A 258,242-nucleotide genomic window follows, 5' to 3' on the forward strand; every position below is an offset into this window, starting at 1 on the left:
ATAAGAGTCTAGCTCAGTTCCCAAACCGCACCCCCAAATTCCTATTTTCTTCCATAAACAGATGTAGAGAAAGAGGAAAAGAGGGCCCTTGAAAGAAAAAGGATAATACATAGGATCTAGATTCAGTTTCTAGCTGGATTCCGTGCATAGACCCTCAAGAACACAGGTTTATGACTCTGCATTTTAAGAGTTGCTAATGAACCACACGGTCCTAGAGGGAAACCAGGTCCAGACTTGGCCAATTTAAATTTCCATCCCTATCTCTTTTTTCCAGAAGGGAACATACTGGGGGAATGTGCCCAGTGGTTTCCAGTCCAACTCTTCTCTTCTCTCCCCAGGACTTGGGCAACAACCCCCACCCTCCATCTTGTGGTCAGAATGTCCCTGCTGATTTTACTCAGAATGCGTCAGGATCAGGAGGGGTGATGAGTGATCAGAACTCTAAGATTTCTGATTCCTGAAATTAAAGACTCACACTGTGCTTTATGCTTGTACGTTTGGAGCTCAAGCTATGAATTCCTCTAGTTGTGGGTGTTTGTTGTTTATGAGCTGGAAAGGAATGATAAAGCCGCAATCAAGATGACACAACACAAGAAATTTTACAAAAGGAAAAATTATTTAAGTTTTAAAATCTTTGCTACATGTCATTATTTTTGCCACTGTAAGGCTTAGCACGGATGCCAGCAATACGGAAATGGCCAACAGAAAAAAACAAAACAATCAAAAATAAAACCCTGAAGGAAAAGCAGAAACAAAACCCCCAGAGCATCTTTTCCCTACCCTCCCCTTCCCCAAAGCCCTATAATAACTGTACAATATTATAGTCCTGATCACATTTAAAAAGTCGATTATTAAAAAACAAGGATTCCATTGGAAACTCAACTTTTTGGTTTCGTAAATTGTGATATAAATATATATGTATACTGTATGTGTGCACATAGAATAAAAAAATAAACTGTCTCCTTTTCGATTCCACTACCAGACACCAGAGTGGAGACAAAAGGGAAGGAAACCCAGTAAATGACATTCCCTCAGCTTCTCCAAAGCCATCAGTGCTCCTCAGTCCCTTGACTACATTTAATATGCCTTCTCCTTATTAACTCAGTTTTGCACTTAGATACTGGCCAGAGCCAATTTTTTTTTAAAAAGGCTGATATATGTGACTGTAACCTGAGGAAGATTGAGGGTGAGTAGTAAACTGTGTCCGCATTTATATGGCTATAGTTATTTACCAAGTGACCCTGTTGGGATGGGAGTCCAGGTGCCATCTAGGTACTTCAAAAAATTCATGGTAAAACAGAATTAAAAGATAATACAAATCTTCCCATGAACTTTTTGAAGATTCCTCATGTCACATGGAGTGTGATACTTATACTATAAAGTAAAACCCAATTAAGATTGGAGATGGACCAAACAGGAAAGAAATATAGGCCCAGGACAGACTTAAATTTGTTTCTTGATAAACTGGCTACTTTGGGGATGGGATGAAAGAGGCTCCTTTGCAAGAAGGCTTTTGTATTTGGTTTATACTCCAACAGTGAGGCTTTTCACCGGGACTGCGAATCCAAGAAGTTGAGTTTCCATGCAGAAATAACCTCTACAGAACACATATCATATGTGATTCTGACAGAAAAAAATGCAGCATTATCCTTATGGCTAAGTCTGGGGGTTCTGAAGGGTGTATATTTTGCCAGCCTATTTCAGTAATGTTTGCAGATCTTCCAGATAAGGTGAGAGCACCAAAAGCAGGAGTAACCCAGCTTTATCACTATGTTTGATGAGAGACCAACCACAACAACAGAAAACTTTATATATTTGCTTTACAGTTGCATATTGGCTGAGCATAGATGTAAGTGCAGCAAAGACATTTATTTAAATGCTCTTTGGCTGCAATACTAAGTGGAAAATACCTGGAGGAATTAACTCCTTAGGACTCTCTGAAAAGTACATAGAAAGACAAAGGTAAAATCTGGGACAAATTTTGCATAACTCCCCAACAGGGAGAGAGAAACACAGAAGCACGCGCGCGCGCACACACACACACACACACACACACACACACACACACACACACACACACACACACACACACACACACACACACACACACACACACACACACACACACAATATCTCACACACACTCAACAGGGAGAGAGAAACACAGAAGCACGCGCGCGCACACACACACACACACACACACACACACACACACACACACACACACACACACACACAATATCTCACACACACTCTCTCTCACTCTCTTCCTTTCTCTCACATACATGTTTCTTTCCACAGGAATTGCTCACAGGCAGCAGAAAGAGCCCATGCTCACTTCCTAAAGCCACATACATACCTACCATGGTTCATGGTCCTCGAATATGAGGATACTCCTCCTTTCCTTCCCTCTATTCAGAATTTCTTTCCAAAAACAAGCTATAGTATCCAAGGCAAATAGTGGATGTCAGATTCTTCTAATCTGCCTCTTGACCCTAACATAAATAATCACTGCACAACATCTGGTCAGGAGACATAAGGAAAGGCATTCTAACCTCACCCAATCTCACATTTTCAAAGGGTCCTAAAGGCCTTGGGGATTCATTCCATTTCTTCCATAAAAGTTAACTCAGAGAGCAAGGAGGGCAGGGGGAAGGCCAGAAGGGAAAAGGGGTACATGTCAGGGGTGAGGGAAGGGAAGGGAGAGGAACTTTTATTCTGTTTACAGAAATACTTGCTTTTTAAAAACAGTGATTTTTCTCCCCCACCCCTATCCTCACCCCAAAAGTTCTATTCTGAAAAGGAGGGAAACATAGCTAGATCAGGAAATTCTTCATTGTTGTAGCTGCTGCTCTGGTCTCCCAGCATGGACAGCATCTCCTAATGAGATAAAAGATCAAATTTGAGTCACATACATTGATCCCTTACATTTATTGAATTCCGTCCCAACACTCCCCTGCACCACCATCCATGTCCAATGAGTTTCTGCTGTGTTGAACAATCTTAGTCTCCCTCACTCTCTTATTATCCCTCACTGGCAACTCTCTTATTCCTTTAGATCACAGCCTTTTTTCCTAGTCCCTTCTCTGTTTCCTCCTACAGTTTCACATTTTTTCTCTCTCCAGTCCTCAATATTTTCAAAGGGAGAAAAATCTGCTTGCCACATTTTATAAACCACCCCCATATAATCCCCTAGAGACATACACATATATGGACTATCTTTTATCCCATTTGTTTTCCACCAAAACCTGTTTTGCCTTCTTTCAATCTGTGTTCTTCCTTTGCCCTGCCTAAGAGTACTCCATTCATTCTTCAGTCCCCTTGGGACTTGTATAAATAGACCTTTATAGCTATTATCAATATGTTCTATTTCATATACTTGTTAAAAAAATTGTCCTGACTATTTTAAACCCAAAGCTACAGTGAAGTTGGGATGTGGATGTCCTTGAATGAGCTAAAATAACTTTCATTGGTATCTTCACATGATGCTTCACATCACTAATTTTGTCTGTTCTGGTTAAAGGGTGTGCATCACACTAAGTTCAAAACTGTTTTAAAAAGATGACCGGTAAGGGGATCTCAACCCTTGGCTTGGTGTTGTCAGCACCACGCTCAGCCAGTGAGCAAACCGGCCATCCCTATATAGGATCCGAACCCGTGGCCTTGGTGTTATCAGCACCGCACTCTACCGAGTGAGCCACGGGCCGGCCTCAAAACTGTTTTAATCACTGACATTTATCCCTACACATCCCACTCCCTGCCTTCTCCCACATATCCCCAACCGAACACCTCAATCCAGGTATGCTTCTTTTTCTTCTCTTTCTCCCTGACCCCTTCTCTCCCAGTTTCTGATTTTCTGAGGTCTTTCACCCTCTCACACCTGGAAGACCTCTGGCTGCCCAGGTTGCTGTGCTGATGGCTGTTGAACATGTTGCTCGCTAGAACCTGAACGATGATGAGACTGCTGGCCCTGCCACTGTGGCCAAACACCCACACCCTCTGCTGTCCGTGTCTGGAATTGTCCTGCAGTCTGTCCACTCTCAGGAGCTAGAAATACAGCAAGGAAGAACAAACAACTTCAATCTACTAATTCCCCTAAAGAGGAGAAAATAGCACATAACTGCATGCATTAATTTTACCTTCTGTCACTCTCTCTGCCACTCAATGCTTCTTCTATTTCAAAATCCAGCCCCAAATTAGATTTTCTTCTCTACGTAGCCTTTCAAAGTGTCCTTTGCTCATTTAGATTAAATCTACATATATTAAATTTATAATGACTTATATGCTTCTTGTTATATATGCTAAAGTATTTTTCATGTGGATAGGTTTTAAATTCCAAATAGATTTTGGAACTTGCATTTCCCTACAATCACAATCAGATCAGTGCACCTAGGACACAGGCAAACTATTTTAACTACTAAATCCTTTCTCTTAGTGGTATAATTTTCCTATCACCTTCCCTCTGGTCTGAACTCACCAAAGTTGGATCCACGACTGGTGAGACTAGGGTAGGCAGCAGCACTAGGTGATGCAGTGGGAGTACCGGGGAGGGACATGGGACTGAAGGAGGATGGAGTCTGAAAGTTGCCCACACCAAATTGGGAAGAACGAGTCTTGGCTGTAGCCTGGGTAGCCACCTGCTAAAGAGAGAAGGGAACAGAGAACAACAAATGATATTATTGCACATATTATTCCTATGACAGTCAACACTGTGTCAACCACTGCATACTTTTTTTTTTTTTTTTTTTTGGCAGTTGGCATGTACAATGATCAAACCTTGGACTTTGGTGCTATCAGCACCACACTCTAACCAATTGAGCTAACTGGCCAGGCCCACTGTATTCTTTTGAACCAAACTCATCACATTTCCTACTGTATATTTCTTTTGATTAACTTTCAATCTCTCTTGACAGCTGAGGTAAATATGCAAAAAGAAAGAACTATGGGATTAATAAAAGTTATGAGAATTAAATGAAAGCATTTTAAAAACTGTAAAGTTACATAAAACTAGAGGCATTAATAACAGTAGAGAACTATATGTAGAGAAAAAACCCATTATTATTCAGTTTGTTCTGCATTCATTTGTTCCTAATGATCTTTTTTTTAAACCTAAACATTTGTCTCATCATAATAGTAATGCATATATATTGTAGAATATTTGGAAAGTGAAGGAAAATAAAAAGAAAATAAGAATCATTCATAATTCCATCACTAAAGACCCATGATTAACATTTCTGAATAATTTCTTCCAGTTTTTATTTTATTTTTTTACACAATTGAGATCACACTGCATATAACAATTCTGGTGCCTGCTTTTGGTTTTGACTTTTTTACTTAAAATATTACTTATAAAATATAAACATATAATAATATATTAAAGAATATTTGCTTTAGGCTTAACATATTTATTATGTATTACATATATACATGGATATTATATAAGAATTTTTCGTGGTTTTTTTTTTTTTTTGTAAATAGACATCATTGTATGTAAATCAGTAATTAATTTTCTCCTTGGTTCCTGTATTATGTAGCCCTAAAAACAAAGAGGAAACTTCTTAGAATTTACTCCAAAACAAATCTAGAAATCAAACCTGCTCAAAACGTTCTGTGTAAGCAATTCTGAATTAAGGTGAATATGTGAAAACCATGGACTCTAATGAGATTTTTGGATGTGGTTATTAATTATCTAGCTGCTCTCAACCAAGATGAAAATCGGGGGGCTGGCCAGTTAGCTCATTCGGTTAGAGCACACTGTTATAACATCAAGGTCAAGGGTTGGGATCCCTGTTATCGGCCAGCCACCAAAGAAAGAAAGAAAAGAAAATTGGAAGTGAGGGACGGGGGCTAGGGAGAAGGTATCTAAGAGAGAGAGCAATAATTTTAGATATGGGAAAAAGACCAGCCAACCAAACAAAAAAACAATATACAAGGGACAGACAGATGAGAAGCTTTACCTGGGCTGAGAAGCCTGGGCGGGTGCTATGGGTCCAAGTAGGGGCTGCTCCCTGGGTGGGGTTGGAGTGGCGAGAAATCTGGGCCAACGTCTGCCCTGCAGAAGCTGATGGCTGAACGATGGTTACAGGAGGAGCCAGACCACTATTCCTAGGAGTGAACAAATAGTGAGGTAAAAGATTAAAAGGATGGATTTACCATGGAAGCTAGGAATCAAAGGACAATCAAGTGCTATCCCAAGAACCCCCTGACTTTCTTGGGGTTAAGGAAAACTTGATAACAGAATTTGGAAAAGACAAGAAAAACTGAGTCACACACTGACCAGTACACACAGAGATGGAACCTAAACCATGGCACAATAGGACAGGTACAAGAAAACAGGAGGAAAAAAAGCAGCTTATTTGCCTTACTCTAGCCCCTATTAGCTCCACTGCTTTGTCAGAAATAACCAGAGAAAGCAGGGGAAGAATAAAACTTGGATTCAGCACCTGAATCCCTCAGGGCCCTGTAAAGCAGCACACATATATGGGGCTCACCTGAAATTCTCTGCCGGCCGGGGGGTAGGAGGGAATGTGTTGCCCTGGGAGAATAGCTGTTGGGTGGCAGGGACAGTGCTGGAGGAGATGCCTTTACTCTGATCTGTGGACCAAAAGGAGTTGGGGAGGGCCAGTCAAGGGGCTGTAGTATATTAGCTCAGCAAGTTCCTATTTATTCATGAGGTATTAGGATTAAATAGAAATATGTTGGAAGATTACTGATTGGGCAGTGGTAGGCCCATCAGTAACTGATCTTAGTAAGCATTTAAAAGGGAACGAGGAAGAAACATACCTGCATTGATGTTAGAATAGATTTCTGAAAATCTTGGATCTCTATCCTGAGCAAATAGACCATCTGACTTCTCAAGAGGCTTGCTGTGTTCTGGCCCTGTGGTTGTCACAGGCTGAACAGAAACCTGTGGAATGTAATGATAAAAATAACCACTAAAGGTTTAACATGACTATTCAATAACCCTAAAATTCATATAAAATACACATACACTCTAACTGGAGTTGGGGGACATTTCTTAAGGAAATGCTCATTGTCCCCTTCAAGGAAAAAGACACACATACACACACACACAGACACACACACACACACAGACACACACACACACACACACACCTGGGAATGATTGTAGCTGGACAGTCCATCTCTTCCTGGCACCATGTCCAATTCTGTTTGCTGTTGCTGCTGCCTATATGTTAAAGTCCAGTGAGAAGAGAAATAGAAAAAAAAAAAAAAGATTTTTAAAAAGGATCTGGGGAAAGGGCCTTAAAAAAAAAATAACCAAACAAAATGGGATTGCAGAAGGCTAACCCCTGGGGTACTGACTGCTCAACAGATGATTCCTCCATGTTTCTTACCTTGGTGCCAGCTGCCCCGAGCCCATCTCCAGGGGTAAATTAGTTGTGGGACCTAGCTGTGGCCTCTGGATTGTGTTGGATGGTGTGGGCCGTGGTTCCTGACTAGAGTTTCTAGGAAAATAGAACAGAGGTAGAAGAAAGAAAAAATCTGATTCTGTATATAAAGTTCTACAGTTTCATCTGTAGGTAGGGAAATCACTAATAAATCCCCCTTTAAAGTACAATCCTACAAATAACCTATGACTTCAGCAAATAATCACACTATGAACAACCTAGAACAAATAGAAACTATGTCCTAGGACACAAGGATTCATCCTGTTTGGATTCTAACTCCTAGATATTCAATACTTGGTTGTTGTGGATATGGGAATATCCATATATTGTTTTTAAAAAGCATAGGTTAAGGTGCAGCCTCTATGGAAAATGGTATGGAGGTTCCTCAAACAATTGCAGATAGATCTGCCATATGACCCAGCTATCCCACTGCTGGGAATATACCCAGAGGAATGGAAATCATCAAGTCGAAGGTATACCTGTTCCCCAATGTTCATCGCAGCACTCTTTACAATAGCCAAGAGTTGAAACCAGCCCAAATGTCCATCATCGGATGAGTGGATACAGAAAATGTGGTATATCTACACAATGGAATACTACTCAGCTATAAAAACGAATGAAATACTGCCATTTGCAACAACATGGATGGACCCTGAGAGAATTATATTAAGTGAAACAAGTCACGCACAGAAAGAGAAATACCACATGTTCTCACTTATTGGTGGGAGCTAAAAATAAATAAATAAATTCACACACACACACAAAAAAACCGGGGGGGGGGGGGAAAGAAGACATAACAACTACAATTCCTTGAAGTTGATACGACAAGCAAACAGAAAGGACATTGTCAGGAGGGAGGGGGGAGAGGGAGGAGGGAGGGAGGTATCAGTAATGGGCCACAATAATCAACCACACTGTATATCGATAAAATAAAATTAAGAAAAAATAAAAAAATAAAATAAAAAATAAAAAATAAAAATAAAAACTAAAATATAAATAAATAAATAAAAAGCATAGGTAAAAAACTGAAAATATGTAACTTGAAACATCAACAAAGAATATCTGAAACACGAGAATTTTTTCCTTCTCTCTATACTTTCTAAATTTTCTATAAAGAATATTAAAAAATAAAATATTAAAAACTAATTAAAACTAATAGCAGCAGGGAAAATTACATGTAAAAGTGGGCAAGGCCATTACTTCCAGAAACCTGAATCTTTAAAAAAGAATTAAAATTTTTTTCAATTTAAACAAAATGGAAATGTAAAACGATGATTGCCGTGTAATAAAAAGACGCAAAAAGAAAAGACAAAATGAAAAGCTACAATGACCATAACTATACACTCGAGTCCTATGTTAAAAGAAATTTCGAACTCAATCCACCATGTTATACTAAGTTAGTTAGCAAAGAATTAAACTTTACATTCACATTTGCTAATTATTCATAATGTGTTCTTTAAGAATTGGGTTCAAAGCCAATTCTACAAAAGTAAATTAATTAGTAAAGAAGTGGAACTAACAATTGAAACCTCTAGGATAGCTACAATAAAGAAGATAGGATATAGCAAAAGAGCCTTCTCTTCCAATCTCTTTGGTCTCAGGAGCAGAAGCGAGATGACAAAGGGAATGTCATCATTTGGAAAGCATTGAAATAAAATGCACATGTTGTGCCATCACTGTGGCTCTAAGGCCTCCCACCTTCAGAGGTCGACCTGTGGCAAATGTGGCTACCCTGCCAAGTGCAAGAGAAAGTATAACTGGACTGCCAAGCCTAAAAGATGAAATACCACTGGGACCCGTCGAATGAGGAACCTAAAAATTATTTACCACAGATTCAGGCATGGATTCTGTGAAAGAACAACACCTAAACCCAAGAGAGCAGCTGCTGCAGCATCCAGTTCATCTTGAGAATATCAATGATTAGTCATGCAATAAATATTTGGTTTAAAAAAAAAAAAAAAGACAATAGCAAGTGTTAACAAAGGATTTGGAGAAACTAGAACCCTCATATATTGCTGTGGGAATGTAAAATGACGGGACAGCTTTGGAAAACAGTTTGGCAGTTCCTCAGAAGGTTAAACGGTTATCATGTAACCCAGCAATTCCACTCCTGGGTGTATACATAAGAGAATAAAAACATATATACACAAAAAATAGTACATAAATGTTTATAAGCAGCATTCTTAATAGCCAAGAAGTGGAAACAACCCCACGTCCTTCAACTGATGAACAGATAAGAAAAAATGTGTTATATCCATACAACAAAATATTATTCAGTCAAAAAAGAAATGAAGTACTGATAAGTACTATAACATGGATGATCCCTGAAAACATTATACTAAGTGAAAGAGGCCTGTCACAAAGAAATCACATATTCTGTGATTTCATTTATATAAAATGTCCAGAATAGGCAAATTCATAGAGACATTGTTGTATAGGGCTTGGAAGGGAGGAAGGAGAATGGGAAATGAGTATTAATGGTTACAGTATTTCTTTTACGGGGGATAAAAATATTCTGAAATTAGATTGTGGTAATAGTTGTACAATAGTGTGATGTTCTAAAAAACATTGTATTTAAATGGGTGAACTGTATGGTATGTGTCTCAATAAAACTGTTTTTTGGGGGGGAGCAGGAGGGAGGTCTGGGATTAAGTGGGTGGGGGACACGGAATAATTGCAATTTGTGGTAATGAGCGTGCTGACAGTAGTGATCTGACCATCACATCATAGGCACAGGTGGTAATGGTCATCTTTGCACCCCATGAACACGCATAATCAATTTAAAAAAAAAAAAACTTTTAAAAAAAGAAGCTGAGAAAGAAAGCTCAAGCAGAAGAATCAAAGAAGAGGAGAACAGAAACTAAAGAAAAAGTGAGATATAGCTATGCTCTAAAGCTAACTATGATCCAATGACCAAATCTGGCACGTTACCTATTTTTGTAAATAAAGGCTTATTGGAACATAGCCATGTTCTTTCATTTTATTTGCCTAAGGCTGTTTTCATGCTACAACAGCAGAGTTGAGTAGTTACGATAAAGATGGTATAGCCTGCAAAGCCTAAAATATGTACTATCTGGCCCTTAACAGAAAGAGTTTGCTGACCCCTGCTCCCAAGAAAAGTCCTGCCAGCTAGAGCAACTAGTGTATAAAACAAAATCCTTTCTAGAAAAGGTTGATACATAAAATTGAAACATAAACCCTTCCATCTCAGGACCTAGTCTCTGATCTACTGTTTGTTAAAATTTTATTCTACCTTGATCAACTACCCCAAATCCTATGAGAAGTTGGAAAATGAGGAGCTTCTAACTACTGGTGCTTAATACTGGAAAAGTGGAAGAGGAGGGGATAGTTTGATAAAGCTAAGCAAGAGAAATCCCAACATTTGAAAAGGCCTGTATGATACATACTTCACATTGGTATTGGTACAGATGATGTATTCAATTTCATCTGAGTAAGGGTTCTGGAAAGTAAAGGAGCTGGTTCTCATCCAGAGCCATTCTCGGTTCTTAGACCGGAACCGGAACATGACAGACAGCACCTGGCCTTTTAATTTCACCACCTGAAAAAATTTTCATGCCATCAATGGAACTCATACAAAATTTTCTTTAGAAAACCAAAAATTTTCCCATTTCTACAACCCAAAGACTCTTGTGTCACTGCCCTTGAAGCACCAGTCTTTTTCAATATTAAAACAACCTGAGGGAGTAAAAACTAAGTGACTAAATAAGAAGGAGGTATATTCATCACATTTCTTCCCCAGAGTCCCAAGCTATCTGACCACTCTAGTCAAAGTCAAATTGAAATAACAATTATTTCCCTCAAAAAGTCCACTAAAGATATGCTGAGCTAGCTTTGTAAGTCTATACCAGAAATTTGTTAAGTTTAATGACACTGGATCTAGTTTACAAACTGCTCTTCAGTCTTAGCATTCCCCCCAAATCTGAGAATTTGTTTTCACAGGACCCACAGAGTTTTCTATAAATAAAATTAAGCTGGCTTTAGCCTTGTTTTGTTTTTTAAAAGTAAGTAATTTTAGATTATTTAATTTTTTAGTCTCATGGAATAGAAAATAATCTTTTGACTCTCCCCCCCAATGATAAAAAAACATATATTAGCAGCTAACATGTATTTTGTAATTGCTATGTGTCAAGCACTGGGCTATGTGCTTTATGTACATTATCTTATTTAATCTTCCCAACAACCCTTTGAATTTAAATACTACTAATATACTCATTGTGTCTGTAAGGACATTACTGATACTTAAAGTGGTTAACTCATTTGTCTAATATAAAGTAAGAACTGTTATCTAAAGCAAAGTCTACTTTCAGGAGCTAGGGACTGAAAATTAAAATAAACAGTCAGCTTACAATTAGGAGTTAACTCTTGGGCTGGCTGGTTAGCACACTTGGGAGAGTGTGGTGATGATAACACCAAGGTCAAGGGTTTGGATACCCATACCAGCCAGCCACCAAAAAAAAAAAAAAAAAGAAAGAAAGAAAGAGTTAACTCTCTCTTATCTATAAAAGAACTCTGTGAAATGTATTTTTCTACTACAATCCACAGCTCAGTGAAGCCTAAAATATTTTAAATACTTCAAAGACAGGTCCTTGGATAGAGCTAGTTGGATACGAGACATAGCCAAAGCCAAACAGAAATACCTTGATTAGCCATAGTTTCAAAGTATTAGTCCTATTCTATTTCTTAAAAACACAAGTACTAAAAAACATAAAACTGTAGTGCCTGCCACAGTGCTGAATTAATTAGTTGTCAATAAATATTTGTGTAGTGAACATGATAAATAAATAAAAATATTTATTTAGGACTGCCTGGTTAGCTCAGATGGCTAGAGCTTGGCCTTGTAACACCAAGATCAAGCATTCAGTTTCCCATACTGGCCAGCTGCCAGAAAAAAAAAATTATTCACACCCAAGCCAGAAAAAAGGTTACCTGTTGGAAGCTGTCTCTTAGAAGCTGCTGGTCTTCAGGATGACAGAATTCTACAATATTCTTTCCTAAGAGTTCCTAGAAGGGAGAAAGAAGAGTGAGATAAACACTTTTACGGTCATCTAATTTTCCTGGTCCATCGACCGGGGACTTGGATTTTATTCTACCTTTATCCTAAGATTGTAGATAAGTGTGGAGGGGAAAAAAAAAGAGAGAGAGAGAAGATGGAATCTGCTAAGCAGCTGGCTTCTAGAACATTTCTCTTTTTCAGAATATTATACACGCATTTTGCATTTATTACAGATTTTAGGTATAGTTTACATTTATAATTCACTCACTCTAAGTACGTAATTTGATGATTTCTAAGAAGTTCATATACTTGTGCAATCATTTCCACAATCCAGTTTTAGATCATGTTCACTGACCCCAAAATTTCCCTTTGCCCATCTATAGTCAATCTCTGCTCCCACTCCTACCCCAACCCCTGCCAACCACTGACTTGCCTTCTGCCTTTCAGTTTTGCCTTTTCTAGAAATTTCATATAAATGGAATCATACAACATATAGCATTTGTCTATGGCTTATTTCACTTAACATAATATTTTTGAAGTTCATATATGTTGTTGCATGTGTCAGTTTTTTCCTTTTTATTTCTTAGCAGTATTCTAAAATGGATATAACACAGTTTGCGTAATCATTCACAAAATGTTAATGGACATTTAGACTGTTTCCACTTTTTGGCTATTATAAATAATACAGCTATGAACATTTGTGTAAAAATCTTTGTGTGATCATGTTTTCATTTTTCTTGGGTGGATAACCAGGAGTAGAATTGTGAGGTCGCAAGATAAGCATATGTTTAATTTTTTAGGAAACTGCCAAAATGTCATTGCAAAGTAGCTATACCATTTTACATGTCTACTAACAATGAATGAAGTTCCAGCTTCTCCATATTCTCACCAACCCTTTTTGATTATAGCCATTCCAGTGGTTACACAGTGGTATCTCAATGTGGTTTTAATTTGCACTTTCCTAATGACTAATAATGATGTTGAGCCTCTCTTTCATGTGCCTTTCATAATTCTTTTTTGGTAAGATGTTGAATCTTGTGTCCTTTTTTTACTGGTTGTTTGACTTAATGAGTTGTATGAATTGTTTATATATTCTACATACAAATCCTTTTTCAGATATATAACTTGCAAATATTTTCTCCTAGTTTGTGTCTTTTCACTTTAGTGATATCTTTTTAAGAGGACAAATTTTAATATTGATAAAATCCAATTCATCGGTTTTTTTCTTTCGTGAATCAGGCTTTTATATAAGAGTTCTCTGCCTAATTCATGATCACAAAGATTTTTCTCCTCAAAGTTTACTTATAATTTTAGCTCTTATACATATAGGCCTTTGAGTTGACTTTTGTGTGTTTTGTGAGGTAAGGTCTAAGTACTTTTTTTTTCACATATGGATATCTAGTTGTTCCATCGCCATTTGCTAGAGAGACTTATTTTCCCCACTGAATTGTCTTGGTACCTTTCCTGAAAATCAGTTGACCATAAATGTGAGAATAGCTTCTATTCTGGCCTACTGATCTATATATCTATCCTTACACCAACACCACACTGTCTTGATAACAGCAGCTTTATAGTGCTGAATTAGGTTGTATAAACCCAACTTTATTCTTTGTTTTCTAGACCTCATTTTCACTAACCTCTTCACACAGCCATAGCCAAAAGTCCCCCCTGGTTTTGATAGTTTTGAAAGCTTATATAAAGAATCAATTCAGGGATAGTAAGCTGGTCTGCTGAATGAGTAAATTACAATAACTGGTGTTAAATCTGCATAATTTATGGGTTACTATTCATTTTGATAATTACATGAACTACCTAAAGGTGGCTACACCAACATATCTAATTAAAGTTAGCACTACTATCTGTGTTAATATCAGTAACGAAAAATACTTATTTGTATCTGCTGCTGCCACTTGGTTTCACAAGCCATATTTCTCTAGATGAAGTGATAGCCTTGACAGAAAGCCGAGAATTAATTTAGCTACCGATAGAATAAGATCATCTCTTTTCCGAACTAGTGCACGTATGTTTTGCCTGTCTCTAGAGTTACACAATTGCATAATCTCAACATAGGCAAGGGAAAACAGAGGCCTAAGTATCCATGATGTAACAGCTCCAGTTCCTCACCTGTGGCTGGTAGCCAACAGTAGCCACACAGCGGTGATCGACAAAAGTGAAGATCCCCTCAATGTTGTGTCGGGAGATGAACTCTGTTGGTTGACAAACATTACTCATGTCTGTACAGTTGGGAGAACTAGTTACCTAAGAGTGAAGAGATAAAATGAGGTAAAACGACACCATTTTTTACAGATGTATTTCCCATCTCCTCATGGTCATCTGCATACACACATGAGACTTCCAGTTTTAGGGATTTCTAAACTTTCACATCTCATCCAGAAAGGATAAAATGGCAATCAGAGAAGGCATGAAGTCAATCTCTATTCCCTTACATGTACTCCTTACCAAGTTAGTGAAGCAAGAAAAAAATTAATTCAATCTAAAACCCACCTACTTTCATCTGGCTAGGCTATGCTCATTATTCAGACTGGAAAATTATGGTCCAAGTAATCAAGAAATTTATACTTATGAAGAATAAAAATAATTTCACTTCTCTATTGTTAGTCATGTAATGGTAAAATGAAAAGAAACTCTCTTCTTTTATACAGGGCCAAAAGAAATTAGCTGAAAATAGAAAATTCAGCATTGTAAAGCTAAAAATAAGAATGATAAGGGGAAAAGATCTCCCTCCTCTCGCACTCTTCAATTTTTGCTAAATCCAAAAGTAGCAAAGGTCACTATAAAAGCCATAATTTTCCTTCAAATTTTTGGAGTTTTATGGAATTCTTCATTAATATGCAGAGATTAAAAAAAAAAAATTTAACATGAACAAGTCCTGAAGGAGATTTCTTCTCATTGAAAAGGGATGTAGATGTGGAAAATTCATACTTGCCTGCAATCTGCCAATGGCCACTAGGCAAAACTTGCTCCCCTGGCCGGCCTCTGGGTCATCATCTGGGAGGGAAACACCTTCAGGAAGGTGAAGTTAAAAGGTTTAACAAAGATTTCAAACTCAAATGCCTTCAAAAGTCAGGCAGGTAAAGATTCAAATTACATTTAGGTAGAAAGAGGCTAGGTATAAAGCAATAGAGAGTGACAAATGATAATAATAACAATAAAGGTAAACAATTACATAGAATTTACCATATATGCCAGTCATTGTTTTAAGTACACACACACACACACACACACACACACGAGGGTACTTCAAAAAGTTTGTAGAAAAATAGAATTAAAAGATAATACAAACCTTTCCATGAACTTTTTTTTCCCCCATGAGTACCCTTGTATATTAATTCATATATTTTACCCATATTAATTGTAATAAACTGGACAGTACAAGTTCTACCCAAAGTATTCTAAAAAATTATGCTGGCCAAACTAAACCCATATAAAGGCAGCCATTCTGTGACCTCATCAGGAAGAGAACAGATAGATGTCTTGCCTAACTTGTGACTTTTAAACTAAGCAAACAACCAAAAATGAAATTATACCAAACACCAATAGTTATTTATGTCTCTTGGAAAAGAGAGAAGCCACTGTTTTACATGGAAAGGAAAGATGACTGCATTTCCCCTTTATTTTTTTGCATAGTTATCTTCTTACAGAAGAAGTATTTCTTTGATAGCTGTACAAAAGTATGAAAGATCATACATACCTTAAATATATGACTTATACAATATATAGACTAAAAAGTCAAAATGTCATTCCTACTTAAAATTAATTTTTCTTAATTACATTACCATTTCTTGGGTGCCTACCATATGCCAGACACTGGGCCAGATGCTTTCCATATGTTAACTCAAATCCTCACAATAACCCTACATGGGATGTATCACCTCCAAATTAGATTAGAAAACTGAGGTTTATAAAGGTCAAGCAACTTATCCTAGGTTATACTGCTAATAAATAACAATGCCTGGAATCAAACCCAGGTTTTTCCAAATCCAAAGTTTACTCTCTTTCCAAAATACACCACCGTGCCTCTTTTCTCTTAGTTTCTATCTCTCCCAAACACCCACTTCCCAATAATACCCATCCAGCAGGGAAGTAATAAAGTTGCTAAGATTTGGAAACTCTGACAAGCCAATTTAAAAAGTTGATCCTTGTACCCCAACCACTTTTCTCACATGCCTTGTTTGACCTCAGTTCTAGTGAAGCTAATATGCTCACAGGTTGATTTAAAGACTTTACAGAGAATACCTCCTTTATAAGTTACTTGACATTTCCCCTTCATCCCTCAAAGTATTGCTCCTACTTTAGAAATCTTTGCCAAATTAAATGTATTCAATGCCAATGTTTCTTTGCAACAACTGCTTAGAAAATAGGCATTCAGTACACATTATTATGTATTTGCACATTTAAAAACTACATTCTGTGTCAGCCAATTTTAAGTCATGTTAAAGTCTGGGTATACCATCTCCTCAACTGGAAGATAAGCTCAATAATGAAAGGGAAGGAGGCCGCTTTTTCTTTTCTACTTTCTTTCAACTTATACCACATTTCACATATCAGGTACACAATAAATGTCAGCTAATTTTCTTGGACTCTGCGAAGAACCAACTGCACCAAGGGAGAAATCAATTTCCAACTTTCCTACCTGCTGGGGGCCAGGCCTTGATATAGCCCGTGCAGTGGACCACCACGAAGTGAGGCTCCCCATCCTTCACAGAGCCAAGTCCATTCCTAGAAGAGTTATAGGAGTCGGAGAAAAACCCTATGCAGTAAAACTAAAAAAGCAATGCTGGCTTAGTACCTTTAGCTTTAGGTTCTTGGGTGTTTAGAAAACAGGATAATCAGTACATGGAACTTTCCCACCCAAAAGTGATAACCATATTTTTGACCTTGCCAAAGTAAAGCAACCAAGAGGTATGGCAGCAGGAAGAAAGTAGGTAAAGCAGTAAGGCAACTTGCTGAAACAGGATGAGCAGGAGAAACTTTAGAAGTTCAGGAAAATATTACCAGGAAAAAAAAAGTAATTGGGAGGTGAGGGCTGAGGGTGAGGGCTGCTGAAGGAAGGACTACAGTAACATAGGTGAAAAAGCGATGATCTATACAGTTGGCTATCCCTTTGGTTTTCACTGCTTAGGACCTTACCTGCATCTGTTCCTCACAAAGCTCAGTCTGTTCATGGATACTGGGTCCACAGAGCTATTGCCACACCTGTTTCAAAGAACAGAGAGATTAAAAGCAGTCAGGCTGTAACATCAAAGAACTCTCCATAGTAACAGCAGGATAACAGGCTCTGGATAAAACTAGACAGAGAAAACTGGTAACAATATTCCTAACAAAAAAGGATAAAGGTAAGTCTGATTTGGTATTTCTAAAACTTGCAATTATCCTAGACTGTGAAGCCAAAATATTCCATGTGCTCTTCAAATGCAAAGATTCTCTACATCAGGAGTTGGTAAAGTTTTTCTGTTGAGGACCAGATAGTAATTATTTTCAGATTTGTGGGCCACGTAGTCTGTTGCAACCAATCAACTCTGGCATTAAAGCATAAAAGCAGCCATAGATAATAGGTAAACAAATGGGCATGGCTATGTTCCAACAAAATTTTATTTACAAATAAAAGTCTGTGGTTTGCTGACTCCTGCTTTATGTTAACCACAACCTAATCTATTTGCTACATTTCATTCTTACTCATCTTGCTCCTGCTTATGTCTTTGCAATAACCACGTCCACATGTTGAATACAGTATCAACAATCCTACTTTCCCTTTCTCATTTCTTCAAATAATAATAAATAATAAATAAAATCTGCATAAAGTTTAATATGTGCCATGCTCCGTTCTAAATACCTTTACATATATTAATTCATCTAATCCTCATAACAACTTTATGAGGTCAGTATTAATACTACCTCTAATATTAGATGATGAAATCAAAGCACAAAGTAATCACGTAATCTGTCCAAGGTTTCAGAACATAGTGTCAAGGCTAGAATTCAAATCCATTTAATACTATGGATTAAAACAAAATCCAACAGTCTGAATCCAGAGGATACTCTGAACCACTAAGCCACATAATATTCAATTCTGTACGTCTCCCAGGAAACCTTCCTGAATGATATCCTATCCATCATTTCTAACAGGCATCCTCTTAGTACAATGTAGTCAATTTCCATTATACACCCTGAACTGATTTTGTGACTTTAAGAGATGCCTTTCTACTTGTATAGAAAGGACCAAACATCCCTTCTACAGAATCCTATAATGTATAGAATATAATATGTAAACAGTAAACACTAACTGAAAGACATAATAAGGAAGTCTCAAATTTGTAACTTAAAAAAAAAAAAAAGAAATGATCTAAGTACATAATGGCAAAAAAACAGGTTTTAGAGTCAGACTATTAGGGATTAAAACAAAATCCTGTATCATACACTATCTATGTAATCTTGGGAAGTTAATTTCTTTGAATGAGTTTTTTCATCAGCTAAGTGGTAATCATAAATCTTACTCCATAGGGCAGTTGCAGGATTAAAAGAAGATGACAGACATAAAGCACCTATCACAGTATCTGGCATGGGAGTTCAGTAAATGTTAGCTCCCTTACCAAACACTTTATTCTGTATTACAACCCATCTGGGTCTTGAGAGTTAAATTTAATCCAACTAGAGCTTGGATTTAAAATATTAACTCCTCTGTCAGAAATAAAACCCTCAGCTCTTGATTCTCCCTATGCCAAATCCTCAGCCTGACACTCACCTCATTCGGCAAATAAATGATCTCCTTGAGCCCATACACATCCTCATGGAAGACTGCTGACCTTCCTTTTTCACTGTTCCTGTCTTTAGATCCAGGATACGCCCTGAAAAAGGATGTGAAGAGCAGTCTGGAGTGCATTTTTGTGTAAAGGGGAGAGATACTGGAGGCAAAGATAAGTAAGCACCTTATTTGTGCCCTCCAATCCCCTTGCTTATAACAGAACAGGCAAGGCAGAATGGATTTTTTTCTAAGCCTAAAATACTTCAATTCTCTTCAATGAATCTCACTCTTAAATTCAATAGCAGCACTAAAAATAACCTTGTGCAATGGAAGTTATAAGTGGAAAGTAGTGGTGGAAAGCAAGAGGCAAGGCTACAGTGTCACATTCTGTAAGGCCTGATTATTTTTATACACATACAGACATACACACACAGAGTACGTGTCATTGGTTTAAAACCAAGTAATTTTATATTCTACAGAAACACACATCTGTCTCAAGTCAAAATTGTTTCTCCCCTTTATTACATAGAAACCAAGGGAAACTTTTGGGGAAAAGGAAGAAATAGAAAAATGAAATGCATGACAATACAAAAGAGAGGAAAACTAAAGATTAACATTACTATGACCATATTGGAATTTCTTACATTTAATTTTAACTACCAATTTTTATCTGCTTCCACCTTAAAATTTTTTCTAGAGTTGCCCAGGAACAAATGTGACTTGTTTCTTCTAGCCATACTCTGGCAAAAGGATTGAACAGCATTAAAATGGGGCAGACAGAGGGAGTGGGGGGGAAATACTACAAATAGAAAAAACAAGCAAAAACCACTTTACAACTTTACACTGAATAGCCGCCCCCTATAAAATAAAAATCTGTTATCAAAGAAGCTAGCACATAAAGCCAAGCACAAGTGGGTAGTAAAAAATACCAATAATTATCCATACAAATGAGACAGAAGTATGGATAATTCCTATAGAATGGGGAAAAAAAATTGTTGTAGGTTTGGCTTTTGCTATTTTATCTGTACTAACATAACTATAAAAAGTAAACTTTTATATGAGCATTATTACTAATGAGACATTTTCTAAAGATGAGCCACAAAGTAGATAATCTGCATGCAAATAAAAAGAACTAATTATGTTCACTAAAGGAGAAAATTCTAGAAGTCTTGCTGGATTCAACAAACCAATTTAAGAGCTAAAATATCTTTTTTTTTTTTTTTTTTAATGGCTGGCCAGTACAGGGATCCAAACCCTTGACCTTGGTGTTATAACACTGTGTGCTAAAATATTTCTTGTGCCTCAGAAAAAAAATGAAGAAACAACTTCCCATTCATTTCCCAGCCACATAACTCTCACCGGTCAGGGCATTTTCCGAAGTGGAAAGCTGCTCACGAAGTTTATCCACATCATCTGGGTGAACCTGATCATAGAGTGTGCTGCCAAACCATTCAGACTGAGGCTGGTTCAAAACAGGAGTCACTGAGTCAGAGACATACACCACCCGGCCTGTCTCACATGAGACAATAAACAGAAAACCATCTGCTGCCTCCAATATCAAATGTTTCAGTTCCTGCCCAAGGAAAAGAAATAAAAGTTAATACTGAACTCTGAAAAACCAAGTATTTCTATTCATGGGAAGAAGTAAGACATTTAGGCCATATGTATCTCTCCATAAGCAACTGCTGGCTCATACCTGATCCACAGACAGAGGTTTCTACCCAAAACGTAATCACCTTCATTGACAAGATTGTTTTTTCTAATAGATATTTCCTCAATTTCTCTGTCACTATCTACTTCTTCCTCTTTATCTCAGGATTGAAAACGGAGAATAAAAAGACTCACCACTAACAATAACTGACTTCTTGTTTCCATTCTCTCTGGTCTCTTTTTAGGATCTTGCTTGACAAATATCCCACTTTCTAATTTTCTCCTCAGGACTATAAATGCAATCAAATTTTCTCAATTCTATACAAATCTTTCCTCAACTTGGCCCAACTCCTCTTTTTTAATGCCAAGCTTATACTAAGAATAATGTTATACTCACTGGCTCTATTTTCTATTATTTCTCAGTCCCACTGCAATCTTCACTCTAAACCACTGTAGTAATTTTTTTAAGGAGGTTACTAATATCCTCTTAAATGAAAATTCAAGTCCCTTTTCCTGGGTCCTCATCATTTTATTCAACCTCTCTACAGAATATGACACTGCTGTCCTTTAAATTTTATTTCCCCCTAGCTGCTTCTATGAGACTACACCCCAATTTTTGCTTCCTCCTCTGCTATGGGTTCTTTCCTTTGTTCAAATCTTAAATGTAGACATTTCCAAGGTTCTATCTTAAATCCTCTTCTCCACTGATACCATATTTCCTTCCTGGGAAATCATATCCACCCCTCCCCACTTTAAAATGATGTACAAGTTTATATCCCTAGACTTGCTTGATTTTTTTTTCTCAAGCTTTTAGCAGACCTGAATTTCAAGTATCTGTCAAACATTTCCAAATAGATATTCTACCAGCAACTCAATGTCAACATCTCAAAACTTCAATTCTTATTTCTCTCTCCAAAAAACAATCTTCGTGCTCTTCCAGTATTCCCTTTCTTGCTTAACAGCATCCTCCCAAACTAGGAGCCTCAAAATCTAACTACTCACCCTCATATTCCCTTGATAACTAACTCATTTTATCAATTCTACTTTCCAATACTACACCACTGTGTAAGTAATCTTATGCCAAGAATAACAAAGTGGTCTCCCTGCTTTCACTCTCTCCACTTCATCCTTAAAATGCCACTAGATCTACTAATACATTTTTTATGGCTCCCCACTGCCTAAAAGTTAAAATCCAAATTCTTAACACACCTTAACATTTCATCATCAGGTCCCAAGCCCACCTTCCTATTATCTCCCAAAACATGCTAAACCAACTTGATTTTCCTTGAACAACTCAATTACTCTCAAATGTCTTAATTTTTGCTCAAGTTATTGCTTAAATTTATATCACTACTCCCCAATTCATTTCCCATATCCACACTTTTATAGTACATATTACTGTACCTCTATTATAGAATTGGTTCTGTGTTTATGATTTATTTATTTACATGTCTATTTCTACCACTGACTATCTCTTCTTAACTTTCTTTACATTTCTCACTGCACAAAGCACCTGATTTGTCCACAAAAGGTATATAACTCAAGTTTGTTGAATCAATACCTACACATATAGTTACAGCAAATTAACTATGTCAATGTACACAGCTATAAAATCTGTGCTATATGTTCTTTCAAATAGACCATCCTATTTGGAAAATTCTTAATCCTTTCTCCCAAACCATAGTCCTTCTTTTTAATCCTTTAACTAAAATGGTGGCATTACAGGTAAGTATTTTTCTTCCTTATACTTCCTGTATTTTCCAAATTTTTCTGCAATGATCATGTATTACTTTTAACAATCAAAATAGAACATGGCTTCCTTACTCAGAAGTTTTCTCTAACCATCCTCACTCAAGTCTAACCCTTCTATTCACTTTAACCGTCCTTCCAGTATATATCTATCTAGTCCCACATAAATTAATAATAATAAAAAAAATCTTCTCTATATGCCTTTTCCTATTTTTTACTTGTGTGTGTATCCTGCCACTTACATATTTATATTCAGACTGAATTCCTGAAAGGCAGAAAATATTTCTGCCTTCTCTAATTTTTTCACAGTTCATCAAATTTAACAGCACATCCCTGTGCAATAATGACTGCCTGATAAAATTCTCTATCACTAAAACTGGAAGCTGCTTCAGGGATGAGAAATGGTTTTCTTCCATCCTCTAGAACCCCAAGGAAGAGGACTGGTTCCATGGACATAATCATCTCTCTCTGTGATTCCACTGTTCTTCTTCCATCTTGTAGGCTGTATTCATGAATCAGTTTTAAAATACCTATAAGCTTGCTAAATAGTTTTAACAACTCTCTCACTTCTCACTGTCCCAATGCTAGTTAGTGGCAAAGCCAAGGACTGAAACCCATTTTCCTATGGTCTAACTTTTTCCTGAACAGCTGAATTATTGTCCAAAAAAAATCAAAAATTTCAACAGATTCACCCAGATTCTAGACTCTTCTGAGCTGTAAGTCCCAGAGACCTGATCAGTGAGGAAAGATGGCTTATAGGAGCCATCAGTGGACGTGTTGCCAGTTCCCCTCAAGGACTTCATGTGAGAAACTGCCATGCGTAAGATGGTTAGCTTGTCTGGTTTTCGAGCCAGGGCACTACAGGTGGGCACCATGTCCGACAGTTCTGTGATGTAGGCTGTCATCTTGTTCCGTCGTCGCCGTTCAATTTCACTATGATTTTCCCTGCAAAGAGAGGAAAAGCCCCATCCAGGTGGTCAAATCTGTCCATTTGGTAGCAGGGAGAGTGATATGGATACCAAGTGAGCTGCTGAAGAATGTGGTATTTAAATTTAGTGATGCTTAAGTCTCAGAAGTTAAAGTTAGGTTTGCCAACCTTCTCATGCAGAGCAAGCATGGAACAGAAACTAACAAGGCAGACAGACAACAAGCAAATACTGCAATTCCCTCCATCTCCTGGAAACTTCACTTCCTATGTAAATTACCATGTCCTCAGAACAAAAAACATTTAAAGAAATTATAGTATTTAAAACTGTCGATTACACTCACTCAAGTTCCTAAGGGACAAATAATCTCAGCTTGGTTGACTTCACGTTTACTAGTTCACCTTTTAAAGGTTAGAAAATAAAACAACCAATTTTTGCCAACTCAAGTATGTTGCTCAGCAGCCGACATAAGAATTGATAATATAGATTCCCTTGGTCTATAAAATGTTGCTTTGTTGTAAGCTTCTCTCTTATTCATAACATTAGAAGGCAGACACCACACTCTAACTGAGCTAACCAGCCAGCCCTTTTTTTTTTTTTTTTTTTTTGGCAGTTGGCCAATATGAGGATCCAAACACTTGACCTTGTGTTGTCAGCACCACTCTCTCCCAAGTGAGCTAACTGGCCAGCCCAGATTTTGAAGTTTTATTCATCCCACTAATGCACAAAATCCTACCTTCTTTATCTGGGTGTGGTGCCAGTTCACTAAACTTCTTGAGACTATATAATAACATCTAATAGAGGTCCCATGTGGGTCTCCAGTCTGGGACAAGGTGAACTGGGGAGCAGGAATGGCGGGGAGGGTATGCTTAGAGGCCTGGAAAGAGACAATCTGGATTTCACCAGAGTAAGTAAACTACATCTCCAACACTGACTTCCTCAAAATTGAGAAAGAATAATACCATTATTAAAAGAAATAATCCAGTAGTTTTCAAACAGGAATTCTGGAAAGCCCAGTAGGTTCCTCAGTGTCCTCCATGGTGATGCCTCAAGGAGAGAATCAAACAACATGCTGCATTTCTGCTTCTACTTGAGCAGCTTTGCTTTACTTTTATTTACTTCTATTATCACTTATGGATTCTATTTGAACAAAAGTTCTTTGTCAAAAAAGAAAAAGAAAAAAAAACCCGTTCATCTGACATAAATCTCTTTTTTTATGAGAAGAGCTAATTGAGGTAAAGTAGTTAAGTGACTTTTCCAAGGACTGACCTCATTCCCAACGCAATGCTTTCCCCACATCATGCCAAATCAGTTTTCTGAAGAATTATAGGGTTAGTAGGAGGCATAGATTGAATGGCAGCAAAATGAGTTTGCAGCCCAGCTTAAAGAGGTAAATGACAGACAAAAGGGAGAAAACACTAAAAACAGGTGTTGTTATCAGTGATCTATTTCCTACTAAGTCATACCAAATCACAGAGACCAGAAAACAGAAGTTTGGGCACATTTCTTCTCCCGTATTTCTACATTATGGACATCAGTCTCCAAAGAGAATTCTAAAGTCTCTTTCCAAATGACAAAAAGATATCACTACATAGGTCTGTATTTAGTTACTTTGCCTGAAACACGTAAAATTCTACTCTCAAATTTAAAGTGCCCGTCTTCCTAGTATGTGACAGATTTCTGACACTGAAGTCTAGAAACCTGATCTTTTAAACAGCCACACATAAGCATCTAAAACTTTTCTGGGGACCACAATAAAGGATTCAATCATCAAAGCAACACCATTTCTGTTGTGACATAGTAATCTAGGCTGCTAGTCTACATAGTAAAACAAGACTGTGTTTTTTAGAAAGATGTGGAGTAAATGCAGAGGCCTAAATATTGGTAACTAATTGCAAATACAGATATATATAGGTTTTCTAATAAAAAGAGTATTTCCCCATTAAAGCACCACTAGCACAGCTGCATTATTTCTAAAAGCTTTTTGTTCTGTGAAACTTAATGTTGAGATAAAGAGGAAAGAGAAAACTTAAAACCAATAGCAATTTCTTAAATTCCTAAGTAAAGTTCCCTCAACTCACCCACTTTCTGATGGGGGAAGCCAAAGTTCCTGATACACCCAAACTTCTAAAAAATCTTGTCCTCTCTTGCCACAGATTAGGAAAAATATAAAAAGAAAGGGGAAGAAAAGATAGAGTAAGAAAAAAGATAGAAAAAGCAGCAGCATCTGCTTCATCATGCTAAAAGACACTGTTCTCCTACCTGGCAAGTCTCTCTTTATCCGCAGAACTCTGCTCATCATCCGACCTAAAAATAGAATTAATGAACTAAGCTAAAATTAAAATAAAAAGGAAGGAAGGAAGGAGAAAAGGAAAAGGAAGGAAGGAAAGGAGAAAAGATAATAAGAGAAAATAGAACAAAACAGATGCAGAGAAGAGAGGTGGGAAATGGAAATATGGGTAGGAACCTTGCCTGTAACTCTACAAAGCCATCTGTTAGAATAAAGAAAAAGTAACTTACAAGACAAAAGTCAACATAAAAACAAGGCCAATATATATTGTAAATTAACATGATCTGAACACAGAAAGCATTCTGCCAATCAATCTCTGTAGAGACCAAAGATATACAGAGTTTGAACAAGAACCAACCAAGAGAATACAGGAATACCATTCTCATACATTGCTCCCAATCTGGAAAGAAAAGTACATCCACATGTGCTATTCTATATTGAAAAGATTAAAGATAAAGTAAATTAAAGATGAGAGTACCAAGCAAGTGATCACAAATACAATCTCTCTCACTTACCTCTTCCCCTCTCACACACACATTCAGACAAAATAACCAACCAGATTTCACTGGAGAAATTATATAAATTACCTAAAGAAAACTAAGCTAGATTTCTGGCATATCCTCCATCATTGATTTGTTCCTAAAGTAATTTTTAATTTTGATTCATTCACTTTACCATATCTCTCCAGTAAAGCCACAACACAGCTGGATCCCCAGTAACAACTCCACCTCCTCTGGAGGAGGATACAAAGGATTATCACTAAATTTTTCCAGAAAACTGAGATACTGTAAGGGTGAGTGGCAACTGAAGAAACACCGAGTTGGCAAGCCAGTGTATTAGTACTCAATTCTATTTTAAATATATATACATTTTACATACAGTTGACCTTTGAACAACATAAATTTGAACTGTGTGGGTCCACTTATACACAAATTTTTTTCCACCAACCGCAGACTGAAAATATAGAGGGCCAACTTTTCATATACACAGGTTCTGCAAGGTCAACTGGGGGACTTAAGTCTCTGCAGATTTTAGTATATGCATGGGGTCCTGGAAACAATCCCCCTTATATACCGAGGGACAACTATACATAAAAATAAAGAAGCCTCAAATCAAATGTCTAAGTAAAGCAGGATGTATTAATAGGATAAAAGATTTAGTTACTAAAAATGACAAGTACATATGTTAAGTGAAATAAGCTAGGTACAGAGAGAAAAATACCACATGTTCTCATTCATATGTAGAAGCTAAGAAAGCTGATCTAGAAGTAGAGAGTAGCACAGTGGTTACTAGAGACTGGTAGGGGGAGGGGGAAAAGGAAGTGGGGGATAGAGAAAGGGTGATCAGTGAATACAAAATATTAGAGAGACAGGAAGAATGGGACCTAGTAATATAGGAAGACTACAGTTAACAACAAAGTACTGTGTATCTTCAAATAGTTGGTTAAGATGATGTTGAATGTTCCTAACACAGACAAATGTTTGAGGTGACAGATGTACTAAGCACTCTGATATGATCATTGCACATGGTATGAATGTACCCAAATATCACACTGTACTCCATAAGAATATACAATTATCATTGGTCAATTAAGAAAAATAAAAAGAGAAAAAAATGGCAAATACAATGACTTTATCAATATATGGGAAAGTTTCTATAAAACGGTTAGTAGGAAAAAGACATACAAATAGTAATAATGAGAAAATGTAAAAATTATGTACATATTCTGATGAGAAGAGAAACAGAACTGAATAATAATCAAGTAGTTTAGAGTTTGATTTTCATTGGGTTACTTCTTTTAGATAGTTCCTAACAAACAACAAAAAAAATTTTTTTAAGTTGAGAAAATTCATACATTTTCAGCTTTTGAAGAGTCTCCACTGAATTCCCAAGAAGGATATGTGAAGTGAACAACCATAACAAATCATCTTAAAGGAATGGGATCTGTTGTTTGAAAGAAAGTTAAATATCTAAAATTCCTATTACTACTATTCCTATCACTACAGATCCACAATCCCTTATCTATTCCAATATTTCTGAATGAAATGTATGAATGCATAAATATTCACATTAAGCAGGATAAATGAAGACTGAAATAGGTCATGTTTTCACGGCTTTTTGGAATTTCAGTCAAGAGACTATGAACCTGTATGACCAATACTTGTTGATGGGTTGACTTTTTTGAGGGACGGCTGGCCAGTATGGGCTTGACTTGAATACAGCTTGAAAAACTATTCTCCAAATATCTATGATTAACTTCTCATTTTAGAGATGGTTTTTATCCTAAGATTTTAGAAATATCTACTTAAATTTGCTTTGACAAATTATTCTTCAAAAACCTTTTAAATTCACTCCTTTCCTACTGCCACTGCCACCACTCTAGCCCAGGACCTCATCATTTTATATCTGTCCTATTATTTCAACAGCTTCCTACCTACTTCCCTGACTATAATCCTTCTCTTTAATTAATCCTATATACTACTACAAAAGAAATAGCCTTACAATGCATTTTATATAGGATCTGAACCTGTGGCCTTGGTGTTATCAGCACCGCACTCGCCCGAGTGAGCGACGGGCCGGCCCCCTTACAATGCATTTTATATAATATCCTCCAATTCAAAGCCTGTGAGGACATCTTATGGCTTCAGAGTAGTATAAAACTACTCTGCCTGATATTTCTTAGCTTCTACATCTGTGGTTCTTAAAGAAAGATTCCCAGACCTGGAGAATCAGCAATGAATAAATACTAAGTTCTCAGTTAAGTACTGGATTTGGAAATAGTGAATTATTCATTTTTCTGAGGTTGCTGCAAACTTAATATTAAAAAAGAAACAATTTACTGCTTAGTAATACATAACATGAACTTTCTAAAAAGAAAACCAATATCTGAGTTGAGAAGGCTTTACTGCTCAACAAAAAGCAAAGTATGTTTCATCATCTTGACAGGTAATTCAAATAAATTTGTTTATTTTAATCAGAACTCCAGTCTTCACAAAAACTGTTTCTCTATTGTTATTTTTAAAAGATAAAGCCATGGGGGGGAGGGAGGAGGGAGGGAGGTTTTGGTGATAGGCAACAATAATCAGCCACAATGTATATCGACATAATAAAATAAAAATAAAATAAAATCACTTGACATATCAAAAAAAAAGATAAAGCCATAATTAGATGGATTTTGTAAACCCATCTAATAATAAATGCAACCAAGAAATCTATACTTTGTGTACCTGTGGACACCCAGCAAGCACACTGCTATAACTATCACATACATAGAACACTGTATATATCACTAGTTTGAAGCCTTGTCACCTGAACTTAAATGATAGTTATAACTCTAAGTTTTACCAGCTTTCAGAATAAGAAAGAGATTGGACAGAGAAATTCACTCTCATCAGGTAAAATTAAAATTCAGTATGCTTGGCTGCCTGGTCCCACAACATGGACCAAGATGCTCTACTAAATTACCTGGCAAACCGCTCCTTATCATTAGACATCTGATCGTCATCACACCTGAAGGAGAAAAAAAAGGTTAGTTCAAAGCATTACACTTGTTATATCTACTTCACTCTGAAACAAAAACTAGAAAGGGATAAAGCATCACAAAGCATTAAAAATAACAGCATCCCACTGAATTTTTAAAATGATGACTATTACTTGGCAGGTTTTTAATGTCTCCATTAATCTTACTTATCAGACACACCAAAAAAAGATGATGATCTCATGAGGACACAGCTGACCGACCTGTCAACACCACTCAAAAGTTAGTGATAGTTTTGTTTGTTTTTATTGTGGTAAAAAACACATAACATAAAATTTACCATCTTAACCATTTTTAAGTGTATTGTTTAGTAGTGTTAGCCACATTCATACTGTTGTGCAACAGATATCTAGAACTTTTTCATCTTGCAAAACTGAAACTCTATACCCATTGAACACCATCTTCCCATTTCTCCCTCCCCCCAGTCCCTGGCAACCACCATCCTATTTCCTGTGTCGGAGTTTGACTACTTTAGATATTTCATGTAAGTGTAATCATACAGTATTTGTCTTTTTGTGACTGGCTTATTCTACTCAGTATAATATCCTCAAGGTTCATCCATGCTATAGCATGCAATAGGATTTCCTTCTTTTTAAAGCCAAATAATACCCCACTGTATGTATATACCAAATTTTCTTTACCCATTCACCTGCTGATGGACACTTGGGCTGCTTTCACATCTTGGCGATTGTGAAAAATAGGGCAATGAACATGGTGTGCAAAAACCTCTTCAAGATCTTGCTTTTAATTCTTTCAGATATATACTCAGAATTAGGACTGCTGGATCATATGGTACCTCTGTTTAATTTTTTGAGGAACTGTTTTCCATTATGGCTACACCGTTTTACAGTCCTACCAATAGTATACAAGGGTTCCAATTCCTCCACATCCTCACCAATACTTGTTATTTTCTAGTTGGTTTTGTTTTGTTTTGTTGATAGTTGACATCCTAACAGGTGTGAAATGATATACCTCAGAATAGTTTTGATTTGCATTTCTCTAATGATTAGTGGTGTTGACCATCTCTCCTATGCTTGTTGGTCATTTATAATCCTTTGGAGAAATGTCTATTCAAGTCCTTTGCCCATTTTTTAATCAGGTTTTTTTTGTTGTTATTGGGTTGTAGGAGTTCTATATATATTCCAGATATTAATTCCTTTATTCCAGATATTAATTCCTTACAAGATCTATGATTTGCAAGCATTTTCTCCCAATTCCACAGGTTGCCTTTTCACTCTATTGTTGCCTTTGATACGCAGAAGTTTTTAAGGGATAATTTTAAATTATGATTTAAACAATGCACTTTATCTCTGGTCAAGAAAACTTATTCTATCCATCCCAACAACTTCTACTTAATAGATCAAACCCATTTGCCACTACAGGAACTATAAAGGAGAATATATTGAACAAGGAAGACCTAACTCCAAAAACACTATGCTATTCTCTGGATGATCTAAAACTAGATAGAAAATGTAGAATGATGAGCAAACATGGAAAGTATGATGAAATTTCAGCTTAAGGACACACAGTCTGTTTTTTGTTTTTTTTTTTTTTTTATAAAGAGGACCGGTAAGGGCCGAGCCCGTGGCGCACTCGGGAGAGTGCGGCGCTGGGAGTGCGGCGACACTCCCGCCACGGGTTCGGGTCCTATATAGGAATGGCCGGTGCACTCACTGGCTGAGTGCCGGTCACGAAAACGACAAAAAAAAAATTTAAAAATTAAAAAATAAAGAGGACCAGTAAGGGGATCTTAACCCTTGGCTTGGTGTTGTCAGCACCACACTCTCCCAAGCGAGCCACGGGCCAGCCCTCAAACATGGCATAAATCTGATACTACAAACTCCTAATGAGAACAAGTGACCTAAGCTGAAACAAGAGACCTATAATTGACATATTAACCTTGAATCTCAAGAATAAGTCTTCTAGATCCTTGCTACTCAAAGTGTGGTCTATCAACCAGAAGCAGCAGCATCACCTAGGAAACTATTAGAATGCTGAATTAGAATCTTCATCTTGTTAAGAATCCCATGTGGATTTGTACATGTGTTCCAGTTTGAGAAGCACAATTCTAGATACTAATCACCCTGATATTGTACCTAGAGATTCAAAGCCTTGATATTCAGAAAATTCTGATTGTTTGAAAAAAAAAAAATGTATAAACGGTCAAATAAAGAAATTTGATGATCCTTATCTCAGGCATAATGACCCACTTGGTAGATAAACTGTTAGTCTTTTCTTATGGTTAGAGAAAGTACAAATGAACCTGTCTTTGGATCTGCATATAGTTTGTGACTACTGGATTTTATGAAAGAAATGACTAAGGGTTAGAGCTAATTGACAGGTATAAGACTACAGGTTACCTCCATACCATTCATTCACACAATATAGTTCCACTAATAGCATCTGTCATTATAATCAGGGTTTCTCAATTGGAGGAATTCCCAATAGAGCTGTTCTAAAAAGTCTGTCTTTTGCCAGCAATTGAAATCTCTTCCCCTCTTCAAATTTATTGAGACCGATTAAATCTTAAGAGACCTCCTGGAGAATTACTTTCATTTGCAATTATTTCTTTATGGTGGCCAAGTCACAGCTGTTGTTTTCAAGAGAATCTGGCAAGGTTCATCAATTAGTCAGTAGCCAGAAATATGAGCCTTAACTTTAAATGTTACTATTTAAAAAAAAGATAGATGTTACTGACCATACCAGGCATTATAAAATTAAACAATGGCAAGCAATTTACAATATGGACATCCTTTATGTACAAACAAAAACAGGAGATTAGGAGTGTGTGTATGCATTTATATATGATTGTACATGCACTGTATATTTCTGGAAGGATACTCAATAAACTGGAAATTGCAGTTGACTAAAGAGAAGAGTTCTGAAGGTCCAGAGTGGAAGGAAGATGGATTTTCATTGTATATGACTTTGTACTGTTTGAAATTTTTACAATAAAATATATTTATATTACTTTTCCAATAAAAAAACTTAGTTAATAAAACAAACAAATAAATTAAAGCTGGGCAACCACATATCAAATAATTTTATTAAAAACAGGGCTCCTTTATGTATCAAATATCTATTACCCAGCAATGTAGAGTAATATTTTCAACTTTGGAAAGTAACATGGCAGGTTACAGTCAAGGTTATCTTCCTTTCTTTGAGACTTACTGCGTTTCTTACTTGAAAACAAGCCAAGCAATTGGTCTTCAGCAAGAATAGCCCCTTTTCTGAAAGAACCCCTTCACTGATAAATTAAAAAGTTCATTTCCAATGCTCCAGAAGATTCATTACACAAGGATATAAATTCCAATTCCTGCTAACTGTAGAAGGAGTCAACAGATATCAGAGGGTATGACAGAGTAGTACCTTAATGACCCCTCAATGAATTACACCTCCCCAGTATATACTCACTTGCATATCCTCCCTCCCACATTGACTCAGTCTCGAATATACAACTTGCTTTGGCCAATGGGACACTGGCAAATGTCATACAAGCAGAGGCTTGATAAGCACTTGCACACTAAGACTTGCCTTTTAGACTATAGCCAACATCATGCGAAGAAACTCAGTCTGGCCTCCTTGAGCATAAAAGGCCATAATACAGAGAGATAACCAGCCAGCTGAGTCCAGTTTTCAGCTGACCAGCCAGATGAATACAGTCTTATAAGTGAGTCCAGGTGAGATCAGCAGAATAACCATGCAGCTAATCTTGTGAGAAATAAGAGATTACTGTTCTTTTTAAGACATGCAGCAATAGGTAACTGATACAGAGTGTCCTCTAAATCCTCTGCCCTCTCCTCACAGAGGCTTTCTCTGGAGTTATTAACAGAATGCTTGAAAATTTTCTGGGATATAACATAATATGAAAATTTATAGTTTTAGGATAAAGCACTCTCCTTAGGCCTATGGACAAAAACATTACAAGTCAGAAGTATAAAGATCATAAACTAATTTTTAATATCAGAAGTCTAGAGAGTTTTTCAAAATCTTACCTCAATAACTTGCTATTTCCTTCTCCATCATCATCAAAATCCAGCCTGGAGAAAGCCAACAATAAATATTGTAAGCCTATTGATAATACAGAACATTAAGAAATTAAAATTTCTTAACACAAGCTACCTGTACACCCACCCAAATAGAAAAGGAAAAAAGGAGTGGGAAGAAGTCAAAGAAAGCTATGTTACCTCTTTCTTATAGTGCTATATTGGGCAAAGAAGTTGGGCAACAGAAAAAAAGCACCTACTGCTACTTTAACACTTTCCTAGGGTAGCAGTCCACCTTTGCCAAAGTTTTACATCAGACTACACCATCTACAAAAAGAACAGAAATCCACTCACAAAAGACAGAAAAAATTAAGATAAATAATTCAGGTCCATTTTTCTTTTCTATGGTCTACTCTAAGCCATGGTACCACCTTTCCAAAACATCTTTCAAAACAGTGATGTTATATAAAGGAGTGATTTAAGACCTAAAAAAATTGTTAGATAATACTTCTGCTATGGTGTGAATGTTTGTCCCCTCCAAAGCTCATGTAGAAGCTTGATACCCAATGTGGCAATGTTGAAAGGTGGGGCCTTTAGGAGGCCTATGCCCTTATGAATTTGGGTTAATGTGTTAATGGATGAGTGGGTTATCATGGGAGGGGCACTGGTTACTTTATAAGGAGAGCAAGCAAGCACATTAAAGCATTCTTGCTCAGCCCTCATCATGTGATACCCTGAATCACCAGGGGACTCCACCAAGAAGGCCCTCACCAGCTATGCCCCCTGGACCTTGAACTTCCCAGCCTCCAAAACTGTAAGAAATAAATTTTCTTTCTTTATAAATTACCCAGTTTCAGGTATTCTGTTACAAGCAACAGAAAAGTGACTAATATAGTTTATTTCCTTCATTCATCTAATAAACGTAATATATACAAGGGGTCTTCAAAATGTTCGTGCAAAATGTGTATTATGAAAAAACTATGCACAGATTGCAAAATTTTTTGCATTGAATAAACTTGTACTAACTTGTTATAACATGTCTGAAAAGGATCTAGTTGAGGCACTAAGAAGGATAAGACATCAGTTTGAAAAGAGCCCTACTCTGAGCAATAAGAATTCTGCTAAATTGAAGCCAGAACAAACATTAAATTTACAGTGGAGCTTGGGTGGAAAAATGGTGAAATCACTGATGCTTTATGAAAAGTTTGTGGGGACAACACACCAACGAAATCAGCAGTTTACAGGTCTGGCTGGTTAGCTCGGTTGGTTAGAACACAGCCTTGTAACACCAAGGTAGTGGGTTTGAGTCCTTGCCCTGGCCAGAACCAAAAAAAGAAATCAGCAGCTTGCAAATGGATAACTCGTGTTAAGAAGGAACGAGACAATGTTGAAGATGAAGCCTGCAGTAGCAGACCATCCACATGAACGTGTGAGGAAAAAATTAATCTTCATCCCTAACGGGAGAGGACCACTGATTAACAGCAGAAACAAAAGCCAGCACAACAGACATCTCGATTGATTCAGATTACATGATTCTGACTGAAAAATTACAGTTCAGCAAACTTTCTATATTCAATGGGTGCCAAAACTATGGGTGCCAAAACTATTGCGCCCGGATCAGCTGCAGACAAGAGCAAAGCTTTCAAAAATTTCAAACAAGTGGGATGAAGATCCTGATGCATCTCTTCGAAATACTGTAAGTAGATGAAAAGTAGCTTTACCAGTATGATCCTGAAGACAAAGCACAATCAAAGCCATGGCTACCAAAAGGCAGAAGTGATCCAGTCAAAGCAAAAGCAAACTGGTCAAGAGCAAAGGTCGTAGCAACAGTTTTTTGGGATGTTCAGGCATTTTGTTTGCTGACTTTCTGGAGGGCCAAAGAACGATAACATCTGCTTATTTTGTGAGTGTTCTGAGAAAGTTATCCAAAGCTTTAGCAGAAAAACTCCCAGGAAAGCTTATTCACCAGAGAGTCCTTTTCCTCGACAACACTCCTGATCATTCTTCTCATCAAACAAGTGCAATTTTGCCAGAATTTCAATGGGAAATCATTAGGCATCTTTCTTACAGTTATGATTTGGCTCCTTCTGTCTTCTTTTTGCTTTCTAATCTTAAAAAATCTCTAAAGTGCACCAATTTTTCTTCAGTTAATCATGTAAAAAAGACTGCACTGACCTGGTTAAATTCCCAGGACCCTCAGGTTCTTTAGGGATGGACTAAATGGCTGGTATTGTTGTTTACAAAAGTGTCTTGAACTTGATAGAGCTTGTGTTGGGAAATAAAGTTTATTTTTTTATTTTTATCTTTTAATTCCATTTTTCCACAAACCTTTTGAAGTACCCTGATATTACATTCAAGACTTCGTGCTAGGTGAGGTAAAAACAAGAAACTTGCACTAAAGGGGCTCTTTACCCAGACAAATACAAATATAAAACAAGTGAGAATGGGAAAGTGCCATGTAAAGAGCACAATTAACATGCTACAGACATTCAATGAGAGGTGACTTTCATTTCAAGAGATTAGGACAGGTTATAGGCAATAGAGTAGGCCAATCTCCTATTAATCTCTGTACTCCTTTACAATAAAATGTCGCTCATGTTAACATGTTAACCCATTGATCACTCTTGTCATCTCACTAGTGGGATAACATATTAAGGACCTCTAGATGGGTAACACATGAAGTACATAGCATCAATCCTAAAAGTGTTCCTCTTCTTCCTTCTTCCTGAAGCCCCTGATCACCTGTCAAAATCCATCCATCTGCCCAATAACTCCATTTCTAAGAATCTATCCTAAAGAAATAACTTGAAATAAAGAAAAAGAAGTTTACTGCAGCATACATATGATAGCAAAATCTTCAAAACAATTTAAATGTCCCAAAATAGGAATTAAGTACATCCTTTTATGCAACCATTAAAAATTATGTTTATATAGAATATGCAACAATATGAAAAAAGGTTATTATATATGATTAGGTAAAAAAAAAACAGGCTATATAAAACTATATAATTGTGAGATTATAACTATTAAAAAAGATTTACGTATAGAATAATGACTGAAGGAAATACACTAAAAAATTGATGGTAGTTGACTTTGGCCATTTTATTGTTCCTTCTAACTTTCATATTTTCCAGCCTTTCTTTAAAAGAAATATTAAAAGACTTCCAATATATTTTTCTGATTAACAATAATACACATTCATTTCAGAAAATCTGTAAAATAATTAAAAACAAAAGAAAAATAAGTCAACCATAATCCCATCACCCAAAAATCTGATAAGTATTCTTTCAGTTTTTTTTGCTATGCACATATGTTACACATATTTTTTTTTGGCAGAATGAAATATTATATATACTGTAATGTCTCTTAACATATTGTGAACATTTTTCTGTACTGATACATATTTGTAACTTCTAATAGCTATACAGTATTCCACTTGTAAATAAACTATAACTTTCTCAAGTGATCTTCTGATTTTGATATTTATATAGCTTCTAACTATTTGCTACTATATATAACCACGGTACAGTGTTTAAGACAGTGGACTCTCAAAGCTAAACTCCCAATGTTCATATACCTAGATCTGCTACTTATTAGCTTTAGAACCTTAGAAAGCTACTTATTTATCTTATGCCTCAGTAAATGAGTTACAGTATATAAAGCTCCTGGACATATAGCAAGTCTTAATATGTTACTCCCATTACCATTTAACCCAGGGATCACTCATTATTATTGGTGGGACAAAACTTAAAGACTAGTTATAATATTAGCTATATAATTTTTTAAAAGAATAGGAAGAAAAAAAGAGGGCCAGCCAGTGGCTCACTTCAGAGAGTGTGATGCTGACAACACCAAGTCAAGGGTTAAGATCCCCTTACCGGTCATTTTAAAAAAAAGGGAAAAAAAAGAAAGAAAAAAAAGGAAATTTAATACCAAAAAACAGATAATATACTACCCATTCTTCCAGGCCCTTCTAAATTACCTCCTTTCTGAAGCTTTTCCCAATCTTTATCAACCAAATGTGATATTTCTACACACAGAAAAAAACACAGCAATATATAAAACTTTATTACAAAACTTGGCATATTCTTTTCTATCTTGTAATTATACTTAAGTGTGTAACAATTATCCCTTCTCAACATAAGCAACTTGGAGACAGGGACTGTGTTTTATTATCTTTGTATCCTACTAGCATTCAGCACAATGCCATACACGAATTAGGCATTTAATAAATACTTTTGTAACAGAATGGACTTTGCATTCCAAACCGAGCAACATATCAATAACTTAGAAGAGAAATATTCTAGAGTTCAACATTTTCTGGGCCGGCCCGTGGCTCACTCGGTAGAGTGCGGTGCTGATAGCGCCAAGGCCCCGGGTTCGGATCCCATATACGGATGGCCGGTTCGCTCACTGGCTGAGCGTGGTGCTGACAACACCAAGTCAAGGGTTAAGATCCCCTTACCGGTCATCTTTAGAAAAAAAAAAAAAAAAAAAAAACATTTTCTAAATTTAGAAAAGAAACCTATCCAATTGATTTTGAGAATGCAGACACAAAACTTAATGAAAACAGCAAACCGTTTTCTGAGTAACAGCAAAATCTCTAGGCTTAGCCACAGTCCTTTACCTTGCAAAGATTCTTTGTTTAAAAAAAAAAAACTCCTTATAAGAAACTTAAATAAAAACATCAATTCCATATAAGGCAAAAATTCAGGAACTAAGGAGAGTTATAGGACAGCAGTGTAGTCAGTAACTAGTTGAAGTGAGAAGGTCTGAAATAGACAAGTGGGTTCAGCAACTGACTAAATTAGGTTGTTTTATAGGAGAGACATTCCTGACACACTACACTCAAACTCACCCTGGTCGCCGCTTAATAGCCCTCTGGACAATAGCTCCTCCACCTTGAATCCCAGTCCCGGGGTTTCCAGAGGCAATGGTTGGACCCAGTGATGGTACATCTGATGTCATTTCTGCCAGGAAAAAAAAAGAAAATACACATTTTGAAAAAGAAGGTCCTTCCTTATCATCAGTATCATCAAGTTGGCTAAAAAAGAAAGGATCAAGCTATGGATAAAATCTCAGTACTCTGCTAGAAAACCCAAATGCTCATATCCAGATTGATCTTGAACTCTTACATTGGTAAAAGATTTTCCCATACTTCGGTTCCCCTGCCTTCAGAGTCTGGAAGAGAGAATACTATATTCTGCTGCTTTCACTTAAAAGCTGATAACGCTGACATAATATTAATTAAAAATAAACACACAAAGTAGTTTATACATTTTATTCATGCAACAAATATTTGTTAGCTGCTTTCATTTATTTTCATCGGAATACAGAAAAGCCCAAAAGTAAAAATCACCTAAATTCAATATTTAAAATTATGTAGAGTAAAACTGAAAGTCCTTTATTATGTCTCCCCCTTCTGCCCCCATCCCCCCTTTCAATTCAATCTCATCCACTAGCAGTAACCACTGCTAACAGCTGAGTATATTTTATCTCTTATTTTTTCCCTCAGTTTACATATGCATATCTCTAATCAAAAACAGGCACATTTTTTCTTAGTAAAAATGGAATCTTGATCTGCAACTTGCTTTTGTTATTTAAATATATATCATGGGTCTGGCCAGTTAGCTCACTTGGAGGAGGCGTGGTGCTAGTAAATATACATCATGAGTATCTATCTACACACACTCATAATTGTACACATATATATCGCATTCTTTTTCATGACTTCACATCATGTAAGTGTATCATATTTTGTTCAACTAGTCCCCAACTGACTGACATTTAGTTGTTCCCAATGTTTTACTATTATAAATAATTTTACTATTACAATAAATAAACATTTTGATAAATACTTTTGCCTCAAAAGTACTTATTAAATGCGTAATTCATGTATGGCATTATGAGGATTGCTAGTAGGAAACAAAGATAAATAAGACAGAGTCTTGTCTCCAAGTTGCTTATTTTCTGACAGAGTTAATCATCACATAAATATACAAGAAAGAATTATAAATAATGTATACATATTATATTATTGTACATAATGTATATGTAAATGTCCAATAACATTTATGTATACAACTTTAAATTCTCTTGCTATTTAGGATAGATTCCTAGAGGTGGAATTCGTTGTGTCAATCTATATAAGCATTTAAAATTTTGAAGGTTATGCTAAATTACATTCCAAAAAGGCTACTACAATTTCTGCTCCCACTAACAGGATATGAGAGTCCTTACTTCCCTCACCATCACTGGATATCATACTTTTTATTTTTACCAAATCTGACAGGTAAAAATGTTACATTACTTGTTTCATTTATATTATGCTTCTTTTTATATTTATAGGGCTTCTGAAATCAAACAGTTGACTCTTCATATCTTTAGTATTTTTATGTTCAATAATATCCTTTTCTAATGAATTTGTACAATCTATCAGTATAAAAGAACATTAAGCCCTTTGTCTATTATGTATTACAAATATTTTCTCACCACCTATAATTGCCTTTAACTATACAACATTTTTTATTTTTATGTTGTTAAATTTATCAATGTTTTCCTAAATAGTTCCTGGATTTGTCTTGCTTAGGAAAGTTCCCCAAACTCCTGGTTATTTCTATATTTCTTAACATACTTTTTTCCAGATTTGTTTCATTAATACATCTGGAATTTATTTTTGTATATGGCATAAGTAGGGCTCTAATTATTTTCTTCCAAACAGATAGCTAATTATTCTAACATTGTTTCTTCCTTTCCTAACTTATCTTAAGCATCTCCTTTATTTATTTATTTATTTATTATTTTTTTAAAAGATGACCAGTTAGGGGATCTTAACCCTTGACTTGGTGTTGTCAGCACCATGCTCACCCAGTGAGCAACCGGCCATCCCTATATGGGATCCGAACCCGTGGCCTTGGTGTTATCAGCACTGCACTCTCCCGAGTGAGCCAAGCCCAGCATCTCCTTTATTATACCTTAAATGTCTATAGGTTCTTGATCTCTTTCTGCATTTTTACTCTTCATTAATTTATTTTCCTATTCCTATGTGAGTACCAAACACTTTTGATTACAAAAGCTTTATAGTACATTTTAATTATCTAATAGGAAAAGCCCTCAGGTCCCCATTAATTTATTTCATAAAATTTTCATATTAAATGTTATACATTGACTTCTGCTTCCAGAACAATGGAGTAGATGTACTTTTCCCTATTTCTCCTGATAAATACAACCAAAAATCCTGAATATTATAAATAAAACAAATATGAGTACTCTGAAAGGTGGAGAAAAGAAAGCAGACCAGCTAGGAACCTCTGGACCTGAGGAATGACAAGGTGATTTTCCAAGGGTTTTCTTTTTGCCTCATATATCCCAGACATGGGGCTGAAGAAGTCAGCAACCTGGAAATGCCAATGGTCACAGACAAAAATAGTTTCTCAAAAAGCCTGCTCTCTCTAATCAAAGGACCAGGAGAAGGAGCAGCCTTTCAAGACAAAATTTTTAGACAATGACTGCCAAACATGACAGAAAACTGTGGCCCCACTATCATCTATACCAGCAAAAGCTAAGTGGGGGACCCAGACTTCCACCCTTGTGAGGCTGTAACAAGGCACCCCAACATCCTTGCCAGAGTGGTGTCAGACAAGGCCACGTAGGGACCAGAAGCTTTCATTTCCACTGGTCAGAAATAGGGAACATCCCCTGACAATGTCAGTAGAGACCTTGTGGGGAGCTGTGACTCTCATCTTGACTCAACAGTAACAAGGAGCCCTCACCTCAGGTGTCAACTGAAGCTGAGCAGGAAACATGGAATTTTATCTCCACCTAACAGTATTGGGGCAGCACTCCCCCTTCCCCTGCTGAAGTGATGTCAGAGAAAGCTAAAAGAGAAGGTTTAAATAAAATCCAGTGTCACACAACATAATACAAAAATATCCAGGTTTCAATCAAAAATCACCTGTCATACTAAGAATCAGGAAGATGTCAAACTGAAAAATGGCAATCAAAGATGCCAATGCTGAGATAACACAGATGTTAGAATTATCTAACAAAGATTTTTAAAGCAGCCATGATAAAAATGCTTCGACAAGCAATTACAAACACATTTGAAACAAATGAAGAAATAAAAAGCCTCAGCAAAGAAACAGGAGATATAAAGAACCAAATGGAAATTTTAGAACTGAAAAACAGATCATTTGAATGGCCCTATAACTATGAAGGAAATTAAATTCATAATTTTAAAACTCATAAAATAAAGGCTCAGATGATTTAACTGGGGAATTCTACCTAAGAAGAATTAACACCAATTCTACCCAATCTCTTCCAGAAAATAGTTCAGGAAGGGGACACCTCACAATTCATCTAATGAAGTGACTTTTACCCTGATATCAAAACCAGACAAAGAGTAGAAAACAATACAAAACTAGAGACCAGATCCACTTTAGATTTTTTAAACGTTTTATTTATTAATCCTAAAATCTACCACCAAATTACATTTATAATAAATTGCACTTAAAGGCCGGCCTGTGGCTTGCTCGGGAGAGTGCAGTGCTGATAACACCAAGACCATAGGTTTGGACCCTGTATAGGGATGGCTGGTTTGCTCACTGGCTGAGCATGGTACTGACAACACCAAGCCAAGGGTTAAGATCCCCTTACTGGTCATCTTTAAAAAATAATAATAATAAATTTAAAAAATAATAATAATACATTGCACTTAGCCTCAAACACAAAACACCTATTATACATCTTTTATTACAAGACCCAAGCATTAATAATTCCCTTTAATACACATCCATTTAACACTGGATAGAGAACTCAAATAGCTGCCATTAAAATAGTGATGCATCACAAAGCTACATTGCCTACTGGCAATAAAGACAGATGTATAGACCAATGGAACAGAACAGAGGAGCCCAGAAATAAACCCTCGCACACGTGGTCAAATGATTCTCAATATGGATGCTGAGACCATTCAAGGGTGAAAGAAAGAACAGTCTTCAACAAAAGGTGCTGGAAAAACTGGATATCCACATGCATAAGAAAGGGCTGGATTTTTACCTTGTACCATATGCAAAAATTAACTCATAATGGATCAATCACCCAAACTTAGGAACAAAAACTATAAAACTCTCAGAGGAAAGTATTCTTGACACTGGATTTAACAACAATTTCATGGGTATGACAACAACAAAAGTGCAAGCAACGAAAGAAAAATTAAAGTGAACTTTATCAAAATTAAGAATTTTTGTGCATCAAAGGATACTATCAATAATGTGAAAAGACAACCTACAAAATGGGAGAAAATACTTGTAAATCATGCATCTTATAAGGGATTAATATCCAGAATACCTAAAGATTTTTTAAAACTCAACAACAACCCAACCCAATTAAAAAATGGGAAAGGAACATGAATAGACATTTCCACAAAGAAGATATATGAATGGCCAACAAGCACATGAAAAGTGCTCAACATCACTAATCATCACAGAAATGCAAATCAAAACCACAAGAAACCATTTCATACCAATTAAGATAGCTATTATCAAAACAAAATAACAAGCACTGGCAAAGATGTACAGAAACTGGAACCCCTGCACACTGCTGGTGTGAATGTAAAATAGTGCAGCCACGATGGAAAACATACAGGGGTGCCTCAAAAAATTAAAAATAGAATTACCATATGACCCAGCAACTCCATTTCTGGGTATAGAACCCCCAGAATTGATATTTGTACACCCATGGTCATAAAAGCACTATTCACAATAGCCTCTCAAAGAGATATTTGTACACCTGTGGTCATAAAAGCACTATTCACAATAGCCTAGGGTGGGCCGAGCCCGTGGCGCACTCGGGAGAGTGCAGTGCTGGGAGCGCGGTGACACTCCCGCCGCCCGCCACGGGTTTGGATCCTATATGGGAATGGCCGGTGCACTCACTGGCTGAGTGCCGGTCACGAAAAAAAAAAAAAAAAAAAGACACAATAGCCTAGGGTGGAAGCAACCCAAGTGTCCATCAACAGATAAATGGATAAAGAAAATGGAGTATATAATTCAATGAAATATTATTCAGCCTTGAAGAAGAAAGGAAATTCTGACACATGTACAACATAGATGAACCTTAAAGATACCATACTAAGTGAAATAAGCCAGTCACAAAAGGACAAATACTATATGATTCTACTTATATGAGGTACCTACAAGTAGCTATATTCATAGAGATATAAAGTAGAATGGTGGTTGCAGGGGCTGGGGGAAGGGTGAACGGGGAGTTACTGTTTAATGGGTACAGAGTTTCAGTTTTGTAAGATGAAAAAAGTTCTGGAAATGGATGGTGGTGATGGCTGCACAATAATGTAAATGTACTTAATGCCACTGAACTGTGTACTTAAAAATTGTTAAAATGGTAAATTTTATGGGCCGAGCCCGTGGTGCACTCGGGAGAGTGCAGCGCTGGGAGTGTGGCAACGCTCCCGCCGCTGGTTCGGATCCTCTATAGGAATGGCCGGTGGAGTGCCGGTCACGGAGAAAGACAAAAAAAAAAGGTAAATTTTATGTTAAAGGAAGGGACTTCAAAAAGTTCATGGAAAAACAGAACTGAAAGATAACATGAATCCTTCCATGAACTTTTTAAAGTAATCTCATATGCATTTTTCCACAATGAAAAATTCTTTATTATATAAAAAATCTGAAGAGGTTTTGTATCATTGAAATGGGAAGTTTATCTACCATATATGATTAAGGAAAAAACAAATTACAAAAAAGAAAATATATTTACAGTAAATACAAATAACACACTTACAATAATAAAAATTAAAAAATTAAAAAGTATATATAATATAATCCTTAATATAATATGCATATAAAAAGTCTGAGGACTCATTTATTGCATGCCTACTGTATACCGGGCACTGTTAGAGGCCCTGAGGGTAAAGCAATAAATAGAACAGACAAATACCTTAACCCTTACAAATCTTACATGTTAGTGGGAGAGACAGATAAACAAGAGAAATAATTAAAATATAAATTAAATTGACAATATAAAACTGCCACTTTATAGTTTAAATGGACAAATATTGGTAATTTCATATGGTTCAATCTAATAGCATGTTAGATACTGATAAACATGGAGAAAAATAAACTAAGGGAAGTTAAATCAGATGTATATAAAAGTTCAAAGGTATAAGGGTTGCAATTTAAGGTACTGAAGGAAGGCATCACTAAAAAAGGCAACATACAAGGAAAGATCAGAAAGAAGTAAGGGAATAAACCATGCAGGTGTCTTGCGGAAATGAATTCTAGGCTAAGTGCAAAGACTCTGAGGTAACAGCTTGCCTGTTAAGTTCTAGAAATAGTGAGAATGATATCATGGCTAGGATGGAGCAAGCAAATGTTACACAATAAACTATTAACAGTGGTTATCTCTGGGATGGCATTTAGAGACTTCTACATTTTATTCTTCTATATATCTACATTGTTTTGTCTTTCACATTAATCATATATTATTTTTATGGCCAGAAGACACATGATCCCAATTTTTAAAAAAGAAAATGTATGTACGCATGCCTGTCTGCATGGCATGCACTGAAAATCTGAGAGAATATATCTCAAATTATAAAGTTAAATAAATTTGGATTCTAACCCTAGGGTCACCATTTACTAGTTGTTAGACCTTAGGCAAATTATTTAATCTCTTTGAGTTAACACAGCTAATAACAGTACCTACCTTTTGGGAGGATCAAATTAGATAATGCATATGATTAGCATATAATTAGGTAACACATATAATTAGCATGTAATTAGGTAATACATTAATTAGCATAGTGCCTGACACACTATCACTACTTCTTAAATAGTAGCTTTATAAAAAAAATTATCAAGCACCAAAATGTTAACTCATTTTGCCATTAATTTTTTCATTACAAAAGTAATATATTAAAACACAATGTGGGGGGCTGGCGAGTTAGCTCAGAAGGTTAGAGCGCAGCCTTGCAACACCAAGGTTAAGGGTTCAGTTCCCCTACTTGTCAGCCGCCAAAAAAAACCCCCAAAATAAAACAAAACAAAGAAAGCCACAATGTGAATATACAGAAAACCAAATGTAGAAATCTCTAAAAACATTCAAACAATACAGAGGCAGAAAGACAAAAGTAAAATCCTCCACACATATACCCCAATCCCACTTTCCTCCCTATGGGTAACTTCTGTCAACATTTTGATATGAATCCTCCAAGAGTTTTTTTCTATACACTTACACTTACATACCATATATAGGGTTTTGGTAATTTTTACCAAAAAAAAAAAAAAAATGGGAATCACACTATACAGATAGTTCCCAACTTAAGACAGTTCAACTCACTGTTTTTCCACTTTATGATGGTGTAACACACTGTTGCGATTTCAATGTAATGTACGGTATTAAATAAACTACATGAGATATTCAACACTTTACTGTGAAGTAGGCTTTGGGTTCGATGATTTTACCCACTGTAAGCTACTGTAAGTGTTCTGAGCACATTGTAAGTGTTCTGAGTAGGCTAGGCTAAGCTATGATGTTCCATAGGTTAGGTGTATTAAATGCATTTTAGACTTAGGATATTTTCAACTTACAGTGGGTTTATTGGGACATAACCCTACTGTAAGTTGAGAAGCATCTGTACTTATTCTAAACCTTTTTTTCTTCTTTGTAACGATATATCTTGGAGAGGGGCCCACAGCAATAAATACAGGTGTAGCTCTTTTTTATAGTTACATAGTACTTCATGGCACATGTATATATTTATGACATGCAAACTATCCCTGTGATAATGTTTCAATGAATATCCCTCTATACCTTTATGCACAGATGCTACTATTGCTATACTAACAAATTTCTGAAAATAATTTGCAGGGTCTAAAGGTAAGCACATTTAAAACTCTGCCCATTACCCTCCAAGGAAGTTATACCAATTAAGAGCCCCATCCACAGCATCAATTTATCCATACCTCCACCAGCATTGTGTTTTGGCAATGCTTCAAACTTTTGCTCATTTTCTAGGTATGCAATAATTACCATTGTTAGCATAGTGTGCATTTCTCCATTATTAATAAGGCTGAGTATATTTTTATATGTTGACTTTTTCTACTTCATCCTCTAAATTTTAAATAGTGAGCATATGTTACTGTCCAAATATAAAGCATTTTTTTCCAGAAAAATAAAGTTCATACTTTTAGTAATAGGTTTATACAAGATGTAAGAGTTCCAGGGGAATTTGGAGAAAGAAGAGATAATCTTGAGGTTGGTTTAAATCAAGGCTTGGCATAGTCCCTTGCAGAGAAGGTGCTCAATAGAAAAGAAAAACTAAAGGAAACAAGGAAGGTAGGCAGCCAGCCAGTCAGGAAATTTCAAAAAGGTAAGTCAAGCTGGGCCTTAGAAAAAGTAAAGGAGAGGAAAAGGCATTCCACATAGATAAAAGGACGTGAGCAAATCCTAAAGGGAGGTATGAAAACAGCTGTCAAGAGATGTAGGGAAACAGGCCTATATAGCAGACTCTGTATTTGGAAGAAAAGATAAGATGTCAAGTGCTACCCAACTGAGAGAAAGCACTGAATACCAGGAGGAAAAACTTGGATCTGATTCAACAAACAACTGAAAGAAAAAATATACCTTTAAGTCAGAGTGATAAGATAAAAATGTAAATTAAGATTAATCTTACAGATTTAAAGTTTGAAGTAACAGAAGAAGAAGAATTAACAAAAATTGAGGCATTAAAGGCCTAAATGAGGATGGCATAATGAGAAGTACCTCTACTATGAACTTCTGAGTAAGGACAGTGGATTAAATGTATGCATCTACTTCTACTCCCTCCTCTCCCCACACAGAATGTTATAAAAAAGAGAAAATTATTTTATACAATACATAAAACCACAAGGATGGAAAGAATGGGAGAAGAGCAATAAGTTTTTTCAAACTAGAAATCAGATGGACCATTGCCTTGATAGTCCCACAAGAACTGAACCTAAACCAACAAGGGAAAAAGCAGAAAACCAGCCCAATTTACACTACGGAATCTCCCAAAGTCACAGGAGCTAGTGGTTCCAGGTAGCCCTCTAGTTGGGCAGGGTAGGGTGAATGAAAGCTAAAATAAGGGGAATTAGTTCAACATCTGTTTAAGAAGGAGGTGGATTATCAGCTCCTCTCCTCCATTCTGATTAGCCAGGTCAACTGCCCCTCACCCACCCGCTCAAGACATATTTATTCCCTGGAGAGTGTAAACCAAAGGTCCTTTGGTCTGGGGAAACCAGGCAAAGGTGAAAGTAAGGGTACTATACTGAAAACAGGGAAACTAAAGCCAATATATTTATACCAGACATTTCACTTTTCTCCTATGCTGTATTGCCTCTTTCCTGTATTCCATGTCTCCACTTTGATTTACTCTCTCCTACTGGTAGAGAACATCCTCTAATAGGTTCGTAAAAAGGGTGTAAGAGAGACCTTGGATGTATTGAAAAATCTTTCTTCTACTTCGCTAATTGACAGTTTGCCTGAATATGGAATTCTAAACTGGAAATTATTTTCCCTCAAAATTTTGAAGGCATTGCTTCACTGTCTTCTACTTTGTGACTATTAAGAAGCAAGACCAATCTGATTCCTAATTCTTCTGAATGTGACCAATTCTTTTCTCTCTGAAGCTTGTAGGATATTATCTTTGTATCCCGTGCTGAAATTTCAGCATCATGTGTCTTGATGCGGGTGTTTTCATTCACTGGTCTGGCCCCTTCAATCCGGAAATTCATGTCTTTCACTGCTGGGATATTTTATTTAAACAAAAACAAAAAGTTCTGTAAAACTTGTTTTAACAAAATGGTTGCCACTAGGGATAAGGAAATGAGAGAAGGGGAGTAGAAGACTGCTGTTGTTTTGGTAACAAACCTTGTAAAACTAAGTCTTTAAATATATGCATGTATAATTTTGATTAAAATAACTTTAAACTAGTGTGTGTTTGTATTTTTTTTTTAATGCTAAAAAGCCAAGATGATGTGATAACCGTGCAGGTAGCACATTAAAAGTAAAAAAAAAATCCAAACATTTCTGTTTGCTTAGCCTGAGGAACTGGAAAAACTGTGATAGTCATGAAAGATACAGAAAAGTTAAAAGGGGCAGCAGATTTGAGGGAAATATTGGTGAGCATATACACAGTATGTTAATGATCATTCAAATAGAGATGTATTTGAAATAGATGAAAATATAGGAAAGAAGTTTAAGTGAGGAGCTTGGAATGAAGATTTTGGAGTCTTTAATATACAAAAGATAAATGAAGAGAATGAGATATACTACGTACCAAGTAAATACTAAACTGAGGTAGGAAAGCAAGCACTTAGGAAGGCAGGTAGGTGGACAAAGAGGTATAAATGAAGGATGTTTACTATTTACTTAAGAGTTCTAACCCCAGAAGTGAGAACAGAAAAGTAGAAGCATACCAAACAAGAAAAAGAAAATGAGCAGGCAAAAAGGACAAAGAAGGAACAGCCAGTGAGAAAGAATAAATAATGCACAGTGTCTCTGAAGCAAAGTTTCAAAGAGAGGCTCATCAAAACAGCAAAATTATAAAGTATGAAGAACTCTCAGAAGGATTCCAATGCAACTGTGTAAGTTATTTAAAGAGCTGAAACACTGAACTATGAGGAAAGAATACAGGATGTTATAGAAAAAGATTTTAGAAAACTGCAGCATTCTTCCAGCTCTATTTTCAGCACCTTGTACTCAATTCATCCTAGTAGTGGCATGTCCTCCAGGCTGCCTGATGTGATATTTCACCTCCTTTGTCTACAAAAAAGACAATATCCCACCCTACTCCTTCTCAAAAGATGTCCATTAGTTAAGTGACTGTAAGTCACAATGGAAAAAGTCTTATAACTTAGCAATTAAGAATGCTGACAGTGTAGATGGACTGCCAATAATCAAATTTTGTCTCTACCTCCTACTAGGTATGTGACTTCAGACAAGTTACTTGCTCTGTGCCTTAAATTTCCTCATCCATAAAACAAGGATAATATCTACCTCATAAGATTGTTGTAAAGATTAAATGAGATAATACATAAGGATTAAGTAAGATAATATATTTTAGAACAATAGCTGGCATATAATTACTAATAAATGTTAGCTATCATTATTACAGGTTGAGCATTCCTAATCCAAAAACCCTAAATGCTTAAAACCCAAAACTTTTTGAGCACCAACATGACACAAGTGGAAAATTCCACATCTGACCTTACATGATAGGTCATGTGCTTCACACACAAAATTATTAAAAATATTGTATAAAATTATATTCAGGCTATGTGTATACGGTGTATATGAAATGTAAATGAATATCGTGTTTAGACTTGTCCCATCCATAAGATACCTTATTATGTAAGAAATATCACGATTTGTAAGAATGAATATACTGTAAACATTTTTTTTAAAAAAGGTATCTATGTATACATAAAACATTCCAAAATCCAAAAAAGTCTGAAATCCAAAACACTTCCAGTCCCAAGCATTTTGAGAGCGCCGAATCCTAACCACTAGACCACCAGGGAAGCTCAGTCCCAAGCATTTTGGATAAGGGATACTCTACCTATCTAGTTATTATAAATTAGGGCTGGCTGGTTAGCTCGATTGGTTAGAGTGCAGTATTATAACACGGAGGTCAAGGGTTTGGATCTCCATACTGGCCAACAGCCACAAAAAAATAAATAAATAAATAAATAAAGTAATTAATTAATTCATGATGTCAATGGCTTACTTACTGTTATCCTTTCAAAGGTATTTTCATGTTAACAGTCATAAAGGACTGAACCTCTAATGTTGGGATTTACATTCACTCATTTACTCAACAAACATTTGGTGAACTCTAGTCCTATATACTAGGTACCACTGTAAACACCAAAGTGCTGCAGTGAACAAGGGAACTAAAAATCCTGCTCTCATGGAACTTATATTCTAATTACACTGTCAAAACCGTAAACTTACTTTATCCATTCAACTACAGCAAAAATACGGAGGGAAAATACAAAATGAAGAAATGTTGAAAAGAGATGTAAACTTAGAGAATTTATCTGAAAAGTGGGAGAAAGATTCTAACACAGAGACTAGCCAACAAAATAGGGAAGTATAGCCTAGCATATAGGAACTTAATAAATGCTTAATAAATCTGTCAATTTCTTTCTCTGGGTTTGCTCCTTAATGTATGAAATGAGAGAGGTTGCCATGTTTTCAACTTGAACGTTCACTGATGTCTACTTACTGAAGTTACCATGGCATATTAAGTAGCATTCTTAAAAACAGATGGCTTTACATAGTGCTGATAACACAAGGGTCTGGGGTTCGATCCCCTACACTAGCCAGCTCTTATAAGAACAAACAAACAAACAAAAAACAGCTTTATAAGCAGAGCCTATTACTGAGTGTGGGTGGTAGGCCCAGACTCCATTGAGCTCAGGCCCTGCATTTCACAAGAGTCTTAAATGTGTTTTTTATTGTTAGATCTAAATGAAACCAGTTATAGCACCAACAGGAATGTTAACCCTTGTACCCCTTTACAGCACTGTACCACCAGGGAATTAACATTCTAAATAGATCTTTTAGTTATTGCGGGGGGAGGGGAGGAAGATGACTCCAAAGACAGTTCCCACAATGAAGGATACAAATTTTACTAGTTTGGGGCTGGCCATTAGCTCAGTTGGTTAGTTTAGAGTGCCATGTTATAACACCAAGGTCAAGGGTTTGGATCCCCGTACAGGCCAGCCACCAAAAAAAAAAACAAAACAAATTTTACTAGTTTTGGAATTAACATACTCAAGATGTCATGGCCTAAATAAAATTAAGGAAAAAGGGTTTAGTTTCCTTGAGTGTTGCAATTTAGGTTTTGAAAATCAACCACCACTTGGCACTGTGGAAATCCCTATCGTTATTGCCTTAGAAGAAAGTCATCCATTATAAATAAACAAAAATGATTTTCACAAAATATCCATAAAACATATTATTCTCATCTCTAAGTTGACTGTCTGAGTAAGGGGGAAGACTGGAATGCAAAAAACTAAGCTGAGAGACCACTATTGCAAAATGACAAGAAAACGAGAGTTTCAAGAATGCAGAAGTATCTACTTCTTAATTTCAAAGAAAAAAGAAAGAGAAGATTCAGACTGGTGCTGCAAATCTATTGCATAAAAAATATGCAGATTGAGGTTCCTTTTCAAAAAAAAATTTTTTTTAAATCATAACATAGTTGATTGTACATATCTGTGGGGTATAGAGTTGAATAAATTGGGATAAATAGTATATTCAACAAAAAATGTTAATTGTATTTCAACCGCTGAATTAGTAAAATAAATTTAATTACTTTTTAAAAAGGTCTTTGAATAGATTAAAAAAGTATCTTGACATCTTAATTTTACATTGCATGAATTTCTATTTTCCCATATCTGAAAAAGGTAACTGTATAACAGGTGAGAACTTTGCTAATTGTTGCTTTTAAAACTATAATTTATATAGGTGAAAATTATGTAGAAAGAAAATTTTTTTCTAAATGTCAACCTTATAAACCCAAACAGTGTTCCTACCATTGCCTTCTACTACATACTCAATCTACGATAAACTGAGAATACCAGAATCAAGGGAGGAAAACCTACACTCACTACAAATTCATTCATGTCTCTAGTTTGAATATTGAATTGTAAATCAAATACCTAATCTCTTCCAAACTAGTCCTTTAGCCAATGCATTACAAATTGCACATCTAATTTAAAAAGTGTTCCTCAAAGCTGTTAGTAATCCACAGACAAAAAAGATAAAGTCTAAAGCTTCACGGTCCACCTAACCACCCACTTTTACTTGACACTAGTAAGTAAATTTAGTGAAAAAAGACAGAACATGAAGAATTATCAATTCATGGAGAAAAGAGTTATCATCACATTAGAACTGTTACTTCAACACATCTCTTAGAAAGTAGAGAGTATAAACCATATCTTTCTCTTCTTTTGATCCAGCACCATGTTAAGACAATGATAAATGCAGAACCAGGTCCTCTGAAAGACACTGAAGGACCACCAGTAGTCTTTAAATCATACTGTAAGTACCATTAACATGATCAAGCAGTTATTAACACTGACCAAGAATTAACTCAAATGAAGCTAAAGAGTGAAACGATTAATTTAAAAATCTTTTGCAGACATATGCGAAGACAGAGCTAACAAGAATTGTAGGGAAACCTACCAACCAGTACTCCAGCAAAAATACAAAGAAAAAAAGCCTCAGAGAAGTAGGTATGATGTCCCTGGTCCCAAAAACAACTCGAAGGAAAGAAGGTAACGCAGCAAAGAATTCTGACCTGAAAACCATTTACTTTCTTTTCACTGAGCACAGTACATTTCCATCCTATGTCCCTCCATTCATGGATCTCATTTCCCAAAATGCAACAGGCTAATGAAAAAATCCACAATGCTCCTATAATCTCTTCCTTCAGACATAAAGGGCAAAGGAAGAAATGAAAAAAGAAAATAAATTTTCTGATTTAACTGTCATGAATTGAGCATGGGATCAATAACTTTGAAGAGATGGAAGAATTTTTCAACACCAAAGAAATCTAAAATTTGCAGAGGCAAGGGCCGGCCTGTGGCTCACTCGGGAGAGTGTGGTGCTGATAACACCAAGGCCACGAGTTCGGATCCTAAATGGGGATGGCCGGTTGGCTCAGTGGCTGAGCATGGTGCTGATAACACCAACCCAAGGGTTGAGATCCCCTTACTGGTCATCTTTATATAGGGAAAAAAAATTTGCAGAGGCAAGCAGCCAAAGAATAAAAAAAATTGACTGAGGGGCCAGCCCATGACTCACTTGGGAGAGTGTGGTGCTGATAACACCAAGGCCACGGGTTCGGATCCCTATATAGGGATGGCCAGTTAGCTCACTTGGGAGAGCGTGGTTCTGACAACACCAAGTCAAGGGTTAAGATCCCCCTACTGGTCATCTAAAAAAAAAAAAAAAATCGACTGTTTCATTAACAAGGATTCTGCACACGCACCAAAAAAAAAGCTATTTTCTGTTTAGAGATTTAAGCTGATATTATCAGCTTATCAAAATATGGTCAAGAGACTACCATTCTGGTTGCTGTTTAAAAAACAAAACAAAAAAAAAAGCAACCCCACCCACACAGCTGGAAAAAAGCTTCTGACATATGCACTAAAACTTGTTTACCCATGCCACTTCTTAATAAGAGAAATACTTTGTAATTTGACTAGGATTATATAAGTATTTTGCAATGTGCGATCAGTTTAAAATCTTGCTTATTTACTCCCTAGTTCACAGGTAGGTTATTTTACTACAAGGTCAGGTTTGCCATAGCAGCATTCTTCCAGTTTTATAGTTTTATTCCATCATTCAGCACTTCCTCAATGGAATTTTAGTCATTAATTTTATGTATTTCTTTTTTTATTTTTTTTAGTAGTCATTAATTTTAAATACCTTTCCTTTAAAAAAATTTTTTTAAAGATTTAAAAAATGATATAGACATGTGACAAATTAACCATTTCTTAACATAGCTCTGTTCCCAGAAACATGGTGAGAAAGACAGTAAATTTCAGTGATTCAACTGTAATTATCAAAACCTGGGTGTTGCGAAATAATACTGCCTTTCAAAGACACGAAAAACAATGAAATTTAAATTTTGACATGGAGACACCAGGGAATCCCTCCCACTGTTGTATTTTCAAGAAATTCTCTCCCCCGCCAACACACACCCCTCCAGCCCCCATTTTTTAAGGGTATCTGGGAAAGGAATAATTTTATTCTACAAGAGAATGGCCGAGGTCAGCAAGGCAAACTAGGACCCCTAAAATGAAATACTTCCTAGAGAGAAATAACTGTAATACAGTGGAAAGAGGACTAGGAAGAGGAATTTGAAGATCTGATGGCTCTCGACCTCCCCTACATGCCACTCTCTCTTAGACATGACCGCCTCCGTCTTTTTTGGAATGTTCACTAAAAAATGGCATGGAACTAAACTTTTCTAAAAGAATGGAAATTGCCTTGATCTAGGCCTAACAAGGTTTAAAGCCGAGGTTCTGGACCAAAGACCTGTCCTGAACTACAACGATCACACAAACCTCTGCCCTCAGCCGCTAAAGATACTATAGGCCCTCTGAATACATACACTCAAGTTTCGAAGAGCTCTAGCTCTCCGGGGTAGAAGGGGCTGAGGTACAGCCTAGAGAAACTGAGTACAGTATGTACTCAAAGAATTTTAAATTTTAAAAAATTTAAACTAAAATCTAAACGTTTGAGTGTTTTGAAGCAACACCTCAGCTAAACAGCAACGTGGTCCAGTTTTTATGAATCCAAACTACTCAAAGTAAATCGAGGCACTCTGCCTGCATGAAGCAGCTACAACCGGCAGAGAGTTAAAAGAGGACCACATCACAGACCAAGACGGCCGCCAGAAGAGTGGAGGCGGGCCAGCCCCCCGCGGCCCGCCGCTCCAACAGACCTCCAAGCAGGGAACCCCCAACTCCCATCCGCCAGCTCTCTCCCTCCACCCCGGGTCTCCCCTGTTCCCAGGGCCGGGCCCCTCCTCCAGGTCACTCCCCTCCCCCACAGCCCTCTTGCCATCCCCACCCACTTCAGCGCCTTCAGCCCCACCTCCGACCCCTCAGACCTAGATTTCCTCAGTTGTCAGCCCCTTCAGCCCCTCCCGCTTTAGAGGAGCCCTAGTCCTCCCGTCTCCTCACCGGGGTTAGCAGTACTCGCCGCCATGGCCGTAGAAGCCACCGCCACCGTACCACCCCCCCCAGTGGGAGGAGCTGCCACCACCGGACCGGGGGGGGGGGGGAGGAGGAGGGAAGAGCCACTCTCCAGAAGCTGCGCCTTACGGCTGCCACCGCTACCACGGAATCCAAGATGGCGGCTGCAGCACCCCCCCCACCATCCCTAGCCCCGGTGGCATAGAGGCCCCGCCCATAGGGTGGGCGGGGTAAACCTACTGCCAGCCTCCTCGGGAAAACGAACCAATGGAAACGCCAAATCAGCCACGTTTGGTCACTGCGCCAGCAGGTCCAGTGGAGGGAAGGCGAGAAAGAAGTCCAGCTGTCTCCTTAATCCCTCCTTCTTTGCGTAAAAGGTCAGTGACCGAGTGACGTTAGTGAAAAAAAATTAAAATGGCATTTTACCAAAAAGCTTTGCTTGGTGGTGGATTCGTCGGGTGGTTGCCCTGCAGACGATTTATTTTATAAATCCTCTTTAGATGCTCTAATACTTAAACATTTGATTTGTAATCCTTTCTAGAGTTTTTTTTTTTTTTTTTCCTTTTGTCCATGGTGTAAAAAGTTCAGAACTAATTTTGAATGCATGCTATGGAGCTAGTAGTGTAAAAGGATCTGGGCGCTTACGGTCTGGTAAGGGAAATGCTGACAGCCAAAACTGGAGGCAGTGGATGAAGAGTATTTTGATTAAGAGTGGAGAAACTTCCTTTGATCAATGACAGGAACATAGTGAGGGATTTTTAGGAGGGAAGTGATAAGATGACTGTACAGATTTATTTTCTAATAATAGAAAGCATTGAGCACTTAGGGCCAGACACTGTCCAAAATGCTTTATATTTTCCGTATTTGTTCATTAAATCCTCACAATACTGTGAGGTAAATTCTACTTTTATCTCCATTTGGCAGATAAAGAAACAGAAGCAAAGAAGTTAAGCAAGGGACATCCAGCAAGTAAACGGTGGTTTGGGAGGCAAACTGAAAGAGTCTGACTCTGGAAATCCATTCCACTTATCCCCCTGTTTTAGCACTACAGTTTTAGCACTACAGCTTTAGCACTACAAGGTACTACTTTTTCACGTATCTTTCACAGATTGTTTAATATAAATTTCATTAGAATTTTAGAGTTGGCCACTTAGCGCAGTTGATTAAAACGTGATGCTGATAACACCAAGGTCCACTGTTGGATCCCTGTACTGGCCAGTCGCAAAAAAAAAAAAAGAAAAAAAAATTAACAAAAATCCGATTAGGCTATCGGGCGTCTGTGCATTCATAGAGGTTGTACGTGTACTACAAAGATTACATTGATTCATTTATCTCATTTAGTTAACAGCCAAGGCATTTTAACATAATTTGTGTTATTATTCTTTACATTTGTTAAAATTTCATTTTTCTTTGTTACCATTTTGTTAATATATAAAAATATATATGTATTTTTGCAGCTGGCCAGCATAGGGATGGAACCCTAGACTTTGGTGTTACCAGCACAGTGCTCTAACCAACTGAGCTAACTGGCCAGCCCAGTTATTTTATATTTCTAATTCACCAAAAAGAAAAAATAATCCACTCAAAATAAGTACATTGAGAGGGTAGATTTTTTTTTACCACAATTAAAGAAAAAAAAGAAAGCTCAAGAAAGTTTAAAAAATAAAAAGAGATACATTAAAGCATAAAACGTAGTGATGAAAATGTAACAAGTAGTTCAATTCAAAATTATGTAGTAAAGGTAGCTTAACTTTTTTTTTTTTTAAAGATGACCGGTAAGGGGATCTTAACCCTTGACTTGGTGTTGTGAGCACCACGCTCAGCCAGTGAGCGAACCGGCCATCCGTATATGGGATCCGAACCCGGGGCCTTGGTGTTAACAGCACCGCACTCTCCCGAGTGAGCCACGGGCCGGCCCCAAGGTAGCTTAATATTAAACAAGACCCCAGTGCAGGTATAGAATGTAAATTGTCTTTAAATGTGGTAAATTCATGCAAGTAGCCAAGAAATTAAAATGTAAATAGAAAGTACAATTATGAATATATAAAAATTGGATTTTATTGGGCCAGCAATACATTCATTCATCCCCTGCCCACTGCACTTCACTAGTAAGAAATTTTGTTGGGGGACTTCCAGTCAAGATGGAGGAATAGATGGTCCCCAGCGTCACTCTCTCCCACAAATCAACGAATTTACAACTATAAAAATGTAACATCAGTCAAGGTGGGGCCGCTGGAGCTCAGGTGAAGAGGAGGAGAGACCTATGGAACTCATGAAGGCGGGAGAAACCACAAAGAGAGAAAAAACTGCTCTCAGCGTTTCAGGTCACAGCCACTTTAATGCTGGAGCACCTGGAGCAGGAGCCGGCAGAAGCCACAGCTGTGCCCTGTAGATGGAATTACTTGAAGGCAAAAGGTGAGAAGAGGACTTTGCTGGCCCCCGGGACAGCAAGACCACTAACAGGGTTCTCGTGGACCCACGCAGGAGCAAGGAGCCAGAAGAGCTGAAAAAAGGGAGCCACTCAGAGGCCGGTGAGTCATCACAAGGGACCAGTGCAGGACCCGTCCCATGGGAAGTGTTTGGAGCACAGGCGGTGGGGGAGATGGGCCCACCAGGAGAACACTGGGACACAGCAAGGACAGCCAATCCACCCCCACAATTAGTGCAGGATCACTGAGAGGAGACTGGTCAGGAATGCAGAATTGCATGAGGTGCAGTTTGATGAAAAAACTCAGGCTCAGATCAGAGCTTCTATACAACCCAGGTGCACCGAGTATCTGGAGAGTTGGAAGTACCTATAAGGTCAACCATTAAACTCTGAGCTGCACAAAAAGTCTTCCCTAGGGAAACAGCAGCAAAGCAGCAATTTACCTCAACCACACAGCTCAAGTCCTGGTTCCCACAGGAAGTTCCCCCGGGTTAGAAGCAAGCAAAGGACAAAAACTTAGTTCCGGCCCAGGCACACCATGAATGCCGTGAGGTCCACCAGGGGACATGAGGCTTGGAGCCAGGGGCAGGACTCCCACTCATAACCACTCACACCACCAGCACCTCAGGGCCCACCCAGGAACCCAAGGATTGGAGCCAGGAACCAGACTCCACTCCCACATACAGGCACACCACCAATGCCTAGGGGCCCGCCCAGGGACCAGGGCTAGCAGCCAGGGACCAGACCCCTTTCCCATAACCAGGTACACCATTACAGTGCCTCAGGGCCCCACCTGGCAGCCCAAGGCAAGGAGAAAGGGACCGGAACCCCCTCCCACAACTAGGTACCCCACACCAGTGCCTCGCTGCCTGCCCCAGGACCCGTGGTATGGAGAAGGGGACCAGACCCCCTCTCCCACAACCGGGCACACCACGCCAGCGCCTCGGGGCCCACCCAAGGGCCCAAGGCATGGAGAAGAGGACCAAACCTCCCTTCCACAACTAGGCACACCTCACCAGCACCTCAGGTCCTACCTGGAGACCTGGGGAATGGAGAAGGGGAACGGACCCCCCCTCCCACAACCAGGCACACCACACCAGCGATTTGGGGTCCGCCCTGGGACCTGGGGCATGGAGAAGGGGACCGGATCCCCCTCCCACAACCAGGCACACTATGCCAGCTCCTTGGGGCCCGCCTAGGGACCCAGGGTAAGGAGCTGAGGACTGAACCCTCCCCTCCCACAACCAGGCACTCTGGGACAGTGCATCAGAGCCCTGCCTAGGGACCCAGGGCACAGAGAAGGGGACCGGATCCCCCTCCTACCACCAGGCACACCACACCAGTGCCTTGGGTCTGCCCGTGGACCCGAGGCATGGAGAAGGGGATGGGAGCCCCCCTCCCACAACCAGGCACCCCGCGCCAGTGCCTTGGGGCCTGCCCGGGGATCTGGGGTACGGAGAAGGGGACGGGACCCCTTCCCACAACCAGGCACACAGTGCCAGTGCCCTGGGACCCACCCAGCCACCTGGGGCATGGAATCAGGGATTGGACATTCTCCACAACCAGGCACACTGCCAGCACCACAGAGCAGGCCAAAAACATCTCCTCCATGTGGGTGGCCCACCATAACCACCACAATAACCATTTAGCTGCCACAAAGGCGGCTAAATGCCACAACCACCACGCAGATGGCTCACCAGCCACTGGAGTGAGTTGACACAAGGAGAGTCACCAGCAGAGATAAAGAAATGAGGAGGATGTGTGTCTCCACAGAGCCCATTTTATAGTGACGGAAGAGACATCTGCTCTATAATAGTATTGGGGGACGTGATCATGCCTCTCAGCATTGGACAGATCATTTGGGCAGCAAATCAATAGAGTAACCATTGTTCTTTCAGAGGGAGAGATGAAATCTAGGGTGATTAGAGGGGGGAGGGGGAGAGAAAGGGGGATGAGGAGGGATTGGACAAGGAGCATAAAGAGTAATTATAGTTTGTAACAATATATGTGCTAATAATATTGATTTGATCAACATATCTCAATGTTGAACCCCCAAAATATGTATAATCAATTTTGATTCAATAAAAAATTTTTTAAAAAGAAGAAAAAAAAAAAGAAATTTTGTCAGTGACTTGGAAAGCTATTGAAGTTTTCAAGAAATTCTTTAACAAAATGCAATAACTCCTCTATCAAGTAAAGTGTATTTTTTCACAATAAATGCAAAATAATGTTTTCCAGTATGACATGGATGAATTTTGTGGATAAAAGATACCAAATTACATCCCTCATAGAAAAAAATTGGTAGAAGTAATGTTGTTACAGAGATGCTTATACAACTAGCTACAAAATTAATAAATAGTTTCCTTGAAGAAAGTGTAACAAGCTATTGGCAAAATTCTTTATCAAATATACAGAATCATGGTATACAACATGAAATGGCGATATCAGCCCTGTACCTAACAGATGTTTGCCTTAAGAGAAGACACCACTGACGTACACAATATGAATCAGCTTACAGCATATATATAGCACATAAAGATAAATGCCCACTGTGAAATTATAGGAAAATGGTCAGGGCCCCTCAGATGTTCAGAATCTTGCTGAGCATTTTATGTAAATATCCACGTGCTCCCAGGTGTTCCTTGGTTACTATCTAATAATTGCGTATGGGCACCTAGGTGTCCTGGGTTTTGGACCTAAGTATAAAGGACTAACAGCTCTGATACACGGTGCCTGCCCCCTGCCTGCTCCTCGGGACACTCCGGGAGGCCACTAGGACAGCTGCTCCTAGCTCTGAGTAAAGCCTACTAATTTTTTACCCAAGGGTCCCAGGATCTTTTCCTACTACCTAGCTCATGGACCTGCATGTGAAGGGTTTGTGACCCATTCTGTATAACAGGCTTGAGGGGTCTGTGAGCCCTAGCCCTAGCCTGATGCCCAGAAACTTCTTGTTTGGTTTATCATTAAAAATTCAAGTTACAGAAGACATTTTTCATGCAGATAAAAATTATTTTGTGAGGTATGAGACAGTCTGAAAAAGATATCTTGGGACCAGAACTGATGGAGTTGTAGCTTTGGCTGCAGAGAGGACATTGTGCTTATGATAAGCAGGATGTCAGTCCACTTTCTGTTTTCCTTAGAGAATAGTCGGTGATCAAAAAATATTTCTCCTGACTTTGATTCAACATAAAAACAAATTAGTACAATCCATAAATACAATAAAATAACAGCCAGTAAGCATATTCTTTAAGAAATAGTAAATAGATGCTTTTTCCACAATGAAGTATTGAGGCCAGTAATAGGGAAGATGCTGTCACAAATTTTTTAACTAGGGCTCAAGTAAAAATCCCCTCTTTATGATATAGGTAATACTATCAGAAACTGTTTTTATTATTCTAAGTTGACTTGCTGAAATGGCTTGTCCAGGCAATATTCTCATTCACCTGAACTTATTATTTCAAGTTTTAAATGCCATGATTTTGTTGTTGTTGTTAGCTCATGTCTTTTATTAACCCATACACAATTACTTGTCTTCTGTTTGTTGAAGCAATAGGTCAGATGATATTTGCTACAGTAATGTCTGTCAAAGTGGCTGGCCTTAAAATTCCAGCACCACATTCATCTGAAGGGCATTCTTAATGAGGGTGACTAATTTTGCCATTCTCATCCACCTTTTGGTATTTCAGGATAGCCAGTTTAACCTTCTTTCTCTTATGCTTGTTCTTCTTGGGAATGGTGTAAGACTTCTTCCTTTTGTTAGTACCACGACAAAGTCTCGACACAAGATGAAGAGTGGACTCCTTTTGAATGTTGTCCTCGTAGTCAAAGTACATCCATCTCTCAGTTGCTTGCCTCAAAGATCAGTCTTTTGCTGATCAGGAGGAATTCCTTTCTTGTCCTGTGGAAGGCCTTTACATTTTCTGTGATATTGGAGGGTTAAACCTCAAGAGTGATGGTCTTCCTCATAAGGGTTTTATGAAAATGCGCATCTTGGTGGCAGTTCCACCCCAGATGGTGGATTGCAAAGCCATGATTTTTAATGTTAAGAAGAAGTATCAGAATTTTGTAAGAAAACCAGACCGCAATGCAAATGCCTTGACTGCCAAGAGTTTATTATTTCCCAACACATGCTAATTTTTTCTTCATCAGAGAAAAAAATGAATGACACATTATTGAAACATATCCAAATATTGCAACAGAACGGGAAAAATATTTCCCAGAGCTGAATGCAACTAATACAACTGAATACAATTCCTGCTCTTTTCCAAGTAGAAACATTTCAACTTTTAGGTTTAGAATTCTTTTCCACTTAGAATTTGACAAACTACTGAAAGCTGTCTTCAATTAGAAAAACTCCATGATGATAGATGTTAGCTCCAACTATGCAGAATTATCTGATAGCCAACAAGTGTTCCTTGTCATATTTGACACATGCATTGTAAATTCAGATTTTCTAATTTAGTAGAAATAAAAATTAAGAAATCAATTGATTATGAAGGCTGACCTACATGTTTTCATGCACATGTTTTCAGCTTACCAATATTAAGCAGTTACTATTACTATTAATTTTTAAACTATTACAAGTTTTCCTGTTATCTTAACCATTATAGTAAACCATTCTTTTAATTACTTATACTGGTAGTCTGCAGATGTGCCAAAATTGTGTCTTGAGATAGGGTTGCCAGATTGAGCCAATAAAAATACAGGTAGGCCAGTTCAATTTGAATTTTGAATAAACAACAAATAATTTTTTAGTATAAGTATGTTTCAAATGTGTGTTCAACATATTTAAAGAATTATTCATATTTTATCTGGCAACCCTAGTTCTGGGGGTAAAAATTAAGGAACACCGATCTAGGCTATTTTGGGGAAGGGAAAGACTAAAACCAGGAAATCCACTTAGATAAGTAGCTATTGCAGAAATCCACGACCCCCCACCCCTGGGATGCTCGGGGGGGGGGGCTTGAAGAGGCTCCTACTACTGCTGGAGGCTGTTGCTGCTGCTGCTAGTGCCCCCAGGACCCTTCACAAGGCCATCGACAGACCCGTAAGCTGCTCCTGCTGAGGACTGAGTTCGTGTAGTCTGCCAACAGCTCCCAGGATCTTTCCCAACTACCTGGCATAGACCTGCACGTGGAGGGTCTGGTGACCTAGCCTGGCATGTGAGGGGTCTGGGGACCCAGTCTGTACAATGGGTTTCAAGGGTCTGAGCCCTAGCTCTGGCAATATAAATGGAAACAGTTATAACTAAGATAATGGAACATTTGCCCTTTAGTTATGATTTGCCTTAACAACTGGCGTGTTTGTGTAGCTTGACAATTGGCTATGTCGGCAGGATTTTGACATTAGCCCTAACTTTTCACCAGGGCATCTTCCCGAAAAAGAGGTGGGACTTAAACTTGTGCAGCAATTGTAAGAGACTAATGGTTGCAGAGAATGACAGCACAAAAGTTAAAGACAAAAAGGACACAGAAAATAACTCAAGAAATGCCTGGTTCTGATTATAGAGGAAGGTAAAAGACAACCTGGAAAGAGCAGGGCAATGGAAGTCAAAGGAGTTTGAAAGATAAGAGTTTGATCAAGTGTTATGTTCAGAGCTCTTATGGAAGATGAGGATGGATGAATAAATCTAAGGAATGGAAACCAGATTGCAAATGGATGAGAAATGAGTAGGTAGAGGCAGCTAGTTAGCATAGACCACTTTTTCAAGAAACGTGGCAGTGAAGAGAAAATCAAATGGTAGCTGGGGTAGGGGATAACGTAGGGGTGGAAATAGTAAAATGTCCTATAGACTGAGTTTGAAGAAAGGGGAAGGTTAAAAATGCAAGAAAATTATTGTACCTGAGAAAACAAGGAAGATAGGTCCTAGGAGAGATGAGGAGATAAGAGTTAGGGCTGTTATGGAAATGTTACTCATAGAAAACTCAGGCACCCTTTACTAAAAATGTGTGGACATTTTGAAGTGGTGAAAAGGGAAGTTAACTCACAGGTGATGACTTTGATTTTCAAAGAAAATATGTTAAACCTCTGAGAATTAAATGTAGTTGTACAGCTGTAGGTAATTGGTTGAGAAGTCAACTAGGTATGAGTATGAAGATTGTTAAATGCTCTGAAGACTTAGGCATAGTTAGAAAGCAAACGTTTTTCGTGAAATTACTAAGCATTGTTATTACTTTCTCTGATAATACTCAGAAGCCTGAGGAAAGAAAGTGAACATAGTTTACCCAGAATTGGAGAACTGATGGGCAAATTAATTATCTTGAGGAAGGAAGATTCTAGAGCTGCAGAAGCAGCACAGGTAAAGTCTCTGGAAGGGGATGAGACTGGTGTGGGAAACAAGTGAAGCCAGAGTTATTGGGCTAAGAGGTTGAATTCTGGAAGCTGATGTTGATAGACAACAGATTCAAAAGGGAGGGATTGGGAGTAGGAGGGATACTGGCAACAGCATGTATCACAAAAGTTATAAATAAAAATGTTTTTAAAAACATCTGTATAGAGCTGGCTCTTTAGCTCAGTTGGTACTGATAACACCAAGGTCCAGGGTTCAATTACTGTAGTGGCCAGATGCCAAAAAAAGCAAAACAACTGTGTATATATTTTTGTTTGTAAATATACACACCTTCAAATAATTAAAAGATAAATAGCCCAAAGGGAAAAGGATAGGTAAGGCAATCTGCAAAAGATCAAACAATACTCAAATACTATAGTCATTAGAGAAATGCAATTTTAAAAAACTGAGACATTGTTTTTAGGCTATGTAAAGCTACACAACTACACTAGTTGTCTGGCTAGGGCCATAGCTATGCTAATTGTATGACTAGGTATTTCATAACTAAAGCCAAAATGTTTCATTATTTTAGTTATACTAAATTTCTATTTGTATTGTCAGGGCTAGGGCTCGTACCCTTCAAACCCATTATACAGACTGGGTCACCAGACCCCCCACACGCAGATCCATGTTAGGTAATTGGGAAAAGATCCCGGAAGCCATTAGCAGATGACACAAGCTCAGTCCTCAGCAGCAGCAGCAGCTTACAGGTCCAGCAGCTCACAGATTTGGCGGTGGTGGCAGCCTCGCAGAGGGTTCCAGGGGCCCTGGCAGCCAACAGCCTCCAGTAGCAGTATCAGAGGCAGTGGGGGGGGGGGGGGGGGCACTGTGGATCAGAGCCACTCGTCCTTTATACTTAAGTCATAACCCAGGACACCTGGGTGCACATGCGCAATTACATTAGACAACCAAGGAACACCTGGGCACACGTGCATATTTATATCAAATGCTCGGCAAGATTGTGAACATCTGAGTGGCCCTGACTATTTTCCTGTATTTTCCCAACAGCCTATTAACTGAATTTCAGAGTTTGAGAGTACTCTATATCGGTGAAGCTAAGAAAACAGGCACTTTTTTTTTTTTTGTCGTTTTTTTCGTGACCGGCACTCAGCCAGTGAGTGCACCAGTCATTCTTATATAGGATCCGAACCGCGGCGGGAGCGTTGCCGTGCTCCCAGCGCAGCACTCTACCAAGTGCGCCACGGGCTCGGCCGGAAAACAGGCACTTTCATGCCTATTTGATGGGAGTGTAAATTGCTATAACCTTTTTGGTGTGGGATTTGGCAATGCCTCTTAAAATTCTAAATTCTATATCCTCCAACCTAACATTTGTATTTTTAACATTTTGAGGAATTTATTTCACAAAAACATTTCCTCAAGTTCCCAGAGAAATATGCACAAGTATATTTATTGCAATGTTGGTATGATGACAAGAAATTTGAAACAACCCAAATACTCACTAACGGAGAAAATGGTGTACCTGAGTACTCAGCAGCCATTAAAAAGAATGAAGTGGATTTAGATGTATTAAAATGGAAGGATTTCCAAGATATACTGTAAATGAAAAGAACATAAAATAAGATTTTTTAAATAATTATAACAAATATAGAAATTAAAGCTGGAGAACTCTGCCAAACTATTAACAGTATTTTTGGAGGGTGGGATTAGTAGGATATTTCTGTCTTTTGGTATGTGCTTTTATAATGTTTGATATGACTTTATGTTACATTTATAATTATAAAAAGCAAACAGATATAATAATTTTATTTTAAGGTTCATCACTAAATAAACGGTAGCTATTATAATGAGCCCCAAAGCCTGGTTTTGTTTCAAACTTTAGTTTTTCCTACCCTGGAAAGAAATGTTACCTTTGCTTTTTCTCAGCTCTCCCACACAATTTGTTATGGTATGGTCAACGGCTAGAAAAACTTGGAAACTGAAAATATTTTAAAATTGTTATATTTACTATAATTTAGGAAAATAAAAATTTGAGCACCAGGACTATACCTCATTCTCCATTCTATCCCCAGCACCTAGCACAATGATTGACATATGATTTCAGCAAATATTCATTGACTATACTACATCTTTCATGAGAATTAGTTTTTTAAGTTGTGATAATATTGAAAAAATATCTACTTGAAAAAAAGAAATTTTGAGTAGATAATATGCACATGGGTAAAATATAAGTCATCCAATCCTTCATGTTGAAGTCTTGGAATATTTCCTTCCAGAAGTATTCTGTATATTTATAAGCATATCCTCACACATATAGATGTCCTGTAGTAGTGTTTTTAATAAACCAAATATGAACCAAATGCAACCTTTGAGGAAATAATAGTAAATTCTGTGTTGTATTAATGAACATGTATAATAACTAATACTAAGTGAAATCATTTTGACTTTTCTAATCCCAATGTCCCAAGTAAATTCTTCTGAGGGAAGAGGGGGAAAGATTTTAAAGCTTCACTGATCAGCTGACAAGTAGTTCTCAAATTTGAGCATATATCACAATCACCTAGAGGAGCTGGTTAAAACACAGATGCCAATACCCACAAATGAATTCTTATTAAGGAATAGGGGTCCAAGAATTTCAATTTCTAACAAATTCCTAGGTGATGCTGTTAATCCAGAAACCCATTGCATAGACCCAAAAGCTGACTACTGAGCCATCCTCTACCACCCGTATGACCCTGCTTAGAATGTATTACCTGAGCTGTTAACCTTGGCTGCCCCACCCCTAGCAAAGTTGTGGAAATATTCCTCCACTGATCTAGGTTCCAATTTAATCTAGTGGGGTCATTTTCTCACTCACTATGGGAGTATCTGAAACTTGATCCATGAATAGTTGAACTATTCATGAAGCTTCTGAGTTCAGTGTGAGAGTGGGGAGGGGAGAGAGTACCAACCAGCCTCCTTTTGTAAGAGGGGGTTGATAAAAGGAATAGAGGCTCCCAAGAGATGTGCTTGAGTAGAAGGAGACTACCCTGGCAACAGCCAAATCCAGCCTTGGATATCACTCTTTCAAAAGGTAAAATAACTACCCATATTGCCTTCTTGATGTAGTTTTCACTAGGTAAAATTCCAACAATTCTTCTGAGTTTAATAGCACCTTCCTATGAGTTTGGGGTATATTGGGGAAATGACTGAGGGAAGTATAGAACTTTTTTCCATTAGAGCTTTTTTGGAAAAGTGAAACTTCCATCTAAGAGAGTATGTCTTGGGCATAGTCTCTTTTTGAGGCAAGTTGGGGGGACTTCTGATTGGTCCTATTAGCCAGAGAATGTCGTTGATTTTAGGGATTATAGTAAGAAAGTGTTGTATTTCTTCCTGTCACCTCTCACTTCAGACTAAACCCATGGCCAGAAGAGAAAAGCTGGATCTTTTTAGTTTTAGAGTTTTTTCAAGAATGATAGGGTACTATAGGTGGAAAGAATGAAGGGAATTGGGAAAAGAACACATGGAAAGGAAGAGGTAATTGATCTTTGAGGAGGTGAGAAAGGAACTGGCTTTACTGAAGATTTGTAAATGCTCTTATTCTGTTTCTTACTTTAGCAGGACCAAACTTAACATAAACCAATAGATTTATGCTTCACTTTCTTTTCCCTATTACTGAGCAGTGCTGCTACTCATCTCAAACAAAACAGGAACCTTAAAAGCCACTAAAAGAAAAATTCTAGGACAGGTCTTCTCTTTGGAAAACAGATTTTGGATCTGCCGTTTTTGATAGTGTATCTGTCAAGAAAAGCTATTTTACCTGAGAGGTCTTGAAGAACGGAAACTGAAAATCCAAGGCTCCAATAATTTATGACATTTTTCCCATTTTAAGAACTTTTTACTTGACTTTGTATTCAGAATCTTGTATTATTTTTCTTAAAGAGAGACCCTCAGATTGTATAAACTTCAGGCTCTACAAAACATGGATCCCTGCACATGAAAATAAGAGCCAAGAATACATACATGGCATATTTAGAACCAAAATAACTTCAGCATTTTTCTTTTCCTTGTATTTTATTTCCCAATAAAAATGTATTTTACTTTTTGAGGGGGGAGGGAGGAAATATATCAGCCTAACAGGAGCAAAATTAGCTTATTGTAATTTGGCAGCTATAAGTGAAAAAGTCTGAATAAGTAAGCTAGAAGACCTTTGATTCAAGGTTCAGGAATTCAGATTTAATTAGATAAGGAGAAAGAAAATCAAAGATGACTTGATGCTTTCCAATTTCCAGTTATTGATTTTCAATCACTCTGTAGCATGAGGCTATTGGCAAACCCCCTCCTTGAAATTCTCTGATCTCTTCAATTTCATGATACTATACTTTCCAGGTTTTCCCACTTGTGACTATTCCATCTATGGCTTCTTGACCTCTTTCCTTCACCATAAATGTAGACATTCCCTTGTCTCTAATTCTCCTTTGGTTATTTCATCTACTATTATCCTATCCTTGGTTGACTCTCAACTCCTAAATTAAAAGTGGAGCAGTAACAAGAAGACAGATTTAGCTACATGTAAGGAATTACTTTTTTACAGAATCTTCAGAACTGCAATGGACTGTCTTGAAAGATAGTCAGTGCCCGGCCCCTGTCACCCAAGTAGTTCAAGCAGGTGTTTTCAGGAATAATTAGAAGACTGGTACAACAAGATGACCTTTAAAGTTTCCTTCCAATGTGACATTCTATGATTTTGTATCTCTTACTTTCATGGTTTTTTTTGTTTGTTTTGTTTTGTTTTGGAATCGTATTAGTTGTCTGTAGCTGCATAACAAATTACCCCCAAAATTTAGTGGCTTAGAACAATGAACATTTATCACCTCACAGTTTCTGTATGTCAGGAATCGAAGTGTGACTTGGCTCAGTGGTTCTGCTGAGGGTCTCTCACAGGCTGCAATCAAAGTGTCAAGGCTAGAGTCCTCTCAAGGTCAAGCTGGGGGAGGAGCCACATCCAAGCTCAGTCTCAGGACCGGTGGTAGAATCGAGTTCCTCTCAGACTATTGGACTGAGGGCCTCAGTGTCTCAGTGGTTGTTGGCCAGAGGCCTCTCTCAGTTCCTTTCACATGGGCCTCTCCACAGGGTAACTCACAATGTGGCAGCTGGCTTCCAGCAGAGCAAGCAGGTGAGACAGCAAGAAGGCAAGCAAGGCAGATGTCAAAGTCTTTTGTGACCTCATCTCGGAATTGACACTCCATCACTTTTGCCATGTTTTATTATTTAGAAGTAAGTTACAAAGTCCAGCCCACATTCAAGGGGAGGGCATCACATAAGAGCATTAACACCAAGAAAGGAGATCACTGAGAGCCATCCTGGATGCTTTCTGCCACATCTCAATGTAATTTTCTAGGTAAAAAAATATACTAATTTGTTTCTTACTTTCATGTGTTGTAAGCTCCACCATACTAAATTAAGCACCATTTTCCAAAAAGGTTACTTGATTCTTTGTCTCCATCACTTCATTTGGAGTGCTGATTCTTTGTTCTAGATAGACCTCAGTCATCAACTCTAGAAAGACTTGTATGACTAATACCACCTCAGCTGAGTTTATTAATTAGATGAGGGTTATACTGTCCATTCTCTATCCCCAAGAGAAGCAGAGCATTCCTTCTGGTACTGAAGTCTCCAAATCAACAAACATTTCCTACTAGGTACAACTATTCAATAGCTAAGCTATGCTTTGAGAAGTTAATTAAAAAAATCAGTACATTTGGATTTTCGCTCTCAGAGGCTTGTATTTATGGAATAATATCAGGTTAATTTTTGACTCATGTACCCTCCTTTCACACTTTTACCAGCAAATTGCTTTGGAATGATTTGTTTTCAGGAAGCATATTTTTTTGTTTATTTTTCTCTTTAACTTTATAGAATTGAGACAGTTTACATAGTATAAAATTATAGCTAGAAATTTGTGATAAGGAGAATAAATGAAAGGAAATTAAAGAAAAATGCAAGTCTCTTGAAATACCCTAATTGAGAGAAGTTGGGAAATTAATGAAATATTCAGGCTGTAAGAGGTCTAATGAGATGCAATTTTTTAAATGAATGTCCTATTTTCTGGTATCACTTATTGATTAGTCCATCCCTTTCCTGTGATCAACAATGCCCACCCCATTATAATTCAAATTTCTTTAAATGTGTGATTGCTTCTGGGCTCTCTAGTCTGCTCAAATGGTCTATTATCTAAGCCTCCACATATACCCCATTGTCATAAACACTATAGCTTTCCAATAAATCTTGATAACTGATAGGGCAATTCTTCCTACCCTATTCTTTTTCTTTTTTTTTTTGTCTTTTTTTTTTTTTTCCGTGACCGGTACTCAGGCAGTGAGTGCACCGGCCATTCCTATATAGGATCCGAACCCGCAGCGGGAGCGTCGCCGCGCTCCCAGCGCTGCACTCTCCCCAGTGCGCCACGGGCTCAGCCCTACCCTATTCTTTTTCTTCAGAATGTCTTCTCTATTCCTGAGCCTTTGAGCTGTCATATACATTTAAGAAAATTGGTTCATCAGTTTTCTCAAAAACCCCTTATGGGATTTTGGTGGAATTGCATTATACCCATAGATCCATTTGGGGAAAACTAACTTTACTATGTTGAATCCATGAACATGCTATATCCCTTCATTTACTTAAGTGTTCCTTAATGACTTTCAGTAAAGTTTGGTAAATTGTCTCCAAACAGGTCCTGCTCACTTTTGTTAGATTATTTAGAAATACTTTATTTTTTTATGCCATTGTAAATTATGCTTTTTAAAAACTACATTTTTTATTCGTAGTATCTGGTATTTAGAAATGTAATTTGACTTATGTATCTTATCCAGCCTCCTTGCTAATTATTTCTCATATTTTGCTGTACACTCTTCTGCAGGCAATGAATAGTGAACATCTTTGTTTCTCCTTTTCCTATTTTTTTTCACCTTATTTTACTGCACTGGCCAGAACCTCCAGAATGATGTTAAATAAGAGTGAACATAGTGAACATTTTTGTCTTGTTCCTGACTTTAAAAGGAAAATCTTTCAACCTTTGACCATTAAGTAGGATGTTTGCTATACATTTTTTATTGATACACTTTACCAGGTTAAAGGGTCTCTCTTCTAGCCCTATTTTGCTAAGAATATTAATGGGTATTTTATATTAGTATTGAATTTTATCAAATGCTTTTCCTATAACCATTGAAGTAGTCATTTGGTTTTTTTCATTTAATCTGTATATAATGAATGTCATTTACAGATTTTCTAATGTAAACAACCCTTGCATTCCTGGGATGATATTGACTCCGTATTTGTATCAATCCACGTTTATTTGCAGGGAATAGAAACCATTCTAGCTATTTTAAACAGAAAGGGATTAAATACATGGAACTAAGATGCTTAGTTACACATGACAAAAAACCCACAAAACAACCCAACTCAAATGGGATTAAACAATACGTGGAAAAGTATGGGTTTGCTAAGTGTAGGGTGAAAGGTTGTATAGCTGTTCAGTGAATCAAGCTTGTTAATTGTGTTATTCAAATATTCTATGTCTTCACTGATTTTTGCCTGGTTGACCTATTAATACTTGAGAAGAGTGTGTTGACTATCCACCACAATGGTGGGTTTTGTCAAATTCTCTCTATAGTTCTATTGTTTTCTTATTTATCTGTGTTTATATTTATATTTTATTAGGCACATACAATTTAGAACTGTGTATCTTCCTGCTGAATTGAACCCTTTGTCATTATTTATTAATCCCTCTATCTCTAATAATGCTTTTTGTCTTAAAGCCTATTTTATCTGATACTAATATAGCTCCTCAGTTTTCTTTTGGTTAGTATTTACCTAGTATAACTTTTTCTATCTCTTTTATGTTTAAACTTTCCAATGTCTTTTAATTTTAGGTGAGTCATTTTTAACAGCAAGTAGCAGGATTGGGGCCAAGTCCAAAAAATGTATGTTTGTCATTTTTTGTCTGCCCAACATCCAAAAATTCTTCCTATTTGTGGAAATCTTCCTTTATATGAATCTGTGGGAGACAGGGCCTCATTCCCACTACAGAAGCCTAGAGAAACCTAATATTCCCTCTTCCACCCCCTGGCAGCTAAGGTGCTGGTGTGTAACTTAGCCTTGACCAGTCAGGTGCTCTAGCCCAGGGACTGGAATATTGACTGACACAAAGATGACGCAATTTATAATTCGGGCATGGTAAAGGCAGAAGTATCCAGTGAGGGTGGCAGCAGTGCTCAGCAACAGCAGTGTCCAGTGATGGCAATGTCAAGTGCCAGAATTGCCCCAGCTGACTTTTCCTGTATTGACCTTGGCTATGGTTGTCGATAGCTGGCTTTTCTTGGATTCTGCCTGCTTGTAAGACTAGTTCTTCTGAGAGCTACCTGGTCTCTTTAAAATTGATATCTTTTCTGGGCCGAGCCCGTGGCGCACTTGGTAGAGTGCTGCGCTGGGAGCGTGGCAACGCTCCCGCCGCGGGTTCGGATCCTATATAGGACTGACCAGTGCACTCACTGGCTGAGTGCCGGTCACAAAAAAAAAAAAAAAAAATTGATATCTTTTCTGTTTAAGTAAGAGAGGCTCCATTTCTGTTGCTTGCAAACAAGAATCCTGAGTGATATAAAAGTGCTATTTTTTTCTCTGTGATGGAGGAGGGAAAGATGACATGGGGAATATGTGAGGTCTGGATTTGCTGGAGCCATTGTTGATATCACTACGGATGTCAACCTGGGGATAAAATCAATGTAAAAAAGAGGCAGAGTTGAGAAAAGCCATAGACATATAAAGGCAGAATCCTGGTAATACCTTCAATCTTAGGATTCAGCCACACCTAAAGTTAGCCTCACTCTGAACATTTTAGCCTTGTGGGTCAATAAATTTCATGTATTTTTAAATCTCACTTCAGTGTGCATTTCTGTCACTTGCAACTAAAAACATCCTACCTGATACCTTTCTATTCTGTCTTTGAAAAGGAATCCCTCACTTGATTCTGTAATAGGCTTTCAGCTGCCTTTCTTTCCTAGTTGAACTTCTCATAAATAATTTAAAATATTAGTGTCTTCATTTTCTCACTGTTCTTTCCTACTTTATCTAATAAAGTCTGGATTCTTCTTTTCTACTTTGTTGATGCTGTTTACTTTTAGATCACCAGTAGTCTACTCCTGTCTTAATTCGATGCCAGTGCCACATCTCAAAATCATTCATTCATTCAACAAACATTTTTACATGCACACTTTATTTTTTTTATTTTATTTATTTTTTTTTTTTTTGTCGTTTTTTCGTGACCGGCACTCAGCCAGTGAGTGCACTGGTCAGTCCTATATAGGATCCGAACCCGCGGTGGGAGCGTCGCCGCGCTCCCAGCGCAGCACTCTACCAAGTGCGCCACGGGCTCGGCCCACATGCACACTTTAGCAAGGTATAGTGCTGCATTCACTCATTGAACAGATATTTATTGAACATCAAATATATCATATGTCCTAGAGTTTTGGAATAAAAAACAAATTAGATATGGTCCCTACTCTCATGTAGGGTTACTATTTTATCAAAGAATGCAGACACTAAAGTAATTATAATAGACTATAGTGAATATTACTAGAAGATCTCCCTGGAAAATTAATATTTAAGTTAAAGCCTAAAAGTTGAATATAGAGGAATAACACAAAGAAAATGTAAATGTAAAAGGCTTGGAGGCAAAGGGGGAGTTGTGCAAAACTCGTGGAACTGTAAGAAGTTTAGCATTGCTGTGTCAAAAGTACAAGGGAGAGAGCTGCAAGAATAAGGTTAGACCAAGTCGTGGAGAGCCTTGGAGCCCCATTAAGAAGTTTGATGACAGTAGGAAGCTGCTGAAGGATTTTAATCAAAAGACTGATCAATTTACATTGATTAAAGATCATTTTGTGGTGGTTAGAGTGCAGTGTTGTAACACCAAGTTCAAAGGTTCAGATCCCCATACTGGTCAGCAGCAAAAAAAACAAAAAAAAGATAACTTTGTGATTTGGAGGAGAATAACAGTGCATTCAGGAAATCAGCGGGTATTTACAGGAGTCAGGCATTTGATGGCCTGGAGTGGTGGCAGTAGGGATAAAAAGAAGGGAATTGATTTGAGAAATATTTTGGAAGTAGGCCCAAAAGGATATTAATTGATATAGAGAGTGAGAAACCATTGCAATTTGGAACACAAAAATGCATACCTTGCTCTGAAAGTGCACTGCAGAAAGAATAAGACACATGCATAATGTCATATATGTGTAAATAATATATATACCTTTATGGGTGATACAAATAGCTACCAATCTTCTCACATCCTAAGTCTTAGGGCCATTTCCTTGTAATCCTCTGCCAAGGTACAACTCTGTTTATAATCACTACAACTCTTAACATTGTTTCACAGAGCAATTTAGCTCCTCACCATCCCAATTAATCTTTTACCAAACAAGATTTTAGCTTTACCTGTGTGTAACCAAAAAGCTCATTCAACCATTTTTCAAAACAAATCTATCGGCAGTTTTTTCTCTCTAGGCTTGGATGATATTCAGGGCTCTTTCTCTCATGTGCTTTTTATGGGTTCCTCAGAAATTCCCCATGAGCGTTATCTAACTGCAGATCCCTCTGAGTCAATGTCCTTCTTCTGGCTGGTCTTTACAACTCTGAATCCATCAAGTTCACCTACAGCCACTTTTGTTAAGGTAACTTTATTCTAACAGGAAGCCCTCTTGGGTAGGATCTTCTTATATATGACCCCCCAGGTTGGTCCCTATCTGTGGGGTTCATATCTGGCCCTCAAGATTAAAAAAACTCCCTTGCTCAGTTTAGTCCCAACTCTGTCCTGTTCTGTGTCACTACAGGTTGCTTCAGCTAACCTCTTTTCTATACTGCTTTTTGGGTGTGAATTGTTACCAGCGGGTGGTAACCATTTCTCATTACTCACAACATTCACTAAAAATAAACTTGAAATGGGTCAAGAATCTAACTGAAAAATGGAACTATACAAATAGAAAAAAACATGGGTAAAGTCTAGAAACTGAATGTGTGAAAAATTTTCTGATAATGACTCAAAATTCATAGATGATAAAAGAAAGAAATTGATAAATCTCATTATGTTAAAAAAAAATAAACTTTTACGTGACAAAAAACCACCACAAGCAAAACCAAAAGACAACTGACAAACTATGAGAAAAGATTTGCAATATACATCACAAATGAAGGGTTAATGTCTCTCATATATAAACAACATTTTAAAATGAGAGGAAGAAAAGACCAAACACTCAATAAAAAAAGGGACAAAAGATATGAATAGACAACTTACATAAAAAATAAAACTATTAAGAAAACAATTCCTTTTAAAATAACATAGAAAAGAATAAAATAATTAGGAATAAATTTTACAGAAGAAGTGGAAAATTTATTCCCTGAAATCTATAAAACATTGTTGAAAGAAATTGAAAAGATCTAAACAAATGGAAAGACATCCCATGTTCATGAATCAGAAGACTTAATATTGCTAAGATGGCAATACTCTTCAAATTGATCTACAGAATCAATGCAATCTATATCAGAATCCTAGCTGGCTTGTTTGTAAAAATAGACAAGCTAATTCTAAAATTCATATGAAAGCTTAAGGGACTGTGAATAACCAATCTTGAAAATGAAAAGTTGGAGAGCTCACACTTCCCAATTTCAAAACTTACTACAAAGCTACAGTAATCAAAACAGTATGATATTGGCATAAGGATAGACATGTAGATCAATGGAATAGAATTGAGAGTCCAGAAATAAACCCATGTATTTATGAACAAGTGATTTTTCAATCAGGGTGATGAGAACATTCAATGGGGAAAGAATAGTCTTTTCAACAAACGATACTGTGAAAACTGGATATTCACATGCAAAAGAATGAAGTTGGGCACTTACCTTATACCATATACAAAAATTAACTCAAAATGGATTTTTTAGAAGAAAACATAGGGGTAAATCACTGTGACCTTGCATTTAGCAATGGATTCTTAGATATGACACCAAAAGCACAAGCAACCAAAGAAAAAATAGGTAAATACTTTTGTGCTTCAAAGAACACTATCAAGAAGGTGAGAAGACAACCCACAGTATGGGAAGAAATTTTTGCAAATCATTGGGTAATTTTATCTTTTTATTATTGTTGTAAGATATACATATATATAGATATAGATACACACACATACATACATACATACAGAGAGAGAGAGAGAGAGATGCAAATGATAATCCTATGTTTAATCATTTGAGGAACTCCAGACTGTTTTCCAAAGTGGCTGTACCATTTTACATTCCACCAGCAGTGTATGAGGGTTCTGATTTCTTTACATCCTCGCCAACACTTATTATCTGACTTCTCCTTCTAGCCACCCTAAGGAGTATGAAGTAGTGTCTGGTAGTTAAACAAATGATTAAACATAGAGTTACTATATGACCCAGTAATTCCACTCCTAGGTGTATACCCAGGATAAATGAAAACTTATGTCCACACAAAAACTTCATATTCATAGCAGTATTATTTGCAATAGCCAAAAGGTAGAAACAATCCAAATGCCTATAAACTGATAAATCAATAAACAAAATATGGGGCCAGCCTGTGGCTCACTCGGGAGAGTGTGGTGCTGATAACACCAAGGCCACAGGTTCAGATCCCTTATAGGGATGGCTGGTTAGCTCACTGGCTGAGCGTGGTGCTGACAACACCAAGTCAAGGGTTAAGATCCCCTTACCGGTCATCTTTAAAAATAAATAAGTAAATAAATAAAAAGAAACAAAATATGGTATATCCATATGATGGAATATTCTTCAGCCATAGAAATGAAATAAATACTGATACATGCTAAAACATGGATAAACCATAAAAACATGGCTGAGTGAAAGAAGCCAGTCACAAAATATATATACACATATATATATTACATTATCCCATTTATAAGAATAAGGAAATTATGTAGAGATAGAAGGTAAATTAGTGGTTGCTTAGGGCTGGAGGTAATGTGGGGTGATAGTTAAGGGGAAAATTGATAGCGGTGATGGTTGTGAATTTCTGTGAATATACTAAAAACCATTGGATCGTGCACTTTAAAGGGGTGAATTGTATGGTATGTTAATTATATCTCAATAAAGCTGTCACAAAAAAAGATATAATAGTGGCTCTTAAATGTATGAAAAGATCCTCAATTTCATTCATAAAAAAGAAATGCTAATTAAAACTATACCAGTATATAATGTCTTACCTATCAGATTGGCAAAGATTATAAATTATGACATACAACACATTCTGTTGGCAAGGCTGGGGGGAAACAGGCATGCTCTTTAGTTGTTGATGGGAATGCAAAATTATACAACCATTATGGAGAAGAATTTAGCAGTATCTACTAAAACTACAATTCATTTTATCTTCTGACCCAACAAATCCACTTCTAGGAATTTACCCTGGTAAAGTATGCCTGGGAAGTAAATGTGGTCAATCTCCCAACCCATACCAGTCCTGCAACTCCCCTTAAAGGACTTCACGTGTCTCAGAATTAGCAGGAGCAGTGGGCGGTGCCAGAGACCACTGTACCAAGCAATAGGACATCCAGCCTGAGTTTAGGTTGGGAGAATAGGGAATAGGCAGCACCATTTGAAGGGGTTTTCAATGACAGAAAAATCCAGAGTGAAGATAAACACTATCAAAAAAGCCACAAATAAACTTCACTCAGAAACCACCAGACCTAACCAGAATAAGACAAGGTTACCTACGCACAGTTGGCCACAACTAAGTCCATTAAGTAGACTTCACATTTCCCCACTCCTTTCTCCCTGTTCCTACACACAGGGGAAGCTGGAGCCTGGAAGAGGGAGAACAGCTACAGAACTCTGAATCCTTTTTAAGATTAGAAATTTAAAACTGAGCTGGACTAAATTATTTTTTTTTTAAAGAGCTTTATTGAGATATAAATCACATACAATCCAGCCATTTCAAATATACACATGAATGGTTTTCAGTATATTCACAGAAATGTGCAACCATCACCACAATTTTAGAACATTTTCATCACCTCGAAAAGAAAGACTGTACCATTTAAATATCACCCCCCACCCCAACCCCTACCTCCAGCCCTAAGACTAAATTTTTGTCTCTATAGATTTCCCTCTTCTAGACTTTTATGTGAATGAAATCATATAATATGTGCTGGGTTTTTTTATGACTGGCTTCTTTCACTTCAGATAATGCTTTAGAGTTTCACCCAAGCTGTAGCTTGTATCAACACTTCGTCTCTTTTTAAGGCCAGTAATAGTTCACTGTATGGACATACCACATTTTGTTCATCCATTCATCTTTGGGTTGTTTCCAGCTTTTGGCTATTATGAATAATGCTGCTATAAACATTCTTGTATAAGTTTTTGTGTGGACATATGTTTCATTTCTCTTGAGTACAACCATAGGAGTGAAATTGCTGGGTCATACTGTAATTAACTCTATATTTAACCATTTGAGGGACTTCCAGACTGTTTCCAAAGTGACTGTGCCATTTTACATTCCCACCAATAGCCAATGAGGGTTTCAATTTCTTTGCATCCTTGCCAAAATTTATCTGACTTTTTGATTCTAGCCATCTTAGTGGGTGTGAAGTGGTATCTCATAATTCTGATTACTAATCGCATTTCCCTGATTACTAATGATGTTGAGCATTTTTTCATGTGCTTATTGTCATATGTATATCTTCCTTGAAAAATTTCTATTCAGATCCTTTGCCCAATTTTTAATTGGTTTGTTTGCCTTTTCTCTATTTAGTTGTAAGACTTCTTTATCTATTCTTGATACAAGTCCCTTATCAGATATATGATTTGCAAATTCTCCCATTTTGTGAGTTGTCTTTTTACTTTCTTGATAATATTCTCTAAAGTATAAAAGATAAAAGTTTATAATTTTGATGAAGTCTAATTTATCTCTTTTTTATTGCTCATGCTTTTGGTGTTATATTTAAGAATCTTTACATTTAGTTCTTTGATCCATTTAGAGTTAATTTTTCTGTGTGATGTGAAGTAAGGATTTAACTTAATTCTTTTGCATGTGAGTATTCAGTTGTCCCAGCAGCATTTGTTTTCTTTCCCCATTGAATGTTCTTGGCACCTTGGTTGAAAATTACTTGGTCATAGATCCATGAGTTTACTTCTAAACTCTCAATTCTATTCCATTGATCTATATGTCTATCTTTATGCCAGTACCACACCGTTTTGATTACAGTAGCTTTGTATTGAATTTTGAATTTGGGAAGTGTAAGTCCTTCTACTTTGTTTTTCTTTTTAGAATTGTTTTGGTGGACTAAATTTTAATAACTGAAATTGTCACTTCTGGGATATACCTGATTTTTTATTTAAGAGATGAGAATGATAGCACAGTTAAATGTAGTGGTTAGAAAAAATAAAACAATTTAATTTTCATACCCAGAGAGTTAAGACTACACAAAAATTAGGCACAATAAGTACTCTTGGAATTTGAAGAAATCTTAGGGAGGGATTTGGACTTAACACGGAATTGGGATGTTCAAGACAGTTTTATCTGAGTCTTACAGGGCAAGGAGGCCCCAGTTGATTTCTGGGTTGTATATATTTGCTTGTGTTTTGCCTTGGAGTAATTCTCCAGATATTTTATGTTTTTACTCAGGTGTAGATCTTGTCAGTCACCTATATTAACTTTATCAATTTCATAAGTGCTTCTTAAATAAATCTTTCTGAGTTTTTTTCACCCCTTGGTCCCTCTTTATTTTCCACACAGTGTTATTAAGAAAACACATACACACACACACACACAAACCAATACTTTTTTTTTTTTTTTGTCCAGGATTATGGCAAATCTGAAGATATTCCTGAGGAGGTAGCTGCAGCTAAACAATGATAAAGAGGTGCGTGTCCCCATGGAAGATTCAAGCCTGTCCAGCAGTGTTGATGTGGACAAAGGCTTTGCCATTGCCTTTGTTGTTCTTCTGTTTCTATTCCTTACAGTCACAATTCTTCGATGTGCCAAGTTGGTGAAGAATCCCTATGAGGCCAGTTCCACAACCACAGAGCCATCTCTGAGCTGAAGTATAATAAAACCAGTAGACTCCCCCTATAAGAGATTTGAAATCTTTTATACAGACTTTTATGATCCAGTCTTTATATTATTTCACCTTCCTATTTCTCAGCCTTCTCACTCATGCATTTCACAATGGGCACAGGAGGGAGAGTCAAGAATAATAAAAGGAGATGAAATACAAACCACTTTGTGTCGTTCTTATTTAGGGAAATGGTTCCTAAAGTGGGACAGAGACAGGGTAAGTTTATTGGCTAGAATAAAGCCACAGTTTCAATCCTCCAGTGTCTAATGTCCTTAGGATGGGACAGTGGGCCATAATTTTATGACATAATGTGACATAATATCATTATGCCTGGTAAGGCCTATCTGAAATTAGAGGCTCACCTAGAGGTGGCAGACTTGAGTGGTCCCTTTGGTTATACAAATGTAAGATCACCAGGAACCAATTGTCCTGTTATAAGAGTCTAACAAGACCTTTTTAGTGTGTGAAGTTTTGCAAAATCTGCCCTGCTCAAGTGGATAGAACTCTGTGGTAGAGGGAGACTAATTTGCCTTTGGCAAATCCCTTAATTTCTCTGAGCCCAAATTTCCTCTTCTATAAAGTAACATGTAGTGGGTTGAATGCGGGCCCCAAAAAGATATGTCCATGTCCTAACCCCCAGGACCTGTGAATGTGACCTTATTTGGAAAAAGGGTCTTCACCTTTGTAATGTAATTAAGTTAAGAATCTCAAGATAGACTCATCCTGGATTATCTAGGTGAGCCCTAAATCCAATCATAAATGCTATGAGTTGAATTGTGTCCCCCAAAGTTTCATGTATTAGAAACTTAATCCCCACTGTAACAATGCTGAGGGTGGGAAATCCTATTATGGTAATTGAAAGGTGGGGCCCTGAAGAGGTGATAAGATTGTGAGGGCTATACTCTTGTGAATGGATTGATCCATTCATGGAGTAATGGGCATGGTTCTGATGGCTTTAAAAGGAGAGCAAATGAGGTTACTCTCTCTCCCTTGCTCAGCCATTCCCACCATGTGACACCCTGCATTGCTGTGGAGAGTCACCATCAAAGAAGGCTCTCTCTAGATGTGTTCCCTGGACTTTGTACTTCCCAGCCTCTGGAACTATAAAGAATAAATTTTATTTCTTTATAAATTACCCAGTTTCAGGTACTTTTTTATAAGCAATAGAAACAGACTAATACAACAAGTGTCCTTATAAAAAAGGCCATGTGATGACAGAAGCAAAAATTGAAATCATGCAGCCACAAGCCAAAGAATCCTTGCCCAGCAACACCAGAAGCTTGAACAGGCAAGGAAGGATTCTCCCCTAGAGCCTTTGGTGGGTGGCAGTGTGTCCTCACTGATATCTTGATTTTGGACTTCTGGCCTCCAGAACTATGAAAGAATAAATTTCTGTTGCTTTAAGCCACTAGTGTGGTAATTTGTTATGACAGTCTCAGTAAACTAGCACATAATACAATCATCATCATCATCATACCAGAAACTTTTTAAGAGAAAAGGGAAGGAAATCATAGTCTCTACTTTCCAAAGTTTGAAGGTAGGAAACTTGGTAGAGAGGGCTATGGGCGAAATGGCTGGCAAGTCCACAAGGGAATTCACTAGGAAAAAAGGGGATATCTAGGCTGCTGACCAAAGCTCAACACAAGTTTGGCTAAAGTGGATTAGTTTTAGCACAGGAAGTGTTGGAGAATTAAAGCTCTCATGTCTTGCCACACTGGCCAAATATCCTAGGCAGCAGTAACTACTAGCATGTGAGTGTGAACTGAGAGTCATAACCTTGGAATCTAAATGTGGGGCGTCACTCAGGCTTATTGGGCTTATGCAGGGACTTGGACCAGCAAGCAGTCACTTCAGAGGAAACATGTATCCATGGAACCATGTTGGACCAGGATTTAACAGCCATACCATATGGTATGGAGACACATCTAGCCATGCACTGTTAGAGAGACTTTATAACTGTCTCTGTTCCTGACTCCTGGAAGTAGGACTGCCCCAGTCCTTTGAGTAAGGGGTTTGAGTAAGCCCCTAGGATTCTTTGAAAATGGGATCAGGGCAATCAAAGCCTTCCAAAGGAAATACTAGACTTAAGCTGCACTAGAACAGAAGGTAAGAGAGTGCTGTATTTGTTAAACTGGAGGTAGGGAGAGAGAAAGAGAGGATTTACATCTTAATTTGATGAAAAGAAACTCAGGGCAAGATTCAGTGCAGGTGAAAGCAGATTAGTATTGATGTCAGTACTTGAGGGCTACAGTATGTTTCCTCCAGGAACTCAGAAATTAACCTTTCCCCCACCTCTTAAAATAAGCTGCAAACTCATGATTAATAATAGCATCAATATGCAGTCACCACAGAGTCACAGGCTTGACAATTATCTGACTTTCTCCAGTAACCTATCTAAAAAAGAAAAATGCATCGCTCGGGAGAAGTAAATCATCTGTGGAAGCAGAGTAAGAGGAACAACCTAAAGCAAACACACAGATTGAAGAGAGGGCAATTTAGCCATTGAACAGTAGAGTATTTCCAGTTCCAGTGGTCAGAATGTCCTCAGTGTGGAGATGCAGGGAGTTGCAGCCCACAGACCTTGGATCTGTCTGGTTTTACTGCTCACATTATCTCTGTTAATCTGATATCCTTAAACATTCCTTTCACCCACCTCAAACTGGCAGGTTACAGGTCCAATTTGTCCGCAGAGAAGTTTTATTGGGCCAGAGCCCCTACACTGTTGATCTACAGTGTGTGGAGGTGTGTGTTGGGGTTCAATATTTGTTTTTTGAATCAACATTTTAAAATTATTTTTATAAAAGTAATACATGTACCTGGTAAAAAACATTTTTTTCCAAAACCTCACCTAAGGATAAAAATGTGAAAAGTTCCTAGATCACTGCCTTATTTCCCATACCTTCTTTCCAATGGTAACTACAGTTAAGCTAGTTTGTTCTTGTATGTATGTATAGCTTTCCAAACATTTTCTCTTTCTTTTTATTTTTAATGTAACATTTTTGAATAGGCTATCCATTTTCTCATTTTAAATTTCAAAAGGTACAAAATGGTGTACTGTGAAAATTGTTACTGTTTTAGTCCGTTTTGTGTTGCTATAACAGAAATACCTGAGACTGGGTAATTTATAAGGAAAAGAGGTTTATTTGGCTTATGATTCTGGGACAGCTGCATCTGGCACAGGCCTCAGGCTGCTTCTACTCATGGCAGAAAAGAGGCAGGCAGCCGGTGGGTACAAGCAGATCACATGGCAAGAGGAAGCAAGAGAGAGAGAGAAGGTGCCAGGGTCTTTTTAAGCAAAGAGCTCTCGCGGGAACTAATAGAGTGAGAACTCACTCACTACCCCTCCTCCCCCAGGGAGAGCATTAATCCATTCATGAGGGATCTGCCATGACTCAGTCAGTTTCCAACACTGTCACATTGGAGATCAAATTTCCACGAGTCTTGGAGTGGACAACACATCCAAACTCCATCAGTTACCCTGCCCCCTTCAGCCTTCCATTTTCCCTCTTCAGAGACAACCATTGTTGGCAATTTCTTGTGTATCTTTCCAGTGATATTTTAGGTCTATGTAAGGAAAAAATGTATACTGTTGCCATTATTTACACAAATAATACCATGCTATATACCATGTTATGCACCTGAAGATCATTCCATATCAATACACAAAGAGCTTCCTTGGCTTTTTTTTTTAAAACATAGGTGAAGAGTATTTCATTATTTGGATATGCCATAATTTAACCATCCCTGCTAATAGAAATTTGCATTGTTTCCTAATCTTTTGCTTTTTCTAACAGCATTGTAGAAGATAATTCAGCACTTATATCATTTCAAAGGTATGCAAATTCACAGGTATGCAATTTAAAAGGTATGTAGCTTAATTCCTAGAAGTTGAATTATTGCTAATTTAAAGAGCAGTGCAAAATTTATAAAAATTTTGAATTTTGTTGCAAACATTTAAAATTCAGAAGCTTTCATACAAAATATGGATTTTAAGTTCAAATGAAAAATGGGAAGTTCTTTTTTTTTTTAAAAAAACATGACCAGTAAGGGGATCTCAACCCTTGACTTGGTGTTGTCAGCACCATGCTCTCTGAAGTGAGCTAACTGGCCATCCCTATATAGGGATCCGAACACGTGGCCTTGGTGTTATCAGCACTGCACTCTCCCAAGTGAGCCATGGGCCAGCGCTGAAAAATGGGAAGTTCTATCAATCTATTGCAAAGGACAAAAATTAGCTGGAGCTAAGTAGCAACTGTTCCTTGTAGGTGAGATGCACTTCCCAGGTAGCCACAGTCCTCACCCGCCCCACTTTGCTCCTTTACATTAATCCCCTTGTGCCTGCAAACCTTTGAGTTTTCAATCCCTGAAAACTTTTTTTGATTCTGAGATCATTCAAGAACCTTTGGATTATGATCTAATCTTTCTTGAGTCTGTCTGTAGGAAAAGGATCATTTGACATTCCAAGGTTTTGACCCCTGGGCTATGATTTCTCGCAGTCAAGTATTAGGTAGTGTGTGGTTTTGGTTTTCCAACGTATAAATGGATTACAGGAGTGAATGTGCTTAGCACACCAACATGAGTATTCCAGTTGGTGAACCAGTTATTTATTACTTTATATTGATAATGGCAAAAAACTGTCCACTACGATAATGTGTAAATTTTGATAATGTGAGTCATTTATGTCAGGGTCTGATCACCTCTGACAAGAGTTAGTCTTCAGACCTTAGAAACAGAAAGCTAGGCTGGCTGTTTACTTCAGTTGGTTAGATAACAGCCTTGTAAAACCAAGGTCAAGGGTTTGGATCCCTGTATTGGCCAGCCACCGAAAACAAAAAGAAACAAACAGAAGGCTAGAATTTGGCTTCTTAATTATTAAAGCCCTACCCTATGAAAACTACACAGTTCAAACCTGCCTTTCCTACTTCTCAAATTTTAGTGAATAAGTTACCTAGAGGTCTTATTAAAATTCAGGTTCTGATTCAGTATATCTTGAGCAGTACCAGAGATTTAAAATTTCTTTTTTTTTTTTTTAAGGATGACTGGTAAGAGGATCTTAACCCTTGACTTGGTGATGTCAGCACCATGCTTACCCAGTGAGCTAACCAGCCATCACTATATGGGATCCGAACCCATGGCCTTGGTGTCATCAGCACCACACTCTCCCAAGTGAGCCACGGGCCAGCCTGAGATTTAGAATTTCTAACTTTCAAGCTATGGCTAGGGCTCACAGACCCTTCAAGCCCATTGTACAGACTGGGTCACAAACCCCTCACATGCAGGTCCACAAGCTAGATGATAGGAACAGATCCTGAGAGCCATGGGTAGAAAATTAATAGGCTTTATTCAGAGCAAGGAGCAGCTGCCCTAGTGGCCTCCCGGAGCCTTCTGAGGAGCAGGCAACAGGCACCATGTAGCAGAGCTGTTAGTCTTTTATACTTAAGTCCATAACCCAGGACACCTGGGTGCCCATACACAATTACATTAGATTGGGCGCATGTAGATATTTACATCAAATCCTCGGCAAGATTCTGAACTTCTGAGGGGCCTTGAACATTTTCCTGTAGTTTCCCTACACTAACAAGCTCCCTGATTGAATAGCAAGGCCTTAGAAGGTATTTCTTGAGTCTCTCTGCTGATTTCTACAGGAGTGACCACTTCAGCCTTCTCAGGGCAATGAAGAAATCAGACTGGAATATAGCACTCCAAAATAGCATCTAGTTTCTCTTCAACATTCCTCATTCCTCTACCCACCCAACCCCACTAGAAATCTGAAAGAACCTAACTAATAGAAATATAACTCAACCACAGCAGAGCAAATATTTCCCCTCATTTATCATACATTATGGAGCATCACATGCAGGGAGCAGTGTATCAGTTGCTAGGAGAAACAAATATGATTAAAACAGGATCTCAGCCTTGAGCTGTTCACAAACCAGCAGAGGAAACAGAGACGTACGCTAACTCACAAGTGGAATGAACTAACGTAATGAAAACATAAAGGCAGAAGTTAATTCTTCAGGGCATAAGTGATGGTCTAGGACAGTGATTCTTAAACTCTGGTCCCGGGACCAGTAGCACAGGCATCTTCTGGGAAGATGTTAGGCATGCAAATTCCCAGACTCCACCCAAACCCATATCAGCAGTGGCGGTGGGGCAGCAATCTGTGTTTTTTGTTTTGTTTTGTTTTGTGGCTGGCTGGTATGGGGATCCTTGGTGGTATAACACCATGCACTAACCAACTGAAGCAATCTGTGTTTTAACAAGCCCTCCAGGTGATTCTGATAGAAGCTAAAGTTTGTCAACAGCTAGTCTAGAAAAACTTCACAGAGAAGACATTTGACTTGGACCTTAGAGAATTAATATTTTACTAGACAGAGAAAAAGAAGGGACATTCTAAGAGATAGACGATGGTGAATAAATGTGTGGCGATGCAAAAGTGAAATGTATAAACATGTTGTGGAAACGGCACATAATCGAGTGTGAAGAGAAGGATGAGAAATATGGCCAGAGAGGTAAATTGGGGACAAATTATGAAGAGCCTCAAATTGTATGCTATGAATTGTATGTTTATTTTATAGACATATAAAGACACAACAGTTTTAAGGCAAGGTTGTGTGACATGATCAGAACTGAACTTTAGAACCACATGTAGGACTGATCTACAATAAGCCCTACCAATTTGGGGCCTATTTTGTCCTGGTAAGTAATAAAAGCTCAACAAAGGTAGTACAATAGGGAAAAAAAAAAAAGAGAGAGGAAAGATATAATAAGCATTTCCAAATTAGGATAAACAAGCTATACTGAATAATGGTTCAAGACCACCAGCTGTACAGCTAAACTGCCTGGCTCTACCACTTTTTAGCTGTGTGGCTTTGGGGAATTTATGTAATTCTGCACCTCGGTTTCCTCATCTATAAAAAAGAGACTAATAATAATTCTTACCTTATAGGATTATTGTGAGGATTAAACGAATTAATAACTGTAAAGTGCTTAGAACAGTGCCTTTTAGTGGTAAGCACCCAATAAATATTGTGTGTGTGTGTGTTTATAGGAGGTAATAGGTTTTAAATTTCTAGCTCAGGTTAGATGATACCATGATGAGATGAGTTTGGAACATGCTAAACTTCAGATATCTAGAGGAACCCTTCACTTCTCTATACCTCAATTCCTGATGTCTTAACAATTGGAAATAGGTACTTAGCGTGGTCCCAGGAAACTGATGGGCAGGTGAAATGAGCACAGGTGAAAATGTGGTCAGCAGGAGAGGATTTCAAGAACTTGATGGTCCTGGCTGCTTGGGCCCTGTTTCCAGCCTTACATACAGGTTCAGGTTCTGTTTAATACTTTGTTATTAAACTAGGTGCTTAGATTGAACAGGTAGCACATTTAGTGTAAAAACAGCTGAACAAATCAAAGCAATGCTGAGATACTGATAGTCAATAGTGCTGGTTCATCAAATACATCAGGTTCTGGAAGGAAGGTCTTCCAGAGATAAAACATGACTGCTCTTCCAGGCCCCCTTGTGATTGGGTGGCCTTGTGATTCACTCAGGCCACTGAGTTGTAAATGAAAGTGACCTGAGTCACTTTGTGTGAGCCCCTCTAGCATTCTCTATCTCTGGCTTGACTACTCATCAGTCTGGGCTCTGGAGTAGCTATCACGAACAGAGTTCCACTGTCAACCTTCTAGAGATGACTATGCAATGTGAGCAAGAAATATAAGTTCTTGTCCCGCGCTACCGTCTCGCCAGCAAGAACGACGCGGCACACAAAGGATCCTTCTGCAGATCAGCTTTAATGCATCTTGAGAGGGAGAGCATAAGCTTGCCAAAAATGGAGACCCCGAGCGAGGGAACCCGCGCCCTTTATATAGAGACTGCTCCTCGCCTAGGACGTGCTCCTACCTTATTGGTGGCTGCCTAATCGGCCCAGCCGTGTTACCGAGCAGCCCTGCCCTCCACCGGAAATCAGCGCCATCTTGTAATGGCGATTTCGGGCAGCTCCTCACATCTCCCCCTTTCTTATTATTTAAAGTGGCTGGTACAAGCTCAGCGGTCGCGGGTAGTTTAGCCAGCGTTCCTGTCTTGGGTCGTCCCTCTACAGACTTTGACCTTACCCGTCATAGGTTGACCCTATCGCCACCGGGCACCATGTCTTAGGTTGGCTCAAGTCTGGGGAAGTTGCCCGTCTCTGGACACACTGGAGCCTGTTGTTACACATAGACCTGTTTGAGCAAGGGCGAACTCCTCTGAACAAGCTTCAGGGAGGCCAGCCAACAGGAAGGGGGAAGGGGAGTCAGAGCAGGCTAATCTTTAAGCATGGACAGCCAAACTTTAGGATTGTCTCCTTGTTCCAGGGCTAGAAGTGCCTGAGCAATGACTGCTTTGTCTCTCTGGGTCTGGGCTCTTAGTCTACACACCAACCATAATAGGAGCACGGTTCCTCCACACAAGAACATGCCGACCCCAATAACTCCCGCCCACTCCTTGAAGTGGGACATGGCGGCCCCAATCCATGAAGACAGTCCGACTGCGAAGGAGACATCCACTCTTGTTGAATTCACGGTCACAATGGCCATGCGCAGCGAGATCATCAGTTCGTCAAATTGTCCTGTCCAATTTCCTACAAGATACTGAGATAATTCTTTAGACAAATTTGCAGCTCTGGTAAAATTCTCATATTGGATACTAGTGACACACAACCCTGGATATTTCCACTGACACCCCAACTGTGCTAGTTGCCACAAAACGTCTATTTGTTCCTGCACAAGATCCACCCGCTGGTTAACCACCATTAATCCTCCCTTCAGCTGAGCGTTTAGCGCAGTCTGTGTTTCTAGGGCCTGTGTTACCGCGGAGGACAAATTATTCAACGTGGTGGCAGTCTGTACCGTGGTAGTCAAGGAGACGGCAGCAGCTGTGGCTGCACCCGCCGCCAGGGATACGGCGGCGACTATTGCCGCAGTGAGACCAAAATCCCTCCTCTGCCTGAACAAGACCATAGTATTGGGAGCTTCTACTGGGACAGGAATCCATCTAGGCATTCGAGCAACTATGGCCAAATTGAACAGCGTAGCATTCCAGCACTGTGCATAAAAGCAAGTATAGTTATCACAAGCAATCTGACTCCTCTCATCACTAATATTAGTTAAAATAAACATGAAAGGAGGATAAAGGCAAACTGGTGTTGGCGGGACAGAGTAATTTGTTCCAAGCTGTTTTATGGACACAGTGGATTCAAAGGACTCAGTCACATTCCACTCAAAAGAGGCATTTCCCCAACCACCGCCTTTTGAAAAGGCAAACGGTGAAAGGTCCGTGCAGCTGCCATTTACCCCACACAACAGCCAAACATCAAATGGGTTGGAACGGATCGCCATCGTGGGGTTTTGATATGTCCAATTTAGGCCTGAAGAGGTAGCATTATACTGGGTACCCATATAAGGCGAAAAGGTAAAGTAATTTTTTAGTGCCCACCCCGCCTTTTTAGACTGGCAGCCCGTCCAGGGCAGGGTATCTCCCTCCCTTCTGGGGCTCAGGCAATACGAGGCCCATTTTGCCTGAGAGGGAATACTGGTGTTGTTCTTTGGATCAAAAGCAGGCCACACTCCAGACAGCCAAGAAGCATTGGCCGAACCTGGATGTTCTGGCCTATCAAACCACGCCGCGGTTTGATTATAAAGCTTTATGCATGGAATCTCAGACCAGGACCGATTAGAAACCATCCAAAAACATAGACTGCCTGTTAAAGAAAAATTTCGACTTTTTCCAATACCCGCTATCTCCGTGTCTTCAGGTAGATAAGGTAGATCCAAAGTCTTATTAGAACTGAAAAACCGAGGAAACAACCTAGTATCATGATGAACTGGCATCGGGAGGGGGAAGGTCGACAGTATCCCCCCAGCGCGGCTCGCCCAAGGCCGTTGGGGTCTTGATCATCACCATCAGAATAGGGAGGAACAGCCAGATCTTCCAGCTCAGATGGGGTCTTGGCGCCATCCTTCCGTTCTGGGACCGTCCTGGTAAGCCTCTCAGGGACCCAGAAAGGGTTATCTTCATTCTGTGGGAAAACACACACAGCTCCCCTGGATCTTATAAGAATAGGATCCGGTCCTTTCCATTCGTTAGACAACACATCTTTCCATTTTACCATTTCTTTTGGCCTGTCTGGCTCTGAGCAATGACGCTCGGCCGCTGTTTGTCCATGCTCATCTAAATTCAGGTAATTTAAAGTAAATAATGCCAGGGAAATCACTGTCCTTGGTACTGGAGGAAGTTCCTTCATAATTCCCCCTTTTTGTTTTTGTAAGTATGATTTTAATGTGCGATGGGCACGTTCTACGATACCTTGTCCTTGGGGGTTATAGGGTAGGCCAGTCAAATGGGTTACTTCCATATAATGGCAGAACTGTCTGAATTTTTGGGAAGTGTAGGCAGGTCCATTATCTGTTTTAAGGACCCTGGGCTTACCCCAGGCACTCCAGGCCTCGAGACAATGTTGGATTACATGGGAAGCCTTCTCTCCCGATAGGGGAGAAGCATGTAAAATACCAGAACAAGTGTCAATGGACACATGTAAATACTGGAGTTTTCCAAAAGAGGCAACATGGGTAACATCCATTTGCCAAACCTGCAGCGGTCTTATGCCTCTTGGGTTGACCCCCACATGAGATATAGGCAAAAATTGGCAACAGTTTTGACATTGGGTCACTATTTCTCTAGCTTCTTTTCTAGTTAAGGAAAACTGACGGCGCAAGGTTTCGGCCGTTACATGAAACCGTTCATGGAAGCTTTTAGCAGCTTCCAGATTGGAAGACATGGCAACAGCAATCAGCTTTGTAGCTTTGTCGGCCAGGTCATTTCCTAGTGCCATAGGGCCAGGGAGACCTGAATGTGCCCGTATATGAGTTATATAAAATGGGTGTCGCCGAGCTAACAAGCAATTTTGAATTTGTTGAAAGACGCAAGCCACCCTACTGGATGGCTTGATGATACCAGCAAGCTCAAGATGATTAACTGCATTTACTACATAATTAGAATCAGAGACAACATTTACAGGGCCAGAAAAGGTCTGTAAAACCTCTAGGACTACCAAACATTCAACAACCTGGGGGGAGGTTTCAATATACCTTTTGGAGACAACCTGACCGTCAATCACATAGGCTCCAATCCCCGTCTTGGAGCCATCAGTATAGACTACCAAGCCATTTATTAAGGGCACAGAGGATGTTACCCGGGGAAAAACCACCGCTTGGGACAAGGCAAAATGCAAAAGAGGGTGTTGGGGATAATGATTGTCTATCTGCCCTGGAAAAGAGGCGACCAATATGGCCCATTCATTGGAGGCAGCCGTCAGGGCTTGAACCTGAGGCAAAGTATAGGGAACTATCATCATTTCTGGATATTTGCCAAAGTGAGTGAGAGAGGCCTTAAGTCCACATAAGGCAAGCCGTGCCAGAGCATCGGGATACCAATCAATGATTTTTGCTGGTGAAGCATTGGGATGGATCCACAAAAGGGGGCCGTTTTGCCAAAGCACAGCAGTAGGCAGTCCCTTCGTTTTACAAAGGCACAAGGAAAAGGGCAATGTATTAACAAGACGTGTCAATTGAGCTCCCTGTATGGCCTGTTCTACCAACCGCAAGGCCTGTTCTGCTGGTGGAGTGAGGGACCTGGGAGAAGTCAGATGGCTATCACCCTCAAGAATGTCAAACAGCGGCTTCAGGGCTGCAGAGGGGATTTTTAGAAAGGGTCTGAGCCAGTTGATGTCTCCCAACAATTTTTGAAAATCATTTAGAGTTTGTAAGTGGTCCCTTCTTATCTCTACCTTTTGTGGGACAATCTTATCAGGGAAGATAATTGACCCCAAGAAATACCCAGTATCAGCAATCTGAACTTTATCAGCAGCAATTTGTAGACCCCAGTATGACAAGAGGGACTGTAATAAAGAATATGCCTTTTGTAAAATTGTCAAATCTTTGTGGCATAACAGAACATCATCCATATAATGAATCAGGATTAGGGAAGGAAACTGGCGCCTCAAAGGCCTGAAAGCTTCTTGAACATATAGTTGACACATGGTAGGGCTATTTGTCATGCCTTGAGGCAAAACCTTCCATTGGAACCTTTTATCAGGTTCCATATGATTAAGTGAAGGGAGAGTAAATGCAAAACGGGGCTTATCTAGGGGACATAAGGGGATGGAAAAAAAGCAATCCTTAATATCTATAATAACTAAAGGCCAACCTTTAGGTAAGGCGGAGAGAAGCGGAAGACCCCTTTGTACGGGGCCAAAAGAGTTCATCTGTTTATTAATGGCTCTCAGGTCGTGGAGCAATCTCCATTTTCCCGACCTTTTTTTGATTACAAATATCGGGGTATTCCAGGGAGAGGTGGACGGTTCAAGATGTCCAAGCCTTAGCTGCTCCTGTACTATCTGTGTTGCTGCCCTCAATTTCTCGGAGGACAATGGCCATTGAGGAACCCACACCGGATCCTCCGTTTTCCACGGAATGGGTCGTGCTGCCTCAATGGCGCCTAGGAAAAACCCAGACCCTGTCTACCTGGGTTGCCTTCAGGGAGAATGGGTTCAACCCGGCCCTGTTCCCTGGCTCCTAAACCCCTTCCCTGTTTATGACCCATCTTAGCCATTATCTCCTTAGCTTGAGAGGAGTATTCATTAGACAACTTAACTCCCATCTTTTGTAAAATATCACGCCCCCAGAGGTTAACGGGGAGCGGAAGCACGTAGGGAGTAAAATGTCCCTCTTGTCCCTCTGTCGTTTTCCAGGACAAGGTAGCGGAACTAATAGTAGGACTGGCCTGATAACCGAGGCCTTGTAGAGAATGTGAAGACTTAATGACAGGCCAAGACTTTGGCCACCAATGGGTGGAAATAATACTCTTATCTGCACCAGTATCCATAATGCCTTCAAACAATTTTCCCTCAACCCACAACTTTAGCTTAGGTCTCTCATTTAGGGAGACCATCAGGTAGGCGGAATCCATTCCCGAGGAGCCCATTTTTTCTCGTCCAGGCTCTGAAGGTTTGGCAACCTCTGGAAGGAGCAATAACCGAGCTATCCTGTCTCCTTTGGTGATAGAAAAGACTCCTCCTGGGCATGAGCACAGGACTTGGATCTCGGGGCTATGTTGACAGTCAACTACCCCAGGGTAGACAATAAGACCGTTTAAAGTTAACGATCCTCTGCCAATTATAAGGCCCACGGTTCCAGGCAGTAGGGGTCGAATAGGCTGCACAGGAACCGGCTGGACGCCCATTTGTGGCATTAATAAGAAGTCGGAGGAGGCGTGCAGGTCCAATCCTGTGTGTCTTCCGACAGGCTCTCCTCCCTTTCTCCTCGACTCTGGTTGGCCTTGTCCCCATACTTGTGGGGGCCCTGGGAACGGGGGCCCATCTTCACGTTTTTTTGAACCACTTGGTGTTGTTCTGTGAGCGGTGGAAGGAGTCGCCCTTTGATATCTCTAACGGAACGGCAGAGAGCAGCCTTATGATATCCCTTGGAACAGCGGGAACAGAGGGAGTCTGTACTCTGGGGGCCCTTATCCCTGTCCGGGGCTTGGCAGTCCTTTTTTAAATGTCCCGGTTGACCGCATTTAAAACAAACTCTCTGGTTCCGCCCCTGTCTTGGCTGTCCCTGTCTAGGCAGTCTCTGCGACTGGAGGATGGCAGCTGCCAGCCCTGCATTGGTCAGGGGTCCCCCGAGTTCTCGACAAACTCTGAGCCAATAGAATGGTTCCTGAGGTCCCTGAATGATCTTAGTAAGTTGCCCAGAAGCTTCCCCTTTTTTGGGGAGTGCCTTCCAAGCCTTAATGGCAGTGCTAGAAACTTGAACATAAGCACCCCATGGGAAAGCCGTCTGATCAGCGGCAAATGGGCCCTGGCCTGTTAACATATCAAAGGTCCAATCTCGCTGCTCGGGGGTCAGTGCAGCAGCGTTTGCCCTGGCTTGAGCTTGTGCAGCCTCATGCCATAGCGCCTTCCATTCCATGTATTGACCCATGGTAGGGAGCGCTGCCTTAGCCAACATTTGCCAGTCAGCGGGTGTCATAGCCACACCAGCAAACCTTTCTAGCATTACTAGAGTAAAATTGGCATTTACACCATATTTTCTAACCGCCTCTGCTAGATCCTTAATTTGGGTGTACTCGACCGGGGCATGAACTCTCCCTCCGCCCTCAACCTCAAAAACTGGGAAGGCAGCTTGAACCTTTTTCCTCACTTTATCAGAGAGGAATGAGAAGGGATTAGAAGACTGCACGTAAGGAGGAGGCGCCGAAGGCGCAGGCCGTGCGGGGGCCACTGGGGGCGGCCAGCATTTCCACTCCCCGAGTGGTCTCCGCCGCCTGTCGGGATGATATCTCTCCTCCTCGTACCTGGCTGCTTCTTCCTCTAAATCGGACTCCTCGCTAGGGCTGAGGGAGTCAGAGTCGGGTTCATCTAGATTTAAGTTCTCCAACTCTTGTTCTATGGCCCTCAACTCTCCCATAGGGTATAAGCCTCTTTTTTCTTTCTCTGCTTTTTGTCTGGGGTTTAAAACCCCTTCCTCCCCGGCGGATTTGCCGGGAGCGTCATTTTGATGTTTTAGAATCTCTCCCTCGTCTGTAGACTTACCGGGAGGGCACTTTCTTTTATAGGAGACGTCTCTCCTCTTGCGGGTACCCATCCTCTCACTCCGTTCAGTTTCTGACATGCTGTCTTGGACTTCCTCTAATGTATTTTGCCCTACTATCACTACCGGTTTACAGCCCTCATCTTCTAAGCAATTTTTAATAAACTTCCAAATGGTCTTGGTGCCCTGACGGAGGTCTCCCTCCGCGTACTTGCGGTCAAGGTCTCTGCCTAGTTTGTTCCAAGAGCTCAAAGTCAAGGAGCCGGAACAAGCAAACCACGGCGCTACACGATCTACCTCTTTTACAAAATTTTTGAGCACACGGCCCCCTACCTTTATATCACGTTGTCTCAGCACGGCCTCTAACGCGGTAACCACAGACTGTGTGGAACCCATAACGCCCCTGCTTTAGAAGGCGCTGTGAGACACGCCGCTCTCTTATGTATGAGAGGCTCACACGGGTCTCAGGTGCAGCTGCTTATCTACGTCAGTCTGACCACACCAACGGGCGATTTCAAAACCTTTTAAACCAACCGGATTAACCCCAGACCAAGAACAGGCATACCTCTCCGAACTTACCCTCCTGCAGTTCTGAATCCTCCCTGTCTCCAGGGGGTCTCCGAAGGTGCTGACGATGACACAAGTTCCCGGGTTTCGGCACCAAATGTCCCGCGCTACCGTCTCGCCAGCAAGAACGACGCGGCACACAAAGGATCCTTCTGCAGATCAGCTTTAATGCATCTTGAGAGGGAGAGCATAAGCTTGCCAAAAATGGAGACCCCGAGCGAGGGAACCCGCGCCCTTTATATAGAGACTGCTCCTCGCCTAGGACGTGCTCCTACCTTATTGGTGGCTGCCTAATCGGCCCAGGCGTGTTACCGAGCAGCCCTGCCCTCCACCGGAAATCAGCGCCATCTTGTAATGGCGATTTCGGGCAGCTCCTCACAAGTTCTGTTTTAAGCTACGCAGATTTTGGAGTTTCCACAACATAATCGAGTCTATCTTGATATAGATACTACTTTCACACATATCAAATTCTTAAAAATGAAATAATTAACATCCAATCCTAATGAGGGTGTGGAGAAAATTTCAGAGATTTGCTAGTAGGAGTAATAATTGTTACATCATTTAGGAAAAGTAATTTGACAGCAGATTCTATTTAAATGAAAAAAAAAAGTGCGTTTCTTTTTACTCAGATTCCACTTGGAGAATCTGTTTTACAGAAACAAAGCAGTACTTCAAAAGGATGTTAATTTTTATTGTTGCATTATTTTTAGTGGCTAAAAACTAAGAACAATCAATTTCTAAATATGGTTTAGCCATACTCTGAAGTATTGTGCAGCTGTCAAAAAGACAAGTTTTGTCTTTTTTGACTTCAGGGGATGTCCACATGTTAAAACAAAACAAAAAATCTATATACATAACATAAACTTGTAGGTACAAGCCTAGAAAGCTAAACTGTTTTACCTCAAAGGAGTGGGGTGGTAAGTGATGGGGAAGAAGAGGATATTGTCACGTTTTTCTTATTACATCTTAATAGCCTTCGTCTTGTTATCCTTTGATATCCTTTACAATTTTTACATAAAAACAAAATCAAGTAAAATCTAAACCTAAGAGTGTTTGCCGACTAAGTCTTCACACAATAAACGTAGCATTGCGGCGATAGCGGGGGACGGTGGGAAAGGCGGAGCTTCTGTGATATACTCCTGACCACGCCTACTTTGCCTCGTCAGTCGCTTTTCATGTGTGCCCTGGAAGGCCCTGCCTTAACGCATGCGTAGTAACCTTAGTTTTGGTCGCCTCTGAGAGGCGTCAAGCAACTGGATTTGACCCCATCAGGCTACCGTCGCGGTGACCGGAACGACACTAGAGGTTTGCTTCCGGGTGTCTCGTTTGCTTTCTCTCCCCTTCCTCCCTTTTCCCTTCGGTTTCGCTCTTTCCAATCGAGGCCGACCCTTGAGTTGTGAGTCTGGGGTCTGGTTGATGAAACAGAGCCGTTGTAGCTGGAAGCAGGGAGGTGTGGGGAGTACTATCAGTTAAGGTATTGGAGACCAAGGGCTTATCTGGGATGTTTTGCTTGTGGGATGAGGTCGGACGAGGGTGGGAAGGAAGTCTTACCTGAGAGAGGAGCGTGGGCGGGGCTGAGCTGGGTTTGCGTATGAGTTGGACGCACCCTTATAATGGGTAGCACGGGAGTGGGCCGGTGTCTGGCAAAGAAAAATGGAGGCGCTGAGAACTGGCGTCGGGTCGCACGGCATTCTGGCATCAGCTTCTCTTTAACCGTTTAATCAAAAAAGCATTTAACATGAATGTGTGGGTTATTTGGATTGTGGATGTTAGGTGGCCACTTTTTATTCCCAGATTGCTTTACTTCCCTTTACTTTGGGGAAACTTTTTGCTACAGTTTTTGTGTGTTTAAATATTGTAAACGTTTTAAAAATAAATTTCCACATGGAATAAAGGATTGTAAGGGGAACAAACAATGAAAGAAAAAACACCGAATTATTGAATATAGGTCAACTCCCTCCCCAGGTGTGGTTGCGGGGGGGGGGGGGGGCGGGGGGTATTCAAATTAGGCATAACATAGGCAGAGTTTTATCTCTTTAGTCAAATAAGGAATTCATTAGGTTACAGAAATTTCTTTGTCTCTTAGAAAAAGATTGTAGATTTTTTTCTCTTCAGTTTCCTAAAACATTATTTTCAGTAGCTTTCTATTGCATAATGAATGTTCTCCATGCCTTCTTAAACTTTTAAATCCTATTCAGGCCTGTTAGTCTACAGCAGAAGATGAGAACTCTACAAAATCTCAGCATCAGATTCTGGGGAATGAGGAGAGAGAACACAGTCTATTTGACTAAGGGAGCAGAGTAGGAATTAATTTTTATTAGGGGACTTAAATTCTTTGTCAATTATGGTTATAATAACTCTAAAGTAATTTTAGTTTTCTGTTCCACACAGAGAACAAAAGCATGTCCTCCCTCCCTGGGTGCATTGGTTTGGATGCAGCAACAGCTACAGTGGAGTCTGAAGATATAGCAGAGCTGCAACAGACTGTGTTTGAGGAGCTGGGTATCTCTATGGAGGAACTTCGGCAGTACATCGATGAAGAACTGGAAAAGATGGAATGTGTACAGCAACGCAAGAAGCAGCTAGCAGAGTTGGAGACATGGGTAATACAGAAAGAGTCTGAGGTGGCTCATGTTGACCAGCTCTTTGATGATGCATCCAGGTGAGGACTGCATGGGAAATAGAAGGAAATCTCTTCACTGGCAGACATTTTTAGAATATAATTGTTCTTGGGCTGGGCCCATGGCTCACTTGGGATAGTGTGGTGCTGATAACACCAATGCCACGGGTTCGCATCCCTATATAGGGATGGCCGGTTAGCTCACTTGGGAGAGCGTAGTGCTAACAACACCAAGTCAGTGGTTAAGATCCCCTAACCAGTCATCTTTAAAAAAAAAAGAAAGAAAGAAAGAAAAAGAATGTAATTGTTATTGACATTGTACCAAGTGCTTTATACTGTACAAAGTACAGATGTGCAGAACCTTCCTCTTCAAAGTTTATGGTCCAAAATATGACCTCACAATCACCCATATGGAGAATTTTCATCTATCAGAGGCTAATATATGATCAGCAGTAGGGGAGTCTAAGTCCTGTACTCTAGTAGTTTAGAACAATTGCTTTATTTCCCTACTAAGATCATCCAGAGAGTGAGGATTGTAGAGTTGCTGTCTTATGTAACAATGGAGCATTAATAAGTTTCTAAACTGTCAGATTTGTTTCTGGTGCCATAGTTGTCACTTAGAATACATTTTCAAGTAACAAGGTAAATAATGAGGTAAGGTTGAAAGTGCTGTACTTTGGGCTTATTTTGGATTTTTGAAGAAATAGCCTTGAAATCAACCCACTATTTAAAACATTTTTCTGTAGGAAAAGCATTCTAACTTCTAAACAGAGACACTTTGGAATATGGCCCATGTAAGTTAAGTACAGTCTATACTTAAATATATATAAATGTTGGGGCCAGCCCATGGCTCACTTGGGAGAGTGTGGTGCTGATAACACCAAGGCCATGGGTTCGGATTCCTATATAGGGATGGCCAGTTAGCTCACTTGGGAGAGCATGGTGCTGACAACACCAAATCAAGGGTTAAGATCCCCTTACCAGTCATCTTAAAAAAAAAAAAAATATATATATATATATATATAAATGCTAATGGTTCCTACATCTCTACCTCTGCTGGCTTTGACCTTTTCTACATGTGTTCCAATGTTAGGGCAGTGACTAATTGTGAGTCTTTGGTGAAGGACTTCTATTCCAAGCTGGGACTACAATACCGGGACAGTAGCTCTGAGGATGAAGCATCCCAGCCTACAGAAATAATTGAGATTCCTGATGAAGATGATGATGTCCTCAGTATTGATTCAGGTAAGGGATGAGGCTTTGGATAGGAAAGTCTCAGGATTGAAGTTGAAACACTGGAAGATGAACAGATAGAAGATTATAGAAAAGAGGAAAAATTGTCACCAACTCTATATTCCAAACTGCCTGACTTTGCTATTACAGAAAAAAATGCAGCATTGTTAGTATCATAGATGCCCCTTATATGCTACACCTTAATTGCTTTACCCTCCTTTCACCATTCTGTGTAACCTCTATTCTGAATTCCCTTGCTTTCCTTTATAGGTATCATTAGCACCAGTGTATGTATACCAAAACAGTAGTTTGGGCTTTTGTTTTTTTTCTAATTGTTTAATAGTTTTACTAAGGTATTATTTACATAACATACATGTATCCATTGTAAGTGTGTGATTTGAGTAATCCAACTTTAGAACACTTTGCATCACCCCAAAAAGTTATCTCATGCCTATTTGCCATCCATCTCCATTTTCACCCCCAACAACTGCTGATCTGCTTTCTTTCTCTATAGTTTTGCTTTTTCTAGAAATTTCATATAAATAGAGTCATACAATATGTAATCTTTTGTGTCTGGCTTCTGTCAATATTTTTGAAGCTCATCCATGTGTTACATGTATCTGTAGTTAGTTTGGTCCTTTTTTTGGAGAATAATATTCAATTATATGGCTATACTATGTGTTTTGATCTACTCCCAAATTGATAAACATTTGGATTATTTCTAGTTTTGCCTATTACGAGTAATGCTGCTGTGAACATTTATATATAAGTCTTTGTATGGGCATTATGTTTCATTTTTCTTGGGTATTTCACCAAGGAGTGGAATTGCTAGGTCTTATGGTAAGTATATGTTTGACTTTTTGAGAGACTGCCAGACTGTTTTGCAAAGTGGTTATACCGTTTTACATTCTCACTAGAAAATTAAGCGTTCCAATTTCTCTGCATCTTTGTCAGTAGTTGGTATTGTTAGTTTTTTATATTTACGGTTATAGTTGGTGTGTGGTGGTATTATTTTGTTGTTGTAGTTTGCATTTCCCTAATGACTAATGACATTGAGCATCTTTTCATGTACTTATTTGCTGTTTATGCATGTTCTTTGGGGAAATACCTATTCAAGTCATTTGCCTTTCTAAAAAATTTGGTTTTTTTTTTTTTTTTTTTTTTTAAAAGATTACCGGTAAGGGGATCTTAACCCTTGACTTGGTGTTGTCAGCAACACGCTCACCCCGTGAGCTAACCGGCCATCCCTATATGGGATCCGAACCTGTGGCCTTGGCATTATCAGAACCACACTCACCCGAGTGAGCCACGGGCCGGCCCATTTCTAAAAAATTTGAATTGTCTTTTTCATACTGACTTAGATGACATATACTATTGGTGCAATTCATTTATCATATTTATTGTATAAATATTTTCTCTCAGATGTGGCTGGTCTTTTCATTTCCTTAATGGTTTCTTTTGAAGAGTAAAAGTTCTTAAGGTAAGAGTTGAGGGTTGTCTTGCTATGGCTATCCAGTTGTTCCACCACCATCTGTTGAAAAGACTATCCTTTTGGTCTTTTCATCAAAAATCAACCAACCAGTCAGTAAGAGAGTCTATTTCTGTGTTCTGTTCTGTCACATTGATCTAAATATCTGTCTTTATACCAGCACCATACTGTTGTAATTACTGTAGCTTTATGATAAGTATTGAAATCAGTTAGTGCAATAAATTTGGAGAAATCTATTTGTATTACATATTCCATATAAATTTTAGGATCAGCTTGTCAGTTTCTACCAAAAAATAAATTGCTAGGATTTTTAATAGGGACTGTTGAATCTAGAGATCAATCTGGGGAGTATGGCCTTTTTAACAACATTGGTTCTTCTAATCCATGAACATGGTATATCTCTCCATTAATTTAGGTCTTTAATTTCTCTCAGCAATATTTTCTAGTCTTGCACTTTATTATTAAATTTATTCCTTAGTATTTTTAGTGCTAATGTGAGTGGGATTATTTGGGGATTATTTTCTTAATTTCGTTTTAGCATTGTTTGTTGCTAGTATATAAAAATACAGTTCATTTTTATGTATTAGTCTTGTAGCCTGTGACCTTATTAAGTTCACTTATTAGTTCTAGAAACTTTTAGTTGATTCCTTAGAATTTTCTAAAACTAAATTATACAAATAAGGTCAATTTTATTTCTTTCTTTCTAATCTGGATATCTTTTCTTTTTCTTGTCTTGTACTCACTAGAACCTCCAGTATAACGTTCAATAAAATTTTGAGAACAGATATGCTTTCTTTGGTCTTTAACGATTAATTATGATGTTAGCTGCAGGTTTTTATGGATGCACATTATCAGGTTGAGGGAAGTCCCTTCTATTTCTGGTTTACTAAGAGTTCTTATCATAGCTGAATTTGATTTTGGATTTTGTCAGCTGCTTTTTCTGTATCCTCATATGATTATATGGCTTTTGTCCTTTATTCTGTTAATAGGGTGTATTAGTCCATTTCTGTTGCTTATAACAAAATACTTGGAACTGGGTGATTTATAAAGAAAATTAAATTTATTGCTTGTGGTTTCTGAGGCTGGGGAATCCACAGTTCAGGGAACACATCTGTTGAGGGTCTTAGTAGTGATGACAGTGACATGGCAAAAAATGGCAGAGCAGACAGAGACTAACCTTATATGCTCTTCTTTTAAAGCCCTCAGAACCACACCCCTGACCACTGTTTTTAATCCATTCACTATGGCATGATCCTGTAATCTGATCACCTCTTCAACACCCCACCTTTCAATTACCATAGTAGGATTTCCCACCCTCAACAGTTCAGTGGGAATCAAGTATAGGGTTATCACAATAATTGTTTTTTGGATTTAAACCGTTATATTCCTGGAATAAACCACCCTTGGTCTTGATATATAATTATTTTCATATGTTGCTCAATTGGATTTGGAATATTTTGTTAAGAATATTTGCATCTGGGCCAAGCCCGTGGCGCACTCGGGAGAGTGCGGCGCTGGGAGCTCGGGACGCTCCCGCCGCGGGTTCGGATCCTATATAGGACCGGCCTGGCTGAGTGCCGGTCACGAAAAAGGCAAAAAAATAAATAAATAAATAAAAAAAAATAAAATAAAAAATGAAAAAAAATAAAAAATAAAAATAAAAATAAATTAAAAAAAAAATATTTGCATCTGTGTTCATGAAGGGCTATTGTGATGTCTTTTTTTGTTTTGTATCAGGGCAATATGGGCATTATAAGATGAATTGGGAAGTGTTCCCTCCTCTGAGTTTGTGTGAAATGATATTATTTCTTCCTTAAATGTTTGATGAATTCAGCAGTGAGGCTATTATGGCCTGGACTTTTCTTTGTGGAAAGATTTTTTTTTCTTTATTTTTTCTTCATAAGTGAATAGATTTCTTTAAGTAAACTTTTTATTTTGGAATAATTTTAGATTTACAGAAAAACTGAAAAGCTAATACAGAGGGTTCCTGCATACCTTTCATTCAGTTTCTCCTCATGTTAATATGTCATATTATCATGGTACGTTTGTCAAAACCAAGAAGCAAACATTGGTACGTTACTCTTCTTTTTTTGGCAGCTGGCCAGTGTGGGGAATACATTACTTTTATCTAAACTCCAGACTTATTCAGTCTTTGAACTTTTACTATTCTACTTTTACTATTCTTACTAATCCAGGATACCACATTGGATTTATTGTGGGAAAGTTTTTAATCACTAATTAATTTTCTTTACCTGATATATATCTATTAGATTTTCTGTTTCCTCTCCAGTTAGTTTTGGTAATTTGTGTCTTTCTAGGAACTTGTCCATTTCATCTAAGTTGTCTAATTTATTGGCATAAAGTTGTTCATAGTATTCCCCGTTGCACGTTTCTCCTGGCCCTGGGTGTCTCAAGAGGCAGGACTACACGTAGCCTCTGCCAGGAGTCCCTCAGGAAGCAGGGCTACACGTAGCCCTGCCAAGAGAGTGCAGCAAGTTGAGTTGCTCAGGACGCACCTGAGATTGGGACTGCCACCTAGAGAGGTGGGCAACCAGAAACCGGACACAAAGATCTGGGACTTAGCACATGCACTAAGCAACTTTATTCTCTGCAAGCATGCATTATATATGTTTTAGCCAGCTGTAAACCCTTCCCATCCCTCCCCGTCTCCTAAGCAACCCCGTAGGGAGTCTGTGGTTTGTGGTAAAGCCTTGCAAATTCTTGCTGACACAGTTTTTTGCATTCTTACTGACACCATCTCAATCCTGTATAACAGCAGTGACTCCATCTTTAATATGTGTTCTCCTTCATTTTCCTCCACCCCGTGATCCTTTTAATTTTTCTAGGTTCTGTAGTGATGTTCCTTCTTTCATTCATAATATTGGTTATTTGGATCTTTGTTTTTTGGGGTTTTTTTCCCCATTGGTTAGACTAGCTGAGGTTTATCAGTTTTGTTGATGTTTTTCAAAGAACTAGTTTTTTGATTCATTGATTTATTTTCTCTACTGTTTTGTGGATTTATTTTCTCTACTAGTTTTTGGATTCATTGATTTATTTTCTCTACTGTTTTTTCATTGATTTCTAATCTCATCTTTATTATTTTTTTCCTTCTGATTACATGGGTTTGATTTGTTCTTTTTCTGGCTTCTTAAAGCAGAAGCTTACCTTGCTGATTTTAGACCTTTTGTCCTTTCTAATATAAGCATTTAAAGCTATAAATTTCCTTTAAGCATCATTTTGCTGTATCTCTTAAATATTTATATGTTGTCTTTTCATTTTCATTCAACTTGGCATCATTTTGAATTTCCCTTGTTATTTTTCTTTGACCAATGGATTATTTAGAAATATGTTGTTCTATTTCTAAATATTTGGGGATTTCCCAGATTTCTTTCTGTTGTTAATTTTTAATTTAATTTCATTGTGGTCAGAGAGCATTCTTTGTATGATTTCAGTCCTTTCAAATTTATTTAAATTTTTATTATGGCCATTAGGCCGTATATTTCCTCAATATTTTCTATACTTGAGAATGTTCCATGTGTGCTTGAAAAGAATTTCTATTCTGCTGCTGTTGGATTTAGTATTCTATAAATGTTGATTAGGTTAAGTTGGCTGATAATGTTCAAGTCTTCTATGTCCTCATTGATTTTCTGTCTACTTGTTCTAACAGTTGGAAAGGAGTTTTGAAATCTTCAACTAAAATTGTTAAATTGTCTGTTTCTTTTAGTTCTGACAGTCTTTCCTTCGTGTGTTTTCAGGCTCCATTGTTATAATTGTTTATAATTCTTTTATCTTCCTGATATATGAACCTTTTTATCATTATAAAATACCTTTCTTGTCTGTAATAACATTCCTGTTTTAAAGTCTGCTTTTTCTGATACTAACATAACTTTTACATTTCTGTTATGGTTACTATGCATGGTGAATCTTTTTCTGTTCTTTTATTTTCAACCTGTTTTTCTCTTTGAATTTGGTGTATCTCTTGTAGACAGTATACAAGGGGTCTTCACAAAGTTCATGGAAAGATTCGTATTATCTTTTAGTTCCATTTTTCCATGAACTTTTTGAAGTACCCTCATATAGTTGCATCTTATCTTTTTTTTTTATTAACTCCATTTGCACAATCTGCCTTTCAATTACGGTGTTAAGTCCTTTAATAGTTAATGTGAATTCATAGGGGTAGACTTACATCTGCTATTTTGCTCTTTTTTCCCACTGTGTCTCATGTCTTTCATATTCATCTGTTCCTTCTTTATTGCCTTCTTTGTATCAAACAAATGTTTCAGTAAACCATTTTAATTCCTCTTTTTTTTTTTTTTTTAGCTTTTTACTAAGTGGTTGCACCTTTAATTAATCATAATCTATTACAAGTTAATATTGACTTAATTCTGGTAAAATATAGCAGCTTTAAACTGGTATAGTTCTACGTTTACTCTCTTCCTGTGTGGTACTGTTGTCAAATATCACATCCACATATGTTTAAAGCCAGCAATTTTGTGTTATAATTTCTTCTTTAAGCAATATTATGTTTAAAGACGGTAAGAGAAGAAAAGAGGAAATATATATATTTACCCAAGTGTTTACCATTTCTGTTTCTCTTCCTTCCTGTGGATGAGTTACCATCTAGTGACATCCTTTGGATTTCCTTTAATATTTCTTGTGGCCCTGTACCAGCCAGCCAACAAAAAATATATATATATGTATATTTCTTGTGGTGCACTCATGCTAACAGTGAATTCTCTTAGTCTTTGTCAATCTGGGATATAGAATTCTTGATTGACAGTTTTCTTTCAGCACTTCAAATACGCCATTGGAGTGCCTTCTAGCCTTCACTATTTTTGATGGAAAGTCAGATGAAATTATATTTTTGTACCCTGTAATTTTTGTCTTACTGATTTTAAGATTTTCTTTTTGTCTTGCAAGTAGTTTGACTAGGATGTGTCTAGGTATACTTTTCTCTGTATTTATTCTACTTGAGGTTCATTGAATTCTTGGATCTGTAGATTCAAGTTTTTCATCAAATTTGAAAGTGTTTTAGCTGTAATTCTTTGTATGTATATTTTTCTGTCCCTTTTTCTCTCCACTTGCTTTCTGGGATTCCCATTACACATATGGTGGGACACTTGACATTATCCCACAAGTCTCTGAAGCTTATTTTTCTTCAATCTTCTCTCTGTGCTTTGGATTGGATAACGTCTCTAAATAGGTATCTGTAGTGTAGCTTGCTGATTCTTTCTTCTGCTGTTTTAAATCTGCTGCTTAGCCCTTTTCATGAATGTTTCATTTCATTTTTTATATTTTCAACTCTGGAATTTCCAGAATAAATAACTCTGGTTATTTATTTTGTAGTTTCAATTTCTCTCTTGAGATTTTCTGTTGTTGACTAAGTATTAGCATATTTTTTTTAGAATCTTTGTACATATTTCTGTATTGGACCTTTTCAAAAATTTTTAAAAATAATCTTCAAACTTGATTTCCTGAGTTCTTTGAGCATATTTGTAAATCGAATATCTTGGCCCACTCAGAGTCAGTTTCTATTTACAGAGTTTTATGTCCTGAATATAGGTCCACTTTGTTTCTTTACATGTCTCATAATTTTTGCTGAAAATTAAATATTTAGATAATGTAGCAATTCTGAATTTTCTTTTATTGAGAATTCCTGTTTTTCTTCTCTTTTCTTTTCTTTCTTTTTTTAAAGTAATTTTCCTGGACATAACTGCTGAGTCTATCTTCCCTGCAGTGTGCAGCTACTGATGTCTATTTTCAGTTTTTTTATTTTAACTTTTTATTTTTTAGCTTGTCTCTTATGTGTTGACCCTTTTTTTTGCATAGTTTAGCCAATGAGTTTTATAAGTTTTATAGCAGTATTGGAAATGCATTCACCGTTGCATTTAGTCCTCAATCCTCCCTTGGCTTTGGCTCTTTTACCAGGCTTTCTTGGGTATTCTCTGCATGTGCATGTAGTTTTTCTTTAAAATGCCTGTTTATGACTTTTGCTCATTTTGTAATGCTTTTTTGTCTTTTTTTTTTTATTATTCATAGGAATGCTTTATATGTTCTAATTACTAATCCTTTGCAGTTATGAGTTGTAAATATCACTCCCAGTTCATGATTTATCTTTACTTATTATGGTATTTTTTGAGAAACGATTCTAATTTTAGCAGTTTCTTTATGGCCAGTGCTTTTCATATCCTTTGTTGTCCTGAGGCTATGAAAATCTTATTTTGTATTGTCTTTTGAAAGTTTTATAGTTTTGTCTTTCACATTTAGGTCTTTAATCCAACTGGGATTTATTTTCTGTGTAGTATTTGAGGTAAAGATATGGTTATTAACCAATTTTCTAGCACCATTTATTGAAGGTCCCTTCTCACTGATCTACATTTCTTGCTGTGTCATAAATTATATCCATATATATGTGTGGGTTTCTGAACTTTCTATTTTGTTTCATTGGTCTGTCATTTCTCCCTATGTCAATTCTATACTATCTTTTTTTTTTTTTTTTTTTTTTGATGGCTGACTAGTATGGGAATCCGAACTCTTCATCTATACTATCTTTATAACTGTTGCTTTATAAATTTTTATATCTCTTAGCTCCAATAACCTGACTTTGTTGTTCTTCTTTACAAATGTCTTGGTTCTTTTTAGCCTGTTATGCTTATGTATGTGTTTGAGAATCAGCTTGTCATGTTCCCCACTCCTTTGCACCCTATCCCCCCAAAAAGTAAAACTATTGATATTATTAAACTCACTCTGTTTAATTCTTCTACACAAAAGATCATTTATTTAGTTCCTTAACATTTTTTCAATAAAGTCAATTAATTTTCTCCACAGAAGGCTTGCACATATTTTGTTGGATTAATTCTAACTACCATTTTCAGTAGCCGCAAAAATTATCTTTTAAAAAAAATTACATTTCTAACTATTTGCTGCTAGTGTATAGACATGCAGTTGACTTTTGCATATCAATTTTTGTATCTGACAACCTCATTATATCTGTGCATTCAGTTAGATTTTCTATGTAGACTGTCATCTGTAAACAATGGCAGTTTTTCTTTATAAAAGATAAGTCTTTTGTTTTTCTTATATTATACTAGATGGGGCCTTTAATGTTAAATGGGAGTCGTCGGCTTTCTTGTCTTGTAGCTTATTTTAAAGGGAATGTTTTCAACCTCATACCATTAAGCTTGATTCCTTGTTATGCATTTTTGTAGATCTATTTTATCAGATAATAGAACTTATTTTCTATTCTTAATTTGCTGAAGGTTTTTATCAAGAGTAGATATTGATTTTATTCAACATACTTTTTAAATCTAATAAGATAATTGTGAATATTTTCCTTTAAATCTAATAATGCAGTGAATTACAGTAATCTGTTTTCAGATATTACACTAACCTTATAATCCTTGGATGAATCCAACTTGAATATGATAGTATCCTTTTTAAACATTGCTGGATTTAGTATGCTGATATCTTGCTTAGGATTTTTGCATCTTTACTTCTGTGACAGAGATAGGTATATAATTTACTTTTTTTGTACCATCCTTGTATGGTTTTAGTATTGCAATTTTGGTGGCTTTGTAGAATGAGATAAGTGAAATAAGCCAGTCACAAAAAGACTAGTGTTGTATGATTCCACTTATATGAGATACCTAGAATAGTCAAATTCATAAAGACAGAAAGTAGAATGGTGGTTGCCAGCGACTGGGGGGAGGGGAGAGTGGGAAGTTATTGTTTAATGGGTATAGAATTTCAGTTTTGTAAGATGAAGAGAGTTCTGAGATGGATGGTGGCTGTGGCTGCACAACAATGAATCTACTTAATACTACTGAACTGTGTACTTAAAAATGGTTAGGATAGTAAATTTTATGTTATATGTATTTTTCCGATGAAAAGATTAAGAAAAAATAAAAACAGATCTATAGGTACAAATAGGGAATACTTTCTGAGATATTTTAAGTTTGGAGATAAAAAGCAGCATTAAAAACTGCATGTGGAGTATAAGTAAAAGGTTGGAGGCAGGGAGAGAATACAAATGTGCATTTACTTAAATTTATAGACTATCTTTGGCCACAAAAGAAAGTGATAATATTGGTTGTTTCTGAGGAGAGTAACTAGAAGCAGTTGGTGGGAGGGAGATGTATTTCACTGTGTGTCCTTTGATAGTGTTTGGATTTTTTGACCACATGAATGTATTTGAATGTATTTTAAAAGTAAAAGTAGTCTGGACAGTTAGTTCAGTTTGGTTAGAGCATAACACCAAGCTCAAGGGTTTTGGATCCCTATACTGGCCAGCTGCCAAATAAATAGAAGTAAAAATAGAAGCCCTGCAAAATTATTAATTCTTCTTCCTTAAATATAAGACATGTGTTTTGAAGCCTTTTCCATTTATGGAGTTCTAAGCTATTTAATCATAGGTCGCATTCAGAGCTCTTTGAGGAATGGATGCACATGATAGTGTGTGTTTGTGTATTCTCTGCAAGATTGGGTTCACATCAAATAAATAATTTTGTATTCTAACTTTTAAAACTTAATATATCATTAGCATTGGCTCATGTTATTAAAGATTCTTTATGAATCATTTGGATCTGTTATAGTTTATTTAACTTGTTATTTTAGGACATTTACATTGCTTTCCATTTTCAAATATACATTCTTTTTTTTTTTTTTTTTTTTTTTTTTTTGTCTTTTTCGTGACCGGCACTCAGCCAGTGAGTGCACTGGCCATTCCTATATAGGATCTGAACCCGCGGCGGGAGCGTCGCTGCGCTCCCAGCGCCGCACTCTCCCGAATGCACCACGGGCTCGGCCCTCAAATGTACATTCTAAATCTCTAAAACTTCCACTGTCTGATACGGTAGCCACTAGCTACATGCAGCTATTGAAATTTAAATTATCTGAAACTTAAAGGTCTAGTATTATCCGGAATATAGAAAGAACTCTGCAGGACAACAATAAAAAGGCAAATAATCTAATTTTTAAATGGGCAAAGAATTTGAATAGACATTTCTTCAAAGGTATGTAGATGGTGAATAAGTACACAAAAAGATGCTTAACATTATTAGTCATTGGGAAAATGCAAATCAAAACCACTTTATACCCATTAAGGTTGCTATAATAAAAAAAACAACAAGTGTAGACGAGGATGTGGAGAAATTAGAACCCTCATAAGTTGCTCATGGAAATGTAAAATGGTATAGTCACTTTGAAAAACAGTCTTTCAGTTTCTCAAAAGTTTAAACATAGAGTTAACCCTATGACCCAGCAATTCTACTCCTAGCCATATACCCGAGAGAGATGAGAATATATTGTTCATAGAAGACTTGTGTACAGATTTTTATATCAGCATTATTCATAATAGGCAAAAAGTAGAAACAACCCAAATATCCATTAGCTGATGAATGGATAAACCATATGTGATATATCCATACAGTGGAATATTATTCAGCCATGAAAAGGTATGAAGTATTGGTACAGGTTACAACATAGATGGACCTTGTATGAGCAACCACATATTGTATAGTTTGATTTATATGAAATGTCCAGAATAGCCAAATCCATAGAGAAAGAAAGTAGTTTAGTGGTTGCCAGGGTTGCGGGGAGAGAGGAATGTGGAGACTGACTGCTTAATAGATGTGGGATTTCTTTTTGGAGTAATGAAAATATTCTGGAATTAGATAGCAATGACAGTTTCACAACCTTCGTGTATACACTAAAAATCACTGAATTATACGTTTTAAAGGGTGTATTTAATGTCATGTGAATTATTCCTCAATTTAAAAGTTTGCTTTAAATTAAGTGAAATTCAGAATTTATCTCTTCAATTGTGCTAGACACATTTCATGTGCTACTAAGTGTAGCTAAATGTTAACAGATCAGACAATCAGATATAGAACATTCCTGTCATCATGGGTAGATCTGTTGGACAGCATTATTCAAGAATAAACATTTTGCTTATTCATTGGCCACATCTCATTTTAAATTGCACAAATAATTCATGAATAAATTATTGTTATAAAAATTCCAGTATACAGTGAAAATCCCAAATCCCATAGACCACATCCTGTTCCAATACCTTATCCGGAGGGAAGCACTGCCATCCATTTACTGTGTATCTTTCAAAACCCCTTTGAGTACTTTTACATAAGCACATATGTGTATATCTAGATTGTTTTCAGTTGTTATTGATAATGATTTTAAGTAACTTAGTTCTTGATTTCTAAGAATTTCCTGGGTCTTTTACATTCATTAGAGTTCTCATCCGTAGGTGATGCTGGAAGCCGAACTCCAAAAGATCAGAAGGTGAGTTTGGGTGGGTAAGGGAAAGAAACTTTTGGCCTGATCATCCAGTCAGTTTAGCCATCAGTATACAATCATTCACCCTGTAATCAGCCCTATGGTTTGGATTCCTCTAACAGATGTTACAAGAATGCAAAAAAAAAAAAAGTTACCAAGAGATGCGTGCACTGAGTGCTATATGAAAGTAAAATTTAGCAGTGTTTAGCTAGGTGAGATTAATCAAGAAAAGCTTCCTAAAGTTGATTTCTGAACCAGGATTGTAAGACAGGGCAGTTATGACTGATAAAGTAACCATAAGCTTCCAAACAAAACTCATTCCATTTTGTTTTTTGAGAGACAAGTTATTTCTTATTCTCAAGTTATTTCTAACCCATGCTACTATTTTAAAACTTCTTTCCCTCATCCCCTTCCCAACAGCTTCGTGAAGCTATGGCTGCCTTAAGAAAATCAGCTCAAGATGTCCAGAAGTTCATGGATGCTGTCAACAAGAAGAGCAGTTCCCAGGATCTGCATAAAGGTTAGGGTCAAAAAGTACCTGGTACAGGTGGGAGGTGAATTCCTGCAGAGATTTCATGGATAACTGGCTTTGCTTTAGCATCTCAGAATCCTTTTTCACCTCAGTTAGTTCCTTTGAACACCACTGGCTGTATGTATATCCATGGTCAATATAAGATTATTTGTAATTTTGTTTTCCTTATTGTCTGTTTAATTCTTTTGTTTGCTGATTGTTTTGATATGCCAGACTTATTGTCCTTAGTAGTTAACAAATCCCAATTACATTGATGCTGATTTTCTCATCTGTGATGGTTTTATCTAAATATCTTTTTAGCTCCCTACATTGAGCTGTTTCCTAGCTCAATCCTACTTCTTCCATGTGGAGATTAGGGAGAAGAAAGTGACACAGATTCTTTTTTTTTTTTTTTTTTTTTAAGATGACCGGTAAGGGGATCTTAACCCTTGACTTGGTGTGTCAGCACCACGCTCAGCCAGTGAGCGAACCGGCCATCCATATATGGGATCCGAACCCGGGGCCTTGGTGTTATCAGCACCGCACTCTCCCGAGTGAGCCACGGGCCGGCCCGTGACACAGATTCTTATAAAGAGGTCTGAGAGAAGCTTTTTTTGTAGAATGGCGCAATTAATGGATACCCTAAAGGAAAATGTTTTATAAATGCTATTTAGCATTTAATGAGCACTAGTTACTATTGTTGTTAATAAGAAGTTGGAAACATTTGATTAAAGTGAGATGTTCTTGAATTACAGGTGAACTCCAGTTATTCAAGTTTCTCCTGTTAGCATAAACAGTTATCTGTGTCTTGTGTTTCTGCCTTTGGCCAAGAGAGCAGCAAAAGTGGCCAAGAATCAAAGATTATCCCATTTTACCTGATTATACTACTGCCCTCTTTACCTTTTCATTCTCTACCCAAATTATGGCATAATTCTTTAGAATAACTTTCTTTCTTCCATAGGAACCTTGAGTCAAATGTCTGGAGAACTGAGCAAGGATGGTGACCTGATCGTCAGCATGCGGATTCTGGGCAAGAAGAGAACTAAGACATGGCATAAAGGCACCCTTATTGCCATCCAGACAGTTGGTATGTTCAAACTAGAGGAAGCACTAATGAAAGGCAATCTGCAGGTCTCCATTGCAAATTGTCTCTTTTTCCCCACAGTCTTCCCATTTGTTTCTCAAATGGCAGCCAGGATTTACACAGAAACTGACAGTTTTTTAAAAATGTTTTTATCTTGGGCCAGCCTGTGGCTCACTCAGGAGAGTGCGGTGCTCATAACACCAAGGTCACGGGTTCAGATCCCACATAGGGATGGCCGGTTTGTTCACTGGGTGAGTGTGGTGCTGACAACAACAAGTCAAGGGTTAAAATCCCCTTACCGGTCATCTTTAAAAAAAAAAAAAAAAAAAAAAGAAAGTTAAAAAAAAAATGTTTTTATCTTTCCCTTTTACTTAGGGCCAGGGAAGAAGTACAAAGTGAAATTTGACAACAAAGGAAAGAGTCTACTGTCGGGGAACCATATTGCCTATGATTACCACCCTCCTGCTGACAAGCTGTATGTGGGCAGTCGAGTGGTGGCCAAATACAAAGATGGAAATCAGGTCTGGCTCTATGCTGGCATTGTAGCTGAGACACCAAACGTCAAAAACAAGCTCAGGTACCTGGACAGAGGATTATAAAGGGAGTAGAGGCCGGGAGCACAGCACCTGCCCTGTTCACATCATAGTCCAGATCTCACAGTTAGTTTTTGTGATCTTAGTCCCCAGTGGCCAGAAATCCTTTCTCTTTCTTTGCCACAGGAGTCATGTGAGTGATTCATTCTCCCTCCTTCTCCTCCTGTTTTTTTTTTTTTTTTGGTTTTCCTTTTCTTCTCAAGGAGAAAACATGGAGGAAAATTAGGAGGAGAATAATCAAGATCGTTTAATGATTAGGGGATAGGGAATTCACATAGAAGGAAGAAATGGAGACTAAATGGTTATCAGCAGCATAGAAATCTGGTAGAAGAACAAGAATAAATGGTTTTTGAAAAAGTGGGGATATGTTGGTTAGATTAAAGGAGAATTTCTAACTCTTGGCATGGGAAGGAAAAAAAAACAGGAAGAAAGTTAGTAGACTGGAATGTCTCTTCTGGAGTGTGTCCTGTTGTGATCCAAAGGAGTGAAAGCTATGATAAAATAATTTCTATAGATCATGTTAAATATCGTATATAACCCCTGGAACTTTCTACTCTTCCTTTACAGGTTTCTCATTTTCTTTGATGATGGCTATGCTTCCTATGTCACACAGTCTGAATTGTATCCCATTTGCCGGCCACGTGAGTGTCCCTCCATTCTTCCTTAGCTCTATAAGTTTCCCTTTCTACCTGTACTTCTTCTTAATATGCCAGGTTGAAAAGCCCTAGTGTGTTTGGTGTTCCCATCTTGAAAAGCATAAGTTTGGTTGATGTCCTTTGAGAAATACAGTTTTATTATTCATCTCTAGGGCTGGGTCTTTCTTGCCAAAGAGTGAGACACTAGAAGATCATGACTGACCTTGGGTAGACTACTCATATTATTGTTAAGCATTTTGATTTCATAAGTGATTTAGGTTTAAAAGATGTTACTTCTTTGCCAGTCTCATGCTTCACCTAACATTTGTATAAATCTGTAATCTGCATAGTGCTTTCTACAGAAGCTGCGTTAGATGGAGCTTCATTGTGTCCTCTATTCTTGTTATTCTAGATTGGGGACAGTCTCCTACAGAAGCATCTGTTTTTAATTCCAGGAGAATCACCTAACACTGCTGTGCTTCCACTTAATGTGGCAGTAAACACATTCAGAGTCCCTTAAAAACCTTACGGAGAATGAGAAAGAAGGACAAATTTTTTATTAATTTCTCTATACCGCCTAATATTTTTTGATTTATCACTAGATTTATATCAACAAATTAGCAAGAACTTTCACTTGAATTTTCCTAAGGGGAAACATCCTTTTGTACAAAATGAGCGAATCACCTATATTTGTATATTGCTTATTGAGTATTTACTTGATTTGTTTGTGCATTTACACATTAGATTCAATACATAGGTGGTCTTGGCTTTGCTTTTCCCTTGAGGTTGTTATGATTTCTTCATTTATTTTTTCTGTCCCTTCCAACTTGAAAAATACCAAATGTCTCCTTGACAACCATTTTTCCCCAACAAGACATGACCTACCTGCCATCTCTCAGCTCTACTTCTTCCTTGGGACAGTGAAAAAGACTTGGGAGGACATAGAAGATGTCTCCTGCCGAGACTTTATAGAGGAGTATATAACTGCCTACCCCAACCGCCCCATGGTGCTGCTGAAGAGTGGCCAGCTTATCAAGACCGAGTGGGAAGGCACATGGTGGAAATCCCGAGTTGAGGAGGTGGATGGCAGCCTTGTCAGGATTCTCTTCTTGGTACTGTTCTTCCCTAGAATTTTGGAGTCGGGATAGGATGGCTTAGGGGAGATGGGGGTGGTAAAAGGTAGTAAAGAGGATGATTTTATAGCTATTCTGTAGCTTTCCTCTTTCTTATCCTCCTATCTATCTTCACTGTTGTGGTCAAATTTTACTTTGTCACTCTTTCTGTTTCTCTGTGGGTGGTTGTTGAAAATAAATTTCCTGAATTTAATTATGACAATAATTAACATGGTTTTTATTTATTTATTTATTTATTTATTTTCTGTAGGAGTATCACATTGTGTGTAGTTACGGAGAAGGCAGCCAATTCCATTTTTCCAGGGTTGGGGTTTTGGTAGGATAGTGGTACAAAGGAGGGATCAGGGAATTGGAGGTCTTGATGATCTTTCAAGGCTCAATTTAGCTCAAGTCGTCTGTACCTATCTTTTTCTCCCTTCTCCTCCCTTAGAATCATATTTCTTCTCGGTGTTATCTCAGCCTGTTGTCCCTAAGGCCTTATGATTCTTATCACACTTTTCACACTCAGAATAGACATTTCTCTGTTCTGTAAATTTTTTTTTTTTTTTGTAACGTAGTCTGTTTTATTAATCTTACCTTTTACAGCTTTGGCTTTTTTTTTTTCTTTTTTTTTTTGGTGGCCGGCCAGTATAGGGATCCATACCCCTGACCTTGGTATTGTAACACCGTGCTCTAACCAACTGAGCTAACTGGCCAGCCCTCTTCTGTAATTTCGTAAATAAGGAGTATACGTTTTTCTTCTTTATATTCCTGATATCTATCATGGAGTCTGGCACATAAGTTTATCGAATAGATAGGGAGTTCAAAGCTTATCGGAGATTTCCCAGAGAAGGCCCAAGGTATATATTCCCCACAAATGACAGGATAGAATCTAGCCTTTAAAATATTTCACCCCATTGTCCTTTCCTCCCAATCCCCCAGGATGACAAAAGATGTGAGTGGATCTATCGAGGCTCAACACGGCTGGAGCCCATGTTCAGCATGAAGACATCTTCAGCCTCTGCACTGGAGAAAAAGCAAGGGGGACAGCTCAGGACACGTCCAAATATGGGTATGTCCTGAAAGATACTTGGGGAAAGGAAAATACAGGGCAAACCAGCAAAGGCAAGGTACAGTGACTATCCTTTGTTTATCAGGGTGAAACTGCTGACTCATTGGAAACAGGATGTGTGCCCTAGTAGAGGTGATGGATTTGTGGTGCTGCTTCCACATGCTGTGGCTCCAATTCATTTTGAACAACTACATAAAAATATGAAACAACTGTCTTAGGATGGTATTAGTTACTTCTGTTATCCATATGAAAATTGTCTGTGTGTTATCTATGATCAGCTTTTTTTAAACTCACACTGGTTTTTATATTTGTTTTGGAGGGGGGGTGTTGTTTTTTTAAAGGTGACCAGTAAGGGGATCTTAACCCTTGACTTGGTGTTGTCAGCACCATTCCCTCCCAAGTGAGCTAACCGGCCATCCCTATATAGGGATCCAAATCCATGGCCTTAGTGTTATCAGCACCACACTCCCCCAAGTGAGCCACGGGCCGGCCCTTTTATATTTGTTTTTTATATTCTTGTCATACTTTCTGGTTGATTTCCTCTGCCAACATTAGTTGATTAAAGAGTGCAGTTTTAGGGCTGGCCAGTTAGCTCATTTGGTTAGAGCGTGGTGCTAATAATACCAAGGTCCAGGGTTCAGTCCCTGTACCAGCCATCCCCTTTCCCCCCGCAAAAATGTATTTTTGAAAATATTCACCAAGGTATAATTAGTTAGATAAACCATCTGAAGCAGAAAGATAAAGTCCTGTTAAGTCAAAACCAGCATATGCTAGCATTCCCACTCATTGGTGTAAATAATGGGAACTAACAGTGTTAGCACTTCCTCAAAATGTTTCCATTGCTGCTTTTTTATATTGTATAAATTGAGGATCAGGTGTATGAATGAATACAAATGACACCGCTATCATCTGCTCAGTGGTCAGTTTCCTTTTTCTTATAGGTGCTGTGAGGAGCAAAGGTCCTGTCGTCCAATACACACAGGATCTGACCTGTACTGGAACCCAGTTTAAGCCAATGGAGCCCCCACAGCCTACAGCTCCACCTGCCCCACCTGCTGCACCTGCTCCACCTCTATCCCCCCAAGCAAGTGACAATGAGTAAGTGCTGTTCCTTTTATTTCTTCACTTTCTTTCATATTATATTTTCTGCATAACTTACTATATGATTTCTTCTCTAATCTCCTAAAAGCTTAGAAAGCCAGCTTGCCCAGTCACGGAAGCAGGTAGCCAAAAAGAGCACATCCTTCCGACCAGGATCTGTGGGCTCTGGTCATTCCTCCCCTACGTCCCCTGCACTCAGTGAAAATATCCCTGGTGGGAAACCTGGGATCAACCAGCCATATAGGTGAGAAAAACTCAGGCTATCTGTGGGCAGCTTGGCAATGTAGACTAATGTTGGCAATGTGGTCACTATCTAAGCTAAGTTCCTTGGCTCCAAGGGGCTTAATTTAAGGTTATGATGATGAGTTTAGACGTGAAAAGGAAGCTTTAACCTTAGGAATTTCTGAGAAACAGAAAGTAAGAATAATTGAATTATTCAAAACTGGGTGCCTAGAAATATGGTATAACCAGAAAGTCATTTGTGAAAACTTCCCATTGATTGGAATGCGGCTTTGTAACACCAAGGTCAAGGGTTTGAATCCCCATACTGGCCAGCTGCCAAAAAAAGAAACATGAAAGAAAACTTCTCATTGAACACGATGCCATCATTGCTACCATAGAAAGGAAATACCACAGCCTCTTTCCTTGAATCCTGGGAGGTTAGTAAGGACATTTATAGGACACAAAGTAGACAAAAAGCATTGGTAGAAGGCTGGACTCTACTTCCATAATTCACAAGCAAATGCATTTTAGGAAAACGTACATGTTGAAATAGAGATATTATCAGTCAATGAAGAGTAACCAGGGAATTTCATTGTCCAGGTCAGATAAGGCAAAGGAAGATCTGACTTTCTTGTGTCATCTTTAGCTTCAAGAGCACAGCTATTTGAAAGGTGAAAGAAATGGCTTAGCTAGCTGCAGGGATAGCTATACAACAGAGAGGTCCTGTTGCCTTCTGATCTGATCTCTTGCATCTCATTTACAGATCACCTTTAGGCTCAGCAACCTCTGCCCCAGCACCTCCGGCACCCCCAGCCCCTCCAGCCCCACCAGCCTTCCATGGCATGCTGGAGCGGGCCCCAGCAGAGCCCTCCTATCGAGCACCGTTGGAGAAGCTTTTCTACTTACCTCATGTCTGTAGCTATACTTGTCTGTCTCGGGTCAGACCTATAAGGAATGAGCAGTACCGGGGCAAGAACCCTCTGCTAGTCCCACTACTATATGACTTCCGGCGGATGACAGCCCGGCGCCGAGTTAACCGCAAGATGGGCTTTCATGTTATCTATAAGACACCCTGTGGCCTCTGCCTTCGGACAATGCAGGAGATTGAACGCTACCTTTTTGAGACTGGCTGTGACTTCCTCTTCTTGGAGATGTTCTGTTTGGATCCATATGTTCTTGTGGACCGAAAGTTTCAACCCTATAAGCCTTTTTACTATATTTTGGATATCACCTATGGGAAGGAAGATGTTCCCCTATCTTGTGTCAATGAGATTGACACAACCCCCCCACCCCAGGTGGCCTACAGCAAGGAACGTATCCCGGGCAAGGGTGTTTTCATTAACACAGGCCCTGAATTTCTAGTTGGCTGTGACTGCAAGGATGGGTGTCGGGACAAGTGAGTTGGTTGGGGATTTGCTGCCCCTGCCTCCAACTTTATTATGGTTGCCTTTATTTTTACTTCTTCCTCTGCTTTATCTATACTGCTTTCCCCATCTCCCTTTACCTCCTCCCTCAGCTGGAACTCCTGCCATAAGGCCTCCAGGGAGGCTGGAGTCTAAAGTGGCATGTACTGGGTACATGTGTCTTGCATTGTTTCTTTCTCTGATCCTCCCCCCTTTTCCTTTGCTTCCCTCCTTCATGCTTTCTTTTCCACTTTGTTTCATTCTCTCTCTTTCTCTTCTCACTCTCTCTTTCTTTGTCATTTCCTTTCTCATTTACATATATGAAAGAAGAAAAAGGAAATTTCACTACATTATCTCCATCCTTTTATTAGTGCTTCTAATAAAAAATAAAATTTCACTACCTTATCCTCATCCTTTTATTAGTGCTTCTTCTTGCCTCTAAAGAAAGTCTCACAACTCTAGCTGTCATTTTCTTCTGTCTTATACAGGTCCAAGTGTGCCTGCCATCAACTAACTATCCAGGCTACAGCCTGCACCCCAGGGGGCCAAATCAACCCTAACTCTGGTTACCAGTACAAGAGACTAGAAGAGTGTCTGCCCACAGGGTAAGTAGTCAGAGAATGGTGGGGGCACCTCAAAGGCTGACGAACATGTTCTTGTTTTTCTTGTTTTTTAGGAACCATCAGAAATCTAAAAATTGGAACCAAAAATAAAATATTGAAATGAGCATTTTATTAATTAAATCTTATTTCCTGCATATGTTTCTTTCTTGGGCATTCCTTGAAATAAAGATATAGAATAATTTTCTGTTGTGGAAAAAGATGATCTTAATTCCATAGCTGTATAAATGTCCTAACATTGTGATTTACTCTGGCAAGTGAAGTGTGCTCAGAGAGGCGAAGTAGGCAGGGACCTGATTACGTAGGGCTTTGTAGACCAGAATGAAAAGTTAGAATCAAATCATAGTGGTTAGGGGATTTTAAGCAGACAAGTGATGTGATCTGCCTTTTTAAGATTACTCTGGTGTCTTTGTGGAACATAGGTCTTAAGGCAACAAAAGCAGAATTTGGAAGACCAGATAGTCCTGTAGCAGAACTACAGGAGTGTAGGCAAGAGAGGTGGTGGTGGCTGGGGCTTGCACTAACTAGAGTAGAGGTGGTGGTAGAGACAAAAGGATAGATTTGGGATCCATTAGGAAGTAGAGCCACAGAACGTGACAGATTGTGGAGGGGGAGGGAAGGAGTAGAATCAGGGATAATTCGTAGATTTTTGGCTTGAACAACTAAGTAGATGTTGGTGCTTTTTACTGAGGCTTGAGTGAAAATTCCACTTTTGTTTTGTCCATGTTAAGTTTGAGGTGCCTATTAGGCAATCCAAGTGGAGATGTGAAGAAGGCAGTGGGTTTTCTAGAGAGAAGTGTAAGGGCTAGACATGAAGATATAGGAATTATTAGCACAGGAGTAATATTTAAAGCCCGAATGAGTTCACCTAGACAGAATGTTGATAGTAGAGAAGGGGTTCCAGGAGAAAGCCCTAGATGCCCCAACATTTAGAGGTTAAGCAGAGGAGGTGGAGCCAACATATGAGATTGAGAAGGACAAGTCAGGGAAAGGAAGACAATGAAAGAGTGAGGTATAGCATGATAAATTGGTATATATAAACATGTGAATTAATAAACCTAGTGCTTGAGATACATAATACAGAACAGAAAAGGAGAGGAAAAATTAATGAAATAATTCAGAAAATCTCCCCTAATTAAAGGGTCTGTGTTTTTAAGTCAAAAGGGCCAATCAGGTCCTAGCATAATTAATGAAAATAAATTTCCACTTAGAGATGTGATCATAAAATGTCAGAACACTGAGGACAAAGAGAAAATTGTGAAAGCTTCTGGAGAAGAGAAATAGACCACATAAAAAAATAAGACTTGAAATGAGTTCACCCTTCCCAAAATAACACTAGAAGCTACATTGCAATTGAGGAATCTATTCAGAATTCTAAGGGAAAACTCATTCCAACCTAGAATTCTAAACTCAGGCAAACTGAATTAAAGTAGGCTAAAGACATTTTTAGACACATAGTACCTCAAAGTTTTCCTTTATTCCCCTTCTCAAAAACATACTGGAAATGTTTACCAAAACGAAGAGAAAAGCCAAGAAAGAGGAAGGCATCCAATCCAGGAGACAGAGGATCCAACCCAAAAGAGGAGTAAAGGGAATCCCTCAGATGATAGTGAAGTGAAGGATGGCTTCCACGCTGACAGCTGTGCACTAGGTGTAGAGAACAGCCAGTGCTAGAGCAGGTCAGATGGCTGCAGGAGCAACTTCTTCAGGCAAATGGGTTTGATAGGAAACCTGACATGTCTCAGTATCTTCAGAGGAGGTTGAGACTACTGGGGAGATGGGGGAGGCGTGAATTTGTACTGAATACATAGAAAACTAAGCAAAGGAAAACATAGTTGTTAACTTTAGTTGCATAACTGTATTATTTTTGTTTTCGTTATAAACAAAATTCTGAATCTTTTAACAATGTTTAGATTTGATAATGTTGGGTGATAGCAACATGAGTGTTCATTATATCTTTTTAACATGTTTGAAGTGTTTCATAAAAATATTTTTGAGAAACCAGAAATATTATGTCACTCCCATGCTTAAAACTCTTTAATAGCTTCCCACTGCACTTCAGTTCTTATTCTAACTCTTAACCTTGGGTTACAAGACACTGTACTAACTGGCCCCTTCCTATTTCTCTCCCTCCAAAGTTATTTCATCCACACTGATATTCTTCAGTTCCCAGATCCAGTTCACCCAGTATTTTCCAGCCTATCTCTGGAGCCTTTGTTCATACTGTGCCTCTTCCTGGCATCCTTCCACTGTTTTTTGTGTGACTACCTTCTTTAACCTTGAGCTCTCAGCTTTAATCTCCCTTCTTCAGAGAGAGCTTCTCTGGTCACTCTAAAACAGGTCATTTTCACTCTTAATTCTTTCATTAAGCACCATGTTTGTGTTCTTTATAGCATTTATGACAACATTATTTGTTGACTTGTTTCTGTTATCTTTTCCATTAGAATATAAGCCCCATGAAGGTGGGGCCATTGTATCACCAGCAGCTAACTTACTCAATGCCTGGCACATAGTCATCACTCAAATAAATTTTATGGAATGAAGGAGTGATACTCAGTATAGCTACTCTAAAGGCTTCATGTGGTGGTGGTTAGATCTGAGTTATGAAACAGAGGATTATTAACATGAACCCTACCCGCGTGCTCTCCTCCCTGCCTCATCCCCAGTGGGGTTTTAAGGGACCTAACAGTGTTGTTTCTTGATCTGGTGCTGGTTATATGGTATGTTCGATTTGTGAAAATTCATTGAGCTGTAGCTTTTTATTTGTACTTTTCTCTGTGTTTATAGTGCTTCAATAATCTTTTTTAAAGTTAACAACAAAAAAACACCACCACGCTTATAGGGCTGCCTTGAGGGTAGAACAAGAAAATGTATGTAAAGCATTTACAAAATGCCAAACACAATGTGTATGTTCAATAAATATGTAAAGGGCTGCTCTTGTCGTCTTTATCTAGAAGGCTATAACTAATGTCATCAGCCAACTAATTATACTGTTGTCATCTTTCCAAAAGTAAATGTCTCCCTTAAATGTATATACCAGGAAAATAAATAAAATCCTAACACTGAACAAAGCAAATAGAGCAAAAACTTTGGTACCTGCAATGAGTAACTTCCTCCGTATATCTATATTGTTTTCCTTTAATGTTGGTATTTGCTAGATCTCTCTGATTAACTTTAATAATTTAAAGATAGTTAAGTTGTCAGATTCTTAAATTAGATAGAATATGAGCTCCTTGAGGGCATAGTATGACCTTTTTCATTTTTGTGTTCTCAGTGTCGAGCACAGCTCTTGGTATTTAATAAATGTTACTGAATGAAAGGATGCAAATCAGCTTTACCAAAAAAATAATAAACACATGATCATTAGTACCAGTTCCTCCTGTCCTTTTACTCTCTTCTAGTATCTATTATATTGGCTTTGGCTTTTCTCACATGTGTTTACTTTATGCATCTTTTTCTGCAAATTGACATAGTATACAAACTTATTTCAACGGTTCTGTAATCTGTAGTCACATCCTAGTTTGCTTAGCTTTTCTCCAGGTGTTAGGCATTCTGGCATCCACTCTTGTTAGCTGTATTGCTATAAACATCTTTATTAGTCACTTTCCGCCTTCTGAATTACATCCTTGGGCTATATTCCCAAATGAATCAAAGAGCGTAGATAGTTCAATAAATCCACTCACTTAGATGATTACCTAAATTTTAATCTTTATCCATGACACATTATAAATGATGATAGCTTAAGAATTAAATAGTTTTGTGATTTCTAGTGATCAAGTCATGATTGACTTTATTCTAACCTCATCCCAGGGTATATGAATGTAACAAACGCTGCAAATGTGACCCAAACATGTGCACAAATCGGTTGGTGCAGCATGGACTACAGGTTCGGCTACAGCTATTCAAGACACAGAACAAGGGCTGGGGTATCCGCTGCTTGGATGACATTGCCAAAGGCTCTTTTGTTTGTATTTATGCAGGTTGGTGATGAAATATAAGGGTTGCTTCCTGGGGTTGGGACATGGTGGGGAATTCAACCACAGACAAGTTAAACATATTAAGTGCTTGGCCTGTGAACTGGGATTAAGAGGAGGTGAGGGGGGTTTCTTCTATAAAGAACACGATGAGTGATGTACCTATCTAGGTGGACCAGAGAGGGACAAAAGTGCTTCATAAAGACAAGAATAAAAAGGGATGAAATTTTGGATATGGTGATGTTTCAGAGAACAGACATGATTGTGGAGTCCAGTTTATTGTTTTCTCCCACATCACCCAGATATCGTTTAGCATAGCTGAGAACTCTTTCAATAAACAAAGAGAAAGAAATGGGAAGACAGAAAAAGTAAGATTAAAAACTACAGTAAGCTTCCTCATATTCTCATAGTTAAGACACAAAGGAAGTATCACCAGAGAGAGAAATGAGAGACCTTAATAACTAAGGCATTTTGACTGTGTATGCTGGTGGACTGGGTATTGGTGGAATGATTCTTTCTAAAAGATCCCCATAACCCTAGAAGGCCTTTAATTCTTTTCATTCTCAGGCAAAATCCTGACAGATGATTTTGCAGACAAGGAGGGCTTGGAAATGGGTGATGAATACTTTGCAAATCTGGATCATATCGAGAGTGTGGAGAATTTCAAGGAAGGATATGAGAGTGATGCCCCCTGTTCCTCTGACAGCAGTGGTGTAGATTTGAAGGACCAGGAGGATGGTAACAGTGGTACAGAGGACCCTGAAGAGTCCAATGATGATAGCTCGGATGATAACTTCTGTAAGGATGAGGACTTCAGCACCAGCTCAGTGTGGCGCAGCTATGCTACCCGGAGGCAAACCCGGGGCCAGAAGGAGAATGGAGTGTCTGAGACAGCTTCCAAGGATTCCCGCCCCCCAGACCTCGGGCCCCCACATATTCCTATCCTTTCCTCAATCCCTGTAGGTGGCTGTAATCCACCTTCCTCCGAAGAGACACTCAAGAACAAGGTGGCCTCATGGTTGAGCTGCAATAGTGTCAGTGAAGGTGGTTTTGCTGACTCTGATAGCCGTTCTTCTTTCAAGACGAGTGAAGGTGGGGAGGGCCGGGCTGGGGGAGGCCGAGGGGAAGCTGAGAAGGCCTCCACCTCAGGTCTGGGCCTCAAGGATGAGGGAGACATCAAGCAGGCCAAGAAAGAGGTGAGCAGTGGCTTTTAACTTTGGTACAGTAAACTTAATGCAGTCTCACCATGAATCTTTATTTAAAGAGCCAAATTATAAAATCCACTTTCTTCGGGGGAGGGGAGTCTCTGATCATTCCAAACTGAAGGATTTATAAGTGATTTTTTAAAATTAAATGCTGTTTTATACATTATTGCTTCCTTCTACTAAAGGAGAGAAACAAGAATTGATTTTAAATATATCTTTGATGATGTTCAAACTTTCCACATTACAGGTGGTGAAACTCCCTGGTCTGTGTAAGACTCTGCTCACGGTGTTTTCCATGAGCCTTATGCCCCATCATTGGGAATGGTTAAAGGCTCCTGCCAGCGGGGTTTAGTGATGAGAATATGATTGCTGCTGTCAAGGTGTAGAGTGGTTTCCCCACACCCACCCCACTTTAGATGGTGTACCTCTCACTAGCTAATGTTATCTATGGAGGTCCTTTAAAATAGTCTAATTATTGGGTTTGTTACCTTTGACTATGAAAGCATTTAACCCATTACGTGTTCTTTTCCAGGATCCTGATGACCGAAACAAGGTGTCAGTGTAAGTACATTTTCAACCTGTTTCCAAATCTGCCTTCTCTCAAGCCTATGAAAGAAACCTGAGAAACAGCCAATAATAGGACTCCTCTCATTCCCTCCCTTCCATCAGAGTTACTGAAAGCTCTCGAAATTATGGCTACAATCCTTCCCCTGTGAAACCTGAAGGACTTCGCCGCCCACCTAGTAAGACTAGTATGCACCAGAGCCGACGACTCTTGGCCTCTGCTCAGTCTAACCCTGATGTAAGTGACCTTCTCAAGCTCTACCTTTCCCAGGCTTCTGGTTTTTGTTTTTGTTTGTAAAAGGGGATCTTAACCCTTGGCTTGATGTTGTCAGCACCACGCTCAGCCAGTGAGCAAACCGGCCATCCCTATATAGGATCCAACCCCATGTCCTTGGTGTTATCAGCACCACCCTCTTCCCGAGTGAGCCATGGGTCAGCCCTCCAGGCTTGTTTTATTCAGAGTCTATGTAAAGGAACATGGCGCATTCCCACCTCAAGTCCATCACTATAGTTACCATTAGGTCTTTTCTTGCTTCTTTGGCCTCGACTTCCTGCCTCATTTTTTTTTATCCAGAATCTGATCTTCCTCTTGCTACAGCCTCAGAGAAAGAGCTTTATTCAATTCTTTCCTGCCTGCCAAACCATAACTAAGAGCAAGGACTTGAAGAGGCCTTTTCCATTTACTCTCTCTTCTCACCCTTTTCCTTCCCCAGGATGTCCTGACACTGTCCAGCAGCACAGAAAGTGAGGGAGAAAGTGGGACCAGTCGAAAGCCCACTGCTGGTCAGACTTCAGCCACAGCAGTTGACAGTGATGATATCCAGACCATCTCCTCTGGCTCTGAAGGGGATGACTTTGAGGACAAGAAGAACATGTCTGGTAGTCTGGAAAATTTTCGGGAGTGGTAGGAAGAAACAGTAGGAAAGTTGAATAGAGCATTTTTAAGGAAGCTACAGAAGTAGCGGGAAAAATTCAGATCCTAAGAGTTGAAACATCTCCGGAAAGGCTCCCTGACTCAAAGCTAAACTATTGTTTGGCATGTCCTTTCTTCTTGTCTTTACAGTTCCTTACTCTTTTCTCTTAGCTCCTTCGTCCGGATCTAATCCTGCTTGAAAAAAACTGCCACCTTAGGATTCTTGCCTAAGTCCCAGCTTATTAGTATTTCTGAACTGCAGTGTGGGGGATAAAAATGGGGGTAGAATGTCCAGTCATGAATTGGGATGGGTACTGACCCTATTCTCCTTTCTGTCCAGGTCCAATGAAACGCCAAGTGGCAGTAAAGTCCACCCGTGGCTTTGCTCTTAAATCAACCCATGGGATTGCCATTAAATCAACCAATATGGCCTCCGTGGACAAAGGGGAGAGTGCACCTGTTCGTAAGAACACACGCCAATTCTATGATGGTGAGGAGTCTTGCTACATCATCGACGCCAAGCTTGAAGGCAACCTGGGCCGCTACCTCAATGTGAGACCCTTTCCCCTACCCCTCTAGATGCTGGTTTATCCCATGGTCCTCAGATTTCTAATTGGTTTTTTTTTTTTTTTTAATAAGGATGACCAGTAAGGGGATCTCAACCCGTGGCTTGGTGTTGTCAACACCACGCTCAGCCGGTGAGCCAACCAGCTATCCCTATATAGGATCCGAACCCATGGCCTTGGTGTTATCAGCACTGCATTCTTCCGAGTGAGCCACGGGCTGGCCCCAGATTTCTAATTCTTTTAACATACTATATAAACCCACCTTTCATTATAAATTCTTGATCTCAAAGGATCTTAAAGAGGTAACTTTCTTTCAAAATATCTGCTATAGGGCTGGCCTGTGGCTCACACAGGAGAGTGTGGTGCTGATAACACACCAAGGCCACGGGTTTGGATCCTATATACGGATGGCTGGTTGGCTCACTGGCTGAGCGTGGTGCTGACAACACCAAGCCAAGGTTTAAGATCCCCTTACTGGTCATCTTTAAAAAAAAAAAAAATTATCTCCGCTATAATTAGAAGGGTCAGATGGCAGCATTTTTCTTCCAACTGTCACTTACCTCACAAAAACAAATTCTATTTGCCTAGTTCTTATTTGATCCTGTCTTTAAACCTACAGCATAGTTGCAGCCCCAACCTGTTTGTCCAGAATGTCTTCGTGGATACCCATGATCTTCGCTTCCCTTGGGTGGCCTTCTTTGCCAGCAAGTAAGTAAGAGGGACTCAGGAGAGGGGATGATTGGGGAGGGACAAGGACCATTGAAATTCTAAGGGCCCTTCATCCTTCTGTGATCCAGCTTCACCAACACTATAACTCCAAGTGCCTGGGTTATCTGTTGTCTTCACCACTCCCCGTCCTTGTCTTCTTTTTCAGGAGAATCCGGGCTGGGACAGAACTTACTTGGGACTACAACTATGAGGTGGGCAGTGTGGAAGGCAAGGAGCTGCTCTGCTGCTGTGGGGCCATCGAATGCAGAGGGCGTCTTCTTTAGAGGACAGTCTTCTTCCCAACCTGCAGAACTGTCCTTTCCTTAAGAACTGTGTCTTCCCGATTGTTGAAATCTAACCCCAAATCTCTGGTCCAGCTACTTCCCCCAGCTCCTAGAAGACAGACATGGGGGTTCTGGATCGGGAGATCTCTTCCAATGTGGTGCTAGCAGGCAGGATCCTTTTTCCACCTCCTAAGTGCTAGGGGGTGGGGAGAGATTACCACTCTAACCTAGGCCTGACATAACCTTCCAGCCCATGTTTGTTCAAGTGTTTATGCTTCTAACAGATTTTATTCCTGGAATGGGGGCTGTGTATCTATTGTCCCTGTTTTGTATTGTTTCTTGAAAGTCTTAACAAGATGGTAAAACCAAGATTGTGATTTGATTTCTCTCCCTCAGTCCCACACTCCCAGTTCTGGATCTTTCATTGAGAGATCTATTCCCCCATCCTCCCCAATAGGCATCTGTTGTTAATCTTGTACTTCTCTACCTTTGCTTTTTATTTGCCATGTGAAATTTTAAAAAGATGTTACATAACTGTAAGGCATAAGAAAGACTGTCTTAGTGTATTTAGTTGATTCCCCTTCTCAATTCCTAATAGTCTGACACTTTTGCCATGTTTTATTTAATCTTTAATGTATTTTAATTAAAAAAAACCATTAACAGTACATTTTGGTCTGAAATGGTCCCTCTGCTGAAATGCCAGGTGCTAGCTATAATTCTGGCTTTAAAACCAAAACCCCAAAAGTTTAATAAATAAAAATTAGAACTAGTTGCCATTCTACTCCAAACCAGCTATCCTAACTGAAGAGAATGGGAAGAGGCCAGAGAAGGAGGCAGTAGGGTCTTGGACGTGTGGCTACGGGGACGGCCAGCAGAGAAGTAACACAAAGACCATCTGAGCAGCCCCCACTTTTTGGCAGAGGTAGGGTAAGGGTCATGTGCACCCTCCTACACTCAATTCATTTGTGTCTTAGGAGGGAAAAAGTTAAAAGTCAGCTCGGCTTTGGTTTCTGGCCTGAGTTAGGGAGCTTAGAAAGGTGAGCCTTGGTCCAGCTTTGGCAGAATGAGGCCCACAGATGGGACAGTAAGGCACAACCCTGGTCAGGGAGTCAAAGGCAAACAGCTAGGACCAAATTCTGAAGAATAAGGAATGTGAATTGTAACCCCCACCCCCAGAGCTGAGGAAGGGTCTCAAAAGCAATAGAAAGGATACCTTGGAGGATAGAGAGGAAAATAAGACCATCCCCCCTCTAGCAAAGGATATAACCAACCTCCCCTCTACCTGGGGATAGGCTGGTTAGAATTTGGTTTAAAGGCAACTGGGTGACAAAGAAGCAAGGAGGGGAGAGCACAGAGACCAACTCTCCTCTCAGTTTCTCCTTTCTCCCCAGAGCTTAAAGTGAGCCTACAGGGAGAGGGTGGGATAGTTCCTTGGCTTTATGCATTTATCTCGGAAGCAGCCGAGACAATGGTTCAGTCATTCTTACGATGGTTGTTATTGAGGATGGGGTGGCCATTGGCTAGGGGCCGGCTCTTTGCTCCTCCCCCAGCAGTAGCTTCCTCCCCCTCCGAGCTCTCTGTTTCTTCCCGGTCACTGCGTTCATCTTCTACCAGCTGTGGAAAAGGGATAAGAAGGGTCATGGGATATCCTGTAACCCCTAAGGACTGCCTCTCCATGGTGGCTTGTTCCTGCTATACCCAGGGCTGGCCCCACAGTAGTTTTTTAGAGGGTTGTTGGCATGACAGGGAGTTTGGGGAGTTCTAGAATTTAGAGCAGTTAAGGCCTACAAAATGAGGATAGAGCCTTCACCTTTCCAGTTATGAACTTGTGGGCCATGCGCAAAATGAGGTAAGCCCAGAAGATATGCAGCAGCTGTAGCACTCCCATCATGGAATTGAAGAAGTAATAGCCAAAGAAGGCAGGATAGAGCTCCAGTGGGTACACCAGGGTGCAATGCAGTATCCTGAAGTTTCAAGGGGAGAGACAGAATTGTAAACACAGACAAGGGGGCGTTAATAAGATGGAGGGTAGATAACTGAGAGGAAGAAAGGCAAGACTCTTGATTTTTTGTGAACCAGAGTATAGCATGGCTGCCTACTCACCAGAAGGGCAGGATGACCAGTCGGGTGATGATGAAAACAATGGCGAAGATGATGAAGATGTTGTTGCAGGTGTTTTTCCATCCCGCATAGTTAAACATCTTGGCTGACTGCATAGATAGCCCCCATCCATCATGGGCTCCTGACTCTCCCGCATACATTCATATGTACACCCCAGTCAGTAGCACCAGCTCTGTGCCCCCTCCTTGGTCCCAGGAATATCACCCCCCACTCCCACCCCCCACCCAAAGACAAAGGGACCAAAGAACCTGCACTGGGGTCTCTAGGTTTAAGAAAGCCCAACCTCCAGCAGGTAGTCAGAAGAGTCATGTAGAGCCATGATGAGAGTCCCAGCTCGGATGTAATTGACAAACCAGGAGAAACTGATGAGGATGATGGTGGCCACGTGGTGGATGATCTGTTCCTTGAAATCCTGCAGAAAAGATGCAGGCCCTGGGGGACTTTCCTGTTCTCCCAGCCCCCACTATTCTTCCTCCCCGTCACCTTTAGTTCCCCATATCCCAACAGCTCCATGCAAAGTACCAAGAAGTCAAAGGAGAGGCTGTTCATCCCAGGGCCTCATTTTGGCTCTTAGGCTTAATTGTATGCCCCTTCACTCACCTTTCGCTTGACATCAGAGGCAATGCTGAAGAGCAGGGACCAGTAAAAGGAAAGTTCGATCATGTAGTACCAGTACTGGGAAGGGATGATGCTCTGGGAGAGTAGAGGGAGGTAAGGGACCCCAGAGCAACTAGCTCCAAGGATCTCACCTCTTCAAACCCAGCCGTTCTAGCCCCTAAGGTCATTCTTAGTTCTATGACTCTAGTCCCTCTGCCATGTTCCAGAAACCATCTTTTCACAAAGGTGTTTATGTTTTAGTCTACCCTTATATGAGGAAGCAGGCCCCTTCTCATACCTGTATGGGATATCCCTCCCAAACTTTCTTCATGTCATAGAACCAGGGTTTCTGCAGAGAGATGGTGGGAGGTTAAAAGAGGAGGAACCTAAATTCTCTGGCCTCACCCGACCTTTGCCAGAGAAACTTCTCCCACCTCTCAGTAATCCCCACTCACATCTACAATGACAGCCATGCCAGCAATGAAGGCAATCAGGTAAAATGTGAATCTCCAGCTATAAGAAAAAGCAGAAAAGGCTAGGTGGGAGGATGGCATAGCCCTCCAACAGTCCCCGAATACCCCCAGATACCCTTTCATGATACTATTAATAACTGAATTTACCTCCTCACCTCTCCCTGCACACAGCCACGGCCCACCCCTTCACCGCAAGACATATCAGACCTTCCTCTGCCACCCATCTTCTTTCACCCCAACCTCCCCTACCTGGCTTCTCGGAACTTCTTGAGGAGACTGGGCCGGTCCTGGTTGCGGCGGCGGCGGAACCAGCGTTCTACCTGGCGGCCAGAAAGCCCGCTCTGCTGGGACAAAAGTTCTATCTCCGCCTGGTGTAGTGAAGAAGCCCATTAAGTTCAGCTTCACAATTCAGCCAGCACTCTCCCAATCTCCCAGTAATACCCTAAGTCAACACCACCACTTTCCCATCTCTTCACCCACCAGAGCTAGCATTCAAACGCAATCCTTCCTTTCAGCTCCCCACCAGAACTCAGTAACTCCCAGAGCCACAGTGGAGTCCACAGCTCATACCTGCTTGGGCTGCTTGCCACTGGTCAGGTAGAAATGCTCCAAGGTGGTGTTGGGAGGTGCCCGCAGCCGAGTTTTTTCCCTTACATTCAGGAGGGCAGCCAGTGGTGTAGCCACATAACTGGAGAAGGGATATGAGTGAGAGGTGCTCCCTCTTGGAGCGCTCCCAGCCCCTCAGCTGGTAGGGGAAAGAACTGCAAGCTCAGGCAGTTTAATTCTGGACCTCAGTTTCCCCAGGGTTCCTGGCAACCCCCTTTCCTCTAGTCTCCTGGGCTGCCCACAGCTGACAAAGCTGCCTGTGTTTACTAGTGACCAGGCAGGGGGGTGGGAGGGTGAGAACAAATAACCATTGAAGGAAAGGGCCTGGGGTGCTGAGCCCTCAGGACGACAATGGTGCCTTCAGGGGAAGGGACACATAGTGGGCAGGGACCTAGACAGCCAGAATACAAGTGTCCAGGACTAATTAAATAGCAAGAGACAAATGAAGTCCAAGAAACTGTGACTGGCAGCTGGGGGAGGCAAGAGGGTAGGTTGGTATGCTCACAGCTCAAAGAAGTATCGAATGATGAGGAAGAGCAAGGCCAGGGGTAGTGTGATATAGAGGTCTGAGGCTTTGGCGTAGACACGTCCATCTCGGTCTTCTAGATCAGCCCAGGTTAAGTTCACAGGAAGCCACAACCGTTCCCACCAGAAGTAATCATATAAGGTCTGGAGCATCCTGGGTGAGGAGGGAGGAAGAAGGTAGAGGACATCAAGAGGGGGCAGCTATGAGGGAAGAGATGAACGATAGGGCCGGCCCGTGGCTCACTAGCTGAGCGTGGTGCTGACAACATCAAGTCAAGGGTTAAGATCCCCTTACCAGTCATCTTTTAAAAAAATAAAAGAAAGAAAGAAAAGGAGCAGAGAAGCCGGCTGGTTAGCTCAGTTGCTCTAAGCTAACACCAAGGTCAAGGGTTCCCATCCCCTTACTGGCCAGGCACAAAAAATTTTTAAAAATAAAAATAAAGGAGCAGGGGACAGAGACTCAAGCCCTGGATCCTGATCCTCGCTCTGTGGCCTTGAGCAAATCAGTTTCCTCATCTGTAATACATATGGTGGCTTTCCAGTTTTAACATCTACTATTTACAACAACCTAAGGTGATATACCAGAGAAGTCCTGATCCCCTGGAATTAAGAACCTCATAGTCTTGCTATCATTTTGTTATTCTAACCTGGAGGACAGGTAGCACCTAGTCCTAGAAGCTGCAGCCAATAATGTGGGTAAAGTCAGAGGCACCCTCCCTTCTCCCCTAGTCTCCAGCCACCCTCTCTATCTCCCAAGCCAACCCACAGCTGGAAGTTTCCAGGGGCGGGGGGGAGCCCAAAAACAAATTGCAGGGCTGGGGCAAACCCTTCCTCCGCTTCCTTACAACCCATTTAGGGAAGAATTAAGAGACTAGGGTAAAGCAAAATTATGTCTCCAAATGATGCTGAGCTCCAGAACCATCAGTGGACATCAAATTACTACACATAAGTTTGACACACTAGGCCAAGCCATCCAATCCCTACACATAAGGTAGAAGAACCCTATCTGTAAGCCTCTTTTCAGAAAGAACATGCAGACAGGACTGCAGAGAGTCGGGGACTGGCGGACGGAATCAAGGCAGCAGACCAAAACCTGTGGTAGAATTAAAAGCCGTTTCTTATAAAGGCTCATCCAGAAAATAAAATACCAGTGTGCAGTGGAACACCCATCACAAATACCCCCTCAGCTCCAGAAAGAACTGCCGCTTTACACCTCCTTCCCCTCCTCCCCCTCTTCCCCAGAAAGAGAGGAATGACAGGGTGGTCGTGACCACTTGGATATTCAAAGGGAGGGAGGGAATGCTCTGTGGCTCATGGGGGGGCAGCAACTGCTTGGAGCTGAGTGAAGCAGCAAGACAGTCCTCAAGAGTTAGCCATGCTGGATCCGGCACAGCCCTGGCAGCCCTGGGACTCAGCAATGAATGCCAGCAGGATGACCAGGGTAGTCTTTTCCAGGTTCCTCAACCCTCGTTCTCCTCTCAGGAGATAGGGGAGATGGTGCTATTCAGGCTGGCCTTGAGACTAAAAGCTGAGACAGAAGGAAGGTGCTCCCCTCCCAGCCAGGGAGGAAACAGAGTGGGGAGATTGTTCTCCACTGTGAACTGGAGACCAACTGGTGCCGCTGAATGAAGGTTGAAGCCTCAGACCACACCTCCCGCCTGCTCTGACAGCTCTGCCCCCACCCACCACAGAAGCACTTGCGAAATCCCTCTCAGCCTGTCACGGGTCAGTATTCCAGCTCAAGGACTTTACCCTCTGGTCCCTGCTCCTGGTCATTGCTCTCTCTCTGATGAAATCAGAGGTCAGCACTGACAATAAAGGAGCTGAAGCTCCACCTTTTTTCCTCCTTTCCTCAGCACAGGCGCTCACGCAGACACCAGACAGACAGACAGACACACACGCACATTCCAGGCCTCAGCACCCGAGGGCACTGCCCCTTGCCCTCCACCTTAGCCAGAATAAATATTTCATTAGTTAGAGATGGAACTAATTTGAAGGGAACAAAATTAAATCTAATTACCCACAGTGGAAGTTTCCCCACATACACACACACTTTCCTAGAGAAAAGTTGTAGAAAATCGAATAGAGAAGAGACAAGAGTAGAAAATTGAGTAGAGACAGGATAATGCAGAACACCTAGATGCATTTGCACACTGCTTCCTCTTCCTTCACACCTGTTTTTGCTTAGCCTGATTGGAGGTGGGGAAATATACCTGACTGTTATGTCTCTTGGAACTCAACTTTTCCTCCAATGAGATCTAAAGCCAAGGGTACAGGCAGGCCTAGACTTTGGGCCCCATCCCCATCCTGCTCAGTGGAAACTAGCAGGGATGTTTCTCTTGTCAGTAGCATTTTTTTCTTCTGTCAGGAGCATTTTGAGAGTTAAGGTGAAAGCTCTGGCTGGGGTTCTGGAGGGTGGGTAGAGCCCCTCTCCTGGACTCCAGGGGCCCCAGAATGTCTGATGCCTGTCTTATCCCTACAAAGGTGGGGAAGTGGGCAGAGTAGGTGTCACAGAATGGTCAAGGGCAAGCACCTGGACAGTGCAACTATCTCAACCCCAGGACAAGATTATTACCTATCTTCTGCTCCAAGCAGGGAGAGTGGAAGACAGGAGGGGGAGAGAGAGAGAGCAAGAGAGAGAATGATGTCTCAGAAGTTTGGAAATGCATTTTAATGGAGGTTTCTCACACCTAGGTTTCAGGCTTTCTGTGACCACAGCCCTCCCTTGCTGTCCAGTACTTCCATTAGCAGAGAAGCACCACTCCCATCTCCCCTCCTCCTTCCCCCAGGGCCTAACCCAACAGGGAGAGGCACCAGATTCAGCAGGGTTAGGACTTCTGACTCAACATGAGGGGATGACAACTGAGGCTCCCAACTGGCCTTGCTTACACATCCCCACAGAACCAAGGAGTCTGCTCCCTGTGGCAGCCCTGGCAACTCCTTGGCACCAGCACAAGTCAAGCAAGGGATCCCATAAACAAGTGGCTGGGGCAAGAAAAGGTAATGTACACACAGGGTAGAGAGATTAAGTGGCTTTTCCCTTTGGCCCTCAGGGAAGTTACTTGATTTTCTTGGGGAAAAAAACCACACCTATGGTCACTTTTCCACTCACAGAATTCACTCCCTCACACATGGTGTGTGTGTGTGTCTGTCTCTCCTGTTTCACACACACACACCTGCCTCAGAGACACGGACGCCACTATTCTGAGGCAGAACGCCACTATTCTGAGGCAGAGGCTGGAGAGGGGCCAGTAGAGCAGGGATTTTGTGGGCATTGGATTACCAGGAACTTGAGCAGGGCTCCACCCAGCCCCAACTCTGACTGACGTCCTCCCCCAAGACCTTCCCAGGTAGATGAAAAGGGGCAGAGTCCCCATGGGAGCTTGTAGACCCAGAGGACTGGGAGGGCAGAAACTTGAGCCTATGAGGAAGGAATTCTCACAAATTCAACGTGATAAGAGTCCTACTGGCTCTCAGAGTTAGGAGGAATAATTAAAGAAAATAAAAAGGGGTCATCAAAAGAGAGAGTGTCCCACAGCTTCCACTGAAGCCTAAGGGACTACAAAAAAACAGATGGAAGAAGTCCTGAGTAGTCTTCCTTGTTGAAGACTTTCTTTTCAGGCAATAGCAGCAGGTCATGAACTAGAAGGCTGCAAGCAATGGCTGAAGCCAAGAAGAGGTGTGTTATTGCAAGGCTGCAAGCATAGGCCCAAAAATTTAGGTCAGATTGTAAGAAGAACAGTGGTCCTCAGGCCTCCTCTGCCTACAGCTTCTCTGGGATGTGTCAGACCAAAGGCCCCAATATATCCAAACAATGCATGAGACTACAGCCCCCAGGGACAGGGAGGGGGCAGCAGGTTGAAGAGGCAGCTGGGAGGCAGTGCTGAGGGGCACAGTAAAGGATCAGCCAGCCTGTGGCCAGTGACGGGAAAGAGGAGGCCCTTCCTCCAGGGGGAAATCTGGCCAGAGGCTCCAGTTAGGAGAGTGATGTGTGGGGTGCCAAGGGAGACCAGGATTGATCTCTCTTTGGAACAGTCTGTGCAGGTCACTGTATGGTCGATGCTAAGTCCTAAGGGACAGGGCAGCAAACAAGTCCTCACCTTTAGGAGCTCTATCACAAGTGCAGTCAGCTGCTCACATTCAGACCCAGTCACCCAAATTCTGGTATGGGGTGGTGACTTCTACCCCCTGCGCCAACACAGATGTGGGGGTGACTGCCTGCTGGAGGCCTACTATGATTCAATTGTCTGGGAAGCACTCACTCCATACCTCAGGATCCTCAGAACACCCAGACCCCTGGGCCTGGCAACTTGGGTGTCCAGGTTTTGATGCCAAGAGCCTGGCTTAGGGGGAGAGAGAAACTCCGAAGCTCGGGCCAGAGATTAGTGCCACACACCTGCAGTTAACCCACTTGCCAGAGGGCCTCAGAGCTAGTAATTAGCAAGCTACGGCCCAGAAAGCCGGTTTCACCAGTAGCTCCCCACACCAGCCACACACACCCCATAACAGTGTAGAAGCCTTAGCCCTGGGGGGCCTAATCAGACACTCAGAGCCACTCCTTCCTGTTTCCCCTTAAGCACATGGACTCTTTGACCTCTCTCCTGGGGTGAGCACAGTGGGCCAGTAAGAAGAAAAAGAAGCAGGACCCTCGTCTCCCCTCCCACTCTAGCCACGGGACCCGTCCAGGCCAGGGCAACACCGCGGGCCCGCTGCCAGGCTGGGGCTCTCGTGCAAATGGTCACCAAGCTTGTCTACTCCCCAACAAAAGGCGCCTGTGGCTCCGGCCCCTCCGCTATCAGCCCCCGCCTCGCCCCCCCCAACCCTACCTGTTGCCCAGTAAGGTTTCTCCGGGCTCGGGGCGACGCGACCGAGAATGCCGAGTGGCCAGGCCAGCCTGCCCCCGTGCGGCGCTAGGGGCCCGGGCGCTCCCGCGAGGCGCTCCGGCCCGCCCTCCCACAGGCCCGCCGCCATGAGCGCGCCGGGCAGAGGCCCCGAGCCCGCGGCTGCCGCCCCCGCCCGGCTCCCCTAGGGTCTGCGCCCGGGTCCCTTTCCCCTCCTCGCCCCCGGCTCCCCTCCCCAGCCAGCCCCCTCTCAGCGGAGCCGCGTCGGAGCGGCCCCCAGCTCTCCCAACTTTTCCGCTGTCCCTTCCCGCTCCCACCCCAGAGCGCGACAACCAGGGCGCCGGGGCGGGGGTCCCGACTCACTCGGCGGCGGCGGCGTCGCGGAGCTGGCCGGGCCGGGAGCCACTGCTCCGTCTCTCCTCTCCAGCGCTCCGGGCCCCGCTCCGGACAGGCTCCGCTCACTCCTCTCCTCCCCCTTCCGCCCGCCCGCCCGCTCCGTCCTCACTCCTCCTCCCGCTGCCCTCCGAGCCCAGTCGAGCTGAGTCCGAGCCCAGCCCGGGAAAGAAAGGCCTCGAGCAACACAGGAGCCGGGAGGCTGGGCGTGGGCCTGCAGCCCAGCGAGGGGAGGGCACAGGCGGAGGGCGGCGAGGCCGGGGCCTCTGCGCTAGGGCGGCCGCGGCCCGGTCCCTTGCTCCCGACTGCCGCCCCCTTCCCGGCCCTAGCGGGTCGCCGGAGCCCTCGGAGCTCCTGACCCCCGCGGCTGCTTCCACTGTAATCACGACGTCCAGGGGAGAAGCCCCCTGGCGAGGAATGCTGGTGTTCGGGCTCTTGCAGCCACTTTGCTCTCTCCATTCGAGGTGGGATGTAGGCCAGTGGGACCCCGAGACAGACCCTCGAAGTGCCCGAGGATCTGGAGCCTGGAGCGGCCGCGCACTTGCCCGCCCTTCCCGCCCCAGTGCGGTCACGACCTCAGCCCGGAGGCTGCGGCCCCTAGTGCCTGGCAGATTGCCACACTTCCCACCTCCAGCGCCACGGGGCAGCGGAGGGAGGAGGTTGTCCGGGCTCTCGGAGGGCGCAGCCCCGGGGAGGCCTGCCCAAGTGCCGCTGGCCGCCGCTGGCCGAGGCTGAAAGCCCCCCTAGAGTGGACTAAAGCAGCAGGCCCCTGAGATTCAACTGCCTTCCCAGCGCAGAGCCTGCGAGTCCTGGGGAGACATTCCCCTTCTCCCCCAATAAAGCCCACAGCATTTCCAGCCAAGCGCTGCAGAACCCAGCAGCAGAGGAGAGTACTCCCATGCTTGCAAACACGGTACTGTAGTAGAGTCTGAAAGAGCCACCTCCCAACTTCTGTATAACGTTCCTGAGTTTTCAATCTATACCACGTTTATCCGTGTTTTACATCATGTTTAAAAAGTGTTTTCCCCTTAAATAGGTAAAATCAATGTTTCAGGAAGACTCAAAATGTTTATCCTAGAGAACTGGCCTGACTCCTAGCATGGACAGAGCACGACTAAAATGTGCTTGAGGGTTTGTTTACAGGAAAGGCTACAGCTTACCCCATGTGGAGGTATTTTTTAAATTTATCTTGATGAAACGCTGGTGTTTTTATGCTGTCACAGAAACTATGACAGTGGCTTGTTTCATGGTTTATTTAGTCAAGTCCAGGTGTTTTGATACTTCTCTTAAGAAGGAGTGTGTTCTTCCACCAATCCAGTTTGAGAGCTTGGCCCTCACCTAAGGCTCTTTATGGACAGGTAGAAAGGCAGAAGCTAACTGATTTCCAACCTGTTTGTTCATTTGGTCTTTATAGTAGGACCCCCCCCCCCCTCCCGCCCAGACCTACCACAGCAAAAATCAGACTTGTTGACCTATACCCTGAACCAGCCCCCACCAGCCTCTCCAGCCTTTCCTAGCTCCGGGCCTGCCTGATTTTCCAGTTCCCAGCAACCCCTCCAGCCCTGTTTTCCTTTGCCTCATTACCATATCTTATATTGTATCTTTCTACCCCTTTGTAACTCCCTCTCCCTCAGCCTTCCAATTCCAAAGTTCCCTCTGCTTTCCTTCAGGACCCTCCCAGAGTACTCATCTGCTACACACCCACGTACCCTTCTCCAGCAAGATTCCAGTGCCTCCTTTTTGGGCCCCCACTAAACTTGGGGTCCCTTGTAACCCCTCCCCACACCTCTGTCCTACTTGTCTCCCCTCTTTTAGCTTCTGTACCCTTTTCTCAGGTGGTTTACTTAGGTGCCAGATTTTTCCCATTAGACTTTTTAAATGCTTCCTTCAGAGGCCTGAAGACTGGTTAAAATTGGGGATGGGTGGAAAATGGCCAGTTAGCTCACTTAATCAGAGCCCAGTGTTGATAACACGAAGGTCAAGGGTTTGGATCCCTGCACAGGCCAGCTGCCACCAAAAAAAAATAAATAAGTAATTTTTTTTTTTTTAAAGACAGCAGTGGGGAAAAAAAGAAGATAGCAGTGGGGAGGGGAAATTTGGGGGCAGAAGTTGGATAACCAGGGCCTGAGAAATGAAGATAAGAGAGTGTACCCCTCCCCCAGGAGACAAAGGAGAAGGTGGATGGAGGAGAAATTGGACTTCAGTGAGCGTTAGGATGATGCTACCTGTTCCTGTTCCGTTAACATACTTAAGGCACACACATATCCCGCTCTGGATGGACCAGGAGATTAGGATCAGCAGCTTTCCAACCCCTCCTCCACCCCCAGGCTGGCATGGCAACGCCCACAGTGCCCCAAGTGCTGCCTGCCTTGCGGTGACTCACTTCCTCTGTACGGGCTGCTGAGGGTGTCCCAAGGCATAGGACAACATCACCAGGCCTTTAGGCCAGAATTTAGGTATCTGGGCAGGCTTCTGGGATGGGCAAACACATGGAGCCTAGTTGTGTAAGGTACATCTTTGCAGGTAAAGCTGACCTATGCAACACAGAAGCTTATTTAGGTAAGGAACAGAGGCTGGCTAGTACCTGAACAGAGAGATTCAGGTGCCAGGAGTTCTGGGGAGAAAAAGTTTCCTAATAAGAGGTAAAACATCCAGGAGGAGTTTCTATTTATTCTGAAATCATGCAATGCAAAATATTTGCAGAAAAGCAATATAGGGTTTGAGGGTTGAAGAAGTATTTATGAGCCAATAGCTGAGGCATTATATATTACTGCTTCTCTCCTGTATTCCACTAAGAAGGACCCAAAATCAGCCAAGCCCTCTTCAAGTGAAGAAAACACTGAGTCAGACCTGGATTCTGGTTTCCACTCCGTGGCCTTGGGAAATCACTCAGCCTCTTTCACTCAGTAATGAAGGGTGGTAGATTAGATCATCTCCAAGATTTCCTCCAACTCTGAAATTCTAAAATTTGGAGCATGGGGGTAGAAGGGGTTAGTAAATCTGAAAATAACCACAGTCTGGCCCTGGAGTTGAACAAAACAAAACCCAGGGATAAAAGGAGTTTTATTTCACCCACGTTTCAATGTAGTAGTTGTATATGCATCACACAAACCCACACTGCTCACACTCAAAGGCAGCGAGGACTTCACCTCTACCACGTGACTAGGCTTCTGTCTGCCTTCTCCAAGTTCAGAGTTCAGCCTTGCAGGTAGGCCAGGAGTCCCTGGGGAGCTTTGGATTGGGGAAACAAGAGCCCTCACCCTGTCTTCATTTCCTCCAAAGCTTGTGTGGCACATGTAACCAGAAGAGACTCAGAAGGGTACAGAAAGCCAAGGGCCTGGGGACCCTGGTTGTGGAGCTGCTGTACTGCAGTAACCCAGTCTTCTGCATGTGTCCTGAGGTCTGCCTCAACTGGGTCCTGGGAATAGATAGCTACCTGAGGCTCTTCCCCTGACCCTACCTGCCCACCAAGTCTACCCAGGAACCCGATGTCCTCAGAATGCTGCACTTCCCACAAATGGGCTAAGAGGGACCCTTGATAGCTGAGGGTGGAGCCAGAGACCTCAAGTGGCCACTAGAGGGCTCCAGACTTTCCGTGGCTGCTGATGCTCTCTTGTGGCCAGATTGGGGATTGGCAAGAAAGAAGTTAGAGAAGAGAGCCAGATTGGACTTCTTAGGAAGACAAGTAATAATTATGTTACCCTTATAAAATAATATTATAACAATATTTACTGTTATACATGAGTTAACTTTTTGACATGTGTACTCATTACTTTGTGCCCAGCACTCTTCTAAGTGTTTTACATGTGTTAATTTATTTAATTCTCACAATCTGTAACATAAACACTATTATTATCTCTGTTTTGACAATGAGGAAACAGCACAAAAAGGTTAAGGTAGTTGCCCAAGGTCACACAGAAGACCAGAATTCCGACCCTGAGAAGCCTGGCTCCAGAAACTTTGCTTTTAGCCACCATGCTGAGACCAAGTCCCATTTTTCTGGTTGCCAGGTAAAATACAGGATGCACAGTTAGATGATAATTTCAGATAAATAACAAATAATTTGTTAGCATAAGTATATTCCATGATATATTTGGGTCATACTTATACCAATAAATTATTCATTGTTTACCTGAAATTCTAATGTAACTACAAGTTCTGTATTTTTATTTACTTAATCTAGCATCCCTAATTTTCAAGGCACCTTTCTCTGCCATGTGCCATCACACACATTACCTCATTTAATCCTCCCAGTAAACCTGTCCTCAGAGGCCACAGCATATCACCCCACCTCATCCTCTCCCAGTATTCCCAATTAGAGAGCTGAAATGACTAGCTAAGGCTACAGAATACAACAAGTGGCAGTGCTGAGGATTGAACTCACATTTTCCAAGTCTAATGCTGGTGCATGCTTTCCATTTTAAAGGGAGAGAAAAGTGAGGAGCAGTGATTGCCACCACAGAAATCTCCCTTCCCTTTATGGTGTCTCCTCAGGCCTGGTCTGCTCAGTGGTAGTGGTGGTGGCACTGGAAGTGCTGCGAGTCCCTCTTCCAGGGATGTAGGAAAACTGGTGAGGGCCTCTCTGGGTTGGGAAAGTGGCAGAGGAGTGCTGCTCTCTAGGTTCTCTGCCTAGCTCCCACCTGACCCCTCCAGGGAGACAGGAAAGAGACTGTACCCAGACCCTAGAGAGCCAGCTATGAGGTTTGCTGGGGGGAGCCCTGAGGCTCCCTAGGATTGTTCACCTGCTGCTCTGCACACTGGCAGCCTTGAGCCCAGCTGCTTGGGGTTGCATCATCTGCAGCTAAAACAGCCACAGAGCTCTGGCAGCCAAAAGGCAGCAGCAAGAGTCTACGGAACCAGGTGTCAGGGAGCCTTCTCCACCTCCCTGTTGCCTTTTGGGAGCATGATGCTTCTGTCCACAAGAAACACCCCTTGAGTTTTTCTCTCTTGGCTCTGCTGATCTGCTCCCACAGCCAAACACCTGTGCCCTTCCCTCCCCACAGATATAAACAGTCCCTTTGCCCTCTCCACCCTGGCTGGCTGGCTCTAATAAGGCAGTAGGCAAGGGAGTTTCTGGGTTGGGAACCCCCTTCGGAGTGCAGGCTGGGGTGCCCTGCTGGTATGTGCCCTAACAAGTTTTTCTCTATCAGCCAGGAGACTGTCTGACCTGCCCCCCAGGGAGCTGGAGCCAGAGGTAGAGCCAGGTCAGAAGCTGGACTTAGAGACTAGGGTTCTGTGATCCCACCTGGCCCCACAGGGAAAACAGTGCACAAAGCCTCCTGTGTCTGGGCTGAGCTGCTGAGAGGCTGAGCAGAGTTCACTCATGTGAGTTGAGGCCCAGTTCCTGAGAGAGGAGATGCTAGGCCGGAGGTGTTTGCATATGGTCCTCTCCCACGTCTGGGAGGGGCCAGAATCAGAGACAACAGCTGTGTTGGCCTGCAAGAGAGGTCATCTGACTGGCTGCTCAGCCTGGGCTGCACACGCCTCTCTCCTCTACCAGGCCACACAGGAGCTGGTGCCCACACAGGTGAGCTACCAGGTCACAACGACACCCACCTCTCCCCTAGCACCTTTGGGTAAGTGTTGGACCTAGGCCCTCAAACTGGGGGTATTTTGTTGGTTGGTTGGGGGAAGGAGGAATGAGTTTTCCTTTTCCAACATGAGAGTGCCTGTGATCTTGTCCAGGCACCCATGTACCTGCTAGAACACATCCTCACATTGGCTCAGAGATTGCACCTGCTGACCTAAAGTTTCCAGCCTCAGGCTCCTAGGGTGACAGGCAAACAAGCAGGTAGGCAGTTTTGTAGGCAGGGTTGGGGGCTTACTTACAGGCTGGGGCTGCAAGTGGGGGAAGGTGCTATCAGGAGTTGTCCCACCCACATACCTACTTAATCTTGCCACCTCCCTTCAACTCCCTCACACTGCCCCAGGAGAACCCATCAGGCCATGGAAGGAAGGGACATGGACCTTAGAAAAGGGGCATCTACCTTAGACCAGGGATTGAGGAGCCTTGGGACCAACCCTGCATCCAGGGAGGGTTTGGTTGGTGCTAGTTCTGGCAGCATCCCTGATCAATCCTTGCTTCCTAAAGGAAGGGGTGAGAGGTGGGAGGCTTTCCTCCAACCCCTCCACTTCACCTCCAGTTCTGGCTCCCAAACTTGCCAAGCAGGTTGATTTTCATTTTTTCTGCAACAAGGGAAAGGAATAAGCAATGGGAGCCCAGGCTCCAGGGTCTGGGGTCATAACAGGGCCCCAAGCCCAGAAGGGCTGGGAAATCCACCCCAGTTGCTCCTGTTTCCTTCTCCAGGGCAGCCAGTCGTGCCATGTCTGTGAGCAGTGGGAAGACAGTACCATTCCTGACCCAGGAGATCCTCAGCCACCTGGGTCTTGCCAACAAGGTAGGGGCTGTTGGGATTTTAGGAATCATTTTTAATATATCAACTCAAGCACTGTAAGAAGATGGGGGGTTAGGAAGATGGAGAGCAGGCCCTGAGGCTCCACCAAGGGCCTGGCAGGGGCTAGGCAGCCGTGCCGTCCTGATCACCCCATGCTCTTACAGACTGCAGCTTGGGGAACCCTGGGCACCCTCAGGACCTTCTTGAGCTTCAGTGTGGACAAGGATGTGCAGAGGCTGCTGAGGGCCATCACAGGCCAAGGTGAGTCCCTTTCCTTCTGTGCTTAGGGATCTACCTTTTAGAGGCTAATCTACAGACCAAGAAGGAGGCAGGAGGGAGGAACTAATGATGCTCAAGAATTGTTTATGGAATGTCTTAATTCCTGTATGTCAAGTACCAGGGCAGGTGTGTCATACCCATTCTCACAACACCCCTGTGAGGTAAGACTTAGTATTTCCACTTTACAGATGAAGAAACTGGTGCTCAGGGAGGGTAAGAGGCTTGCCCAAGGTCACACAGCTCATATGGCAGAGCTGGGATTCTAATCCAAGTCAGCAAATCCCAAAAATCCATTTCTTAACATCACATCAGGCCACTTTTGCCTAAATTTGGGTCAGATTTGCATGCCATTTTGGCATTTTATTTGCATCTTCTTTTGAAATCAAATGGAAGTGGGGTAAGATAGCCCCTGCTCCTTTCCTTCCCAACCCTTTCCTAGAACTTGTTCTCTCCTCCAAGGAGTAGGGGGATCCCAATCCTATAAAGGTCCTTGTTACAGCTCAGCCCTCGTCTTGGTTCAGGTGTGGACCACAGGGCCATTGTGGATGTGCTGACTAATCGGAGCAGAGAGCAAAGGCAGCTCATCTCTCGAGCCTTCCAGGAGCGCACCCGACAGGTGAGACCGCTTGGACTTCCTGGGAGCAGTGGATGGGAGTGAGAAACCCCCTGGAGAACTTGGGCTATAGCAACAGCAGCTGAGGCCAGCTCCTGCCTCCTGGCTAAACAAGGGGCAGGTGCTTCAGGCCTGAGGCAAAAACCAGCCAAACCTTCCCAAACCTCCCCACACTTCTGGGGCCCTCCCCCTCACCCCAGTGCCTTTGCTGTGGGGACTATGTATTGTAGGACCTGCTGAAGTCCCTGCAGGCAGCACTTTCTGGCAACTTGGAGAGGATTGTGGTGGCTCTTCTGCAGCCTGCAGCCCAATTCGATGCCCAGGAATTAAGAACAGCCTTGAAGGTACAGGAGAGGAGACTTACTGGGTGTCTGGGAATTGCAGACACCACTGACTACCGTGCCTTTGACCCTCAGAAGCAAAAGTGGTCAGCATCTGCTCTCTGCCCCTCTGTCTGCCATTCTAATGACATGGCCCAGTCTCAGAGTGGCCTCCTAATTTCTTGTAGGCCTCAGGTTCTGCTGAAGATGTGGCCATGGAAATTCTTGCCACCCGAGACCCATCCCAGCTGCAGGAATGCCTGACAGTCTACAAACACTGTAAGAATCTGGAGGAAGTCCCAAGAGCTGGAGAGGGACCCATAGGACAATCTACTCCTCTCCTATATAACCTACATACAAACCATCTGGGTACCTGGCTGCCCAAGTTCTGTTTCCTTGGGGTCTCTCTCCACCCTCCACAGAGGCTCAGACTCCCCAGGGGAGAGAGCCAGATGTGATGATAACAGAAAGAGAAGTGATGATTAACTATCTTAGTCTGGGGCTTCAGGGAAGATTCCAAACTAATGACAACCTTAGGCACTGTGACAGTCCCAAAGGTACTCATGTCACCTTCCTATCCCCTTTCTATCCCTGCCATCACACCTCAATCCAAGCTGAATCCAGCCTTGCTGTGGCCTGGGGGAAAGGTGGGTACCTGCTCCCTAGGTCATAGGTGTCCCCTCTCAGGTCCCTGGCTGCCAGCCCTGCTTGGTTGCAACATGCTTTGCCCACTAATTTGTAACTAGCTTTTTCCCATCCTTGTCTTACCACTCCCCCTGCTTTTTCTTGTTTTCCCCAGTTTTCCTTTGATGTCTGATACTGGCCTGTGTTCTTTTTGTGTGTCTGGCTGGCCACAGGGATTGAACCCTGGACCTTAGTGTTATCAGCGCCACACTCTGACCAACTGAGCTAACCGGCCAGCCCCTGGCCTATGTTTTTAATCCCTCTCCTACCTCTCTCCCTTCTTGCTTCTGTTTTTCTCATTTCCTTTCCTTTTCTCCCTTTCCTGCTCTTTCCCTCCTTCCTATTCTACCTCTCACATCATTTTTCCTCACTTCCAATGAGGGTGCCAGGCCTTAGCCATCTTGCCTCATAAATGGGTCTCCCTATCTCCTCTTCACTACTTGGCCACCATTCTGCTTATTATTACTATTATTATTATTATTTATTTTATTTTATTTTTTTTGGTGGCCAGCTGGTAGGGAGATCTGAACCTTTGACCTCAGTGTTACAAGGCTGTTCTCTAACCAGCTGACTCCTGGCTACCATTCTAGTAACAGATACCTCCTGCCCAGCAGGTTGGTGCTTGGAGATGAGGCCACTCCACACCTCACAGCTTAGAGATGTTTTCAGAGTGGCCACGATGTTATTTGTGCCTTACATCCTGGAAACTAGCAGCCATCAAGCTACTCCAAACAGGAGATGGCAGTGCTGGCAGGACAAGTGGGTCAGGCATTTGTCCTGGGGATATCTACACTGAGAAAAATCAGAAGGATTCAGAGAGCCCCTGACCCCATCCCAGATTTCCAGGTGGAGGCTGAGGAGGACATTAAGTCTGAGACCAGTGGCATCTTACGGGACCTGCTCCTGGCCCTGGCCAAGGTAAGGAGGACTGGCCTGCCAGGGAAGGGAGTTACACTCACCAGGTAAGTGGATGGGCTACAGCAGGGAGCACTGCAGTCATGTAATGGACAACAGAGGGCTTTAGGGGAGACCAGGGTTTGGCTTGTTTGTCTGGAGGTAAAGAGCGACCCTGAAAGAGTCCTCCTGAGAACAGTTTCTCCTCCTAGGGAGGCCGTGAGAGCTACTCCGGAATCATTGACTATAATCTGGCAGAACAGGATGTCCAGGTGAGTAAGGGGCCTAGGAGTTTGCACAGCCATGCACAAAGCACACGCTTCTTTACCATAGCTTAGAGCCAGTGACCTATGTACCCATTTGTCCTACAAACCTGTCACTGCCTTGGGGAGAGTGTCCTCAGTAACATGATGGGGGTATGAGGTGTCAGGAAGTGTCATAGCTGAAGCCTTTCGCTCATCTAGCCTATGACTCCTGAACTCCCGGGAAGTGAACTCAACTGATTCTCCTTCCATGGGCATTTGGGTGGGGGAAGCCTCCCCAGACCCTTTCTTGGGGATTATTTAATTCCTTGGTACAAGGACTTTTCCAAATCAGGGAATAGAGCTGTGGGACAGAGCCTCTCTCAGCCCTATTTCTTTAAAAAAAAAAAAAAAAAAAAAAACCCATGAATAAAATCAACTAGTTTAAGGGTAACATAAACTTCTCCACCCTTAGTCCCATTTCCACCATCACGGTGATAGATTCTGGGAACATCATAACCATGGCTCCCCAGACCCCAACCAGTGGTCCTGATTCACTGCTCCCTGATTCATTCCTTCCTCCCAGGCATTACAGCAGGCTGAAGGACCCAGCACAGAGAGGACATGGGTCCTAATCTTCACCCAGCGAAATCCTGTACACCTCATCCGAGGTACACCAAGCCTTCTTTCCCCGCCCCAGCGATAAGTTTTGGCTGAGGAAGGTGGGGAGGGATCATCCTCCTCTGTGATAATTAATCTCTCCCCAAATTTATCTTTCTAATTACCTCCCACACACACCACAAGTGTTTGATCAGTACCAGCAGTACACTGGGCAAGAGTTGGAGGAGGCTGTCAGGAACCGTTTCCATGGAGATATCCAGGTGGCCCTGCTCAGCCTAGGTAGGGATCAGCTCAGGATATGTGGAGTGAGGGTCTCTCCTGGGATGGGAAATTGTGGCCCTATTTGTGAAACTCCATCTTTCCCTCTTTGCTTCTAGCTTCAGTGATCAGGAACACGCCATTGTACTTGGCTGACAAACTTCACCAAGCCCTCCAGGTGAGAGGGCACACTCCTTTTTCCTCCCTTTGAAACGAAAACTGGGAAGATACCTCCTGGGCAGGAGAGAGGAAGTTTCAGGCTATTGCTAATGTAACAATCTCACATATGCTTTATATATACTTTATAAACGTATAGTAGCTCTCATTCCTGGGTTTACAAACTGTCTTGTCAAGTGTAGAGGGATGAACTGTGGTTAGAACTAAGTTAGGTGATCCATAAGGATTCTAAAGCTGAAATTTTGGCCTTGTTAATATCTAGGTAGCCAAATATAAATATGAATATTCTCTGTAGGACATTGCCATGTCCAGTTTCAGCTGTTGCCAAAGTGATGGTGATAACAGCAGCAAGAATAATGACAAGGGCTAGCTAGTTAGCTCAGCCGATTAGAGCACAGTGTTGCAACACCAAGGTCAAGGGTTTGCATCCCCTTACCAGCCAGCCACCAAAAAAAGAATGGCAAGAGCCAGCATTTCTTAGGTGTTCATTGTGTGCCAGGGCTGTCCTGAGCATGTTACAAACACTTTGATTAATACTCACAACCATACTCCATCCTCGTTTCATAGATAAAAAACTGAAGTACAGAGAGGTTAAGGACCTTGCCCAAGTTCACACAGCTAGTAAGTAATACAGTCTCCTGCAAAACACTTAATGGTATAGGACATTTACTGCCCTGTGTCAACAACTTGTCGACTATACCATAAGTGCTCTTAGCACCCAGCGCCCCCTTTCTCTACACTAGTCAGATTTTGTTCCATATTATCAATACTTAAATCAAAAACAAAAACATGTTATCTATACTTAAACCAGCAATCTTGGTTTGAGTAATTCCAGACAGTATATATAAGCACTTGTTCCATCATCCAGAGATTTCCATCTTGACAGTAGATTATAGTACTTGACCGATAAAGCCTGTATCATTATAATGAGTCAACACTAAGATTCATTTGAAGAGTTGTGGTCATCTGTCTAAACTCCTGTAAAAACAAACTTGTATCCCAGCAGTAAATGATTTTGTTGGGTTTTTTTTTTTTTTTTTTTTTTGGTGGCTGCCCAGCCCTGAGATCTTAACCCTTGATGTTACAAGGCAGTTACAAGGCAGTGCTCTAACCAAATGAGCTAGCCGGCCAGCCCCAAATGAACGACTTTGTAGAGTATTTGTTGGTTTTTTTGGCAGTAAGGGGATCTGAGCCCGTGACCTTGGTATTGTAAGGCTGCACTCTAACTTAGCTAACCAGCCAGCCTTGTAGTGTATTTGGATTATAGGACCCACACTCTTGGACGTAAATGCCAATTTATCTTAGAAATCGGAGTCAGAGAGGCTGGCCTGTGGCTCACTTTAGGGAGAGTGCGGTGCTGATAACACCAAGGCCACGGGTTCGGATCCCATATAGGGATGGCCAGTTAGCTCGCTTGGGAGAGCGTGGTGCTGACAACACCAAGTCAAGGGTTAAGATCCCCTTACTGGTCATCTTTAAAAAAAAAAAGAAAAGAAATTGGAGTCAGAAATTAATATAAGCCCACTTTTCTGAAAAAATAATTGGGGGGCAGGTGGTCAGTACAGGGGTCAAACCCTGGACCTTGGTGTTATTTGCACCACGCTCTAACCAACTGAGCTAACTGGCCAGCCCCTCTGAATCCCCCATTACTTTCTTTAGCCAAAAGACAGGAGGCCTGATACATGCATAGGAAGAAGACAGTGATGTTGAACTGCAAGGGTCCAACCAGGAGAAACTGATATGTAGGGATGGGGATGTGAAGTGGCCCTGGTGGGTCAGGAGCAGAACCAAGTCACACAACCCTGATCTCTACTGGAGCCCCATCAACTCACTTTGGGGGTCAGGCATGTGTATCTTCTTTGGAAATTTACTAACTTGGAAGTTAAAAGCAGTCTTCCTGGTTTTCATGTTGGCAGTCTTTTTTTTCTTTTTTTTTTGGCAGTGGGGTGAGGGGGATAGCTGGTTGGTACAAGGATCAAACCCCAGACCTTGGTGTAATCAGTACCACGCTCTAACCAGCTGAGCTAACTGGTCAACCCTCATGCTGGCAGCCTTTATATAGGCAGCAGGTCTTTTCTAGCCTTCCTGGTGTACTTGTCTTTGGAACTGCCCACCAAGCTCTGGAGGAGCGAGGGTCTAAGCTAGTGGCAGGGCCAGGAAAGACATATGGAAGGAACAGAGAAATACTCAAGCTGACCCCACAGAGACTGATCTGTCCTGATTCATTATCTTCCATGAGGATAGACAAAGAATTTTTGCCCCAAGATAATTCATACTTCTCTTTTCCCCTGACTCCCAACTCGCCTCCACTTCCTGCAATAATCCTCCATGCCATTTAATCCCTACTCTCAGTGAATATCTCACTGTCTAACTATTCTTTGCCACCCCCCGCCTCTCCATCCCCACCGAATCTGTTTCTTCCTCTACCAGGAAACGAAACCCAATTACAGAATCCTGATGCGCATCCTTATCTCTCAAAGCGAAACTGATCTTCTAAGCATCAGAGCTGAATTCAAGAAGAAATTTGGGAAGTCCCTCTACTCTTCTCTCCAGGTGAAACTTGACTAGTTCTTAACCTGGAGCTGCACAGCTTCTCTTCTCACCTCCACCCACAGTCCTTGCACACAGCTGAGCATATTCTTGCCCTGTAGAACTCATGAGTCTTAACTCATGAGTTAATTCAGTGCAGGACTCCAAGCAGCAAGAGGAAACTTCTGCCCCAGATGAGAGCTATGGACCAGCACGAGGGAGGGGACAGAGTGCTTGGGCCATGGTGGTGGTGGGTCTTTCTAACACCTGACTCCCTTGTCTGCAGGATGCAGTGAAAGGGGATTGCCGATCAGCCCTACTGGCCCTGTGCAGAGCTGAAGACATTTGAGACATCCCTGCTCCCCACCCCCACATGACATTCAAGGATCTGAGAGTCCCATGTTTCGCCAAGCCTGCAAGAGACCAACTGGGCCTCCAAATAGGACAACCCCTCACTGAGCACCACATGCTCCAGCTTCTTGTTGAGGTTGGAACTCTAAGTTTCTTTTAAATCCCTTAATTTCCCTCATCTCAGAATGATGCCTGTGCCTGGGTCCTGTAGTTCCGTCTTGGGTGTGGAGAAATGGGATCTCTAATAGTTTCTGCCCCACTCATCCTTCCCATACCCTGGCCAGAATATCTCACTAATACTTGAATTCTTTTGGCAAACTTCACTGTCATTTGTGTTCCTGATTGAAATTTGGGTGGAGCAGGACAGGACCCGGCTGGAGGCCATGGAGTTGAAGGTGACTTTGATGTGCACTTGGCTATTTAACAGGAATCCTGTTTTTGCCCTGGTGCTGCAGTTATCAACAACCCCCCCCCCCACCCCACCGCCGCCCCTTGTCTTCCCTCACCCTCATTATTCTCTCTTCCCCAGGAAATTTCAGGCAAAATAATTGAAAAACAGGCACCAGAACAAGGTAAAAAATGGTCAGAGATCGCAAAAGATCATCTGTATGAACGGGGAAGCAAGCAGAGTCAAGCTGCCCTGCCCAGCCTGGGAAATCTCGGGCTAGCAGGGAACACAACCCCAGACTCATCTATCCAAACGGATTTGGAGACCCACCTCTCATTAGAGTACTATTTCCCATGAAAGACCTATCAAAAACAGAAACAAAGAAAAAAGGCGGGCTTTTGGTTCCCCCTGCTGTCTCTATTAGAAATGACAAACAACCTTCTTAAGTCTCTTTACCCTGCTCCCCCTTTTTGCATTCCTCAATTGGGTCAAATACTTAACCCCACTACTGCAGGGTAAGGCAAACAACAGATCTCAGGAAAGAAGTTTTATTTCCAACCCCCTAAGCAGGCATTACAAATAATGGAGATAGAAACCCAAATAAAACCTTGAAACAAAGGGAGATAGACCTGCTGGGTAGCCAGGAGCACCCAGGAAGTCAGGGGTAGGAAGTAGGAGAGATACATTCCAGATTGGGATCTCACCCTGGAGCCTGAGTCTGTATATTCATGCGACTATTCTGGGAAAGGAAGTTGGGAACCACACTTCTTCACCCTATCTATCCCAATGTTGCCCTGGATGGGAGGAAGAGAAGGCAGCAGCACGTGAGGGCAAGGGAGTTACAGAGTCTGGCGTTTCCTGCCGGCCTCAATCCCCAAAAGTGTCCATAAATAATTTATCCTGCATATCTCAGTGGTTGAGGTGGGAGAGCAAGCAAATTAGCCTTAGCCTCTGAAAGAAGGAGTAGGTCAGCCCGGCACTGGGGCAGAGCTATAGCAGAACACAGTCAGACTCATGCTTCGGCCTCTGCCGGCGCTCCCCGGCTGCGCGTCTGGATGCGGCTCCTCTGCCCTGTATCGAATTTAATGATTGGTCATCCAACAACCTTGGAAAAGCAAAAAGGACAGAGATTCTAGAAGGAAGGGGGGGTGTCATGATCAGGAGAGGCACTGGGGAGAGAAAGATAGAGAGGGGCTCTAGGGAAGAGGAACAGGCAGGAGAACGGCCCCAAGAGAAGTTTTGAGACAAGTGCAGGTTCCAGACCAGGCAAAGCATGGGCTGGCACACTGGGAATGTGGCAACAGGCCAGAGGAGCACAGCAAGCTCACCTGTGGTGATGGGGCCCATGTTTGCACAGGCTGGACTGCTTGCTGCTGTTGATACTCCTCTTGCTGAAGTTGCTGGGCCAGCTCCAAGTCGCTAATACCCAATGTGCCTTGTGGCTGCTGTTGCTGCTGCAGAGACAGGGCAATCAGGTAGTCCTGAAGAGAACAAGAACTGTGAGGGAGGCTAAGGCTGGGGGCATGGATACTCAGGCTAGGTTTCCAAATCAGTTTTTCTTCATCCTTCACATTCTCCAGCTCCTTCTCTCTCCAGAACAAAACACACAGCCTGGTATGTTATCTGATGCCAGAGAATATACACCAAGTGAGGAGATGGTCCAAAGGTAACAGAGAATAAAGGGGCATGGATGTCTCACATCATGGCCTCTAGATGATAAAATGCATGCAGTTCACTTATGGCTCTCTCTCTGCATCTTTCCCAGAGGCCCCACATACCTGGTCTACCTGTAGTTGCTTTTCTGGGGAACCGCTCCCACATTCTGCTCCAGGACCCTGGCCAAGGGAATGACTTAGGTGAAAGTCAGAGTCACAGAAGCAGCTGTCTCCATCCACATTGTGCAAGCTCTCCCAAACCACTTGCTGCTCCTGTAGGAAGCCCTGGTCAGTGACCAGTAGGTACAAGTGATTCTGAAAAGAAAAAGACAGAGCTAATTGGTAGGATAAGTGATACAGAAGCAGTTTACCACCAGAAATCATCTCAGAGGCACAGTTGGAGATTTGGATTAATTGGTGTGCTAGCTGGAACGTGTCAGTGTGAGCATACAGGTCATTTATAAATATGCATGACTGTGGGGAGAGGGAAGGGATGTCTGCGTGTGTATCCAGCTGCGTGTGAGTATGGCGGTCATTTTGGTCAAGCATGGAGTCCTCAGGGCTGGGGTGCCACACAAGATCCTGCTTTCTCCCCCCCTTTCCCATGGTTCTCTGGGCTTGCCTGATGGCTATGAGGATAAATTGCTTGAGAACCAGAGACCTCTCCCTCTTCCACTCAATTCCTAGAGAACTTCAGCAATTTCTAACTTTGGAAGACTGGAAAGTTGTTCAAAGATTCCACTGCCACCTATGGCCATGCCACTGATCTCGGAAGCTAAGCAGGGTCAGGCCTGGTTTGTACTTGGGTGGGAGACCACCTGGGAATGCTAGGTGCTGTAGGCTTAATTAAAAAAAAAAAAAAATCCCACTGCCCCTTCCTGGGAGAGGAGTATACTTTCCTGTCCCACTGATGGTAGGCTTATCCCCTATGGCTTGCTCTGGCCAGTAAGATGAGAGCAGAAATGAGTCATTCCAGGCAAAAGCACTCAGAGTGAGTGCATAGTTGTCCCTCTCTCTCTTTTCCTTCATATATTTCAGATGAAGGCTCTTTTGTCAGCCTAAGTCCCAGAGTGTAGATTGTGTGGGACAGAACTGTAGCCAACCCACAGTGGCCATGCAGCATGAGTGAGAAAGAAACCTTTGTTGTGGTAAACCACAGGGATTTTAGGAGTCATTCATTACCACGACTTAATCTACCTTATCCTGCCTGAAACACTGACCCAGAAGAAAAAGGCACGAGGAAATGACAGCATTCCAACCCACCACCTCGGAACCCTCCTCACCTTGTGCTTAGTCATAGTGCTGAAGTGATTGTTTCGGAAAAAGACACTAAGTTCACCCGCCTTGGCAGTTGCTGTTAACTCACACAGTCCATGGTAGGTCAGCTGTGCTGCAGTGGCCTCCAGGAACTGCTCTGCAATCAGGCCTGCCAGAAAGGCACAAGATGGGGGGAATTTGGCTTAAATCTGAAGTCCACAATAAGAAGGATCATCCACAGAGCCCCTGTCAAAAGCCCCAGGGATAAGTCCCACCTTCTGAAATCCCTTCCTTAAGGCCTGGCTGTATTCATTCACTCAACCAGTACAGAGGAGCTGACCTTGTGCCAGGCACTGCACTAGGCACAGGGGATACTCATGAACTTAAATTCCCCAAACTCCCTATTGTGGAGCTTATATTCTAGTGGGATGTGGTAGGAGACAACAGACAATAAACAATAAACCTAAGTAGCCATCATTCCCTCTACATAAGATCCATGAGAAGGGAAGAATATCACCTTCTGTCACAAGGTTGGTGTCACTGGAGTGTTTGCAGGTGATGATCTTCTCTACCAACTGGTTGTAGCTCAGTTTCCCAACTGCACTCACAGCCTCAGAACTCTGCATGGGTAGCAGGGTGGGGTGGCACAAACAAAAAAAATTGAGCTTTGTTTAAGGAAGGAAATTAACCAAGCCTACAAGAACTGCAACCCTATGACCAAAGTTTCCTAAATTTTTGATGTCTAAAGAACTGATCCTATTTGCATATGGTTTGCTTGTATTAGAATGTTACCCCCACCAAAAGATTAAAATTCAAGGAAGTCTTCACTGGGTCCAGTCTCTAAACCTATTCCCCTCCTAAACCAATCTAACCCCCATCTCCCTAACCCCCACCCCACAAAATTTTGCTTCTCTCATCGAATCAGCTTAAATTGAATATGAGTCTCATTGGGGCCTTCCCACCCTCACCTGTGGATCAACAAGCCAGCCATGGTATAGAGGTATGCCTAGTAGGTCAAAGACACTGCACTCAGGTGTATACTCAAAATCAGAGACGCCTGTGAATCGCACATTGACATCCAGACCTGTGGCCAGTTTAGGCAGCACCGTCATTGCATCATCCACATTCTAGAGTAGTAAAGAAAATGATGGAGAAAAAAAAAAAGAAAGAAAATGATGGATATTCTAGCCTCCTCTCCCACCACTCCACTCCCACCTCCAGAAATAAAAAATTAATCAATCTTGTTGCTTTTCTTCCTTGATTCTCTTATGAGCCATTTCATTCCTCCCTTGACTCAACCCTTCTTTATCTTATACAAATGAACATATTTTCTCAGACAAAAATATACCCTTCTCCTCCTCCTGTAGAGAGAAATCATGGTTCAAGGAACCCTCTTAAGAAGCAGCAAAAGGGCTTCTCTTCATAGCTCTGGGTATCCCCTTACGAACCTGCAAACCCCTATGTGCAGACCTTTATCTCACCTGCTGAAAATTAAGCTGAAGTCCCTCTGACTTCTCCTGAGGCTTGATGGACAGGAGGCAGTTTCCTACAAGATAGGATCCCTTATCAGCTTACCCCACAATTGTCCCCAAAGCTCCGCTTCATCTTCTTCTGAAGAATGGGGTATTATCACAGGACTACAGATTTTCAGAGCTCAAAAGGACTTTAGAGCCTAAGCCAGCCCCTTCATTTCTCAGAGGAAGAAACAGGCTTATAAAGGTGAAAGGGCCCCCCAAGGTCACAGACAAAAGCTGAGGGCAGAACTGGTGTTACAATCCAGGACTCCTGACACCTCGAACTTTGCTTTTCATTCTCCGGCCTTGCAAAGAAGCCCCATTGGACCCTTTCCCTCCCTGCCACATCAGAGCCCCAAATAGAGATCCCTCAATAATTTGGGGCTGGCTGAGTAGATAGCTCTAGAACCCATTGGGTAATTCCCTTTCAAGGCCCAGTCACTCACCAAGATGGGCCATGAGCTCATCTGATGTGATCACTTCCTTCTGGGGGGGCAGCTTCACCTGGAGGCAGAGGGAGTGATCATGTGTGTGCTTTCCCTCACAGAACACTGAAGGAGAACCCCGTAGAAGGGGGGGTGTCCAGTGGTAGGGTGGGGTGGAAAATAAAGCCTTGCAACTGGAGCAAGGAATGAACATGAAATACTGCAAGGCATTCTCATTTTCTAGAGAGCAGGAGATACAGGAGTAGAACAGATCGTTTTCGGTTTTTTCTTGCTTTCTTTTTAGGAACATCCTATCTCATTTGTTCAAGTTGAAGAAATAGGGAGAATAATCTGGAAAGTTTTGACTGTTTTGAGAAAATCAGGATGATCAAGGAGGTAGGTCAGGGAGGAGTACTTCCCAACATTTTCTGAGCCCCCATATGAACTCTCTCTTACCTTCCACTGAAGAAAGAGGATGTTCATGATGGCGAGGAGAGGGCAGGGGCCGTTAGAGCTCTGAGTGATGATGGGTGTCCGTTCTCCCTTCCAGGGGATCCACTTCACGCAGTAGAAATCGAGCTCAGGCTGCCGGGTCTTGGGGGACTGGGGAAGCTCCTGGGGCATGAAGCATGTCCCCATTGTCTCTACCTCAGGCGACATCCTGTGGGCTGGCCCTGGTTGACTTGAGCTACCTTCAGGTGGAGGGGACTCGAGGTTATCCCCATCCTGGGCAGGCAGCAAAGGTTGGTCTACTGGATCCTGTTCTCCAGCTGCCCCATCAGCATCTTTGGCATTCTTGTCCTGAGGGTGCTCATCCGGTCCCAGCAGGACCTCATGGTTTTCAGGGGTGACTGCTTCTGCAGTCATGGCCTTACCAGGGGCTGGATGCTCAGGCTCATGGTGCTCCATGGTTGGAAGGTGGTCAACTGAGGGGCACGGAAGGCGTTTATTGATCTCAGAGACTTTCCTAAACCAGGCTTGGTATGCAAAAGAGGGACCTGTCCAATAAGAAGAAAATCATTGGGCTGGAAAGCAAATGGACCCAGAAAAGTCATGGAAAAGGAATGTAGTGTGGAAGTGTGGCTAGTGTCTGTGTAGTCACTCCTGGCTATGGGTAGTAGGTGTCTTTCTCAGCTTGTGTAAACAGATGGGCCCCGAGCTGAGCTCCTTCCACCTCTAACTTGCTGTGAATAGATGGGACTAAGGAGGGCTTGGGGCTTCCGAGCTTGGGAGGGATGAGTGGAGTGGAATTGAAGACATTGGGTAGAGTCAGCTTCCCTGAAACAGATGAGAAGGAATGAAGAAAAGACAGAGAAAGGGAGAGTGCAAAGGAGAAAAACAGAAGGGAAAGAGATGGAAAAAGAAATGTTAAAACTCTACTGATGACTGGCCAGCCACCAAAAACAAAAACAAAAAACCAAATATACTAATAGTTATTAATACAGTGATCTTTCACTCACCCTGTAACTGGCATCACATCAATAATCCCCACCACTGACTGCAAAATGGTGCAGCCTCTATGGAAAATGGTATGGAGGTTCCTTAAACAATTGCAAATAGATCTACCATATGACCGAGCCATCCCACTGTTGGGAATATACCCAGAGGAATGGAAATCATCAAGTCGAAGGTATACCTGTTCCCCAATGTTCATCGCAGCACTCTTTACAATAGCCAAGAGTTGGAACCAGCCCAAATGCCCATCATCAGATGAGTGGATACAGAAAATGTGGTACATCTACACAATGGAATACTACTCAGCTATAAAAACGAATGAAATACTGCCATTTGCAACAACATGGATGGACCTTGAGAGAATTATATTAAGTGAAAGAAGTCAGGCACAGAAAGAGAAATACCACATGTTCTCACTTATTGGAGGGAGCTAAAAATTAATATATAAATTCACACACACACACACACACACACACACACACACACACACACACAAACCGGGGGGGGGGGGGAAGAAGATATAACAACCACAATTATTTGAAGTTGATACAACATGCAAACAGAAAAGACATTGTTGGGGGGGAGGGGGGGAGGGAGAAGGGAGGGAGGTTTTGGGGATGGGGAGCAATAATCAGCTACAATGTATATCGACAAAATAAAATTAAAAATAAATAAATAAATAAATAAATAAATAAATAAAAATCAAAAAAAAAAAAATAAATAATAATCCCCACCACAGCTGGGACAGGGGTAATTTCTCTGCCCTACACCAAACCCTGCCCCTTTACAGAACATTCTGAGCACATACAGGCTGCTTATATCCTTAGGGATACCTTCTCTCTGCCTCACCCAGGGCTGAAAAGATTAACAGTCAGTCACATAGTGCTTGGGGTGAAGAGTGGAGATGCAGAGAGTCAGTATCGTGTCCCTAAAGGTGACACACTGGTGAGGAAGGGGAAGTCTTTCTACTCAAAGGAGTCTACTGAACCTTATGCAACCCTAAACTACAGCAAAAAGGTCTTGGGAAAGACTTCCTGTAGTCTGGAGAGTGGAAATGTATGTCACGGGGACTTGAATCAGAGACTGGTTCTGATAAGTAACTTCAGATTAGGGGCACGAAAAGCACTCCCCACGAATTCTTCCAGTAAGCTTCTTTTGGCAGCTGGAATTGAAATAGCAACTTCTCCTCAGTTCGCCTTCGTTCCCAAAACTACCCTAACCCACAGATATTCTCTTGCCCACAATTTATGTGGAATAGGAAAATGCTGGTTATTGATTTACATAAAAAAAAAAAAAATACTCCCTCTACATTCACCTACCTGTGAGTATGTTCTTTATGTCTATTCCCACCTAGATCATTTTAGATGTGAACACTGGACCTGTTTAGCCTGCTCTCTACCAGCTCTAAGCATCGAGTCAAGCATAGATAGACATTTAATTAACACTGTGGGTAGTAAATCACAAAAAGCCACAAACACTGCCCTCTAGAGAAATCTTCCTTCAATCTCCTTGTTCTTCATCCCCCTCAATAGTTAGGGTGAGAAACCAGGAGAAATTAAACTAGGTAGAAATCTTGTCTTGTCTCTAGTTTCCTCCTAACCTGAGACTATGATTCCTTCTTATAAATCTGTAGGAATTTGGGGCTAGGGGAAGGCCTGGGAGATGAGGTCGAGGTACATTGAAGTTACTGAAGTAAAGTAAGCCTAGTCACCTAAATTGATCATCTTCCTGATTCAAATATAATTTATGCTAGCTGCATCTTATTTACTTTTTTTTCCCGCTATATAAAGATGACCGGTGAGGGGATCTTAAACCTTGACTTGGTGTTGTCAGCACCACACTCTCCCAAGTGAGCCACTGGCTGGCCCTCATTTACATGTTGTTAATTTAGAATCAGAGTAGCAAAAATTCCCTGCAGGCCTTATACTTTTTTCCCACCTCTTTCTCCTTTCTTCCTCTTCTCCCAAGTGACACTTATGGTGAGCCTTGAAACAGATGCCAGAGCCTGGGAAAGTTAAAAAAGCAGGGCTCGTTTCTAATCTTTTTTGTCCAGTGCAAGAAATGATCAATAATTAAGTGGGGGCTGGTCAGCTAGCTGGCTTGGGGGATGAGCCAAAAGAAACCAGGAACTGGACACCTGAGCGAGTGGCGTCTCAGAGAAATTGTGCAGAACTACGTGGGCTAAGTCTTAAGAGGCAGGGGCAGGAAATGTCATGGAAGGTTTCTACCCTACAAGATATACTCCTGGTGGGGAGGGCATGGAGTATTTCAGAGTAGGAAAGGACGAGGGGGAGGATACTCAAACAAATCAGGATTTCATTCTTTTCCGCCTCTTGTCTCAGCTCAAGTCCTACACTTTTTCTCCAGCTGGAATTATCCTATGATGGTGGGTGAGGGAGTTAAAATAGCCCTGACCCCTCCTAGTTAGTGGCAGTTGGAAGAAGCATATGAAATAGGCATGTAGCTTGAAGAAGACACTCCTCCTCTCCCAGGAACCTTCCTTTCCCCAGAAGTCCCTTACTGTCCCATTCCAATCTCCTTCTCAGTCTGACCCAAATCTTCATGCAACCAGTGATTTAGATTTCCCCCTCAGAATAAGTCAAACAGCACCACAGTGCCCTGGTCTACCTGCTCACAGGGAGAGGGGGAGGGTTTCATTACAAGGAGGAAATGAAAGAACCAAGCATCCCGTTTACACATTCCTCCTGCCTTAGCACCTCTAAGCAATTCAGACTTGTAGAGACCAAAGAGGGGAGGACAGTCAAGTGTCAACTCCCGAGAGCTGGAGAGGAAAAGAGAGAATGAAGATGGTTAAAACAAAGTTTTTACCTTAAAGAAGTGGGTGATGTTCCAGGACTGAGGAGGAGGGCTCAGCTCTGGCCATTCAACAGGGGAGGTGGGTACAATGAGGGGCACCACCAGGGCCAGCTGCTTTCCGGCTGCCAGCGCCAGCCAGAGCTTACACAGGTTTACACAGGTTTACAAGCGGCGGTCCTGGCTGTGTCGTGGCCACTTCCGGACTCACGCCCAGGGCTGGGGGCACTGGAGGGGGGTGAGGGCAGGCAGAGGCGCAGCCCAGGTGCTCCAGGGTCGCTCAGAGCGTCTTCAGGATTCCTGAGTCGCTGAGTCTGGGGCGTGTGTTCCAGGCCCTGACTACAAACTGGTTTTCAAAGGAAGTTTGTGGTTTTTCTTCTTTCTTCTTTCTCTCTCTCTTTCTCCCATCGGGACAAAGAAAAATTAGTTGAGGGCAAGCTCCCTGGAGGAGGAGGGGCCTGCCCAACAATGGAGGATTTCCATCGGGGCTTTCTGACCTGGTCAGCAGCTGGGTGATCAGCAGAGAGCAAGAAACAAGGAGAGAGAAACAACAGACCCTTTCTCTTCCCTCTGCCTGCCGCTGAAAGGGACGGAGCGCTTGTGCCTCTCTGGTGAGAACAGGGAAGAGCAAGTGCCCTTGCTGAGTGGGCAGGAGCAGGGCTGGACAGCAGCAGCTTGTTGGAGCTGGGCTTTCTCCCCAGGTATGGCAGTCCTTTGCTCTGGATCCACAGAAGCAGGACCAGAGAGCATATCTGCATATCTACTCACTTAATGTAAAAAAAAATAATAATAAAATAAAATAAAATCCTGTTCCTTCCTCTCTGGAGCCCTGAGAAGGCTCTTTTCCAAGTTCTCGCTGTTATTTTTTTAGTCTAGAAATGAAACTGGCTGGTCTCTGCCCCTGGAAGTGCATAAAAGGCGTGGATAAAGCCCCAGGCCCTGGAAAGAGCACAGCAGGGAGAGAACTAGCCGAGCGGGCAGGAGCTGCAACACGCCTGTGCTCTCTGTTTTGTTTCAACCATAGGTTTCAGCTTCTCATCAGTCATCTCCTCTCAATTTCCAGCTTGGGAAGAAGGAAAAGTGGGTGTGAGGTTCATGGTAGGAAATAAAGGATTAATAAATAAGTAAAGGATTAGTTAATGAGGGAACAGTTGATGATGAGGGTACATTTATTTTAAGTACTCTGCACTGCCCAGGAGCTGGAGAGTGGCAGTTAAGGGAGGTTGGAACCTAACTCAACATTCTGAAGGGTCCTCCAAGTTCTACTTACAGGACTGCCATAGGATGAAACTTCAAGCAGCTCTGAAGGCTGAGAAAACAGCTGGAACAATCAGGCAGCGAGCAAAGAGCCAAGGTTATAACAGTCCAAGAAAGGAATGAGGAGACATTTGCCCGGGCTGTAGAAAAAACAGTCTACAGAGTTAGAAAGGAAGAAGCAAAAGGAGTTTGGCAAGACACTGTAGATATTAAGCAAAGAAAAGGGGTCAAAGGTTACTCCAAAGTTTTTTTTACTATGGACAACCACAAAATTGGTGGCAATAGGTCAGTTTGGTAAAGGAGAGAATTCGAGAAAGGAAGCTGAAGAGCGGTTTTGCCATGTGTGGTTGAAGACGTCAACCTGATGCTCAGTGTAGTATATGTTAAGATGCTATACTTAGCCTGATCTGAGAGGGAAAGTTCAGATGCCACAAATGGGTTTCTGTAACACATACACATTTGTGTTATCAAATGAGTGATCCCTCAAAAAATTCTCCTTCCCTCCATTATGGACATCTCGGAGCTTCTGGACTACGTTTCCCAAGACGCCCTGCGCCACGCCCTCCAGTGCGCCTCCGGAAGACATCCCGTGAGTCTCCGGGCGCAGAACTCCGCCTCCGCCTCTGGGGGCGGGGCGACGTCGAACTCCGGGAGCGCCCGTTTACGCATTTCCTCCCGGGGTCGGAGGCCGATTTGCCGTGTGGCGGGTTCGAGTCCCGCCTCCTGACTCTTGCCTCTAGCTCCTGAGTCCTGGGCAGGGTGCATGAGCAGCGTAACCTGTCCTAGACGAGGTGCTACTGCATATCTTGGGCTTCGCCATGGAGGAGTACCTGCAGGGTTGTCGAGCTGCTCTGCAGGTAACGAATCTCTGTTGGTGACTGTAAGGAATGGAGCATGGGGTCCAGGGAGGACTAAAATGTGGTGTGGGATCTGGAGAGCCACAACGGTCCGTGTGGAGCGAACACCGAGTTGTGGGGAGGGGGCTTGTGGTCTGATCAGGTTTGGGGTATGAGGACCGAGAACCTAGCTTACCTGCGCGAGAATGTGCTCAATCTCCCCGTTTTGGGCTCCCCGCCTTTGGGATCTATCTGGCGGAGAGCGGGGAGGAGTCTTGGGCCTGGGTCCTGTATTTGAGCCTTGCTTGCTATCACCTGGGGGGTCAGTTCCGTCAAAAGGGCCAGACCTCTGCCGCCGCCAGTGTGTCCCGCGAGGTGTGTTTATTCCTTTCTCCCCGCCCCTGTTTCAGTTCTCCCCTCCCAAAGCCTCTCTTGGCCCTCTGGCCTGCAGGTGAACCTCTGGGGTGTGGAGGGAACCTGTGCGCACCGCTGTATTTCCTCTGGACGGCGGTTTCTCTTTGACGGGCTGAACTCATTTCCAGATTATAGGCGGTCGTGGTGTTTTACCTTGAATCAGTGTTTTTAAGCCAAACACACGGAATACATCGGGCATGTCTGTTGACCCACAAACTGCATTCCTTTGCCTCCAGGTTTCTCCCTTGGCCTTAACGCACACAAATTACATAAAACCCCCGTACAAAAGGGATAAGCACAAAATGTGTTTGGAATCAAAACTATAAGCATGACTCCTGACAGATTTGTGATTTATTTTTGGTTCTCTCTGAGCCTGCTGGACTCACACAGCTGCTGACTGGTCATGCAGCATTATTAGGCTGTTATCCCTAGTTACCAGCAAAGCTAGTCAGAGAGAGGCTAGAACATCACCTGCCCCCTCTGCTTTGAGTTACACACGCTGCCCCTGAAGAAATCTAGAGAGATGGCTGACTATACCTTCCTTTTTAAATTTCTTAAAACTCTACAAATTGTCCTAGGTGATAGATCCTGATGTTTAACAAATCATAAAGTAACCTCGTTCCTGCTGCAGATTCAACTGCTGGGATAAAATGAGTGTCCTCTTTGAATTAGAATGAAAGTTCAATTTTAACATCAATTACACCAAATTTTTCCTTGTGAAAAAAAATATTGGGGAAAGTTGTCTTAATGCATAAGGCAGGGAATACATTAGAGGACCAATGTAGAGTTTTTAGTGACACCATTCTAAGTGCTGAACAGTTGGATCCCGGCCCCCGACAATAACCTAAATGATTGTTTTCTTTCCTACCATTTGCTAAAACCCTTAAACCTGAAACTTCGCCAAATAGTATTTCTTTGTATGTGTCTTCTTTCCGCCATTTACTCTAAAAGCCCGCCGCGCCCACCCAGATTAACATAACAGTGTGTCTTCTACAGCGTTATGAAGCTGCAAAAGTACTTGATTTTTCCAGTATTGCTGGTATCCTGACCTTTCTCTCCTTGCTTTCATCCCCCAAGGAGCAAGCTCTAGATCTTCTTTTCCAAACGTGTGAACTTGTGAGGGTGAAATTGTATCTTAGAGCTCTCACCATTACACAGCCTCTCCAGGGCCTGGAGAAATGAGAAAATTAGACACTAGGGATGTTACCTGGTGAACTGGTAGGTGGACAAACTGGGCAATGCCAACAATTTAGATTTCTTTTTAATTATAGAAGTAGTAAATGCTCATAGTGGAAAAATTTAAATACAAAAAGGGTATGACATGAGAAAGATAAAGATCCTTTTTCTCCTCTCCTCTCTCCATCCAGTTCCCCAGAGGCCATCCTGTTATGTTTCTTATGTAAAGGGAGATATGATTTAGACAGACACACCATTAAATTTGAATGTTTCTGTTAGACTATACTTTAGCCATAACTTTCAGGGAATTGAATGCTTGGCTTTTGCACAGAGTAGGGACAGCTGATAATCCAGCCAAGTCTCCTGTTGATACCATATTTTTAGCAATTGATAACAGGAATTTTCTACAGCCTCGGCCACAATGACAATAGGATGTTCTATTTGGAAGAAATCCTGTTTAACCAAATTTCCTATTCATGGTGACTCATCTTTCACTTCTAGTGGGGAGAAATATTTGCTTCAAGGTGGAGCTGCATTCAAGTTTAGGTGTTCACCCAGGAGCTTTTGGATAATGTATTGTGTACATTTCTCAGGCATAAAGCAGGAATCAGGAGTGGCTGGCTATTCTTAGCAATTTGCATCAGTATCAGTCCCATTTTCTCTGCTGGGAGGACTTATCTACCTCTGGCTCTTTGTCTTGTTCTCTCTCTCTCTCATTAACTGTTTTGTAGAGTAGTTATCAGACCATGTTCAGCTCATAAAGGGAAGTGGTTTCCTTTGCCAGCCCTAGAACTCCCTCCCTACACCCTATTAAGTTCACAAAACATCAGGATAGGAATAATTTCAACTACTGGGTCTTTTTTTTCTTAGAGAAAAAAGTTTCTATTTACTTTTGGCTCTCAGATTGTATTTCTTCCACTGGCAGCTCAGGTTTCCTCATGCTGCTAAGTATAGCTATATTTTCCCTGAACTCTTCCGCTGGTGGTCAGAAAACTGAAGCTGTTTGGCTGGTGCATTCAGCTGGTGGCAGATGGGGTGGGGGTTAAGAGTTACACATGTATTTCCAAAGTGAAGAGGAGAATGGTGCCTTATAAGTTAGGCAGCCATACACTTGGTTTGCCCAGGACGGGCTTAGTTTTCTCCAGCATAATCATTAACAGTGTCCTTTTTCATTCTCAAAAGTGTCCCAGTTAGAATAACAAAGTCTATAATCACCCAACTCATAAACTATGTTAAGGCTATGAAGAGACAGTGAGCTCCTCAAAATAGAAGTTCATTTCCATCCAAGAGCCACAAGTGCTGGAAGCTGGAGTTTTAGAGGAAGAGGATTGCTCTGGCTTGGGTGATCTGGAAGGCTTCACATAGAAAGGGGGATTTAGGGAGGACTTGAATGGCTGGGGGGGCGGGTAGAGAAAGAAGATGGAAGGGATTTCATCTTTGCCATTTACAGAGTAGGCACTTATGTACTATCATTTAATCAGAACAACTTCATGAAATTGGTTATGGTATTATACCCATTTTTATGTAAGGAAAATGAGGCTTAGGGAGGCCGAAGTCCCACAAATAAGAAGCAGAGCTGGAATTCAACCGCAAAATCTATGATATTTTCAAGTAGCTGTTATGCTGCTCTCAGAGAAGAAAATGGTGTAAAGTGCAGAGCTGGGAATGTGCACATCATGGTCTGCGGGTGGTGAATAAATAGTCCAGTCATGCTGGGGTGATGGTGGGTGCTGACAGGGGAAAGGAATGCTACCATCTCCTTTGGTCACCCAGTTCCAACATTTGTGACAAGTCCCAAAGTATTCCTTTTGTACTCATTCTTCTGGTTGCTGTTTGTGCTTGGCTGAGCACAAGAGGTTAGTTGTTCGCCTTCCCCTGCAGATCATTTCTCCTTACCTCAGAGCCATGAAGTAGTAGTACTTGGTCCCTACTTTCTGTTTTCTGCTTAGCCTTCTCTTCATTCTGGGGATCTGACTAATCCTGACTCAGCTGCCACTTGCAATGAAGCCGCACTAATGTAAATGACTTTTGGAAAGGTTCTCTGAGGGCTTCTTTGTACCCAGCAATAGGTTGCTCCCCTTGCTCTGCTTTTTCTATTCCTCTTACCTTTTTTCTCTAGTCAGAGCATATGGCCTCTCGTATTTATATAGCTCCCTCTCTAGAGAACACAGTGCCCTCCTTAGTGCTTCAATGCACAAGTTATCTTTGCAGCCACTTATCTTAAATGCTTTGCTGTCACTTTGGTCCACAGCCATCTGGGTAGTTCTTGGTATCCAGGAAACAGAGGGGCCTTTTCTGGTATCAGGAGGAAGAATTGCAAGTCAGAGGAGTTACTATAGGACTGGGGTCTTGGGTGCAGAATTTTCTTATTGCTTTGGAAAAGAATTTAGTGTTGAAAAAGAACGCTTCCCTCCCCAGTGCTGTTCAGTATGAATGGGCCTTGGCTTCCGCATTCTCGAAGTAGGCATAGAGAAATGGGCATAGGGTGAACCTAATGGTAAACTTCCCCCAGGAGCCCTTTGCATAGAACCCTGACAGATAATCTCTGCCTTCTCTACTTCTCTCTAGGGTGGGAGTAGGAGATAGGGAAGAATGTGGTTAAAAAACAAAAACAGGCCTGGCCAGATAGTTTAGTTGGTTAGAGCATGGTGCTGGTAACACCAAGGTCCAGGGTTCAAGCCCTGTACTGGCCAGCCGCCAAAAAAAAAAAAAAAGCAACCTATCTAGTAACTAGATAGGACAATTTATACTACCAGAAGTCTCCTAATCTTGCCCCTTTCAAGCTGAGGTTTTCCGGTGGGGGAAGGGAGGATAAGATACATGGAAGATGATTCTAGGTTTCCCTAGATTCTCTTTTTTCTTAAAGTCATATAACTTGATAAGTGTTCCTTGCTATGTTTTACTCCTCTAATCCCCTACCCACTTTGCTAAACTTTTTTTTTTTGGCAGCTGATTAGTACAGGGATCTGAATCCTTGACCTTGGTGTTACAAGGTTGTGCTCTAACCAACTGAGCTAACCGGCCAGCCCTAAACTCTTGTATCTGGCAAATCTTCCCTGACTGAAGAAGCCAGAGTGTATGGACTTTCACCTTCTTGTTAACACAGTAGTTCTCAACTGGGGGTGATTTTGCTCTTCAGGGAACATTTGGCAAGTCTAGAGACATTTTTGATGGTCATGACTGGGAGTGCAATGGACATCTAGTGGGCAGAGGCCAAGAATGCTGGCAAGTATCCTGCAGTACACAGGATAGCCCCTACAACAGGGAATTATCCAGTCTAAAATACCAATAATGCTGAAATTTTGGGAAACCCTGCTCTAATTAGTGTGTCTCACTTTTTCTCTCTCAGAAGCAGGCTGAGATAGAGTTCAAAAATAATCCTCTGGTAAGAGAGGATTATTGTGCCCTAAGCTGAACCATAGACTTAATGGTCATTTTTTTGAAGATTATTAATGCATATAAAAATATTAGAATAATGCCTGGCACACTCAATAAATGTTTAAAAACAAAACAAAAACCCTGTCTCTGTTGTTGTGGGCACTGTAGTTTAATGTATTATATTTAGAACTGTGTTAGCTGGAGAGATGCAAGGGATGAAGGTTAATAATAGCAGATACCTCTTTCTCCTCAGAGTTCTTTTCAGCATTTGGACTTTCCAAAGCTTTAAAAATAAAAGTTCCAGCAGCAGCAACTGTTCTAGTTTATTTATTTATTTATTTTTAAAAAGATGACTGGTAAGGGGATCTTAACTCTTTTTTTTTTTTTGTCCTTTTTTGTGACCGCGCTCAGCCAGTGAGCGAACCGGCCATCCCTATATAGGATCCGAACCCGCGGCCTTGGTGTTATCAGCACCGCACTCTCCCAAGTGAGCCACGGGCCGGCCCTCTGTTCTAGCTTTAAACTGAACCTGCTGGGGAAAGTGTCAGTTTCTTGGGTTGTGAGAGGTGTTGGTTATACATGGTTATCATGGGGGCTTCTCAGGGTAGGAGAGTTTTCCTGGACACCTGGATAATGGAGCATAAGGATTCTTTTCCCTATTTTGCAAATGGGGAGAAAAAACCAACCAGGGTTGATACGCCTAAGAGCATGGCTTGATATACCAGCTACCCCAAATGCTCTACTTTTGACTACTTGAGTGCCCAAAGAAGCATAAGAAATCAGGGGATTGGCTGGCCAGTTAGCTCAGTTGGTTAGAGCTGTGTGTTGATAACACCATGGTCAAGGGTTTGAATGCCTGTACTGGCCAGCTGCCAAAAAAAAAAAAAAAAAACCACACCAGAGGATTATTTACTTCTCTTCTGTAAATTAACATTCAAGGAGACAGTTTAGAGCACTTTGCCACTAACTAGATGTGTGTGGAATGCTTAAAGCTTAGCTAAAATACTAACGATGTGTCTGCTAATATCCTCATTCATGAAATGAGGACCCCTAAGTTTATCTGACCTACCTTCTCTGTGAAGAATGAGTGGATGTGTGTGATGCCCTACATGAGTATAAAGTAAATGGAAATGGGTAGAGATGCTTGTGTTAGTTTTTCATCCTCACTTCTCTCCAGGAGTCCCGACCGCTGCATGTTGTGCTGGGAAATGAAGCCTGTGACTTGGACTCCATGGTGTCTGCTCTTGCCTTGGCTTTTTACCTGGCAAAGGTGAGTACCTAGAAACAGGAGTCCTATAGAATGAAAAGATTTGTATTCAAGATCTAGCTCTGCCACTTGCTAGCATTTAGCTTTGAATAAGTTAAATCCTTTAACTTTGCTGAGTCTCACATTACTTTGTGTAAAATCTGAAATGATAATACAGTATTTTGCAGTGTTGCTGTGAGGAATAAATGATAAATATATTTTGAGGGATTTGTAAACCATAAAGTGATATTCAAACAGTTTATAATTGGGTTCCTGATGGGTATCAGTGATCAAGTGTGTATTCCTCTTGCCCAGGTTAGCTCTTAAGGACTTCTCTGCAGCATCACATCTAGAACTAAGTCTTTTCCTTGAGTTATCTTGTTGACCTTCATGTTATTGCTAAGAAGGAGGGAGGGCAAGAGTCATCCTTTTATTTTTATAGACTGGGTAATGTGGCTTTGAGAAAGGTGGTAACTTACCCAAGATCATGTCTTTGTTCCCAGTAGTCTTGTTATTTTTTCCAGTCTATTCCAAAACATTGTGATACCTTCTTTTCACTTTCCTATCCAGACAACTGAGGCCAATGATGTTTTTGTGCCAGTTTTAAATATAAAACGTTCTGAGCTCCCTCTACGAGGTGACAATGTCTTCTTCCTTCAGAAGGTTTGCATTCCAGAGACTATCTTGATTTTTCGGGATGAGATTGACCTCCATGCATTGCACCAGGCTGGCCAACTCACCCTCATCCTTGTTGACCATCATGTCTTACCCAAGTAAGTAAAAGGAAATTAAATTAATACTTAACATATATCATGTTGGGCTCTGATGAGTGAGATACAAAGAGAGGAAGAAAGTGTTTTTGCTTTCAAGACTGTCACAGGTTAATTGTAATTGATGTGCCATATCAGATATAGAAAATCAACAGAAGAGGGCCAGCCCATGGCTCACTTGGTGTGGTGCTGATAACACCAAGGCCATGGGTTTGGATCCCTATATAGGGATGGTCGGTTGGCTCATTTGGGAGAGCGTGGTGCTGACAACACCAAGTCAAGGGTTAAGATCCCCTTATTGGTCATCTTTTAAAAAAAAAGAAAAAAAGAAAAGAAAATCAACAGAAGATATTGTCAGTTCTCCACTTATATGTCTGTCTGTGGTGTAAAGACATACACTATAATAAAAAGAAATAGAAACATGGTGAGTTCAAACTAAAGGATAACTCAAAAATCATTTAAATCTGCTCTTGGTATGATTATTTTAAGATTTTATGGTAGAATTATTATAATAGAAACCTTTGAAAAATGGTTGAAACTCTTATTTTTAATTTTTAAAAAGTTAGCAACAGTATTTCCTACATAAACTCTTGGGATTTTAAAATAATATATTATGGTTGAATCTACGAATATCTCATTAGTATCTTTTAAAAAGTGTACACATCTATAATAATTTCATCCTTAATTTAGGCCTCGAAAAAGACACCAAAAAAAGCAACACAAATATGAGACTTACCTAAGTCTGACTGGTTCCTACTAATATTAGAGTGTATATTTTGTCCTTGAGCACACTGTGATTGTAGCAGGACATTGACAGAGGGTAGCCTAAGAGCAGTAATCCATCTATGCATTTACACATTAATAAACTTTTATTTAGAGGATGAAGGTAAAGCAGAGTCCTGGTTCTCAAGAAGCTTTCAGTCAGGAAGAGGGATCTAGGTTAAACAGATCGTTGCGATAGGTGTTAGAGGTAAGTGGAACAGTAGGTACACAAAGGATGGAGTGGTTCATTATACCAGAGGGGAGTCGACGGCATCAGAAAACGTTTCCTAGCAGAGTTGATCTTTGATCTCAGTCTTGAAGGAGGACTAGATGTTTGCTCAGTAAATGGGGAGGGAAGGTGGTTAGGAAAGGCATTCCAGGCAGAGGGAGTAATTAATAGAAGCAAAGGCAGGCAGGTGTGAATAGCATGGTGAGTTAGGGGAGCTTAGGAGGGCCCTTGGTTGGAAGTAGGTGATTGGTTAAGAAACTATTGGAATAATTCAAATGAAAGATATTGAGGGCCTAGAACATGGCAGTAGCAGAGGGTTGGACAAGATTTCATTGATAAGAACTGAGATAGAAGCCTCAGGACCTGGTGACCTACATGGAATTTGAGTATTGAGTGAATTGAGGGAACAGGAAAGATTTAGATGTTGAGTATCATGGGTGTCAATTGGAAAGGTAACCCTAAAGGATAACGAATATGTGGATAAGATATTTGCAGCAGATATTTCACAAGATTCACTTGTATACTATTTAAAGACAACTTCAGTTATAACATTAAAGAATTGAGAAGAGTAAAGCAGAGGTAGAAGTGACCTAAATGTTTGCCTAAGACATCTGCATTTTCCGTCCTGGGGGCTGGGGGTGGGGGTGGATTTTGGTTAGAAGCAGCTGGAGCGCTCCTGCCTATCTTTCTTTCTTTTTTTCCATACCCTCCCCCCTCCGCAGAAGTGACGCAACCCTAGAGGAGGCAGTAGCAGAGGTGCTAGACCATCGACCCATCGAACAGAAACACTGCCCTCCCTGCCATGTTTCAGTTGAGTTGGTTGGGTCCTGCGCTACCCTGGTGACTGAGAGAATCCTGCAGAGGGCACCAGAGATCTTGGATAGGCAAACTGCAGCCCTTCTGCATGGTGAGGGTGGTTTTGGTGTTGAGACCTGACTACTTCCTCTATTATCATCTCAGAGAAGGAGAGTAGAAAAGTCTAGACTCTTGCAGCCTAACCATATGCTCTCAGAGCCGTTCAAGCTCATGCCAGAGGATGGTATTCTTTCTGGGGACAGTTAGGCATTTGTTTAAAGGCCTGTGGGATACTTTATTGGAGAGAGCAGAAAGGAAGTACAACAGACTAAAGTTTCATTTTAGAAGCTTTGTATAATGGAAGGAGGACTAGCCAAAGAAGCAGGAAATAATTCTAATACCAGCTCCACCAGGAAATAGTTATGTGACCATCAGCAAATCTCTTAACCTTTCTTATTCTCGTTTTCTCTATTTGTAAAATAAAAAAGAGTATTGGACTAGACTATTCCAACCTTTAAGATTCTTTGATGGAATTTGGCCTACTGAAGAGATGTCATCTCTCTCTGACTAGGTTGCGAAATCTCCAAGGATTGAGATACTCAGGCTTCCTTTCTACCTCTTTCCCATTTCTCTGCCTACATTTTAGTTTGGATTTGGGAGGTCTTACTCAGGACACAGTTGGTCCCAGTTTCTCATTTTGTTTTCCGTTGAGTTTGCCATACAAGTCTCCTCTGTATTGTGTCCATTTGTGTATTCTAGTAGTCATGAGTGGAGGGTCACAGAATTCAAGTTCCACCATTTCTCTTCTCCACAGGAACCATTATCCTGGACTGTGTCAACATGGACCTTAAAATTGGAAAGGCAACCCTAAAGGACAACACATATGTGGAGAAACTGGAGGCCCTCTTTCCAGATCTGCCCAAGAGAAATGAAATCTTTGATTCCTTGCAAAAAGCGAAGTTTGATGTGTCAGGTACGAAGTGTTAAGCTGACTTCTCTGTTTGCCACATGAGAAAACAGGTAGGCAAACCTTGTTCATTATATTCTTGAACACAACCAAAATAATTTCAGAGCACTCCTAATGATTTAAGCTTTATACTAGAGAGAAACGAGGTAGCATATGAGTCTGATCTTGAGCTAACCAGTCATTTACTGGATTGTTCTATCCTGGCTCTTGGTTGGGATGATGAGGAATATACTAAGAGTCTCAGATGTTGCAGTCTTACCAGAGAATATAGTACAGATAAATAAAATATGCTGAGGATATACTAAATTATCAGAGTAAGATCTATATAATTGGTTAAGGAGGCAGAAGGCACATTTAGTGTGAGTATGCGAAGGACAGAGGAAGAGAACAACAACAAAAATCTTCCATAATCTCTTACCCAGCTACCATCTGTTGACATAGAAAGGAAGAAAGAAAGAAAGAAAAAGAAAAGTACCACATGTACTTTTAGAAAATTAAAACAATATAGAAGGGAGAAAAAAGTAAAAGCCTTCTCTCCAAAGTCCCTTGCATGAAAGGTAACTATTGCGACCCAATTATTTAAAGTAATTTTTGATTATGTACATTTTCAGTTATCTCTCCTTTTCATTGCACCAGAGAGAAGCCGTGTTTTTCCTCTTCCCTGACTCATCTTGGTGTCCTTGCCCTCCTGGTGTTGGGCCCTGGGGCTTCCTTGCTTGACTCTGAGTCTTGCATTCACTTTCTAGGACTGACCACTGAGCAGATGCTGAGAAAGGACCAGAAGACCATCTGTAGACAAGGCACCAAGGTGGCAATTAGTGCAATATATATGGATTTGGAGGTAAGAGCAAGATGTGTGTGTGGGTTGGGAGAGAAAACCTTTCGTTATGTATGTAACCTTGCTTCTTATTCTTGGCTCACTTCCAAAATTTATCTTGTGCCTGTCTACTTGTCTCCACCTCCACTATGATCACCACAGTCCCTCAGTCCCTCATCTCTCACTGCACCACTGTCATAGCCTGGTACTGGTTTCCCTGCCTCCACTTTTGCCCCTCTACAAACCTTTCTTCCCACAGCAGCCAGAAAGATCTTTTTAAGATATAAATCAGGTCATATCAGATTATCCCTCTCTTTACTGCCTTTTCGTTGTACTTCTCATACAATCTAAAAAGGCCTTACCATGGTTTACGCAGCTCTACTTGATCTGGCCCTTGTCTTTGGCTTTCTCTCTGGCCTCATCTCATTCCAGCCCCATTCTTGCACTCAGTACTGCAGCCACGCTGGTTTTCTTTCTGTTCCTTGGACCATTAAGTTCATTCCCAACTCAGGGTCTTTGAACTCTTCTCTCTGCAGAGTTGGCTCCTTCTTATCATTCAGACTCATTCTTATCATCTCAGTTCAGATGTCTCCTGTTTTGAGAAGTTTTTCCTGACCACCCTAACTAAAGTAATACCCCTGTGTTCAAAAAATGTCAAGCAGTTATCTTATTTTATTTTCTTCATAGCACTCAACACACTGAAATGATCTTGTTTCATGGTTTCCTTGTTTATTTGGCTGTATTCCTCTGCTACTTTATCAGTTCCACCAGAGCATGGATTCCGTCTTTTTTTTTTTTTTTTTTAAAAGATGACCGGTAAGGGGATCTTAACCCTTGACTTGTTGTGGTCAGCACCACGCTCACCCAGTGAGCGAACCGGCCATCCGTATATGGGATCCGAACCCGGGGCTTTGGTGTTATTAGCACCGCACTCTCCCGAGTGAGCCACGGGCCGGCCCCTGGATTCCGTCTCTTTTATTTCTGTTATATATCCAGCACTTTTTTTTTTTTTTTTTTTTTTTGGTCATTTTTGTGACCAGCCGCACCGCCTGAGCGCACCGGCCATCCCTAAATAGGATCCGAACCTGCGGTGGGAGCACTGCTGCGCTCCCAGCGCCGCACTCTCCCGAGTGCGCCACGGGGTCGACCCTATATCCAGCACTTTTGACGGTGCTTGGCACATTGTGGATGCTCAGTAAATTTTGTTGAATTTTTTTGTTTGAATTTTTGATGAATGAACATAATTTTAACAATGGTGTTTTAATACTTTGTTTTAATCTGTGATACTGTGAAATATATATTTGGTTTTTGACCCCATTTCCTAGCACACAACTCCTAATTCTTAGAATCTCCAAAGTGGTGTCTTTTTGTTTGCTAATGAATTGGCTGGTGGCTGGCAGTCCCTAGCTGCCAGGATGAGCCTAGTCATTGGAAAGATCAAGGCAGAACTAGAGGATTGGGACTTGCAGCCCTACCTTCTTCCAACCTCCAGGGAAGTTAAGTTGATCACTCATGCCTCGTCATTTAATCAGTGAAGCCTACTTAGAAGCTTTGGTAAAACCCCAAAAGGACTGGGTTCAAGGAGCTGTCAGATAGCTGAACATATGGAGGTTCCTGGAGGGCACACCTGGGGAGGGTGTGGAAGCTCTGCACCCTTTCCCACATGCTTTGCCCTATGTATCTCTAAATCTGTATCCTCTGTAATATCCTTTATAATAAACTGGTAAACATAAGTGTTTCCCTGAGTTTTGTGAGCCGCTATAGCAGATTAATCAAACCCAAGGTAGGGGTCATGGGAACCCTGATTTATAGCTGGTCAGAACCACAGACAAAATAACCTGGGGTTTTCAACTGGCATCTGAAGTGGGGGCAGTACTATGGGACTAAGCTCTCAACCTGTGGGATCTGACATTATCTCCAGGTAGGCAGTGTCAGAATTGAATTAAAGGATACCCAGCTGGTGTCCACTGCAGAACTGATTGCTTGCTGTGACACATTTGGTCACAGAAGGCTTCTATGTTGATTGTGGTATGAGAGAGAGGAAAAACAGTTTGGTTTTTGTACAATATTGTATTGGTTTAAATCGTTGAATAACCTGATCTGAACATATACTCTCATACTCTGGACAGCTTTCTGCTGAGTATTATATAAAAATACTAAATAAGGGCCGGCCTGTGGCTCACTCGGGAGAGTGTGGTGCTGATAACACCAAGGCCACGGGTTCGGATCCCATATAGGGATGGCCGGTTTGCTCACTGGGAGAGCTTGGTGCTGACAACACCAAGTCAAGGGTTAAGATCCCCTTACCGGTCATCTTTTGAAAAAAAAAAAAAAACTAAATAATTAAGTAAAATAGCATGGTCTCTTCCCTTGCACTTCAAAACCTAATTTGGGAAACAAACATAAGAATGCAAAAGGCTTACCAAGTACCATAATCACAGTACAAATTGACACGTTAGAAATGCCAAGGATAGAAGAAAGCCCTGATCTGAAATAGGTGTTGGTATTATTCATTGGAGGAAATAGTGCGTGAGATTTTGGAGAAGAGTGTAGATTGGCAAAGAAGGAAGAGCCAAGGATGCAGTTGTCACATCTGCTCTTTGTAAGCCCCATTGTTCTGTTAGAGGATAAAAATACCCACAAGACAAAGACCTTGTTTGATTGCAAGAGCAAGAGAGTCTTGAACATGCCAGGCACATTACATAAATTATCATGTTTTAGTTCTTAAAACAATCACGTTTGGTAAATGTTGTGTCCTTTACAAACAGGGAACCTTAGGTACAGGGAGGTTAATAAAACTCCTTGATTGTATAGCTAATAGGTAATAGAACTGATTTTCTTTTTTTTCTTTTCTTTTCTTTTTTTTTTTTAAAGATGACCGGTACGGGCCGGCCCGTGGCTCACTCGGGAGAGTGTGGTGCTGATAACACCAAGGCCCCAGGTTCGGATCCCTATGCAGGGATGGCCGGTTTGCTCACTGGCTGAGCGTGGTGCTGACAATACCAAGTCAAGGGTTAAGATCCCCTTACCGGTCATCTTTTAAAAAAAAAAAAAAAAAAAGATGACCAGTAAGGGGATCTTAACCCTTGACTTGGTGTTGTCAGCACCACGCTCTCCCAAGTGAGCAAACCGGCCATCCCTGCATAGGGATCCGAACCTGTGGCCTTGGTTCCATCAACAGCACACTCTCCCAAGTGAGCCACGGGCTGGCCCTATAGAGCTGATTTTCAAACCAATTCTGTCTTAATCCAAAGCCTATATTCTCCTATCCTACCACACTGCCGCTAAGCACACAGATAACACAGAATAAATAGTGGATCCTTTTTTATGGAGTGCAAGTCCCAGGTTAACATGCAAAGAAACCCTTCATAAGGATTTTTTTTTTTTTTTTTTTTTAAATGACCAGTAAGGGGATCTCAGCCCTTAGCTTGGTGTTGTCAGCACCACGCTCAGCCAGTGAGCTAACCAGCCATCCCTATATAGGATCCGAACCTGTGGCCTTGGTGTTATCAGCACCGCACTCTCCCGAGTGAGCCACAGGCTGGCCCTCTTCATAAGGATTTTTTGTTGATGGTGACAAGAAGGGTCCAGTTGTAGTCCTCATCCCTCTCTATTTCTTCCCTTTCAGACCTTTCTGCAGAGATCTGACCTCCTTGCAGATCTCCATGCCTTCTGCCATACTCACAGCTATGATGTCCTGGTCGCCATGACTATCTTTTTCAACACTCACAATGAGCCAGTGCGGCAGTTGGCTATTTTCTGTCCCCATGTGGCACTCCGAATGACGGTGAGTCTCTATCCCTTCTCCAACCCGAAGGCCTTACAGAGACTGCTTTGTATGCACCTCTCTGCTCTACAGCTCTGTGCTGTAAAGACTTCTCCTTGGTTCTTATATTTATATATTTACACACAGGTCCCTTGACCTGTTTCCAGACTTTCCCCTGCCTTTTTTCTATTCTCTGTATATGTGAATATCCTTAGTCATACCATTGTTCATAGGTGGATTCCAAAGAGAATTAGAGACACAATTCCTACTCAGAAGGAACTTTAAATCTGGTTAGAAGGAAATGTTGTAAATCTGAAGTTAGTTCCATTCTTGGTTTATTTTATTTATTTATTTATTTATTTATTTATTTATTTATTTATTTATTTATTTATTTATTTATTTATTTATTATTTATTATTAATTAATTAATTAATTAATTAATTAATTAATTAATTAATTATTTTTAAAAGATGACCAGTAAGGGGATTCTAACCCTTGACTTGGTGTTTATCAGCACCATGCTCTCCCGAGTGAGCCACAGGCTGGCCCCATTTTTGGTTTAATTCTTAATTCCTCACCCCTGAAAATCTGTTTCTTTCTACTCTACTGCCTTGAAAATTAAAAACACAAGAAACCTTTTCTACTACTTACCATGTAGGGATTAATTATTCTGTGTAGTGTGAACTCTGTAGAGAAGTGATCTAGGACCAGGTTTGTTTTCTTTCTTGATCTTCCATTTGGCTGCGTTTCCCACCTCCTGCCCTTTCTGTTCCTCTTGATTACTGATTAGCTCAGGGAAGAATTTAAAAGTGGACTTAAGGCCGTCCAGGAACTCTTTGGGTAGCTTGGGCTATGTGAGGATGGCTAAAGACAATACAGGCAGATAATCCTTTGCAGTCATAAAAGGTACCTCTGCCTTTCCTGCCTGTCTTTGCCTTTTCCCCCAGAAAGCAAATGTGAGTTCATTCAACATAAGGTAGTTTGACGCTGTGGAAAGAACTACAGTTTCTAAAGTCAGGTAGACATACTCTTCTGTCCCAGGTTTGCTATTTCCTTGCTCTTTGAGCTAAGACAAATCAATTGACTTCTTTTTTTTTTTTTTTTTTAAAGATGACCGGTAAGGGGATCTTAACCCTTGGCTTGGTGTTGTCAGCACCACGCTCAGCCAGTGAGTGAACCGGCCATCCCTATATAGGATCCGAACCCATGGCCTTGGTGTTATCAGCACTGCACTCTCCCTAGTGAGCCACCGGCTGGCCCCTCGATTGACTTCTGAGTCTGTAAATGGCATAACACTCATACTTACTGATTAGTCTAATGTGATTATTAAACATAATATCATATTAAAGCACATTGCTGGGCACAGAGTAAGCACTCAGTAAATCATGACTCTTACTAATCATTTCATGAAAGAAAGGGTGCTTTTACCATAAGAAGTTCCTCTCCCACTTTCCTGAATCTAGTCCCCTCTGTGCTACTCTTCTGAAGCTGTGCAGATGTCTGATGACTCTACCATTGCCCAGGCTGCCTCTATGTTGGGAAATAGGAGTCCTTTTTTTCACAGTCTGCCTTACCATCTCCTCCCTTCCTCCTACATTAGGGATAGTATAGTATATTGATTTAGAATGCTGGCTTTGATGACATACCTGGGTTCAAGTGTCAGTTTTGCTTCATGCAAACCATGACCTTAGGCAAATTATGTAATATATCTAAGCCTCAATTTACCTACCAGTAAGTGAGAATAACAACAGTACTGATCTTACAAGGTAATTGTGAGAATTAAATATTTGTAAACAGCCAAGTTGGCCCCATCCTTGGCATATCTCCCACCCCCATTTTGTTCTATTTATTCTGTCTGCCTCTATCCTTCCTTGACCTCTAGATAGATTCTAGTCCCACCCCAGCTAAAAACAGAGATCAAGTTCTCAAGCACAGGTATATACTTGGAAACAGCATTAAGTTAGGAGCTGGGGGTCCTGGATTCTGGTTCAGACTCTGCCATTGTCTACATGATTTTTCTTAAGACTTAATCTCTCTGAGCTTTGGTTTCCTTATTAATAAAATGAAAGATAAGATCTAAAATGTGTCTTCTCTTCCTAAAATACTGTGTATATTTTCTTGCAGGCAATAAAACTGAACTCAGTATGGCAATTTAAAAAAGTGTTCTCTTCTGTGAAGAAAACTTTTTACTTAGAAGCCTTGGCTTTTTGCTACACTAAGTAATATATTACTTCCTTGTTATTGTCTCCTTTTTAGATCTGTGGAATCCTGGAACGCTCCCACTCTCCATCCCTGAAGCTGACCCCTGCCCCAAGCACCCACCCTAACCTCCAAGCCTATCTTCAAGGCAACACCCAGGTCTCTCGAAAGAAACTTCTGCCTCTGCTCCAGGAAGCCCTGTCAGCATATTTTGACTCCACAAAGATTCCTTCAGGGCAGCCTGAGACAGTGGGTATATCCAGGGAGCAGGTAGACAAGGATTTGGACAGGGCGAGTAACTCTCTGATTTCTCGACTGAGTCAAGATGAAGAGGACCCTCCACTGCCCCCCACACCCATGAACAGCTTGGTGGATGAGTGCCCTCTGGATCAGGGGCTGCCTAAGCTCTCAGCTGAGGCCATCTTTGAGAAGTGCAGTCAGATATCGTTGTCACAGTGTACCACTGCCTCTGTGTCAAAGAAGTAACTGTTGGGAGGGGAGGGAACAGTGGGCGGGGTTGCTCGACCCATCTCAAATGCATGTTTTGATATGTTCTGGAGATTTCAGCAATTCTGTCTTCATTGCTCCAGGGTGTGGTGTACTGTTCTTATAAAACTGGGAGGAGAATGAAGTGAAAGAAAGCAGCTGCTTTAAGAATGGCTTTCTACCTTTTCCCCCCAATCTTGGCCAATCACACATTTTATTATTTAAATCTTCACTGATTTTCCTATATTTCATTGCCTTGGGTACAGTGTGATATATCCACAGTCCCAGCAGATTGAGACAAAAAGAATGTAGACCCCAAAAGTGCCCTCGGTTAGGATCTTGAACAGAACCAATATCTGTCTTGGAACCATGTATTCATTGATTATCTCCGTGTATTCATTTATTCACTTATTCATTTAAGTATTTCTTGAATACTTGCTTCAAGCTAGATAGAAAAGAGAGCATACTTTGGAAAGTCTTATTCAGTTTTCAGCCTTCCACAGGTTTTTAGCTTCATGCCTCTTCTTTCTGCCCCTGGGTAGGTGATGGTGTTTGATTCAGAGAGGATGAATTTCTTTCTTTCTTTTTATTTTTTTTAAAAGATGACCGGTAAGGGGATCTTAACCCTTGACTTGGTGTTATCAGCATCACTCTCCCAAGTGAGTCACGGGCCAGCCCTAGAGATCGATGAATTTCTGTTCTGAGCTTATTGTGACTGTTTTAGGTCTTGTATGAGGCAGATTGGAGGCCATTATCTTCTGTCCTGATCAGGTAGCCTGGTTCTCTTGTTTCTTTAGATCCCTCCATCCCAGAGCCACAGGAACCCTGAAGACACTCTCAAGACCCCTTGTTCTTGAGAGTTCAGGAGGCACTCAAGAAGGCCTTAAGACCTCATAGGCACTCTGCCCAAAAGATAGCAGAACTGGAATAAGAGCCCTGGGTCTGTGTCCCTTCCCTTAGTGGGTTTATCCATTTCTTGTTCATATCTGTCTCTCCTTGCTCATATTGAAAGGAAGCATGGAGTTCTAATACTGACTGCCATAAACGGTGTGTCTTTTGGCAAGACACTTTACTACTCTAGGTCTCATTTTCCCCATCTGTAAAACAGGGTTTGAACTACATGTTCCCTGGTGATCTGTGATCTGCCTCTTGCTGCCATTCTTTCTCTCTTCTGCTTCTCTGTGTTTTTCTTTTGTTTTCCCTGGGAATGCTCAGGGTCACTGGATTGTCTGTATTTATGTGTGATTGTACCAAGGGACTCATGTAGCATGAGGGGTATGATTCATACTAACATGACCCAGCAAAAAGCTCCTTCCCACCATCTTGTTTTGCATGTGTAGAGTCGCCCTTTTTTCTTCAGACTAACCTGATCCCCCTTTTCCTACAGATCTATTCCACGTAAATTGCCAACAGTTTCACTGAACAGTGGGGTGTGTGGTAGTTTTGGCATGACATCTTCCAGTATGAGGGGGACAGTCTGACTTCATTTTGAGAGTATGATGTCTGTAGTCATTTGGAAGGTAAAAATTGTTGTGTGATCACTGAACCAAAGGAATTCATGTTTTGTAACTTGGGTACTTTATTTTGAATTTTTAAAAAAGTATTAAAATACATTTTTCCTGTTTGGGGTCTTATTGTCTCTTTTTACAACTATGATCAAACTTTTCCCTCTCATAATTGTTTCAGCCTCCTAAAGAGTCTCCTGCTGGGCTGGCCAGTTAGCTCAGTCAGTTAGAGCATAGCCTTATAACACCAAGTTTAAGGGTTCGGATCCCCATACCAGCCAGCCACAAAAACAAAACAAAAATTCATCTTCCTTCTTCCTACTAAATGTCTTCTTTCTGTTGACTCTCTCTGGGAATAAGAAGCAGTAGGCTTCTGTCTCCCCTTATCCTCAGCCTTTCCTTTATGTTTCTTCTCTCAGGACTCTCCTTATAAATACAAGTTGACCCTTGAACAAAGCAAGGGTTAGGGTGCTGACCCTAAATTCCTGATGAAAATTTGCGTATAACTTTTGACTCCCCCAAAAAAACTTGACTACTAATAGCTTACTGTTAACCAGAAGCTTTACTGATAACATAAACAGTTAACACATATTTTGTATGTTATATGTATTATATACTGTATTCTTAAAGTAACCTAGAGAAAAGAAAATGTTATAAAGAAAATCATAAAGAAGAGAAAATATATTTACAGTGCTGTATGTATATTTATTGAAAAGAATCCACATGTAAGTAGACCTGCACAGTTCAAACCCCTGTTGTTCAAGAGTCAGCTGTACTGTTGTCCCAGTTTTGCTTATGCTTGAAAAGTAGGCCCAAGGTAGTCTTACAACCAAAATAGTTTCTGCTTTTGCTTTTTTTTTTTTTAAAGCAGCTTCCAGAAGGTTATATGGGGTCTGGAAAGGAGAACAAATTGCTTTCCTAGACTCACCCAAGACTAGCCACCACAGAAAATGCACTCTCCTCCCCAAAACCCGCCCCCACACAGGAGGCAGGGTTTTTCTTTTGGACAAACCTGCTCCTTGGGAGGGAAGGTGGCAAAACCTGTTTGAAAATGAAGTTGCCTCCCTTCCACACCTCTCCTCCTCGGAGGCAAGAGCAACAACAGTTGAGACAAAAAAGAGTAAAGAAGTCTTGAGGGCTGTGACAACCAGCTCCCTAAACTGTTTAAGGAAGGTAACAAGAAGACGTGAAGATGGGAACTATACAAGAGGCAGGAAAAAAGACATTAAATCTTGGGTAAGTACGATCTTGGCTCACTTGATTGGAAATGGAGTGAATAAATAGTCTTGAGAAACTTTCCCACCATCCAGCTCTTCTTACCAGGTCAAATGTCGGGTTTCTTGGGGAGACAAGACTAAGGGTGAATTTGCTGAGGAGGAATGGGGGTGGCTTTAGGTAGGAAATGTCAGTATGGTATAGAACTGGGGAACAGGATTCCAGGATAATTCTCTGGTTAAAAAAAATAATAATAAAAGAAGTTTCTATATTTTGTGTTTGATAAATCTGCCCATGTTGTTTTTTTCCTGACCCCCACCCTCCAGAATGGCCATCAGGAAAGCTGACTCAGAACTCAGTTTAGGCCCTGGTTTTCCTTCCTGGCAAATCTCTTTCTCCTTATTTTCTTCCTCCACCCCTCCACTCATGCCATGTTTTTTTGTAGCCACTCCCCAGCATGGTGGAGGAAAGACAGGCCTGACTCGGTGTCATCTGTCCCAATTTTACCCAGTGGTAGTTGGGGCGGGTCTGTCTAGGTTCCAGCCAATTGTAATGGGGGACATCTCTCACTCCTGCTTTGTAGGTGGAGCAAGTGCCATTGAGGTAAATATGATGAGCTCTACATTCCATCTTCCCTCTGCTCCTAAACCCAACAGTAGGTAATCTGCTTCTAGCAAGGGGTGAAGGTGGGAGAAACATCTGTATAGGAGACAAGGGGTCTGAATTGTTTTTAAGGCCTGCCCTCTATTCCGTACCTTAATTACTGTTCTTTATTCTGTTTCCTACTTTACCATCCAGTTCCCTTAAGATACTGCCTAGGTTGTCTCATGACAATCTTTCTTTCATGATACTCTATCTTAGGGAAAAAGGAGAAGAAGCAGAACTAGGAGCAACCCTGAGTGTTGGGGGACTGGAGCTGAAGGAGGAATGGCAGGATGAAGAATTCCCTAGGTAAGGAAGTGTGAGAAAGGCTGGGAGAAGGAAGGGATGGTCACAAATGGAGGGCAGGGATGGCAAATCAGGATTTATGGGAAGAAGAAAGCAGAGGTGATACAATCTTGGTAAGGAAGGAGAACTGATAAATTGATATCTGGCTTGATGTCGTTAGCCTATATCTCTGCTCCCTTTTAATCTTTTCCTATCTAGATTGCTTCCTGAGGAGGTTGGCCCTTCTGAAGATCCTGAAGACCCTAAAAGAGATTCACAGGCAGGTAGGTAAAGTAGAAACTGGGCCTCAAGTTCTTGATTCTAGTCCAGTGAAGTCTATGCCACCCCATCCCTTTGTATTCCCTTTTGCCAAATGTCCCCTGTATCAGTCCCTTCTTCAGAGTTCATCCCATATCATCACTTCCATGTACAGGAATTCCAACCATCTCCACACCCCCAAAAGATACATATCTTTCTGTTTTTCTTTTTTTGACTTCCTCCAACCCTAGGTACCCCCAGTACATTATCCCTGTGTGGCCAGCGCCCCATGCGTAAGCGTCTTTCTGCCCCAGAGTTGCGGCTGAATCTGACTGAGGGGTCTGAAGACAATGGAGCTTCTCCCCGCCATTCTGCACCTTCCTCTCCTGATGACAGTTCTGACCTGGAGGTAGACGAATTGGAGACACCCTCAGACTTGGAGCAGCTGGACAGTGGACATGAATTTGATTGGGAAGGTGGGAAACAAACCTGAGGACAGAGCTAGTAGAAGTAGAAGCCAATGTTAAAAGAAGCTCAGGGGGCCGGCCCGTGGCTCACTTGGGAGAGTGCGGTGCTGATAACACCAAGGCCACGGGTTCGGATCCCATATAGGGATGGCCGGTTAGCTCACTGGGTGAGCGTGGTGCTGACAACACCAAGTCAAGGGTTAAGATCCCCTTACCAGTCTTCTTTTTTTTAAAAAAAAAAAAAAGAAGCTCAGGATCGATTTAATGGGAACGAAGTTAGAAGTAATAAGGTGGGGACTAAGGAAAGACCAGCAAAATTAATTTCCTCAGAATGAAAAAGTAGAGCATATAGGGCCAATGTGAGAGTAGTCAGGTGGGATAAAGGAGCAGGGGGCTTTGTTTATTAAAAAACACTTTTTTTTTTTTTTTTTACTGGCCAGTACATATTTAAAAAAAAACAAAAACAAAACTTTATTGAATGCCTGTTATCATTGACCTAGAACTGGGATTATAAAGATGAATAACAGAGGCCCCACCCTCTGGGAATTCTCTGTTTAGTAGGAAATAAAAACATACATACAAATAACTGCAGTTCAAGTTTATGATCTTCATGTGTACAGGGTAGAGTATGAGCAGGGAGAAGGAAGATGTCAGTTCTGCCTGAGAGATGTGAGGAAAGACTTCACAGAGGAGGTGATTCTTAGCTGTATTGAAAGCTGAAGCTGATGTTTATCAAGTAGTTGGAAAGAGGACATTCCAGGTGGAAGAAGGAACTCAAGCAATACCATGGCATGTTGGGAAATTCAAAGTATGAACCATTCAGGGCTGGGAGGTGAGGAGAGAATGACAGAAGATAGTGCTGGGTTAAGTAGGCAAAGGTCAAATTATAGAGGGCCCTTGCTGCCATACTAAGGAGTTTACATTTTATCCTGTAAGCAATGGGGAGTCATAGAAAGGGAGTAACATGATCAAACTTAATCACTCTGAAAAAACTGGAAACAACCGTCAGTAGAGTATTAATTCTATTATGGTAAACCATAAAATATAATACTAAATATTATGCAACTATTTTTAAAGATGAAGCAGCTCTTTCTATTGTTATGGAAAGATCACACAGAATGGTGGCCATAGTATATCATCATTTGAGTAAAACAGGTAGAAGGTAGAGGAGAAAAGATAGCTTGTCCTAGCAATGTTGTAGAGGGTGGAGTGGAGGAAAACAGACTAGAGGCAGAAAGAGCAATGAGGAGGCTAATACTAAGCACAAGTGAGAAGTGCTAAGAACCCAAAACAGGACAGTAATTGTGGACAAGATGATAAAAGAATATGAGGGCTGGCCGGGTAGCTCAGATGGTTAGAGCACAGTGTTGTAACAGCAAGGCAAGGGGTTTGGATTTCCGTACTGGCCAGCCGCCAAAACAAAACAAAAAAACAAACAAGCAAGAACAATAAGAACAACAATAAAAAGAATATAATGGAGGTTAGATGGAAGAGGATCTGGCGTCCAGTTGGTTTGGGGGCTGATAGAGAAGAAAATGTTTCAGATGATACATAGTTTTCTGTCTCAGGGAGCTCGATGCATGAGGTCATTCATCAAGATAGGAAACGGGGGAGAGTAAGAAGAGAATGATTTTGAGTTCCACTTTGAGTCTGGTGACTTGATAGCAGGTGGACACAAACTAGAGATGTCCACTCTAGGCATTTAGGGATATAGATCTGGAGTTAGAAGTCTGGGTTAGTCAGACAAATCCGGGAGTCATCACCTTACTCATGGTAACTGAAGCCATGGGAATAGATGAGCTCACCCAGGGGAAAGCATGTAAAGAAAAAAATAGAGAATCTGTAATAAAACTGATACTGGCAAGGGCCATAGATCTGCCATAGTGCAAGGTCACCCCAAGGCCATCATCTAGTAAAAAGGTGAGGATAATGAGTCACAGGAGAAAGAAACCAGCAAGGGGTTGGGTTGATTGGATAAACTACGGCTAGAGAGTCAAGGAAAAAATTGAATGAGAAGTTGGAGTAATAAACTCTAGGAACCTGAGGAAGTTACAAGATACAAAGGTGGGAAATCTGCCTTATTGATTCTTCCTCATTCCTTCCTTTTAGATGAGCTGCCCCAGGCAGAAGGTCTGGGAGCCAGTGAGGCAGCTGAAAGGCTGGGCCGGGGTTGTGTGTGGGATGTGGCTGGAGAAGACGGTCATCGCTGGAGAGTGTTCCGAACAGGACAGCGGGAGCAGCGAGTGGACATGACTGTCATCGAGCCTTATAAGAAAGTCTTATCTCATGGAGGTAATGGCTTACACAAGTGGAGGAGTAATAACTGTGGCTTCTTAAATAAAATGCCTAGGCTGGAGACTCAGTTTTTGGGTTCAGAATCCTTCTTGTAGGGCTAGTCAGTTAGCTCTGTTGGTTAGAGTGTGATGTTATAACACCAAGGTCAAGGGTTCAGATCCCCAAACTAGCCAGCTGCCCCCCCAAAAAAATCCTTCTTTTAACTTCCAGAGACCCTCAGAGTCCCTCAACTTAAGCATATGTACTGTCAATACGTATTTGTTGACTGAATTAATTTTCCCCTTATCCTCCCCAGGTTACCATGGTGATGGCCTCAATGCTGTTATCCTCTTTGCTTCCTGTTATCTACCCAGAAGCAGCATCCCCAACTACACCTATGTCATGGAACACTTGTTTAGGTCCGATGTAAGGCCTGAAGGGCTACAGGGAGGGCGTTAGTGGGGAACAGTGAAGAACACCTTCCAAGATCAGTAGCTGATTGGAGAGTCTACAATAATGTTCCTCACACTCCACACAACCCCCAACACATACCTTCTCTGCAATTTCATCACCTCAGGTATATGGTGGGAACTCTGGAGCTGCTGGTAGCTGAAAATTATTTGCTTGTTCACTTGAGTGGAGGCACAAGCAGGGCCCAAGTTCCACCTCTGAGCTGGATGCGCCAGTGTTACCGTACCCTGGATCGGAGGTGAGACCGTAGGACAAGAGGGCTATAACTCCATTTTATTTTTTTCTTTTCTCTTTTTAAATTAATTATTCTTATCTTTTTCTCTTTCATCTTTTCATTCTTTCTTCTTTTAGTCCTTTCCTCTTTTCTTTGTCCCTCTAAACCCCTTTTCAAGGATCTTCTGTCTTCTGTCCTCTCTTGGAGTCAGAGAAATCTAGTTTCAGATCTTGCCTTTACCATTTCATTTACTAGCTGTACGATTTTGGACAAATCACTTAACCTTTCAAGGCCTCACTTTACTTATCTGTAAAATGGCAATGATAATACCTTTGCCATTGAGTATTTGTGAAAATCATGTAAATTCAAGTGGCATATTGCCTGACACATAGAAGGCACTCTTCCTTTTCTCCCAGTCTTGCCACATCTCCATTATCTTCTTTTCTTCTCTGCCTTCATCCCTGACCTATATGTCCTTTTTTCTCATTTGTTTCCCCCATCTTCCCTTTGCTCACTTTTCTCTTTCTTCTTGCCCCTTTTCCTTTTTTTCCTCCTTACTGGTCTTCTTCCACCTGGAGTTTTATAAACAGTCCTGGTCATGGAGGGATGGAGAAGTGTGCAGGAGGAGCATACGTGAGGGCAGGGCCCACGAGGGAAATTGAGTAGAAACCAGGCTGAAGGATTCTGAAAGGAGAGTTCCTGAAAATGAGAAGCATGGTGGGATAAATAGATGGGTAGAGCTGAGATTGCAGCTAAAGGAATGGGGATTAGACCCAACTGCCAGTGAAACCTAGAAATTAGAGAAGTGAAGGAAGTTACAATATAGAAGATAGCTCCACCTGATCCTCAGGCATGAAGGTGGAAGAAGAAATAAGGATGATCTCATATTCTTCTTCAGGCTCCGGAAAAACCTGCGAGCCCTGGTTGTTGTCCATGCCACGTGGTATGTGAAGGCATTTCTGGCACTGCTTCGGCCCTTCATCAGGTACTAAGTTTGGGGACAAGGACTCCCTTCCCCTTTTCCCAATTTTCAAAATCAAGATTATGAAGATCTTGCCCTACCCTGACTCCTAGCCTTAACCACCCTACTCGCTACATTTCCTCTTGTAAGGGTCACTAGGAACCCTCCTCCAGTACAAAACACACTTGGTTTATCCTCTCTTTTCAGTTCCAAGTTCACACGAAAGATCCGTTTTCTGGATAGCCTGAGGGAGTTGGCCCAACTAATCTCCCTGGATCAAGTCCACATCCCTGAAGTTGTCAGACAGTGAGTCCTATGCTTAAGGATAAAGGTTTGGGGTAGGATGTGTAAAGCCATTTTCTTATTTATTTATTATTATTATTTTTTTTTTTTCCTATTTTTAAAAGATGACCGATAAGGGGATCTTAACCCTTGACTTGGTGTTGTCAGCACCACGCTCAACCAGTGAGCTAACCAGCCATCCCTATATAGGGATCCGAACCTGTGGCCTTGGTGTTATCAGCACCACACTCTCCCGAGTGAGCCACGGGCCAGCCCCGTAAAGCCATTTTCTTAATGCCATGGGGGAGATACAAAAGAACTAAAAGATATAAGCCCTGCTTCTACGTGCTTTAATGTATCTGGGAATAGTGCATACACCCAGAGAAGAAATTAAGGACATGTATTAGTCTGCCTCTGTTGCTTATAATAAAATACCTGGAACTGGGTAATTCGTAAGAAAATGAAATTTCAGAGGCTGGGAAGTCTAAAGTCCGGGGAACACATCTGGTGGGGTGAGCAATGCAGGGTGCCGTATAGTGAGAATGGTGTAGCAGAGAGAGCTAACTCCTCACTCCTCCTTTTAAAGCCCTCAGAACCATACCCGTGACCACCATTAATCAATGGATCAATCCATTTATTGAGCATGGTCCTCACAATCTAACCAACTCTTCAAGGCCCCACTTTTCAATTACCATAACAGGATTTCCCCACCCTCTTAACACCATCATAGCAGAGGTTAAGTTTCTAATACATGGACTTTGGGGGACACAATTAAGTCCAAGGCAGGACATTACCGCATCCAACAAGAACAGGTGAAAAAACTATACATGTAAGTGTGGGAGGCATAGACGAATAAGGGAATAATCACAGCTCAGAGATTAGAGATTCAGACCTGCCCTAGAAATTAGGAAGAGATATGTTAGCAGTGAATAGATTAGATCCAGTGGGGGAGAGGGTGTTAGGTAGTAAAGGATGCTGAATACTCAGCACCCAGTCTTCTAGTTCTTTCAATTCACCTGGCTTCTCTTGCCAAACCAGTGAGTAAAACCTAAGTCCTGCCCCTGAACCACTTCTCTCTTTCTCTCTCTCCATCCCTCCCTCCTAGGCTGGACCAGGATCTTCAGGGCTCCAGAGGAACTTAGCACAGGACTGGATAAAGGGACTTAGAACCAAGCAAGATAGCAATCTGCCTACACCGTAATTTCTGAAACATTTGCTTTGTAAATCATCTTATCCTCAATCCCACTACCATTGGATCTTCACTTCTCAATGGGATGTCATCCCTCCCATGACCCTGCCTTCAGCAGGGCTTTGAGGTTGGGAACCTGATCTACCGAGTGACTTCTTTTTCAGCTGTTGGGGTGGAAGGCTCAGTGTAGTGGCGTTTTGTATGAGAAAGGCAGAGCTCTGGGTTTTAATCCTGCTTTAGCTGTAGAACCTTGAGCAAATAACTTCTCTTTGGGTCTCATTTTCCCCTCTGTTAGTGAAGGGACTGCGATCCTTTCCACCTTGGGTATCCTAGCGGGGGGGATGGGGGGATGGGAGGGGCTTGACTTACTACAACCAGCCTGCCTGCTGGGAGCTCCTTCTAAGTCATGTCTGCTGGCTGTGAGCCTGGGAAGGAGTGCTGTCAAAACCTGTATTTTTGGCCCTCTTTAGTAAATTCAGATTTGTAGTGGCTAATAAACTGCAATGAGAGATTTAAGTTCTGTGCCAAGGAAGTGAGCTACTTTCCCCAACCCTTTACATCACAATCTGTCTTTCAGTTCTGGCATGGAGTTCTTGCTCCAGAGTTCCCTAGGATTTTTAACTCAACCCCTGGGGCTGCAGGAGCGCATGTGTGGCGCGTGGGGCATGCGTCGGAGGTCCCCCTCCCCCCTCCCTCTCCCCGCGGGCCTCGGTTCAAACGACCCAGTGGGTCGGTGGGTCGAGAGCAGAAGGGGAGAGAAGGTAGGAGCTCGGGTCTCCCTCACTGGCCTTCCTCCCAACCCAAGCCGCCCAGCCCCATGGTCCCCGCCGCCGGCGCGCTGCTCTGGGCCCTGCTGCTGAGTCTGGGGTCCCGGGCGGCGGGGGCCAAAGACCAGACCCAGACTCGGGCAGGGATACAGCCAGTCAGCTTCCGCTTTGGGGGTCCTATGACCCGCAGCTACCGGAGTAGCGCCCGCACCAGTCTTCCCCGGAAGACGAGGATAACTCTGGAGGATGAGAATGACGCCTTGGCCAACGCCGACCGCCTGGCAGGTCCGGCGGCTGCCGAGCTCTTGGCCTCCACAGTGTCCACAGGCGTCGGCCGGTCGCCCGAGTACAGTGAGGAGGATGGGTCTTTAGAAGAGGGGGTTGTAATTAATGCCAGAAAGAACACGGACAAGTCCTATACGACTCCCAATTCAGCGAGGGGTTCCAGTACGAGATTTATAGCCAATAGCCAGGAGGCCGAAATCAGGCTGACTTCAAACGTGCCGCGCTCCAGCTGGAAGTCTACTGGGGACCTGCTGAGCTCCGAGGCCACCCTGAGCCGGTGGTCGACAGCTGGGTCCACCCCTGCGAGGCGGTGGCCGTCACCCTCACCCACAGCCATGCCACCTCCCGAGGATCTGAGGCTGATGCTGTTGCCTTGGGGCCCGTGGCACTGCCACTGCAGGTCAGGCACCATGAGCCGGACCCGGGCTGGGAAGCTGCGGGGCCTCTCCGGGCGCCTTAGAGTTGGGGCGCTGAGCCAACTCCGTACGGAGCACCGGCCTTGCACCTACCAGCAATGTCCTTGCAACCGGCTTCGGGAGGAATGCCCGCTGGACACAGGTCTCTGTCATGACACCAACTGCGCATCTCAAACCACCACCAGTACCAGCACCACCACTTCTACCCCCTTCCCCAGCATCCACCTCAGACGCAGACCCAGCCTGCCGCCCCTTGGCCCCAGACCCAGCCCAGCTCTTGCTTTTTGGAAAAGGGTCAGGATCGGCCTGGAGGATATTTGGAATAGCCTCTCTTCAGTGTTCACAGAGATGCAACCAGTAAGTGTTTGGTGATGAGCCAGGATCTTTGTTGATGGATTTGAAACTATCCCAATATCCTGATATCCAAAACCCTGTTGTTATGCCAGCCAGTATGCTTGCATGAACTGATGACTTATCTGATTATTGATTTGTGACATGCATTGGTTATTCACATTATTGTTAGACATTGATTCCACCTATTATTATTTGAACAACTGCTGGTTGGTTGGTTATTAGACAACATGTCTTATTGGTCATTAGATGATTATTGACCAAATAGTTTGTAGATACTTAAAGACTTCTTGATGCACAGGTAGTTAATGGATATGAAGGCTATTAATCAATAATTGATTGATGCAGCTTAACAATAATAGCCAATATTTGAGGTCTTACTATGTGCACTTTACCTGGACCAATCCTCACAACACTATGAGGTATTATCCCCACTTTACAGATGCAGAAACTGGGGCTTATGAAGCTAGTAAGTGGCAGAGCCACAAGTAAAATTTAAATCAGTTTTGACACCTTTGCCCATGCTCTTAACCACCATCATCCCAAAGAACTGTCCTGGGATTCTTCCCAGCAACTTGAGAATACTCAAGGGAAGATAGTCCTCTTTACCAAGAGTTACCAAAGGTTCTGATTGGCCTAATAAAGTAGTGTCAATTGATAAGGATGACAGGACCTATGGGGATGTGGGGAAAGGCAATAAACAAAGGGAATACTTGCTCATTTTGCTGGTTTCTGTTTTTGTGTGTCCAATACCATTATTGAATATTTAAAAAGCAGCATAAATGGGGAGGGGGGCACGCAGTAGGGTTGAGGGAATGAGGGTTTATGGGAGGGTGAGATGAAGCAAGGAAGGGAAAAAAATATAGATGTTGTTGTAATTTCCCCTTTTCTCTATTTTTTTTTCATTACCCAGATAGACAGAAACCAGAGGTAATGGCCACTTCATCCACAAGAGGAGGTGTCAGCATCTCAACCCCCTTTCAAACCCACTAGATATTCTTAGTACAGAAAAACAAAACTAGAAAAAACATTGTTTGGTCTTGTCTCTTTTTACAGAGGTATTGGAGGGAGGAGAGACCATAAACCTCTTCAATTCTAAGACTGAACTGTAGCTAGGAGCCTCTATCTAGCTTGTTCCCCTACTCCCTGTACCCCAAGATAAAATGTTGATGCTGCTCATTTTCCTCATTTCCAACTTTGTTTTTAAACAAGTACTTCTTTAAAGACTTGAAAAATCTCAAATAGACACCAAGAAAAGGGAATAGGAAGAAGAATAAGAAGTCAAGCCATTGAAAGATGGTCTTCTTGCCTTGACAATGCTTGGCCATCTCTCCCCAGACAGGGCAACTTTGATGTAAAAACTCCATCTCAGCCATTCAAGGAGTTATCTTCATCAGCCATATCTATCCTTTAATCCAACACACACTGGTAATGACTACTGTGCAACTATTTTGCCTAAACTTTTTTTATTTGAAAAATGTACTTAAAAGTCTGACAATTTTTTAATATAAATTATTACTCTCAAATCCACTCCCATCACATTATTAAAGTGATGGTAGCATACATATTAGAGAAGGCAGCTAACGGCCAGAGAGCACCAAAGGAAAGAGAAGATTGTGTCCCAAGAATAGGTATTAGAATGGGGCTGAAGATCAGGGTGACCAGATTCCAGGAGCCCCTACCTCTTTACCTAAAGATATAACCCTTAGGCTATTGAGCTACTTTAGGGCAAAGAGGCTACTTTTAGAGCAACTAGCTTGACTGGAATTGAGAGTAAACGGGGAATGTATGACCAATCTTAGACTCTGAAAAACTGCAGGAAATACACCAAAATTTGAAAAAATTTGAACCTCAGTCACTGAACTTTAGGTAGGGACAAACTGGATGGATGGTGGAACCAGCAGAGTGGATACCATTCCTACTCACAATATCATAAAACGGGATGCTTCCTATTACAGAGCTAATGAGAGACCCCAGCCTTCTTAGAGCAGGCAGGGGCTCATTTGTCTTGTTCTGCCTTCCTAATTACCCTGCAAGGGAAAGGAACAGAACAAAAAACACCTGAGAAAACTGAAAGTGCCTAAAGACCCTGCTCCTACATTGCTTTCCCATCTAAAGCTGACTCTTCAGCCAGGTGGGCAGTGGGACCTGGTCTTCAGACAAAACTCCCTGAGTCTTAATTGTGTCTGGTTCTAGGACTAGGGCACAGAAATAGAGCTTAAAGTTTGGAGAGGATAAACTGGATTGTCTCTACTACTTTTCTCTCCCCCTTTCCAAATCCCACCATACCCTGTTCATGTCTCCACACTGCAGGAAGCCCTCCTCCAGAGAGCCAAAATGGAAAATCTATGTCCATCACAGAAACATGATCCCATGCAAGCACAAGCAACACAATGAACAGAGAATTGTTTGGTGATTTTGTGCAGCCCTATTGAGCCTACTTTACAGGGGGTCCTAGTTCATCCATGGCTCAGGCTTAAGATAAATAGTAGGAAGAGGGTAGGGTAGGAGGTGGAAATCACTTAAGAGAAAAGTAGACTCTAGAGCTATGGTTCTTAACTGGGCAATTTTCCCCCTAGCAGACATTTGGCAATATCTGAGACATTTTTAGTTGTAATAACTAGGGTGGGCCATGGATGCTGCTAAATATCCTAAAATGCACAAAACAGCCCTCTATTACAAAGAATTATCCAGCTCAAAATGTCAAGTGCCTAGGTTGAGAAACCTCATTCTAGAGCTTCTCCCTGCTCCAATGCTGCGAGGATCTTAAGATTGCTAAACTCACAAATAATTGTTTTCAACCTATTTATCTCCCCAACCCGTTCATCCTCAATGGTCAGAAAGTCCACCTTGAGATATAACTCTTAGTTTTGCTGCACTTTGGGTTTCCCTCCAGACTTCTCTTCCTCCTCTCACCTGGGCCAGCAGGGAGGTTGGCAGAGGGCAGGCCAGGTCCCCCAAGACTTAAACGGAATGTCATCAAGTTAAGATCCACCTCTTAACTCTTACTCAGTGGGAAACAAAAAGGTTCCTGACAGGGATGGGGTGAAAGGCAGAGGTAGTAGCAGGCTGGGGGTTATTAAAATAACTCAAATTTTTAATTTTTTTAAAAAAGGAAAGTTGCCGGGAAGCTAGTAATGCAACAGAAACAGAGGATTAGAAGCCTAACTAGAGAAAGACCGTGGTGGTATTGGCAGAGATGCTGAGAGGCTGTGAGCTTACAGTCTGAAATCTAAAGAGAAGGAGCAGACTAGACAGTGGTCACCCTCCCAGCCCCTGCTTGACATATGCTTTAGTTCATTCCAGGAAGAAAGAGAAGGGCAGGGAGGTAGGGAGCTTCTCAGCAAAGCCGGCTTCAGCTTTAGTAATCTAGCCCACCTACACAATTTAAAGAGTTCCAGGTTAAGAGTTTAAAAACAGGTGGCACCCAGACCATCATTCAGGAGAGGGAAACTCATTCTAGGTTCCCAGAACTCCTATCTCAGATCTGACGGTGTCCAGGGCTTCAGCTGAGCTCCTCTGGCCAACCAGTAGTCACTTGGTCAGTCCTGCTGCCTTGACCCCATCTCCAGGAGGGGCTAATAGCCAGAGGGAGTAGAGGGAGTCCAGCCCCCCAGCTTTGTGAGGCACTGTTAGGTAGAAAGGGAAAAAAGGGGCCTTTGGGTTACTGGTTCTAGGAGGGATCTAGTGGGGGCAGCATCTCTTCTAGGCTGGACACAGAGTGGAGGCTTCAAGATGGCAGAACCTGGATTAAAAAAAAATTTTTTTTAAAAGAAGATTAGCCTCAAAGTAAACCAAGGCCTTAGGGAGAAGTCACCACCTAGTGCAGACTTAACTATTTCTACAGTGTGCTCTTTTCTCAGTCTGTACAACCCCCTTTCTCTGCCTTTCTGGATCCTACATTCTTGAATCTTCCATTCTAATTCTCTCTTCCTCCTCCCCACTTCCCATCCTTGCATCAGAGTATCAGGGTTCAGAGGCAGGGCATTAGTATGTGTTGGCACAGGGCTGAGGTGCTGGGTGGATTTCTCTAATCACTCACCATTCCTATTGGAGCTACAATCCTCTAGAATTGCTCCACAGCCTGTCCCGGTTTCCTTTGGATCTCATCTGCTCCTGAACTGCACCTGTCTGTGAAAAAGCACACGTGAGACACCCTCCTAAGTCTTCATATCCCACAGTAAGAGGTCTACCTGTACCCTCCAGGAAAGAGATTGATCCCATCTCCTTAACAATAACATCAATCTGAAAATGTTAAAACTGCCATTCCTCCCAGAAAAGTCTCAGTGCCTGCCTTCACACCGGCCTCATGTGGATGAGGTAAACTAATAAGATCTCCTCACAAGGATTCTCTCGTATATATCCAGAGTTTCATAGTTGGTGAAAAGACTCCTTCACCATCTCTAGGCCTGTTTCCCTTGTTTTGAGAACAGAGGTGCTCAGCCTTTTTCCTGCCCCAACACTCCCAATCACAATATGGCTTACTATGGCACTGAAACAGCAGTTCTTAATCAGAAGAGAGGGTTATGGTTTTTGGAAAAAGCCCTCCAACTAACTAAATATATATATTCTCCACCCCAATGAAGAACAATCTACTAATTATAGAGATGAGGAAATCCAGACCCAGAGACCTGAAACGTCAGGTCTCAGATTTACACAACTGGTGACCAAAACTAGAATCCCAGATTCTTGCTTCCCCATCAAGTATGTTGTTGTGTCCCTTGCTTAAACTTTCAAAAAGGGCAACACTTACAGCCCGCACAGCCCTATCAACCTCTCCCCATTCTCTTGTTACCATGGCAAGCCCATCTCCAGCTCCCATCTCCCCAGAGCCAATGTGAGTCAGGTGGACAAAATTCATTGGTTCCCCAATCATGGTCCGGTCAATCCGTCTTCTCTTCTTCTTCTGCTGGGAGAAAACAGGGAGTCATATCTGAAGTCCCCTCCTCCAGTCACAGTGGAGGAATGGAAAACAGTCTTGAAAACCACTAAAGTAAGAGCTAAGGGCCTGGTGGGAAAAGGGGATGTGGCATTATAATAGATCACTAGGGTATGAAAGGCAAAGCTGAAACAACATAAGCACAAAGACATGGATCAGGGTGGTGGGGACAATGGCCTGCAGAGTGAATACTGGACAAAAAAAAGTCACCTCTGGCTGATGAGGAAACAATGGGGAAAACTCACAGGTATTAAGCTCCACCTACAATGCCTGCCCAACTCAGAATGGATAGGAAAAGGAGGTGATAGCTAGGACTAATAACTTCTTCCATCACCCAGTCCCTTTTATTCCACGTATATACTTGCCTGGCCATAGAAACTATCCTGACAGAGAGGGATGCAAGAAGAGTGCTTTTAAGATGGCAGATCCTAGATGGTATGTCTACTTCGCAGTATACAGTAACTGGTTTCAGTGGGTGGGGGTGGGAAGACTTACCGGCTGGGGTTTTTCTACCACGCAGCAGCCCAGTTTGTGCCAAAATTCACTCATGTTCCCTGATGGTTCCAGCTTCACTCCTCTGTATAAGGCCCCAGAGGGCTCTTGCTCTGGTGCCTTGACTGCCCACTCCTTACTCTACCCAGGTGTAACAACACCCTGGGTTCACTCAGCTGGATGGATCTAAAAAAAGTGAAATCCTCAGAACCCTTAGCTGAGCAGTGAAAGTCAGTGTCTCAGACCTTGAGAGACTAACAGGGCCAGAGAGAGAAGTGGGCAGGCAGGCACAAGGTTATATCTTCCTCAGACTTGGAACCCTGGATTAGCATAAAGTAAAGAGAAAAGAAAGGTTAATGAGAAATGCCCCCTTCCCCATTCCTTTATCTTCTATATCTTCCTAGTTCTCCTTTAGAGGCCCTAGTCCTGTATCCCAACACTAATCTTTTCCAAACATAAGAACCTCAGTTTGAGTCCCAGAAAAAGGAACAGAACCAAAAGGTCAACAAAGGGTTAAGGAGCCAGTGGCTGGTGGTAGTACTGAGGATGGTAGCTAAAAGCACTTATGGTAAGAGGATAGGAGGGGGCCAAATGATAGTGGCAGAAAAGAGCAAAGTTTGGAGGTGCAAAAAGCTCCAGCTCCCTTCTCCCTGGGTTTGGGGCAGAAGGGGAGGGGCATTTAAGTGACTCTGAAGAGGAAATAGTGGTTTTTTGTTCTCACAAACAAGGCCTCCACCCTGTCCCTCCCTTTTTCTTTACCTTGCCCTGAACACCTAGATTTTCTTTAAGAACAAGAGAGGCCACCTAGGTCCTAGGAGACTCATTGCAGCAGGTTGGACCTCAAGAAAGACTTTCTACAGTAAAGAAAGGATCTTTCACTCTTTCAGTCCATTGCCCTTGTTCCTCTTCATTTCCGTCAAGTGAGATCCACCCCCTCCCAGAAGCCATTCAGCAGTTCCTTTATTACTTGACCTTGAGATCCTCCTGAAGGCAATGTACACTCTGTTTATCGGTGACCTGTATCACTGCACTCCTGTGTATGCACCTCTGTTTGCACATGGCATTGCCATATCTCCACACGTGTCCTGTATAGATCATCTGTGTATAGGCTGTAGGTACATGTGCTGGGTATCTTCTATTCCATGAAGAATCTTTTCCCAGTCTCCCCACCCTCTTCACATGCCCTATCTTGCTGCTCACTCTGCTTCACACCCTGTAGGGCCTGGGCATCCCTTCCCTCCCTCCTCCCCTCATGCTGTGACCTGTCCTCTCCTCCCTCCTCACCACTTCCACCCCCAAGCTTCATTATCCAACCAGACACAAGGAACTTTCCAATAGTACTAGTGTGGAAGGAAGACTTCCCCCCCTTCTCATTACTGCCAGCCAGGGTAGGGCACATCTGGGTTTCCTCTATCCTCGCTGCATTTCCCCAGTTCTGTAGTATAAACAACCTCAAAGATTCCAAAACAGGGCAGTTTCACAAATATTACATTTCAGAATGAACAGGAATCTCCCTTCCTTTCAGGCCTGGAAAACTGATGCTCTGGCACCCTCGACTGAAAAACTGAGAGGTTTTTTTTGGTTTTGCTTTTTTTTTTTTTTTTTTTTAAACAGCCTTGAGAAGAGATCACACAAATACTAAAATACAGCTTCTAAGGAAGGGAAAAACTCAGGAATCTATGCTTTCTCTTCCCTTACCACCACTGGAAGGGAGCAGTAATCAGGGCAGAAGTCAGAACAGAGCTGTCTAGAGAAGGGAGCTATGGTTGGTCAGTCAGTCACAGGGTTTGTAGTGATGGTGGTGGTGGCAGGTGGTAAGGTTGTGGGGGGGGGGGCATGAAAGAAACAATGAAGAATCAGCGGAAACCTCCAATACCACCAGACAGGCTGTACTGAGACTGGACTCTCTCCTAGCAGTCCCTGACTCTGCTCAAAGCTGCGTGGACAGAGGTGAACGGTCCTGGGAGGGGAGAGGAGAGGAAGGGGAGGGGGAGGAGGAGGAGAGAAAGGGAAAGGGTCAGTGTAGGGAACAAGGACCTTTCTGTTTCTTTTCCATGGACCTGACCAGAGCTGGGTGGAGGGAAAGTGTGTGTGTGGGACTGGCATGAAATAACCAATGGCGATGAGAAGTGACCAGGAAATTCCATTCCCTAGGACATTAGGGTCTCTGAAACTTGGGGGTGGGGTCAGAGTGTGAAGAAGACAGGGCAGGGTAAATGTGGTGGTGGTGTGGGGTGGGGGGAACAGGAACAAAGCCAGAAAAGGAAGTAAGAGCGAGTGGCTGTCACTCTCCTTTAAAGCAGCCAGAGAAAAGTGGGTTGAGGAAAAATGAGGTCCTGAACTGGTAAGCCGAGAAGAGGCACTCAAATCCACTACCCCATTATTTCAACCCCACAGTGAAAGGGAAGGGGCTGGGAAAACAACAGGAGGGATCAGGAAAAGGTCACATCCTGATAGTCAAGTAGTGCTGAGAACTCAGTCTCTCTGACTACCAAATAGGAAAGAGTGAAATATGGAACTGGGAAAGACACCCAACCACCACCACCAAGGTCACGCTAGGCCCTAGGAGCCTCAAAGCTGTTGGGGGGTGAGCAGAAGGAATGGGAAAAAGGCGCAAGGGAGGAAGGATGTACAGAGGTAGTTCCCTGGTCCTGTTCTAGCCCCAAACCGGTTTTCCCGGTCCCGCTGCCTCCCGCCCCAAGGCCTCCAACCCGCTGCCTGACAAGCCTTCACAAGAAGCAGCTGGAGAGAAAGAGAAAGAAAATGGAGAGAATGGAGTGGGCAATTCCGGCTATAAGCCCAGGGCTGCAGCTGGATCCGTGTGGAGACCCCCCCCACCCCCAGACAAGGAAGGTTGCTGAGTGGCTCTGGATTAGGGTGTCGACCCCATATTTCAGCCAAGTAACAGGCATTTGCCCCAACACCAACCCTTCCCTTCCCCAGGAAAGGTCTTGGAAGGCTTAAGAGGAAACAGAACTAGTCCCTAAGCTTCCCTTCCCCCAATATATTCAATTAGACTCCATTTCGGCTCGCCCCACCCCCAACTCTACCCAGAAATTCTCTCTCTGCTCCTCTGAACGCTGAGTTAGGATCCTCTGAATCTTTCAGACTCTCTCCGTCTCCCACTTTCCCCAACATTCCAGTCCCTTCTTTCCTTCCACTTTTCAGAGGCCTCAGCCTGCGCACGGCAAGAGTGTGGTGGATAAGGGCTGTGACCCTGGGAGCGCATCCCTTTCCCACCGACCCAGCATCTCGACGGCCCTGGACACCCTCCTCCCCCACGCCCAGCATCCGGTGTGTCCCCGCCTGGCTTCGCAGGCGTGGCGGGCGGACTGCCCGGAGGGTCCAGCACTACGGCCTCACCTTCTTTTCTCTGGCATCGAGGCGTCCAGCTGCAGCTGGTTGGGGGGCTCCGGCTCCGTGCCCTCTAGTGCGGGGTTCCCAGGCACTCTCCTCGGCGCGGTGGGGGAGCCGAGGGCGGGCCGGCAGAGGTGGAGCTGGCCGAGGGCGGAAGCGGCGGCGACGCGATTACGAAACCCGTCAGGCTCCGAGCCGAGCGCACAGCTTCCCTCTGGGCTGAGGAGGCACTGCATGGTGGAGGGACGTGGGAGAGGACCTCTGCAGCCCCCGAAAGCCACCGCCCCTCACCCCCCATCTCTTGTGCTCTACCCAAAATGGAATAGAGCTAGGTTTATTTACCCACTGAGAGGGTAGAGAGGCGAGTCAGGAGCAGGGACGGGCGGGGGAAGGGGGCTGTCGAGTTTTTCTGATCCTCAAAAACACCTGGTAACCTGAAGTCCTTAAACTGGGGAAGAAAGGGGCAATCCTTTCCACTGTTGCTTAGAGTTAAGATTTTAACCGGTAAACCTACAATTAGGGGACAACTAATTGCTCATTCATTGCACCCCCCAGTCAGCACGGGGGTGCTGGAAGAGATCGGTAATAAGAGGACAGACCAATAAGCCTACGGAGATGCTTCACTCCTCTCTCCTTCCCTAAAGTGTTCTGGAAGCGATCACTTGAATTAGCCGAGTCAGGCAGGGAGGGGGCGGGGAGTCCTTCCGCCCTTAGGAGGGGCTGCATTGCAGGGGGAGATTGAGCAGCCAGACTCAGTCACTGAAGAAGCAGAGGGAGTGAGAAGACAAAGCCGTCAAAGACCTAACAGCTTTCTTTCTCTCCAGCGCAGAGCAGACCCCGGAGCCCCCGAGGCACTCCCTCCATCTTTGGAACACGCTAGTAATTCATTGATAACAGGTAAACTAAACAGGGCGGGGGGCAGGGGGCTGCAGAGATAGAAGAGCAGCTTCTTATGGTTAGATTGAAGACCCCAAATAAGGATGAGGTGGGGGGACAGTTGAAGAGGAGAGAAGGGGGCGCTATGAACAATGGGTAGTTATTGTTCACCGTTTTACACCTCCATCCATGCCTTGTTATACCGCACACAGATAGGAATTTTTAACAATTACATGTAGTTATTTCACAGCATTTACCTCCTTATTTCAAGTATCTGTTTCCCTATAATTTACTGTCCTGTGTATTTAATATCTTCAGTCTAATTAGCTACATCTTTCTTTCCAAGCTATAATTTGTTCTGTTATTTGATGACTCTTTAGTGCTACTCTATCTCTTCTAGCCTATACTTCTCTATATTTCCAATTTTTTTCTGTAGTGTTCTATTTGTGCCTATAGGAGGGAGTTTTGGGGGGAGGTGTATAGGATAGTATTGAGAATAATTCTGACCTTTCTTTCAACAATCTCCTCCTAATCTCAAACCTTTGCTGCAAAGACATAGGCAGCTTAAGGTGAAAAGGTGGGGTCCTCTGTGGTAGAGAACTGCCTGATCCCATACTGAAATCAATACGGTCCACAGGAATAGGTATGGGGACAGATCCTGGAAAAGGTACGCTTATTTGCAGCTCAGTGGAATAGGACTTGGCTAATAGGAAATCCAAGCTCAAAGTAAGGCACATATGATGAGATGCCAGAGAGCTTCCATTCCCCTCCACCACCACCCCTACCCCCACCCCTATGGTGGCAGCATGACACAGCAAAGCCCTGTTGGGTAGGCCTTGGATGTCCACAGAGGGTCTGGACAAAGGGTATTTGGGTGTGTCTGTGTGGCTGCAAGAGAGTGTACCTTTTAAATTTGTACATTTGCTAATCACATATGTCTAAGAATAGACAGAATAATATTTAGAAATTACCTTTGCCTAAAATATGTGGATAATTTAAAATGAAGGGGGCTGGCCGTTTAGCTCAGTTGGTTAGAGCATGGTGCTAACACCAAGGTCCAGGGTTCGACCCCTGTATTGGCCAGCCACCAAAAATAAATGAAGTATAGTGGGGAGCATTTATTGAGCATATATTGTGGAACAAGGCACTGTTCAAACCCTTTAAAATAAGTAAATAATAGATGTAAAGATAGATGAGATATGGGTGGAGAGCACTGGAGAGCAGAAGAGAAAGTGAGCTGAAAAGGGACCTTTTGCAAAATTTGGAGGACTTGAAAATTAAATCCATACTATATCAAATCAAAAATATCATTACTAATGTCTTTACATTAGTAAATACCCTTTGGTATTTTAGCTTCAATTTTCTGTGTGGTCTTTATGTTCTTGATTTGATTTTAGTGCCACATAAGCTTGTATGAGTGTCTGGAATGCATTTGGTACTCTAGGTACATGCCTGTGGGTCAATGGCATAGCTAGAGATTTTAGGCCTTTTTAGTCAACACTTCACAAAATTTCCTTTAGCTTTTTTAATTGCAAGATAGCTCAGAGACTCTTTGAGCAGTTTTATGCATACTCTGGTTGTAAGAAAAGGAGTCAGTTGGTCAAAGAGCTTTCTCAAATTCTAGCATTCAGATCAGAATCACAGGATCAGAATCAATTAATAGCAAACCCACAGAATATCTGTTCTTCAGGGACTAAGAATTCTTATAAGTTTTGAGAATACTGGTATAGGGTTATAATAAAGCTGTAGGCAACTATCTGTGTATAACACCAAAGGGGTTCAGATTGGGAATTATGAGACCTGTGTTCTATATAAGCTGGCTTGGAAGGCTTTACAAGACACTAGATAATTTCTAAGGTGTCTTCTAGTTTAAAAAATTCTATGATTTTCCCCCCATGATTCTATTTTTTAAAGAAACTGTGCCTAACATTATTCTAAGCTCACTCCGGAGAAGACTAGTATGGGAGGATATGTAAAGAAGCCAGCTAGCTAGGAAAATAACGGGTAATACAGTAAACAATCCCTGTAGACAGAAGTCAGTAACACTACTGACTCCTAAAGTTTGCTTTTTAGGCTTTCTGTAGTCCCAGATCTAAGTGGGGATTGGTTGGTTAATAGGTACAAGCATTTTCTTTCTTCACACAGGTAGATTCCAGATGCAACCATTTTTTTTGTAGTTCTCTTTCTGCACACATCTCTGCAAATTACTGTGGAAATGATCAGAGTTGAATATCATAGGATGATCTCACCTTTTCAACATGCTCCCCCATCCTGCTCCAATCCCTGCGTCACCCTCCTCCTGAGCAGCTTCTCTGCTGAGTAATGCTCAGTTCCTGGAGTTTATTTTGGAGCTTGAACCTCAGGAAAGAAAGAACAACTCAGAATTTGCTTTTAACATTAAAAACATACTAGCCTATCCACTCACCACTCCTAAAGCCCCCACACTCTCACATGTCACCATGTTCTATATTAATGCTTTCTTCTTCTGCCTTAGTAGAGACATTTCACATTATATGGGGGCATTTTGGAACATATTAAGCCCAGTGTTTAGTAGTCTGAGGCCTCGTGAGAGCCAGTGGGGTGTGCTGAAGAAAGGCCTTTTGAAACTTAGGGTTCTATTTTTGGAGGGCAGTGGAATGTTCCTCCTCTCCTTTGGGGACATTTCAGCTAATGCTTCTTGCCCCTTCCTTTGGCTAGTAAGTAGCAGGGTAGAGACAAGAGGAAGCTAGGATAGTCATATAACATTAGGCAGGGCATGGATAGGATGAGCAGAAAAAGTGATAGAACTACTCATTAAAAAATGGAAAAGTATGTGATACTGTTATGGGAACTTCTCCTTCCAATCTAAATTTTACTTCCTTACCTGGGATTTCCAGTCAATTTGGATTGGTTAGAGTGCCGTGCTGATAACACCAAGGTGAAGGGCTCTCACTATTTTCAGGTATGTTCTAATATTGGGATCAGAGAAGAGTCCCTGTTTTGGCATAGAAAAATTCTTTTAGCATCTGGGTTTTGTTCTGAAGGAGAGGTAGCTAGACAGAAATAGACAGACTGTTAAGGTTTATCTGTGGGCTAATAGATGGGAGTGGCAAGGTACTCATTCTATTAAATGGTGAGGGAAAATTAATTAGCAGCCTTGAATATCTTTGTGTGCAAAGCCCAGCACTGTAGTACACACAGAAAGTAAACTGGTTTTTACCCGTGGGAAAACTCCCATTTTGCTGAAGGAGATAAAGCCATCCCTTGTCAAAGGACAAAATTACAACAAATTTAAAGATCTCAGTTGGCTTTATTGCTACTCTAAATTCTATTTCCATAAAATAGAGTAAGTGTACCAGTGAACTGAGCAGAGGAGGATAGTTTTATAGACAGAAAAGGCTGAAGAAAGCAGAAACAAAGAACAAAAAGGAAAGTGGTCGTTTGACTAGTTAACATACGTTACTTCAGGCCCTCTCTTTTGTGTAAGGGTTAATGCAGAGGGAACTTCATTATCATACCTATTGAAGATTTAAACTGGCCTGTTTGGGAAATTGGCTATCTCTTTCTCCTGATTTCTTGGGAAAGTCAGGAACTTAGCAGGGATTACTCCATTTTAATTTTTAGTTTGGTCTTGTGGGACCTAGTCCAGGAATTTAGTTCCAAAACAATGGTCTCCTATAATCTTTATTTAATAACATAAATCTCCTAACAGTGATCTTGTAACCCCAAACTGATGGGAGTCACGCAAAACTTTACAGGGTGTTGGGGGAGATGCTGAAGAAATAGGGTAGGCGGAGCTGAGTAAGTTTAAGGAAGTTGTCCTGGAAGAGGTGAGTTTATAGAATGATTTAGAAGGCAAGAAGGAAAATAGGAAGCAAAAATGTCATGGAAGGGGGCTGCCCGGTTAGCGCACAGTGCTAACTTTAGAGCACAGTGTTGATAACACCAACGTCAAGGGTTTGGATGCCCGTGCTGGCCAGCTGCCATAAAAAAGAAATGTCATGGAAGGCCTTTTTACAAGTAGCATGACCTACTAAACCAAAGGCAAGAAGAAGTCAAGTATTTGCAAATATAATAGGAATTTGGGGGAGGGTGGGGTTCCTCTAGGGAATCTTAAATCTTGGGAAATATTTTAAGGTGGAGAGTAGAGAAAGTTAAGCAAGACAGGAATGAGCATAACTGTAGTAGAGGATATACTACCGCTAAGAAGAATGGGGCCAGATTTTGGAAGGCTTTGAAAATCAGACCCAAGATCAATTTGATGTAATAGGCAGTAAGTAAATAAGTCATTCCAAGATGGGGACAAGTTAGGAAGTGGTAGAAAATGGTAATAAAGAAAGAGTTCCTGAAGCTTGTCCTAGGGAACTTGGATTATGTACAGAGGTAAATGAGGATGTGGAATTTTTACTAAGCTAGGAAAAGCCATGGGCCACAAAAAGGTTGATGTAGCATAAAGACTGACAAATGGTTTCTTTCCAGGAAGCTATGAGGGACCCTGTGAGTAGCCAGTACAGCTCCTTTCTTTTCTGGAGGATGCCCATCCCAGAGCTGGATCTTTCAGAGCTGGAGGGCCTGGGTCTGTCAGATACACCCACCTACAAGATCAAGAACAGCATCGGTGGCAAAATGACCAGGCAAGCAACAGGAGCAGACCAGGAGAAAAACCCTGAAGGTGATCACGCCCTTCTTGAGTACAGCACCTTCAACTTCTGGAGAACTCCCATTGCCGGCATCCACTCCTTTGAACTGGACTTGCTCTAAGGCCAAGATTTCTCTCTCCCACCATCTTGCCCTCATTGTCTTCCTTTTCAAGCCCTTTCCTTTCCACTCCTTTCCCATTTTAATCTTGTTCTCTCTTGTGTTGGTGGTGCTGATGAATCTGCCAGAGTTGAATTGTATTGTTTTGTATTTATTTATTTATTTATCTCTCTGTATGTATTCCTTTTCACTCAAAAGCCCTCAAGCCACAAAGTAAAGGGTTCAAGCAATGAAGTATTGGGTCAGAGAGATTACTCCTTTTTCCCTCCAAATACTTCAGAAAACAGGCCTGATGGCAGTACTAGTACAGTAGTGCAAAACGGGAGCCTGCAAGTTTTAATTTAAGATTATCTGCTACAAGACAGTAGAATTTCTAAAAAGCTAAGGTAATAAGACTTGATTTTTTGGCTTTTTTGATCCTGCTCCTTCTTGCAATACAGTTTTTCTCAGAGAAACTGGGGGGAGTTAAGGGTATAAAAAAGAGGAAATAATACATCATTGAAAATGAAAATAGGGAAAAGCATTGAATCATTTCAGAACTAGCTAAGTTGTTTCTTTTTCAAAAAAGTGTTCCTTCTTCAAGTCCACTTACTTTGCAACCTTGCTCCTAACTGTGGGTTGAAAACTCTAGCTGAGGAAAGTTAGACTTCAAATCTTTGGATGCAATCTTGCTGCCTATTACAATAATTTGTAAGATTTTGATTCAGTCTTCTAAAAGGCACTGGGTTTGGTCCTTAGTATTTTAGTCTTGCCCTCCTGCATTTGCAATATATAATACTGATCAATGGGCCTCAGGCAGTTCTTTAGCTACCTTGAAACCAGGAAATGAACAATTACATTCTGACCCTACACCTTGTCCCCACTCCTTCCAAAATTACTGCTGCTGAATTGTGCTGCCATTTACTCATTTAATAAAGACATTCAATCCCAGGACTGGATTCTAGTTTTCTCTCTTTACAGGGAAGCGGTATAGATCTCAGAAATTAGCTTTGCTTTCACACTCAGCATATACTTAACTTTCCTAATATTCACCTTTGAGAAAGAATGATTTGAATAGCATTTAAACATTAAATTGTGAACTTCAGATAGAACAGATAGGCAACAAGGAAAAAGGTGATATCAACTTAAAATTAGAAAAGTAGTAAGGGAGAAAGCTACAACCACTCTTCTGCTTGTCCACTACCAACATATTTCAGGTAATAATTCTCCTAGGTGCCTAGGAAAATAAACAAATTCACCCAAATATGTTATCTGCTTATTTATAACTCACCTCATTCCAAAAAACTACTTGAAACTAACTTCTAAGTAGTTTTGTGTATACTATGTGAAAAGCCCTGAGCCAGGCAAAAAAAGACGTAAACGAGGAGACAAGATTCTGACTCTCAAAAAGGGCAGCTGTAAATACCAATATGGATAGTTTTGAGTATTAAGCCGTACTTTAAAGATAATACGAACAGGATCCAGAGAAGTTCAGAGTAAGGGAAACATGTAAATCCTTCTAAGCCTTGAAAGGGCCACCTTCTAAAGATGATCAAAGTTTGATAAAGAATGGGACCTGGATCTGGCCAGTTAGCTCGGTTAGAGCACGACTCTACAACACCAAGGTCACGGGTTCAGATCCCCAAACCGGCCAGATGCCCCCGACACCCCCAAAAAGAATGGGGCCAGATGTGTCCTTTTCTATTTTCACTGATTTGTGCTCACAGCCCTTTAGTCATGGCAATTGGTGAGTGGAGCTGGGGATCAACTGTTTGGTAAGTAAAATGACCAAATGGATTTACAAACTCATGCTCCATCCTCTTCCAGGCCTTCCCAAAAGAAATGTCAGCTATTTGCTTCATTGTCCACACTAACAGCTTGGCTCTTCAGGCCTTACATTCAGGCAGTAACTGCAAATACGTGTCCGTCACTGACAGGGAGGCACCAGAGTCCAACTCACGAGCAAAGCCAGGACTGTCCCAAACATCTTCACCCGAAGTTAGAACAAGGAAACAAGGTTTTCTCATGAACCCTATGCCTGGCCCCCTGGAGAAGAAACCAAGACGTAGGATGGAAACTCCAGGACCGATGCATAAATCATTTCTCGCCAGCTGTACGCTCAGTTGTTGGCGCCAAAACAACCAACAAGGTCCGTCCCAGCTGGAACTACACGTAAGACACGTAATCGATAACCCTCCGCCTCGTCAAATAGTCCTGACCAAGATGTGTTTGATACACACTTTTCCACCTCAAAACCCCTCAGTAGGTAGGAAATGAGCCTCAGAGCCGCATCATCTTTCTGTTCGAATGGAAATGTGGGTTTTCTAATCATTTTCTCTCCGCAGATTCCTCCGCCAGAACTCATATTCGCAGCGCCTTCACTTCCGGGTACGCCATTTTGTTGCCTCCATTTCTCCAGGAGGGGGGGCTAAAGGCCCCCAAAATATGCATATATGAAAAGGCCAAAAAGTAACCGTCACTGACAGGGAGTCTTAACTAGAGAAGGAAACGGGACCACACCGGCAGCCTCGGGGAAAGCGCAGCCGGCAGCGTCCCGGACGAGGAGGTGAGAGGGAAGAAGACATGCGTATACTCTGGGGAGCGTCAGGGCTGGAATGGAAAATGCCGTGAGAAGTCGCACCGCTCCCCAGCCCCGACCGAGCAGCACCCCCTCACCAAAGCAGGGGCAGCTGGGGAAGGGACGGAGAAGAAGGGGATGCTGTCGGGAGGAAGGGGAGGGGACTGGGAGGAGGTGAAGAAGGGGGTGGGTGTAAGACCTGAGGCTGGGGAGCTGGACCAAGGGAAGCCAAGGCCACAAAGGTGACCACTAGGGGGCGGTGTGGAGCCGGGGTCGATGACTCCCCTCTGTCAGAGAGGACACTGGTGTGAGGTACCGATGTGATAGAGAGGGAAACCGGGACTCTAATTCTCTGACCGCCATAATAACCTAAAGATTATTAGTGAGCTCAGTAATCTGAACAAGAGCAGTAACGGCCCCGCCTCCAGTTCTTGCAGATGTTTGTACATCTCGCCGCCCAGTGGGGACGTGTGCAATACAAAAAGAAAAATAAATGATTGCTAGATAATGGGTTCTTCAATTGCCCCTATCCTCATTAGCTTTGTCCTATTCTCACAGATTTCCTTCAACCAGCAGAAGTCATCCCATTCCTCTCCCCCATCCCAGAAAAGGATGTTTTATGGCTTACCTGCAATTTAATATTTTTGGCCATTTGGGACCATATTTTTTTTTGTTTTTGCAGACATAGGCATACTGGATGAGACCACATTTTCATCGTACCATTTGATTACCCAGTCCAGCAGAGATATTCTTAGCATCTGTTTTCATACTTGCTTTGATAACAATGAGAGAACTGCCCCACCCAAATTCTTATCTGCCCCACCCAAATTCTTATGTAAACAAAAGTAAACACTCTTTGGTAATAGAGTACTTTGTTGTCAAGAGCTCAAGCACGTCATACATTATTAAAACACACCTACCCAAAGTTCTTGTGTGTTGTGGGGGCAGGGAGTCAGTATTTTATTTATTTCCAAAATCCTCGGAGGAGGGTTAGAACAGATTTTTTTTTTTTTGTAAACAGCCTTAATTAATTAACTATTTAAAAATTAACTTTTTTTTTTTTTTTTTGGCGGGGGGAGCAGGCTGGTATGGGAATCCGAATCCGTGACCTTGGGGTTACCAGCAGCATGCTCTCCCAAGTGAGCTAACCAGCCAGCCCCTAATTAATTTTATTTTTCCTTGTATAAAACTATGTTGTAGTGACAGCTGGAGCCTGGGTCCTCTGCACAGACTCTGGTGTGGGTCTTTACAAGATAGTCAGTGAATTCCTGATTAGGGACATTTGTTGAACACAATCTCCTTCCGGAGGTCAGGGGCCAGATAGCTGTAAGTCTTGGAAGTAGCCTTAGTGTAGTGCTCAGGGTGGCAGTGCAGCACCTGGCTGAGGTGTAGCGGTTGTCAGTACCAGCCATCAGCAGCAGCTTCTTGGGCACAGGGGGCCAAGACAATGGCAGTGCTTCTGGGGGCAGGGATGAGGTACACCAGCACAGAGCTGCACCAGCCTGTCACCTTGCAAGGGACATTGTGGGGCTTGTCAGTCTTGTTCCCCCAGTAGCCTGTCTGAACCAGGACAGTGGAGAGTTTGGCCAGGATGATGGCCTTTCAATGGCGGTGACTATCTCCTTGGAGCACTTAATACCCAGATCATGTGGCCATTGTAATCCCTGATGGCAACAAATGCCTTGAACCTGGTCCACTGGTCAGCATGAGTCTGCTTTTGCATGTGCATATCTTAAAAACCTCATCCTTGAGGGATGTTCCCAGGAAAAAGTCAATGATCTCAGACTCCTTGATGGGCAGGGAGAAGAGGTAGATCTCTTCCAGGGACTTAATCTTCGTGTCCTTGACCAAGAGGCCCTGCTTAGTAACGGTGATCCACTCCTTGTCCTCGACCTTGCCTCTGCAAGCTCTGCAGCCGCAATCCTGGCCCCAGAAGCCTCTGTGGAAGCCGCCACACCCTCCCATTCTAGGGCCCACAGGGCCCTCCTTCTGTATCGGCGTTATCCACCATTTGGTGTTCTCTAGGAGAAGAAGGAAACCAGATTTTGTTTCCTCACTTTATATATAGGGAAAGTGGAGGTACATCCAGTGAAAGAGAATGTTTTTCCCTTTGTTGTTAGTAGCCAGGGAGTCGGAATTGCCTAGACTGTTCCCTAGTCTGTTAGGTTATATCTTTTGTCTGGTGGGTTCTGCCAGCATTGACATAGGATACAGGGAGAATGGCACATAGTCCTCTCAAAATGCTGTTATTTTAAAAATACATTTTACTTTTACTTAATATAGATGCTTCAGGTTAACTCAAAAGAATAACTGAGGATAGGGAGAGAAAGAGCCTTGAAGAATACATTTCTAGGAGACCTTTTTTATATCGGGTGATGTGTATACACCTATTTACATTTTAATCCCAAAGTTTGATTATATCTCTGTATAATAAGAAATAAGGCTTTTCCTGTCTTGTTTGAAGAATGGAACGATGTATTTGGGTTAAGGACATTCTTAAGTAGAACTGGCTTCCCCCCTCTCCCATGAGTACATGACAGTGAAGAATACGATAACTAGTAGTACAGGTTGATTTGTTCTAAGGCACCAGCAGTTATACCCACCTTGCATTCGCACCACCAGTGCAAATGTTAATGTGGTGAAAAAGGCAAATAATGTCTTAGTATTATAATAAAAATAGTTTTGACCTCATGGATCCCTGAAAGGGTGTTAGGGATCACCAGGGGTCCATGTACCACACTTTTTGAACTGCTGGCCTAAGCAGGTCAGTGTTTGCTCTCAAATTTAAGCATAATTATATCTTTACACCACAGTCAGAAGATACAGAAAAGGTTAACAAATACAGTTTGATTTAGAAACCTTGATGTGTCCTGTTTCATTGTGCCATCCAAAGACCTGTAAACCTCCAGAAAGAGTAGTCAGTTGCCAATAAGTGTTCCCATAATTTCCATCAATCAGCAGTTCCACAGGTGGACATCCTCCTTGGTCCCTGCCTGAAAATCATGGTGTATGTTTTATTGCTTTGTACTGTGTTCCTTAAAACCTACTCTACCCCTGGTCATTTCAAGGGGATGAAATGCTGTTTTATTGATTTCATAAACTAGAAAGGTGGTAATGTGTTACACATATTTCTGGAGCATTTTTCTGGAGATCGAAAGTGAGGAACTATCCTTTAGGGCCTGATTCTTTCTCAGATATCTTATTGTTTGTGGTAGGTGAGGTTGAAAAGTAACTGACCTACCAGACAGTCAACTTAAAATGTACAAGTATCTTAACATATATTCAAGTACAAGAAGTCTTTTAAAAACATTTTACAGGCAGCTACCTGAAAACTTTTGTTCCTATGCATAAAGATGTCTTTGGTGGACTTAGGGAAGAGGTTGCTAGAAGCAGCAAGAAAAGGCCAAGATGATGAAGTGAGAACATTGATGGCAAATGGAGCCCCATTCACCACAGATTGGGTAAGCTTAATGAAAAGGTCTCTTAATTATTTCCAATACATGCTTTTACCAGCCTTTTTCTTAAAAGCTAAACACAGTTGATTTCATTCCTTTTCTATCTCATTCCTCTAACAAGTGTTTTATTTTCTTTGTCTCAGCTGAATATGTGATTTTCTTTTCCTTTTAGTTTTCCAAATTGAAAGAATCTCCTATGGCTATATAAGTGGTAATTGTAAGGTATTATATACTTGTGATTTTCTATAATGCTTTTTAGAGTATTTTCTTAAAGTTTAATTCTCTCTGGAGTGTAATTGAGTTATAGGCTTCTGTAATTAGCTAGAAATTAAACAAAATCAGTATAATAAGAGTGCAATTCTAGACTAATAAATTCTTTGTTCTTTTTGTCTATTCTGTCCTGGTTAATAAGGAATTCTAGTTATTTTGTTTCCTTTACCACTCTTAAAAAACATTAAAGAGAAAGGTGTAATTTTTTGAGCCTAGACAACTAACTTGGAGAACAGAGAGTTTCAGAAAATCCAGGTCCAGGTTATAATGTGGGCTTTTTTAACATTCACAAATTTTGTACAAATTGCTTAATTTTATTTTGTTTGGCAGTTGGCTTGTAAGGGTATCCAAACCCTTGACCTTGGATTTATTCCCACCATGCTCTAACTAAGTGAGCTAACTGGCCAACCCCTCGTATTGATTAATTTTAACATTTCTAAAAATGAGTGACCTCTATTCTACAGTGATTAATTCATAACTTCAGAGGCCAACAGGTTCTTACCACTTCACAAAAAGGAAGAAAAGGAAACCCATAAGATTAGCATTTCTATAAATAGACCTGAAAAGCGCAATTTAAATCCAGTCAGGCAAAGAGGCTGAATATATGAAAGCCAAAGAATAAACTAAACAGGCTTAAAATAAAGAGCATAACCCAAAGGAAGAAATAGATCTCTGGCCAAACTAGATGCTGATTGATATCTCTTAGAAAATTTACTACATTGAGATGACACTGCATTGAGACTTGCTTATAGCTGTTGATACACCACTGCTAATTTTTTTTTTCTTTTTTTGGTGGCTGGACAGTATGGGGATCTGAACCCTTGACCTTGGTGTTATCAGCACCACGCTTTCTCAAGTGAGGTAACAGGCCAGCACCCACTGCTAGATTTTTATTGCCTTTTAATCTCATCAATCTTCTTGCTCTGCTCTACTGTGGCAACAAACTTCTATTCCAGCCAATCAGATTTATACCCCAATTCCCACATGTAGCTTTCTAATCTCTGCCCCTTTCCTAAGAATTATTTTGAACCTGTCTATACCTTCTCTTTACCCCTGACTCAGAATGCTCTTTTTGATTCATTTTTTTTTTTTTTTTACCTTCTTTTGAACCCTGCTTAAAAACATGTTCTTTAGGGAATCTTACCTGATAAATAAATTCACCTGACTTAAAGCCATTATACTTAGCACTTATTTAATTGGTAGTATATTTATTTGCCTATTAGTATATTAATTTTTAAATTAAGTCATTTCTTCAGTCCTATCTGCCCAACCAGATTCTTCCTGCAAAGACAAGAACCAAAGGATTCACTTCTTGTTCATTTACATCTCTCCAGCAATGATCTAGGACTCTTCACACAGTGGATATTCAATGAGTATTATTTTCCCGCAGCTTGGAACATCACCCCTCCACCTTGCAGCCCAGTATGGTCATTATTCCACAGCAGAAGTGCTTCTTCGAGCAGGAGTTAGCAGGGATGCTCGGACCAAAGTGGACAGGACCCCCTTGCACATGGCTGCAGCTGATGGACATGCGCACATCGTGGAACTACTTGTTAGGGTAAAGCAAGGATAGTGGTGGGGCTATGTTGTTAAAAAAAGACATCCACCTGTTGTCTTACTTAAACAAGTGGTAGGAAACTGGGATGGGAAGGATTAAGTTTAGGACATTGAGTTGCATCTCCTTCAGAGTCATAGATGTGAGGAGTTTGTTTTCTAATATTTTAAAGGCTAAACAGACTTTATTGATTTTTCTTCATTCCCTTTCTGCAGGTGTTCTCTGCACTTATGCCTATTTTTTCAAGCACTCAGCTCTTTGTTAATACATGCAACAAAAATCTGTTCTTTCCCCCTTCCTCTTCCATCTGTTGTAATTTCCCAGTGATGTCCTTAGAAGACCCATTTATTGAAAACATTATGTCTGTCAGCATTCAGGAAAATTTGAGAAATGTTTTTCCCTTTTGTATTCCTTAAATGTGATCTAAATTTATGTGTAATTACTATGGAAATCCTCTGTATTTGGTGAAGGGATCTTGCACCTGTGATACTGTAAGCAGTATTTGTTGAAAAAATTGCTTTTCTATGACAGAATGGTGCAGATGTGAATGCCAAGGACATGCTGAAGATGACAGCTTTGCATTGGGCCACAGAGCATCACCATCGAGATGTTGTAGAGTTACTTATCAAATATGGAGCTGATGTCCATGCTTTCAGCAAATTTGGGAAATCTGCCTTTGACATAGCCCTGGAGAAAAACAATGCCGAGATTTTGGTCATCCTCCAGGTGTGGTTCTTTTTATACTCCCCAGAGTATACTTCAATTGAAGTTAAGGATTTTTTTGTAGGAGTTGAATCAAAACTGAATTTTCCCTATCTTATCTAAGTAGTACTTATAATATGTCTCCATCTTGTGACTCAGTGTCATTAGTATATTTTAAAAAATAATAATAACATTCTATAAAGCCCTGAATTATTCATGGTGATTAAAGAACAAAGTTGTGGCCAGTACAAAAATGACATTAATTTGGCTTTAGAATTTTTTCTCCATGATATTTCCCTTTCTAATTAAATTTGACTTGGGGCAATATTAAAAGTCACTTTGTGTTATTCTTAATACATATCAAGTGATGTGAGACAGTATTAAAATTAGCCATAATGATTTCAATTATTAATTTCTTTTTTTTTTTTTTCTGACCGGTAAGGGGATTTCCTTGGCACAGTGTGGTCTGCACCGCGCTCAGCCAGTGAGTGCACCAGCCATCCCTATATAGGATCTGAACCCGCGGCCTCAGCGCTACCAGTGCTGCACTCCCCTGAGTGAGCCACAGGGCCGGCCCTCAATTATTAATTTCTTAAGCCAGCACTTGTATATCAGGGAACAATTGAATGGGGGATATAAAAATGAATAGGACATGGCCCTGCCTTTGGAGTGTTTACAACATAAGAGTAAAAACAGGAAGTAAAGCATTACAATACTATGTGATACACAGATATCTAGCAAGTGTTATGGGAGCACCGAGGAGGGAGTGTTAATGATGCTTAAGGGAAGTATTAAAGTATATGTAGGATTTGGGCCAGCCCGTGGCTCACTCAGGAGAGTGTGGTGCTGATAACACCAAGGCCATGGGTTCGGATCCCATATAGGGATGACCGGTTAGCTCACTGGCTGAACGTGGTGCTGACAACACCAAATCAAGGATTAAGATCCCCTTACCGGTCATTTAAAAAAAAAAAAAAAAAGTATATGTAGGATTTGAACTGAGTTTTGAAGGAGAAATAGGTAGAGAATTATAGCCTAAATTATATTTTAGTCTCGAAAAAGAGCAAATCAAAGACAGCTGGCTGGTTAGCTCAGTTGGTTAGAGCATGGCAACGATAACACCAAGGTCCAGGGTTTGATCCCTGTACTGTCCAGTTGCCAAACAAACAAACAAACAAACCCACTATATGAAGAAAGACATAGAGGATAGGAAAATGTGGAATGTTAGGAAAGAGTAAATAGTTGTGTGAGTAGAGAACAGGCAAAATAAGTGGTGTCTGGGAGTGGTGGATGCTGAGGCTTGAGAGTTAGGTTGAGTTCGAACATAGGGGTATTACATGGCATGTGAAGGAGTTTGAACTGTATGTGGGCAATGGGGATCCAATAGAAGCTTTTAAATGGAGGACTGGTATGATTAGATTTGTTTAAAAAGATGACTGTTTGGAGTGTGACACAGAGATTGGAGAGAGAAAACACTTAATGCTAAATAACCATATGGTGACTTTCATTAGGCCAGGCGAGGGCCAATGAAGGCTTGAACTGAGAAAGTGATAGTGGAGAATAGAAGGAGGGGCAGATTCAAGAAGGAATTTAACAGTGTCCAAAGAATGGATAATGTTTCAGTTGGAGCTCTTAGTCAAGGGGATAATTACATATGAAAAATAGTCATTTCTGCTGCATTTTCAGTTTTTTGTTTGTTTTCCTGATAGATGGTTCCCTATAGACTGGTTATCCTCTTCAACTTTCAATTCCTTGTTTAGAGCCCTTTCTTAACTGAACTATTTTAGTAGTGATCATATTTGTAGAAAACTGCTTTTAAAGTAAAAAAATAAAATAAAGACAAGCAAGTTTTTACTGAAATTGAGCAAATATCCCTGGAAGCAAAAGTGTAGCATATGGAACTAGGCTTTAAAATCTGGCACTCATTTATTTGCTTGTTATACTGTCTCTTAGGAATTTCTTCAATGGCAGGATGGAACAAGTAGTTGTTCTCTGTGGGTTCTCTATAGGGATCTCCTACTCGCACAGTGTCTTATAGATGGTTGATCATGGAATGTTCGTGCTGGAAATTACTTTTTAGACTATTCAGGCCAACTCTTTGATTTTTCAAATGAAAATAAAACATGAGATCCAGAGAAGTTAAGTAAATTATCTAGAAGTTTTTGCAAATAATACACCTTTGCTTTCTTCAGGTAAAAGGAAGCTTGGGAAAGCAACCTAATATCTCTGTTGCTCTGGTCTGAAAATAAAAACAGTAGTCTTAATGAGAACTCTTGAGTTCCCTGGGAAATTTTGTGCCAGAACTAGTTCTGCTTGATGGAGCACTGGAGGTGGGGGTTGGGGTGGTAAAACGCTGTTCAGGAACTGTACAACTAAAGCTAATAAGTGTTCTGACTTTGAGATATCCTGCCTTGTTTGGTAGGAAGCAATGCAGAATCAGGTAAATGCCGATCCTGAGAGAGCAAACCCTGTGACTATGGCTGCTCCCTTCATCTTCACTTCGGGAGGGGTTGTTAACCTCGCAAGCCTTGTTTCTTCAGCCAACACCAAATCAACCTCAGGTAATGTTCTAATAATGTGGCGTTTATTTTAGGCTTAAAAATGATCAGAACCCCAGGTTTAAAAACAAAAACGAAAACAAACAAAAAAGAACCCCAGGTTTTCCTAGAGATGAATGCATACACTGTCTGATACCCACTGCTTTATTAAAATATTTCCAAAACAGAAGCTTTATAATAGATTTCAGAACTAAGGCGTTTATTTCTGGAAGAAGGAAAGATCATATGTAGGGATTATACATGATTACTTACTGTGTTAAAAGTAAAATATTCTACAGATTAATCTATTAATCTATTGAAGGATTATGACTGACCTCAAAATGAAAATATAAGTGTACCTTGATATGGCACTGCTAAGGGAAGTAACTAAACATTCATAGTCTCAAGCAGTAACAAATTAAGCAGAATAAACATAAGTGACTGTTGGAGTGTTAATATAAAAGAGGTACATGTGATTATTTGATTTGTTCTTTAGAGCACATATAAAAACAAAATAGAGAAAAATATTTGGTGTTGGTCTTTTGAGACCTGTATGTTTCAAACAAAAACTTCTACCTAAAAAGGAAGAAATGAGTTTATTTTCGACATCTTCCTTTACAAATATTTGTTTTACAGTGGAGGAACTTGTGTTCTCATTTAAATAAATTTTCAAGTTGATTCTTGGTTCTTTTTCTGTTTATGACTTTAATTTTAAAATAAACTACTGTTTATAACACCAAGGTCAAAGGGTTCAGATCCCCACACCAGCCAGCCACCAAAAAAAAATAAATAAATTTAATAAATAAATAAACAAACAAACAAACAAACAACTGTATTCCTAGTTAAGTTTGTATAACACCAAAGGAAGGATCTTGAATGAGGCATTACTGAGAGGCAGTGTGGTAAAATAGAAGAAACATGTACATAATATACACAGAATTTTAGAATCAGAACTGTGTTTAGTTATTTATTGATTGACTAACTGCTGATCTTGGGAAAATTGTCTCTCTCATCCTTGTTTATTTATCTGTAAAAGTGGGATAAAATAATACCTACTTTATGAGGTTATTGTGAGACTTTGAAATTTTGTATTTCATTGTCCATTTTATAGCAAGGCTTTAATAATAACTATCAAATGAAAATAAAACTTCTCAATGAAGGTCGACCCTGTCATGCCCACAAGGGGGCAATAGTGACCTTCATTTTATAGGCTATCAGCAGTCATTTAAAATCATTTTGCTTTCAGCTGGATGATTTTTAAAATTTAGCTTAAATATACATATATATGTAATCAGAACATTCACAACCTTTTGGATTTGTAGTGATTCAGATCACATTGATTAGAACAAATGCTTTTAGGGCCAGCCTGTGGCTCACTTGGGAGAGTGTGGTGCTGAAAACACCAAGGCCATGGGTTCGGATCCCTATATAGGGATGGCTGGTTAGCTCTCTTGGGAGAGCGTGGTGCTGACAACACCAAGTCAAGGATTAAGATCCCCTTACCGGTCATCTTTAAAAAAAAAAAAAGAACAAATGCTTTTATAATCCAAAAGTCTTTAGAAGCCAATAAAGATATGTGTTCACAAATATGTGAAAAGAGCTAGTTGGTCTTTGGGCTACTGAAATTCTCCAGACCCTGCTCTGGAATGATAAGCAAAGTTGAACATATTCAAGATAGATTTTCTTTGTCTTGGTTTTCTGGAGCCAATATCATGTTTGTTGTGTAGCTTTTGGCAGACCTACTCTTCTTTCTTTTTTTCCTATGCTGAAACTGCAAATTGAAATTGCTAAACCATCACATAAATAGCATAAATAGAGCTGACCTCCCCAATCTCATCTTATTAATGAAGCAGTTCTTCCTAGCTGTCCCCCTTAAGTGGATTGACCTACCTGATGCTTAATCAGTGCAGATGACAGAAAGGAGGGAAGTTATAAGACTTATTCGGGTTGTGTGTTATTCAACTGAGTTAAAGAATTTTCTTTTCTAGAATGGTTGGCCAGTTAGTTCAGTTAGTTAGAGTGCAGTGTTGTAACACTAAGGTCAAGGGTTTGGATTACTGAACTGGCCAGCTGCCCAAATAAAAAAAAAAAGAGAGAGAGAACATAGAATGGTTTGTGGGCTTCTTGTTTCCCGTCATCCAATATTTTTTAAAGAATTAACTGAAAGTATCCTGGGATTATCATTTTAGTAAATATTTTTGATACCAAAATCCAGATTGCAAAATTCACTTTCAGATTTCCTATCTGTGTCTAAGGATATCAATCATCATCAGTGCTACCATCAAACTGCAGGGATTTGGGAGGGCAGACTAATTTAAACATTAATCAGGGCAAAACGAAGTTATGAAGATGAATTTCCTGTTTCTGCACAATCATAAGATACACTCCAAATTCAAATATAAATAGCTTTGTGTTCCTTCATAAACAGCATAGGCTTTGGAATCAGATGGATTAAATTCTAATCTGGGTTCTGACACTTACTAGCCATATGACCTTGGGCAAATTGGTTAGTTTTTCTGGCTCTAGTTTTCACTAACTTATTGAAATTGTTTAGCCTGTTATTGCTCACTTTCCTAAATCCGGGTCTGAAGAGATTATTTTTATAAGCCGTGTTCTGAATAGGTGGTAAGAGTCATCACTCATAATGCCTTTTCCCTTCCAAAAACAATGGCATCAGTTCACATGTTACTTTATTTGATGTTGCATCTTACATTGAAGAGAAGTAATTAACATTCTTGAACATTAAAGTACTTTTTTCCCCCTCTAATTCACTAGGATAAGCATAAAGAAGTAATTTGCATTGTCTCTTTTCAGTTTTAACTGTGCATGTCAGAATACTAAACCTGGTTTTTTACAAATGTTCTTTCTTCATTTTGTTATTGAGGAGAAGTTGGGTGAGTTGTGTTTGAATCAAAGGGAGAGCACCATTAGATTGGAATCATCATAAACTGAAAAGCATATACTGTTTTTCTCATGAAGGAGTTCTACACAGCTATTCTCCAAGCTGGGTAGCTTACCTGATGCTTGGCCTACTTGAACTTTAATTACCAGAGACTTGGATTTTCTTTTTTCTTTTTTTAACTGTGGTAAAATAATAACAGCCTTGTTTTTTGATTGCTTATGATTTATAGTCACATATATTCCAACCTCCATGAGGGACATGTGTCTAAAAATTGCTTGTTCTTTGTTTCAATTGAGGAGGACTTGTGAGTTCCAGTATCAGTATTTGGTATGACAGGCTGAGTGACAAGAAAAGCATGAACTGAGCAGGAAAATTCGGGAATAGGCTGTGGTTGAATCTTGCTCCGCCTGGAATCATTAGATAGACATAGACTCCTTGTGGAGGTCAAATACTGTGTTCCACTCAGACCACTTGATTCCCTGGGTATTTTATGAGAGAATTAGAATAAAATTGGTTATCATCACTATCTCCACCCTCATTCCCACTCCCCAAATTTTTGACTAAGATGGTTTGTAGCTGTGAGGAGTACCTACACAAGATACCAGTAATCAACCTTTTTAAGGAAAATCTGCTGGAATTTAAATTTATAAACCAGTTAGTTTACGTAGATTAATCACATCAGAAAAGTATTCTTTGCTCTGTGGAAAGGTTTTCTATAAGGAGTGTTAAATAGGAGTTTCCATAAGTATTTTACAAATAAATGACTTCTTGATAGAAGAAAAGCTGGAAAGAATCTTTAAGCATAGATAGTAGGAAAACTTAAAAATTAAGAGAACATGGACTGGCTGGTGAACTCACTCTGTAAGAGTACCGTGTTGATAACACCAAAGTCAAGGGTTCAGATCCCCATACCAGCCAGTCAACACACGAAAAAAATTAAGAAATCATTTAAAAAGAAGATAAGTATATCTCTGGAAAGAGGACAAACTACATGATGATTTGTATAATTTAACTATATAAACATATACATATAATTTCTAAATTTTTAAAATATATAATTTATAAACAAGTATGTGTAATTTATAAAGAATTATTAATTAGGAACAGTGGGTCACTATTAAGGGGTGAGAACTCTAAAGAATACAGAAATAGCTAATAGGGAGCAGCCACTACTACTGTACTGACAAAGCTTAATCTCATGCCAGCTGACAAGAAATGTTTATAGGGTCCAGCTCCAGCATCACAAGACAGGGGCAAAGAAGGATAGATTTGGAGCTGAGAGGCAGTAAATTCATACTTGGCACAATATGTATCACTGAAATTATAGTGACAGACATAGGGAAATACAATTCACTTTTAAAAAGTTAAATTTATGTAAAACTGTTGAATAAATACTTTTGGTTCATAAATTTAGGCATGCCTGTTGCCAGATCTAATGTACTTCCGTCTTAGAACTTAGCTGTGAGTCGAAAAAGAAAAAAAAAAGATAAAGAATTTAGCTGTGAGAATAGCACACAGATACAGGAGAAAAAGGTGATGAACAAAGTTTTTTTTTAAAGCACATCACGACTCAACTAAAAGTAGATAATTACTGTTTTTAGCATTAGTTGATTGTACTTCCCTTTGACATTCAATATATGAACCTTGAGGATTTTAATTCTCCCTGCACTAGAGGTGAATCCTATTCTTCTCACCTATCTAGGTGAACAGAGGTAGTACGGTTGAGTAAAGTCAGGAAGGGCCTATTCCTTCACCACTGCTTAGCTTGAGGTGAGGCATGCTTTGTATACTTACTGCCTGCTGCCAAGGAGAGCTCTGCACAGTCAGCAGAGGGAGTGGGTGGCACTCTTGGTGTGTTAACTACTAATGCTCAGCATTGGCAGTGCCAAGAGAATGATAAAATGAGGGGAATGTAGTGGCCCTGTACCAAGCATATTAATTTAATCCACTTTAAAGGAAAAACTTTTTAAACCTTAAGAATTTTGACACCATAATAATTGGTTTAGATTTGGATTAGAGAACAAGATTAAAGACAGTAGAGTGAAAAGCTGAGGTTTTAATTTAATAAGCCGTTTTTAGTCTGCCTCGATTTATTCTCTACATTGGTCCTCATTTGCCTTTTCTACTGAAATAGGTGACCCCCAGGCCTCAACAGTACAGTTCTCAAATTCTACCACCTCTGTGTTGGCTACCCTTGCAGCTCTTGCTGAGGCATCAGCCCCCCTCTCCAACTCACACAGAGCCACAGGTAGGTAAGGGACTTCTGCTGGGTAAATCACCATTTCTTCTTTTGTTTTTTAATCTCCAGCAGATTTAATTTGCATGAAATATTAAAGAATTATAGTTAATTAGAGGCAGCTAGGAAAAAGGAGTGTGGTATCATTGAGCATCAGAAAGAAAAATTGCTAAGTGATTGAGTCAGACAGTGGAATATCAGAGAATGACTGAGTTACTCCTCTGTATTTTTACAGTGTTTTGCTTTGTTTTGTTTTGTTTTTGCTGGCCAGTACAGGGATTGAACCCTGGACTTGGTGTTATCAGCACCATGCTATAACCAATTGAACTAAGTGGCCAGTGTCTGTATTTTTAGTTTGAAGTTTGTTTGCCCTGACTCCAGTAGCTTTAGATTGAAATGTTTAGTCTTATGGGGCTGGCCCGTTGCTCACTCAGGAGAGTGTGGTGCTGATAACACCAAGGCCACGGGTTCGGATCCCATATGGGGATGGCCGGTTGGCTCACTGGGTGAGCATGGTGCTGACAACACCAAGTCAAGGATTAAGATCCCCTTATCGGTCATCTTTAAAAAAAAAAAAAAAAAGAAAAGAAATGTTTAGTCTTATATTAGCAGATGTTTTGGAGATACTCTATGTTATGTTTTGACTGATGCTATGATAGAATGACTCAAAATAGCAGCTTATGTGTCTTGTATCAAAGTATTAAAATACATGGGATTGCTACCTTTCTCATTGTCATATGAGGTGTTATTGGAGGTGTTATTTTGGCATTTCTTTTTTTTTTTTTTTTTTTAAACTTCTTTTTTTTTTTTTTTTTTTTTTTTCGTGACCGGCACTCAGCCAGTGAGTGCACCGGTCATTCCTATATAGGATCCGAACCCGCGGCGGGAGCGTTCCGCACTCCCAGCGCAGCACTCTACCGAGTGCGCCACGGGCTTGGCCCTATTTTGGCATTTCCAATGGAACTGGGCAGATGTATGCTGTATAGTGCCCTTCTGATATTTAAAACAAAAAGGTTTCAAGTCACTTAGCCAGAGGCAGTGGTCTATGGGGGAAAAGCTTAGGGCTTCACATAGTTAAGGACAGATAGTCACATAGGTTGGGCTGAGTAGTCATCTAGAAATCTTTCTGCAACCCTCTAGCAGTCTACTTCATGATGAATGAAAGCAGACTGTTTTGATTTCTCTTTGTTACTGACATTTGGGTGGTGAGAACATTCCTCCAATTCCAATTCTATTTTTCTGACTGGCAGTCATCATAAAGATCTCTACTCATATGTGTATGAGTGAGTGTCATGGCAGAGGGAAAAGCAATGTATTAAACTTGTCCTTGCTATTCTTTTGGTTTGCTCTTTGATCTTGGATAAATCACTTAACTTCTCCAGGCCTTAGTTTCCTCATTTCTGTCATGAAGGTTGGATTAGATTATCTATCGATGTCCTTGTAGCTATAACATTTAACTGTTCTTTGTTTCCAAGAGGTGTGAATGCTTTATTTCCATTGAACTACCTAAATGTGCCTCATATGGATGCTCCATACGCATTTGTTATTGAAAAATTCTACCTGTGACTTTTTAAATAGAGAAATTCCATAGTGGTAGCATTTGTCTTCCATAATAGTGCTTTGTTATTGGGATATTGACTAACCAAACTGAAAATCTTTATTCAACATAATACACGTAAAGTTCATAGAAAGGTAACTAGCACATAGTAAGTAGTCAGAAAGTGTTAGCTGTTATTAAATACTGCTGTTGGGTTTGTACTGGCCAGCTGCCAAAGTAAATTAATTAATTAATTAATTAAACAAATAATTATTGCTGTTGATCTATCAGATTAGAAAAGCCACCTGCCATTTTTGTCTGTCAAACTTCAATGTTCTGACTACTTGATATATTATTTTGTTAATTCACTATTAAATGTCCCCATTTTCTTATAGAAATGATGTGCTCTAATTTATAGCTATTTTTCTGTGTTCCATAGATTTATTTAGACTTTCAATATGCTCCCTGAAAAATGGGTTCCAAGATCAAATATGCTGAGGAAACTCAGCATACCTTATACCCTGTTGGAGAATCACAGTGCTCATTTGCCTATTCAAGTCTGAAACTTCCTATAAAACAAACAAAAAAGTTTAAACATATTTAAACCAGCATTTTGAAAATGTATTAAACATAGAACTCATCTTTAATGAAAGCTATTAACATCTCAATGAAGACATTTTAGAAAATACGTTCTAATGTATTCCCTATTTTCTTTTCTCCTCTGACTTAGCCTTGTTCACAAAGCAAACTTTTGTTCATTGAATCTATTTTTTTTTTCAATTTTTCCTTTCCCTGAACATTGTCAACTTCAAGGAAGCTAAAATTACTGTACATCCATCTTTTAAAAAGATGAAATTTTAAATTTACTTTTGTCGTCTCTAGCCAATTCAGAGGAAATCATAGAGGGAAATTCTGTTGACTCATCAATCCAGCAAGTGGTGGGCAGTGGAGGCCAAAGGGTCATCACTATAGTGACTGATGGAGTCCCTCTGGGTAATATCCAAACTGCAATCCCTACTGGAGGCATTGGCCAGCCATTTATTGTAACTATGCAAGATGGACATCAAGGTGAGTTATCCCATGTAGATAATTGTTTATTAAAAGATCTTTTAGACACTCCACACTCCCCTAAAAATGAGGCATTAAAACAAATAATGGAAGTGAGAGAATGCCAGATTCAATATGAGGCAAAGAAGCTCTGAAAAAGAAACAAACCAGGCTGGCAAAGGCTAATTTCTCTAATATGTATAAAATGTGAGTTTTTATGATCTGGTAGAAAAATAACAAATATGAAACATTAAATGCAGAAAAAGAAAAACATAGGGCTGGCTGGTTAGCTCACTTGGCAGAATGTGGTGCTGGTAACAAGGTAACAAGGTCAAGGATTCGGATCCCCTTACTGGCCAGTTGCATAAAAACCCCCCAAAATAAACATAAAATAAAAAGGAAGAGAAAATTAATAAATAATATGAACCAATACTGATGGCTCTTGAAAATATGAAAATATGTTCAATCTATTTCATAAGAAGAGAAATGCAAATATTACACTGAGATACTATTATAACACTATATTTTCAAGGTATAAGGCAACAGGCACCGTTGTAAATCACTTGTGAGAGTATAGATTAATCGGTCCTCTAAAGAGCAAGTTGGCAACATCCATCAGTATTAAAGATGTACATGCCTTTTGGCTAAATAGTTTTTTTCTATGAATTTATACTCACACGGAAATGACATATATACTAAGTTATTCATTACGGCATTATTTTTGGTTGTTAAAGATTGAAAATAGGGCTGGCCCGTGGCTCACTCGGGAGAGTGCGGTGCTAATAAAGATTGAAAATAACCTGAGTATATGTCAATAAGGGACTGGGTAAATAAATTATTGTACATCTATACAGTGGAATACTATGCAGTTGTAAATAACAATCAGGAAACTCCTTATATACCAGTGTGGAACTATCTCCAAGATGTATTGTTAAATGACAAGAGCAAGACACAGGACAGTGTGTAGAATATGCTATATTTGTATTTTATAAATGGGAGGGGTCTGGCCCCAGCTTTTAATTTTTGAACCATGTAATGTATTACTTACTAAAAAATATGTAAGTAAGGGCTGGCCTGTGGCTCACTTGAGAGAGTGTGGTGCTGATAGCATCAAGGTTATGGATTTGGATCCCTATGTAGGGATGGCCGGTTCACTCACTCGGGAGAGCGTGGTGCTGACAACACCAAGTCAAGGGTTAAGGTCCCCTTACTGGTCATCTTTAAAAAAAAAACAAGAAAATGTATGTAAAATTTTTTCAAAAAGAGAAAGAACCCATATACATTAAAAATATTGTAGTTTGGGGTCAGCACCATGGCTCACTCGGGAGAGTGCGGTGCTGGTAGCGCTGAAGCCCCGGATTCAGATCCTATACAGGGATGGCCGGTGTGCTCATTGGCTGAGCATGGTGAGGACAACACCTTGCCAGGGGTTGCAATCCCCTTACCGGTCAAAAAAAAAAAAAAAAAAATTGGAGTTTGAAAAGAGGAGCATTGATTAATTTCCTTTATTTGTGTCTCCAAAATTTTAACTTGGTCTAAATGATTATGGGGGTTTTATAATTTGCAAATTATTTGGGGGTTTTTTTGTTTGTTTTTTTAAAGATGACCAGTAAGGGGATCTTAACTCTTGACTTGGTGGTGTCAGCACCACGCTCTCTGAAGTGAGCTAACTGGCCATCCCCTATATAGAGATCCAAACTTGTGGCCTTGGTGTTCTCAGCACCACACTCTCCCAAGTGAACCACAGGCCAGCCCTTAATTTTCAAATTATTTGAATTGATGGATCTCTCCAGTATGGGAAGAGAAGATAGGAATTAAACGTTTGTAATCCAGATTTTGGTATCATAAATTCTTATTTGTATACTACTGATGTTTTGTGAATATAGTTATCATTTTAAGTTTTTTAGGACTCATTGGATAGGTGGGAGCCTCTGCTTATAATTGGAGATAAATAAATGAGAAGTGAGTTGTTTTGGAGAAAAAGAATAGCATTAGAGGTTTTGCCTAAATGAATTACACTACTTTTTACAAATGTGTTTAACTAGGGCTGAAGAAGGAAAACTGAGATTTTGTGAATTATCTTAGGAATTTTTTTTTTTTTTTTTTTTTTTTTTTTGGCGGCTGGCTGGTATAGGGATCTGAACCCTTGACCTTGGTGTTATAACACTGTGCTCTAACCAACTGAGCTAATCCACCAGCCCTATCTTTAGGAAATCTAAATCCCAGACAAAGTCCCATTTCCATTCAGTATACTCATACATCTAAGCTGCTTTCTACTGCTATCAGTTGATGAGTACCCAGGAACCCAGGAATACAAGCTAATTTTTATTTATTTTTATTTATTTTATTTTTTTGGCAGTTGGCTGGTAGGGGATATGAACCCTTTACCTTTGTGTTATCGGCACTACACTCTAACCAATGAGCTAACTGGCCAGCCCACAACCTAATTTTTAAATCAGCCAAATCAAATGACGAGGTAAATCTGTTTTAAAAAATCATAGTGCATCCTAAAGTATAAATATAATTTTTAACTTTATTTTGAGATGAGTATAGATTCATATATAGTTCTAAGAAGTAATACAGAGAAATCCCCTACCCAGTTTCCTCCAATGATATCATTTTGCATAACTCTAGTACAATGTCACAGCCAGGAAATTGACATTGATACAGTCCACCAGCCATGTTGAGATTTTTCCAGTTTTACATGCATTCATGTTTATTCATTTAAATGTGTGCACTTAGTTCTGTGCAATTTAATATATGTGTAGATTTGTGTGAGCACCACCAGAGTGAAGATATAGTACAGTTCCATCCCAAGGATTGCCTGTGCTACCATTTTATATCCACAGCCACCTCCTTCCCACCCCATTCCTAACCTCTGGGAACCAGTCACTAATCTGTTCTCTACACTTTTGTCATTTCAAGAATGTTATATAAATGGAATCATATAGTATGTAATCTTTTGAGAGTGGCTTTTTTCTCTCAGCACAATTCCTTTAAGATCCATCCAAGTAGTTTGCATCAATAGTTTATTCCTTTTTATTGCTGAGTCTTATTCCATAGTATGGATGTACCACAGTTTGTTTTACCATTTACCCATTAAAGGACATTTGAGTAGTTTCCAGTTTTCAGCTGTCTAAGAACAAAGCTGTTAGGAACAATCACATACAGGTTCTTTCGGGAACTGAATTTTCAGTTCTCTGGGATAAATGCCCAAGAGTACAATTGCTGGGTCATATGGTAAGTGCAAGGTTAGTTTTGTAAGAAACTGCCAAACTGTTTTGTAGGGTGGTTATACCATTTTACATTCCCACCAGCAATTTCTGAATAATCCAATTTCTGTACATTCTCTCTAGCATTTACTTTTATCACCTTTTTTTTATTCTAGCTATTCTGATAGGTGTATAGTGTGTCATGGGAGTTGTGTGTGGGGGCATATGTGTGTTGACCCTTTTTTTCACTTACCTATGAGAAGAGAAATAATTTAGACGAGATCGGGTGCGTTCAGGGTGGTATGGCCATAGACAAGAAGAGAAATAATTTAGGTACAGTTAATGGCAACCTGTTTCATTAGAAGTTTCTCAAAAATCTTACGTAAAGACTTCAGGCCTTGTTTAGACATGTTATTCCTGTAGAATTTTTTTTCCGGGCCGGCCCGTGGCTCACTCGGGAGAGTGCGGTGCTGATAACACCAAGGCCCCGGGTTCGGATCCCATATACGGATGGCCGGTTCGCTCACTGTCTGAGTGTGGTGCTCACAACACCAAGTCAAGGGTTAAGATCCCCTTACCGGTCATCTTTTAAAAAAAAAAAAAAAAAAAAAAAAAAGAATTTTTTTTCCCATAGACAAATAGACTTATTCATGTAAAATTGATAAGCTAATTGGTCATAGCTGCTGACCAAGAGTCAGATATCTTTATATGAGTCTGGGATTTATCTTTATATAGGAGAACTGGGACTTAACTGCATGGCTTTCCAACCTGCAAATCTATACCCTTTCTTCCTGAGACCTTCTTAGTACCTCTTTAATCTTTTTTGTTTCTCTCTGCAGAGCCATGCCTTACTTGTTGACTGTAAAATCCAAAAAGATATGAAAAATAATATGTCGAAGAATATATTTCAGTTTTCTAATCAAAAGCAAGCAAAATCTCTCTGTATTACTGTGTATTCATCACCTCCAATTGGTGTCCTTTGGCTTGTAGTTCTAACAGTACCTGCTGGTCAGGTTGCAGAGGATACTGTAATTGAAGAGGAAGAAGAAACAGAGAAGTTGCCACTGATAAAGAAACCAAGGATAGAAGTGATGACAAACAGTGTGGAAGGAAGCAAGGTAATGTTTTTAGCAGTGATAGAAGAGAAAGGAAAGAATCGAAAGCCATAACTATCAAGGCATGAACCCTTCTTCATCTTTTTGTCTACTGTCTGGATCAGGAATTCTTACCTGCTGGTGACATGGTTTACTTTTACAGGAAGGCAGCGAAAAAGAGCTACTACAGCTGAAACTCCAGGAGGCCAATAGAAGAGCCCAGGAATACCGGCACCAGCTCCTTAAGAAAGAGCAGGAGGCAGAACAGTACCGTCTTAAGCTAGAAGCCGTGGCCCGACAGCAGTCCAATGGAATTGATTTTACCATGGTTGAAGAGGTGGCTGAGTTAGATGCTGTAGTTGTCACAGAGGGATAGTGGAAGAGAGAGAGACAGAAGTGACTGGGTCAGGAGGGACCACAGAAACTCATACTGGAGTGTCCATGGAAACTGTTTCATCTTAACATGCAAGGGCCACAACCTGCACTGTGTTCATCTTATTCCTCTTAAAAAGAAAATACAGAGGACAAACATTGTATAAAAATTCAAAATTTCCAGGCTGACCAGTTAGCTCAGTTGGTTATAGTGTGGTGTCGATAATACCAAGCCCAAGGGTTCAGATCCCTGTACCAGCCAGCTGTCAAAAAAAAGGAAAAAAAACTTGAGAAGAAAACTATAGCAGAGTATAGTGCTTGGGCTGAGAAAGCTTCTCTGTGCAACTGGAAAATGCAAAGCCATATTTAGGAAACACTTCTGAGGGGCCAAAAGAATAAGGATCAAATTTCTCAGCTCACATCATTGCTTTAATCATAGAGGTAACAGAATGCTGGATGTTGTGTGTTAATTGTTTATTATCTTTTTTTAAAGAACTAACTTTCTATCAAAAGATTTTAAGATAACATTCCTAATACATACACACTAAGAACCTTTAATAATTTTTTTATCAAGTGACTTGAAAATTTGCCTTAGATTTATGATGTGTATCTGTTGGAGAAACTAATTGGGAAGGAGGTTAGAAGCTTTTAGGAAGAGAAAAGGAATGTATTTCACTTCCAAAGGAGTAAGAATTCCCAACTATCCTGAATTAATTTCACTAAAAAAGAAATTTGTGATTGCTTGACAAATTTGTATCCATTGTGTGCCTATAGCTCAGATGCCAGTTTAAGAAACCAAAATAGATGGGCCGGCCCATGGCTCACTCAGGAGAGTGTGGTGCTGATAACACCAAGGCCACGGGTTCGGATCCCTATATAGGGATGGCTGGTTTGCTCACTTGGGAGAGCGTGGTGCTGACACCACTAAGTCAAGGGTTAAGATACCCTTACTGGTCATCTTTAAAAAATAAAAAAGAAAGAAACAGATAGAGTTTTAAAAAACTGGAAAGAAAACTTGTTTATGTGAGAGAGGTGTATATACAACCAAAATCCTCCAGGCTGTGTTTCCACAGTGCTAGAAAGTGGCCTAAAAGAGGCTTGTGGGACTATGAAACTCCGGTCTTGAGATACTACTTTTCTCTGGCTGGATTTTATTAAATCACAATCATGAAGGTAGTCTGTTGTCAGAACAACTTGCTTCCAAACATTTATTTATAATATCAAGCTCAAGCTCTTTAATTTATAGATTTTAATCAACTTTGTTGAATTTTCTAAGTGGCATTCAGGCCACATGTGTGCTTTTCTGTGGAGCTTACATGGTATCCTCTTATGTGCAAAAAAATCGGTGGGGGGGTGGAGATGAATGCTGATGATGTTGTATAATTTTATTTCCATTTGATTGGGGATGAGTAGATTGCTCTTTTTCTTTAAGTTTGGGCCTAGTACAGAACTTCATTCTCAGTGTGTGTTGACAGAGGAAATAAGAACTATCAGTGCCCTGAAGTAAAGAACCAAAGATTCTTGTCAGATACTTGTTTACCTTCCTCCCTTCTCTCCCACTATGCCAACTCCCTATGCCCAGAGACTTTTGGAACGTGTTTCATTGCTAGGTTTTCTTTATATGTCATCATGGAGTTTTCCCCAAAGAAAGAGAATGTAGATAGAGAGAGAGAGTGGCAAGGTTACATTACTGAGTTATTGCCTTTGAAATTGGGCCCTCATCATTCTAGGCTTGCTTGCTTGTTTGCATTGTTGTAAATTAGAGGAGGAAACCAGAGGGAGGTGTGCCAAATAAACATTTGAATAACTGTTTAGAATATTGTTTTTTTAGTTAGTGATCATGGGGAAAACATGCATTTTTTTTTTTTTTTTTAAGATGACCAGAAAGGGGATCTTAACCCTTAGCTTGGTGTTGTCAGCACCATGCTCAGCCAGTGAGCGAATTGGCCATCCCTATATAGGATCCGAACCTGTGGCCTTGGTGTTATCAGCACCGCACTCTCCCGAGTGAGCCACAGGCCGGCCCCTTTTTTTTTTAAAGATGACCGGTAAGGGGATCTTAACCCTTAGCTTGGTGTTGTCAGCACCACGCTCAGCCAGTGAGCTAAACAGCCATCCCTATATAGGATCCGAACCCACAGCCTTGGTGTTATCAGCACTGCCCTCTCCCAAGTGAGCCATGGGCCGGCCCTAAAAAATGCATTTTTAATTTGGAAAAAACTTGACAGTTAACATGGTTCTATTTACTTTGATTAGTGAAATAATTTGCAGAGGTGTAGAATCATTTTGGGCTCAAAACAGACTGAAAATGTAACCTGCCAAACCAAATTTAACAAACAGAATTGGCTGTCAGAGGTTTATAGGCAAAAATATCAGTTTTGAAATTAATCTTGTCTACTGGCAACCTTAGCTAGGTTTCTCAATGGATCTGAGTACTGAACACTTCCCAGATGATTGGAATTATTCTAGTAGTTGGGGATGACAGGGATATTCAGTGGAAGAGTTTCGGTAAAGGTGAGGATGAAATTGTGGTATCGTCTATCAAATCATCCTGTTCCTGTTTGCAATGTTTTTCTTTTTTCTGCGTCCCTTTGGGAATCAGGTGTTTACAATAGGCTGCTGCGTGTGGCATTTCAGAGCCTTAGCTTAACGATAGAAAGGACCAAGTATCATTTAGATGTCTTTTGTTTATGCTCTTGGTGCCATGTGTCGACTTTAATTCCTTTTTTCGCCCCTGTTAAGGGGCTGTGGAGGTTAACTCTGCAGAAGATATTCAGGTCCAGCCACCTCACTCTCTGGGATAGCTACTGATTGGGGACAGGGAATGTCCATCCAATGCTCCCTTCAGAGTATATAGATTCCCCTCTTTATTTGGAAACTGTTTAGGAGTTATTTATTATTATTATTTTTTCTGTAGAAGTTATCATTCCCACCCAAAAAAAACCTCTAATACAGGCCAAGTCATTTTTGATGATGGGGTCTCTGAGATAGGGTTTGTTGGAGGAGAGGCTGGGGTAGGGAGGGAGAGAAGGGAAATGTCTTTAAAAAGAGATGGATAGGGGCCGGCCTGTGGCTCATTCGGAGAGTGTGGTGCTGATAACACCAAGGCCACGAGTTTGGATCCCTATATAGGGATGGCCGGTTCGCTCACTGGCTGAGCGTGGTGCTGACAACACCAAGTCAAGGGTTAAGATCCCCTTACCGGTCATCTTTAAAAAAAAAAAAAAAAAAAGGGAAATAGGATTTGATCTCCATTTGTATTGCCTTGGGGAAAATGGTAGGTCAGGATGCCATGAAGTAGTTAGAAATTAAATATTGAATGCATTAATGGAAATATCATTCCATGATTTTTACATATCTTTCTGGATCAGTCATGGAAGGGGAAAATGTAACTTAGATCTGGATTAGGGGATTCCAACTGGCTTATTGGCAAGATTGCATTATTGAGAATCAAATAAGACAAGTGGATCAGAGTTGGTGCTTGAGGGGACACTTGGAGATTAGGACATTTATCATCTTTAAAATAAAGCTGCTTTAGCAGTATCAATATTATGTCAGGAATTTTGGACCCTACATTTGTATTTTGGTACTAAGCCTTCCCTACAAAAAGAGAAAGAAACAAATTTTACTACTTCTGTTCTTGTTCCTAGCTTCAGGGAAATTAATTATAAATGTGTAACTGTGCATTCCCTTCCCATCACTACTTCTGTGGGATATCTTATTGTAATGCCAGAGTTGAGGTCTCTTAATTGAAATATGGGAGAACTTGGTTTTAGGTTTTCTATATTTTGAACTCAGTGCCTTAAAAGATGTTCTTTTTCTCTGTCAGATATGCATTGTTATTTTTGACTTTGCCTTTACCCCTTCTTCAGTCTTACCATTGCATTATTAAAATTTTTGTGTCTGCTCAGTAATGTTAGAAATCTATGTCATACAAAATGACTTCTTTCTTTGTATCAATGTAAAAAAATGAATTTACCAAAGGGCTGTCCACTTGAAGTTAGGTATTGTATGACCAGGGTATTTGGTAACAGTAATTTTATTTATCTTATTTTATTTTTTTTGGCAGCTACCTAGTACTGCGATCTGAACCCCTGACCTTGGTATTATAACACCCTGCTGTAACCAACTGAGCTAACCGGCTAGCCCAGGCCAGGGTATTTTTTTATACTCCTTTGCTGAGTGTATGTTAGTGTGTACGTTTATATATACATATAGATTTTCCCACTTTTTGTTTTTTTGAGGTTCACCTCTAAAGTACTTGGTATAGGGCTGGCTGGTTGCTCTGTTAGAGTGCAGTGTTGTAAAACCAAGATCAAGGGTTCTGATCCCCTTACTGGCCAGCTGCCAAAAAACAAAAACAAACAAACAAAAAAAGCAAATAAAGTACCTGGTACAACCTAGAAATATTTTTTATTTCAGGAAACACATAGAGAGGTTTTCTTTGGATTCACTGAATGGGCTGAGGAAGAAAAAGCATTACTTTGGCCCTTCTATGAGACATGTGCAGTAAGGGAAGTAAGGAGAAACCCGAAGAGTGAGGCCCTAGGGAGAGCCAATACCTGGCTTTATAGGGAACTTGTTTAGCATATAATATATGCTGAAAGATTCAGAGCAGTGTCAAGAAGAGAGATGGAACTGTCCCTCCACAGGGCAGGTCTCCTTTCTACTCCTATGGGAACTATTTTGAGTGGCAATTGTAAAATCTCTTGCACCTCTAACAGAAAAGAAAGCTCAGATAAAGGGCCATGGCAGAAGGAACAGACATTCTATACATCTACTTTCCTACTTTAGAAATCTTATCATTTTGAGAAATGATCATTTTGAGAAAGCTTGTATAGCTTTCTCCTAACAACATTATGGATCTCCAGAGCTAGAAGATTTGAGGCATATATTGAACTGTTCCTAGAAGTTTAATACTGAGTGGGAATCGGTTTTTGTCCTAATTTATTGGAGAATGGCTTTCTGTTCTCTACTCCTTGTGCAGACCCATCTCTGGATGGCTTGAAAAGGAGCTTTTAGAATGGAATACATGCCAAGACCACCGGTACGTGCTCTAGGCTCTTACCTATTTCCATTTTATGAGATGAATATTTCCTTTTTCTGAGTTATTACTCTATTTCCTGTGCCAATTTATTTAACAAGAGACTAGGAGCAAGAAGTATATGAATTAAAATTCAATTGCTTTGAGCCTCTGGTGCTGCCCTTTTTTTATTTTTATTTTATTTTTTAGTCTTTCTAGGATTAGGGAGTGGGGTAACCTTCCTGGACTCTACAATAGCAATTTGGCTAGTTAATGGATGGAAATTGGGCCGGCCCGTGGCTCACTCGGGAGAGTGCGGTGCTGATAACACCAAGGCCCCGGGTTCGGATCCCATATATGGATGGCCGGTTCGCTCACTGGCTGAGTGTGGTGCTGACAACACCAAGTCAAGGGTTAAGATCCCCTTACCGGTCATCTTTTAAAAAAAAAAAAAAAAGGATGGAAATTATGATTCCCTATCCCCCACTTCCCCACTCCTCCCACACATACTATTTCTGCTTCTGTCTTCCCATTCTTATCTCATTGAGTCTTTCCCAGACACTAGAATTTAATTAGTAGGTCATTTCTAATCTTTGGACCTCATCCTTTCTCTCTCCACTCCCCTCATTTCCTACCACGTATTTTGTTTATTCTGAGGTGGTTTGTTTCTGAGAATTTATTGAGGTCACACCCTATATCCTGTGCTCCCCAGTTGGTTTCAGGCATCTTTTTCTATCAACAATAATAGTAGCAACTCTCTTCTCTGACTTTGCCCCATGTATTCCTTCTGCCAAGGCCATTTGTGTGTTTTGGGAGCAGGAGTGGGCGTGGGAGGGGTGTTGCACCTAGATTCTTCTTACAATGTCCTCAGTTTTTCATGTTATCTGACAGCTTTATGTACAGTATGTTTTTAGGAAAATTTAAATATACTTTATACTTCTTTTTTTCTATTTAGGATAAAATGGAGTTTGATTCTGATGAGCAAGTTTGTGTGTATGGATGAGCGTTTATGTGTTTATATACCTATACAGATCTATATTATACATACAGTTTTTGTACTATCATTTAAAATAAGGATGTTTCTTAATAAAACATCAAAGTCTTACCATTTCAGGGTGTCATTGAAATTTTTTCTGTCTTCTGGGCAAAAATTTTTATCTACTCTCTAATTACAGATAAACATCAAGAGCAAGTTTTCCCTGTCCAACTGAGCTAACTGGGGGAGAGATTGTGGAAGAGATCTAACCCATTCACACCCGCTGCCTTTTCCTTATCTCCAGCTACCTCTCTTAGCCTGGTATTCTTGACAGGTAGAGGAAGTTGTGGTAAGAACTGAAATAGAATGGAGAGAGCTTTTGACTGGCTTGTTAAATGTACATTTTTCAGCCTTCTCTCATCCCCAACACCCTTCTTTGAAAGCAAACAACCAGGGGAGGAGAACAGTGGCTGCCGTAAATGATTCTGTACCTTTTGTGGGAGTAAAGTCAATGCTGAGATGTAGGGAGAAAGAAAAACATCAGGTTCAGGAAGTCTTGGAAAGAGTGGATTTTCTCTGCTGGCTTCTCAGCTATTCTTAGTTAATAAGGTATTTGCTGCTATCTCAGTCCAAATTCAGCACACGTTTATTAAGTAAATACGAGGAGCAGTCTAGTAGTAGCACAATCCCCAATGATAGTCTGCATTGAATAGACCAGTTTAGCTAGCTAGATGGATGTCTCCATCTAGTTTATAGTGTTCTCAAAAGCTGCTCCACTGGCAACAATTTCTAAAAAAGGAGAATGATACCAAGGGCAAAGATATATAAAGAACAACTACGATCTCCAAGCAAACTCTTAAAGTCAATACCTAGGAAATTGAATACCTTCCATGCACTATGCTACATGAAGATAATTGGTTTTTGGTAAATACTCACATATATAGTCAACAAATACTGTGCACATATTAATTACAAGGTACTTCTGGCAGGTGCCTCATAAATGTAGTACAGTCTTTGCTGAGGGAAAAAGAGCAAAAAACTGAGGAGCCTTGAGAAGCAAAGAACTAAGTCTTGCTGAATTAAAATCTTGCTTAGAGAAATCATCAGGAAGATGGGAAGGTTGCAAGGAACTGGAGAAATGGGAACCTAAGAGTTTTCTGATGGGTGATTTTTTTTAAAAAAAAAAAAAAACAATGACCAGTAAGGGGATCTTAACCCTTGACTTGGTGTTGTCAGCACCACACTCTCCCAGGTGAGTGAACCGGCCATCCCTATATAGGGATCTGAACCCGTGGCCTTGGTTATCAGCACCACACTCTCCCAAGTGAGCCACAGGCCGGCCCTCTGATGGGTGATATTCTTAAATGATGGGAAAAAACATGAACTAGGACAGCTTTCCTAAGATTTTCTGTGAAAGAGAGCCCTCTACTCCAAGGAGATCAATAGGTAGACAAGAGAAGGTTGAACTGGGAGCAACCTACTGATAACTACATCTATGTAGGGTTTATGCAAGGTATCCAATAGGTAATAGAGTAAATAAAGACTACAAGGGACCCCTGAGCAAAAGTGTGGGGCTGCACTGTGCTCCCCAGTCCTAAAGTTTAAGAGTTATTGTAAGGGAAATCGATGTTTGGGAGAGGGCCAAAATTATAAATAATAATAGTTACGATGCTTTAAGCTTTTGCTACATGTCTGGCAATGAGCTAGGCCCTTTGCATACATGCACGTATCTTACAAGGTGGGTATTATCCTCATTATACAGTTGCAAAAATAGGTTGTGATTTTACCTAGTCACACAACTTGTAAAAATTGTTCCCCTTTCTACTACTATAGTTTCTAAATTGAGTTACTAGTGTTCTTTCCTCTGTAGTTTACCCTTTAACCAGAATACTGTCTTATCCACTTGGCTTTGGACAGCTTAATTCATCTCAGATTGCATTTAAGAAACTGGGAAGAAGAAACTTCTCCAAGCAGCCTTTCCTGCAAGCTCCTCAGAGTAAAATTTGCTCCAAAACTAATTCAGGGGGCATCTGCATAGAGTTGCTGGCCAGCAATACTTGAGCAAGGAGAGTCAAAGATAACCGTTCTTGGAGGGAATAAATGGGATCTTCATCTCTAGGTATGTTGGATGTCGTCTGTCTTTCCTTCCAGATTACTCTCCTCCCTTCTGCATCCTGTTCTCTGTCCTGGGAGGCTCCCCTATATGAACTTCATCAATGGGCTCCCTGTGGTTTGGCTTCCAGTTGGATTCAGCCAATAGGTAGCCCTGGCAGGAGACTGGAGGGAGAGAAAAGACTAAAATCAAAAAACTGACTTCCCAGGCTCCCTTCCTTGAGGTAATCTCAGCCTAGCTTTATCCCTTGACTAAGTCGCTGCTCCTCTCAATGCATTCTCCCCCTCCAGGTCCCAATAATCACTAACTCTCTTTGTTACTAGTTTCCAATTATGGACCTATCCCTTGCCCATACCTTTTAAAAATATCTCTTCCTTTTTTATTTATTTATTTATTTTTGTTAGCCCTTATTTTGAGCACTTCATCCATTTCCTGTTGGGACCCTGTCCAACACATCTGGTAAAGGTAGAACCTTTTGGATTCATGGGCTTCATATTTAATCCATGTACTTGAACCTTACTCTCATACATATAACCTTTAATTCTTATGAGTAAACAATTCTGAAGGGTCAGCTGCAGGATTAAGTAGCAGAGAGTGACTCATACCTGTGTTGTTCCCAAGCATGGGGTGGTGGCATCAAGGAGACATAAATCTGAGAGACAGTAATAGCTCAGGCCCCTGTGACTTGCCCCCAAAGATCCCAAGACGCTGAACAGCTTTTCAAGCTTTGTGACTGTGGAACCTTCTGTATTTCAGGTCCCCAAAGCCTTACACAAGCTGATGGACTCTGCCTGCTGGGGCCCTGGTTTCTCCATAACCTCCCAGGATGCCTCTGAAAAATCAGCTTAGAAATCCCTGAGGATGACAACTCTGTCCTCCTGTTGGCACATTCTGGTTTTTCTAAAGACAAAGTTTGAGCTAATATTCTGACTTTTAAAAAAGATGATGAGCAGATTCCTTAATTGAGGTCATGTTTATCCCTCTATTGTTAGCAATAATTTCTTTGAATTCATCCCCTTAATTTATTATTCACCATCTCTGTCAGGAAGTGGTATTTTGTGAGTATTAATGAACTGCACACTTGGTAATAGTCTACTTTATTTTGGGCAAATAACCGTTTCCCACAAAGCATCTAATTTATTCCTATATATTTAGATGGTGCTTTACAAATCCCTCTTGGCATATGTTCTTTTCATTCCTTACTTACAAAAGAAACTGAGGGACTGACCGGTTAGCTCAGGTGGTTACAGCGTAGTGTTGATAACACCAAGGCCCAGAGTTTGATCCCAGTACTGCCAGTCACCAAAAAAAAGAAAGAAACTGAGTCTTGGAGAGGTTAGTTGAATTGCCAAGGTCACATACAAAACAAGCGGTAGAGGGCCGGCCCGTGGCTGACTTGGGAGAGTGTGGTGCTGATAATACCAAGGCCACGGGTTCGGATCCCATATAGGGATGGCTGGTTTGCTCACTGGGTGAGTGTGGTGCTGACAACACCAAGTCAAGGGTTATGATCCCCTTACCGGTCATCATTAAAAAAACCAACAACCAAGTGGTAGAGTTCAGGGCTGTTTCTCTCACTGAAACATAGTTGCTTCTACTAGCTCTGAGAATCCAGCTTAAACATTCTTGGCTAGAGAAGTCACATACTCATGAATACTAATAAATGAACATCCTTTACAATGAAACTACAACCAGAACTTTAACCTGTAAATTCCTGCTGCCTGCCAAGAGTCACATGATTAAATTTCCATTGTATGTATTTCACTTTGGGGTCTCTATTTAAACCTGAAGATCATTTACCCCTTTTGCTTGTGACCACCTTCAGGGCAAGAACTATGTTTGTGAGGTTTGTCCCTCAGAGGACTGTGAAAGGCTGCAGACTTGAAATTTTTCTTTGTCCTTGATTGAACATCTTGGTTTGAAGAGGATAATGAAGTCAGATGACTGGAAAGATTCTCCACTCCTTCCTTGCTTTCCTCCACTATCTAGGAAACTAGCAATGGCCCCAGAGCATCTTGGTTTAAGTATGGCATCCAGTGAGGGGAAAATTGAGACCTAAAAGACCACTCCAACTTGCTGAAACAAGCTTCAAGCAAGAAGAGATTAGACTCTGAAGGACAACCAAATTTGACCAAACAAGCTTAACTGAGATGTGAAGAATGTTCAGAGGACATTAAAAAACCGCAAGGGTAAAATCTGTAAATGAAGGTTATAAGGATACAAAGGGAGACGGGTTGCCTAGTAAAAGCAGATTGCGAAATTAGGAATAGCCAAAACCTGAGCTTAGAGTAATCACTATCTCACTAGGTACCATGCTTCCTTTCTGTTTAAATTTAGGGGTGGGAGGGGAGCAGCTGGCTGGCATGGAGATCCGGACCTTTGATCTTGGTATTATCAACACCGCACTCCAACCAACTGAGCTAACTAGCCAGCCCATATAAATGCTCTTTAAAGAAGGGAGCACGTTAGCTCGGTTGGTTAGAGCAAGGTGTTGGTAATACCAAGGTTAAGGTTTCGGATCCCCGGATCCCCGTACCGGCGGCTGCCCTCCCCCCGCCGCCCAAAAGGCGTTTTCACATTTATAGTACTTCAGCCTCTCGAAACGGAGGCTTAGGCTTGTCACGATCACAAGTAGTACAGAAACAATCTTAGGGTTCTTCAGCAAATTGTACCCAGCAGTTTTCCGCCGAGGACATTTAGGTAGCGAACCGGGAGACGGACTGGTGAGGTTTCATTAGCTGGAGGGCTTGGTCTGGCCTCCAGGCGGCGCCGGCGGGAGCGTGGCCTAGGGCCCGAACTGGGCGGATACCCAGACCACGAGCCACAGAAAAACCCGACTTGTAAAGCCGCAAAATCAGCCACTGCGGGCGGGAGGCCTTAAACGTCCTTAGCGGGAAAGTGGTAGGCGGGGCGGGTGGTCCTGTTCGTCTCTCTCATTGGTCCCCGGGGTAACGGACAGGTATCTGCAGCCAGCCCCAGCCAGAGCAAGGGAGCATCGCCACAGACACACGTTAGTTGATCCCGGCGTGTGGGTTAGGGTGCGGCCGCGAGGCTCCTAGAGGGGAGGCTGCGCATGCGTGCGATGGAAAACGCTCTCTAGCCACCTCCTGGTACCAGAATAGGAGTAAGCTGGGCAAACCTTTGCTTCCGACAGGGCTGAATCCTTTGCTGTTTGCTGCAGCCTACACCTCGTGCAACCCAAACTCTTCCAGACAAATTCTCTTTAGGACAAGACTTACTGATGTGAAACTTCAATCACTTACGCTGCAGCTTCGCTTTATTTGTCCAAAAACTTCCTCCCCGCCCCCCAACCCCATCCCATAGAATAGGCCATGAAAAAGTCCCCTTACCCTCAATCCGGAAAGGTTCTCCTAGTGCCTTCCCCAACCCCAACTAAACTCTACCGTGAGTCTCCTGGGCCCTGGCTCATCTCCACACACAATTTCTTCGCTTGCCTCCTTCAGGAAACCTTTCCTGATTAACCCCGGTGGGACTGCAGCCATCCCAATTACTCGGGAGAGAGCGCAAGGCCAAGATGAAGGCAGAAGGCAGATTTAGGGGCACAGTTGCCCAGAGCGAGAGCAACCGATTCCCGCCCTTCCCCCTCCCCTACCGCGAGAAAAGTCAGGCAGCGGATCGAGGACGCAGCTGTATTGGGAAGCGGGGGCTCCTACACAGTAGGAGGAGGCACGTCCCAGTCCCAGGAGGCCCTAGAACTCTGTACACAACGCGTGTGTGGCCCCAGCCCCGTCCGTCCATCCGCCGTGCGGACCGCCCGGGACCCAGTTTATAGAGGAAGCCCGGAGGGGCGAGTTAAGGCAGCTTGGCTGGAAGAAAGGGGGGAGTGGGAGTCTACCAGTTCCCCCGAAATGCTGGCTCACTGAGGGGACGAGCTTCTCACCTCCCACTCCTCTCTCGAGGACAGGGAGAAGGCCAGTCAGTCGACAGTCAATAAATAAACCCGAGGCGAGAAGGGTCCCCGGGAGACTCTGAGCCCAGGAAGGCTGGAGGTGCGGGACAAGAGAGGGGAAGGTGATCTGCTCTTGGAGAAGTGTCCTTGCTCACGGCCTTTGGGCGCATGGGACTCAAGGACCCTATCTGAGGCTGTGGAGCAGCTCCCTTTAAAAGTTAAAATGGCTGCTGTTATGGACAGCCGGGTGGGAAGGGGGCCCGACGAGGGGAGGCTTCGGGGACAACTGGGGCTTCTCGATGTCCACTCTCTTCAGGGCGCGGCCCCGGTACCCCTCGGGCCGGCCAAGGTACAGGTGTCTCCCAGGACCCCCCGAGTACCTGGAGGGGCCTCCCGAGGGGATTCGAGTGAGCAGGGCAGGGGGTGCACGATGGGGGGAGAAGGGCAACCTTCGGCTGCCCCCGACGCCCAGCCGGGGAGCGGGGGCTGACAGCGCAGGCCGAGTGGAGGGCGCCGCGCACTTCCCCTCCGGGGGGACGTCCAGCCGCAGAGGCGGGGCACACTCCCGGGGGAGGAGGCTGGGGCCCGCAAAGAGGGTGGGGGTGGGGGTGGGGGCAGGCTCTGGCGGGAGCGCCCGCGAGGTAAAAGGGGTCGAGGCCGGGGGCTCAGCCCCCTTCCTGGGTGGCTGCGGGCCGTGCAGGTAGCGCAGCAGTTCCTCCAGGGTGGTAACTTCCACCGCCTGCCCGGGACAGCCAGGCGGCGGTGGCCTCACCAGCACGCGCGGCGCGGCACCGCCCGAGTTCCCGCCCCGCACGCGGCCCAGGCCCTCCTTGGCGTTGTTCCCGTTCTGGTTCCACTCCCAGGGACGCCCAGCGGCGCGCAGGTGCTTGACCGGCAGCTCCGGCGTGGACTCTGGGGTGGGCAGGCAGGCCAGCTCCGACGGGGGCACGCCCTCGGGGGGAGGCAGGAAGGTGGTGTAGAGCTGCGGCGGCTGCGCGGCGTCTCCGTCCTTGGACGGCGGCGTGGGTTCTGGGCCCCCACCGTGTAGCCGAGCCAAACTGCGAAGGGACAGAGGGCGCGGGAGCCCCGGGGTCTCGATGTCCTTGCTCCGACGTCGGTGGGCGCGGTGACAAGCGCAGGAGACCAGGAGGCCAGAGACAGAGGCGCCCAGGGCGAAGGCTGCGGCCACACTGGCCAGGAGGAGTGGGATGGGGACGGAGCGGGCGGCCGAGGCTGCAGGGAAGTCCCGGCGCACGCCTGCCGACCGAGAGGGAGGAGGGAGGCTCAGCCTAGGGTAGGCGGTGCGCGGCGTGGCGCTGGGCCCAGAGGGCGCGCGATGGCAAGTTCCGAGGTTTGACAGATCTCCTGCTGTTATTCAGCTTCACTCCACACAGCCTTGACCTTTTTCACGATGCACCTGCCCTGACCCTTCAACACACACAACCCATCACACTAACCCTCACACACAGGCTAGAACTTGGGCCTGGGGAGTCACCATCCCAGTTCTGACCCCTGTAGCCATGCCAAGAGCAACTGCCAAACTGCCAGTGCAGAAAGAGGCCAGGTGGGGATATCCAGCTCTGGGGAGGGGAGGCTGCAAACAGGCGTTAGTGAGCACCAAACACGGTCAGTGAGGGGCTTAGAATTCTCCAAGAATCAGCAGCCCCACACTTCACTCCTGTCCCTCCCAGGTAGCCCCCTTACCCTGAGTGTGAGCTCCAAGAGTGGAAGACTGGGGCCGGGGGCGGGCATCACTGGGGGGACTGGGGATCTCAAGGGAAGGGCCAGGACCCAGAAGCACTGGTGACAGAGACCAGGTCAGAGCCAGTGAGGCTCCTGGTCTCCACCCCTGATACCCCTCCAGGGGTCCTCCCCCTCCTTTCTTTGGAACTCGAGTCCAGAACTCTGGCCTCTACTTCCCTCTGGACATGGGGAAGGGCTCACCATGCAGGACATTCTTTCATTTATATGTTCAAAGATTATTTATTAAGCACCCTACTGTGTGCCAAGCACTGAGCTATATGATGGGTATTTGGAGGATGCTGACCCTTTTCTGAGACTCTCAGGGTGTTCAAGGTGCTGGCCTGTTGCAGCCATGGGGCACACACTTGGGTGTGTGGGCTAAGCAAGGGAAAGTGAGGTTGGGACAAGAGGACTCACCATAAGCAGGATCCCCGGGGCCAGACTGACTCCCGGTAGCTCCATCTGTAAAGAAGGGAGAGAGACGGGGTGAAAATGGGGCAAGGCGAAGCTTCATGAAGAACTGATGGAGGTGACTGTGCTTCAGAAGGAGAAAAAGACAATAGCTCATGCCTGGAATGGTGTTTGTGGCCATCAGAAACATGTGTAGCCCAGCTGCAGCTGCAGCTGCCCCTTCTGCTTACCTTGGCAGTTACCATGTTCCATGGATTCCTGGTCCCCAGCCCTATCCACATCAGTCCTAGGAGGAAATGGAGGTGGCTCAGTGCAGTTCTATACCTTGTCCCCATTTCCTACCCTGCCCTTCAGCTCCCTGTCTTAGTGGTGGGGAATTTTATCCTCAGGAGATCCAGGGGTTCCTCACTTACCCACCAGGTCCCCTGATATCCACACAGCCTCTGGAGCTATGCCATCCACAGTATGGGTCCTGAGAAGCCAGACAGCTCCTAGGGAAAACAGTCATGTGCAGCTGGGACACCCCAACTCCAGTCATATTCCATTCTTCAGCCTCTTCTACTCACATCCTGGCTTACAGGAGGCTCCCAGCCCCATATTCTCATCCCATCCACCCCAGTCTCCACTCCAGACCCTGGCTGCTGCCCACCTTCAGAATGCTTGAGGTACCCCCCATCCTAACCATCCCCTACATTTTCCTGCCACCCCCAAGATCTGTGTTTCTGCACTCCTGCTGGCCCAGGAAGCTTGCCCAGGCAGGACCTGGCCCTCAGGCCCCTCACCTCTGACAGGCCCCATGACGGGTGCAATGGCTGAGAGGGAGGTAGACAATACAGCCAGAAAAAGCCACAAAGAGCCTATGACCCTCAGTGTCCAGCTCCAGCCCTATGATCCGTCGTGCAGTTTGGGCTGCCCGCTTCCCACTGCACCTAGAGTGAGGCCACAAGGAATCAGAGGGCAGGTGAGGCTACCTTTTCCCCGGGTAAGTTGAAGAACAGAAGGTGGGAAGGCACACAAACAATTGAGCACAACCCATGGAATTACTCTGCCCCACCACACTGTCCAGTCTTCTCGCCAAGCCCTTGTCTCTACAAAAGCCAGTCTTGGAGTTCTCAGCCCATTTCCACATCCCCATCTACCACCTCCCATCCCATCCCTGCCCTGCAGGAGGCCTGCCCTCCTAAGGCCTCACCCACCGGGAGGGGCTGTAGGCATCAATCTCTTCCAGTAGGATGGGCTCAGTTCCCCCAGATTGCCCCCCTGGGGGCAGCACCTTCAGCACTGTCCCATCATTGGAGCCAAGGAATAGGACGGTGGTATTACCGTGGGGACCAGCCATGCCATCCACAGCAACCTGGGTCAGTAGGGCCCTGGAGGAATAGGCCTCAGGTCAGGGTATCCTGTCTAGTGGAGGCCTGAGCATTTCAAGGAGAGCCCAGGTTTCCTGGTGCCCACTCCTGCCCCCTTCTCTCACACCCCAGAGTTCCCTTCTTAGCTTTCTCCCTTCTACTTTCATGAGTTCTTCCTCCCACCAATGTGATTTACTTTGTGGGGTCAGAGAAAGTGGAGAGTGGTCGAGGAAGAAGGGTGGAGGTGTTTTTTTTTTGTTTGTTTTAAAAGATGACCAGGAAGGGGATCTTAACCCTTGACTTGGTGTTGTCAGCACCACACTCTCCCAAGTGAGCTAACCGGCCATCCCTATATAGGATCTGAACCCATGGCCTTGGTGTTATCAGCACCGCACTCTCCCAAGTGAGCCACAGGCCGGCCCCGAGGTCAGTGTTTTTAGCCCAATACCTGCTAGTGAGAGTGAGGAGAGGCTGATGGGTGGCAGGTGGCACAGCAGGGTCCAGCAATGGGTGAGCCTTTATGAAAGTCAGGACATCATCAGGGAGGTCTCGAGAAGAGGAGAACAAGGCAGCTCCACCTATTCCTGCACAGGATCCTGGCCTGGTGGGTACAAGGAGCCTGGCCTTAGTTCAGCTCTGTCTCCCCCATGGCTCCCCAAAATGATTAGTAACCATTGCTCCCCCTCCACACACTGCTTCCCTTCCCTGTTGCAGCTCTTCAGTCCCACTGCTAACCCACTGTAACTCCCTCCCCAGCCTCAGACACCTGACCCCCTCCTCACAATCCCATCTTAAAAGAAGACACTGCTTGCTTCTGCCCCCACAAAAGCCACCTCCATCCTGGGTACCTGGGTGAAGGGACCCTGTCCTCAGATACAGAAGTCCAAGCCCCATCCAGACTCCTCTGCTCCTTGAACTTGCCCTCAAACCCATGCTCAATATCATCAAGGTAGAAGGCGCAGACTGCAGAGCCAGGGATGCTGGGGGATCCAGAAAAGATGTGGAATATGTGTTGAAAGAGACTGCATGGATCCTCCCAGGTAAGAAGTGGTAGCTACCCTTCATGCACCACATTAGGAGGTAGAGACTGAGGGGATAGGGCAGCCACTGGGTGCCACGCTAGGAGAAAAAAGGTAGGCAGACAGCAAACTGACTTTGCTTGGAGATTCCCATCACTGCCGCCATCAGTAGGCTTTGAGAGGGGAGTTTGGATGCTGGTAGGGTAGGGGACAGATCAAGCCATACTGCCATACTGGTCAGCCTAGTACCAACCTATTGGTCTGAGTGGTGAAGACCCCAAAGAGAGCAGAGTGGCCATGCAGGTTCACAGGCCCAGTCAAGGCCTGTAAGACGTCAAAATAGAAGGTAGAGTCCCCAGGAACAGAGCAGTTGAGCCGCAGCTTCAGGAAGGATGTCCAATGGCGGTCCAAGGCCCGAGGTGAGCCACCCATGTCACGTTTACATACACGGGCTACTCGGGAGAACTGTACCTGGGGGAAGCAAGGGGGGAAGAGGACAGTGAGAGAGCTACAGGGCCAGCTGAGTGAAAGGCATGTGGTGAGTTAAAAGCACCAGGAGACAGGGGCCGGCCCGTGGCTCACTCGGGAGAGTGTGGTGTTGATAACACCAAGGCCCCGGGTTCGGATCCCATATAGGGATGGCCGGTTCGCTCACTGGCTGAGCGTGGTGCTGACAACACCAAGTCAAGGGTTAAGATCCCCTTACCTGTCATCTTTTAAAAAAAATAAAAAATAAAAATAAAAGCACCAGGAGACAAATGTTAGGGTCACAGCAAACAAAAGGTATGTTGTGGTAGGTCAATTTGGGCCAAGGATGAGGGACACAGCAGGATGTGGAGGCAGAGCGGGGGTGGCTATTCCAAGTTGGGGGCTCAGAGGCCAGGGGATTATATTGTGCAGGTTAGAGTCAGGAGCTCTTCTCTGACTCAGACTGGCTCCTCAGGATCCAGCAGAACCCTCCAGCTACCTACCCCTGGTGCCCACCTCCTTACCCTCCCCAGCCGGGCATCCTCCACAGAGACCTCTCGGAAGAAGAAGTAGACATGGTCTCCATGTTCCAAGGCATGGACAAAGTGTGGCTCTAAGGTGGAGAGTGACGAGAAAGGATATAGAAGAGTATCATCTAAACCTGCTCAGAAACTCCTGGTCCCACCCCATCTCTCCCCATTGCGTACATACACATTACCACACTATCTGCCTGCCCCTCTCCACAGTCCTCCCTCTGCACCTCCTCCCCAAGAATGGTTTCCCTCCCCCAGGCCCACCCTGACCTCTGAGCCACTTGGAGTCGTACTTGGCGGAGCGGAGTGGGGGCTGGGGCCCAAGGCTTCTGTAAACTACAGCATCACTAGCCTGGAAATCCGCAGCTGTGGCTGAGTACAGGCTGCCCTCTGGAGGGATGCATAGCGTGGGGTCAGGGGAGGGCTCAGGGATCTGTATCCTGCCTCTTCTTGGGCCTTCCACACCCTGCCTAGTTCTGGCCCTGGTCCCTACCTCAACCCTCCACTCAGTGGCATGGGGGAAAGACCATGCTGGGAGAGGAGCTTAGGTGGGAGCTCCCTCCAGCCACTTCTCACATGCCCAGGTGCACACCTGCAAAGATGGCCACGTTGGACTGGGTGGCATCAAAGGGGCATCGAGCCTTCCCACTCAGCTCCTCACCCTCCTGCTGCAGCGAAGTTATCTGGGGGCAGAGGGAGCAGTTTCCTGGAACCTTTGGGGTCTTGGAGTCTGGCTCCATAGCCCACTCCCTCATGTCCCCTTTCATCCTTCCCTGACCCCTTCCAGACCTCTGCACTCTGGGCACTCCCATTCCCTGACCCCAGTTCCTGGTCTCTTCCCATCAAAGCGATTACCCATCTTGGTTCTTCCCCCAACTCCCATCCTGACCCCCACCCTCTCCTTTGTACCCCATAGCTGCGGCACACAGGGCTGAATGAGTTCGTCCCACAGGCAAGGAGCGTCTGGGAGTCCCAGGGAACGAGAACACGAATGTAGTTGTAGCACTCGTCCTAGAGAACCCAAAATTCTAGGTCAGTGACAGGGACTAAGACTGGGACTAGGGGGTCACAGGAATTAAGCCTAGTACTCTTGAGCCAGTCTGAGCAATGAGGGATAAAGTCCAGCTCAGCTATTAGCTAACCTCACTTTTCTTTTTTGTGAGGCATGTAAGGGAAACTGAAAATCATTAATTTTCTTTTTTTCCCATTTTCCTCTGTGGCATGGGATGGGAAGAATGGGTAGGAAATTGGGCATGGTAGAGGACGACGTGGACACTGGAGATGGGCAATCCTCTCCTTCCCTCCAAATTCTCATTCCACTCCTCACCGTCAGCTTTCCCCGTACAGCACAGTTCTCCACGTCTTGGCTCCTCCATGTTAGATACTGAAGGGAAAAGAGGGAAAATCATGTGGCAACCTGGACCCCTCCTCACATTGTGGCTCCTTTTGGATGCTTCCTCCCACCCGTTTGATCCCATTAGAGTTTTCTCAGCCTCATCCCCATGCCTGCACCTCCTCCCACACAGCCCCTCACCTTGTTGGGCACCAGCCCCTCCCCTTCTTCTTGGGCTTGAAGATCAAAGGAGAAAACGTGATCCCTGAAGGGGTAGGTAAGGAGGGATCAGAGCCAAGCCAAGGCACCCCACCTGAGCTCCTTAGCTTCCACCTTACCCATGGTCAGTTGCTCAGGGACAAACAGTGCAGACCTCTTGCCTCCTCCCCCAACCTCCCCTTACTCCATGCCTTGGCATTTATGCTCTGGGTCAAAGAATGTCCATGTCCCATGGCTTGTGCATCTGCATGTATCCCCTGCAAGATGCTGCAATGGCTGTGCAGGTCCCATGTCTGCCCAGGGGCATGCATGTCTGTCCCACAACTGTGCCATGGTCAGTTTACCGGGCAGCCACTAGCAGGGTCCGGTTCAAGGTCAGGAATCTCTGAAAGTCCAGTCCAAGTTCTGCAGCCACACCATCATCCTCCAGGCCCCGGAACCAGGATAATGGGGAAGTACCTAGTAGACACAAAGAGGTAGGGTGCTAAGGGCTAGCCAGGACACCACACACTTCCCCAACACCCTTACCAACCAGATGAAACCCAGCCATGGACAGAGTGTACATGTGAGGTAAGAGGTGCCCAAAAGATATTAATAAAAATAACACCAGTAACACTGAGCACTTAATCTCTGTGGAGCAGTGTTAGTACTTTAGAATTAGATGCACTGTCTCATGTAATACATCATCCCTGTGAAGTCAGCACTAACATTGGCCCCATTTTGCAGATGAAGAGCCTAAGGCTCCAAGCCATTAAGGAATTTGAATAAACCCATTTAGCTTGGAAGTGGCAGGCACCAGACTGACCCCAGAACTGACCTCAGTTCCTATTTGGAACTGTCTTAGGGCTAGCAATTCCCATACAAGCCCCCGTACACTTGCAATTCCCACACAAGCCCTTGTATACTGTCTCCTCTGGAGCATTTACTCACTTCCTCCTAGCCCTCTCTCTGCATCCTCCTCCCCTGGCAAGGCTCTTCACGGGCCACCTCAGCCCTCCAAGGTTTCTGCCTCCTCTGACCAAATACCTGGCCTGATCATGGAAACCAGTCATCAGCTTTCAAAGGGAGCCCAGAGTTCAAGGGTAGGTTATTTAGCAATCACAAAGTGCTTAGAACTGTGTCTGGCACATGTAAGTGTTTGCTATTCTTATTTATCCTCCAACTATTACTTCCAATAGCCCAACTACAGTTCTTTCATCCTCATAATTACTCTAAATCCTACATATGTAACAGGAACTGCAAATAGATAAAGGTTCTTAGAAAAATTTGGTTTGTGGTTTCCACCATGGTGGGTCCTAGCCTTATTGGCGGTACAAGTGGTAGAGAGGGAGATAAGAGGTGTTGGAAACCACTGAACTAGTCCCAGGCCTTCATTTTGTAGCTAAGAATAAGAGCAAACACATATAAAGCATTTATGTTGTGCCAGACAGTGCTCTCAGCACTTTACACTCATTTAATCCCTAAATAACTCCATGAGATAAAACACTATTATTATCTTCATTTTGCAGATGAGGAGACTGAGGCAAGGAGAGGTTAAATAACCTAACCAAGGTCACACAGCTATTGAGCAGTGTAGCAGGAATTCAAACTTGGTAAGGTTTGGTCTGGCTGAGAGTCCATGTTCTTAACCACAAAATGACCTGCCTCTAAGTGAAGAAACTGTTCCTCTTCGCTGGTCAGGCTCTTCGCTTCTTTGATGCTGGGAGCTTTCCTACAACTTGCCTCCAAGAGGGAGTCTCAGTCTGTAATTGCTCACAGAGAAGGGGCTAGGTAGGTACCAGGGCACTCACCTTGCAGGTCAGAGATAAACAGAGGAAGGGGGTCCTCGGGAAAGGTGGCCTGGCTATGGGGAAGTGACAGCAGGAGCAGGAGCAGCAGCAGCAAGGGCATGAGATGGGGAGCACGGGGCATCCTGGGTGGGGCAGCTCAGGCCCCAGAGGTTGCCCCCTCACCCATATGCTGGCCCTGAAAGAGGAGACAGAGAGAAGTGGGGGAATGGGCCAAGTTCCCTCCACCCTTGCTGTGGGTAGGCTCTTCTCCTTGTCTATCCCCAGAAGACCCTTTGGGGTGGGGAAGAGAACGCTCTCTCCAGCACTTCCCAGTCCCAGCCAGATGTCACTGTCACTCAATGCCGGTCCCTCTCCAACTGTCCCAAACTGGCTGGTGTGAGGCCTGCAAGCATGACCCCAGGTAAGGACAGGACACTCCAGCTCCCCCTCCCAGTCTTCTCACTCAGCCTTTCCTCCTCTCTCCTGACTGGGTCTGGGACATTCGGTAGGTGACACCTCCTGGCCCTCCTCTTGCTAACTCCTTCTCAGCTATAATTAGACACTGAAGCCTTAAAATTATAAATAGTGACTCCTTGTCACTGGGAGGAGGAAGAGGGCACCACGTCTGCCTCCCCCTCCCTTGCAGACCCCCCACAGCACCCTGGGAGCAATGCAGGCACTGTGCCCAGGCAGAGGCAGCTATGGCAACCGCAGGCCTCTCTAGGGTTGAGGAATAAAAAGTGGGAGATTGGGGAGTGGGCAGCCTATAGGTCAACACCCTGGTCTAAGCTCATGCTTCAGGGGCCCTTCCCACTGCTAGGAAGAAGCTGGGTAGGGAGGGAAGTTTCGGAGGGGAACTGTCTTAGCCAAAAATGAATCTGCACCAAAGCCAGATCAGCAGCTAAATTTAGCTCTGGCTGCAGCTGTTTCCCGACCACTGTGCCCCCTCCCAGCCTCTCTAGCCCCCTGTTCCCTTCCCTCCCTGGCTCCTAAGAATCTGTGCATGTACTTGATGAGCGGAAGAGCTGACCCACCCCCTATGAGGAGTTAGAGATAGACAAGACATAGCAAAATGGCTGAACATGCCTCTCTTTCCCTTCTTTCCCTCTCTCATCAGGCTGCCTCTGAAATTGAAATATAAATAATTCAATAACAGGCAGGCAATTGTAGCCCAAAGTCCAGGAAAAGATGGATATGGTGGTAGGGGTGGTGAGGCAGGCCTCCTTCCCACCCATCAACCTCCCTCAGCCAGCCGACCCTGGCTATGACCCACAGTGGGAGGTGCACCAGCTTCCTGCCTTCCCCTGAAATTGAAGTGAGGGGCTGAGCAGGCTCCGGAAATTAGGTCAGAAAGGCTGAGAATCCTTTATTTTGTGAACAGATAACTATCCTTCACCAATCCTTAGTTGCCCATCCCAGCATGTCCCCTAAAGGAGAGACCCTGGGCTTCCAGGCCCAGCCCCCTTCTATCTCCCCAATAATTTCACTCTTGGAGACAGGACCCAAGTATCCCTCCCACCCCCAAACCAGTGTCACTGGTGGGGAGGCTGATATCAGGTGGGGTCCCAAGAGAGCTGGAGGAGGGAAAGGGGTAGGAACACCTAATGATGACCCCTTTCCCCAGGGGCAGAGTAGTCAGCTAGCTAACGACCCTCTGTTGTTGAAAGGCTGGGCCTCCTTCCCCTTGCCCCATGTTTCTGTATGCTGGTGCTCCCAGAGGAAGAGAAAGGGACACAGCTTGTCTTCTATTCCACCCCCCTCAAGTTGCCCTGGGCAACTGGTATCTTCACCTTGGAAACAACTTCAGTCTCTGGCAAGTGAGGAGAACAGCTAGACCCTCTTCCTGCCCCCTAGCCACACCTGCTTCCATCCTTGCTCTCAGAGCTGCTTCCCTTTCTTTACCTGGGGTGGTGACTCCTGTGGGGGTGAGAAGGGGATAGAAGACCTCTGACCTGATGGAAGAAGGGACAAAAGGAGGGGAGAGACTGAGTTACGTGTCCTTTACCACATCCCTTAAAAGTAAATGTAAAAATTCAGGAAAAGTCTGCTAAAGCTAGCTGGGAGGGATGCAGCCCTAGAAGTGGCAGGGGTGGGTTGGGGGATGACATTTAGTTTGGTTACAAGGTGCTGGCAGCTCCATGCCCAGAGAGAGATGTGAGGGCAGGAGATGAGGATGGTCCCTAGCCAGAAACTCCTGGAACTGCAGGGCCGGCCTTAGGGAAAAGGGTGACTGGGAGAGTTTGTGGGGCATGTTGTCGCCGACCACTCCCATGTTAAAACCTTCAGAATCCAACAGTCTTCTCAGCAAAAGCACCCTAGCTAGGGACAATAGAGGTGAATTTGCATATCATTTACATGCTCTTCATATCCAAGCAAAATGCTCTGATAGCAAGCACTCCCAGCCCCTTCCTTCTTCCTGAGAGAGCAGGCCCTGGCTCCCTCCCACCCAATCTCTTTTGTGCACCCCACCCCCCCTACTCCAATTCTTTGGGCTGGATTAGTCCAGACTCTAAAAACACTTGGCCTTTACATTGGGCCCCTAGACTCAACTATGATACATCTTTAAGAGGGCTTCCCATAGCTGTTTTGGGGGAGCAGCATCTGGGCACTCCCACTCAATCCCTGGCCTGGGGAAAGGGTTACTCTGCCCTGGAGGAATCCCAGCCGCTTCATACCCTCCTCTGAATCAAATGGAGTAGACCTGACCCACTCCTTCTTCCCCTTCTAGATCCTCCCCTTGCTGTGAAGAAGAAACAACCCTTTTCTCTCCTCCTGGCCACATTAGCCACCTCTGGGGAGTGGCCGGGGTCACAGCCAGAATCAAACGGAGCTGGGGAAGGGATGGCGAAGGGGAGACCGGGCTGGGGACAATAGCAGGAAGCCCTCGGGCTGGTTGCCCGCCCCAGTACACCTTCCTCAGGAGGAGCGGGGGGCGCGCCGGGGAGGCTTGCGGAGAAAGCGAGTTCCCTTCTCCAGGACATTTCTCCAACCCTAAGATTTCAGCCCCAGGCTCGGCACCTAACCTCCCACCCACCCAGTCCCCAGCAAGAATAATTCAGGTGTCTAGAGCCTCGCTTGAGGTGGGTCTGGGGCCAGGGGCTCGACGTGTCTTCCCCTCACTGGATCCGGGGCTCCGATGAGGGGCGGTAGCAGAGTCTGGGCCGGGACCGGGTCCCAGAGCCACGTTAGCGAGAGGAGGGGCTGGAGGGGCCTGCAGGCGCAGACGGACTGGGCATGGGAGCGGGGGCTGGGGAGCGAAGGCGGGTCTCCTAGGCCAGGCAAACAGGGCCAGAGGCTGGGAACCGACGAGGGCGGGCCCGAGGCCGGCGCTGAGCGGGGTCCCTGAGCTCGGGATGCAATCGCCAGCTCGGCTCCCCTTCTTGGGCGACCTCAGTCTAACAAAGCCCTGGGCCGAATGGGGTGAAGGAAGGAGATGGGCGCTGGAACCGATGTTTCTCGGGGGCTCCATTCCTCGACTCGGTGTCCAACCCAACCCCCCGGGGGTGCTCAAACTCCCGCTTGCACAAGGACAGAGGTGCAGCCGTGACACCAAAGTCCAGAGCGACGCGTTCCCTTTCCCATCCCCGCTGGGGCATCGAGAGGGTCTAGTTCTCCGCGGGTCTCGGAGCCTTAGTTTCCCTGCGGGGGAGGCAAGGGACTAGGTTTTCCACCCCTCTGTACAGTGCGTGCCTCAAATAATTCCCTTTCGTGCTCCCCAATCCAGCGGGAAGCGCCTCGAAGAAAGCCCAGTAGGGAGAGGTGCCCAGACCCTGCGCCCAACAGTGCCGTGACAGGGCTCGGCCGCGGTTCCCTCCTCCTTCTGCGCACCCCAACTCCGCGAACCCTCAGCCAGCAGGCACACAGCGCGCCCGCACCCTCCCGGGACCCTCTAGCACTTCGGAAGCTTGCCCCCGGCCTGCGCCGCTCCCCGTCCTTCCCCGCCTCCCTGCAGCCCCGTCCCTGCCCCGGGTACTTGCTCCGAAATACGGGTCAACGGGATCGAGACCCTAGCGGGCTGCCAGCGGCCCCGCGCAGCGCGGAGTTCGCAATCCGTGATTGGGGATCAGGCGAGATGCGAGGAGCGTCCGGACTGGATGGTGCCTGGACCTGGGCACCGGGGCGCTGTGCTCGGGAGAGCCCTGGGTCCGAGTCGCAGCCCCCTCTACCGCCGCGGATCCAAGGAGGAAAACAATGCGACCGCCCGGAGCTCTGGGCTCGGCCCCGGCCGCCCCGCCCGCCTCACAGCCGTACCCGCCTCCCTCCCGCCTCTGGGTCGCCGCGACTAATCCCGCCCTCGGAGGTCAACTAGATACCGCCTTCTCGTCACCTCTCCGCCAATAGTACTCCTCGGGGGAGGGGCGCCAGGAGCACAGTCCACCCAGAGAGTCAGCCCGGGAGGGCGAGCTGGAGACCAAAGGCAGGCGCGACAGGGAGAGACCTACGGACAGTCGCTGAGACCAGGACAGAGGAGGAGACACACACACGCAGAAACAGAGATAGTCTGACAGAGGAGAGGCCCTGGGTTGAAATATTATAGAGAGGAAAGAGCAGAAGCTGGGAGAAGAGACAGGAAACCCTGGGGGCCTTGGCTGGGCTGGGCTGGGCTGTTAGAGCCTCTGCTATCCTCCTTCCCTTCCCCTCAATGACTCTGGCCACCTTGTTCCCTGGGGAGTCTCCCATCTCTCCTCTAGTCTACCCCGAGTCTACTACGAGTCTACTACTCCCATCTCTCCCCTAGTCTACTACATCCCCCCTCTCTATGCTTCTTACCTCAGTCTCCCTATTTCTCCCCATGTGCCTCCCCTCTGGTTCATCCTGACCCCCCAATAAGGAGGCCTAGTATGCACTTGGGGGCTTGAGGCCTAGGAATGGGAAGGAAGGTGTCAGCAGGAGGTTTTCCTTGTCCCTAGCATCTCCTCCCCTTCCACCTCTACAGTCAAAGCAGGATGGGCTTGGGCCACTATGCCAGGAACCAAGGAGTCAGGAAGCCAGGGTGGCTGGCAGTCGGGCTGTTGGTTGATGGAAAAGGACAGGTGGGAAGTGCTAAAGCCAAAAGAGAAATGTAGAGAACTAGACAAACAGTAAAAGGAGCAACACAGAGACATGAAAGAGAAAGAAAGTGACCAGCTGCCCTAACTCCACATAGCCTTACTGCCCCAAAGACACAGGATTAGCGATGTCCCATCTTTCCTCAGAGGTCCCTGGACATCCCTCCAAACAACAAAACTGCTCCTTCTCCATCCCCACCCCCACCCTCCATAAAGATCCTCTGGTTCTGGGAATGTCAGTGAGGAGGAAGAATGAGGCTACTTCCTACAGTACTGCTTGGCTTCCACCTTGGTGGATTCTTCCCTGTGTGGGGCTGAGACAAAAGACATTCTCAAAATTCCCAGGAAAGTGGGTAGCCTGGGAGATATTGGCATTCTTGGATAGTTTTATCTGAGTGGGCACTTCCACCCACATCTTGGTCTCTGGACTAAAAGGAGGGGCAGGAGTTTGCCACTTTTAGGCCAGCCTTAACTGGACTGGGATCAGAGTGGTAACATCACTGACTGGGCCAAACCCCACAGTAAATAAGGAAGAGACATGAAAACACACACACACACACACACACACACACACACACACACACACACACACACACACACACACACACACACACACACACACACACACACACACACACACACACACACACACACACACACACACACACACACACACACACACGTAGACACATGCAGACACACACACACAGACAGGCAGACACAGGGATTTAAGGCAGGTGAAGCAGGGAGATAAACAGAATCAGAAACATTGGAACAATACCTACACAAGATTAACTGCTGAGAGATCTTGGGTCTAACACAATTCAACAGACAATCTGGGTCTTTTTCAAGGCTAGAAAGAAGTTTTGGGAGAAAGACACCTCGAAATATAGAGGCAGTCAGAGGTTAAAAGAAATCTCCCCAGCTTCTAGCACAGGGTTTAGGTATTCAGATAGGTGCTTATGGAACAAATTAGTGAATGGGGATTAAGGTGTAATTCACTTAAAGTTTTAGGATCCAGCACAAATCTCAATTCTAGCCAATAAATATGAAACACAAACTTCAGGCATAATCCACTGAACAGTCCTCTGTGGGATGTGGTATCAGTCTTTAAGAAAATGACTACCTATTTGTGTGTTTTTATCTTTGTTTTTTGGTGGCTGGTGGGTACAGGGATCTGAACCCTTGACCTTGGTGTTATAACACTGTATTCTTACCAACTGAGCTAACTGGCCAGCCCCCAACCACCTATTTGAATTAAAATAAGATTTACATGTACTAAATGATTAAAAAGAAGTACTAAGTCTCCAAAAAAGAGCTACAAGGAACATAAATTCCTGAATAGAAATAAATAAAAGATAATAAATATTCTTCATGATGACTGCAGGGAAAGATGTTGGATACATTTTATCATGGAAGACAGGAGAACTTTGGTGAGTGTTGGCCTGATGTAAAAGAAAAGAGAAAATGTTCCAAGGAGGGACATAGCCTTAAGCAAAAGCTTTTCTTTGTGATCAGGGAGCCTGAAGCATGTATAGCAAAAGGTCCTTTGAGGCTGATATCTAGGAAAGTCACTAGTTAGGAGCAGGGGAAAGGGAAGAGGGAGACAAATTATGGAAGGCCTGGAATGCCAAAGTTAGTAGGTTAAAATAATCTGATAGGAGTAGGATGTCATTTTTAAGTTGTTGAATAATGGTATAACTTGTCAAAATGTTTTTGTTTTTGTTTTTTATTTTTTAGCAAGAAGACAGAGAAACCAACTATCAAGAAAACAAGGAGGTCCAAGGATGTGAGGAGAGGGGCCATCAGATAAGAATGATGGTATTGGGTATGGAAAGAAATGAATGAACCTGAGAGCTATTTCAAAGAACAAATTAAATGGACTCCCTCCCTACTCCACTGATGTTCTGGAGAAAATCACATAGTTCTACAGATTGGAATCTTTATAAATTCAAGATCTCCAAGCTTGGAAAACTTGTAGGGATGAGTATCCCAAACCCTACAAGTAGCTATTTCAGATTTTCTTTTTTCTCAAATTCCTTTCCTCACCACTTCCTTGCTCATCTCAGCAGAACCCACATCCATCTTCAAAGAAAATAGAGGGTAATATAGTGAGAATTACACCAGCTTTTTACCCCTGCAAATGCTCTTAGCTGCATCCTCACATCTCTGTCACTGCAGTGGGTGAGGTGTCCATGTCACCTGTCCACTCTACTGTACACCATGAGTCAGGGCCTGGCTATGTCTGTCTTGCAAACCACTGTACCCCTTACACTTAGCACAGTGCCTGCACATAGTAGGTGTTAACTTTTAACACCTTAAATAAATCTGTCCTCTGTATCTTCTACTTATGGGCTTTACTCCACATGTCTTCAAATCCTTTCTCCTTCCTTTATTTATTTATTTTTAAGCCTAAGCACCCGGTATACCTTCATTTTTTTAATTTTAATTTTTTGGTGGCTGGCCAGTACAGGGATCAGAACCCTTGGCTTTGGTGTTTTCAACACTGTGCTCTAACCAACTGAGCTAACCAGCCAGCCCCTCCTTCCTTTTTAACCTTTCCTTTCCTACTGACATTTTCCCCTCAGCATATACACATGCTCAAATATCTCCCATGATCAAAAGAAAAAAATTCCAGACTTTCTCTTGATCCTTGTCTGTATTTAGTCAATTTCTCTATTCCCTTCACAGTTAAGCTTCTAGAGTCACATATAGTTGCTGTATCCATTTTCATGATTCTCATTCACTTCTCAATCATTTTAGTTTTTGCCCCCATCAGTCCACTGAGATTGCTCTCATTGAGGCCATCAATGACTTCCTGGTCACAATCAATGAACAGCTCTTCAGTCTTTATCCTTTTGCCCTCTTTGTGATATTTGACCTTGTGGACCCATCCTCCCTTGAAATGCTCTCCTCTCTTTGCTCCTGGGGTTCTTCTTTCTCTTGACAGAGACTAGGGCATATAAATATATATTTTTTAGATGAATGAATGGCTTCATTTCTATCAATATGGACCTTCTCAGCCTTCTCTGATCTCTGCTTAAGTGTTGGTGTTTCCTAGGGTCATGTCCTTAGCCACCTCTTCTTGCTCTACACATTCTCATTGGTCAAGATAAACCACACCAGCAGTTATAACAACTACTTATGTGCTGATCACCATAAAATCTAGGTATTCAATGCAGGTCTTTCTCCTGAGCTCTAAACTCATGTATATAATCGCTTATTGGATACTTTCATTTGGACTTTTCATATGTATTTATCACTTAGTCTAAAGACAGAGAGCTTGTCTTTTATCTTTTTATCCCCAGCACTTAGTCATAATGTCTCTTCTTATTGTAAAGGAAGAAAAAATGCATCAAAGATTAAAAACAAATAAAAAAATAAAGATTAAAAGCTATGAACTATCTCCAGTTATGTCAGGCTGAAGTCTTGCTTGACTGCTTTAAATCACACTGAACTTTCTCCTCCTGAACTGATAGGAGAGTACTGATCCTAACCATGGTAAATTCTCAGCTAAACCAAACATAGGATTGTTCCATTCTGAATATTTTCCCAGATAACTGAAGTTTATCCAATTAAGTGTGAAGCATTTTCATTTTTTTCAAATAGAGATTATCCAAAAAGGTATTATTGGGCTGGCTGATTAGCTCACTTGGTTAGAGCATGATGCTGATAGCAACAAGGTCAAGGGTTTGGATCCCCATACCAGCCAACCACCAAAAAAAAAAGGCATCATTAATTTCCTGTGGATTATATAGTGGGTGACTTGAAGTCATTAAGACCTAGACTCACATCTGGAGTACGGCTTTGGATAAACCATTTATTGCTAAGGTTGAGTCTGTCATCTGTGAGTGGACATATTACCTTCCTGACTACCTCACAGGATCAAATAAGATAACGTAGGTGATGGTGAGCTTCCAGAAAAAAAGAAAAAAAGATAATGTAGGTGAAAATGTTTTGTAAACCCAGAAGTGTTTCCACACATTTAACATACCATTATTTAACCATTTTATGCTTACTCAGAGGCAGCACTGT

The 258,242-nt window shown here is 42.1% G+C and overlaps 13 protein-coding genes and 3 pseudogenes across 45 annotated transcripts; 9 read left to right on the forward strand and 7 right to left on the reverse strand.

The window, feature by feature from the left end:
- Positions 1-597: 597 nt before the first annotated feature.
- ARNT (aryl hydrocarbon receptor nuclear translocator) lies at positions 598-55,230 on the reverse strand. 6 transcript variants are annotated; one of them, XM_063103735.1, is made up of 22 exons: positions 55,072-55,230; positions 38,187-38,298; positions 33,338-33,382; positions 29,270-29,314; positions 25,777-25,821; positions 23,320-23,533; positions 20,549-20,762; positions 19,190-19,292; positions 17,578-17,643; positions 17,081-17,166; positions 15,374-15,450; positions 14,551-14,685; positions 12,360-12,434; positions 10,820-10,971; positions 7,359-7,469; positions 7,117-7,189; positions 6,784-6,907; positions 6,492-6,594; positions 5,958-6,105; positions 4,478-4,637; positions 3,881-4,047; positions 598-2,880 (listed from the first exon to the last, which is right to left on the reverse strand). In XM_063103735.1, the coding sequence occupies exons 1-22, from the start codon at positions 55,094-55,096 to the stop codon at positions 2,791-2,793; spliced, it is 2,370 nt and encodes a 789-aa protein (XP_062959805.1). In that variant the 5' UTR covers positions 55,097-55,230; the 3' UTR covers positions 598-2,790. The 6 variants fall into 6 exon arrangements, with proteins under 6 accessions (XP_062959805.1, XP_062959804.1, XP_062959806.1 ...); XM_063103734.1 differs by having other exon boundaries at positions 4,478-4,640; positions 55,072-55,229; XM_063103736.1 differs by having other exon boundaries at positions 4,478-4,640; positions 54,999-55,082.
- Positions 9,027-9,320, forward strand: LOC134384999 (large ribosomal subunit protein eL37-like; annotated as a pseudogene).
- On the forward strand, positions 52,557-80,072 carry CTXND2 (cortexin domain containing 2). 5 transcript variants are annotated; one of them, XM_063103740.1, is made up of 4 exons: positions 55,379-55,460; positions 56,008-56,163; positions 57,193-57,614; positions 79,657-80,072. In XM_063103740.1, the coding sequence occupies exon 4, from the start codon at positions 79,730-79,732 to the stop codon at positions 79,895-79,897; it is 168 nt and encodes a 55-aa protein (XP_062959810.1). In that variant the 5' UTR covers positions 55,379-55,460; positions 56,008-56,163; positions 57,193-57,614; positions 79,657-79,729; the 3' UTR covers positions 79,898-80,072. The 5 variants fall into 5 exon arrangements, with proteins under 5 accessions (XP_062959814.1, XP_062959810.1, XP_062959813.1 ...); XM_063103741.1 differs by lacking the exon at positions 55,379-55,460 and adding an exon at positions 55,686-55,734; XM_063103743.1 differs by lacking the exon at positions 57,193-57,614.
- On the reverse strand, positions 60,947-69,037 carry LOC134384261 (ubiquitin-ribosomal protein eS31 fusion protein-like; annotated as a pseudogene).
- A 16,390-nt stretch (positions 80,073-96,462) lies between the features above and the next one.
- SETDB1 (SET domain bifurcated histone lysine methyltransferase 1) lies at positions 96,463-127,958 on the forward strand. 7 transcript variants are annotated; one of them, XM_063104240.1, is made up of 22 exons: positions 96,463-96,584; positions 97,502-97,772; positions 98,824-98,975; positions 110,714-110,748; positions 111,163-111,262; positions 112,215-112,340; positions 112,713-112,914; positions 113,498-113,551; positions 114,440-114,677; positions 115,620-115,749; positions 116,691-116,847; positions 116,939-117,094; positions 117,836-118,468; positions 118,964-119,080; positions 122,906-123,075; positions 123,637-124,265; positions 124,807-124,835; positions 124,944-125,076; positions 125,552-125,717; positions 126,092-126,303; positions 126,937-127,025; positions 127,192-127,957. In XM_063104240.1, the coding sequence occupies exons 2-22, from the start codon at positions 97,513-97,515 to the stop codon at positions 127,307-127,309; spliced, it is 3,906 nt and encodes a 1,301-aa protein (XP_062960310.1). In that variant the 5' UTR covers positions 96,463-96,584; positions 97,502-97,512; the 3' UTR covers positions 127,310-127,957. The 7 variants fall into 7 exon arrangements, with proteins under 7 accessions (XP_062960310.1, XP_062960314.1, XP_062960315.1 ...); XM_063104244.1 differs by having other exon boundaries at positions 113,498-113,571; positions 114,487-114,677; positions 127,192-127,956; XM_063104241.1 differs by having other exon boundaries at positions 96,468-96,506.
- CERS2 (ceramide synthase 2) lies at positions 127,906-136,946 on the reverse strand. 2 transcript variants are annotated; one of them, XM_063104248.1, is made up of 11 exons: positions 136,836-136,946; positions 131,612-131,785; positions 131,071-131,188; positions 130,750-130,868; positions 130,483-130,540; positions 130,326-130,376; positions 130,031-130,123; positions 129,714-129,842; positions 129,413-129,519; positions 129,120-129,273; positions 127,906-128,923 (listed from the first exon to the last, which is right to left on the reverse strand). In XM_063104248.1, exons 2-11 carry the CDS (start codon positions 131,782-131,784, stop codon positions 128,783-128,785), a joined length of 1,143 nt encoding a protein of 380 aa, XP_062960318.1. In that variant the 5' UTR covers position 131,785; positions 136,836-136,946; the 3' UTR covers positions 127,906-128,782. The 2 variants fall into 2 exon arrangements, with proteins under 2 accessions (XP_062960318.1, XP_062960319.1); XM_063104249.1 differs by lacking the exon at positions 136,836-136,946 and adding an exon at positions 136,458-136,504.
- Positions 136,947-142,331: 5,385 nt separating this feature from the next.
- Positions 142,332-150,551, forward strand: ANXA9 (annexin A9). 7 transcript variants are annotated; one of them, XM_063106153.1, is made up of 15 exons: positions 142,332-142,392; positions 142,551-142,656; positions 143,173-143,263; positions 143,425-143,521; positions 144,061-144,155; positions 144,383-144,496; positions 144,661-144,751; positions 145,087-145,119; positions 145,995-146,074; positions 146,263-146,322; positions 146,879-146,963; positions 147,097-147,192; positions 147,291-147,349; positions 149,779-149,901; positions 150,164-150,551. In XM_063106153.1, the coding sequence occupies exons 3-15, from the start codon at positions 143,189-143,191 to the stop codon at positions 150,224-150,226; spliced, it is 1,071 nt and encodes a 356-aa protein (XP_062962223.1). In that variant the 5' UTR covers positions 142,332-142,392; positions 142,551-142,656; positions 143,173-143,188; the 3' UTR covers positions 150,227-150,551. The 7 variants fall into 7 exon arrangements, with proteins under 7 accessions (XP_062962223.1, XP_062962221.1, XP_062962224.1 ...); XM_063106151.1 differs by having other exon boundaries at positions 142,353-142,441; XM_063106154.1 differs by having other exon boundaries at positions 142,353-142,441; positions 144,395-144,496.
- Positions 150,552-151,150: 599 nt separating this feature from the next.
- On the reverse strand, positions 151,151-160,339 carry MINDY1 (MINDY lysine 48 deubiquitinase 1). 3 transcript variants are annotated; one of them, XM_063104475.1, is made up of 10 exons: positions 159,752-160,339; positions 155,924-156,465; positions 155,489-155,546; positions 155,010-155,074; positions 154,497-154,655; positions 154,046-154,148; positions 153,555-153,697; positions 152,395-152,586; positions 151,945-152,097; positions 151,151-151,687 (listed from the first exon to the last, which is right to left on the reverse strand). In XM_063104475.1, exons 2-10 carry the CDS (start codon positions 156,374-156,376, stop codon positions 151,607-151,609), a joined length of 1,407 nt encoding a protein of 468 aa, XP_062960545.1. In that variant the 5' UTR covers positions 156,377-156,465; positions 159,752-160,339; the 3' UTR covers positions 151,151-151,606. The 3 variants fall into 3 exon arrangements, with proteins under 3 accessions (XP_062960545.1, XP_062960546.1, XP_062960544.1); XM_063104476.1 differs by having other exon boundaries at positions 151,945-152,070; positions 155,924-156,745; XM_063104474.1 differs by having other exon boundaries at positions 155,924-156,745.
- A 1,276-nt stretch (positions 160,340-161,615) lies between these two features.
- Positions 161,616-181,072, forward strand: PRUNE1 (prune exopolyphosphatase 1). Of its 2 annotated transcripts, XM_063105347.1 has the most exons (8): positions 161,616-161,850; positions 167,975-168,067; positions 168,614-168,816; positions 170,527-170,711; positions 171,414-171,572; positions 172,313-172,407; positions 176,012-176,170; positions 178,406-181,068. In XM_063105347.1, exons 1-8 carry the CDS (start codon positions 161,812-161,814, stop codon positions 178,832-178,834), a joined length of 1,362 nt encoding a protein of 453 aa, XP_062961417.1. In that variant the 5' UTR covers positions 161,616-161,811; the 3' UTR covers positions 178,835-181,068. The 2 variants fall into 2 exon arrangements, with proteins under 2 accessions (XP_062961417.1, XP_062961418.1); XM_063105348.1 differs by lacking the exons at positions 161,616-161,850; positions 167,975-168,067; positions 170,527-170,711; positions 171,414-171,572 and having other exon boundaries at positions 168,741-168,816; positions 178,406-181,072.
- Positions 181,073-181,394: 322 nt separating this feature from the next.
- Positions 181,395-189,063, forward strand: BNIPL (BCL2 interacting protein like). Its single transcript, XM_063105349.1, has 10 exons — positions 181,395-181,575; positions 182,416-182,505; positions 182,701-182,765; positions 182,991-183,215; positions 185,316-185,498; positions 185,797-185,899; positions 186,058-186,189; positions 187,064-187,150; positions 187,334-187,432; positions 188,514-189,063. The coding sequence occupies exons 1-10, from the start codon at positions 181,532-181,534 to the stop codon at positions 188,548-188,550; spliced, it is 1,065 nt and encodes a 354-aa protein (XP_062961419.1). The 5' UTR covers positions 181,395-181,531; the 3' UTR covers positions 188,551-189,063.
- A 351-nt stretch (positions 189,064-189,414) lies between these two features.
- Positions 189,415-191,384, forward strand: C8H1orf56 (chromosome 8 C1orf56 homolog). Its single transcript, XM_063105200.1, has 2 exons — positions 189,415-190,422; positions 191,330-191,384. Exons 1-2 carry the CDS (start codon positions 189,415-189,417, stop codon positions 191,348-191,350), a joined length of 1,029 nt encoding a protein of 342 aa, XP_062961270.1. The 3' UTR covers positions 191,351-191,384.
- Positions 191,385-193,492: 2,108 nt separating this feature from the next.
- Positions 193,493-199,421, reverse strand: CDC42SE1 (CDC42 small effector 1). The gene is made up of 5 exons (XM_063105203.1): positions 199,211-199,421; positions 195,851-196,167; positions 195,212-195,322; positions 194,459-194,547; positions 193,493-194,161 (listed from the first exon to the last, which is right to left on the reverse strand). Exons 2-4 carry the CDS (start codon positions 195,902-195,904, stop codon positions 194,473-194,475), a joined length of 240 nt encoding a protein of 79 aa, XP_062961273.1. The 5' UTR covers positions 195,905-196,167; positions 199,211-199,421; the 3' UTR covers positions 193,493-194,161; positions 194,459-194,472.
- On the forward strand, positions 199,404-205,747 carry MLLT11 (MLLT11 transcription factor 7 cofactor). 2 transcript variants are annotated; one of them, XM_063105201.1, is made up of 3 exons: positions 199,404-199,633; positions 200,029-200,101; positions 204,539-205,747. In XM_063105201.1, exon 3 carries the CDS (start codon positions 204,545-204,547, stop codon positions 204,818-204,820), a length of 276 nt encoding a protein of 91 aa, XP_062961271.1. In that variant the 5' UTR covers positions 199,404-199,633; positions 200,029-200,101; positions 204,539-204,544; the 3' UTR covers positions 204,821-205,747. The 2 variants fall into 2 exon arrangements, with proteins under 2 accessions (XP_062961271.1, XP_062961272.1); XM_063105202.1 differs by having other exon boundaries at positions 199,610-199,633; positions 200,034-200,101.
- A 1,553-nt stretch (positions 205,748-207,300) lies between these two features.
- Positions 207,301-228,726, forward strand: GABPB2 (GA binding protein transcription factor subunit beta 2). The gene is made up of 9 exons (XM_063104599.1): positions 207,301-207,362; positions 210,692-210,835; positions 212,490-212,657; positions 213,186-213,380; positions 215,779-215,917; positions 220,930-221,043; positions 223,451-223,636; positions 227,818-227,945; positions 228,085-228,726. Exons 2-9 carry the CDS (start codon positions 210,728-210,730, stop codon positions 228,295-228,297), a joined length of 1,251 nt encoding a protein of 416 aa, XP_062960669.1. The 5' UTR covers positions 207,301-207,362; positions 210,692-210,727; the 3' UTR covers positions 228,298-228,726.
- LOC134384263 (small ribosomal subunit protein uS5-like) lies at positions 208,564-209,339 on the reverse strand (annotated as a pseudogene).
- Positions 228,727-240,041: 11,315 nt separating the features above from the next.
- SEMA6C (semaphorin 6C) lies at positions 240,042-253,385 on the reverse strand. 7 transcript variants are annotated; one of them, XM_063104409.1, is made up of 20 exons: positions 253,133-253,385; positions 251,062-251,111; positions 249,181-249,355; positions 247,735-247,849; positions 247,373-247,436; positions 247,166-247,222; positions 246,748-246,849; positions 246,431-246,521; positions 246,109-246,228; positions 245,830-245,918; positions 245,091-245,308; positions 244,667-244,798; positions 244,267-244,419; positions 243,666-243,839; positions 243,252-243,398; positions 242,883-242,960; positions 242,700-242,755; positions 242,476-242,520; positions 242,020-242,115; positions 240,042-241,572 (listed from the first exon to the last, which is right to left on the reverse strand). In XM_063104409.1, exons 3-20 carry the CDS (start codon positions 249,299-249,301, stop codon positions 240,527-240,529), a joined length of 2,904 nt encoding a protein of 967 aa, XP_062960479.1. In that variant the 5' UTR covers positions 249,302-249,355; positions 251,062-251,111; positions 253,133-253,385; the 3' UTR covers positions 240,042-240,526. The 7 variants fall into 7 exon arrangements, with proteins under 7 accessions (XP_062960479.1, XP_062960481.1, XP_062960480.1 ...); XM_063104411.1 differs by lacking the exon at positions 251,062-251,111 and having other exon boundaries at positions 253,137-253,385; XM_063104410.1 differs by lacking the exon at positions 251,062-251,111.
- Positions 253,386-258,242: the final 4,857 nt, after the last annotated feature.

This window comes from Cynocephalus volans, chromosome 8, assembly GCF_027409185.1.
Source record: "Cynocephalus volans isolate mCynVol1 chromosome 8, mCynVol1.pri, whole genome shotgun sequence".
In the NCBI taxonomy this organism is placed as follows: Eukaryota; Metazoa; Chordata; class Mammalia; order Dermoptera; family Cynocephalidae; genus Cynocephalus; species Cynocephalus volans.

Excerpts from the sequence above, each read along its gene's own strand:
- ARNT (XM_063103734.1), bottom strand. The coding sequence starts at position 55,096 with ATGGCGGCGAGTACTGCTAACCCCG. Across the intron at positions 17,167-17,577 it reads TTTGTGAGGAACAGATGCAG|GAATGGACTTGGCTCTGTGA; the intron begins GTAAGGTCCTAA and ends TAACTCTTCTAG. Across the intron at positions 6,908-7,116 it reads CCAGCTACAATCATTCCCAG|GTTTCTGTTCAGCCTGTGAC; the intron begins GTGTGTGTGTGT and ends TACATTCCACAG.
- CTXND2 (XM_063103744.1), top strand. The coding sequence starts at position 79,730 with ATGGAAGATTCAAGCCTGTCCAGCAGTGTTGATGTGGACAAAGGCTTT.
- SETDB1 (XM_063104240.1), top strand. The coding sequence starts at position 97,513 with ATGTCCTCCCTCCCTGGGTGCATTGGTTTGGATGCAGCAACAGCTACA. Across the intron at positions 97,773-98,823 it reads CTCTTTGATGATGCATCCAG|GGCAGTGACTAATTGTGAGT; the intron begins GTGAGGACTGCA and ends TTCCAATGTTAG. Across the intron at positions 123,076-123,636 it reads TTTTGTTTGTATTTATGCAG|GCAAAATCCTGACAGATGAT; the intron begins GTTGGTGATGAA and ends TTTCATTCTCAG.
- CERS2 (XM_063104248.1), bottom strand. The coding sequence starts at position 131,784 with ATGCTCCAGACCTTATATGATTACTTCTGGTGGGAACGGTTGTGGCTT. Across the intron at positions 129,843-130,030 it reads CCTCTGATGTCAAGCGAAAG|GATTTCAAGGAACAGATCAT; the intron begins GTGAGTGAAGGG and ends TCTTTTCTGCAG. Across the intron at positions 128,924-129,119 it reads ACAAGTTCATAACTGGAAAG|CTGGTAGAAGATGAACGCAG; the intron begins GTGAAGGCTCTA and ends CCTTTTCCACAG.
- ANXA9 (XM_063106153.1), top strand. The coding sequence starts at position 143,189 with ATGTCTGTGAGCAGTGGGAAGACAGTACCATTCCTGACCCAGGAGATC. Across the intron at positions 145,120-145,994 it reads TGCTGTGGCCTGGGGGAAAG|ATTTCCAGGTGGAGGCTGAG; the intron begins GTGGGTACCTGC and ends ACCCCATCCCAG. Across the intron at positions 147,350-149,778 it reads AACTTCACCAAGCCCTCCAG|GAAACGAAACCCAATTACAG; the intron begins GTGAGAGGGCAC and ends TTCCTCTACCAG.
- MINDY1 (XM_063104475.1), bottom strand. The coding sequence starts at position 156,376 with ATGGAGCACCATGAGCCTGAGCATCCAGCCCCTGGTAAGGCCATGACT. Across the intron at positions 154,656-155,009 it reads TTCAGCTTAATTTTCAGCAG|AATGTGGATGATGCAATGAC; the intron begins GTGAGATAAAGG and ends TTACTACTCTAG. Across the intron at positions 154,149-154,496 it reads GCTGGCTTGTTGATCCACAG|AGTTCTGAGGCTGTGAGTGC; the intron begins GTGAGGGTGGGA and ends CTACCCATGCAG.
- PRUNE1 (XM_063105347.1), top strand. The coding sequence starts at position 161,812 with ATGGAGGAGTACCTGCAGGGTTGTCGAGCTGCTCTGCAG. Across the intron at positions 171,573-172,312 it reads AGCGAAGTTTGATGTGTCAG|GACTGACCACTGAGCAGATG; the intron begins GTACGAAGTGTT and ends TTCACTTTCTAG. Across the intron at positions 176,171-178,405 it reads ATGTGGCACTCCGAATGACG|ATCTGTGGAATCCTGGAACG; the intron begins GTGAGTCTCTAT and ends TCTCCTTTTTAG.
- BNIPL (XM_063105349.1), top strand. The coding sequence starts at position 181,532 with ATGGGAACTATACAAGAGGCAGGAAAAAAGACATTAAATCTTGG. Across the intron at positions 185,900-186,057 it reads GTCATGGAACACTTGTTTAG|GTATATGGTGGGAACTCTGG; the intron begins GTCCGATGTAAG and ends TCATCACCTCAG. Across the intron at positions 186,190-187,063 it reads TACCGTACCCTGGATCGGAG|GCTCCGGAAAAACCTGCGAG; the intron begins GTGAGACCGTAG and ends ATTCTTCTTCAG.
- C8H1orf56 (XM_063105200.1), top strand. The coding sequence starts at position 189,415 with ATGGTCCCCGCCGCCGGCGCGCTGCTCTGGGCCCTGCTGCTGAGTCTG. Across the intron at positions 190,423-191,329 it reads TGTTCACAGAGATGCAACCA|ATAGACAGAAACCAGAGGTA; the intron begins GTAAGTGTTTGG and ends TTCATTACCCAG.
- CDC42SE1 (XM_063105203.1), bottom strand. The coding sequence starts at position 195,904 with ATGAGTGAATTTTGGCACAAACTGGGCTGCTGCGTGGTAGAAAAACCC. Across the intron at positions 195,323-195,850 it reads TGGTAGAAAAACCCCAGCCG|AAGAAGAAGAGAAGACGGAT; the intron begins GTAAGTCTTCCC and ends TTCTCCCAGCAG. Across the intron at positions 194,548-195,211 it reads CTGGAGATGGGCTTGCCATG|ACAGGTGCAGTTCAGGAGCA; the intron begins GTAACAAGAGAA and ends GCTTTTTCACAG.
- MLLT11 (XM_063105201.1), top strand. The coding sequence starts at position 204,545 with ATGAGGGACCCTGTGAGTAGCCAGTACAGCTCCTTTCTTTTCTGGAGG.
- GABPB2 (XM_063104599.1), top strand. The coding sequence starts at position 210,728 with ATGTCTTTGGTGGACTTAGGGAAGAGGTTGCTAGAAGCAGCAAGAAAA. Across the intron at positions 213,381-215,778 it reads AGATTTTGGTCATCCTCCAG|GAAGCAATGCAGAATCAGGT; the intron begins GTGTGGTTCTTT and ends CTTGTTTGGTAG. Across the intron at positions 221,044-223,450 it reads CAACTCACACAGAGCCACAG|CCAATTCAGAGGAAATCATA; the intron begins GTAGGTAAGGGA and ends TGTCGTCTCTAG.
- SEMA6C (XM_063104411.1), bottom strand. The coding sequence starts at position 249,301 with ATGCCCCGTGCTCCCCATCTCATGCCCTTGCTGCTGCTGCTCCTGCTC. Across the intron at positions 246,229-246,430 it reads CAACGTGGCCATCTTTGCAG|AGGGCAGCCTGTACTCAGCC; the intron begins GTGTGCACCTGG and ends GCATCCCTCCAG. Across the intron at positions 242,116-242,475 it reads CCCCGGGGATCCTGCTTATG|TGCTTCTGGGTCCTGGCCCT; the intron begins GTGAGTCCTCTT and ends CTCTGTCACCAG.